This window comes from Schistocerca americana, chromosome 4 (assembly GCF_021461395.2).
Source record: "Schistocerca americana isolate TAMUIC-IGC-003095 chromosome 4, iqSchAmer2.1, whole genome shotgun sequence".
NCBI classification, from domain to species: Eukaryota; Metazoa; Arthropoda; class Insecta; order Orthoptera; family Acrididae; genus Schistocerca; species Schistocerca americana.
This window is the reverse complement of record NC_060122.1, coordinates 239,020,502-239,296,055: the sequence shown is the minus strand read 5'-3', so window position 1 is coordinate 239,296,055 and position 275,554 is coordinate 239,020,502. Positions and strand designations below refer to the sequence as shown.

The window sequence follows — 275,554 nt, the reverse complement described above, 5'->3', positions numbered from 1 at the left end:
AACCCTTTCATATGAACCACCTGAGTACAAAGGACAGCTCCGCCGATACACTTCCCTCTTACAACTTGTGTACGCGATACTACCGCCATCCGTATATGGCACATCGCTATCCCATGACTTTTGTCACCTCAGTGTGTATTATTGAGTGTGTCTCAACGTTCCACGTAAGTAGCCTGAAATTTTCTCTTAGCGTTCTGCAGTTTCATAATTACCTGCGGCGATTGCTTTGAGAATTCTTGAAAATGACCACCTGTCCAAGTTGTAATCGCAATTAATAATGTGACAGCCTAGAGCGGAATGATTTCATCCAGAAATTTTACGTCGGCTGCGGACCTAGTCGTCATCAGAATATTGGTATGTAGTACCGTGCGCCACACCCTGTTAACTGACGAGGGAAGTGTATATAAATGCAGAGGTAGAAGAATAGTAGTGCTCCCACGTGTCAGTGGGGACGGAAAGTGTTCTGGAGTAAACAGAGCTGGCCCTCTTTGCAGCTTCCGCCGGCACCTTGAGAACAATGGAGCAGTGTTATTTAGTGGGTTGTCAGGCGCACCTGATAGCGCCTCTAATCTCCATAGGTCGTGTGCGTTTTCGCAGGCTCTCTGGCCTCGCTTCCAAACAGAGGGAAACAAGCTTAGTCACGAGCAACATTATTCAGTCACGTATGGCTGCCATATACACTCAAGACCATTTATACAAATCCATCGCAGAAAAATGGCGGTGTGGGCATTGAGTTACGGGAAAGGCTTTTGAAGCAAGTTAATTGCAAAAAAGTTTGATTTCAAAGATTACAAATCTAAAGGTATTTGAGAGGTGACGTTAATCACTCTAGGGATGTGCTATATTGCCAAATCATCGATGGCGAATTAGCATTCATCATCGAAATCTAAACAACAGCGGACGACAATAATCAACATTAAGATTTCTATGTTTTCAACATCGATATTTAACAGTGCAGCTTTGATGTTGTTGGTGTTGTTATTATTTTCAGACTGAAGACAAGTTTTATGCAGATCCGTTAGTCTATTCTATACAAGCCTCTTCATCTTTGCAACCTACGTCCATTTGAACTTGCTTACTGTATTAACGACTTGGTTTCCCTCTATAATTTTTACCCTCCAAGTTTCCTTCCATCGTCAAATTAACAATTTCTTGATGCCTGAGGTTGTGTCCCATAAACTGATCCCTTAATTTATTCAAGTTGCGTTATAAACTTCTTCTTTCTCCATTTCGATTCAGTACCTCATTTTTTATTCGATCTACCCATCTAAACTTCTGCGTTGTTCTGTCGCACCACATTTCAAAAGTTCTATCTTCTTCTTGTCTGAACTACTTATTGTCCACTTTTTACGTCCATATAAATCTTCACATAAGACAGACGCCTTAACAACATATTTATTAATACTGAATTTTATATAAGATGTCACCAAATTCCTCTTTTTCAGATATGTTTTCATGCTATTGCCAGTCTGCATTTTATACCTTCCCTACTTCGGCCGTCATTTTGCTGTCAAAATAACAAAAGTGACCTACTATTTTAGTGCCTTATTTCCTAATTTAACTCTCTCAGCACCACCCGATTTACTGAGACTATACGTCACTACCTTTGCTTTACTTTTATCGACGTTCATCTTATAATCTCTTCTCAAGACATCGTCCATTCCGTCCAACTGCTCTTCGAAGTCCTTAGTCGCCTCTGACAAATTTACAAAGCCACCGGTAGAACGTAAAGCTTTTATTTTACTCCTAGAACTTTCCAAATTTCTCCTCCCTTTCCTTTACACCTAGCCAACGGCCCTGCCGCTGTGGTAACACCGGTTCCTGTCAGATCACCGAAGTTAAGCACTGTCGGGCCGGGCTAGCCTTTGCAAGAGTGACCATCCGGTCTGCTACTTGATTGGGAAGTAGCGGCTCCGGTCTCGGAAACTGAGATACGGCCGGGAGAGCGGTATGCTGACCACATGCCCCTCCGTAACGCCTATGGTCTGAGGATGACACGGCGGCCGTTCGGCACCGTTGAGCCTTTAGGGCCTGTTCGGGAGGAGTTTGGTTTTAGTTTTTTTTTCCTTTACAGCTGGCTACCTGTTGAGTTTGAATAACACTGGGGAGAGACTACAACCATGTGTTACTCTTCTCTCAGCTTTGGCTTACCTCACATGTCCTTTGACTCTTATAATTGTAGTCTAACTTCTGTACAAATTGCAGATAACTTTCAGATCCTTGTGGTTTATCCCTGCTACCTTCAAAATTTCAAAGAGTATACTCCAATCTACATTGTCAGAACCTTTCTGTAAATCTACAAATGCTATAGAAGGAAATAAGCAACGTACAGACATATCCAGTATAAATTTATTATAGAGCAATAATTATAACATATCTCGAGACTTTTCGTCTAAAGACTGTGAAACAACATTTCTGTGATACATTTTTCCTACATGGTATTATGTTGTTGACAGTGTGTCTTGCTTCTGACAATTCTTTTAGAAAGTGACGATATGCTATACAGCTCAAGTATGTACGTGCAGTCTTTTTTCTAGCTTTGTATAGGTAGTGCCGGTGATGCGGTTCTGTAGTTCTAACGGATCTTGCTTAATATGTAGAAGGCGACTTTCACATAACTGAACTGTGGTGGTAGGTCCGTCTTTATTCCAGTTCGCAAATTCTCTTTTTCATATGTTGTTTTGTAATGTTCACTCCATAAATTCAGTTAGGTTTCTGTTTTGATTCGTGAAGGTTTCCCGGCCTACTGAATGTTCGACGAGGTTTCCGGATTGCAGCCAGATCATGATTCAGTTAGGTTTCTGTTTTGATTCGTGAAGTTTTCCCGGCGTACTGAATGTTTGATGAGGATCATGATCCGGCTGCAATCCTGAATCCTCATCGAACAGGTTTCTGTTTTCCTGTAACGCATACACTGATCAGCCAGAACATTATGACTACCTACCTAATAGCCGGTCTGTCCCCTTTGGTTCGGATAATAGCGGTGAGGCGTCGTGGCGTGGAAGCAGTGAGGCATTGGCAGGTCGCTGGAGGATGTTGACACTACGTATGCACACACAAGTCATCTAATTCCCCTAAATTCCGGGAAGGCTGGCGGTGAGATCTGATGCCACGTTCGATCGCATCCCCGATGTGTTCGATCCGATCGTGTACAGATCTGGCGGGTGGGGGTGGTGGGAGGGGAGGGTGAACATCAATTGTAACTCGCCCCTGTGTTCATCGAACCACTCCTGGCCTTGTGACATGGCGCATTACTGTGCTGAGATATGAAACTGCCGTCGGGAAACATGATCGTCGTGAAGGGGTGTACGTGGTCTGCAACCAGTGTACGATGATCTTTGGTGCCTTACATGAACTCCGCCGGACCCAGGGGTGCCCACCTGAATGTTCCCCAGAGTATAATGGAGCCGCCGCCTCCCACAGTACAGGTGTCAAGGAGCTGTTCCCCTGGAAGACGACGAATTCGTGCTCTCACACCGGCATGATGAAGAATGTATTGGATTCATCAGGCCATGCAACGCTCTGCTGCTGCGCCAACGTCCAGTGTCGATGATCATGTGCCCCTTTCAATCGTAGTTGCCAATGTCATGGTTTTAACACTGGTACATACAGGGCTATTACAAATGATTGAAGCGATTTCATAAATTCCGTGTAGCTCCATTCATTGACATATGGTCACGACACACTACAGATACGTAGAAAAACTCATAAAGTTTTGTTCGGCTGAAGCCGCACTTCAGGTTTCTGCCGCCAGAGCGCTCGAGAGCGCAGTGAGACAAAATGGCGACAGGAGCCGAGAAAGCGTATGTCGTGCTTGAAATGCACTCAGATCAGTCAGTCATAACAGTGCAACGACACTTCAGGACGAAGTTCAACAAAGATCCAACAACTGCTAACTCCATTCGGCGATGGTATGCGCAGTTTAAAGCTTCTGGATGCCTCTGTAAGGGGAAATCAACGGGTCGGCCTGCAGTGAGCGAAGAAACGGTCGAACGCGTGCGGGCAAGTTTCACGCGTAGCCGCGGAAGTCGACGAACAAAGCAAGCAGGGAGCTAAACGTACCACAGCCGACGGTTTGGAAAGTCTTACGGAAAAGGCTAAAGCAGAAGCATTTCTTAAACAGCAGATTGGAAAACCGATGGATCGGTCGTGGTGGAGATCATGATCAACAATTCATGTCATGGCCTCCACGCTCTCCCGACTTAACCCCATGCGATTTCTTTCTGTGGGGTTATGTGAAAGATTCAGTGTTTAAACCTCCTCTACCAAGAAACGTGCCAGAACTGCGAGCTCGCATCAACGATGCTTTCGAACTCATTGATGGGGACATGCTGTGCCGAGTGTGGGAGGAACTTGATTATCGGCTTGATGTCTGCCGAATCAGTAAAGGGGCACATATCGAACATTTGTGAATGCCTAAAAAAACTTTTTGAGTTTTTGTATGTGTGTGCAAAGCATTGTGAAAATATCTCTAATAATAAAGTTATTGTAGAGCTGTGAAATCGCTTCAATCATTTGTAATAACCCTGTACATGGATCGCCGGCTACGTAGGCCCATCGTTAGGAGTGTTCCGTGTACTGTGTGTTCAGACACAATTGTACTCTGCGCAGCATTAAAGTCTGATGTTAGTTGCGCCACAGTTCGCCGCTTTTCCTGTTTTAACAGTCAGTCCACCCGACGACGTCCGACATCTGTAATGAGGGGTGACCGGCCAACCCCACAACGTATGGAAGTGGTTTCACCTCGGTTTCGCCACATATTGAAGACACTCGCCATAGCACTCCTTGAACACACTGACAAATCGTGCAGTTTCCGAAATGTTCGTGTCGAACCTATGGACTATCACAATCTGCCAATGGTCAAACTCAGATAAATCGCGCACTTTCCCCTTTCTACACACGGACAGCATGATTACCGATACTATATGCACCATGCGTGTGACTGACAGACAGTAATTCCTCAGTAGGTGACACTGCTATCGTCTGGATGGGTTTATATTGACAGCTAGTGGGTCGATGGTCATAATGTTCTGGCTGTATTGTGCGGGTCATCTTCCCTGGTTCTCGTTTCAACAGCTCCAAACAATTTCATGGTGGTTTTAAAAGCTTTCGAATATGCTAATTTATCTTGAAAGTAAATGGTTTTGAATCTAGGACCAAGTAGTATTGATACAGTTAATCTTTAGCTATAACGTATCCAGCTGGTAGCAAGTGCTTATTAATTTCTGATCTGATGTAACTCATCAGTTTTTCTAAAGTTATCTGTCTTGGTTTCATACTAGATACTTTGATAGTCGAGACATTAGTTGTTGGGAGTACTTTACTTCTTGCAACGCACTTCTCTACTCACAAAAAGATTAGTTCAGATGATGAGAAATTTACATAGGTAATATATAGCCAGATCCTTTTGCCAGCTTTGGCATAGGGCTGAATGGAAGTTGAACGTGGACCTGAAGAAATGGACCTCGATGAGGGCAATGCGGCCGCAGTGCTGCACTCACCTATTGAGCACGCCACACCTCGTGAGTACACCGACCAATGGTGTCTCTCATGGTCGGCATAAATACCTCCGTACCTCAACCTTTCAGTGCCCCCCTGTTTTCCTCTTCCTCCCGCCCCCCCCCCCCTACCAGCCAACCCACCGCATCTTCCTCCCCTCTTTCTCCCTCCTCTCCAGCCTCCAGTCCCTTGGCAGGTCCCTACCAGTGGTTTTTATTCTTCATGAGTGCTCACTCGTTTCCAGTGATATTTTTAAGTGTCTCGCTCTGTGTGATCTTTATCCTGTGGCAGACTTTTAACTTGTGTTTGCCTCCCGTGTTTTTTTAAGTGCAGCTACGTTCTTTTAACCCTCTGAGTACTGCAGACGTGATATGCCGCGGCACTCCACCTAGCCGCAGGGTCTGCGGACGTTGTTTGCCGCTGAAGTAGGTTTTCCCGTGGGCCCTGCAGACGGCATTCGCATCGCGGTCTGGCCGGTACTTCAGTTCTAATGACGGCTTATACCACAGCCGTTTCCACTGCCTGTGGGCCTGCGGACGTCAATAGCCGCTCAGGGCTGCATGCCGGCCCGTCGCAAGTTATTTTGTCCCATGCACTCCCTGGGATGGATGTGCCCTATTTTTTGTTCTGTGCCACTGTCCCTGCTATCTGGGAAACACTCTACTACGGATTTCGCAGTTGCTGTTCGTGTGATCTTCTGTATTCTGCTTGTGTGGTGTCGTTAAGCTATCTACTGTTTCTGGGCCTACACTTGGAAAGGGCGCCTCGGCACACGTTGTTCAGTTGCACACTCTCCTGTTTCTGAAGCACAAAAGGTCATTAGGAATTAAAGGTGACATTTAAGTAGATAGTTTAGAAACTTTAGTATTTCCTTATCTAATTCTCAAACAAAAGTTATAAATCAATGTTTATTTCTACTGTACGACAAAAATTGCATCCCATGTAAAAATAATTCAGAATTGTAATTTTGATTTTGAAGTTTTTTCTGGGTTAATTTATTGAGTTAATGCTCTCAAAATATAGTGATTATTTTGAAAAGTGTGTCTCAGCATCCAGATACTTCCCTCGAAGGCTGTTTGCGGGCGAATTATTGCGCTAGTACAGAAGAATGTCAACATTTGGTCGTTACGGATTCTACAGCGTTTACATCGTAAGTTGCGTACAAAAATCTGATAATTAAGTATCAGTATGCCAAATAAAACACAGATGTATAGTGAGACCTTATGACGATTCTCAAGAACTAATTGCAAATGAAAGAAAGCCTTTGACGAGGAGTTACACGTTAGCAGCGTAAGCAGTTTCAGTGTACATTAGGTCTGTTGAGCAATTCATCTCCACATTCAAAGTTATGAAATAAGTATCCAGATATCCTACGTTTATTTGTAATGTCGGCGATCAAACTAACTGCCTGATTGTCACGACTGCCGTGGTTCCAGAAATACTCAGGCCAGCGCGAGGACGGCTGAACAGAGAGCTCAGGCACACACAGTGGTCTGCGGAAGTGGCTTCCAGCGCATGTACACAGATTAGGGGGCCCCAAGGGCAGGCTTGACACGACCAGCTGCGCTGGTGCAGCACTCAAATGGTTAATTTTACGTCGGCTTTTTAACTGTCCCACAGGGCATGTCTCCACATTAATGTATATTATAACTCCCATCGTCTCCATTTACCGTGTTTTTTACATCCCCTTTTTATACCCCCTTCTTATGTGAGAGTCCCCCCTTTCCGTATTATTGTGAAGCCAATAGGCTGAAGAGTGGTGGACTGTGCCGCTGCCAGTCCTCTCCTGCCCATATGGGGCAGCGGAATGAAATTACAATAAAAAGAAGACCACTCAGTCAGTCGTGCATTTGTTTTGATAGCATTCGCTACTGTCTCCACTCTACGGTCGCATAACCCACCCCAAGCCGGCGCCATGACAACACCAAGACACAGTACATATCCTGCAGACAGTAGCCCCCCAGGGCGACCTTGCCACGTAGAAACTCTTTCTCATGCTTCGCACATCTCACCAGAAGATGTTTTCAGGTGGACACTGGGCCCACCAACTCTTTGATCAATCCGGTGACTTACGTCCTATTGGATTCACCTGACTTGTCCCCATCATCATGCGATTTTGTGGCCTACAGAGATGGTGTGATTCCTCTTCGTGGACTTATCTATTGCGGAAATTTACAAATTCGCTCTTGGCTCTTAACTTTCTTTGTCGTCGACCATCGGGAGACTATTTTTCCAAGACTGACCTCGCTGATTCATACCTCTAGCTACCTTTAGATGAGGCATCTCAGAAAATTGTCGTCGTTAACACGCCATTTGGGTTGTATAAGTACAAGCGACTCCCCTTTGGCATTTCTGCAACCCCTGCAATATTTCGGCGATGCCAGGAACAGTTGATACAACATACGAGGTATGGCTAGAAAAAAACCGGACTAGTACTGGTGAAACAATAAAACGAATGCAATAAGGCTGAAAGTCGCGTGGCCTGTCACGTGACTCTCGCTCCGCCTACTGCTCGAGTTTCATCTGCCTCCTGCACTCAGTCTGCCCGTGGCGTCTGTTTTAAGTAGTTGACGTTTTGTCTGTGCGTCGGAAAATGTTGAGTGTACAGAAAGAACAGCGTGTTAACATCAAATTTTGTTTCAAACTAGGAAAATCTGCAAGTGAAACGTTTGTAATGTTACAACAAGTGTACGCGATGATTGTTTATCGCGAACACAAGTGTTTGAGTGGTTTAAACGATTTAAAGATGGCCGCGAAGACAACAGTGATGACACTCGCACTGGCAGACCATTGTCAGCAAAAACTGATGCAAACATTGAAAAAATCGGTAAACTTGTTCGACAAGATCGCCATTTAACAATCAGAGCAGTGTCTGAGTTAACAGGAGTTGACAAGGAAAGTGTTAGGCAGATTCTTCATGAAAGTTTCAACATGAACAAAGTGTGTTCAAAAATGGTTCCAAAGTGTCTCACAATTGAACAGAAGGAACGCCGAAGAATGATTTGTTCTGACATCCTGGAAAACATTGAAAGTGATCCCACCTTCTTACAAAATGTTATTACTTGCAATGAATCGTGGTTTTTTACTTACGATCCCGAAACTAAACGCCAATCGATGCATTGGAAAACTCCTGGTTCTCCACGACAAAAAAAGCACGAATGTCAAAATCGAAATTCAAGGCAATGATGATTGTTTTTTTTTTTTTGACATCAAAGGGATTGTGCACATTGATTGGGTACCAGAGGGACAAACAGTGAATCAGCATTACTACATTAGCGTCCTGGCTACCCTACGTGAGCGAGTACGGAGAAAACGGAACGATTTGTGGAGAAAAAAGTCATGGATCCTTCACCAAGACAATGCCCCAGCTCACAGTGCGTTGTCAGTGAAGACGTTTTTGGCAAAACACAACATTTCCATCTTAGATCATCCACCCTACTCACCTGATTTGGCCCCCTGTGACTTTTTTCTTTTCCCTAAAGTCAAGTAAGCTTTGAAAGGAACTAGATTTGAGACTGTTGAAGCAGTAAAAGAAAAATCGACGGAAGTAATGTATGGACTTACCGAAAATGATCTGCAGCATTGCTATGAACAGTGGAAAACTCGTATGGAGCGGTGTAGAGACCGAGGAGGAGAGTACATTGAAGGAGATAACATGAAATTGTAAATAATTGTAAATAAATGTTTTTTCCAGCATCAGTACGGTTTTTTTCTAGCCGCACCTCGTAGTCCAGCTTGTGTCAGTTACTTGCATGATCTTACTGTCACAGGATGTTCTACCAGGAGCATTTGGAAAACCTCTGCTCTCTGTTCACGACCCTATGGGAAATGGGCCTGTGTTGTCAGGAGAAGTGGAGATTTTTTCACCCAGGTGTGGAGTACTTGGGGCACTGGATCTCTACAGAGGGAATCAGGCCTACTAACCAGAACATTGTCATCACTTCTTTAATTCGCCTGATGAATTTACCTGGATTACAAGGATTTTTGGGAAAGTACAACTACTATGCTAAATTCCTACCCCAGTTGACCCACATTGCACAAACTCTCCATCAGTGGCTTCAAAAGGGGGTCCTTATGCCTGTACCCTTTCCGCCGTCTAGGTTTTTGTCAAATTGGAAACCATGTGGACGTCTACACCCTGCCTCACGCCCGTTTCTACCAATCGCCCACAGGTTGTGTCAGCCTGTGCATCTGCCAACAGTATGGTTCAAATGGCTGTAAGCACTATGGGAGTTAACATCTGAGGTCATCAGTCCCATAGACTTACAACTATTTAAACCTAACTAACCTAAGGATATCACACACATCCATGCCCGAGGGAGGATTCGAATCTGCGACCATAGCAGCAGTCCGGTTCTGGACTATAGCACCTAGAAGTACTCGGCCACAGCAGCTGGCCGGACTACAGTGTCAGAGCGGCCTTTACACACAGGAATGGTGATGGTTCTGAACAGCCTTTAGCATACACATCCAAGATCGTGTCCCCAGCACAATGAAACTATTCTCAAATCGAAGAGGACACTTGGACAGTACTGTTCACAGTCAAGAACTTTCACTTTTTCCTTTCGGGATGAAGTTCTCTCTAATTACGAATCAAAAGCCATTGGTGGAGTTATTTGGGCCGCATTGGAACCTCCCTGGACGAGAAACCCAACGTCTTCAGCACTGGACGTTTTTCCTTATTGCCTACAATTATACTATGTGGTGCATGCTGACAGCCCAGCATTCTAATGATAATGCGTTGTCCCATCTGTCAGCTAGCCCAGACCCTGATTTCAACCAACAGAAGGTCCTCTGCTTCCACATCGAAGCTGAACGACTACATACGTTGGATGGTTTACCTCTTATGGCCAAGTGTGCTGCTGCTGCTGCAGTGCACTGGGACCATACTCTGTGGCAGGTCCTCCACTATGTAATCCACAGCTGACTCCATTCTCTCACACGTCAGTTGACAATAGCGCTCTGTCCATGAAAACAATTTTTCTCATCAACTGTCATTTGTGGATGATGCCATCCTTTTGGATGCACATCGAGTGGTTATTCCAGTGGAATTGCATCATTGGGTATTGAGTTTACTTCACTGATGTCATTGGCTGATGAAGACGCTTGCACGATACCTTGTGTACTGGCCTAGGATCAACGGCAACAAGAAAAGATGGTCTTTAGTGGCACAGCATGTGCCCAGCGCCAGTCAATGCTCTCTCAGTTCTTTGCCCCTGGCATACTCACCTCTCTTGGGATCTCATACATCTCGATTTTGTAGGCCCATTCTTGGGTTCTGTGTGTTTGTTCACTGCGGATGCTTATACAAAGTACCCATGGCATCCACCACAGCTAAGGCCACTCTTACTGCCATAGACCATATTTTGGCTATCGAAGGGTTGCCTCACACATTAGTCTTTGACACTTGCCCACAATTCACGGTCTCTGCCTTCAAGGACTTCTGTGCGGCCAATGGCATCACACATCTGGAGCCCTCCATTTCGCTCTTCCTCCAATGGTCAAGCTGAACGTCTGGTCAAGACGTCTAAGCAGTAGATGAAGAACGCTATCGAATCCTTCATCACTACGGCGGCCCTTACTTTGCTTTTGAGCACTTATCGCACCACACCAATTAACAATCGTAGCTCCGGGGAACTCCGGCATGGTCCCCAAACTCGGACTTTGCTTCATCTACTGATACCGTCGTCTTCGGAACATCGCACGCGTCCCTCCCAGTCTTACATCCATGGCACGACGGTGTGGGCACTTTCCTACGGGAGTGCTGAGGATTGGACGTCAGCAACTATAGTGTCCACCCATGGGCGACGAGTTACGTCGGTCCAAACGCAGAAGGGCCACGAGCACTGTTACCACAACTAGCTTCAGTCTCGGACACCAGCATCCCCTCCGCTGCCACCGCCTTCTGGTGCCAATGTGACACAACGGCCAGAACGCTGGGTGGTTACCGCGAAAGTCCCGTTGTTGCCCCGGTCCTCCCAACAGGCTCCCTGCGGATCAGTGGTCCCCTCTGTTACGCCCTTCTCCAGCGCTGTTCCGATGGACACTGGCGACCACACTTCTTCCACACAGTCTACAGTCGACGAGATGCACCTTCGCCTGTAACTTCGTTCCACCTTGCACGACACCATCAGAGCTGTTTCCGCCCGTGCACCTGATTCGGGTGGGATGGGTGGGGAGGGGGGTCTAATATCAGGCTGTGCGGAAGTTAAATGCCCTTTGGAGCAATTGCACATCGATGGACGATAAAAGGCAGTGTCGCCGGAGCGCTGCTCTCGCCTAGTGAGTGCGACACAGTCTCACCATGTGAATGCACCAGCCTAAAGTGTTTCTCGCGCCAGTATAAATACCATTGCACCTCGACCACTCAGTGAGTGGCGACTTCGCTTTAGTATCGGTTTCCTCTTTGGTGCGACCGCTACAGGCGCAGGTTCGAACCCTACCTCGGGCATGGATGTGTGTGATGTCCTTAGGTTAGTTAGGTTTAAGTAGTTCTAAGTTCTAGGGGACTGATGACATCAGTTGTTAAGTCCCATAGTGCTCAGAGCCATTTGAAACATTCCTCTTTGGCCTCAATTTGGATTGTGGTTCGTACTTGACCAGTTGACGGCAATGTGTAGTAAGTTCGTTGCACTTCGTTGTTGCATAAGCTGCTATTGACTTGCTCTTGTGTCGGGTACACCGTTCGGTCAGCCCTGTTTCTTGACTACGGCGTGGGTTTGAGTCCCCTCCGCAGGCTGTCTTCCTGCCTTCCGTCGATATCGTTTCTCTCCTGTTTTTCTGGCGTTTGCACCGGTTTCTCGGCTACTCACGGATATAGTGCCAACATCGAAGGTTGGTAGCTTTCTTTAACACCTATGTTATTTCATAGTCTTTAGTATAGATATTGACACGTTGACTTTGATACGCCCAAATTCGATATTCCGTAAATATCGATAACTATCGAACATCCCAAAATCAGTCCAACCTAATTTCAACGCTAAGCAGATGCTACTGAAAGTGTAAGTTTGATTGTGGAACTCTAGCTACGCGCACGCTTACAGAAACTCATTTTTTTACATTGCTGCTGATACGCCTTCTGCGAAGTCATTTAGGGGCTTAGTGATAGCTCTGATATCTTAACAATACATCAGTTCTGATAATATTTTTTTTAATACTTCCGTCTTGGGACAATGGTATAAATTAAATTTTTGTGGAAAGAAAAATGTATCAGCTTTGAACTTGCGCTACGTGGCCAGCAGTCTTCGTATACATATGGCTGTTAGTCCCTAAGAATCGGTGTTACTAACAGTTTAATTTCTCTGATTCTCACGTTATCTGAAAGTGGATTTTGCTTTCAATCTTCCTTATTTCCAAAAATGTTAAATGGGGCTACATCACGGCCTTGATCAGCAAATAGATGTTTTCTTCAAACTAAGATGCAAAACGGGAAGATCAGGGCTAACGTCCGGTAGACGACGAAGTCATTACAGAGAGAGCACAAACTTAGACGAGGGAAATAAATCGGTGAGGAATCATCTTGCTGAAAGCGATTCGACGAAAGGAAGGGAATTGTAAGTAATATCGCCGAATGGATACGAACCGCAGTTGTCTCGATTACGAAATCAATGTCACACCACCGCTCTAGTCTGAACGGTAAACTGCTACGAAATTATGCTTGTCTTATATACCAGAGATTTTTAATACTGTTACATAAGAATCCAAATTCCAGACAGATCTCTGAATTCTCAAAAATAGTTCAATGTCTGATTTTGCACTCAACCAAAATATATGGTGCAAGGGTCTAAATAATATTATAATAATCTATATGTCTGCATGTATATATGTATGTGTGCATGCAGCTAAGGCAGGTCGCTGCAAATATCTCCAAAATAGGTAATTGCATCAAGGGGTGGTTTTCGCTCAGTTACATCGTACAATGTAGCGAATTTTTTGACAAACGAAAGTAATTTTTGAAATTTATAGCTGCCTAATTACAATTGTTTGTTTAATGGAATTGTGGTATTGGAAAGAACCTTCAAAGAAAACTGCAGCGGCAGACCACGTGTGGGCCTTGATCAAAAAGTGACAAAATAACAGCGCCTCAAACCACAGTACCGTCGTCAGAAGAATTTCCACGTCTGATCCACTGGGCCAAATATAAATACATAAGTAATTCAACTAGGGGCGTGCGTTTACCTGTGAATATAAAACTCATCATTGTGTGCTCTGGCGATGTAGCGATCCGACAAATTGCGCACGAAGCTACTCGGACATTGGCAGCGTATGTTGTAGTCTTCAGTATGGTTTGATGCACTCTCTCTGACCTACTCTCTCCCGTACGGACGTCTTCATCTCCTAATAATTATTGCAACCAACGCCCTTTTGAATGTGCTTATTGTAGTAATCTCTTGGTCTCCCTCTATGATGTTACCTCCCCCCTCCCTCCCCACTTCCCTCCGGTGCCAAATTGGTGATCCCTTGATGTCCCAAAACGTGTCCTATCAACCTGCCCCTTCTTTTTGTAGAGTTATGCCACAAATTTCTTTCCTCCATAATCCCATTCAAACCACCTCATTAATTAAGGAATCTACCCATCTAAGCTTCAGCGTCCTTCTGTAGCACCACATTCCAAAAGCTTCTGTTCCCATCTTATCTAAACTGTTTATCGTCCATGTTTTACTTCTGTACAAGATTATATTCCGGAAAAATGCCTTCAGAAAAGACTCCCTAACGCTTAAATGTACATTCGGTGTTAACAAATTTCTCTTCTTCAGAAATCTGTTCTTGCCATTGCCTGTCTCCATTCTACGGAGGGGGTCCAGAAAATAGTAGACACTCTTTGATTGTCAATGTTAATAGTACAAAATGACATTCCGTTACAATCCTTGCGGGGGGCGGAGGAGGTTATTTTATGTGTTATAAATGACCCCAATTAGCAGACAAACAACGTTGATGCCGCTGAACTGTTAACCGAATTACGGCTGTCACTGTTGCCAGTGTTATAGCTGCACAGGACGCCTCAATGGTTTCTCACAGCTCGTTCAGTGTAGCTGACTTCTGTTGATAAACTTGATTTTTATAGACTTCCTTTAGGTAGAAGTTAAGAGGTGTACGATCTGGAAACCTTGGTGGGTTCTCAACAGCTCCTCTTCGATCTATCCATCGTCCAGGTAGATTTTCATCCAAGTTGGCGCTGACATTCCTGTGATAGCAAGAGGTGGAATGCCATCTTTTTGCAGGTAAATCTTTCATTCCGAAGCACCTCTCCAATGGCAGGTAAAATCGATGTTGCAGCTTGAAGATACAACCCCTTAGTTACGGTACCTTCAAGGAGGAATTGGCCAATGGAACCGCACGATGAAAGATCACACTATACTATACGTTAATACCCGGTAGGTTAACATGAGGATTTAGTGGAGCCCAGTATATGCAGTTGCAGCGGTTTACAGTACTGTTCAGTATGAATTGCACCTCGTCAGATCAGAACCATCCTTACCGCTCATCCTCGCAAAGCATGCCTTCAACCTGCACGCAGTACATCATCCTCCGATCTCGGCCGTCCTCGTTCATAGCGTGCAGCGATCTTGGAATGTGCACTTTGCGCTTCGCAGCCTTCAGAATTCGTCCTACGCTTGATCGGCTTGATCGTGCGCCTCTGTTCACAGCTTTTTGAGTTGGTCTTCTAAAATGTTGCAGCAGCGCTGGAAGCTGGACTTATTGATGTTTTTGGTCGGCCAGACCTTTCCTTACCCACATCATGAACAGTGCCGACTGCCTTAAATTTATTCCGAATACGACAAATTGTTGTACCTGCTGCTGAGTGAGCTCTGTACACATTACGCTATTGCCGTTGTACTTCAAGGCAATATGGCCTTGCGTTGCTCAAACGACAATCGTAATTCATTCAATGCTGCACTGTAGTCTGCGCCAAAACGCGCGTCGAGATCTGTTGAGAAAAGAATAGACTACGCTACCTCGCAAAATTTCAACGATGTAACTTTGTTCCAAAGGTTTACGAGTATCATAGTGTCTACTTTTTTCTGAACCCTCTGAATATCCCCTCTACGTCATCCATTGACAGTTATTTTGCTGCTTAAATGGGTAAACTCATCAACCACTCTTAGTGACTCGGTCCCTAATCGAATTTCCTCGTCATCTACTGACTTAATTCCACCACATTCCGTTACCGTTGTTTTGCTTCCGACGATGTTCACCTTATATCCTCCTTTCACGACACTATCCATTTAATTCAATTGCATTTCCAAGTCCTTTGCCGTCTCTGACAATTACGTCGTCGGTAGACCGCGAAGATTTATTTCTTCTCCCTGAACTTCAATTTCCTTTCCAGTTTTCTCCTTGCTTTCCTTCGCCAAACATAGACTAAATACTATCGGGGATAGTCTACAAACCTATCTCAATCCCTTCTCAACCACTGCTTCGCTTTCATGCCTTTTGACTCTTAAAACTGTCATCTGGTTTCTGCACAAATTGTAAATAAGCTTTCACTCTCCGTAAATTATCTTTGCTGCCTATAGAAATTTATGGTGTGTATTCCGGTCAACATTGTCAAAAGCTTTTTCCAAATATACAGATGCTATAATCGTAGATTTGTCTTTCTCTAACCCATATTTTAACATAAGTCTTAGGGTCAGTTTTTGCCTGGTGTGCTTGAACATTTCTCCTGATACCGAACTTATCTTCCCCGATGTCGGCTTCTACCAGTTTTCCCACTCTTCCGTAAATAAATCTTTCCAGTATTTTGGAACTGTGAATCATTAAACTGATAGTTCGCAAGTATTCGCACCTGTCAGCTCCTGCTTTCTTTGGAATTGGTATTATTTCAGTCTTCTTGAACTCTATTTTCTAACATAAATCGTAGGGTCAGTTATTGCCTAATGTGTTTCAACATTTCTCTAGAACCCGAACGTATCTTCCCCGATGTCAGCTTGTACCAGTTTTTCCATTCTTCGGTAAAAAAATTTGTGTTAGTATTTTGTAACCATGACTTAGTAAACCGATAGGTCACAAGTATTCACACCTATCAGGACCTGCTTTCTTTGGGATTGAAATTGATACATTCTTCTTGAAGTCTGAGGGTATTTCCCCTGCCTCATATATCTTGCACACCAGGTGGAATACTTTAGTCATTGTTTGCTCTCCAGAAAATCTCAGCAGTTCTGAGGGAGTGAAGTCGATTTCAGGGGTCATATATCATCTTATGTGTTTCAGTGCTCTATCAGTTTCTTCTCACAGTATCATATCTCCCATCTCATCTTTATCTGCTTTCTCTTCTGTTTCTATAGTATTTCCTGTAAATTCCTTACTCTTGTATAGTCTCTTTCTATATTCCTCCTGCTTTTCAGCTTTCCATTCCTTGCTTAGTACTGGTTTTTGCGGGGTCAGGGATTTTCTCTGCCTCGTGATGACTGGGTGTTGTGTGATGTCCTTAGGTTAGTTAGGGGACTGATGACCATAGATGTTAAGTCTCATAGTGCTCAGAGCCATTTGAACCATTTGAACTGGTTTTCCATGTGAGGTCTCTTTATTTAAACAATTCTTTCTCTATTCTCCGAAGGCCTATTTGATTTTCCTGTAAGCGTCATCTACCATTCCCCTAAGTAGATTTAAATTCAAACTTTTTTTCAGTGTCCTACTGTTACTATCGTTGTCGCTGAGAGCAGCGCTGAAACCAGCACACGGTGGACACAATCCCTGAGAAATGACCAAACCTCCATGTCAAATAATTTTAATCTTTTGTTACAAATACGCAGTTTAGGGATAACCATATATTAATATTTACAGAAAATATGATCGGTGCAAAACTGAATCGAACATAGAAGAAATTGATGGAATACTTGGGCAGAAGTACAAGGTAGATGCTTACAAAAATTACAGTTTCTGTATTAAATGCTGTTTAGCTGAAGATCATGCATTTGGTTGAGTCGTAACGTGTTCAGTTCGTGTGTCATAGAAGATACGGATAAAATGTAAAATGAACAGCGCTCCTTGAGTAGTTATAAAATTGTCTTCGAATATTAATGTATGTAGGTTATTTATTATTGCTAGGTGTATAAACGCTGGATGCATATGTTGATTTAATTCTAAAATCAATCTTTACATGGAATAGAAGTTGAGATTCCTGCGCTTGTCTGCCCTGGTTTTGTTTACATTAAAAGTTGGGGTATGTAGAATCATTCCTTTTAAAACATGCCTGTGAATTTAGTTTCTACAACAAAAAGACACAGAATTCTAAGAACTGATTGTTAAGAACAAGTAATATTTTATGATAAATTGACAAATGACTTGCTATTAGTTTCGCAGCTACTTAATAATATGGTGGTGGTGGTGGTGGTAGAAGAAGAAGAGGATACCTTTTTCAAAGATTGGGACATGTATTGGTATTACAACATTAGAACAACAAAAATAAAGTAATTCACACACACAAATATTTATAGATTTATAGATCTTGTATGACAAGGAGGGACATGTAGTCGGCCAGGCATTTTGCCTGAAGTAATTTAGGGGAACCACGGAGAACCTAGACCAGGATGGCCGAGTGAACATAGGAGCCTCCACCTTCCCGAGTACAAGGCCACTCTGTTTAAAACTGTGCTACCTTATTCGGTCTATCCCTAGTCTGAAGTATTGTTTTATAAATAATTTATTTAATATTTAAGAAGGCTAATGTTACGTTGTTCACTATTTTGTCAATCTCAGTCATTGCACACATTATACAAAAATTGTTGCATAACACTGCACACACTATTAGCTGATGTCAGATCCATATTATGCACCGCAACTTCACATTTTATAGCCTGAAAAACTATTAAATCTCCCTCTATGACGAGTGAGATTTTGAGCTCAGGAAGAGAATAAACTGTTAGTATTATACGTTGCATAGCTTCGGGAGTAAGTTTTTCCAGAGAAGGAGAAAAGAAGAAAAAATATAATGTGAAAGCATTATGTGCAATGTCGGAGGTTTCATTATTATTATTGTTATTCATTTGTGTTACAGTTTTTACTAAAGCCCTACACTGTGGTACCTAAGTATTCCTTCAATATATATAACTTATTGCTTAACAAGTACTGTTTAACTACGTTTTGAAATAAGTTTGTTTTACTAATTCGTGTAATGTCCTTTGCTAATTTATTGTACAGTTTTATTCCTCGGTAGAAAATGCTGTTTTGAATTTTATGTTTATTCTGTCTTGGTAACAGTAAGGTCAATCTTAGATTTTGTTCCATGGTCATAGAGAGAGCTATTTGTGCAGTAATTATCAATGTTATTTTTGATGTGTGTAATTGACTGGTAACTGCATTCACTGGTTGGAGTTTAAATCCCCTTTGTTTTGAACAGATATTTACAATGAGCTGGACTATTATACCTGAATGTTATTCTTATGGTCCTTTTCTGCTATGCATTTGTTCCTGAGAAAAGAACACCATAACATACGAGGTCATGAACAGTATTAGTCCTAAAATGCTACCATAAGGAACTCCTATATTAATGTATCTTGGTTGTTATGAGTGTTCACTTGAAGTTTATTCGTATTCTGTGTACCCTATCTGCTAGGTATGATTAGAACCAGTCATTAGCTACTCCTCTTATTGCCGCGCGGGATTAGCCGAGCAGTCTAGGCGCTGTAGCCATGGACTGTGCGGCCGGTCCCGGCGGAGGTTCGAGTCCTCCCTCGGTCATGGGTCTGTGTGGTTGTCCTTAGGATAATTTAGGTTAAGTAGTGTGTAAGCTTTGGGACTGATGACCATAGCAGTTAAGTCCCATAAGATTTCACACACACACACACACACACACACACACACACACACACACACACACACACACACACACTCCTCTTATTCCTAATGGCTATAGATTATTTAGTGGAATCTTATAGCCAACAATATCAGAGTCCTTAGAAATATATAAAAATGTGAGTGTGGGACACTAATCTTTATCAAGAGCGATAAGTACCACTACGGCTGATTACATACATCTACCAGTTTGAAAACCGAGCTATGATTCTCTTAAAAGGTTGTATTTATTCACGTAATTCATTACTATATCTTTTATAACTGATTCTGTTATTTTGAGAATGGTGACTGCAGGGAAATGGCCCGAAAATTTACTGTCTTCTGCATTATCCTTCTTCAGTGGCGGTACAACTCTTGCCTGTTTTAAATACTCCAGATGTTTTCATGATGTGAAGGATACATTTATAATGTTTGTCAAGGGAGCTTGTGTACTCCCTATATATTGTTGCAGTACACACATTAATACTCAATCTGAGCTTATGGACCTCTGTTTTTTAGTTTTTGTACAGTTTTAATTACTTCTTAAGAGATTGAAAGGACTTTCTAATACCTGCTTTATCCATTGGTTCTCCTGAGACATTGATACTAATGTAGGAAATTATAGAAATATTTTTCAAAGTTTAGTTTAGATAATATTAATAATTTAGAGACTTTAGACACTTCATACCAAATTTGGTTTTCTAGTTCTTATATTTTGATTTTTGACAAGTGACTTTTGTAGAAACTGTTTAGGGAATTCTTCCACACCCAGTTATTTGGCAGAATGATTTGAGAATCCAAGATGTTTTACAGCTACATCACACTTTCCCCCACTCATATTTGTGGGCAGATGGTCAGTTATTGATGCAGTCATTGTATTAATCATTTTTGCACTACTGACGAACACATAAATGCTAAAACTGTGTAGGATATTTATGAGGGTTCTGCTAATTATATTTATGATATCTGTGTTTATGTTTGTCTCCATAGAAAACTATATTGACTTATGTATTTCAGACTTTATCTAGAATTTCTCTTTACTTATTGAAAAAACTGTTCATCCTACCGCTGGGAGACAGATAGATACACGAATTGATTAATTTCTTGGTGAGGTCAAGCCCTGTTAATCCAATACTTGATAGTTCAAAATATTTGTCTTCACTTATTGTGCTAAGGTTATGTTTTGATTTACACTATGTTCATTTTCTGATATAAATGGATGATCCTCGTCCTTCAGAGTAGTACTACTGTAAGAATCTATCATTTCATACAACACTAAACTATATTTTTGTTCCTCCTTGCTCAGTGAGACAAACTACTATGCAGTTCAAATTGCTGTGTTTTATTTTTTATTGATTGCATATTCTGATTAAGGATTGTTAAGTCAATGAGATGTCCCATGTGAATTTTCCCAGAAGACTGTTTTTCTTTATGACGTCTAGTATATGCGTCTCGTGAGTGACACATCAGAATTTTTTAAGCTACGGAAGATGTTCTTTATATAAGGGAATCTGTTGGCTGAAATTATACTAAAAAAAGACCTACATCTCCTGCCCATGACAACAGGTATTTGACAGTGCACAGTCAGAGACCCACATCCAGTACTTTCATGAATAATCTATACCAATTTTCTCTTCCCAGCTCTGCTTAGTTGTAGGCCACGCATAGCAACATTAATTTCATCAGTTTCTGGTTTTATAGCTCCAGCGTAGAATAAGACGGTTATCATATATAAAAAGAAGTATTTGTGATGTTGCAAAAAGTATCATAAGATAAAAAGTCGCAAAAATTTGTAGATGCAGAATTATACAACTTGCACCACTGTAGCATTAAGGCTACTCCAGATGAAAGGAAAGATATCCACAGATGCATTCAAAAATGGAAGTGCAAGCAGTTTTAAACTAACTAGTTTCTTTTTTTGGAAAAATTAAGGTTAGTGTTAAGCCTATCTATCATTTTTTAAATAATTTCTCGTCTGATAACGTCAATTAATATAGACTTTCCAACATAGAACTTTCATTCCAGTAGTGAAGATAAGAGTGTAATTTCTCAGATATTTTGGATTTTCAAAGAAAATTAAATTCTTGAATAGACTACAGCAACCATTTTGCAATTGCCATTTTGAATTAAAATACTTTTATTTCCTTATTCTTAAATACGAGCATAATACACATTTCAACTAATTTTTTGTGTTGATTATACTATTTAGTTTTGACCATGTTTCCGAGAATTTTGTCCAACAAGAATCGTCATGATCATGTTTGTCATATGGCACTTGTTTATACTTCAACTTGCATTTGTTAGAAAACCGTTGGAGCTATGTACAATGATTTGTAAACGTTAGTTCAGTAACTTGGTTTTCAAGGGTTGTATGTGGGGGAGAAAATAGTAATGAGCAGTTGTGCGCGTTTCTTCGTTATACGAAAGTTGACACCAGATATGAGTAAAGTAATTACAACATATGCTTAAAAGTGTCAGAATTATGTCTCAGATTGCAACACATGAGGATCCGCCAATGCCTGTATCGAATCCAAATGGTCTCAACTCCCTACTGCCTCTGCGTCTCCAAAGACATCAATCATATTTGTTTCAGCTGTTCAGCTGTCCCTGAACACAGCATAAGATCATGAAATTACTCCAGGGAATTGTGTCGTCGAGAAACGAACTCACAACGAATGCGTAAACCGTGTTGGTGACAAATAATGCAACCATATACTAGTTCCCACACAACTTTTTTGTAGAATCTTGATCACAGATGCGGGCAATGTTTCATCTACAATTTATTAAAATAGTGGATGGGGCAAAAGTCACTACCCATCGTAACCCATCGAAACATTAAGGTACCGTAATCTTGTTTGTTTGTGATAGTGCACAGTTGTTAAATTTAGCTTCTGATATTGTTCATAGATGGTCTAGCGTTCTAGCCTGTTGCGAAGGTACTTTCTAACGAATAAAGAGTTTTTGCTTTAAATACGTGAAATAAGTGGTACGAAAGTAGTTGTGATTTAATAATAAATGAGTGAAATGATTATTTCAAGGCAGTTACACCTACAAGGAAGGCTGCCTACAATTAAAGGAAACATTTTGAGAAAAGTGGGTCTGAATCAGGTTGCAACAGGTCAGGTAGCCCATCAATAGACGATACTAAGCTTAGACTTTTACAGGCGGTTATCCAGAAGCTTAAAAATTCTACTCGTTGGATTTCTTTCGAAAAGGATATTTTTAGAATCTCTGTGCATACAATTTTACGTAAGGCCAAATTCAAACTTCACATAGACCTACATGGTCTCATACATGGGCTATTGCAAGACGATCCTGATTGTAGGCTTCAGTTTAGCGAGGCAATATTAAATGAGTTAAGGAAAGAAGAAAATGGTTTGTTTTTTAAGATAACTTGGAATGGTGGAGAAACTTTTAGATTAGCAGGCCAAGTCAACAGATAATTTCAGAATTCCAATCGTTTATTTTGTGCTCAGTTAGGGTACGATAGGTAGTGAGTTTTGGACCACGATGTACAACAAAATGCTCGCACTAAACTACTACTAATATATATAGGGTGTTACAAAAAGGTACGGCCAAACTTTCAGGAAACATTCCTCACACACAAGGAAAGAAAATATGTTATGTGGACATGTGTCCGGGAAAGCTTACTTTCCATGTTAGAGCTCATTATATTACTTCTCTTCCAATCACATTAATCATGTAATGGAAACACAGCAACAGAACGTACCAGCGTGACTTCAAACACTTTGTTACAGGAAATGTTCAAAATGTCCTCCGTTAGCAAGGATACATGCATCCACCCTCCGTCGCATGGAATCCCTGATGCGCTGATGCAGCCCTGGAAAATGGCGTATTGTATCACAGCCGTCCGCAATACGAGCACGAAGAGTCTCTACATTTGGTACCAGGGTTGCGTAGACAAGAGCTTTCAAATGCCTCCATAAATGAAAGTCAGGAGGGTTGAGGTCAGGAGAGCGTGGAGGCCATGGCATTGGTCCGCCTCTACAAATCCATCTGTCACCGAATCTGTTGTTGAGAAGCGTACGAACACTTAGACTGAAATGTGCAGGAGCTCCATCGTCCATGAACCACATGTTTTGTCGTACTTGTAAAGGCACATGTTCTAGCAGCACAGGTAGAATATCCCGTATGAAATCATGATAACGTGCTCCATTGAGCGTAGGTGGAAGAACGAAACTAAAATGAGTTCTAACATGGAAATTAAGCGTTTCCGGACACATGTCCACATAACATCTTTTCTTTATTTGTGTGTGAGGAATGTTTCCTGAAAGTTTGGCGGTACCTTTTTGTAGCACCCTATATATATATATACTTCTGGCCATTAAAATTGCTACACCACGAAGATGAAGTGCTACAGACGAGAAATTTAACCGACAGGTAGAAGATGCTGTGATGTGCGGTGCTGTGATGTGCAAATGATTAGCTTTTCAGAACATTCACACAAGGTTGGCACCGGTGGCGAGACGTACAACGTGCTGACATGAGTAAAGTTTCCAACCGATTTCTCATACACAAAGAGCAGTTGACCGGTGTTGCCTGATGAAACGTTGTTGTGATGCCTCGTGCAAGGAGGAGAAATGCGTACCATCACGTTTCCAACTTTGATAAAGGTCGAATTGTAGCCTATCGCAATTGCGGTTTATCGTATCGCGACACTGCTGCTCGCGTTGGTAGAGATCCAATGACTGTTAAAAGTATACGGAATCGGTGGGTTCAGGAGGGTAATACGGAACGCCGTGCAGGATTCCAACGGCCTCGTATCACTAGTAGTCGAGATGACAGGCATCTCATCCGCATGGCTGTAATGGATGGTGCAGCCACGTCTCGATCCCTGAGTCAACAGATGGGGACGTTTGCATGACAACAACCATCTGTACGAACAGTTCGACGACGTTTGCAGTAGCATGGACTCTCAGCTCGGAGACCATGGCTGCGGTTACACTTGACGCTGCATCACAGACAGGAGCACCTGCAATGGTGTACTCAACGACGAACCTGGGTGCACGAATGGCAAAACGTCATTTTTTCGGATGAATCCAGGTTCTGTTTACAGCATCATGATGGTCGCATCCGTGTTTGGCGACATCGCGGTGAACGCACATTGGAAGTGTGTATTCGTCATCGCCATACTGGCGTATGACCCGGCGTGATGGTACGGGGTGCCATTGGTTACACGTATCGGTCACCTCTTGTTCACGTTGACGGTACTTTGAACAATGGGCGTTACATTTCAGATGTGTTACGACCCGTAGCTCTACCCTTCATTCGATCCCTGCGAAACCCTACATTTCACCAGGATAATGCACGACCGCATGTTACAGGTCCTGTACGGGCCTTTCTGGATACAGAAAATGTTCGACTGCTGCTCTGACCAGCACATTCTCCAGATCTCTCACCAAATGAAAACGTCTGGTTAAAGGGGCCGAGCAACTGGCTCGTCACAATACGCCAGTGACTAATCTTGATGAACTGTGTTATCGTGTTGAAGCTGCATGGGCAGCTGTACCTGTACACGCCATCCAAGCTCTGTTTGACTCAATGCCCAGTCGTATCATGGCCGTTATTACGGCCAGAGGTGGTTGTTCTGGGTACTGATTTCTCAGGATCTATGCACCCAAAATTGAGTGAAAATGTAATCACATGTCAGTTCTAGTATAATATATTTGTCCAATGAATACATGCTTATCATCTGCATTTCTTCTTGGTGTAGCAATTTTAATGACCAGTAGTGTATTTTATATATAACTATGCCATGTTAAGTAGTTCAGTATTACAATGTTGGCATTTCAAAGATTTATCCAGTTTAACCATGAGTGAAAATTGAAACTAGGGGCAAACTTAAGCTTAAATATGACAGTATTTTATTTTTAAAAGAACCACTTGTGTGGTGGCGGGTAAAGATGTGTGTATGGTTTGTTAATTGGTTTCATAAGTTGAAATGTTTGGTAATCGTGTGTGATTTTTGGAACCTAAGCCTGTTACAACGACGTGAAAGCTATTAGTGTGAAAAGCCAGAAAGCAGTAGAGAAATTCTGTCCACGCGTTTATAATTCAACTCGCTGAAACTGAAACAAAATGTTCTCTTTCTCTAAGAATATTGCGGAGGAGTTAGGAATCATGACGGTAAATAAAAGTCTACCGTTATTTAACTGAGCCGTACGTTCTCAGGAAATTTTACACGCACGAGTATTGAATTTGAAAATCATTAAAGCTTGTTCTGTTGTAGTCAACACTTGACAAGGTTCAGGGACGATTTCTACTCTTTGCTCCTAATTGCTTTAATTGCTCGCCTTAAAAATGGAGAATAAACTCACTTGCCATGTGGTTTTCTATTATATAAAGTTTGATACGAGAAACAGATCATTGAAAAGGGCTTCCCAGTTAGCAGTCACCTCAACGAAGTAAAATTAAGGTGAAAATCGTGTAGTAGCCAATTTCTGCACAATGCTACGAGGGAGTGTCATGAACAACACATTAAAAATCCTGGACGGTTAGGTGTGAGCTTTGGGCGATGGGGTGGAGGATTAAAAAGTCATTTTTTATGTTTTTTTCTCTAATAACTCCTACGCCAAGACTTCTAGCGAAAATGTTTCTCAGTACAAAGTTAAACTACATACATTTCCTACAAAAAAGGTTCTACTCATTTTTTTTCACTAGAGCTAGTAATTTACGAGTTCAGGGAATGGAAGACATAACAGATTATAAAAAATGTTGCCCTAACAGCATAAAATTAATCCTTACCTTTAAATGAAGAGAATTAAAAACAAATATTAAATATGCGTACGACATCTAAGAGCAACAGAGTCGTATTAAGGAATAAATTATGTTCCGGGGATGCAACAGGGTGGAGGATGGAGGTGTGTTGGCTAGAATTGTGAGGCAACGCACGTCACCAGATTGCGTTCATGCCCTTCGCTCCTTTATAGGTCTGCAGACTGAAGGTCGAGCAGGTAATTTCTCACTCTGTCTACCGAAATACGTCACAAGTAGTAATTACAGGGTGTTTCGCTAAATCATACAGACCCACCATAGTGCGCGTTACGAATCACTGGCGGAGGCGCAGACATGCACAGGGAGTGTTTATTTTGCACAAATTCGTTAACACTACATGGAATGTAGATATGAGTTATTAATGACATTTACGCAGATAATTCACATGGACAGAATGTACGTATATCTCTGCACATAGTACTAGATTGGTAGACGAGAAATGTGATGCAATACTATTCTTTCTGAAAGCAGGTTGGTTTTATTCAGGATTTCAATATACCGTATTATTACCCTCCGTACGCCTCTGTAGAGTAGCGGTAGCGTTACAGCCTACAACGCAGTTCGGCCGGAATCGATTCCCGGCAGGGGACTGGGTGTTGTGTGTCTTTTATCATCATTGACTCGCAAGTCGCCGAAGTGGCGTCAACTAAAAAGGACTTGCAATACAGGGGCGAACTCCCCCGAATGGGGCCTCCCGGCCAACAATGCCATACGATCATTTCATTTTCATTACCCCCTCCTTTGGCTACAAAGGTCTATTTGTCAACAAAATCTGCGGTCAACGCGACGGCCTTGCGCCATGTTACTGGGAGGGCATATATGCTCGTATGGCACCACACTACTCGTTGACTTTGGAGCCAATGTCTTGCTGCATCGATAACCTCCCCATCACCCACTTACTGCCTCCCTTAGAGTGCATCCTTCATTGGGCCAAAGAGATGGAGGTCGGAAGGTGCGAAATCCAAGCTCTAGGTTGGATGAGGAAGAATAGTCCAATGAATTTTGTGACCCTCTCGGATGCACAGATTTGTGTGAGACCTTGCTTGTTCTGGAGAATTTGGTTGGATTTTTGTGGCAACGAACAGGCTGAAGTTGTGTCTTCAGTTTCCTGAGAGTAGCACAGTACACTTTAGAGTCATCGTTGCACCATGAGGGAGGACATCAGAGTAACCCCTTCAGAGTCCCAGAAGAACGTCGCCATGACTTTACTGGCTGATGGTTTGGCTTTCCACTTTTTCTTCAGAGGAGAGGTGGTGTGGCAACACTGTAGTTGCCGTTTTGTTTCCGGTTCGAAGTGATGAACCTATGCTTCATCATCTGTGACGATGTTCGACAAAAAATTGTCGAGAGCAGCCTCGTAACGCGGAAGCAGTTCCGCGAAAATGGTCGTTCGTTGCCCTTTATAGTCTTTTGTCAGACGGCAACAAATCCATCGGGAAGTCACCTTTGAGTACCCCAACTGGTTCACGAGTGTGTCAGCACTACCAACAGAGACGTCCAGCTGAGCAGCGAGGTGTTTGTGATCTGTCGATCGCTTAGAATGGGAGTGCCCGCACGTTCCAACATTGCACGAGAGGCAGCTGTATGTGGCCGGCCGGTATGCGGTGATTGGACAGGTTTGTGCGACGTTGCTGGGATGATGGCAGACGCCTCGCCCAATGACTCAGCGTGCCTTTGTTCACTGCCAGGAGTCCGAAAATAACTTGCAAGTTCCAATGAACACCTACAATTCTCTGGAATTCCACCAAAATAACGTCGACTGCTTGGAATGCATCTCCGTTGCAGACGTCATTTTGAAGACTATGTATAGCCCCACCATCTTTCGGAACTTCATGAAAATACAGGGGCTGAAGCGGGAATATTCCACGATGTTCTACAAGAAATATCTCATTTTTTCAACCAAATTGGCCAAGTAAATGTGTATCACTTATTGAACGCCCCTCGTAACTTCGCTGAACTTGTGTTAGTTGAGTTATTTTGCTGTGAATACACTGAAGTGACAGAATTCATGGGACAGCGATATGCACAATGTACCGATTGCGGTAGTATGGCGTACACAAGGTATAAAATGCCAGTGCATTGACGGAGGAGTCATTTGTACTCTGATGATTCATGTTAAAATGTTTTCGACATGATTATTATCTCACGACGGGTATTAACAGACTTTGAACGCGGAATGGTAGTTGGAACTAGGCGCATCGAGTGCCTTTGCTAATGGCATGACATCGCCTACAATGCCTTTCCTACGCTCGTGATAATATCGGTTGGACCCTACACGAATGGAAAACCATGGACTGGTCAGATGAATACCAATTTCAATTTTCAAGGGCTGATGGTAGATGTAGATCCCACGAAGGCTTAGACCCAAGTTGTCGACAAGGCATTGTGAAAGCCGATGGTGACTCCATAATGGTGTGGGATGTGTTTTCCTGGAATGGACTGGGTCCTTTGGACAAATTGAAATAATCACTGACTGGAAATTGCTAAGCTCGGATAGTTGTAGACCATATACAGCCATTCATGAACTACATGTTCGTAAACAACGACCTCATGTCACCGGCCAAAAGTGTTCGCTATTGGTTTGAAGAACAATCCTGATAACAGAGCGAATTATTTGGTCACCAAGATCAGACGACATAAATCCCATCGAACATCTATGGAACGTAATCGAGAGGTCAGTTCATGCACAGCACACTGCACCGGCGCCACGTCTGCAATTATGGGCGGCTATAGACGCACCAGGGCTCAATGTTTCTGCAGGGGGCCTCCAACGACTTTTTGATTCCATTCCACGTAGAATTGATGCGCTACGCCTGGCGAAAGAAAAACTCTCAATATCTGTAGAGACTCAGGGGCTTAAATGTCTGCCTCTGCCACTGAAGTAGATCACCTAGGTGTTAGAGAACTTCAGATATTTCTAAGTAAGTCAAGGAACGCATTGCAGAATGTTACTAACCGAGACTTGAACATTATCGTCCCACTGCGCTCAGACATGTTGGAAGATGCGCCTTGGATATGTAGTAAGTGGTTTCACTCGATGCAGCCCTGTGTAGAAAAGTCAGCAGTTCCTGAATGGGAAAGGTTTATGCAGTCAGTTGATTGTGGTAGAAATCCAGTAAGCTTTTGGTCATTCATTATTTCATCACCAGGCGACTAAAATGCAGTTGCGTGGGTTTACAGTACGCTGGCAACGGTAGACAGCAGCAAGGTGCCACATTTACCAATTCAGTTCGTTTCCTACTACTACTACATGGGTTACTGACACATCACACCTACAAATTGAACATGTAGGAGAGTATTTTACACAGCATCTCAATTAACAACTACAAATAAGTACTCACATAATAAACTGAAAATAACTCCGATACATAGACACGAGCTCAATGAAGTTATTTTGTATACTCCCTTAAGAGCTCTGGACAAGAAATGCTTGGAAGGTATAGTATGCCTTTAAACTGAAAAGTGATCGTCACTCACGGTGGGGAAGTTGCTTTTCCCGGAATACTGACGCTGCCATACGCCATGACAAAGAATCAGTTTTTCCTCTAGTAGCGTAGAACAGTGCACGCATATTTACGTAGATTGTGCCCATATGAATTACCTGCATTATTAGTACCTCATATCCGAATACTACTTAGTGTTAACGTATTTTGTACAAAATAAACAGTACCCCATGAACGTCTGCGCACTGAGTCACCAGTGATTCGAAGCTCCACTATGGAGGACTCTTATACTTTTGTGAAAGCCCCTATAGTTGCTTCTTGTGACACACTGAGGTAGATAGTGTGAGGAATCACCTTCTCTACCTACGAAAGAGGGAAGGATATGAACACAATCTGGAGACCTACCTTGCCCCACAGTTTTACCCCACATACCTCTCCTCTCCACCCTTTTACAACCCCATAACGCTTTTTATCCCTTAATACAGCTTTACTACACTTAGATGTGGTATACGGTACACACATTTAATTAATATTTGTTTTTGACCCACTTGATTTAAAGATAAACATTAATATCTCCTGAATACGGAAACTATTAACTCTAGAGAAAAATAATTAGGACCTTTTTGAACGAAATTTTTGTACGAAATTTTTAGTTTAATTTTATACCGGTAAATATTTTTCCTAGAAGCCGTGGTTTTCGAGTTATTCGAGAAAAACATTAAAAAGTGACCTGTGAACCCACTCCCGCCCCAATGTTCTTGCCCCACTGGTCGGGATTTTTAGTATGTTGCTCATAACACCCCTAGTGTTGAGCAGACTACATGGTTTTACCCATAATCGACATTTTTCGGTCTTTGTTAACTGGGATATAAATTATTAATTCAATTACGTTCACTTTTATACAGCTTATATGATTCACTCGGGAAACAGACGAGTCTGTCGTCAACCAAGGCCTAGGGGTCCTGGGCACAGACGGAATCACGGCCCATTCTGTAACGGAGCGTAATATACAGGGTGTTACAAAAAGGTACGGCCAAACTTTGAGGAAACGTTCCTCACACACAAAGAAAGAAAAGATGTTATGTGGACATGTGTCCGGAAACGCTTACTTTCCATGTTAGAGCTCATTTTATTACTTCTCTTCAAATCACATTAATCGTGGAATGGAAACACACAGCAACAGAACGTACCAGCGTGACTTCAAACACTTTGTTACAGGAAATGTTCAAAATGTCCTCCATTAGCAAGGATACATGCATCCACCCTCCGTCGCATGGAATCCCTGATGCGCTGATGCAGCCCTGGAGAATGGCGTATTGTATCACAGCCGTCCACAATACGAGCACGAAGAGTCTCTCTACATTTGGTACCGGGGTTGCGTAGACAAGAGCTTTCAAATGCCTCCATAAATGAAAGTCAAGAGGGTTGAGGTCAGGAGAGCGTGGAGGCCATGGAATTGGTCCGCCTCTACCAATCCATCGGTCACCGAATCTGTTGTTGAGAAGCGTACGAACACTTAGACTGAAATGTGCAGGAGCTCCATCGTGCATGAACCACATGTTGTGTATTACCTGTAAAGGCACATGTTCTAGCAGCACAGGTAGAGTATCCCGTATGAAATCATGATAACGTGCTTCATTGAGCGTACGTAAGTGGAAGAACATGGGGCCAAATCAAGACATCACCAACAATGCCTGCCCAAACGTCCACAGAAAATCTGTGTTGATGACGTAATTGCACAGTTGCGTGCGAATTCTCGTCAGTCCACACATGTTGATTGTGAAAATATACAATTAGATCACGTTGGAATGAAGCCTCATCCGTAAAGAGAACATTTGCACTGAAATGAGGATTGACACATTGTTGGATGAACCATTCGCAGAAGTGTTCCCGTGCAGGCCAATCAGCTGCTGATAGTGCCTGCACACGCTGTACATGGTACAGAAACAACTGGTTCTCCCGTAGCACTCTCCATACAGTGACGTGGTCAACGTTACCTTGACGCTGACATTAGGGTTATCGCCAACTGCACGAAGAATTGCCTCGTCCATTGCAGGTGTCCTCGTCGTTCTAGGTCTTTCCCAGTCGCGAGTCATAGGCTGGAATGTTCCGTGCTCCCTAAGATGCCGATCAATTGCTTCGAACGTCTTTCTGTCGGGACACCTTCGTTCTGGAAATCTGTCTCGATACAAACGTACCGCGCCACGGCTATTGCCTCGTGCTAATCCATACATCAAATGGGCATCTGCCAACGCCGCAATTGTAAACATTGCACTGACTGCAAAACCACGTTCGTGACGAACACTAACCTGTTGATGCTACGTACTGATGTGCTTGATGCTAGTACTGTAGAGCAATGAGTCGCATGTCAACACAAGCACCGAAGTCAACATTACCTTCCTTCAATTGGGCCAACTGGCGGTGAATCGAGGAAGTACTGTACATACTGACGAAACTAAAATGAGCTCTAACATGGAAATTAAGCGTTTCCGGACACATATCCACATAACATCTTTTCTTTATTTGTGTGTGAGGAATGTTTCCTGAAAGTTTCGCCATACCTTTTTGTAACACCCTGTATACTATATGACTGACATTGATCGAGTGCCTTTCCAAGTGCAGACACATCGGCCTTTATATACTCCTAGTGCGGGTGACGAAGAAACATTCGGTCCGAAATTGCTTCCAGCGTCGGCAGCAGCACTTATCCAGCACTCTTTTTGGCTACAAAGTTATCTATATCGTTGTTTATTGAACACCTACAACGATCACAACTTTTCTCTAGGTTCCTCTGTTTATACTGTATGGAATTCTTATCCCGATAACTTTTAAACTTTAAACTTCAGTACTTTTCTAACGGAACTGCGACCAGATAGTGACCTCTGAACTGTCTCTTTCTCATTTCCGTAACTTTATTGAATTATGGTATCATACTTACCTCAAATACAATGCTGTCGTTTTAGCTTCGTATCTTATTTACGAAGGTAAGTTAGTCTAACTCATTTTTCCAGATTTTGAAACGATACTCGGGTCATGAAAAAGTAAATGGAAAGGCAGTTTTATGAAATCTTCTACCATATGGTTTTATAATAAACAGAACGTAGTTCCAAAAGTAATATTATGCGCTTCTGAATTTTGAAAAAAGTGAGATCATTCCAAAGGTAAAACCTCGACAGAAAGTTTTTATAGCCAGTTTAACCTAATTTCAAAAGTACAGTTTCAATATTACGCCCTTTCAGATTTTCGTAAAAAACTGGAATTTTGAAGAAACTACTTCCTGGATCATGCTGTGAGTCGAAACCTTTGACACTGATTTAGTTTTACATAATTTGGCCAAGTTCTGCAACAATATTCAGAGATTTAATCTTACATAAGATTGCTACGTCATCTCTTTGTTCCCTGTGTTCACGACAGTGTGCAATTTCCTACCGGGAGGGGAGGGCGGTATGGGGTGGATATTTCTCCCTCTGTATCAAAAGATCCCACCCTCTGATTTAAATTACCCATCCCAACAGAGGAGGTTTATTTCCAGCTCACTGGTTATGTAAAACTTAAACTTAATTTAAAATTGTGGAGCCATACACAGATAGTGTTACTACTGTTTTACTGTTTTAAAATTCTCAAGTTTGCTTATTAATTTTAGAAAAAGCATTTAAACATTTCAAAATGAATCGTCATTCTTGTGCTGTCATTGTTGCGTGAATCTGAGCTTCGATATCCTTTTCTTCCGAATTTGCGGGGTAAGTACTATTTGTAGTGAGTTGAGTGGTTGCAGGCCTGTAAGACCTACGGAATTTCAGGGTGTCTTTCACCCAAGGTAGAATTTCGTCATTCCTTACGAGCAGTGCATTGCCGGAAACGTGTGCAAACATTGACAGGATGCTAACACGGATGCTAGAAGTGCTAAAAGAGCTGAAATAGGTGGTGAACCTAAAATATAAAATGGTAATGGTTGTGTTAAAAAAAAAAAAAGATAGCGAAACATCGTGGACAGAAAATTGTGAAAAGTCTCGATGAAGGAATGGGAATAACAATAGGCTTGAAATTAAAGTGGGAAATTAACACGTTTTCGAAACTGGCAGAAGACTAAGCCATGGCAGTCTGCAAATGGCAAAACTTGGTAATATGCTCAGTGTGTTGAGATGTTCGTTAACTTCAGGTGGACCGAGCGGTTCAAGCCGCTTCAGTTTGGAACCGCGTGACCGCTACAGTCGCAGGATCGAATCCTGCCTCGAGCATGGATGTGTGTGATGTCCTTAGGTTAGTTAGGTTTAAGAAGATCTAAGTTATGACCTCAGATGTTAAGACCCATAGTGCTCAGAGCCATTTCGAACTTCAGGTGGAAAACATGGAACGAGTGCATATCGATAACGCGTTTTAGCTGGTGTTCCTGCTAAGAATGCAAAAAACAAAAAAAAAAAAAAAAAAAACTAAGGCGGTGAGCATGAAAAGTGCAAATCACACATGAAATGCGTGGGAATCATACGTAGTAAACAAAAGCAAAGTAGCGAAAAATTCTTGAGTGAAAGTGAAAACGGTCGCAGGTTCGAATCCTGCCTCAGGCATGGATGTGTGTGATGTCCTTAGGTTAGTTAGGTTTAAGTAGTTCTAAGTTCTAGGGGACTGATGACAACAGCTGTTAAGTCCCATAGTGCTCAGAGCCATTTGAACCATTTTGAAAGTGAAAAGTTGTGGGGAAAGCAGCATCACGGAAAAAATAATTACAACTGGTTTGTTGTTCAGATTTTCATATGTAATAACTAAACAGAAGTTATCATTCAAACCTTATCCCGCTCTAATTGAACTACTAAAGATTAATCGTTTATCAGTCGGTTGTATTCTTCATTTTGACAATGCATGCCAAAATATCATTATGTTGATAGGAGACGAAATGAAAAAGAATCTTGATCGCGTCCTTATAGAATCGGGTACAAAGTTTAGTATCATGATGGACGAAAGTGGAACGATTTCCAATAAAACCTGTTTAATAATACATGTACGTTGCTCCTCTGAGGGGGTCGTCTGCAATTATTTTTTCGATATTGTCTAATTAATGGGACGGAAGAACATATTTTCAGTACACTATCAGAATATCGTGAAAAGTACAACATTAAATGCGATGTTCTAAAGAAGGTATCGCAACAGCTGGTGCATCAACAATTCCTGCACCTTACAAAGGCGTAGCAGCTCTTCTTCGTAATCATTTACGTAATGAATTATTGTCGCGCAGTTATGAATCATAAAATGGAACAAGCTGTCCATGAGGTTAAGGATGCTGTGACAGGTACTTACCATGTACAGTCTCTTTTAGGTTACTTCTACTCTGTGTTTCCTCAAAGTCCCAAACATCAGAGACGACTACAGGGTATTTCACAAGAATTATCCTCTCAGACATTAAAACTAGGCCGCGTTTTTCATGTACGTTGGGTTGATTTGTCTTTTAATGTTATCCGATTTCTTCTTGAAAGGCACAGTTCCCTTGCCCAGCTTTTTGAAAATCTGAGTCATGATGGTTCCCGATCAGTTCGTGATAGATCTGAATTTGAAGACTCAAAAATTGTCACTTATAATGGTTGCTTATAATAGAATTAGTTGCACATTGAAGCCCTAGATGCTCTGAAACTATAATCATTCTTTATGCAAAACAAAATTCTTCACTCCTTCATGCAAAACAAGAAACTGACATGGCTGTAGAAACTCTTAAAACACTGAAAACGACTTGCCGCGAATTAGGTTATAATATTACAATAGCTGGAGGAAAAGCGCAGATTCAATTGAGTCGTATTCAAAGAACCATCTTGCGATGAACGTAACAACTTTTAAACATTTCGGAAGAAATGTTCGTTTCACAGACTTTAGTCGTTAACATATTCTCCTTCACTATTTACAACAGTCTGCCAAAGCAGGGGTAACTTCTTGATTCCGCGACTGGTAGAATCACGTGCTTTCGAGGCGAAGAACTCGTCGAGGGAGCGTATTTTCATTCGGAAAGGAAGCTACTTGAAGATTGTTAGATATAGAACGGAAAATATGGAAATTTGAGGCGCAAGATCAGGTGAACAAAGCGAGTGCAGAATGATCCCCAACCCAACACCTGTACAAAGTTTTTGTCGTTCTAACAGAAAGCTGGTGGGCGTTACCGTGGAGTGGTATCACTTCAAACAGTTGTTCTCTCTGCAGAATGTCTCAGTCGTTGACAATAAATCTCAGCAGTGATGGTTACATCGCGGGGAAGCATTCGCATACATCACACCGTCGCAGTTCCACCAGATGCGCGCACGTCCTTATACGGGAGTTGCTGCTTTTGTTTGGGCTCAACCATTCGTTTCTTTTCCTTATGTTAGCATAAAGGGTACGGATAGGAATAGTCGACGACGACGAGCTAGCAGAGCTGCACATATGGCCACCCTCTGGCTTTTGTGATTTTGGTTAGAGCTTGCGTGAACAATACACCAGATTTTTGAACCTTCAGCCTTGCATACAAATTTCACGTGATGTGGAATGATTACAGTTCATCACATTTCTCAGTTCTCGAGTCCACTGGCGTGGATCATTGAGTGTTAATGCATTTAAACGATCTCCTTCAAACGCCAAAGGTCTTCCTGAACGTGGAAAGTCACTTAATGACAAAACGAGCCTCCATAAAAGGAGAAAATCATTTTCTTGCCGTGCTCTGGCCAGTGACATTATCTGATACACGGCACGACTCTTTCTGGCTGCCTCCGGTGCTGTCACCCCTCTAAAGAACTCAAATAAAGAAATACACTACTGGCCATTAAGACTGCTAACCCCGGAAGAAATGCAAATGATAAACGGGTATTCATTGGACAAATATATTATACTAGAACTGACACGTGATTACATTTTCACGCAATTTGGGTGCATAGATCCTGAGAAATAAGTACCCAGAACAACCACCTCTGGCCGTAATAACGGCTTTGATACGTCTGGGCATTGAGTCAAACAGAGCTTGGAAGGAGCGTACAGGTACAGATGTCCATGCGGCTTCAACACGATTCCACAGTTCATCAAGAGTAGTCACTGGCTTATTGTGACGAGCCAGTTAACCGGCCACCATTGACCAGACGTTTTCAATTGGTGAGAGATCTGGAGAATGTGCTGGCCAGGGCAGCAGTCGAACATTTTCTGTATCCAGAAAGGCCCGTACAGGACCTACAACATGCGGTCGTGCATTATCCTGCTGAAATGTAGGGTTTCGCAGGGATCGAATGAGGGGTGGAGCTACGGGTCGTATCACATCTGAAATGTAACGTCTACTGTTCAAAGGCCGTCAATGAGAACAAGAGGTGACCGAGTCGTGTAACCAATGGCACCCTATACCATCACGCCGGGTGCTACGCGAGTATGGCGATAACGAATACACGCTTCCAATTTGCGTTCACCGCGATGTCGCCAAACACGGATGCGGCCATCATGATGCTGTAAACAGAACCTGGATTCATCCGAAAAAATGACGTTTTGCCTTTCGTGCACCCAGGTTCGTCGTTGAGCACATCATCGGAGGCGCTCCTGTCTGTGATGCAGCGTCAAGGGTAACCGCAGCCATGGTCTCCAAGCTGATAGCCCATGCTGGTGCAAACGTCGTCGAACTGTTCTTGGAGATGGTTGTTGTCTTGCAAACGTCCCCATCTGTTGACTCAAGGATCGAGACGTGGCTGCACAATCCGTTACAGCCATGCGGATAAGAAGCCTGTCATCTCTACTGCTAGTGATACGAGGCCGTTGGGATCCAGCACGGCGTTCTGTATTACCCTCCTGAACCCGCCGATTCCATATTCTGCTAACAGTCATAGGATCTCGACCAAAGCGTGCAGCAATGTCACGATACGATAAACCGCAATCGCGATAGGCTACAATTCGACCTTTATCAAAGTCGGAAACGCTATGGTACGCATTTCTCCTCCTTACACGAGGCATCACAACAACGTTTCACAAGGCAACGCCGGTCAACTGCTGTTTGTGTATGAGAAATCGGTTGGAAACTTTCCTCATGTCAGGACGCTGTAGGTGTCGCCGCCGGCGCCAACCTTGTGTGAATGCTCTGAAAAGCTAATCACTTCCACATCACAGCATCTTCTTGCTGTCGGTTAAATTTCGCGTCTGTAACACTTCAACTTCGTGGTGTAGCAATTTTAATGGCCAGTAGTGTATGTCGAAAATGTTCCGATTTCTCAACTTGGCACTCCATTTTCTAGCGTTCAAAGCTTCACTCTCTATGGCTGTGTTTCATCTCAAACAGCAATACTAAACTAAAAATAAAAAAAATGACAATCGATAAACAAACCCCTAGTAACCGGAATGCCAACATGGAAAACAAAGACGCTATGACCTTACGCACCAACCTAATATTTCTCTACTTCCTTGTGAGTTAATGAGCATTTCGCTCTCATTTAAGTATATGGCCGAAAGAGTCAGCCTTCAGGAATTGTGAAACGAACCCTGTCGTCCACAACCGCGTGCCACAAAGGCCGTAGATTCACCACGAGATGGGGAAGCTCACAGGCGTCTATTGTCTATTGAGGCCTAAGCTCTGTAGTGTGCGAGTGAGACAGATGAGAACCTATGTTATAGGGAAACCCAGTAGAAGCCGTTTGTGACAAGCAGACGTAACAGTGTTAAACATGGCGGACCTAAGATCGGCCATAAAGGGAAACATTTATGAAAACTATTTAAATCTGTAATAATGCAGAGAATGAAGCCACAGTAATTTTAATCTGCGATCCTCCATAAAGTTTCATGGTGATCCCAATAAAACTTGAATACTGATCATATATACACTCCTGGAAATGGAAAAAAGGACACATTGACACCGGTGTGTCAGACCCACCATACTTGCTCCGGACACTGCGAGAGGGCTGTACAAGCAATGATCACACGCACGGCACAGCGGACACACCAGGAACCGCGGTGTTGGCCGTCGAATGGCGCTAGCTGCGCAGCATTTGTGCACCGCCGCCGTCAGTGTCAGCCAGTTTGCCGTGGCATACGGAGCTCCATCGCAGTCTTTAACACTGGTAGCATGCCGCGACAGCGTGGACGTGAACCGTATGTGTAGTTGACGGACTTTGAGCGAGGGCGTATAGTGGGCATGCGGGAGGCCGGGTGGACGTACCGCCGAATTGCTCAACACGTGGGGCGTGAGGTCTCCACAGTACATCGATGTTGTCGCCAGTGGTCGGCGGAAGGTACACGTGCCCGTCGACCTGGGACCGGACCGCAGCGACGCACGGATGCACGCCAAGACCGTAGGATCCTACGCAGTGCCGTAGGGGACCGCACCGCCACTTCCCAGCAAATTAGGGGCACTGTTGATCCTGGGGTATCGGCGAGGACCATTCGCAACCGTCTCCATGAAGCTGGGCTACGGTCCCGCACACCGTTAGGGCGTCTTCCGCTCACGCCCCAACATCGTGCAGCCCGCCTCCAGTGGTGTCGCGACAGGCGTGAATGGAGGGACGAATGGAGACGTGTCATCTTCAGCGATGAGTGTCGCTTCTGCCTTGGTGCCAATGATGGTCGTATGCGTGTTTGGCGCCGTGCAGGTGAGCGCCACAATCAGGACTGCATACGACCGAGGCACACAGGGCCAACACCCGGCATCATGGTGTGGGGAGCGATCTCCTACACTGGCCGTACACCACTGGTGATCGTCGAGGGGACACTGAATAGTGCACGGTACATCCAAACCGTCATCGAACCCATCGTTCTACCATTCCTAGACGGGCAAGGGAACTTGCTGTTCCAACAGGACAATGCACGTCCGCATGTATCCCGTGCCACCCAACGTGCTCTAGAAGGTGTAAGTCAACTACCCTGGCCAGCAAGATCTCCGGATCTGTCCCCCATTGAGCATGTTTGGGACTGGATGAAGCGTCGTCTCACGCGGTCTGCACGTCCAGCACGAACGCTGGTCCAACTGAGGCGCCAGGTGGAAATGGCATGGCAAGCCGTTCCACAGGACTACATCCAGCATCTCTACGATCGTCTCCATGGGAGAATAGCAGCCTGCATTGCTGCGAAAGGTGGATATACACTGTACTAGTGCCGACATTGTGCATGCTCTGTTGCCTGTGTCTATGTGCCTGTGGTTCTGTCAGTGTGATCATGTGACGTATCTGACCCCAGGAATGTGTCAATAAAGTTTCCCCTTCCTGGGACAATGAATTCACGGTGTTCTTATTTCAATTTCCAGGAATGTATAATAGTTTAGGATTTACTGTTAAAATGAAGTTAACAAGTTTTGTAACAAAGTCCTGAATACTAAAATCTGAAGGCTTTGGTCGATCTTAACGATCGACATTTCATATAGAAGCTCATAATTAAAATGACAAACATTGTAAATTTCAATTCTGTAACTTTATTTGTTTAAAAGATGTAATAAATTTAAATTATCAGTATTTTCAGTTAAGCATAAGATCATCATTTCCTCCACACAAAACACATTGAAAGATGACAACATGGCACCTTATTGAATCATTAAGTAAAACAACAAATATTTGTTGCACAGGAAATGCTGGTGCAGACGTGAAAGCGGACAGTTCGGCTGGAGACGCCAAAGGGGACAGTTCGGATTGTGACACGAAAGTAGACAGTCGGTCTGTAGGTAGCTAGGAAACGAAACGACTTAGAAAATTTCGCGTTGTGTGGTATCGCGGGACTTAGTCTCTGAGCGGTGAGCAGCCGCGAGCCTGGTGTGAACTCAAACTTTTCGCGTAGTCAACGAGGTGGAGGACTGGACTTGTAATTCGCGATGGGATTGTGATTGATCGAACTGTATCAAATGGATATGCACTCGAGTGTAACAGTAACTCTAGCTACGACCACTTTCGCTATTAGTTTGCTACCTGAATAACCATTATTCTAACCAAATCGCAACTGTATGGTCTACATCATTTGTGGGTCGTTAATTTAGTTCCCGATATTATTATTGCAGTTATTATATGTTACATTAAATTTGCATTTCACAAACTTGCCATCAGACAGACAATTTAACCAAAGGGTCACAAGTGTCTAATTTACGGCTTGTAATGCGACACGTGCGGTTCAAACCCTAGACGAGTTTGAGCCGAGACATTTGGGCGAAGACGGCCGCATGTGAGCTCAAACATGGGATGTAAGTTCGCATCCTCTGCTAATGCCACCTGACAAGGGTCACAGTACTTGATTACGAACGACGGTTTTTCGAGTTACCTCAGTCGTGGATACAAGAAATCTTTCGGGCATCAGCCGTTATTACCATTAGCCTATATCATCATTCCACTTTAAATCACTATGTACGCTGTCATACATTTAACATGTGTGTCTGCTTGCAACGATCGGCAGTCGTGCAACTAATGTATTTCGGCTATTTATGAGTAAAACGTGAAATTTTTTTGTTTTGACGGTCAAATGCCAAATTCTGCTCCACGCGTCGATGCTCTCACAGTTTTTCTCCAATTTACTACAACTCTCTACCGTCGCAACTTGTCCGTATACAACATCATCATCTGCGAGCAGTATTACTTCTGAGTTATCCATTTCCACACATGACTGTGAGAAATAGAAGTATATCTGAATATGATTAACGCCCTGTAAGTAAAGCTAGTTTATAACAACAAACTAATTCTCTAGATGAGGCTATGTCTAGCACTGCTGATATAGTGTCACTGAAACTGTAACATTTTGGAACGAAAGGACTCTGGTAAATTAGCGATTACAATGACAACACTTAATATGCGTCTCAGATAGCCCGCAGTACTGCTGCGAGTGACTTTTAGTTCACGGTTAAAAACAAGCGTGTTTCCATGGTTACGCCTCACTGTTCACTAGTCTTTCGATATGTGTTACGTGTACCGGCAACAGATGAATGCAAGGCTCTGACACAGCTCCGGTTTCGCGTGATCCAACTGGATGCTAAACACAAATGTTGTGTTTAATGCGATACGACAACCAAGAATGGTTTCAAATACTCAGCTCATCATTTTGCTAACAAAATGTTCCGTACGAATGTAGTGCGTTCACTAAAAGTGACCTCAAATTCAATTCTTTCGAGTGTGACAAGTGAGACAAATGCAAGGTGCATATGGTAAGTACCGAACCCACCACCGCTCTCACAAGGGTTATTCAAGTAGACTGCGTATTTTTAACTTGTGTTTGCAGATCTCTCGCTGGGGAAGATGGCAGAGCCATGTGATTTCGAGACAGCAATCGCTCAGACAGGTTAGTGCTGTGGAAAATATTATTTCTAACGTGAATAGTTATTTTTACTAAAAAAAACTGTATCGTTAGTGAATGAAGCGAATGGTAGGTAAAGTAGCTACCTGGGACCTAAATGCGTCGAGCGTGCAGCAATTCTCGTAACGAATACACTTTCTGTGGATTATTGTGCCTCTTACTGTACTTGCCAAAGGTAAGAACTGAAAGTAACAAGTAATAGTTTAAAATCATTCTACATCTACATGGATACTCTGCAAATCTCATTTAAGTGCCTGGCAGAGGGCTCATCGATCCACCCTCACAATTCTCTGTTATTCCAATCTCGTACAGCGCGAGGAGAAAACGAACACCAATATCTTTCCGCACGAGGTCCGATTTCCCTTACTTTATCATGGTGATAGTGTCTCCCTATGCAGATCGGGGTTAACAAAATATTTTCGCATTCGGAGTAGAAAGTTGGTGTTTGGAATTTCGTGAGAAGATTCCGCAGCAACGAAAAAGTATTTGTTTTGGTGATGTCCACCCCTAATCCTGTATCATTTAAGTGACACTCTCTTCCCTATTTCGCGAAAATACAAAACGTGCTGCCCTTCTTTGAACTTTTTCGATGTACTCCGTCAGTCCTATCTGATAAGGATCCCACACCGCGCAACAGTATTCTAAAAGAGGACAGACAAGCGTAGTTGGGCTGTCTCCTTAGTAGATCTGTTACATTTTCTAAGTGTCCTGCCAATAAAAGCAGTCTTTGGTTAGCCTTCTCCACAACATTTTCTGTGTGTTCCTTCCAATTTAAGTTGTTCGTAATTGTATTTCCTAGCTATTTAGTTGAATTTACGGCCTTTAGATTTGACTGATTTATCATGCAACCGAAGCTTAACGGATTCTTTTTAGCACTCATGTGGATGACCTCACACTTTTCCTTATTTAGGGTCAACTGCCAATTTTCGCACCATTCAGATATCTTTTCTAAATCGGTATGCTATTTGTTTTGCTCTTCTGATCACTTTACTAGTCGATAAACGACAGCATTATCTGAAAACTACCTAAGACGGCTGCTCAGATTGTCTCCCAGATCGTTTATATAGGCAAGGAGCATCAAAGGGCCTATAACACTACCTTGGGGATGACTTTCCGCCAATTACTACGAACTGTGACGTCTCTGACAGTAAATCGCGAATCCAGTCACATAACAGAGACGATATTCCATAAGCACGTAATTTCACTACAAGCTACTTGTGTGTTACAGTGTCAAAAGCCTTCCGCTAAACCAGAAATGCGGAACGAGTTTTTCAAGTGAAATATATCTTGGCGTAGCAATATTTTAGATTATTCTGTTCTTAGTTATACTGAAAATTGTTGGCGATCTGATTTCAGGGTTTTCGGCCTGTAAACCACAAAGTCAAAGATAAATCGCCAGGATAAACAAATTAAGTGATAAAAAGGAACATTAATCAGATTTCATCGGGGCTTCTAATATGCAGGTTCCTCTGTCTTAGGCCAGCAGTAAACGTTCGTGTCATTTCATGTTGTCAGTGTCAGGCATTTCACATATCTTTAATTTAAATATCAGACCTTTTTATCCTTTTATATAGTCGCAGCTGTCTCCTAACTTAAGTCTTTCAGTTCAAAACTTTTGAGCACTACAACTTCGTCTTCCACTGGTCCACCTTCGCAAGCTTATTAACAGCTAACTTCGTAAAAATTTTGAGGTACTATGGACTGGCTATTCATAAGCAGTAATTGAGGCTATAGTCACCTCAACCTGACTCTGTAGCCCCGCACGCAAAAACAGTGGTTACAGTGTAATGTTAGACTCAGTTTCTACAAATTAGGGTCAAGTTTTCCATTGGTATTTGCCCGAGAAAGCAAGTAGAAGCGACAGCATACAGTTAAGGATTTTCTGATTCTTCGCCGAAATCGTAGGCTGTTACTTTCTCATTCCGTTACTGATCTCACCTTTGGCTATGACATCGTTAAGTGGCAAGATTAGTTCGTTCGACGAAGATGTCAAACCTAACTGATTCGTGCTTCGAAACATGTACGATATGTCATAGACTGCCATTTCCCCGTACCTGCCTGTCCAAAAATTTCAGAGACCGATTTTATTCCTGGCGTCTAAGCGATGTCAGCGCAGTAACTACGGTGGCAGCTGGAACTAACAACTGTAAACAACAGATGCGCATTCCACCAATCAGCTGCGAGCAGGCAGTGTTACGCAGTGGATGTGGGGCAGTAGTGTCAGTGAGTCAACAGTGTAAATGTAAGTTAATAACGAATTTTGTTTTGTTTTATTTTTTTTAGGCTGGACATAAAGTAGCGTGTCAAAGTCGTCTTGTCACAAATGAATCCCTAAGTAAAGTGTTCAAGTCATTGTATTAGTGTTTTGAAGAAGAAAAAGTAAGTGAAAAGTCTGTCCCACACACCTTCACTCCCCAACAAAAACGGTTTTTGGACGCCTGATGCTGCTTAGAACGCGACTACAGAATTTCAGTTGCTCAAAACTTTGTACTCATGTCCGTTTGCAGATCAAATCTAAATAAAATACTGTCACTGAAGCAGCTACCCTCAGAGCTGGAGAGGTCTCTCTCATATACCCATAACCAGTGATCGCAATCAATTTACTCGCTCATTTTAAACGATTTCAGTTTCCAATAACAGTAAACAAGGCTCAAGGTCAGAGAGAGGGGGGAAGAAAAGACGGACAGAGAAGGGAAGAAAATGGATGTAGAGAGGGAAAGGAGATGGACAGAGATAGGGGAGAAATAGATGGCGTTCCTGTTGTATCACTGAATATTAGTCATTCTTCCTGGAACACCCTATTCACTCGGTATTTGAGAGTGAGAGCACTTAGCGACTTCCAAGACACTTTACATATGGCTTCAAACCTTTACGAAATTTTTCTCGCTAAAATGACGAAAGGAAAAATGTTTAGCGTTTCCTACATTTTCACTGTTCACGCAGTAAAACTTAAGCATCAAGCACGGCGTTTCAGTTTATTACTTGTTTACAAGTAACTCTATTCCCAAGACATTGCAGACGTTATCCACACATACATCTGAATGTACCTACAGAATTATATCATTGTATGACTCATAGTTCTGGTGATACGACGTTCATACATGGGAGTTTGATTTTTAAAAAGCTGATATAACACAAATGAGCAACACAGACCAAATCTTATACATTGTCAACACGCCTGTCTTTAAAAAATAAACAAAGTAAAAAATAAAAATTACTGTCAGCAAATATCAGCTCCCTTTCACTCCATCACGCTCCTTTTTAAGAAATTATTGGGGTATCAGTGTAGACAGCATATAGGAAGTAGGTTTTATTGCACCAGAACTATCACATTCCCTGACGAAGGGAAGTTTTTTGCTTCAAATGAGCCTTCCTGTCGTGTCACTGAATATTAACCATTCTTCCTGGAACACCCTATTCATTTGGTATTTGAGAATCTATTGTGCACATGTCCTACAAAAATAATAAAATTATTGAAGATATCATGGAATCTGAAAATAACAAAAATTCTAGAATGGAGAAGACCAATTTGCTTTTTTACAAATTGGGCATTTTTCTAATCGAAAAAATTAGGGGCACAGAACTATGTAGCTGAATTTTGGAAATAATCAATTAAAAACGTAACATACTAGAAGACTAAAATTTTGATTGTGAATAACTTTCCGACCCTCAGATCAAGAATATTTTATCAAAACATTATTTTCAGATGGATCAGTTACATTATTAACCCCAGTAAATTACATAAAAATACATGTTGAACAACCAGAGTTTATAATATTCTGTTTGAATAAGGGAACAGTCAACATGGGTAACAGTCATAGGGCCTACGCGAGTTATTCACATAAGTAGATAGAAAATAAGAAAATAAACAGTATACTACTGCTGGGAACTGCTCAAGAACAACTTTCTCTGTTACGTGCTTGATTTCTCGGGCTAGTGTTAGATCAACAGATTATGTTCTTACTTCAGTGCATTGCCTGCGCGTAGACTGCTGCAGTACATACAGACCCTCAGCTTCTGTGTAAGACACAACAAACAAAAGCTGATTTGCATTATTCTATTTTAGGTTTTGGTTGGTTCAACATTATGTTAATGGCGGCGGCTTTCCTATCGGCCATGGTGTGCGTGTTTGACACAACTGCCATGGCATACGTCATCCCGCTGTCGCAGTGCGACCTCAAGCTTTCCAGCATTGACAAGGGAGCCCTCAACGCCATCGGTTATGCTGGTAACTGCACAAGCGTGAATATTATCTTACTTCTCATTTAAGAATAACGCACTCAGCTGATCTCTACAGTAATTATCCAGCAAGTTACTAGTTCTCAGATTCACGTAGAAAAACGTATTTCCGTATGGTTGTGTGTGTGTGCGCGCGCGCGTGCGCGCGTACGCGCGCGCGCGCGCGCTCGTGTGTGTGTGTGTGTGTGTGTGTGTGTGTGTTACTGTTACTAAGAATGAACAGAAGTAAAAGATATGGTGCCAGAAAGGAAACATGGAGGAATTTTGACCTTAAAAATATTTCAATGTTTGGTAAATAGTTGATTGGCTGCATGCTCGTTTTTCGTAACACTATCACTATACACGATAAAGTACAGTACAAAATGTAGATAATAGTGGTGACTGTCCCTTCATTTGGTGTAAAAAAATAAAATAGCGCCGTTCGAGCGGTGCATTTCATCAAATAATCAAAGTGTCTGTCCGTTTCCGTCTTAAAATCTGTAAGCCACGTCTGTTTAAATATCAAATGAAAATTATTAAGGTGTCTACGAAATGCGAATACGAGATCTTCACTCTATAGGTATTCTACTTTTTGGAGGAGCATAGTCTGCTCTACATGTACTCAATATCAAGCTTAAGGTCGTCAGGTGACTCCGGTACAGCACTGGTTATGTTTTACGCAAAAACTGAACCTAAGTATTAGAAGAAGTACTCTGTTTTTACCATTTTGTTTATATGTAACTTCTATTTAGAATTACGGTTCCGCTACGGATGCAAAGAGAAAGCCGTAGAAGGAGTAAATCTTAGTTTCCATTCCAAAGTACCAAAAGGTCTTATTGTCGTTATCATACTAGTAGGATGCATTCGTCTCGTTAGTCTTCTTCTTCGAGGCATAGCCTAAAATTAGTATAGTTTCCGTATAAATACGAGAAGTCGTAGTTATTGAAAATACAGAAATTGAAGACTAGGAACTTATTTCAAATTATGTGGTAACGATGGTAAATGAACAAGAAATTCTCAGACAAAAGTAAGCGAAAAAACGACGGCAGTAGGCCTAAACAAAGTTATCTACAGTCTGTATTGCCCCCGAAGGCTTTGTTGCTCAAATATTTTGTTTCTCGCTGCCAACAACATCAATGACCTAACAGTTGTGGCAGTGTAGCTGTCCGGTATGCGTGTGTTACTGCAAATTAACTGCAACATTTCTACCACAGCACCTGATCGGTATGCGGGGTAGAAGTTGGTAGCCGTATGAGAGACATAGGAAAACATTTATCATGTGTGTATGTTTACTTCCTTTTACCTCTCTTACCTGCTAGGTACACACACGATTTTTTTTGTGTACACCTATGGCAAAATACCTTACAAATTACATAAATGTAATTTTTCTCCTTGTATGAATAATATTAAAATTCGGCACTTCAATTTTCAGTGTTCCCGTAAGGCTTTTTAATATTATGATAGTCCATCATGAATTTTAAATTTCTTAGTGTGTATCGTGACCTCAGCAACAGCTGCAGAGCTGTTTTTATGCTGGCGATTCATTTTCTTCCCTCTAAGTTCCTCTTTCTAGTCCGTGATTGAGCTATAACCCAAGAAGTCTGTTGTGTTTATGTTTCAAAAGACGGTCAAGACTGTGACTCTGTTAATCGCCATTGCTGTTCACTTCGCCTGACGGGTGTTCACTACGTTAGAGGGCAGAGCCACCAGTAGTACCCTAATTTCTGCGTAATCCACATTCAGTAGTGTTATAGTTTACTGAAAGTCAACCCAACACACTTTGAGGAGTGTTAGCGTGCATTCAGATGTATAACGACAGTCTTACCCATTTCTTTCGTTCTAAGCAGATTTAGAAACCATTATGTTTAAAATAAAGTAGTCACAATATGAAGCTCTACTACTAGCACCAACAAACCACATTCTGAATAATCATTTGAGAACCTTCGATGGATTTTTCCTTTCGATTTTCACCATTTGATTAATGGATATACGTGTGTGTTCTGTTCACTATTTTTATTGCTTTTAGATTGGCCTCCACTTAAATTGTAAAAATATTTTTCACAAAACGCTAAATTACTGTAGTAAGCTAGTACAAGCTTCAGTTCTATATGAGTCTCTGCACAGGAGACTGAAATGTGTTGTTTATTGTGTTAGTGGGTTTCATCGTACAGTTCAAAAGTTCAGGTACGTTTACTCTGTAAAGTAGTGTATACATAGTCGAGTAATGCGCCAAATTATTGCGTCAAAATTTTGACTATTATTGTGTGCTCATCTATAAGAAAGAGAGAAATGAATAAACGAAACACGAGAAAGAGTAACAGAGGCATATGGTCTAGATTTATAATTTGCTGCATTTTATGTCTCCAAACTTAATATTTTTGGAGTACTTTCAATAGCCAGCAATGATGTTTAAAAATGCATTGAACTTACATACTATGCTTACATCTTCTGGGTTTGTAGGGCTTGTAAGAGACAAAATTACATCGATGTATTTTCCTCATGTTCATAGTTCAGCAGAATCTACACAAAGCCATCTATTTTCATGAGCGCCACTATCCATCGTGTTGATACATTTAGTACAAAACATAGTACCTGCGAATAACTATTCTCTGACAAGTCTTCAATGGCTTGGAAGCTGGTTAATGCGGAAAATAAGTACCAGAAGTATTAAAAGCGTACAGTCTTTTTCTTATATACTTATGCTTCACTGTTATTCAATGTCAGACGTGCTCCGTGACATATTTTTCATTACGTTCCGTCGTTAAGCTTGACTTGACTTTACTCTTATGGAAAAGTCCATTACATTACCTGACACACGAGTAAATATACCTCTGAAATAAACTAATATTGAAATTAAATAAAAGCGAAATGAAAACGCAAGAATGGCAAGCCAACAAGGAACACAACGTGCAGTAAATGGAGCAATTCCAGCAGCTGCAATGTAATATTTATTTGCTTGTATCTAGATACTTCTGCTCAATAAGCTTGCCTGTTTGGGTTTACAATGCCATTTTCAAGTACACCTGTGGGTGTTGCCAAAAACGAATCTTATGTACATCTTACTTATGATCATGAACGTGTTTTTATGGATTACATTTCTACTTACGTCTACTTCGAGATGACGGTCATCTGGCATCCAGGGGCCAACTGGGAGCTTTCTATTGTGACATATTATTATTATAACCACTAGCCGGCAAAATACAAAATTTTTGGTGGTATCACGTGTTTGACAGCTAATTGACACTTGGGATCCTTAGATGCCAAATGCTTGCAGATTTTTTTTTTCTCTCTCTCTTGGGGGTCAGAGATGGTGCTTTTGTTGGATAGATATGCAGTTAATTTCTTTTGATTTGTTATCTGTAATTTCATATATTTATCTTTTCTCGTGGTGGAAAATTTTAATAAAATTTGCTAAGTAGGTCTTGTGGTTTAAGTCAGTTTGTTCAATGAGTAAGTCGTTCGTTAAATTCTTCATATGAGTATATATCTCCGATTCTTCCAAAATATTCATAGTACATTCTTTAGATATTTTGTGTAAAATTTGTATAGTGTTTCTAGTGTGTTCTACATTGTGTTCTTCATTTTTGAAGATGTATGTTGGACTTTGACTGACTGTTTTCACATGCTCTCGTATGTTCCTTGAATTTGGTGTGACGTCATAAGCGCGTGACTGCGTGTGAGATCGCTCTCTAAGTTTTCATCTATTTTTAGGTTTCAGATATATATTTTTAACTGTTTTTGTGACAATATTTACTATATAAGTGACTTATTAGTGGTTTCTTCATTCACCTCTGCATTTCTTGTGTTGTGGCCTGATATTTGTGAGTGTTTCGTATCGAGCAACTCAACCTCTTACCCGTATTTACATTCCGCGCTGACCAGTTGCAGCTGTAGCGGCGCATCGAAAGCTAAGTACTAATTAATTGTTTGTGTATAGTAGTTTATTTAGGAACTTTAGTAGTCTTCAACCGGTGTTCTTGGTGTTTTCCGGTGAAATAACTTCAGAAGAAATTTTTGCGAACTGCTTTCAGTTTCGTTACTGTCATTAGACGTTTGATTTTCTTTCTGTGTTAGTACACTCCTGGAAATTGAAATAAGAACACCGTGAATTCATTGTCCCAGGAAGGGGAAACTTTATTGACACATTCCTGGGGTCAGATACATCACATGATCACACTGACAGAACCACAGGCACATAGACACAAGCAACAGAGCATGCACAATGTCGGCACTAGTACAGTGTATATCCACCTTTCGCAGCAATGCAGGCTGCTATTCTCCCATGGAGACGATTGTAGAGATGCTGGATGTAGTCCTGTGGAACGGCTTGCCATGCTATTTCCACCTGGCGCCTCAGTTGGACCAGCGTTCGTGCTGGACGTGCAGACTGCGTGAGACGACGCTTCATCCAGTCCCAAACATGCTCAATGGGGGACAGATCCGGAGATCTTGCTGGCCAGGGTAGTTGACTTACACCTTCTAGAGCACGTTGGGTGGCACGGGATACATGCGGACGTGCATTGTCCTGTTGGAACAGCAAGTTCCCTTGCCGGTCTAGGAATGGTAGAACGATGGGTTCGATGACGGTTTGGATGTACCGTGCACTATTCAGTGTCCCCTCGACGATCACCAGTGGTGTACGGCCAGTGTAGGAGATCGCTCCCCACACCATGATGCCGGGTGTTGGCCCTGTGTGCCTCGGTCGTATGCAGTCCTGATTGTGGCGCTCACCTGCACGGCGCCAAACACGCATACGACCATCATTGGCACCAAGGCAGAAGCGACTCTCATCGCTGAAGACGACACGTCTCCATTCGTCCCTCCATTCACGCCTGTCGCGACACCACTGGAGGCGGGCTGCACGATGTTGGGGCGTGAGCGGAAGACGGCCTAACGGTGTGCGGGACCGTAGCCCAGCTTCAGCTTCATGGAGACGGTTGCGAATGGTCCTCGCCGATACCCCAGGAGCAACAGTGTCCCTAATTTGCTGGGAAGTGGCGGTGCGGTCCCCTACGGCACTGCGTAGGATCCTACGGTCTTGGCGTGCATCCGTGCGTCGCTGCGGTCCGTTCCCAGGTCGACGGGCACGTGCACCTTCCGCCGACCACTGGCGACAACATCGATGTACTGTGGAGACCTCACGCCCCACGTGTTGAGCAATTCGGCGGTACGTCCACCCGGCCTCCCGCATGCCCACTATACGCCCTCGCTCAAAGTCCGTCAACTGCACATACGGTTCACGTCCACGCTGTCGCGGCATGCTACCAGTGTTAAAGACTGCGATGGAGCTCCGTATGCCACGGCAAACTGGCTGACACTGACGGCGGCGGTGCACAAATGCTGCGCAGCTAGCGCGATTCGATGGCCAACACCGCGGTTCCTGGTGTGTCCGCTGTGCCGTGCGTGTGATCATTGCTTGTACAGCCCTCTCGCAGTGTCCGGAGCAAGTATGGTGGGTCTGACACACCGGTGTCAATGTGTTCTTTTTTCCATTTCCAGGAGTGTATTTTGTTATATTCTCATTTGTTGTTGATTAATACTGTCAATAATAGTAGTTACTTCCCTTGTAGAGCAAGTTTGTGATAATTGTAGTCAGTTTTTACCATCTTCTTATTGTAGTAGCGGAACTTAGATAAAGTTGTTTTCTTGTTTCAATAATTGTAAAATTTTACCATGAGTGAGAAGTGTGGGCTTTGCCGTAGGTTAGTGAGTAGTGGATTGCGGTGTGAGACTTGTTCGAAGTATTTTCACTGGGGGGAATGCAGTGCGGAAGCCAGTGGGCATTCTGGTGAGATCCTCTCCTGGAACTGCAGGTTATGTAGCAAGAGTAAGTTGATAGAGGAGCAGGAGCGTAAGATCTGTGCCCTTCAGGTGCAGTTGAAAAACGCACAGGAGGAGCTAGATAGGATGAGGAGGGAGAAGGGGGTTGGGGAATGGGAGCTGGCTGTTGGCAAGAGATCTGCTAGGAGAAGGAGATTTTCAGATAGTTTTACAATGGTGTTTGTAATAGATATGACCAACTGTCAGAGTCTAGTGGAGAGGAATCTCTAGTAGCTGTAGATGTAGGAAGTATGCAGCAGACCTCAGCAGTTACGGTGGCTAGGACAGTTGCAAAGTCTAAGAGAAAGAAGAAGGTTCTGCTGTTAGGTAGTTCTCATGGTAGAGGTGTAGGCCAGCAGTTGCAGGAAGTTTTGGGGAGTGAGTACCAGGTCACCAGCATTGTGAAGCCTAATGCAGGATTGGCTCAGGTGACTTTTAACATAGGGGGGTTATGTAGGGATTTTACTAAAGAGGATCAGGTAGTGATTGTGGGTGGGGCTGGTAATAGTATTGATAGGGATGGGGAGTATGACATAGATGGTGACCTGGAAAAGATAGCCACTCAGACTGGCAACACGAATGTGCATTTCGTGGATCTGTTTCAGCGTCACGATCGGCCTCATCTTAATACAGCCGTCAGGCGTAATAACATGAGACTTGGGGGTGCGCTGATGACAGAAGGCATGAGTCACATTTCAGTGGTGTCAGTGGAGTCTATCAGTAGGACGGGTTTCACTAGACATGGCCTGCACCTCAACAGGTATGGGAAGGGGAGGTTGGCAAAACTTATTGGTGACAGCATAGGTGGGGGTGGTGGGATCATTCATGGGAAAATTCCGGTAGTTGTGGGTGTTAGAGCTGTACCTTTTTTAGATTGAAGTCAGCTGATAGGTATTCCTGCTTAAGGGAAGTCTCTCTAACAAAGAAACCACTTTCTACAAAGCTTGGGTATCCGATTAATGAGGGAATTAGTATATTTCATCAAAATATACAAGGTATTAGAGATAAAGTTAGTGAACTGCTTATAGATGTTGACTCTGAAATTATTGGTATATCTGAACACTTCTTAAATAAGGAGATAATTCAGAGGCTTCCTTTACCAGGATACAGGTTGGCTGGCAGCTTTTCTAGGAGCTCTTTGCGGTGTGGGGGAGTAGCCATGTATGTGAAAAACGGTATCCCATTTGAGTCAATTGATGTTTCAAAGTACTGCACTGAAAAGGTGTTTGAATGTTGTGCAGGTGTGGTTAAATTTAGTGGAGCTAAACTTCTTACTGTTGTTATTTATAGATCCCCAGACTCCGATTTCACAACATTTTTGCTAAAGCTAGAGGAGGTTCTTGGTTCACTTTATAGGAAATACGAAAAGTTAGTTATATGTGGTGACTTCAATATTAATTGTATAAGTGATTGTGCAAGGAAAAGGATACTGGTAGACCTCCTTAATTCATATAATCTTATGCAAACCGTATTCTTTCCAACGAGAGTGCAAGGGAACAGTAGAACAACCATAGACAATATTTTTGTTCATTTGTCATTATTAGAAGGGCATTCTGTTAGCAAAACGGTGAATGGCCTTTCAGATCATGATGCACAAACTTTAAGTCTAAAAGATTTTTGTGCTTCAACACATGTTAAATATAGTTACCAACTTTTTAGGAAAGCTGATCCAGTTGCTGTACAGACTTTTGTAAACCTTATCAAGGAACAAGAGTGGCAAGATGTTTATAGTGCTGATACAGTAGACGATAAACATAATGCTTTCCTCAAGACTTTTCTCGTGCTCTTTGAAAGTTGCTTTCCGTTAGAACGTTCAAAACAGGGTACTAGCACAAACAGGCAGCCTGGGTGGCTGACTAAAGGGATAAGAATATCTTGTAGAACAAAGTGGCAATTATATCAAAACGTTAGAAACAGTCAAAATCTAAATGCAGCAGCCCATTACAAACAGTATTGTAAGGTGCTTAAAAAAGTTAGTAGGAAGGCAAAAAGTACGTGGTATGCAGATAGAATAGCGAAGTCTCAGGATAAAATTAAAACCATATGGTCAGTCGTAAAGGAAGTGGCTGGTCTGCAGAGACAGGTCGAGAATATAGAATCAGCGCGTAGTGGGGATGTCCATGTTACTGATAAGTCGCATATATGTACAGTAGTCAATAATCACTTTCTGAATATAGCAGGTGAACTAAATAGAAACCTAGTCCCAACAGGGAATCATATAGCACTCTTAGAAAAAAGTGTTCCGAGACTGTTATCTGAAATGCTCCTCCATGATACTGACAAGAGGGAGATTGAGTTAATAATTAAATCACTAAAGACCAAGAACTCTCATGGATATGACGGGGTATCTAGCAGAATACTGAAGTATTGTTCCACGTATGTTAGCTCAGTACTTAGCCGTATCTGTAACTTTTCCTTTAGGAGTGGTCGGTTTCCTGACCGATTAAAGTACTCGGTAGTGAAGCCACTTTATAAAAAGGGAGACAGGGATAATGTTGTCAGTTATAGACCTATTTCTATGCCATCGGTGTTTGCTAAAGTTATCAGAGGGTTGTATATACAAGGTTACTGCAGCATTTAAATTCACATAATTTGCTGTCAAATGTACAGTTTGGTTTTAGAAATGGCTTAACAACTGAAAATGCTATAGTCTCTTTTCTCTGTGAGGTTTTGGACGGATTAAATAAAAGGTTGCGAACGTTAGGTGTTTTCTTTGATTTAACGAAGGCTTTTTACTGTGTTGACCACAAAATATTACTGCAGAAGTTGCAACATTATGGAGTAAGGGGAGTAGCTTACAATTGGTTCGCCTCCTACTTTAAGAACAGAAAGCAGAAGGTAATCCTCCGCAATATTGAGAGTGGTAATGAAGTTCAGTCCCAATGGGGCACTGTTAAATGGGGCGTTCCCCAAGGGTCGGTGCTGGGGCCACTGCTGTTCCTTATTTATGTAAATGATATGCCTTCTAGTATTACAGGTGATTCAAAAATATTTCTGTTTGCTGATGACACCACCTTGGTAGTGAAGGATCTTGTATGTAATATTGAAACATTATCAAATAATGTAGTTCATGATATAAGTTCGTGGCTTGTGGAAAATAATTTGATGCTAAATCACAGTAAGACTCAGTTTTTACAGTTTCTAACACACAATTCAACAAGAACTGAAATTTTAATCAGACAGAATGGGCATGTTATAAGAGAGACGGAACAGTTCAAGTTCCTAGGCATATGGATAGATAGTAAGCTGTTGTGGAAAGCCCATGTTCAGGATCTTGTTCAGAAACTAAATGCCGCTTTATTTACCATTAGAACAGTATCTGAAATAAGTGACATTTCAACACGAAAAGTAGTATACTTCACATATTTTCATACGCTTATGTCATATGGTATTATTTTTTGGGGTAATTCTTCTGATTCAAAAAGGGTATTTTTGACTCAAAAATGGGCTGTTCGAGCTATGTATGGTGTAAGTTCGAAAACCTCTTGTCGACCCCTATTCAATAGTCTGGGAATTTTGACATTGCCCTCACAGTATGTATTTTCTTTAATGTCGTTTGTTGTTAGCAATATCAGCTTATTCCTAAGAGTTAGCAGCTTTCACTCAGTTAATACTAGGCAGAAATCAAATCTGCATGTGGAATGCACTTCCTTGACTCTTGTGCAGAAAGGAGTGCAGTATTCTGCTGCATCCATTTTCAATAAGCTGCCACAAGAACTCAAAAATCTTAGCAGTAGCCCAAATACTTTTAAGTCTAAACTGAAGAGTTTCCTCATGGCTCACTCCTTCTATTCTGTCGAGGAGCTCCTGGAAGAGATAAAAAATTAAGCAAATTCCAGTGTTACATTCTTGATTTTCTTTATTTAAACTAACGACTTGTCGCCTGAATATGTTTCTTATATTTCATTTTATCTGTTTCTACAATTGTGTTATAATTTCATGTATTGACTCGTTCCATGACCGTGGAGACTTCTCCTAAATGTGGTCCCACGGAACAATAAATAAATAAATAAATAAATAAATAAATAATGCTGGTGTTTCTTCTTGTTCGTCCGTTGTAAGATATTTTACAGTTTTCACAAGAAATTTTGTTGAACCCTGTGTTCGGAAATTTTGGAAATTTCGCGTTTCCTGATGGAATTCTTGTTTTAAGATTATTGGTCATGCGAAAGACTAATTTTATATTTGTCTTACGTAAAATTTCGTTCATTTTATTCCTTATCTGGCCTAGATAATTTGTTAGTACATATGTTACCTTCGTTTTGGTTGTAGGTTCTCTTTTCGGTGATATATCCTTATGTTTGCATTGTTTTTTAGGTTTTGTTTGTTGATTATACATTCTGAACGCTATATTTGGGTGGAAATATTTTTCTGTGCTATGTATTGTGGTATTGTGATTCTTTTTGTATTACATGTTGCTCTAGGTACAAATTAACAATTCCGTTGACTACTGATTGAAGAATTGTCATTAATGATGCTGCCTGTAGTGGTTGTTTTTCTATATAGTTCGAAAATATGAATGTTGTATATTGTACGTGGTTTACAGAGATGTTGGTCTCAGTTTCTTTGGTAAAGTTTGTTTTTGGTTATAGGTTGTTAATTTTTGGGAGTATTTCTCGGATTTCAGCATTGTCACGATTTATTAGCAAAAGGGTATCGTCTACATATTTGTAGTAAAATACAATTTTCCAGTTAATTGTCTGTTGAAACTTTGAAATGTTTCTTCTAATTTATTTAAAAATGTCTACAATTACAACTACTATGCAGTTGCCCACTGCAAACCCGACCTCTTCTGTATAGAATTTCTTGTTACATTCAAAGCAATTTGTAGAGAGTGAGAGCTGTGGCAGAGCAGATCTGTGAATTTGTGGATTTCTGTGATTGAAATGCTTCTATTTTGAAAAATCTTTTTATAATATCTATTGTTTCTGCAACTGGGGAATTGGTGTATAGATTTGTAATATCAAATTAGATTAATTTCGCAGTTTGGGAGATTTGTACGGGATAAGGTTCATGTGTTTCTCACAGTGTATATTTTATTGTATGTGTATTTCATAGTTAACGGTTTATTTAATTTTTTACTTCATAGATAGGTGGGCTGTCTATGCAGTCGACAACTGGACAGATAGGGATTTGTGGTTTATGTATCTTTGGATGGACATGTGATGTGGTGGTGTGTGGATTCATGACATCGTCTCTATTCTTTTCTTGGTCAGTGAAAATTACGTTACAGTTTTTATGGGTTTTTAGTGTAGGCGACAGACATGTTGGGGTTATGTTGTATTTGTGTAAATTTATTATATTAGAAAAGAATAATTACCTTAATTACACAGTTTGATTGATAAAACTGTACTGTTTTCTTTATCAGATAGAGCTTCTATCGCATCTTGAGTGGTAAATTTTTCATTTATGCTGTTGAGGGTGTGGCGTTCTGTCTGTCTGTTACGGGTATTTCTGTGTTGAAGTTCTATTTCTATACTTTTCGCCACTTTTGCTGTTGATTCATTTTTTTCTCTGATCAATGCCAACTTTTGTTGTTGCGATCAGTTGTTCAATCGATGTGCTGTGTAACTGTAATATCAGCTTTTATTTTAGGCCTTATTTGATTAAGTTAATTTCTTCCTTCCTGCACGAAATTCTAGAGTGGACAAACGGGAAGAAACATGAACATTATATTTAAAGAATATACGAGAACACGTGAAAGTAAAAATTCAATGTTATACCTACATCTTAAAAATGAAGAACACAAGCGCAGAACACACTGGAAGCAGTGCACAAATTTTACACAAAATATCTGAGGGACACGCTATGAGGGTTGCACAGAAAATAATGCAACACATTTTTTTTTCAGCCGAAAACAATGCTACGAACAAGAAATGTTGCTTATGCATTATTTGAAGTCTCCTGAGTGAGCGCACCAAGTTTCCGTCACTTCCAACAGATAGCATAGCTGTAGGACAGTTTCAAAATGGCGTCTATAGGCGATGTGCGCTACAAGCAACGTTCCGTCATTGAATTTCTCACTGTAGAGAAAGAAACTTTGGGAAATATTCACAAACGCTTGTGCAAAGTCTATGGTGCATCTGCTGCCGACAGAAGTACAGTAAGTCGCTGGGCAGAGAGTGTGAGGTCGGGGAGACCATCCGCAGCTGTCACATCTTACATGTTACAGCGAGCTGATCTTCTCATTCACGAGGACAGACGCATTACGACTCGGCAGTTGGCGCTGCCTCTGTCAGTCAGCAAAGGAAGTTCGACAGTGAAGCACCTCCAGGACAAACATTCGTACCGAGAGCGCATACACGCCCTTGTTTCGCGCTGGAAGAAGGTCATAGAACGGGATGGAGATTGCTTGGAAAAATAGGGTGTGTGGACAAAACACCATTCATCCGTGTGTAGTTCTCACTATTCAATAAAGAATTGTTGAAGAAAAGAAAATGCAGTGCACTACTTTCTGGGCAACCGTCCTATGAATGTTTTGGAAGAATTAGAGATATACACTGAGGTAACAATAGTCATGGAATACCTCCTAATATTGTGTCGGACCTCTTTTTCCCCGGTGCAGTGCAGTAGCTGGACCTGCATGGGCTTAACAAATCGATGGAAGTCATCTGCAGAAACATTAAGCCATACTGCCTATATAGCTGTTAATAACTGCGAAAGTGCTGCCAGTGCACGATTTAATGTACGAACTGATCTCTCGATTATGTCCGTAAATTTTAGATGGGATTCGTGATGAGCGATCTGTGTGCTCATATCATCCGCTTAAATTGTCCAAAATGTTCTTCAAATCAACCACGAGCAGTTGTGGTCCAGTAACATCGTCCATTGTTATGTACAAAAATTCAGTCGTTACTTGGGAACATGACGTCCATGAATGACTGCAGATGGTCTATAAGTGGGCAAACAGACCAGAGTACCAAGTCCATTCCATGTAAAAACAGCCTAACTCATTGTGGAACCACCACCAGTTTGCAGAGTGCCTTATTGAAAAGTTGGGCCCATGGCTTCATGTCGTCTGCGCCACACACGAACTCCAGTCAGCTCTTACAAACTGAAAGGGATTCATCCCATCAGGCCACGGTTTTCCAGTCATCTCAGGTGCAATCTGTGTGTTTGGAGAGACGCTGCAGACGATGTCGTGCTGTTAGCAAAGATACTTACGTCAGCCGTCTGCTGACATAGCCCATTAACGTGAAATTTCGCCGCAGTGTCCTAACGGATATGTTCTTCGTACGTCCTAGATTGATTTCTGTGATTATTTCACGCAATGTTGTTTGTCAGTTAGCACTGACAATTCTGTGGAAAAGCCGCTATCCTCGGTCGTTAAGTGAAGGCCGTCGGCCGCTGCGTTGTCCGTTGTGAGAGGTAAAGCCTGAAATTTCATATCTCGACACAGTCTTGACACTGCGGATCTCGGAATATCGAATTCCCTAACGATTTCCGAACTGGTATACCTCAAACGTCTAGCTCCAACTACCATTCCGGGTTCAAAACCTGTTATTCTAGACATGCGACCATAATCACGTCGGAAACCTTTTCTAATGAATCACTTGAGTGCAAATGATAGCTCCACCAATGAAATTCCTTTTATACCTTACGTAAGCGATACTGTCGCCGTCTGCATATGTGGCTGTCGCAGTCCCATGACTTTAGTCAACAAGTGCACATTCATACGAAAAATTCTCCGAATGACTTACTCAATAAACAAGCAGACCTGAAATGCAGGCCCAACTTAGAAAATGTCATTGAAATTTTCGACCACGAGAAAGGATAAATATATGAAATCGTAGATAACAAATCCAAAAAAAATTTAACCGTATAATATCTACGCAAAAAATCCACCATCCCTGACTCGCAAGATAAAAAATGTAGCATATGGCATCTAAGGATCCCAAGCGTCAACTAGCTGTCAAAAAACACGTATTATCACCAAAAAATTTATATTTTTACCCTTACGTGGTTATAATAACAATATTTCACAATAGAAAGCTCACAGTTTGTCCCTGGATGCCAGATGACGGTCGTCTCCAACTAGACGTAAGTAGAAATGTTATCTATAAAAATATGTTCATGATCTTAAGCAAGATGTACGTAAGCATTGTAAACCGAAACAGGCAAGCTTATTACGCAGAAATGTTTAGATGCAAACGAATAAAGGTTAAATTGCAGCTACTGGAACTGATTTCTTGTAAAATGTCGTATTCGGAGTAGTTCATGCTGCAGGCCCTACTGAAAAAAAACCTTTTCTTTTGAAATCGTGAATTAATTTTTTCATCTTCCTACACTCTTTGGTTTCACAGCATCAGAGATAATGAATTCTGTGGAGTTTAATTTTGATCGCTTACCAAATAAAGGATATTCTCACACGGGGCTTAGCAACGGGACGATGTTATTTCGTTCATCAATACCACATGCATGCCATCTCACAAACATTTGCATGCGATTAGAGAGACACTGAGCGTGCACCCATAATTATGTGATACCATGAGCAGGCTAAGCAAAGTTGTTACCTCTGAGCATCTGTAGGAAACTGACGGAACAAACATACACCAACTGTTTCGCTGATCACAGTCTTACACATACAGGTTTAACATGGAAATAAATGAATTTAAGTTTTCAGTTGACATTAAATCATACAAAATGTTCTCGCGATTAACTAGAAACACACAACAGATAGATACACATCTTATTACTAGCCAAACGGAAGCATGTGTAATACCACCATGTTGGGAGCGGGGGTGGACTGAATGACGTAAAGACTGGGTAAAATTATAACGTGGAGTTGCATTAATCAAACTTCAGATCCTTACCAACAGTCGCTTCATGCAAAACGTTCAGCGGTAACCACATGATTAATACCAAACAGATAACTGAACGCAAATGGCGGGAACATAAGGTCGTACGTCACTTACAAAGAAAGTATGCTAAAACTGAGAAAATTCTTAATCGAAACTGGGACAGTTTCAATAGTATTCATTGAAGCGATCTCTAACTGCAAAACTGAAGCAATTGATTTTGGCTGCACAAACCTACCATACGGCAAATGGTGGGTGCATATTGGTGGACACTATTTACAGGAAATTCGGTGAAACCACATGTGGCCAAATCCCACATACAAAGATATACCCTTGATTTTGACGAAAGTAAATCAAAATGGTACCATACGAAAAAAGTACGTGATTTTACATCTTTTCCAACACTTCGTGACCGCTCTGTAAACGTAATTACACTGACGTGACAGAAGTCATGGCATATCGATATTCACATATATAGATGACGGCAGTATAGCGCACACAAGGTATAGATGGGCAGTGCATTGGTGGAGCTGTCATTTCTGCTTAGGAGAGTTGTGCAAAAAGGTGACTGCACGACGGGTTTTAACAGTCTTTGAACGCGGAATGGTAGCTGGAGCAAGACGCATCAGACATCCCGTTACGGAAACAGTTATGGAATTCAATATTCCGAGATCCACAGTGTCAAGAATGTGCCGAAAATACCTAATTTCAGGCATTGCTTCTCACGGGACAACACAGAGGCGAACGGCTTTCACTTAACGACCGAGAGCAGCGGCGTTTGCGTAGAGTTGTCAGTGCTAACATTTAAGCAACACTGCGTGAAATAACCGCAGAAGTCAATGTGGGACGTATCCATTAGCACAGTGCGGCTAAGTCTGGCATTAATGGGCTATGGCAGGAGACGACCGACATGAGTGCCTTTGCTAACAGCACGACATCGCCTTCAGTGCCTCTCCTGGGCTTGTGACCATGGTAAGAGCTGAGGGTAGGGTTCGAGTGTGGCGAACACTATGAACCCATGGATACAAGCTGTCAACAAGGCACTGTGAAAGCTGGTGCTGATTCCATAATGGTGTAGGCTTTGTTTGTATGGAACAGACTGCGTCCTCTGGATGTTCGACTACTTGGAGGCCATTAGCTCTCATTCATGGCCGTCAGGTTCCCAAACAACGATGGAGTTTTTATCGAAGACAATGCGCCATAACACCAGGCCAAAATTGCTCGCGATTGGTTTGAAGAATATTCCGGACAATTCGACCGAATGGTTTGGCCACCCAGATCACCCGACATGAGTCCATCGAACATATATGGGACATATCAAGATGTCAAATCGTGTACAAAACCCTGCACCGACAACAGCTTCGCAATTATGAATATCGATAGAGGCAGCATGGCTCAATATTTTTGCAGAGTACTTCCAACGACTTGTGAAGAACATGACACGTCGAGATAAAGCTCTGTGCGGGGCAAAAGGAGGTATGACACGATATTAGTAGGTATACCATGACTTTTGACACATCAAAGAAGAGCGTACACTTGTGGTTCACACTCGACCTGGATGATCACGACTGAGTCCCCCTTTTACTTTTTAAACCACCGAAATAATACTAATTAATACACTTCTCTAGGTTTCTGTGACTACGTTGATGTTGAAAGTCAGATAATTAGCGTTTTCAGTAACGAACCAGCATATTCCAATGCCCTCTTTTGTACTACAACATTACGAGCCCTGATGTGATGTGCCATACATCTAAAGCCAGTCGAATAACTGCGATGTGGCAGAACCGGAGGGACAACGATTCCTTGTTCAAACTCAGTATAGGGTGCAGGTTTTTCATTGGCTGTGAGCAACCTGACATCTCTTAACCTGGTAACGCCGTTTATCTTTGGTGCTAACTTCCCGTTGTAGAATTTTTCGACAAAGGTTAAGTTGGTACAACGTCACTTCACTCCCATTATCTATAGTTAGCCCTAAGCTTACCTGTTTTCCCTTCACTCTCCTTCTTATGCATTCAAACGCACAGCAATGGAAATGGAGGTAAGGAAAAGATGTGTGACATTTAAAGTAAACACAGATGGCTCCACTTTTCTGTTCAGTAAACATTAATTCCTATATCATTCTACAATACCAAATTAGGATCGTGTGAACATAGTAAATGGAGCTGAACTATCAGTTCCGCTTCCGTATAAAGAAATTGGATGCAGACAGTATATAAATTATACGTTAGTTCATACAATGTACTTACGCAAAGTAAAATAAAAAATATTTCTTGAACGTAATAAAATTTCATAGCTATTAGCAATTACTAAAATTATAAATGATACATTACCGTGTATGGTGTTAAATATTTCCACGACTTGCAGTAGTCTGCTGCTACACATTGCTCGTAGAAGCAACTTTGGAAAATTGTGGTAAGGTCTTGTGGGACCAACAGCTAAGGTCATCGGTCCCTAAGGTTACACATTACTTTCTAACTAAAACTAACTTACGGTATGGACAACACTCACACCCATGCTGGAGGGAGGACTCGAACCCCCGACGGGGGGAGCCGCGCAGCCCGTGACAAGGCGCCTCTGACCGCGCGGCTACCCTACGCTGGTCGTAGAAGCTAGAAATAGACTTAATTTGTATAACATCACTCACCTGTTGAACACAGACAGGGGACACTCAGTCTCACAAGACTCCACTCAACACCGTGCAAGGTGATGCAGATGACGCTGCTACTATGTAGAATATCTTAGTCGTCGCAACCAAAACTAGTGAACTCCCTATTAAAGAGGACTCTCAGTCATTCTCAGTGATCAAACCTAGCCTCACCATTTATTTGTTTTATCGAAAATCGTGTTTGGTGGAGCTTGTCTGGTGTCATGTAGAGGTCAATGAACGGTTCTGGCGCCCAGTGGATGTCTCACAGGTTGCTTCATTCATAGAATACAGTTTCAACGTCGTGAGGATTGCGTAACGCTCTTGTGGCCAACACCGAGACGAAATAGTCACCTAACGTTGGTATGACAGTTTATTTCGCACTGCCGAAGACCCAAAATTTGATATTACACTGTGTGCTCTGATTTGACACATTCGTTAGTAATAGCAGGGGTGCATAACTGTTGTCGACACAAACGCAAACGGAATACGTTAAAGGAGGAAAGACCATAAGGATCTTACTGCAATACTCATACCAGTAAATCACAGGTGGAATTTATATGCCAATATGGCAACAAGTCTGAGACAACTGGTAGATAAATTCAGCAGTGTGAAAATTTACTGTCTATTGATCTGATAAACTATTCACTCGATTAGTTTTCATCTGCAGTTTGGTTTATACCCGTTGTATGCTACGGTAGTGGAAAACTATTTCCTGGCATCGATGTTGCGGCCATTGTTCTTGGGGTCCCCTTGCGATCAGTATGTCGAGTGCATAAGGTGAAAAGTGTTTAAAACGACAAACTCTGGGAGGTTGTAGGGGACATCAAAACAAATATTTTTCCCTAATATCATTTTTTCCTATGAGGATTATTTAAACCAGTGGAGGTCATATTACGCTCTTCAGTTGTTAGAGGCACTATTACGGTTGTTAGTGGGCGTATTACACTGTTCAACTGTAGGCAACTGCTGCCCGCCAGTGTAGTAGTGCATTGTCTCTGTTTTCTAATGGATATATACACCTGGAGTGAGTACACTGATATGGTTGGTGAGTACTATGTAGCACTCCACAAAGGACAAGCTGTACAGCGAGTTTATAAACAACAATATCCTAATCGCCGTATCCCGCATCATACGACCTTTACTAATGTGTACCAACGTCTGCGTGAGACCGGGTCATTTAGCAGATTACCTGGATAGGGACGCCGTCGCACAGCACCCCGAACGCTGCAGTTTGAGGAAGTTGCTGGAAGACGGCCCGCTCGCTACAAGACAACAATGCGGTTCCAACATGACGGGGCGCCGGCACATTTCAGTCGTCGTGTGTGTCGATTCCTGGACCGACGGTTCCCAGAAACGTGGATTGGCAGAGGTGGTCCTGTATCATGGCCTGTTCGATCCCCAGATATGTCCCCTCTGGACTTTTTTGTGTTGCGCAACCTTGCTTAGGCAACTCCTGCTGCATCAGAAGAGGATCTGGTTGCCCGGATAGTAGCAGCAGCAGGAACAATTCAGGATACTCCTGGGGTTTTTGCCCGTGTCAGACAGAACATGATCCGACGGTTTAATCTTTGTTTACGTGTCAGTGGAGGCATTTCTGAAAATCTACTGTAATTGAAATTGGGTTGTGTTAACGTGTTGTCTCTTGGTCATAAAAAAATGGAAAAGTGTTTGTTGGTTTCATTAATTTGCCGCCAGTTAAATCTTCCTCTACCGGTTTAAATACTCCTCATACGAAAAAATGACATTAGGGAAAAATATTTGTTTTGATGTCCCCTACAACCTCCCAGAGTTTGTCGGTTTAAATACTTTTCACCCTGTAGAGTGAGGATGAGTGGTCCAATGCATGTCCAGAGGCGTCAGCGATATCTATAATAATATTTACTAAAGTGTAACTGTCTTCAGAGCTGGAGTCGGCAGCCGAGAGGAAGTGCACAGAGCCTGAAGGAGTGCTGATGTCCTGTGAGCGAGTCGTGACGTCGCTGCCGTAGGTCAATGCCACTGTCACGGGCTGTGCCGGCGTCAGTGGCGGATCGACGAAGGAGCCGCCTGCTCAGTCGTTTTGCAATGACCCAGTGTGGTTACCACTTCAGAGCTTTCCACGAGAGCCCATCGTGCTCTCAGTGGAGGCTACCGACTATGATTTAGGATGCCAGTTGTAATAAAGACTATGCCCCGGTCACCCATCACAGACTGGCCAGGACTGCAGCAGATGCTCGGGGGGCAGCCAAGAGGGACCGCAGATTGGTCTCGCCTGGTTGGTGTGAATATGGCAGCTTCCAGATCATCTGCGATGACCCATTAGAGGACGAGGGCAGACTGCTTACCAGTCTTCTCATCTGCGAGGAACTAAGTAGGCAGCAGCACCAGCAGCTGACCACGGCTGTGGTGTTCTTCAGGTTCACTGCCTCTCGGTGTTGAAGTCAGCAAGCCTGTAGCAAGCTGGCCATCATAAGTCAGCGTGTTGTGGTTTCACTGAAACACAATAGACTGTCATTCGCCTTGGTTCTGGTCACGCAGATGGAAAGGCAGCACGAAAGAATGTGTTCTTAAACTCCGAGAGTCGTCCTATGTAACTTACCAAACCCGCACGTATGACGTAATGGATCTGAGAGTATGAGCGTGTTTGTTCTATTTATCGGACCCATCAGCTCTCCTTGCTTTGCTGTGATAGTTTCAGTCACTACTCTGGGCTGCTGAGTTCTCTTCTTTCTGTCTACGTTTGATTTTGTAGCTGTGGTCAAGTTATACAGTCGTAGTGTTACCTCACAATGGCTTGTTAAGTAGCACAGCAGTGTTTGCGTTTCTGTCTGCCCCATTCCGAGACCTGTTACCTTGGCAATATGCCTTGTCAGCATAACCATTGAGATAGCAACCCAGCTCCCCTGGTATAATTCTAAGTCTATACATTAAAATTCTTCTTCTGCGCAACTTACTGCTTTTCTGTCCTAAGAATCACCAGGCGCTTTTCTCTCGTGTTTCAGCAGGTATTTGCAATTTCGTTTTTCCAATGTGTAGCCGGAGCCATCACAGACAAATATTGCTCATCAAGTGTTTCATGCAGCGCCCAGTGTCAGTGGAAAGTGTTCGTTTGATTCCTGTCACAAACAACATTATTTTTGAAGCGGTATCTTAGTCCCCATTCGATAGAGCTGTTCCTAAATGAGTCTAGAGTGATATTCGTTTTCTCGATATTCATCAGCAGTGTAGTATAAACACAAATATCTGGTACTCCAGCTGCTATCCTTGCCCAGCTTGCCCCGTCTTTGTGCCACCCTGACCCACACTCTCTGCTACCGCCACGCAACAGGGCTGCTCAGTCGCTGCCTGGTTATTCGTCGTTTTTACTGTTCCCGTTGACATACATCGCTAAAGCGAAAATCGCACTAAACTGATTTTGGACATATCTATCCAGCTGTACAGCCGGCCGCTGTGACCGAGAGGTTCTAGGCGCTTCAGTCTGGAAACACGCCGCTGCTACGGTCGCAGGTTCGAATCCTGGCTCGGGCATGGATGTGTGTGATGTCCTTAGGTTAGTTAGGTTTAAGTAATTCCAAGTCTAGGGGACTAATGACCTTAGATGTTAAGTCCCATAGTGCTTAGAGCCATTTGAACCAGCTGCACACATAAAATGCCGCTTTCAAATTAATGTTGTTTGTAGTAGGAAATAAACTCACACGTTACGTTCACACTGGGCGTCGCAGAGAGATGTGATGAGCACTATTTGTTCGGACTGACCTTAGCAACACATTTCAAAATCTAAATTGCAAATACTTGCTCCAAAGTCAGAGAAAATACACCTGATGACTCTTGGGAGACACATCCTGTATGTGACAAACTGAGTCATTATAAAGATCTCCAAACCACTGCACTTATTTTAACGGTGTCACAGTAAGAACTTGAAGCATTAGTACATGTGACATGTATGTTGAGCATGTGCGATTAATATTTTACTTTCTCTGAAGCTAAACAGAGATTGAGCATGTCACCAGAAAGTTTAAACTGAAGAATTTCACCCCTAAATATTTAAGTTTGTGACAAGTCGCAAATTTTCTGAATGTCCTAACTCCGCTAGCCGGGGTGGCCGAGCGGTTCTAGGCGCTACAGTCTGGAGCCGGGCGGACGGTACGGTCGCAGGTTCGAATCCTGCCTCGGGCATGGATGTGTGTGTCCTTAGGTTAGTTAGGTTTAAGTAGTTCTAAGTTCTAGGGGACTGATGACCTCCGAAGTTAAGTCCCATAGTGCTCAGAGACATTTGAACCATTTTGTCCTAACTCCAAATATGGTGTTTTTCGGCACAGGTTTACTTTACTGTGCTAGGAGGCTGTTTCGCAGTGCCACGGCAACAAAATTTATTAAAACAGGAACTCGGTAGTACGATCTAATGCACTGAAAAACTTATAAAATGGTGATTTCTGTCCCTTCTTTTCCTACAGCAAAGCAATTAGCGACATCTGAGCTGTGGCACTGTTCTCAAGCAAGCGAAATGTCCTTGCATGTACCTCTTAGAAGCTTCAAGCAAAGTTCATTGAGATATCGGATGCGAATTATTATGATTTTCATGAAACGGGTGTACAAAACCCACTGTACTTTTCATTTAGATCTGTCTGTGTCCTGGCGACGGATCGCCATTCAAAACCTGCATCGCGCTTGCGGACAAACCTTACGCCGCACCACACTCACATGACCTTTCAAGTCGATATGTTCTGGTGATAAAAATTCCGTACCGCGTATCTGAATCTCCACTGTCGTTCTATGGCGTCAACGCTGGACTTTCACCACACTTCCTGCTGCTCTCCTCCTGTAATGATTCCACGGGATGGCCTAGAAGCGAAGCGAATGACTTGTGGGAAAATCACATCTTAATGAACGAGTTTCTCTTAATTTCGTTGGGCGCTTCTTGATTCAACCGCTTAAAGGCGATGGCTGTACACGATCTTAACGCTGTCTGAACTTTTAGCTTGGCTCGTCATTTGGTAACCCGTGTCCGTTCGCATACATGTAAAGAGCAGTTCAGTAAAATGACTCGCAAGAAATAAAGCTATATTATTGGATTTCTTGGGCAAGTCGATAGTATCGCACTGAATTTAAAGAATTAATTTTAATTTGTCAGCTTCCGATGTTATTACGAACATGCCAAGTGTGGTGATCTCTCATCTTTCCGTAGGACTCATCAGCAGCTCGCTACTATGGGGCTCCGTTTCAGACATGGTCGGTCGAATCAAGTTGCTCAGAGTCGCCTTGCTCATTGACGGCATTCTGGCCTTCTGCTCGGCTTTCTCAACCTCGCTCTGGATGTTGCTATCTCTCAGATTCATAGTCGGATTCATGTGAGTAGTCCAAACTATATATACAGTATACTGACAAAATCTTGTTGTTCTATAAGATCAGTAATTTTCTATTTAATTTGCCGTAGAAAAAGCTAGTTCCCAAGCACAAGAAAAAAGACATTGTACCATTTTTTTAGATGATTACATTTTTCATGAAATTTGACTCTCACTTACAAAACCCAATGTAATTTATGAAATAAATATTTTTATTAAATTAGTCTTGAGCGTCCATAATATCGTAAATTTGATCTTCTAAAAAGAAGGATAGCTAAATTTCCATTTTATACGACTTTCAATTTTATTTTTAACAGTTTTTATATGACTTTCAATTTTATTTTTAACAGTTTTTATAGAATTCTTCTGTTTTTCTTTTTACTTTTGATAATGGCAGCTTAAATGTTGAAACTGGCCAACTTTGTCATAATATTTACTGCGAGCAAGACAATTTTTATTAAATGTGTGTTTGAATACTTTTCCTGTTTCTGATACAGTTAACTCTTTCTCCTTTCCTTAAATATTAATAAAATTTGTAACTCGAAGTAAATACTTACATTAGGCATTTGGTGTTGTTCTTGTTCTTGTCCTCATTGCTGTCTTCGGTTTAGTATTTTACATTTCCACGTTTTACAAATGTTTCCGGGAATTATGTTGCATTCTGTAACATGGACACTAACACAGCTTTGCCAACGAATAAACTGTAAATTTAAAAACAAGGAAAATTTAGAAGTCAACTTGAGCTCCATTATGGACTGTCACGGTGCCCTTCATCATCACTTGTTGAAGTTTGTGTCTCTCCAGAAGTAATGTCAGCCATGGAAACATCTCCACCATAACATATAATGGGGTTTCCTGGAGCAGAGATGAAATAATTAGCGGAAAATTAAATTTCGAATTGAGGCAAAATTCGCTCATTGCACATAGTTCCGAAAAAGTAGAATCAATATTACCTAACGTTCAGCTAAAACACTTACACTATTAAATATTTCGCGTAACAAACTCGAAATTCCCACACTCGCTCGTTGTTGTGATCTTCTGTCCAGAGACTGGTTTGATGCAGCTCTCCATGCTACTCTATTCTGTGCAAGCTTCTTCATCTCCCAGTACCTACTGCATCCTACATCCTTCTGAATCTGTTTAGTGTATTCATCTCTTGATCTCCCTCTACAATTTTTACCCTCCACGCTGCCCTCCAATACTAAATTGGTGATCCTTTGATGCCTCAGAATATGTCCTAGCAACCGATTCCTTCTTCTATTGAAATTGTGCCACAAATTTCCATTCTCTCCAATTCTCTTCAATACCTCCTCATTAGTTATGTGATCTACGCATCAAATCTTCAACATTCTTCTGTAACACTACATTTCGAAAGCTTCTATTCTCTTCTTGTGTAAACTATTTATCGTCCACGTTTCACTACTTTCAGAAACGACTTCCTGACACTTAAAACTTTACTCGATGTTAACAAGTTCCTATTCTTCAGAAACGCTTTCCTTGCCATTGCCAGTCTACATTTTATGTCCTCTCTACTTCGACCACCAATTACTATTTTAAGCGTCTCATTTCCTAATCTAATTCCCGCAGCATCCCCCGATTTAATTCGTCTACATTCCATTATCCTCGTTTTGCTTTTGTTGATGTTCATCTTATATCCTCCTTTGAAGACACTGTCCAATCCGTTCAGCTGCTCTTCCAGGTCCTTTGCTGTCTCTGACAGAATTACAATGTCATCGGCGAACCTCAAAGTTTTTATTGCTTCTCCATAGTCTACAAATGCTAGAAACGTAGGTTTGCCATTCCTTAATCTATTTTCTAAGATAAGTCGTAGGGTCAGTATTGCCTCACGTGTTCCAACATTTCTACGGAATTCAAACTGATCTTCCCCGAGGACGGCTTCTACCAGTTTTTCCATTCGTCTGGAAAGAATTCTTGTTAGTATTTTGCAGCCGTGGCTTATTAAACTGATAGTTCGGTAATTTTCGCATCTATCAACACCCGCTTTCTTTGCGATTGGAATTACTATGTCCTTCTTGAAGTCTGAGGGTATTTCGCCTGTCTCATACATCTTGCTCACTAGATGGTAGAGTTTTCTTAGGCCTGGCTCTCCCAAGGCTGTCAATGCTGTCTATTCCCGGAGCCTTGTTTCGACTTAGGTCTTTCAGTGCTGTGTCATACTCTTCACGCAGTATCACATCTCCTATTTCATCGTCATCTACATTCTCTTCCATTTTTATAATATTGTCCTCAAGAACATCGCCCTTGTACAGACCCTCAATATACTCCATCCACCTTTCTGCTTTCTCTTCTTTGCTTAGAACTGGGTTTCTATCTGAGCTCTTCATATTCATGCAAGTGGTTCTCTTTTCTCCAGAGGTCTCTTTAATTTTCCTGTAGGCAGTATCAATCTTACCCCTAGTGATATGCCCTTCTACATCCTTACATTTGTCCTCTAGCCATAACTGCTTAACCATTTTGTACTTCTTGTCGATATCATTTTTAAGACTTTTGTATTAATTTTTGCTTGCTTCATTTACTGCATTTTTATATTTTCTCCTCTCATCAATTAAATTCAATATCTTTTCTGTTACCCAAGGATTTCTATTACCGCTCTCGTCTTTTTACCTACTTGATCCTCTGCTACCTTCACTATTTCATCTCTCAAAGCTACCCATTCTTCTTCTACTGTATTTCTTTCCTCCGTTCTTGTCAATCGTTCCCTAATGCTCTCCATGAAGCTCTCTACAACCTCTGGTTCTTTCAGTTCATCCAGGTCCCATATTCTCAAATTCCCACCATTTTGCAGTTTCTTCAGTTTTAATCTACAGTTCATAACCAACAGATTGTGGTCAGAGTCCACATCTGCTCCTAGAAATGTCTTACAATTTAAAACCTGGTTCCTGAATCTCTGTCTTGCCATTATATAATCTATCTGAGACCTTCCTTTATCTCCAGGCTTCTTCCATGTATACAGACTTCTTTTATGATTCTTGAACCAAGTGTTAGCTATGATTAAGTTATGCTCTGTGCAAAATTCTACCAGACGGCTTCCTCTTTCATTCCTTACTCCCATTCCATATTCACCTACTACATTTCCTTCTCTTCCATTTCCTACTACCGAGTTCTAGTCACCCATGACTATTAAATTATCGTCTCCCTTCACTATCTGAATAATTTCTTTTATCTTATCATACATTTCATCAATCTCTTCATCTGCCGAGCTAGTTGGCATATAAACTTGTATTACTGTAGTAGGCGTGAGCTTCGTATCTATCTTGGCTACAATAATGCGTTACTATGCTGTTTGTAGTAGCTTACCCGCATTCCTATTTTCCTATTCATTATTAAACCTACTCCTGCATTACCCCTATTTGATTTTGTATTTATAACCCTGTATTCACCTGACCAGAAGACTTGTTCCTCCTGCCACCGAACTTCACTAATTCCCACTATATATAACTATAACCTATCCATTTCCCTATTTAAATTTTCTATCCCACCTGCCCGATCGAGGGATCTGACATTCCACGCTCCGATCTGTAGAACGCCAGTTTTCTTTCCCCTGATAACAACATCCTCCTGAGTAGACTCCGCCCGGAGATCCGAATGGGGGACTATTTTACCTCCGGAATATTTTACCCAAGAGGACGCCATCATCATTTAACCATACAGTAAAGCTGCATGCCCTCCGAAAAAAATTACGGCTGCGGTTTCCCAACACTTTCACCCGTTTGCAGTACCAGCACAGCAAGGTCGTTTTGGTTAGTGTTAAAAGGCCAGATCAGTCAATCATCCAGACTGTTGTCCCTGCAACTACTGTAAAGGCTGCTGCCCTTCTTCAGGAACCACACGTTTGTCTGGCCTCTCAACAGATACCCCTCCATTGCGGTTGCACCTACGGTACGGCTATCTCTATGGCTGAGGCACGCAAGCCTCCCCACCAACGGCAAGGTCCATGCTTGATGGGGGAGGCACTCGCTCGATCATGTTAATTTTGGTCAGACTGCAGGACGCGGGAAAAGGAGGTCAACTTCAGCCCAATTCCACAAAAAATTTGCAATGTTTGTAACAGACCAAAATGAAATGTGCTGCTATTGTAGCATAAAAAAAAAGAAGAATATGTCCTGGGCACAATTAAGGATGGTAAAGAAAGGAACTAGCTTTTTGATTTCTCATACTGTTTCAGAGACGTTTAAGTCTAAACATTTAAACATATTTGGGCCTTTTTAGTTGCTAATGTTAGTACGCATGTCACGTAATTTAGTGCATCTTGTCAAGTAAAATAACATGATGCATGATGTCATGTCGTGTAACATGGCACATGGAATTTGTGTTGTCGTGTGATATGACACACACTGAGACATTTCCTGTTATAAATGCAATTCCACTCACGGATATTTCCTGTTGTAGATGCAGCCTACTCTCTAGAAGCACATAAATTGGTATCTATTTGTTCTTACACCCCTCGCCATACTTGTAACAAAGGGTGGGTATAAAAGAGCTCACTGCGCTGGCGAAGTAAAGTTAACTCGTAAAAAAGCGCGTATATGTCGAGATGTTTCGTTTTAAATATGTTTGAAGCTGCCAGATAAGTCTAAAAGCTTGTTCCCCTCTTTTACCTCACTGACTCTGTCCAGGTCTTTTTCGTCTTTTTTGTGCTGCGATAGGAGCATTTTTCATTGTGGTTCCCAAATTTTAACTCTAGCGTAATTTAGACGTTAGACTGGCATAGATTGTGCCACCGACGTAGATTTTTGTTGACTTGTTCGACGGCTGATCCGGTAAAGATTTTTTATTGCCTTTCAAACCATACTTCGTATATCGTGGCAATGGATAAAGGTTTTACAAAACAATAGGACGACTACTAATTGCATGTATTTGTCTACCTTCTTACTAAATTTGAACCGATTAACGCATGTTTTAAACACAGAAGTGACTAGCGCAAAGAATCTCACGAGCTAGGGTTTTGAAAGCGAATTTTCAGTTTTGTCGTAAGAATGTATTTTTTTCGTTTATTGCATTCACTTTAAATGGTTTTCGCGCACTAAGTTCACGTAAGAACGTATTTTACGTGCTACATCCAGCTCGGCTTCAAATCCTCTTATTCCGACAACGGATAGATTATTGGATACAAAATTCCTTTTTTACTTTATCCACTTAGCTAATTTCGTGAAAAGTTTAAACCGATTCGAACAAGTTTAAAGTATAGAAGTGGTGCCTATCGAAAGCCTCCCAGAACAACGTGTTTTTACAAGTAAAATCTAGACAAAGTAAATTTTTTCCAACGGTTAAAAAATATCTTAAACCAAGAGCCGGTACACAAGTGGACAAAATTTGGTCCATCTGTTCCCTCCAGCTCGGAGTAATTTGAGGGTGAATGTGTTTGCACTTGAAATCCGAAAGAGGGTGACTGTTTTTTGTAAAATCTGAACGGTGCATATACAAATGGTACCATTAGCTGAGCATTAATGTCAGCCCCATTAATATCTTCCCCAAAAGAAATTAATCGATTCAGACAATTTGCCTGGTCACCAGCTCTGGCTCGTTGTTCAAACCTTGCTTAACAAACTGTAACATACAGGGTGTTTCAAAAATGACCGGTATATTTGAAACGGCAATAAAAACTAAACGAGCAGCGATAGAAATACACCGTTTGTTGCTATATGCTTGGGACAACAGTACATTTTCAGGCGGACAAACTTTCGAAATTACAGTAGTTACAATTTTCAACAACAGATGGCGCTGCAAGTGATGTGAAAGATATAGAAGACAACGCAGTCTGTGGGTGCGCCATTCTGTACGTCGTCTTTCTGCTGTAAGCGTGTGCTGTTCACAACGTGCAAGTGTGCTGTAGACAACATGGTTTATTCCTTAGAACAGAGGATTTTTCTGGTGTTGGAATTCCACCGCCTAGAACACAGTGTTGTTGCAACAAGACGAAGTTTTCAACGGAGGTTTAATGTAACCAAAGGACCGAAAAGCGATACAATAAAGGATCTGTTTGAAAAATTTCAACGGACTGGGAACGTGACGGATGAACGTGCTGGAAAGGTAGGGCGACCGCGTACGGCAACCACAGAGGGCAACGCGCAGCTAGTGCAGCAGGTGATCCAACAGCGGCCTCGGGTTTTCGTTCGCCGTGTTGCAGCTGCGGTCCGAATGACGCCAACGTCCACGTACCGTCTCATGCGCCAGAGTTTACACCTCTATCCATACAAAATTCAAACGCGGCAACTCCTCAGCGCCGCTACCATTGCTGCACGAGAGACATTCGCTAACGATATAGTGCACAGGATTGATGACGGCGATATGCATGTGGGCAGCATTTGGTTTACTGACGAAGCTTATTTTTACCTGGACGGCTTCGTCAATAAACAGACCTGGCGCATATGGGGAACCGAAAAGCCCCATGTTGCAGTCCCATCGTCCCTGCATCCTCAAAAAGTACTGGTCTGGGTCGCCATTTCTTCCAAAGGAATCATTGGCCCATTTTTCAGATCCGAAACGATTACTGCATCACGCTATCTGGACATTCTTCGTGAATTTGTGGCGGTACAAACTGCCTTAGACGACACTGCGAACACCTCGTGGTTTATGCAAGATGGTGCCCGGCCACATCGCACGGCCGACGTCTTTAATTTCCTGAATGAATATTTCGATGATCGTGTGATTGCTTTGGGCTATCCGAAACATACAGGAGGCGGCGTGGATTGGCCTCCCTATTCGCCAGACATGAACCCCTGTGACTTTTTTCTGTGGGGACACTTGAAAGACCAGGTGTACCGCCAGAATCCAGAAACAATTGAACAGCTGAAGCAGTACATCTCATCTGCATGTGAAGCCATTCCGCCAGACACGTTGTCAAAGGTTTCGGGTAATTTCATTCAGAGACTACGGCATATTATTGCTACGCATGGTGGATATGTGGAAAATATCGTACTATAGAGTTTCCCAGACCGTAGCGCCATCTGTTATCGAAAATTGTAACTACTGTAATTTCGAAAGTTTGTCTGCCTGAAAATGTACTGTTGTCCCAAGCATATTGCAACAAACGGTGTATTTCTATCGCTGTTCGTTTAGTTTTTATTGCCGTTTCAAATATACCGGTCATTTTTGAAACACCCTGTAGCTACATTAAGACAGAAATTCGAATGGCTATACGAATGGCTGCTGGTCCGAGCTAAACTACAACTTTCTACTCAATGTTCCTATCTCAAACAGGAACGGAGCACCATGACACCCCTCACAAACCGCGATTCTTCGCGGAGTCTTACTTTTGCCATTGCTCCAGTTATTATTTGAAGGCTCAATCCACAACACACTTACGACCCAGACATATGACTCGTATTATGCTAGTCACACAAATAAAAGTTTCAGCTCATTAAAAACAGCTGAAAACATCAGTCCTTCTGAAAACGATTGGTATTCAGATAGACGTTCGAAATACTGTACATTTAGCTACTGCCACAAATTAAGAAATTTCGGACAATAAATATAATAACTAAAATAAGAGAATTTTCATCACCAGTGTGTAGTTATTTAAAGAAAAATGTGTTTTGAACTTTTCGGTCAACGTCACCTCAGCCGTCAGCATCACCCCATTTAACGCTACACAGTCTGAAAAGTGGAAGAGATATTGGCGGATGTAACTTGCATCAGTTATTACATTGTGTAAATCTGATCCCCGTTTACATTCCTTTTGTGACGGATGGAAGACAGTACTCACATCTACAGTCTCTGAAAAAGATATGATGATGCTAACACGTTGAGTGGGTCGGTGTGGCCGAGCGGTTCTAGGCGCTTCAGTCTGGAACCGCGCGACCGCTACGGTCGCAGTTTCGAATCCTGCCTCGGGCATGGATGTGTGTGATGTCCTTAGGTTAGTTAGGTTTAAGTAGTTCTAAGTTCTAGGGGACTGATGACTTCAGATGTTAAGTCCCATAGTGCTCAGAGCCATTTGCTAACACGTTGCACTATTCTTTCTGCGGCTCCACATGTTTATGCCGCAAAATCTTTGTGCTTGGGTAGAGTTCATGTTCCATTTAGCTTCTTCGTCATGGGCAAGTTTTTGTAACACTCTAAGACATTAGAGACCACATATTTAGCTTCTTTTTCCTAACGTGAATTTGATCGCGGCATATACCAAGAAGACGTGGGCTAGCAACTATGGTAGGAACAGAACGTTGCTCTTCAGTACGACTGGTGAGTACCTGTAAAGCACGGAGCAAAGAGGATCCGACCATACGGAAGTAGCGAATTGTAATGTCTCACCAGGCGGTATCTCACAGACATTGCAGTGCCATGGCTGAAACTTAAAGGGCGAATGCGCGCAATTTTGAACAGCATGGATTCATCAGGTCGACTATAGCAAGTGCTCATATACAAAAGTAGTCCATTGCTAGTTGTTTGCGTTTATCAATTTACAGTCACGCCGGATAGAATTTTCAGCTGCGGTCAAGCAACTGATATCTTTGACTTTGAACACCATAGTTGGTGATACCTCCTGGCAGAATAAAACTGTATGCCATAACGGGACACTAACCTGGAAACTTTGCCTTCCGCGGGCAAATGCCCGCTAGCTATCATGAGCTGTCTTAGTTACGCAGCACGACCAAGACACCAACCTGTATCACACACACACTGGCCCCCTGCGGGTCCGGGGGTTAGAATAGGCCCGAGGTATTCCTGCCTGTCGTAAGAGGCGACTAAAGGGAGTCCCTCCCCCTCAAGGGGGTAGTTAGCGCCTGCGTCCGGAGACGGACGGTTCCACGACCTATATTTGCGGTCATTTTGGTTTTTCACTTCTTCTGGTTTCTTCCTTCCTTTGGTTGGTTCCTTTCTTTGTTCTTCTCCATCTCACTTTCTTACTTACTCTTTCCCTTGCCTTCTTCTCCTTGCCTTCTTCTCCTTGCCTGCTTCTCCTTGCCTTCTTCTCCTTGATTTCTTCTCCTGGCCTTCTTCTCCTTGCCTTCTTCTCCTTGCCTTCTCTGGTCTCCGCCTCGGCGTTTGAGACAGTCTGTCCTTTCTCTCCCTCTCTCCCTTCTTTTTCCTCTTCTTCCTTCCTCCCTGTGCGTGCCTGAAGGCCGACCCACGCGTTCGCACACGTAGCCGGTGACGGGGTAACGCGTAATTCCCCGCCCTGAGTAGACAAGTAAGGCACGCACGTACCCCCTGGTAAAGGCCAGGCCCAGGGAGGGGTGATTGCCTGAGCTGACACCTTCCGACCATGCCGATTGGTCCCTCCGTCCGTTTCTCGGGAGGTGTGACCTGAGGTGTAAACATTCACCTAAGGCGGGAGTGCCCTCTGAGAGGGTCCCCACAAGGAAGGAGCGCGCATCGGAGACGCTGGCAATCATGGGGGATTCCTCCGCAATGGATTTCTCTTCTTCTTCTCTCTCGACTTCTGCCCAAAAACGGAAACTTGACCAGTCACCAGTGACAAAAGTACTACCGCCTGCCCCACAGTTCCTTGTAGTTTCTCGATCTGAGGACGGAAAGGATTTTTCCTCTGTCAACCCTTTCGTTATCCAGAAGGGCGTAGATGCCGTAGCCGGATCTGTCAAGTCTTGTACCAGGTTGCGTAACGGTACCTTGTTACTAGAAACTGAGAGCGCCTTTCAGGCACAAAAACTGCTTCGGGCCACACTCCTGTACACGTTCCCTGTCCGGGTGGAGGCTCACCGCACTTTGAATTCGTCTCGTGGTGTGGAATGTACTAGATCACTCGACGGATTGACTGACGAGGAGATTCAGTCTTTCCTCGCTGAACAGAGCGTGACGGCTGTCAATAGGGTCATGAAAAAGGTCAACAATGACCTTGTACCGACCCGTACACTTTTCTTGACCTTTGATAGTGTTCAGCTGCCGTCGCGCATCAAAGCGGGCTACGAGGTTATTTCTGTTCGCCCCTATGTCCCGACACCTACGCTCTGTTACCAGTGTCAGCGTTTTAATCACACTCGCCACTCTTGTTCCAATGCGGCTAAATGTGCCACTTGTGGCAGGGATGCCCATGAGAGTGACTGTCCACCTCCGTCTCCTCGTTGTGTGAACTGTCAGGGTGACCATGCAGCATCCTCCCGCGACTGTCCCATCTACAAGGAAGAACGCTGTATACAGGAAATTCGGGTCAAAGAGAAAGTGTCCACCTCGGCTGCTCGCAAGCTATTTGCTAGTAGGAAGCCCACGCTGCTCCCAGCGGGGAAATACAGTACTGTCCTCGCCTCTCCACGGACTACCAGGGAGGTGGCGACGCAGACATGCGATCTGACCTTCAGCACTACGGTCGTCCGTTCGGCCAGTGCTAAGATCGCCCGGTCGACGTCTCCTCTTCCTCCCGTCACCCCTCAGACACAAGTACCTTCATCAGCTTCTGCGAAGACGAAGACCCAGAAGTCAGATGCACGGGCCTTCAAGAAGGAACCGTCCCGTGCAGACTTCCTACGCACCTCGAACTCCCAGCCATCGACCAGTACTTCCACTAAACGACCTTCCAAGAAGGCTCATAGGAAGCACAGTTCTCCTTCTCCGCCACGGCGCATTTCTTCTCCTGCGCCACCCAGCGGTTGCCGCCCCCGGCCGTCATCCGTTTCGCCTGGCCGCACCGCTGGTAGCCGAACATCTGGCCGTTCACCGGCGGAGGAAGTTCCCCCTCCCGGCCATCTTAACAAGATGGCCGATGAACCTATAGAACCAATGGACGATGACTGTCCGCTTACTGATAGCGGCGGCAGTACTCGCTCGAAGCCAGGCCCTCAGCGGCCTTCGAGGTGACCCCTTCTTGCATCTCCTTTTTCTTTTTCTTCTCACGATGGCACTTATTCACTGGAATATTCGCAGCATTCGCTCCAACCGAGAGGACTTGAAGTTGCTGCTCCGCTTGCACCGTCCGCTCGTCGTAGCCCTCCAGGAAACGAAGCTACGCCCATGCGATCAAATTGCCTTGGCACACTACACCTCTTTGCGTTTTGACCTACCGCCTGTGGCAGATATTCCGGCTCATGGAGGGGTTATGTTGCTGGTCCGGGATGATATTTACTACTATCCCATCACATTGCACACCGGCCTGCAGGCAGTTGCCGTCCGAATTACTCTCCCCACTTTTACATTTTCCATTTGTACCGTTTACACTCCATCGTCGTCTGCCGTTACCAGGGCAGACATGATGCAAATTATTGCTCAGCTACCTGCACCATTTTTGTTAACTGGAGACTTCAATGCCCACCATCCCCTTTGGGGCTCTCCAGCATCTGCCCGAGGGGCTCCCTGTTAGCAGACCTTTTCAACCAGCTCAGTCTTGTCTGCCTCAATACTGGCGCCCCTACTTTTCTTTCGGACACATCTCACACCTATTCCCATTTAGACCTCTCTATATGTACTACCCAACTTGCACGCCGGTTTGAGTGGTATGCACTTTCTGAACATATTCGAGCGACCACTTCCAGTGTGTTATCCATCTCCTGCATCATACCCCCTCTCTGTGCTCAACTAGTTGGAACATCTCCAAAGCAGACTGGGGGCTCTTCTCTTCCAGGGCGACCTTTCGGGGTCAAACCTTCACAAGCTGCGATAGTCAGGTCGCACACCTCACGGAACTCATTCTCACTGCTGCTGAATATTCCATCCCTCACACTACTTCTTCTCCACGTCGCGTACCGGTCCCCTGGTGGACCGCAGCATGTAGAGACGCTTTACGTGCTCGTCGACGTGCTTTACGCACCTTTAGACGCCACCCTACAGTGGCGAATTGTATCAATTATAAACGATTACGTGCTCAGTGTCGTCTTATTATTAAAGAAAGCAAGAAAGCCACCTGGGCTGCTTTCACAAGCACATTCAACAGTTTTACTACTCCTTCTTCTGTTGTCTGGGGTAGCCTGCGCCGGCTATCTGGCACTAAGGTCCACTCACCAGTTTCTGGCTTGACGGTCGCGAATGACGTCCTTGTGGCCACTGAGGATGTCTCCAATGCCTTCGGCCGCTTTTTCGCAGAGGTTTCGAGCTCCGCTCATTACCACCCTGCCTTCCTCCCCCGAAAACAGGCAGAGGAGGCTAGGCCACCTAACTTCCGCTCCTCGAATCGTGAAAGTTATAATGCCCCATTCACCTTGCGGGAACTCGAAAATGCACTTGCCCGGTCACGGTCCTCCGCTCCAGGGCCTGATTCTATTCGTATTCAGATGCTGAAGAACCTTTCTCCTGTGGGCAAAGGTTTCCTTCTTCGTACTTATAATCGCATCTGGATTGAGGGACATGTTTCCGCATGCTGGCGCGAGTCTATTGTTGTACCGATTCCTAAGCCGGGGAAGGACAAGCACTTGCCTTCCAGTTATCGTCCCATCTCGCTTACCAGCTGTGTCTGTAAGGTGATGGAGCGAATGGTTAACTCTGGGTTTGGTTTGGCTGCTCGAATCTCGACGCCTACTTACCAATGTACAATGTGGATTTCGTAGGCGCCGCTCTGCTGTTGACCATCTGGTTACCTTGTCGACCTTCATTATGAATAACTTCTTGCGGAAGCGCCCGACCGCGGCTGTGTTCTTTGATTTAGAGAAGGCTTACGACACCTGTTGGAGGGCGGGCATTCTCCGCACCATGTATGCATGGGGCCTTCGCGGTCTCCTCCCTCTTTTTATTAGTTCCTTTTTAATGGATCGACAGTTCAGGGTACGTATGGGTTCTGTCCTGTCAGACACCTTTCGCCAGGAGAATGGGGTGCCACAGGGCTCAGTTTTGAGCGTCGCTCTCTTCGCCATAGCGATCAATCCAATAATGGATTGCATCCCAGCTGATGTATCAGGCTCCCTTTTCGTGGACGATTTTACTATCTATTGCAGCGCGCAGCGTACATGTTTCCTGGAGCACTGTCTTCAGCGTTCTCTTGACCGTCTTTACTCCTGGAGTGTCGCCAATGGCTTCCGTTTTTCTGCCGAGAAGACGGTCTGTATTAACTTCTGGGGCTACAAAGAGTTTCTCCCACCGGTCCCGTTGCTCTCCCATTCGTGGAGACAACAAAATTTTTAAGTCTTACATTTGACAGGAAACTTAGCTGGTCTCCACATATGTCATATTTGGCTGGCCGTTGTACCCGTTCTCTAAATGTCCTCCGTGTTCTCAGTGGTATGTCGTGGGGAGCGGATCGAACCGTCCTACTTCGCCTATATCGGTCGATCGTCCGCTCCAAGCTGGATTATGGGAGCTTTGTATACTCCTCTGCACGACCGTCCATCTTACGCCGCTTCAACTCCATACAACATCGGGGTTTACGTCTTGCGATCGGAGCGTTTTATACTAGTCCCGTCGAGAGTCTTCATGCTGAAGCCGGTGAATTGCCACTCACCTACCGGCGCGATATACTGCTTTGTCGGTATGCCTGTCGGCTACTGTCAATGCCCGACCACCCGTCTTATCATTCCACTTTTGACGACTCTCTCGACCGTCAATACGGGTTGTATGTCTCTGCCCTGCTACCCCCTGGAGTTCGCTTTCGCCGCCTCCTTCAACACCTTGATTTTTCACTCCCTGCAACCTTTAGAGTGGGCGAGAGCCACACGCTACCTTGGCTCCAGGCTCAGGTTCGCGTTTACCTTGACCTCAGCTCGCTCCCAAAGGAGGTTACCCCCGGTTCGGTATACCACTCCCGTTTTGCCGAACTTCGTTCGAAGTTCATTAATATGACCTTCATTTATACAGATGGCTCTAAGACCAATGACGGGGTCGGGTGTTCTTTTATTGTCGGGGCACAAAGTTTCAAATATCGGCTCCATGACCATTGTTCGGTCTTCACAGCTGAGCTCTTTGCCCTCTACCAGGCTGTTCTTTACATCTGCCGCCACCGACATTCTGCTTATGTCATCTGCTCCGATTCCCTGAGCGCCATCCAGAGCCTCAGTGATCGGTATCCGGTTCACCCTTTCGTGCACCGGACCCAACGCTCTCTTCAGCAGCTGGTGGACGACGGTTCTCCGGTTAGCTTTATGTGGATTCCTGGCCATATCGTTATCCCTGGAAACGAAGCTGCAGATGCCGCGGCCAAGGCTGCGGTCCTCCAGCCTCGGACAGCTTCTTGTTGTGTCCCTTCATGAGATTGTAGCAGGGTCATTTATCGGCGCATTTTATCGCTGTGGCATGCCGATTGGACTGCACTTACAGACAACAAGCTTCGGGCCTTGAAACCTCTTCCCGCGGCTTGGACGTCCTCCTCACGCCCTTCTCGGCGGGAGGAGGTCGTTTTGGCCCTATTACGAATTGGACACTGCCGGTTCAGCCATCGCCATCTGCTGACGGCTGCACCGGCGCCGTTCTGCCCATGTGGGCAATTGCTGACGGTCCGCCACATTTTAACGTCCTGTCCGGATTTTATTACACTGCGTCTTGATCTTGGCCTGCCAAGTACTTTGGATGCCATTTTAGCGGATGACCCAGGAGCAGCTGCTCGCGTTCTTCGTTTTATCAACTTGACAAACCTGTCTAAGGACATTTGATTATGCTGTTTTTTTAATCCTATGCCTATGAATCTGTCTTTTATCGTGTTTTCCCTTTTAGTTGCTGTTTTAAACTTGTGCCTCGCCGTGCATTCCTAACGTAGTCTGGGCGCTAATGACCATTGTAGTTGTGCGCCCTAAAACCACAAGAAAAACACACACACACTGCGTTACTTCCACCAACATCTCTCTCCCCGTTTTCAAACTTAATAGAAGCTACCATGCACTCTTTGCTGCGTTACTTCTGGCAGAAGGAATAATGCAGAGATGGCATAGCCCTTTGTTAGTAGTGCTAATCTTTAGTCTCGCTAGGTATGCGGGAGACATTTTGTGAATCTCTCGTTTAAGAGCACTGCTTTCCTGTGAAGTGTATCCCTTTTTTCAGTGCATAGTCTGACCAATTCTAGGGCTTAATTATTTCTGGTATTATTCGTGTAAACATTACGGATTTCATCATACCCTAGTACGTTCAGAAACGGAACTAAGGGATACTGCAACCTCTACATTTTTGCGGTGTACACATTTATTGCATACGGGGGATAATGGGGCTGCGACTTATCTGTACGAAAGTTGGACTTTGCGAACCATACAATATGACTCTAAGGAAGGTGATGGCCCCTGAAAAGGCACTTTTAATTAGTTTATGTCAGTGGTTTGTATGACTGGTACAGTGATGAAAGATCAGTAATAGGTGAAAATGTACTTCTTCGGGAGGAAGGGAATATTCTCGGTCCTATTACGGCAATCCCTGGCACTGACACGCAAGTTCTCGCACGGTGTTGTTCACATAGTATATGATGCCGTAGGTGACACCATACAATAACGACGTCTCAGGATTTATCAAAATTAATTTTATAATATTCGTAACAAGTTTCTCGCTGGAAAAAATAATTGGCTAAAAATCATAGGTCAAGATTGGTGAAACTCCTTTACTTGATAGCTAGTTTCAGCTCAACGATGAGCCATCTTCAGGCCAATAAAAATTTTATTGATTCCGTGTATACCAGCCACTTGGCATTACACTTCGTCGTAATATGTTCCTTCCCACGCCCGGGTGCCCGGGTTCGATTCCCGGCGGGGTCAGGGATTTTCTGTGCCTCGTGATGACTGGGTGTTGTGTGCTGTCCTTAGGTTAGTTAGGTTTAAGTAGTTCTAAGTTCTAGGGGACTGATGACCATATATGTTAAGTCCCATAGTGCTCAGAGCCATTTGAACCGTTCGTAATATGTTCTGCTGAACCACTATTGTTGTTATGTACAAACTACTGTAAAGTAGGTCGCCAACCTTGCGTGTCACTCGCAATGCTGCAAGAATGAGATATTAGCTGCGTGACAGTTGTCAGAGAAGTAGCTCGCTGGAAATATCTGCGATACCCAACAGACTCATCAGACGCAGGCGAAACTATTTCGTACCTCTTACCGTATTTTTTTTAAATCTAGAAATATCGTATCGCATGCATCTGTCATCTTTGAGAATGTTCATATGTTTTTAGATCAAACATGTTACTGTTTCTGGTATTTCCACAGGCTGAATTTAAAAACAGTACTTTTCTTGAAAATTTCTTTTGAAGTTAATTACTTCCTTTTTCCTTCACGACTATCAACAATTTTCATTTTGAAAGTGTCTCGACATGTTATATACTAAAAGTGGAGATATATGAGTTTTCTTCGGAATATTTGCTAACATTTAAAAGCATCACTTACTGTCAATGATGCCTTACTTAGTTCTTTAGCCCCATTTTGAAGCGTGGGTCACCCGCAAGAACTCACCACCCCTCTCAAACTTGGGCCATTTCCCTCATTTCCGACCATGTCTTTGCAACTCTCCTTCCTTCCCCTTCCGCTGTCCCCCTCCATGTACCTTTGGGCTTCACTCTCTTCCTTGTTTCCTGGGGACTCCATTCCAGTGCCTTCTTCTCGATTTCTCCACCTGTCTGTCTCAATGTATGCCCCAACCACTCCACTTTCTCTCACGTATCTGGTCTCCTGTTAGTATCTGATTTGGTTTCACCCAAAGCTCATCAACTCTTCTTTTTCTTGTCTGTCAAGAACTCCTCAGCACTTATTTTTTCTCGCCGCTGAACATTTATAACGGGTCTGAGATATGTATTTATCAAGCTCTGTAATTAGACACACCTCTGCACATATACTCTGCAAACCCCTATGAGGTGCATGGAGGGGGCGCGTCCCGTTATACCAGTTATTAGGGGTTCTTCCCGTTCCATTCACGTATACAGGGTGCGAAGAACAACCGCTGAAATACCTCTGTGCGTGTTGTAATTAACCTAATCTTATCCTCACGATTTTGCCGGTTTTTGAAACTTTGTAAGTAGATCTTCTCGGAACAGTTTGCGTCTGTCTTCAAGAGTCTGCCAGTTCAGATCTTTCTACATCTCTGTGACACTCTCCCACGCGTCAGCCAGACCTGTGATCATTTGTCCTGCCTTTCTCTGTATCCTTTCAATATCCCCTGTTAGTCCCATTTGGTACGAGTTCCACATACCACAATGGGTTGCACGCGTGATCTGTGAGCTATCTACTTTGTAGACTGACAGTATTTTCCCAGTATTTTACCAATAGACCGAAGTGTACTGCGTACTTTAACTGTGACTGAGCTTGTTTCATGTTTCCACTTCGTATTACTACAAAGTGTTACATCCAGGTAATTGAGTTGGTCAATTCCAGCTGTGAGTCACTGATATTATAGTCAGAGGATACTATGTTTTTTCGTTTTGTTAACCGCATATTTACATTTCTGAACATTTGAAGCTAGTTTCCAATCTTCGCACCACTTTGAAATCTAATCGAGATCTGATTGAACATTTACGCAGCTTCTTTCAGACAGTGCTTCTTGACGGACAACTGCATCATCTGCAATACTGTCTGCAAGGTCATTAATAAACAACATGAACAGCAACGATGACTCTCCATCCGAGAGATCATGCTGCGTCCTCCCTACCAAAAAATCCTAATCCAGTCACAAATTTCACTGCAAACACCTTATAGTCATACTTTTGACAATGAGCATAAAAATGGTACTGAGTCAAAAGCTCTTAAAAACTTCATCTGTCTAACTGCCTTCCTTCCAATCTTTCAATTTTGTCACGTGAGAAAAGTGTAAGTTGGGTTTCGCATAATCGATGTTTTCTGAATCCATGCCGGTTCGGATAGCTCTTTATGTTTGAGCTCAGAATAAGTTCTAAGATTCTGCAACAAATAGATGTCAAGGATATTGGACGTTAGTTTTGTGGATCACTACTTCTAAACATGTGTGACCCGTGCTTCCTTCCAACCATCCGGCACGGATTTTCGTTGGAGGTATCATGGTAAATTGCAGTTAGAAGAGAGGCTAATTTAGCCGCAAATTCGTTATAGAATCTGAAAGAGATTCTATCGGGCACTGGAGAATCGTTCAATTTTAACGATTTCAGTTGTTTCTCAAGACCACTGCACTAGCGCCTATTTCACATATCAGTTCAGCGATACGAAGATTACATTGGGGGCGATTCTCTTGGGCTTTTCTCAGTAAACCAACATTTGAAAACGGAGTTGAGCATTTCGGCTTTTGATTTGCTACGCTTACTATTAGTTCCTGTCTCATTCGCGAGTGACTGTACACTAACTTTGGTGCCACTAATAGCCTTTACATATGACCAGAATTTCTTTGGGTTTTGTGGAACATCATTTGACAGTATTCTTCTACGGTAATCACTGAAGGCTTCACACAATGCTCTCTTGACAGCCAAACGCATTTCATTCAGCATTTTTTGTCTACGGTCCTATGCTTTGTTTCACACCTATCACGCAATAGTCTGTTTCTTTCGAAGTTTCTTTACAGTCACTGTACACAGCGGAGGGTCCTTCCCATTGTGAACTATTCTACCCACTACGCATTGAGAGCATACTCAACTACTCTTTTGCACTTTAGCCATAGTACGTCTACAAGCTCCTGCCCTGTGTTGAAAATTTCAAGTTCCTTATTCAGATATGACACTGCCACTCCTTTATCTAGTTTGCTGACGATATATACCATTCTATTTGTTGTACTTTTCGTTTCCACTTTGGTCATCATTGTTGCCACAACCGCGTCATGATCACTAATATCCATTTCTGTGTGGACATCGTCAAAGAAGACAGGTGTATTTGCTCACATTAGATCTAACAAATTTCAATCAGAAGTGGGGTTCTGAACTATCTGTTCTAGATAGTTTTGAGCGACGGTATTTAGTAATGTCTCACAGGATCTCTAGCCATGTCCACCGCTAACAAAACTGATTTTCCCAGTTGATCGATAGATGATTAAAGTCTGCACCAATTATTCCAGTATGACTGGGCAACTTGCTTACAAGTGAACTAAGATTTTCTCTAACGATTAGATGAAGAAATGGGTGGGCGATAGAAGAGTCCAGTTACCATTTTATCCCGATCTCTGACACTGAGTTTTCACTAAAGAATCTCACATACAGCTATAGTTTCTATCTCGGTGGATTTGTGTTTTTATCTACAGTGACAAATACACCACCCCAATTTCACATCACCTATCCCTACGATACGGAGTTAAATTTTCTCCAAAAATCTCACTGCTATCAGTTTCAGGTTTCAGTCAGCTTTCTCTACCTAGTATTTTGCTAGCCTCAGTGCTTTCCAGGAGTACATCACACACTAGCACTTTCCTGCGAATGCTTCGTCTCACTTGTGGAGAGCATTCTTTTGGATGGAGCGTTACTTAGTCTGGTGTGTCCGCTGTGCCGTGCGTGTGATCATTGCTTGTACAGCCCTCTCGCAGTGTCCGGAGCAAGTATGGTGGGTCTGACACACCGGTGTCAATGTGTTCTTTTTTCCATTTCCAGGAGTGTAGAAATTTAATGGCTCTCTCAGCATTCGAAACTCTCTAGCCAAAAAAAAAAAAAAAGGTTCAAATGGCTCTGAGCACTATGGGACTTAACATATATGGTCATCAGTCCCCTACAACTTAGAACTACTTAAACCTAACTAACCTAAGGACATCACACAACACCAAGTCATCACGAGACAGAGAAAATCCCTGACCCCGTCGGGAATCGAACCCGGGAACCCGGGCGTGGGAAGCGAGAACGCTACCGGACGACCACGAGCTGCGGACAAACTTTCTAGCCAGTTACCGTAATGGCGTGTATACGCGGACAAGGAAGAAAAGTTCTCGGATTTTTCCCGGATTTCCCGGTTAAAAATACACTTTCTCCCGGGTGAAAACACTCTTTTACCGTGTTAAGTGACAGTATATATTCCATTATCAATTCTTTGAATGGTTATGGTTTTATACACGGGTGTAGCATTTCCCGGCACTTTACAAAACAAAACTCAGAGAAAAAGACACGTTTTGGAAATATCTTTTATGTGCAGCAACATGTACGTTGCGTGTTTTCGTAATACGAAAGTATAGATTGGTATTCCACCAAACACCGCATTTACTCTCCGAATCATTGAAATCGAGATTGCTATGCTTTTCTGTAAGCCAGTGATGTCTGCAGCCCATGGCAGCGGATATTCAGAGCGTAGGACACGGGATGTAGTCAGCCAACAGCAACATCACTGTTACGTAGCACGAACACACAAACAGGGAAAGTTAATAAAAAATGGTTCAAATGGCTCTGAGCACTATGGGACTTAACATATATGGTCATCAGTCCCCTACAACTTAGAACTACTTAAACCTAACTAACCTAAGGACATCACACAACACCGAGTCATCACGAGGCAGAGAAAATCCCTAACCCCGCCGGGAATCGAACCCGGGAGCCCGGTCGTGGGAAGCGAGAACGCTACCGCACGACCACGAGCTGCGGACGGAAAGTTAATAGTTTAAATTAATATACATAGTGTTGCTACAAGAAAAGCAAAGCTTTCACATTTAATATTGGTCTCTAAGGTTAATAAGATGCAAGAGAAGGTAAGATTTCGCATATAATGTTGATCTTTTTGCACATGTTACACAAATGTGCCAGGAAAATTTTTAATAATGACATAATTATCTGATCTTCAGGGTTCGAAATTCTTCTACATGGCTCGTCATCAAAGAGCTGATTTTTAAATGAGTGTCGAACGCTCTGTGATTTAAGAAATTAATGGTATATTCTCGCACATTGTTCAAATTACGTAAAAGAATATTTACTTTGAAAGTAACGCTTATCGAACCACCATACGCAATATTTTCCCGCGACCTGTTAGAATTAGGTTCGTTTCAGCAGTTGCCAGAGAGCGCAGATAACAGGCGACACCGTGCTTGTGCAGCTGCCATGACGCAGGAAGCCCGTATGTACGTACGTGTAAAACATTAAAAGTTCAGACATTATTTCGCAAAAGAAACAAGACATCAGATGATACTCCAAAAGCATCGGAATTTCGTGAATCATACTAAAATGTGCACATTCGTATGTCCAGATTCTCAGTGAAGTAGACCTCTACCTGATATTAAGCTTTTCAGTGTGGTTTTCGGGATGTAAATTTTCTTGGAGCACCAGTACTGTATTATATGATATTTGGTTGTTTATAATGGCATAATGCCATACATGCTATATGATGAAAACGTGCACTTGAAATGCAACGAACATTTGAAATTAGACAGTACTGTGGAATTAAACATTTCGTTTAAATACATTGACTGCCTCTGCGGAAAAGGTTAAAATAAGTCAAATGTCTTTAGCAAACAGACAAAAATAACTTCATTGTTCTGCAAGGCGATTAATGCTTGACAGTCAGAAAGGTGGAAATAAAATCTGAAACTAATGACATATTTTAGCCTTCCGTAATTATGTCAATGTATTTTAATTCACTTGACACCTCCCGGCCACAGATATCCGTTTTGTTTTCATTTTACGTGAGAGTAAACGTGGGGGAAACAGCAAAATCGCTAAATGTAAACACAGGTCACGTGGAGACTACTCACTATAACTCAGAGTGCTCTGCGCATCAGCCCCGGATCTACGACATTTGCGAACTGGGTCAATACTAAAAAAAATCAAATTTTCAAAAATATGTTAATCTTGTAGCGCACATCTTTCCGAAAAGTCTGAAACATAAAACATATGTGTTCGAGGAAATGTAAGATACGTTATTTGGTGTTAAGTGTGCCAAAGTGCAATGCCACGCCTCTTCATAAAGCATTCTTCTATCGCACGTCACTGTATTTCGCTCTGTGGAATTGAAACGTATATTTTGTAATGGATGCCATCAAACTATATTCAGGAGAGTGGAAATTGAAATGTCCTGTGGTGCCTCCCCTGCTCCCAGTCGGCCGGTTTGACATCCTGCCCCTCTTTTTTTAAAAGAGAAAAAAAATCTCGCAATTAGTAACGGATGGGATTATTTGTAATCGGGAGAACATGAACGCTTCAGAAAATTTGCACTCTTTATTGCCTCTTAGCTAATAACTTGCTGTTTTGTGTGACATAAATGTAATATAGGATACATAAAACCAATAAAGAAAAGAGACAAGCAAGAAAGTACACATTTCTTCAATCCTTAGCTCCTAACATTTTTTTCTCTTTCATCTTGCTACAGCTTTACATGGTGTGCTTTCCTTTCTGCGAAAGAATCTATTACCTCATCAAAGTTCGTCAAACGTCTCGCCACATGAAAAATCGAAATGTCGTCATCTAATACTGACAAAGCTATTAACACAAATAATACACAAGACTGGTGTGTTTCCTCGATCTGATTACGTTTATTTTTTCACTGTCTGCTAGATAAAACAAAATAGGCCTTTCTAATATTGGAGCACTTTTGTAAGACACAAAATAAACGAGACTGTTTTGGCACAAATGGTCATTTTTATAACGCGTCAGAATATAATTCACGAAGTGCTAATATCAAATGCCTATTACGCCCACTACAAGCAAAAAGCTTAATGTTAGGAAATAGTTTCACATTTCATTCACACGCACCAGCTTCTCATGCATGAGATCGAAAAGTAGTATTAAGAAATTTTTATATAAATTTGGAATCGTTTTATTCTTCCATGTGTGATGTCCCCGTTTCTTCTCCTTCCTCGTTCTAACAAACAATCTTGTCATCACCAATTCTGCAGCTATTCCTGCCACTGTCAAAATTCGCCGGTTACTTTCACTAACCCTGCTAGAACCACAGGTTTGGTTATCCCGTGATTGTTTTCCGGTTAGGCGTTATTACATGTTCGTACTACACGTTTTCCGCGTTACTTCCAGAATAGAACTTAAGCGGCTGCTAGCCGGGGACTGTACAACTGGTCCTTACTAGTGTGGCCATCTGGCCAAAAATTTTTTGTCAAAACTTCATTTTCTTCGGTACACCGAGAAGATAGTACGTAATCTTTCTCACCTGTTATTCCCGTCAGTCGTTTATTCCCATTCTGGTAGTCTAAATCCATGGATTTCGCTAGTAATTATAACAACTATGATCATTCGCAAACCCAATTACCCACATAATGAGACAGCGATTGGCATTCATCCGTTCAGCTTTACTCCGCTCAGCTCGTGTAGCCCCGTCCCCTTTTGTCTGCGGATATTTTATTTCTAGATGCGACGAGGATTCTCCTGACAGAGACATCACGTACACTATGCACACTTTCAAAAATCAACTTATGATTCATTCAGAAATCAACTTAAATTGTGTTCAAAATAACCGATGGACAAACGTGCGCTGGATGCTAGGCGCTTTTTTCCCTTTTCTCGGTACCATCTAGCTGCTTGCTGCGACTGCTTGCACAGCCAATAGCCACATTCCTTCAGCCAGAAGCGGGAGAATCTACTGCTCAAATGCGCGTTAACTGCGCATGTTCATGAGCCCGCTCGTAACTGCTAGAGCGAATCTGATGTAAGCAGTTGTGACTTCACGCTCATCGGAGGCAATTTGTTGTTATGAAGCTTTGCATAGTCTTCCTAAAGCCTTTGACACATTTTGCTGTTGGCAGACGCTTGCATGAACACTGTGTGTCGTTGTTGCATATGGCGCATTTCCTTTGCAATTTAAGTTATTTTGGTTTTTTTCTCTCGTTTATGTTTTCTTGTTATCCGTTCTTACCAGTCAAAATTACTAAAATTTAACTGAAAACTAAAACAATGAAAAATTCCCGGAATTCTAAAAAATTCCCGGGTTTTTTTCCGGTTTTCTCCCGGATGAAAAAATTCCCGGGTTTTTCCCGGATCTCCCGGTTGTCCCGGGTCGTATACACCCTGCGTAAAATGGTTCAAATGGCTCTGAGCACTATAGGACTCAACTGCTGAGGTCATTAGTCCCCTAGAACTTAGAACTAGTTAAACCTAACTAACCTAAGGACATCACACACATCCATGCCCGAGGCAGGATTCGAACCTGCCACCGTAGCGGTCTCGCGGTTCCGGACTGCAGCGCCAGAACCGCGCGGCCACTTCGGCCGGCCCCTGCGTAAAGACTGTAAGCTCCAACAAACCAGTGGTTTAGAAATGTGTTACCAAAATCGCCCCTGTCACGTATTTGTTACCTGATTAACTTATGATGTTAACTGTCTCTAAATTGGGGACACAAGTCTGGAGTTCTTTCCTGCCAAGAGCGTTACTTTCCGTCCTGTAAAATGAGAAGGAAGACACATCTCACATGCGAGCACTTCCTCCGGCTGCCAACCATTCGCGTGAGCCAATTCAGGTTCATATTACAAGTTTGGTTAAGAACATATGGCTTCTTTCTTTCTCGCTAAGGCAACGTTCTTCGCATTCACAGCTTGTCGTGTTTTCTCACTCCGTAGATCCATATGTGTCTAAAATGCATTCCTGTGCTTCCGGGCGACCCTGAAGTTTTACAGTTTCTTAATTTCGCCGGGATGCCCCCAATTGATAAGGCCTATGGACGGTTTCAGCGTCTTTCAGCCCCCAGCCTCAGCTACCGCTTTTGTGCTTAGGGCTTCCAGAAAAAAACCACATATGTGGTCCAGTATCGCGCCTTGCGTGGGAATGTCCGCAGCAGCCCACCTGACTTGCTGGCAGAGGGAAAGGACTCCAGAGTGTAAAAAGACAGAACAGAAACTAAACAGACCACTGTAATGACTCGTACTTGCATAACACTGAAGTTCACTACTCATAGTACGACTTTATGGGGTCTCCTGCTTTAAATAAATGATTGATAATTAGGTTAAGTGTGAGATTGGCAAAAACTGCCGCGTAGGGGTAGCAGAAATGACGCTGAGCCACGTAGCTGCGTGATGACCATGCAGGTGCCCCGGCGTCTTGTTGCAGGAGCTGCACCGCCCTGCCTCTCACGATGACGTTCGTCGCGGAGTTCCACGGCATGAAGTACCGCAGCCGCTGCATCATGGCGGTCGGCTTCTATCTCGGGGCTTCACAGGCCCTCCTGCCTGGTACGCACTTCTACTTCTACATCTGTACCCCGCGGTCCACTTGATGGAGTGTGTGGGAGAGTACTTTGTGAACCACTGTCACTAACCCCCTTTCGTATTCCAGTCGCGGATGGTAAGCGCGAATAACTGTTGGTAGGCCTGTGTGTGAGTTCGAATTTCTCTAATTTACCCCTGAGATCTTTTTGCGAGATCTGCGTCGAAGGAAGGAATTACTGGCTCACGGTTCTAGGAACAAAAGCTCATTGAATTTTAACAGTAAACCACGCTGTTATGCGCACTGTCTGTGTTGCAAGGTCTGCCACTGTAATTGAAAAGACATCTCCGTACGCTTGAACACTAACTAAAAGAACCTCTGACGAAATTCACTGCTCTTTTTGGGTATTCTCTGTTTTCCCTGTCAGTCTCATCTCATAAAGGTACTAGACTGACGAGTAGTATTGAGGTAGCTTGTAGGTTTTACGAGGGGTTTGTAAGCTTTCTCAGTCGTGTGCGGACTACACTTTCTGCGGACTCTTCCGATGACTTTTTCCGGTATCTGCTTCTCCTACTGTTAGTTTTATGTGTTACTAGCGACTAGGGATTTCGGTTGCCGCTTATACAACCGATATTTGGTTATAACGATCTTTTCCATCTTCAGTTTATTCTGACTGTTAAAATTTCTCAATGTAAATTGATTCTGAAAAAAAAGAGATTTGCCATTTTTATTGCTATTTTTTCTAATAATAGTCCTAAACATCGAACAAACATTGAAAAATTCTAAGATTCCCTCAGCGTTTTGTATTATGCATTGTAAGACATGCAGAAAAGAAGTATGAAATAAAATAGGTAAGTAAAAGAAAACTTATGTGATCGGAGGCTTTCCCGGCGTATTTGTTGTTTCCAGGGCTCTCGGGTGTCCAGCCGGATGCAATCGTTGAAGTCCCTCGATATTTTGGCGAATAACCTTTCCACCATCATCAGGTGGTTTTGATTGAATGGTCTGTCTGCTCATTGTCAGTGTTATTTATGTTCGTCAGAAAGAAAACTTAGTCCATCCACCGATTGCTGCTTTTCTCGAAAAGAATATCGCCAGTACTCTCCTATTGTATCGCTGTCGAAATATCATGTTGTGAAAAATGGTTCAAATGGCTCTGAGCACTATGGGACTCAACTGCTGTGGTCATCAGTTCCCTAGAACTTAGAACTACTTAAACCTAACTAACCTAAGGACATCACACACACCCATGCCCGAGGCAGGATTCGAACCTGCGACCGTCGCAGCAGCGCGGCTCCGGACTGGAGCGCCTAGAACCGCACGACCACCGCGGCCGGCTATCATGTTGTATCATAAGATCATAAAAGTATTTGTGCATTAAGAGTTGTCAGTACCAAAGGGTGAAAACTGAGAGGATGGAGAATTCTGTTTTCTGTATTAAGTTGCCCTATTACAAGGGCTTCAGGCATATAAAGGTATATTGCGTAGACTCAGGCAACAAATCACTGCTTTCTATTTTTATTATAAACTATAAGGGAAATGTTAACCTCCTAATTTATTACTATTGCCATAATTTCCTTGTTATTTTATTATTTTACAGAAATGGAAAACATATAATAAGCTTTTGTTTAAAAATTGTAGTGCTTTTTTCTTTAATTACAATATTTCGACAGAAAACCCCGTTTTGGAGCCACATACATTTATCATATATATACAGAGCAGGTGGGGGCAATTCTTGCACACCGCATGTACACGCATACCTTCTAGTATCCCAAGCCACATGACAACAGATACATTGTTGTCACAGCAGTGCTGTACCAATCCTTACGTCATGTGTTTGTTGTTCGTTTCTAACACGCGCATATTTGTATGATGTTACTACACGTCAGTTAGAAAAAAAGTTTCCATGCAACTATTCACGAAATTATATATGACGTTAGTATCTGTTCCCGAAAGAACAGTTACCGTTGACGACCATGCAGCTTTCCTAGAAATGAAATGATAATTAAATGGACACCCTAGCTACAAACAGGCGTTGATGTACTTCATTGGGTCATGTTGAAAATGTGTGCCCCGAAACGGGACTCGAACCCGGGATCTCCTGGTGGGCAAACATCTATTAGGCGCACTACGAATGTAGTGGTGTGGACATGTTGGGAATGTGGGTCTCACGGGGAGCGTGCAAGGGATAAGTCCCTGCAGGTGCACTACCCTCTGAACTCTCGGTGGCTCAGATGGAAAGAGCGTCTGCCATGTAAGCATGAGATCCCGGGTTCGAGTTCCGGTCGGGGCACTCTTTTTCAACATGTCCCCAATGAAGTACATCAACACCTATTTGCAGTTAGGGTGTCCATTTCATTATCGTTCAGGAAATTGGAATGTAATTACGTGCACCCGTCACAACGATAGAGTCATTTAAATATTTATTCAATGATTGTTTAAGAAGTAAAGATTCAATTCTCATAATGACAAAAACTGAATCTCAGAAAGACAGTGCAGGGTGATTGGGGCTGAAGCCCCGCAATATTCAGCCTTTCTAATGAGGGGTATATTCTCCCGCGATTTCAGATTGAGTCATAGGTTAGGTGGTTACCTATAATTCGTCCTAATTGTAGATATGTCTGATTATTAATTACAGAGGAATTTATAATTTAGCCAATTCAAAATTTGCCGCATTTGAGATAAACATGGATAAAAATGGATGAGTATGTAGTAAACACTTGAAATAACCCTTTGTAGTATTGCTGTATGTGTCCAAGTTACCGAACACAGTACTCAACTGAAATGTCTCGTAAATCTGGACATAATGCTTAAAAATGCTTGTACAATAACAATTATTTCTTCCTCAAGAAAGGAGGGTTAGTAGGATACCTAAAAGGATTCAATTACAGACACTATGCTATCTAGGTACTTAGTAAGTAGTATACTTCCTTAGGTCCTCTAATTCTTCCTTGAAGTCCCAGGTTCCTATACTTCTTGTTCTTCGGATATTTCTTCGCCAAATAGCATGTCCATGTCAATAATTGAGCTATTTCCACGATGTGAGAAGACTGAACCTAACTCTGAAGCCTAACAACTGGCTGTATGGTCCGTTTCCTTCCTTCGTTTGACAATGTTGTAATGGAATGCGCTTTACGTCGTTTAGTTTTTGTAGCACATTCTTCTTTTTTGCTTTGGCACGTCTTTCTTTCTAAGTTACAATCTTTCCTTTTCCAATGCGTTCTCCTTTTCTTCGTTCTTTGCTGTATGTCGACGTTGGAAGGTCAGATTTCAATTCTTTCCCAGAAAGTTTCCCCTAAATCTTTATTTTAGACAGCGAAATTATACCTCCAGCTGAGATATTCTCACGCAGTGTGAGCTGAATGTCATCTTTTGTGGGGGCTATCATTGAAGAATTGTCACGTTCCTGGAACTACCTCAGTTTACCACAGAACATTCCCGATTTATGACAAATACGACATTGCTGAATTTGGGAGCCAACTGAAACAACTATTTCCACGTGAAAGTGAAGCTTAATCGTAATAGTGTCAACAAGTAATTCCTGGAATGCTCTCGTCAAGCCCTGTATGGTACAATGATCAAGTAAAACACCAGAAAAGTTACATGCAAGTTGTAAAAAGCAGACTGAGCGCATTTTCTCACCTCTCGAGTGACCTGCCAGGACGAACTTTTATAGAACAGTAAGTTGCATTAAGACGAACATTCCACCTGGTTGTTCGTCATCTCCTGAATCGATGACAGTCAATTCAAAAACTTGACTTTATTGTGCGAAGATTGTCTTATATACTAATCAGGATCATTGCTGATATATTCTTTGCAAATTGAATATTAATAATTCTTACATCTTAACCTGCAGCAGGTCTTGCTCATAGTTTTTATTTTCACGTTATTTCTTCCGGGGGACACACCACACATGTCCCAGAAGACGATCTAGCTATGATCTAGCTTTCTTCTTTCTTGGCTCTTCCACTCCAGTGATGGGCCTCGCAACTTTTTTGATAAGTGAGGGCATTTTTTAGTGGTGCAGATTTTTGCCGCGGAATGCTGTCCTCTCCTTTAAAGCCTGCTTGAGATATCGCTGCCACGGCATCCGAATCCTCGCTATCTACTTCTTATTCAGTATCTGCATTATGATACTTTCTGAAATATTGTGATTTTCATTCTCAGACTCATTGTTTCAATTTCATTTGCACAATATTCTACACAGGGTACCATGTCTTTATCATGTTCCAACCTGCAGTACATGCTCGAATTACAGTGGCAATATCACATACATGGGGTTTTCTTTACCCAGGCTCCAGAAGACACACCTTTACTCACATAGACGATTTGTGGAACTGGGGAACTTACACATCGTTACAAGGAGGGACAGTTGGAAGAGAGATATGTGGAATGTCAAAGTTGTAGAATTTAACTAACAATGCTGCCAATATATTATAGATACATTAGGGTATGTTATACCCCACTCGTGAGATCACGGGTTAAAATAGCACTGATCGCTTCCGCAGTTTCTATAATATACCAGTATTTCAAAGCAATGGAAAATTTACGAACAAACATTAATTTTTTTGTCAAGTTTTACTCAAAATCCAATAATTTTAGTACTGCTGCTATGGTGGTATACTGTTTCATTATTCGTTTGTTAGTAAATAATAAAAATAACAGCTCTAAAAGAGACCAAACCAATACCGAAAGATACCGGTTATTGAGAACTAAAATACACTAATCGACTCAGTGGGTTTTTCCCATTCATATTAGCGAACCACACCGGCTTCGCATGGGTAACACTGAAATATGGACTGTCGGACGGCTTGTATGCCGTAGCGATGATTTTGTTTTACGGGCCAGTGCGTGGAATTAATTAAACATCAGAGAACAACTTTAGGTAACTGATTTCATATAACTTACCGCAACCTGCATAACAATACGAGATGGGCATCAAAGGCGCCGCCCATTTTTGGCGGGTCGGTCGTCATTAGGTGGAAACCAGCACTGGGTTTATCCCCGCTCGCCGACCCCATCGCCAAGAGACGTCATTACAAATGACAATTCAATATCGAACAGATAACATACTTGCCTCCTGAGAACCTTCCGAGTCCAGCGCCAGTCAGGTGCGAGTATCTAAATCACTGTAGTTCCTGGGATTAGCCTTTACATAAAGGCAGAAAAAGGCAGCGTGAGACATCAGTATATAATACCTATGGAAGAAGAACATATCTGTAGATGTATGGATTCTGCTGACAATAATTTCGTGTGCCTCAATGGCGTTGAGAAAGTCTTCCATTAGGATGACACTTCAGCAACTTGGGCGTCTCTAAGCAGTTATCCAAGCTGAGAAAAGGCACATACAGCTTATCGTGGAATTCGAAAAACGTTTCGCTTTTGGCACATCTCCGCAACATTGAAAAGTGAATGGTAGGCTGAAAGGCAGAAGGAAAACTAACAAGGGACCACAAGGCAATTGGATTTTTGTATTTTTTTGTGTTTACGGGTACGTTGCAAAGCGACATGAAGTGGAACGAGCATATGAGGACTGTCATAGGGAAGGCGAATGGTAGACTTCCATTTATTATAGGAAAGTTTTGATCATCTGTAAAGGGAACCGCATACGTGACCCTAGTGGGACCTATTCTTTGGTATTGCTTGAGTGTTTTGCAGGTCGGATTAAAGGAAGACATCGAAGTAATTCAGAGGCAGGCTGCCAGATTTGTTACCGTTAGGTTAGAACAACACGTAAGTGTTATGGAGAAGTTTCGGGAACTCAAATGGGAATTCCTGAAGGGAAGGCGGTGTCTTTTTAGAGAAGCGCTACTGAGAATGTTTAGAGAACCGGGATTTGAAGCTGACTGCTGAACGATTCTGCCGCACACATAGTACGTAAAGACCGCAAATACAAGATCTGAGAAATTAGGGCTCATACGGAGCCATGTAAATAGTCATTTTCCCTCGCTCTGTTTGCGAAACGATTAGTAATGGTACACAGTACCCTCCGCAACGGCCATACAGTGGCTTGCGGAGTATCTTTGTAGAGAGAGGTAACAAGTGAAGTTATCGTGCGTAGACGAACTTGTTTTACCGGCATCGAGAAGTTTATACGAATTTCGACTAAAATTTTCCTTGTTGCTGCCAGTTTACAGAAAAGTCACAGCTGTTTCCTGTTTTAAGAGAAAAAATAAGGCTTTCACGAGCTATTTCGAGGAAGTCAAAGGCAGTTTCAGGGTAGCACAGCGGACGCCTCTCTTGACTAAGGAGAAAATGACAGATGACGCTTCAGTTTGCTTCAGTTATGGCGGACCTATAGCCACTATGAAATTTTAGTTCCCTGGGCTTAAATCCTATATAAGCATGGTAGTCTGGCAGTGCAGCGCATGCATGCGGACTGAGAGGCAACGGGATAGAATCTCGGACGGACCCTTTACAGTGTGACCTCACAACCATCGGATTTTTGTATTATTGTTATGGCACGTGAAGCTGAGAACTGATATATCAGTCGGCAAAAGCATTTCGGCACCACTCTCAAAATTTCTCGAGAAAATCGACTTTGAAGTTTCCCTACCGTCTTTAATGTGCTAAAGCAAGGTCGATTATTTTTTTTCCCTACAGCCCGTATGTCTCTGCGGTAGAATGCTCGCTTACATTGAGTGTTGTGCGGATGCAAGGAAGGAAGATTTGGTTTAACGTGCCGGCAATAGTGAGGTCATTAGAGACGGAGCACGAGCTCGGATTGTGTCAAAGATGGGGAAGGAAATCGGTCGTGCCCATTCATAGGAACCATCCCTTCACTTGCCTGCTTTCAAATATCAACCATGGAAAAATTTTAAACAACAAAGGTGCATATTCCATGAACATTTCCTTGAAACACAAAATACTCAAGAGTGAAATTAATTTAATTTCTAATGTTTTTTTTAATTCAAAATATCTTTTATAAAAGTTCAGTAACTAAGAATTACACTCCTGGAAATGGAAAAAAGAACACATTGACACCGGTGTGTCAGACCCACCATACTTGCTCCGGACACTGCGAGAGGGCTGTACAAGCAATGATCACACGCACGGCACAGCGGACACACCAGGAACCGCGGTGTTGGCCGTCGAATGGCGCTGGCTGCGCAGCATTTGTGCACCGCCGCCGTCAGTGTCAGCCAGTTTGCCGTGGCATACGGAGCTCCATCGCAGTCTTTAACACTGGTAGCATGCCGCGACAGCGTGGACGTGAACCGTATGTGCAGTTGACGGACTTTGAGCGAGGGCGTATAGTGGGCATGCGGGAGGCCGGGTGGACGTACCGCCGAATTGCTCAACACGTGGGGCGTGAGGTCTCCACAGTACATCGATGTTGTCGCCAGTGGTCGGCGGAAGGTGCACGTGCCCGTCGACCTGGGACCGGACCGCAGCGACGCACGGATGCACGCCAAGACCGTAGGATCCTACGCAGTGCCGTAGGGGACCGCATCGCCACTTCCCAGCAAATTAGGGACACTGTTGCTCCTGGGGTATCGGCGAGGACCATTCGCAACCGTCTCCATGAAGCTGGGCTACGGTCCCGCACACCGTTAGGCCGTCTTCCGCTCACGCCCCAACATCGTGCAGCCCGCCTCCAGTGGCGTCGTGACAGGCGTGAATGGAGGGACATATGGAGATGTGTCGTCTTCAGCGATGAGAGTCGCTTCTGCCTTGGTGCCAATGATGGTCGTATGCGTGTTTGGCGCCGTGCAGGTGAGCGCCACAATCAGGACTGCATACGACCGAGGCACACAGGGCCAACACCCGGCATCATGGTGTGGGGAGCGATCTCCTACACTGGCCGTACACCACTGGTGATCGTCGAGGGGACACTGAATAGTGCACGGTACATCCAAACCATCATGGAACCCATCGTTCTACCATTCCTAGACCGGCAAGGGAACTTGCTGTTCCAACAGGACAATGCACGTCCGCATGTATCCCGTGCCACCCAACGTGCTCTAGAAGGTGTAAGTCAACTACCCTGGCCAGCGAGATCTCCGGATCTGTCCCCCATTGAGCATGTTTGGGACTGGATGAAGCGTCGTCTCACGCGGTCTGCACGTCCAGCACGAACGCTGGTCCAACTGAGGCGCCAGGTGGAAATGGCATAGAAAGCCGTTCCACAGGACTACATCCAGCATCTCTACGATCGTCTCCATGGGAGAATAGCAGCCTGCATTGCTGCGAAAGGTGGATATACACTGTACTAGTGCCGACATTGTGCATGCTCTGTTGCCTGTGTCTATGTGCCTGTGGTTCTGTCAGTGTGATCATGTGATGTATCTGACCCCAGGAATGTGTCAATAAAGTTTCCCCTTCCTGGGACAATGAATTCACGGTGTTCTTATTTCAATTTCCAGGAGTGTATATTTGCAACGAAAAGTGGATTTTTGTGTGCGATTTTTATTTATAAATAAGAAGGGCTGCATTTTTGATAAAAATAGCCGTTATATATCTGTTAATTAGCATATATTTTATTAATTTTATATTTAAATGACACCGGTATTAGAAAGGAACGAGAAAAATTATGAAAGAAACGACACCCGAACCAGCGATTACCACGATCGAAGGCTACTGATCTTTTTCCCATCTATTGGTGCAGGGTGGTTATTTACCCTAGTTGACTGGGCCCCCAGGAAAACCGAGTGATCGTAGGTTGAAAATGGCTCTGAGTACTATGGGACTTAGAACTACTTAAACCTAACTAACCTAAGGACATCACTCACATCCATACGCGAGGCAGGATTCGAACCTGCGACCGTAGTGGTCGCGCGGTTCCAGACGAGTGATCGTAGGTAAATTAAATTTTGCGAATCCTTTGTAAAGACACGGGGAAGAAAAACAGCAAACAAACCACTGAAAGAAAGACATTTTAATTTCCACAGGAGAGGCTAACATTTGTTAATTGCGTACCATGCCGCGCGGGATTAGCCGAGCGGTCTTAGGCGCTGCAGTCATGGATTGTGCGGCTGGTCCCGGCGGACGTGCGAGTCCTCCCTCGGGCATGGGTGTGTGTATTTGTCCTTAGGATAATTTAGGTTAAGTAGAGTGTAAGCTTAGGGACTGATGACCTTAACAGTTAAGTCCCATAAGATTTCACACACATTTGAACTTTTTTTCTTTGGGGGGGGGGGGGGGTACCATATTTACGTTCCAGGTTACAGACGTCGCTAAATGTGACAACGATCTGACCCAGGACAGCACTAGAGATATCATTTCACAATTTTTCTAATGTTTCTCAGCTATCAGAATGGTTCAAATGGCTCTGAGCACTATGGGACTTAACATCGGAGGTCATCAGTCCCCTAGAACTTAGAACTACGTAAACCTAACGAACCTAAGGACATCACACACATCCATGCCCGAGGCAGGATGCGAACCTGCGATCGTAGCGGTCGCGCGGTTCCAGACTGAAGCGCCTAGAACCGCTCGGCCACTCCGGCCGGCTGTCAGCTATCGCGACATAGCTCGTGCACTGCTTGAAGATCGCATATTTTGTGCAGCATTTTCAACCATGTCAGCAGTAGCATATTCAACAAGTCGTGGCGCAATTGGTCTTCGGCCTCTCCCGGGAGCAGTTCCCCAAATCGCCACTCAATTCGAAATTCCGAATCATGTTGTTCAACCCCGATGCGAAAAGACGGCCTCTCCGTATTCCTTTTAGACGTCAATACTCGCGAAGAGCAGCGGCACTGTTGCTGTTGTTCCGATAAAACAGCTTCACGAGCAAGGAGCCCTGCTCGTCTTATGCATACCCATTCACTGTGTGCAAATGTTATCAACACTGATCCATGTTTTTCAGTTTTACGTCGCTGTGTCAGTGCCGACGCCTAACGACAAATCGTTACACTAACACTCAAATCTTGCAACTTACAGTCTGAGCCGGCCAGAGTGGCCGAGCAGTTCTAGACGCTACAGTCTTGGAGCCGCGCGACCGCTACGGTCGCAGGTTCGAATCCTGCCTTGGGCATGGATGTGTGTGATGTCCTTAGGTTAGTTAGGTTTAAGTAGTTCTAAGTTCTAGGGGACTTATGACCTCAGAAGTTAAAGTCCCATAGTGCTCAGAGCCCAACAGTCTGAACGTAACTCGTGTAAGGTTGGGTTCCTATACGGTAAACAGTGTTCCGCCTGCACTGGCCCATGGAGGGGAAGTTTAATTATAACCAACCAGTAATTTAAAGTACATGGAACAGCCAGGTGAGCTGCCTCTGTTAAAAATTTTCGTCAGCCAGGAATCGAACATGAAACCCCCATGTGGCAGGCGAAAATTCTACCACACAGCCACGCTGCCTGTCTTGAAGAGCACCTTACTTCGGCTTATTAACGAGCGTCGAAAAATTTCAAAGTCGATTCCATCGAGAATTTTTGATAATTGCTTCGAACTATTTTTCGAGGTTAATATTCGAGTTTTGAACTTCACGTACCCTAAACACAAATAATTCCAAAAAATCAATTGTCTTGTAGCATCCTTGTTACAGTCACCTCTGCCTTTCAACGTACCATTCACTTCTCTGTGATGTGCAGATGTGCCAAAAGCAAAACGTGTTTCGGATTGCACGCTAAGCCTTAGGTCCCCTTCGCCTACTTGGATAACTGGTTAGATACACGGAAGTCGCTGAAGTGTCGTCCAACCGAAACATTTTCTCAAGGCCATTAAGGTACACGAAGTTATTATCAACAGAATCCACATGTCAATAGATACATTCTCCTCCCATAGATAATATAAAGCGAAGTCCCTCTGCTATGTATTTAATCAGAAATGAATGACGTAAATATCTGTTTGTCTATGCCTCTTATCAGTTGAAACAAGCAGAAAAGAACTGCTCTATAATCGTTATGTTTCGAATATGGATAACACACTTTTAGTGCTAATTATATGGTACGTAATTTAAATTGATAACTGATCATGCAGCTTTGAAGTAGCTGTTAGGTTTAAAAGATCTCTTAGGCATGTCATCGTGTTGGGCACTAAAATGCAGTGAAGTAATTCATCAATCAGGCAGGACAGTCGAAATTGCGGATGGGCTGAGCCGAAAGGTTTCTTCATTAAGAGTAGGTGCCACCACCACAGAATGGCAGAAGGCATAAGTAGCTGTCGAAGATTGTAAGCTATTTGCAATACAACCACAGTACATTGTGTGTGATGAGGTGGTACGTAAACAAAGCTAGGTCGTCATATTGTGGTAAAAACTATATTGTGAGAAAGTATTTAAGGAAGTGCACAATCATGTGTCAGCAGGGCACGGGGGTTGTAGAACAAAAAGAGGACGTGTATCGTCACAATATTCGCGATGAAGGGGGTAAGTATTGTGGCATCAGCAACAGGACGAAGAGCGTGAAGGTCTGCCACCGACGAAATTCTGCATCTGTTAGAGAGTAACTACAGAAGGAAGAAAGAATGGGCACAACTCTATTCTTCTATTATAGTGAAACAAACCAGCAGTGGAATATATGGTGGTCGCAATTACAATTCGTGAAAGAATTGTAGCTTGCGGGATTCGTACTATTTGTATGGTACCATAAGTCTTAGAACACATCTCTGAACTGATGTAGAGAGGTGAGCAGTGTGCTAGCAGGAAATACAGCAGCGCAAACGGCATGCGAGATGCACCAAGTGGCGAGAAGCAATAACTGGAGCGATTGGTGAGGCAATTCCTACCGCCCCCAGTAGTGGAGTGGTCAGCACGACAGAATGTCAATGCTAAGGGCCCGGGTTCGATTCCCGTCTGGGTCGGAGATTTTCTCCGCTCAGTGACTGGGTGTTGTGTTGTCCAAATCATCATCACTTCATCTCCATCGACGCGCAAGTCGCCGAAGTGACGTCAAATCGAAAGCCTTGCACCCGGCGAACGGTTTACCCGACGGGAGGCCCTAGTCACACGACATTTACATTTATTTTTAGTAAAACAAAGGATCAGAAATAACTATAGGTGAAAGGAAACGTGTGCATAGCTGTACACTTCCATTACAGAGGAATAGCTAGTTCATAAACATGAACAAAATCATAAAATCTTTGTGAAGTAAATATAACTATCGACTTAATATTAGTTATATGAAATAAGTACAAGAAGTTTGAGTACCTGATACTGAATGACTTTAACTGCTTATTAACCGTAAACACTACTTGTCTATAAATCAGAGCATCTGTAACAATGTCTATAGGCCATTGGTAGTAATTAGTTGCCGGCCGGGGTGGCCGAGAGGTTCTAGGCGCTACAGTCTGGAACCGCGCGATCGCTACGGTCGCAGGTTCGAATCCTGCTTCGGGCATGGATGTGTGTGATGTCCTTAGGTTAGTTAGGTTTAAGTAGTTTTAAATTCTAGGGGACTGATGACCTCAGAATTTAAGTCCCATAGTGCTCAGAGCCATTTGAACCATTAATTATTTAACCACCTGTACCAAAAATGAATCACCAACTGCAGCTTGTAGTTGGCTTAGTATCTGCATTAAGGAATGTTTAACTAGCTGGTAATGCAAGTGGCTAACCGCTTAAAACTGAAACTGCTTCACTTCTTATAACCGTAGATGCCTTGCAACTCTTAACTATAGATGATCAAGCTGTGTAAAAAACGATAGTAAAAAACTAATTGTTAACAAATTTAACAAACAGTAAAAGGTTGACTAATTGCATCTGTAAATGGCTGCTTAATTGTGACTGTATAAACCAACAGCAACTAAACCCAACACAATATGGCCGAGCTATTGTGATTAAGATACTATTAACGATTTACTATCAGCAAATAGCAAATTAGTGAACATCCGACTATAGCCATTTACTACAAATTATTGAAACTAGCATACTGATTGCAACCTACTGACTGCAACTCACTGTACATAACTGTAAACACTGAAATAGCGACTGTAACCTAAGAAACAACGATGTTCCACCAATGGGAGTTAACAGGTTAATATAATTAACTGACTGCACCCAGCGAATCCAATTACAAATCAGACATTGATTGTAAAGCACTGAAGTGGTAATAGACCGATAATAAGAAAGACAATGGCCGGGGGGGGGGGGGGGGGAGGGCAGGGCAAGTTGAGAGAAGTAGGGAGTGGTTGGTTTTAAGTACATAGAAAGGGGCAAGAAACGAAGAAGGTAAATTGTATATGAAAAATTGTGTGTCCAAAGCGTAACATATGGGGATGGGAAGGGGAGGGGAGGGAGGAGGGCGATTGGAGACTGGGAGTTTTGGGAGGGGGAGGAGGAGTGGGAAGTGTGATAAAGCATTAAACCGGGTGGGAAGGGTTTGTTGAGGTGGTATAGTGGGGATGGGAGGAAGAGATGGGGTAGAGATTAGAAATAGGATAAAACTAGCTTATAATGGCTACATTATAATGAATAATGAGGTGTAGTAATCGTAGTAATTATTTGTTGCGTGACAATAGCGACTTTCTGCAAACTATTGAAAATAACATACTAATTATAACATACTAGGTATATTCTACTGACTACAACTGCAATTGATGTAGTGGCACTAATTGTGGTTTACTAGGTAATTACATTCCACCTACGAAGGTTGATAACTTCCTATAACTCACTATCTGGAACGGAGGAATTAATTGTATATCAGGAACTGATAATGTAGCACTGCTGTCATAGCAGACCAATTATGAGAAAAAAGTGAGACCCGTAATCGTAGTGGACTGATTGTGAGACACTGTGGGAGGAGGGGTAGTTGTGAGGAGAAAATGGGGAAACGCGTTAGATAAACAGAAGGGGGGGGCGGAGGGAAGAAGAAAGGGGGCAGCTTACTACACTACTGGCCATTAAAATTGCTACACCAAGAAGATGACATGCTACAGACGCAAAATTTAACCGACAGGAAGAAGATTGTGTGATATGCAAATGATTAGCTTTTCAGAGCATTCACACAAGGTTGGCGCCGGTGGCGACACCTACACCGTGCTGACATGAGGAAAGTTACCAACCGATTTCTCATACACAAACAGCAGTTGTCGGCGTTGCCTGGTGAAACGTTGTTGTGATGCCTCGTGTAAGGAGGAGAAATGCGTACCATCACGTTTCCGACTTTGATAAAGGTCGGATTGTAGCCTATCGCGATTGCGGTTTATTGTATCGCGACATTGCTGCTCGCGTTGGTCGAGATCCAATGATTGTCATCAGAATACGGAATCGGTGGGTTCAGGAGCGTAATACGGAATGCCGTGCTGGATCCCACCGGCCTCGAATCAATAGCAGTCGAGATGACAGGCATCTTATCCGCTTGGCTGTAACGGATCGTGCAGCTACGTCTCGATCCCTGAGTCACCAGATGGGGACGTTTGCAAGACAAGAACCATCTGCACGAACAGTTCGACGACGTTTGCAGCAGCATGGACTATCAGCTCAGAACCGTGGCTGCGGTTCCCCTTGACGTTGCATCACAGACAGGAGCGCCTGTGATGGTGTACTCAACGACGAACCTGGATGCACGAATGGCAAAACGGCATTATTTCGGATGAATCCAGGTTCTGTTTATAGCATCATGATGGTCGCATCCGTGTGTGGCGACATCGCGGTGAACGCACATTGGAAGCGTGTATTCGTCATCGCCATACTGGGGTATCACCCGGGATGATGGTATGGGGTGCCATTGGTTATGTGTCTTGTCACCTCTTGTTCGCATTGACGGCAATGTGGACGTTACACTTCGGATGTGTTACGACCCGTGGCTCTACCCTTCATTCGATCCCTGCGAAACCCTACATTTCAGCAGGATAATGCACGACCGCATGTTGCAGGTCCTGTGCAGGCCTTTCTGGATACAGAAAATGTACGACTGCAGCCGTGGCCAGCACATTCTCCAGATCCCTCACCAACTGAAAACGTGTGGTTAGTGGTGGCCGAGCAACTGGCTCGTCACAATACGCCAGCCACTACTCTTAATGAACTGTGGTATCGTGTTCAAGCTGCATGGTCAGCTGTACCTGTACACGCCATCCAAGCTCTGTTTGACTCAATGCCCAGGCGTATCAAGGCCGTTATTACGGCCAGAGGTGGTTGTTTTGGGTACTGATTTCTCAGATTCAATACACCCAAATTGCGTGAAAATGTAATCACATGTCAGTTCTAGTATAATATATTTGTCTAATGAATACCCGTTTATCATCTGCATTTCTTCTTGGTGTAGCAATTTTAATGGCCAGTAGTGTATATAAGAAAAAGTTCATGAGGAGACCATACCATGTGGAATCGGGGGCGTGTGGGGGAAAGTGGTGGGAAGTAGGAGATACGGTTATAGAGTGTGGGAATGTCAATGGGGCGGGAGTGAAATTACGTAAAGATTATGGGGAATAGTAATATTAAACAAGTTATTTCCGCACTTAACGTTTTGCGAAAAAAACAGTTACAGATAAGAAAAATTAGGTTGCAGTTTCAAACATTGTTACTGTTTAGTAAATATTACAAACTTGAAATAATAAATTGCGAGTCTCCTAGGAGTGTAGCTGCAGAACTTTGAAAAAATTATTTCTTAAAAATGTTTGTTCATTTAATAAATGATGTTCTTGTCGTTTGGATTGTTTGCATATTTCTATTTCTTGTAGGAGTTTCATTTTTGTTCCTTTATTATCAAAGTGTGAAATGTATAAGGCATCAATAGTCGGAGATCTATTTTTTTCACCTATGAGGTGCAGAGCAAAAGTTGATTTCTGTGGACTTTCTTCTTTTTTATTGGTCAGTATTCTCGGAATCTACTTTAACTGCTCTTCCAGTTTCCAGTGTTGGTGTATTACTTATTACGTTGCTTATGCGCACTTGCATTTCCGTTGAAGCCGTATGAAAACTAAACAATATGCTGCTAACTTCTACACTGCCGACCATCCAAAATAAAACACCAAGGACCAGAGATACCACAGCCAAATTGATTTGGCAGATAACATGTTGTATAAAGATCACATGGTTGAAAATACAGCCCCACGTGAAGTGAGTATTGCTGCCGTTGCCGACTATAACCGCTGCTACACGCTTAGGCACTGGATCAAAGAGGCTCTGGATATATTGTTCGGGTATAGCACTCCACGCTGCTTCCACAGGTTGCCAAAGTTGATCTTCTTAGCAGCATGTTCAGTAACGTGCGCTGTGCCTACACCAGCACTGACCTCAGTCATCACATCTTAGCAGCGGATGGTGTATCCCAAGGCAGTCGTTCCGCCATCATCGACCAGACGTTTTCAATAGGTGAGAGACCGGCAGAACACGGAGGCCAAGGCGGCAATGTAATCCGACTGGCGACGAAGAAGTCTTGAACATTGCGTGACACGCGCACTATCATGCTGCAGTGTGGCCATGGGCAAGCTCCGAAAGTATGGGTGACAACAGACTCCAGCACTTCAGAGATGCAATGTTGGCTGGTTTGTGTACCGGCAATGCATACTAGGAGGGTGGAAGGGGGTTTGGATATGGAATCCGGTATCACCCAAAACCATAATACCGGGTGCAGGACCATTATGGCAATGCATAGAGCGACAATAAAAAAATTGCTCTGAACACTATGGGGCTTAACATCTGAGGTCATCAGCCCCTAGAACTTAGAACTACGTAAACCTAACTAACCTAAGGACATCACACACATCCATGCCCGAGGCAGGATTCGAACCTGCGACCTTCGCAGTCGCGCGGTTCCGGAATGAAACGCCTAGAACCTCTCGGCCACGGTGGTCGGCCCATAAAGCAACAGTTCAACAGTCTCTCACCACGGTGTCCCCAGATGCCCGCAAAATCGGGATTCGTCTGTAAAAACAATGTCTTTCCATTCGGTTGTTCATGTCCGTCATTCATCTCATCAAACCGAGCGAGGTGGCGCAGTGGTTAGCACACTGGACTCTCATTCGGGAGGACGATGGTTCAATCCCGCGTCCGGCCATCCTGATTTATGTTTTAGGTGATTTCCCTAAATCGCTCCAGGCAAATGCCGGGATGGTTCCTTTGAAAGGGCATGGCCGACTTCCTTCCCCGTCCTTCCCTAATACGATGAGACCCATGACCTCGCTGTCTGGTCTCCTCCCCCACAGCAACCCAACCCATCTCACCAATGTCGGGAAAACGCCCTTGGCGCTGACTCAGTGGTAAACATGGGATTGGACGTCTTGCGGATAGTCCACTCTGCCGCAAACGACGTCGAATGGTCCACGCGGACACTGCTGGTAGCGCAACAAACCTAATTTCGTGATGTGGCATAACGACCAGAAATGGTTCAAATGGCTCTGAGCACTATGGGACTTAACATCTGAGGTAATCAGTCACCTAGAACTTAGAACTACTTAAACCTAACTAACCTAAGGACATCACACACATCCATGCCCGAGGCAGGATTCGAACCTGCGACCGCAGCGGTCGGGCGGTTCCAGACTGAAGCGCCTAGAACCGCTCGGTCACACAGGCCGGCGCATAACGATTAATTGCTGCCATGCGCACATTATGACTGTCATCACGAGCAGTGGTGCATGAGGGGTGTGCCGTGGATTCTGTGGGTCCTGTATCCAGCGACTACAGATCTGCATCACAGTTACTTGGTTCCGTCCGACAAGATTACCGATTTCTATGAAGGATGTTCTGGAATCCCTTTAGGCAGCTACTCTTCCTCGGTCTAAAGCAGAAATGTGCTCGAAAGACGCTCGCTGATTTCTACGAGGCATACTGAAGCTGCTTACGCAAAACAACCGCACTAGAGAACAATTCCAGTACGTCCACACGGCCGCTTGTTTCCCCTTTACATAGCGCTTGCAGGTGGAGCTACGAGCGTCCTTGATCTGCGCATGCGCTTAAGTGCTGATCATGTGCATCTCCCGTCGCCGCAAACTCATGCTGCAAATTACACCTGATTTGGATACTACCTTTAGAGTGTTGCATTTGGGTTGCCTACTGCATTGTTATTTTGAGTACCGTATATTTTTCTGTACAGCCTTCTGAAGAAGAGAATTAGGTGACTGAAACCGTTAAAGAAATAAAATTTCGTCTGTGTATCTGGTTGCTGATTATTTCAACAAATAAAAACGCAGTTATTGACGATGTTGGATAAAATACTAAGTAATCTTGTAAGGTGGCATGCAAATCCAACACCTTCCATGAAAACCCTGACATGATAGCAAATCCGGCAGCATGTCACATAGCTCTGAATAAATCCTGACATTAAATTAACCAAAGTAATACGATTAATGAGTGAGCAAATGGAATACCACAGCCTAACACAAGAACGCCTAAATGCATGTCATACCTTCCCACTGTGAAACAGACGCAGTTCCGAAGGGAGAATCGAGAACAGAAGCTGAGAGCAGAACTGTGTTAAGCTAGAAGGCCCTTCGATAAGGGACGGACACCCACATCGCCCACCAACCGCCAAGACCAACCCCCAGTCAATGTTAAAATATGGAGCCTTCCAGAAGAACAGTATAGATCTTACAACAACACTAAAAGGGCCACACCAGCTGCAAGTTTTAGCGTGAGACTATACGTGTCTCTGTTACGTTGCAAACATTAAAAACATTGTCCCACCACGAAAAGTATAACGTTTCTCATTGGATGGACAGAAGTTTTGTAGGCAGAGCTTAAGGTTAACATTGAGACCCTGATTGGTCAGTTGAAAACGCAGCCAGATACCTTTTTCTTAAACCAGCTTTGGTAAATTGTAGTAAGGAGAGGTTAGAGGAGAGTTGCTTCCGAGACGGCGAGGTGTGTGGAGCTGCGCCGCCCGCCGCCCCCTGACGCTGCCTAATCAACGACAAGGTAATGAACGCACGCAATGCCGCCATAAGGCTTCAATCAGAACTGCAGAAGTCTCATCTGTTACATCCCATTTTTACGTAATACTAGTGTCGATCGTCAATTAAAACTTCATGGTACTCACATTTGCTATTAGAAGTTAAAAATCTGAAACGCGATTATTTTTCTGTTATATAATTATTGAGAAGCCAAATCAGCCACTGTAATTTACGACAAGTTAAATAAGTAATTAAAGATAATTGAGGGTCACTGTAGACCATTTTTGATAGTTTTCTCTTTTATGAAACTTAATTTAAACCTAGATTGTAGATGTGATATGGCATAGGTCATCCTTCAAACCATTGTAGAACTTGGAAACCCATTCAGGGAATATTCATTCACATTTTTGTTCAACGCAGTTGGTTTTTATCATCCTGTATTAAAATATTTCCTTTTATCAATAGTGCAATTTATAAACAATGTTTTGTGAGTAGAATAAAATTTCCAATGGTAAACTTAACTGGTTTTTCGACGTTATTTTACCAGCTAACAAAAAATAGGAAAGCCTTGAACCCCTTCCACTAAATTTAGTTAGTATTAAGATTCTTTTACAGGGAGTGCAGTGGAGCTGACGCTGAAATCATTAAGTATTTGATTATATCATTGCTATTCTCACTGAACTCTTCTGAACTGTACATGTTATGTGTGGTCTGGCGTCTCCTTACCAGCAACAGGTCCCAGGTTCAAATTAGTCCATTCCCTAAGAAACACGCTCAGAGCGTCGTTGCGCGAAAGTGGTAGGGAGACACGCCTTAGAACAAACAGACACCACGCAGAATGTTAGAATCTTTACTGTAACGCGGTAAACAATAATTTTATTAGTTGTGTAACTGCTGCGAAAATAGTGACTGAACGAAGAGTAAAGTTTACTACTCGTATTGCTACATGTATTATCACTGTTCCTGTGCAGGAATTGGCCTGCTCATGCTGACGAAGATCTGGGAGTATGACACGGGCACGATGAAGCTACATCCCTGGCACGTGTTCGTCATGGTGAGCTCGGTTCCCGCTCTCCTCGGGGCTGTTGTCTTCTCGCTCTTACCAGAGACTCCCAAGTTCCTCATGGCGCAAGGACGGAATGAAGAAGCGCTGGCCGTAATGCGGAAGATGTATGCCACCAACACACGCACCCATCCGGACACTTACCCGGTAAGCTTAACCATGTAACCATGCTGATGAGCCGAAGCATTACGACCACTGCCCACTGCGGGATGGAATGCCGCCTTATGGCGTTCAAGGCACGTGATGCGTTAAGGAAAGTATACACGGCGTTTCACAGTTCATATTACACACTTTTAGAAGTTGTAGAGGGGACTCAAGTTTTATATAGCAACCCATGTATGAAATTTGTTCGTTTCCCATATTACAAGAAAAACAAGTGCTACTCAATCGCGTGCTTGGTGTTTCTTATGCCGTCCGCCTGTTATGGTAGACTACCCAAATTCATGAATGGTACGATGACGCGTTTTCACATGATGTCCCCTGTTTCCATTGGTCTTGTTTTCACGCTTCACGATCATGCGTCAGTTGACATTACGGTAACAAGTACTGCTGTAACAGAATGCCTGAGATCACGTTCGGGGAGCAGGCCCACGTGTAGTTAATTTATGGTGAAGCTCGCCGTAATAGAAGAGAAGCTCCACATCTGTACCACGGGTACTTTCCAAATAGTGTGGTGGCTCCATCACATTCCATGTTTGCCAAAGTAGATGGTTCAAAAAATGGCTCTGAGCACTATGGGACTCAACCGCTGAGGTCATTAGTCCCCTAGAACTTAGAACTAGTTAAACCTAACTAACCTAAGGACATCACACACATCCATGCCCGAGGCAGGATTCGAACCTGCGACCGTAGCGGTCTCGCGGTTCCAGACTGCAGCGCCTAGAACCGCACGGCCAGCCCAAGTAGAACAATGGCTGCGGGAGAGTGGGAAATTCACAAGCGATAGAGCAAACTATGATGCTCCAAGATGGCGACGCACTATCATATTCTTCCTCTCGCTATTAAACTTTTTTCCATGTGGCAGAGGGGTGTAAGTTGTTGTTTGAAGGCTTCTATTTGGGCATTCATGGCCTTTGGATATCACCTGGCTGTAATTCGATAGGCGGATGGCTGCCGCTGACGTGGTTGCTGTTGGCTTTAACAGATAGCGCATAAGACGTTTGCGTACGCGAGCTGATCACAGGGTTTTAGTTTATGATGGATAATGTTGGTTATATTTAATTCGGTGGTATTCTTTTAGAGATTTGGGAGGTCGAAAGGTTTGTTCATGAAGGAACTCCCCTCCCCCCCCCCCCCCCCTATTATTTATTTTATATTGACATATGGTTTGAGTTGTGCTTAATGCCACTACTGGCTATAGGTATAGTATGGCAATGTCAAAAATTTTGGAGTTTTTTAAAAAAATATTTTTTGAAAAATCCTTTAGTGTTAACGTGTAGGGAAGTACCATTCCGGTTGCTAGTCATAATTACATCCTGTTAGATGTTATATGCTGAGTATATTACTATTAAATTATATGTGAACACATGGAGCACATGACCATGCAGCACCCCCCACAGAGGGTCCTTCGCTGCTAGTTGACTTGCTTAGCGTGAGTATACGCCATGCTTCAAGATTGCTTGTGTCGCAGTTAATAGTCATATGTTGTTGGACACTTTCTCTGAGTAGTCAAGGATGTACGCCTGGTTGGTTAGGAAGGAGCTGAAGTTTGTGGTATGTAACTTATATGACACGATCTCATTTTCTGTAACGCTGAGACGTGTTGAGTGTGCTGTTCCCTTATGTTTTGTATTTTTTTGTAACATATGTCTGAAGATGGGTGTAATCCCTAAATGCGCAACATGTTCTAATAAAAGAGTCAATTGAACATCTCATGACTTTATTGCGATTGTACAGCATTGCTTGCCAATGATTAAAATAAAAATGATCGCATGCCTCAGGCGGAATTTTTTGTCCTATATATCATATTAGAAGGAAACGCTTCATCATGTTAAAGAGAACCCACCGACGAGTACTCGTGCCTTTGCACGTGACTCGTCTGGCTGGCGTGTTCTGCATGAACAGCAACTCCACCCGTATCTCCCTCAGAATGTACAAACGATGCTTTAGGCGCATTTTGTGCCACCTGTCAATTTCTGTACGTGGATTTTACATCGTTGTGTGGGTTTTCCTCGGTTTCCAAGGCGAATTTTGTCCACTGACGAAGTGCGTTTCAGCAGGGAAGGCGTTCTGAACGCTCGAAATAGCCAAATTTGGGGTCAAGAAAACCCCAAGTTACGTGCACACGAAACCCCAAAGCCTTATAGACACGAAGATTTCAGCACACCTTCGGTATCACTGTCTGGGCGGCTATCCGCCACACACCGTCAGGTGGCTTGTGGCGTATGGATGTAGATGTAGATTGTCATGTGATTGGGCCGTACGTCTTTCCTCCCCACATAACGGGTGCCAGGTACTTGATATTCCTGCGACAAGTGGTGGAGCAATTTTGGAAGATGTACCGTTGGACATTCGGCATAAATTGTGGTTCCAGGACGATGGCGCAGCAGTACATTTTGCAGTTCGCGTCCGAAACAATCCGAATGTATTCTAACGATGCAGGTGGATCAGTCGAGGTGGATCACATGTTTTTCCACCAAGATCCCCAGATTTAACCCCTTGGGCCTTTTTATTGTGGGGTCACACGAAGAGTCCACTTTTCGAGACCCCTGTCCAGTTGCAGAGAGATCCGATTGCACGGATCATGGCTGCCGCTGAAGTGATTGACCATACACCATGCATTTTGGACGGAGTTTATGCGACCTTAACTGCGCAGAAACACTGTGTGCACAAATCTTGGTGGTCATCATATCGAACAGCTGTTGTAATATCAAAGTAAACAGGAGTGAAATCTCTACATCTTGTTTTCCTTGTAACATGCTAACGAACTATTTCCCTACATGGGTTCCGTTGTAAAACCTCTAAAAGGAAGTAATATGAACTGTGAAACGCCCTGTACAAGCGGAGCAAAGACGAATAGCGAATCATTCTACAACAATATGGGCCAATAATGGGGAAATCCACTGAGATAAGCAGCTTAGACTTAGGGCAGATTACGGCTCAGGTGTGGGAACGAGCATCTAGGAAACGGCGAAGCAGGTCGGCTGTTGGCATATTGCTATAGTAAGTATTTTTTAAAATTCTTTATTTACCAAACAAGTAAGTAAGAATTTACATTAAGTGCTCGACGGATGGCGAAACCACGTGTATGTGACAAGGTGGAGGTTGGAGGCTGGCCCGTTCTGTAAAATATTAGAGGCGGCGATCCTTGGAAGATGTGATGACAGAGTTCATTGCTGGTGTAGGCACAGCGCACATCATTGAACATGCTGCTCCGCAGAAGACGACCCAAAGGAACCGGCAATTAAGATTGCAGTGGGCACGCTGTCACCGTGATTGGATCGTGGAACAAAGGAAAAGATCGTCTGATGGGGTGAATCACGTTTCTTGTTACACGAGATCCATGGTTATGTCCGATGAGCCATCATCCAGGCGAACAGATGCTCTAAACATGCGTTGCACCACAGACACTGGACAATGCAAGCATATATGATGGACGTTCACATGGGGTTCCACGGAACTTGTGGTAGTAACTGAAGACATCATAACTGCTGTGGTCTACGTTAGCAGTACTGCGAACCATCTTCATAGCCAGTAGGATAAATCTCCGCGTCACAAGGCAACAGTGGTTTAAGAAGCATCATAATGAGTTCTGTTGATGTCTGATCTCCAGATTTGCTGATCTGATACCGATGAAACATATCTGGGACGCTATCATGCGCCAGCTGTACGCCCACAAACTATTGGCCCATAATTTGCGGGAATTGCGTGACTTGTGCGTGCACATCTCGTTTCACATACCTCCAGAAACGTACCAACGACTTTCCTATCCCATGCCACAAGGAGTCACCTCTGTATTGCGTTCCACAGGTGGACTAACACACAGGCGGTCATAATGTTTCGCCTCATCGATGTAGATGGTCCTCTTCCGAAAATTCTAGTCTATGGCTTAGTGCTGTTGGAATCGAAATATGAAATTAAAAATAATATTCAGAAGTAAGAAGGAAAAGCATTAGGGATTAAGTTTCTCGATCTGCTGTTGAAATTGAATGGTGGGGTGAGAGAGGAGGAGGAACTGAGTGACCACGAAGCTATGCTTACTGATAGAAACTTGCCACTTACACGTTTTGTATCTACATGTTATAAGGTATCACACCAAATATTTTTAAATGAAAAAGAGATAATACACTCCTGGAAATGGAAAAAAGAATACATTGACACCGGTGTGTCAGACCCACCATACTTGCTCCGGACACTGCGAGAGGGCTGTACAAGCAATGATCACACGCACGGCACAGCGGACACACCAGGAACCGCGGTGTTGGCCGTCGAATGGCGCTAGCTGCGCAGCATTTGTGCACCGCCGCCGTCAGTGTCAGCCAGTTTGCCGTGGCATACGGAGCTCCATCGCAGTCTTTAACACTGGTAGCATGCCGCGACAGCGTGGACGTGAACCGTATGTGCAGTTGACGGACTTTGAGCGAGGGCGTATAGTGGGCATGCGGGAGGCCGGGTGGACGTACCGCCGAATTGCTCAACACGTGGGGCGTGAGGTCTCCACAGTACATCGATGTTGTCGCCAGTGGTCGGCGGAAGGTGCACGTGCCCGTCGACCTGGGACCGGACCGCAGCGACGCACGGATGCACGCCAAGACCGTAGGATCCTACGCAGTGCCGTAGGGGACCGCACCGCCACTTCCCAGCAAATTAGGGACACTGTTGCTCGTGGGGTATCGGCGAGGACCATTCGCAACCGTCTCCATGAAGCTGGGCTACGGTCCCGCACACCGTTAGGCCGTCTTCCGCTCACGCCCCAACATCGTGCAGCCCGCCTCCAGTGGTGTCGCGACAGGCGTGAATGGAGGGACGAATGGAGACGTGTCGTCTTCAGCGATGAGAGTCGCTTCTGCCTTGGTGCCAATGATGGTCGTATGCGTGTTTGGCGCCGTGCAGGTGAGCGCCACAATCAGGACTGCATACGACCGAGGCACACAGGGCCAACACCCGGCATCATGGTGTGGGGAGCGATCTCCTACACTGGCCGTACACCACTGGTGATCGTCGAGGGGACACTGAATAGTGCACGGTACATCCAAACCGTCATCGAACCCATCGCTCTACCATTCCTAGACCGGCAAGGGAACTTGCTGTTCCAACAAGACAATGCACGTCCGCATGTATCCCGTGCCACCCAACGTGCTCTAGAAGGTGTAAGTCAACTACCCTGGCCAGCAAGATCTCCGGATCTGTCCCCCATTGAGCATGTTTGGGACTGGATGAAGCGTCGTCTCACGCGGTCTGCACGTCCAGCACGAACGCTGGTCCAACTGAGGCGCCAGGTGGAAATGGCATGGCAAGCCGTTCCACAGGACTACATCCAGCATCTCTACGATCGTCTCCATGGGAGAATAGCAGCTTGCATTGCTACGAAAGGTGGATATACACTGTACTAGTGCCGACATTGTGCATGCTCTGTTGCCTGTGTCTATGTGCCTGTGGTTCTGTCAGTGTGATCATGTGATGTATCTGACCCCAGGAATGTGTCAATAAAGTTTCCCCTTCCTGGGACAATTAATTCACGGTGTTCTTATTTCAATTTCCAGGAGTGTATATAGTAACTACATGCATTTTTCTGAACGCTTACGTAGTGGCCAATTTTCCGTACCTAAATCGGTAATGTAACCAGTGCCACCGCAGCAGGTTTCTTGATTGGTTATTCTGATTTACAGGCATATTTTCTTGGCGTCTTCGCGCCCTAGTATCTGAAAGAATACCAAGCGGCTTAGTATTAGGCCAAATATTGCAGAACAGAGACAGCCTTAAATAATAAAACTTTTTAAATCCAGAAGTGTAACAGAGGAATAGCTTAGTATAGAAAAGTGTTTAAATAGAAGTTAGTTTCATCTGTTGTATTATGAGAGTTTATTGGGAATAACTAACTCTTACTGGGTTAAACATCCTGGGCACTTTTACGAGTAGTATGGCCACTTCTCCCGGCCAGATTGCATTTTGTCATTAGTGATCCACAGAAGAAACTATCAGACTAAAAGTAATAAGAATTTGTAGGCCGGAAGACTGAAGATAGATATATAAGTAAGGTAAGAAGAATAATATAAATGATCTCTCTTACATCAGATGACTAAAAAAAAAATTCTAAAAAATAACAGACAATATTCCTCTGTTAGTCTCACTGACAACACTGACTATGAGTAGATGAGTATTGCTGATGCTGCCCCAGACCTGCACCAGGCCTGAGGTCTGAGGTTACAGGCAACATCCAACATCCGTCTATTACTGCCGATTTCCCCCGCCCTCACCTCTTCTGGCAATTCCAAGCTACTTTATTCAGTAAATTTAACCAACTATAATAATTAAAAATTCAAAAGAACTATGTATTTTATCCGATATTTAAAAAATTAAAATATCTCAAGGATGAAAAAATTGGATTTGAGAATATAGGTTTATTTTTTAAAAAAATTCCAATAAAATGTGAGGTTTTTAAAAATCTAATACAATTGTTTCCTTATGTGTGGGTCAAATTTAGATTTGACATTTTTGTTGAAAGAAATGATAAACCAAGAGAGAACAAGGTTAAATGTGACATTTGCAAAGTTTATTTTAAACCATCTATAATTATAGAACATTTGAGAAACATAGATATTATTCTTGGTATTACTGTATTAAAAGGAATTTATGGAGATGAAGAATACAAAACGAGATGTGATAGCTATGATAAACTGATTCAGAAATATGGAAAAAATAGGAATGTCAAATCCTCTCTTTCTCATGACTGTAAAAAAGTACTAATTATCAAGTTGAAGACTATAATTTACCAATAAATAATTTACCAAAAATATTAAAAATACATTAAAACTTCTATGCTATACGTTGTAAATATGGCTCACTGAATAGCCAAAAAATCTAAATGTAGAGAGTTAAAAAAACAGAGAATACAATAAAAGTCTGGTAAATTCATTCCATAGTTATATTGAATTTCAAATAAATAAGAAAATCACTTCACTTTACTTTCAGCTGCCCTGTCTCAGCTGCTTTTGAAAGCAATTTATTCTATGTATTTAAGTAATAGTTTTGCATCTCTAATTCTACCTACTTTTACACAAATCTAATAAAAAATTTTCTCTATATATGCAAACTTAAAATAAAATTTGTTCTATAAATAAAATATGTACTACAAATAAAAAATATAGAATAGCAGAAAACTTAGCAATAACACAAAACCAACTAGTGAGAGAATTGACTTATGGCTAATGGCAGAAAAATTAAATAATAATTCTCTTATTACAAATATAGGAGACATCATCTACACAAAATCAGGAAAAAAATTGGAAGAATTTAAGCCAGCTACAGAACCATTCTGCAATAGTATTATGCTAGTTAAAATTACACATTTAATGCATTGTAACAAAGATGCAGGCAGAAGACAATTTTTAGTTAAGGAAGAAATATGTGGGTCATTTAATTTATGAGGAGTACTTTCTAAATTTTGTTCAGTGAAATATGCTGTTGAAGGTAAGTTACCTCAATTAACATACTGTTTTGGGTGGGGTCCGCCTTTAGCAAAACACAATTTGGTTTTTTGTCCCATACATATTTCACTGCAGTTGCAGCATCATCAGTGGTCTTTTTTTATTATTATAGCTGTTAAACATAAGTAATTTACTTTACTGTTTAAATATATATAAATATTAGTGTAGTGTTGGCAGAAGAGCCAACACTGTGTTGCTAAAGGAGGCCGAAATGCACACTGTTAAGCTCACGCAGTCTGGCGTGAGGTCTGGAACAGGTCAGAGAAATAAGACTAGCAAAACAGGAGGTACTGGTAGAATCCCTAACTTTAATCCACAATCGGTGTACATCTCTCTTGACTGTACATAATTCCCATTTCAATATACACTGGTAATGGCGCCTTGCTAAGTCGTAGCAAATGACGTAGTTGAAGGCTATGCTAACTATCGTCTCGGCAAATGAGATCGTATTTGTCAGTGAACCATTGCTATGAACGTCGGTTGTACAACTGGGGCGAGTGCTAGGAAGTCTCTCTAGACATGCCGTGTGGTGGCGTTCGGTCTGCAATCACTGACAGTGGCGACACGCGGGTCCGACGTATACTAACGGACCGCGGCCGATTTAAAGGCTACCACCTAGCAAGTGTGGTGTCTGGCGGTGACACCACATTCCTCCCCCGCAAATCGACAGACGGTTATGGCTTCCGCCCGCCGTGGGGAGGACCCCATGTTGACGTATGCGACGAGGTGGGGAGCCTAACAACAGGCGAGGCTGTGCCACCCGCACCCTGCCATTCGGTCCGAGGGGAGCTAGGAAACGCCTGAAAACCTAGTCCAGGGTGCACGCCAACATGCGGTGTATGCGCCCATAGAGAGACAGGAGGGGCCGAAGGGTCGACCTCCATTGCGTCGGGGTACCCGACGGGCGTAGACGACATCTGGTCCGGAGCGGGCAAGAGTTCCATGTCGGAGGACAGCTGGTCACGGGAAGCGATCGGCGGCGCGTGACCCAGGGAGGCGCTTGGCGGCTGCAGCGAAGCGTCCACCGCGGGCGTCGCCGGCGGGAGAACAGGCGGCGGCGGCGGCGGCGCGTCGCCATGGGGCAAAATGGAAGGCAGTGTCGGTAGCACCTGGGGATGAGGCGAGCCAGTAGATGGGTCCCCAGGGCGCTGACCGGACGGCACCGTCGCTGAAAGCAGACGGGGAGCGGCAGAACCCGTGCGACGACAGAGGCGCAGCTGATTGAGATGCCGACGCACCTCACCAGAGGCCCCCAAAACCAAATATATAGCGCGGCCGAGGCAGCGAAGAATGTGCCCTGCAAGCCAACGCCGTGAACCACGATAGGTGCGATAGTATACAACGTCGCCTGGAGCAAAAGCAGGTGTCTGACGCTGCACAGGAACCTGATGCGGCGGATGTAGCAAAGACATCAAGGTTCGATGAGGACGATCGTGGAGCAACTCAGCCGGCGAGCGACCATCTCGGGGCTGAGAGCGATACGAGGACAAAAAGAGCAACAACGCGTCCTCCCGAGAATGCGACTCTTTCAACTTCAACATCTGTGACTTGAAAGTCCGGACCAATCGTTCAGCGGCACCGTTTGACTGAGGCGAAAACGGCGCGGATGTCAGATGTTGAATACCATTGGCCATGCAGAATGACTGAAATTCTGCGGACATGAATTGTGGGCCATTGTCGGAAACAATAGTCTGTGGAAGACCTTCAATGCAAAAGATAGCGGATAACGCTTGGATGGTGGCAGTCGACGTCGTGGAAGACATCCGGACAACATAAGGAAAATTACTGAAAGAATCTACCACAACCAACCATCGAGCATTCCAGAATGGACCAGCAAAATCGATGTGTAAGCGTTGCCAAGGGGAAGTGGCTTTTGGCCATGCAAAGAATTTCCGCAGCGGTGCGGATTGTTGTTCGGCACACGCCATGCAAGAAGAGCACATTTTCGTAATCGCAGCATCGATTCCGAACCAAGTACAGTGCTGACGAGCAAGTTGTTTCGTTCGCACTATACCCCAATGCCCTTGGTGGAGAAGCCGTAAGACTGAGGACTGTAACGAACGTGGGACTACGACCCTGGACTGATCATTATCAGAACGCAATAACAAAACACCACGTCGAACAAAAAGTCTCTCCTTGGGAGCAAAAAATCGGCGAACCAACGGATCCTCGATCCGTGACTTTGACAAGGGCCATTGAGTAGCAACAAAACGCAAAACGGTAGCAAGGACAGGGTCAGCAGCAGTGGCTGTAGATACACGACGAAAATCAATCGGAAACGATTCAACCACTTCATCGGTTTCCGCATCAATGAACATGCAAGCAAGTCCGAAAGAATCGAATGCTCTATCCTCAGCAACAGGCAAACGGGACAACGCATCGGCGTTTCCGTGCTTAGCAGTGGACCGATACAAGATATCGTAGCGGTACTGCGAGAGGAAAATATACCAGCGAATGAATTTCTGCGCTGTACGTGGAGGTACAGGCTCGTTCGGATGAAAAAGCGACGTCAGGGGTTTGTGGTCTGTGATGATGGTAAAGTGACGACCATACAAGAAATCATGAAACTTAGTAACACCAAATACGAGAGCCACAGCTTCTATCTCTATCTGTGAATAATTTCTTTGCGCAGACGAGAGCAATTTGGACGCAAAGGCAATAGGGCGATCGTGCGAACCATCTTTGTGCGCAAGCACAGCACCGATCCCGAAATCCGATGCATCTACCATGAACAAAAGAGGATTCTGGGGATCGAATGGCGTAGGGCAAGTATTTGACAGCAACGCCGATTTCAACTGGCGAAAGGCGCGTTCGCATTCCGTCTTCCAGACAGATATTTGAAGAGCACATAAAATTGCGTATTCATGCCTTCTTACCACATGGTGTCGTTTTCCTGCTGTATTACGTTTTTACAGTGTCTGTTTTTCTTTACAGTTTGTCACCTGCAACAATATACGGCTCAATGTAGGCAAAATATTTATGCAAAAATTACGATTTCTAAACTGTTATGGCTATACCTGAGATTAATAATTTATGTGGTGTGTGTCTATTTACATTATGTTTCACTTATAGTTTCTTTTTTTGTCATCTTCTTCATTGTCAAGTTCTCTGCATTAAGTTGCCACTGTCACTCTCACTGTCGCTGTTTACCAGTTGTAATAACAAGGTGGCGGGTAGTGGAACAGTTGAAGGTGTGAAAACAAGATGGTGGACAGTGTAACATTAGAAGATGTCATTGGCGGTTGTTTTGAATTTCCCAGAGGTGTGTGTGTGTGTGTGTATGTGTGTGTGTGTGTGTGTGTGTGTGTGTGTGGAAAGAGAGAGAAGAGAAAGAGAGAGAGAGAGAGGGAGAGAGAGAGAGAGAGAGAGAGAGAGAGAGAGAGAGAGAGAGGGGGGGGGGGAGTAGATTTGAGCATTTATCATTATTTTTATAATTATATATATTTATGTATTTATTTTTAGTTTTATATGTATTTGTGTATGTGTGTGTTATGTGTGCACGTAGGGAGGGGGGAGTTCTATAGGTTGGTATTATCTAATAATCACAAAAATAATCTAATAATTTAATATAAAACCTAATCTAAAATCTAATAACCTAAAAATAGAAAGCAGTGAAACATGTCTGGGACAAAAAACAAATTGTGTGTTGCTAAAGGTGGACTACACCCAAAAACGTATGTTAATGTTATAGAAAAAACAGACAAAAGAACTTCAACCTCAAGATTAATATCTAAGTTACCTCTTCCTTTAGATACGAATACATCAACAAGTAGGTACTCATGTAATGTTGTTGTTGTGGTCTTCAGTCCTGAGACTGGTTTGATGCAGCTCTCCATGCTACTCTATCCTAAGCAAGTTTCTTCATCTCCCAGTACCTACTGCAACCTACATCCTTCTGAATCTGCTTAGTGTATTCATCTATTGGTCTCCCTCTACGATTTTTACCCTCCACGCTGCCCTCCAATACTAAACTGGTGATCCATTAATGCCTCAGAACATGTCCGACCAACCGATCCCTTCTTCTAGTCAAGTTGTGCCACAAACTTCTCTTCTCCCAAATCCTATTCAATACTTCCTCATTAGTTATGTGATCTACATATCTAATCTTCAGCATTCTTCTGTAGCACCACATTTCGAAAGCTTCTATTCTCTTCTTGTCCAAACTATTTATCGTCAACGTTTCACTTCCATACATGGCTACACTCCGTACAAATACTTTCAGAAACGACTTCCTGACACTTAAACCTACACTCGATGTTAACAAATTTCTCTTCTTCAGAAATGCTTTCCTTGCCATTGTCAGTCTACATTTTATATCCTCTCTACTTCGACCATCATCAGTTATTTTGCTCCACAAATAGCAAAACTCGTTTACTACTTTAAGTGTCTCATTTCCTAATCTAATTCCCTCAGCATCACCCGACTTAATTCGACTACATTCCATTATCCTCGTTTTGCTTTTGTTGATGTTCATCTTATATCCTCCTTTCAAGACACTATCCATTCCGTTCAACTGCTCTTCCAAGTCCTTTGCTGTCTCTGACAGAATTACAATGTCATCAGCGAACCTCAAAGTTTTTATTTCTTCTCCATGGATTTTGATACCTACTTCAAACTTTTCTTTCATTTCTTTCACTGCTTGCTCAATATACAGATTGAATAACATCGGGGAGATGCTACAATCCTGTCTCACTCCCTTCCCAACCACTGCTTCCCTTTCATGCCCCTCGACTCTTATAACTGCCATCTGGTTTCTGTACAAATTGTAAATAGCCTTTCGCTCCCTGGATTTTATCCCTGTCACCTTTAGAATTTGAAAGAGAGTATTCCAGTCAACATTGTCAAAAGCTTTCTCTAAGTCTACAAATGCTAGAAAAGTAGGTTTGCCTTTCCTTAATCTAGCTTCTAAGATAAGTCGTAGTGTCAGTATTGCCTCACGTGTTCCGATATTTCTACGGAATCCAAACTGATCTTCCCCGAGGTCGGCTTCTACTAGTTTTTCCATTAGTCTGTAAAGAATTCGCGTTAGTATTTTGCAGCTGTGACTTATTATACTGATAGTTCGGTAATTTTCACATCTGTCAACACCTGCTTTCTTTGGGGTTGGAATTATTATATTCTTCTTGAAGTCTGAGGGTATTTCGCCTGTCTCATACATCTTGCTCACCAGATGGTAGAGTTTTGTCAGGACTGCCTCTCCCAAGGCTGTCAGTAGTCTACTTTGTATCGACTCAGGTCTTTCAGTGCTCTGTCAAACTCTTCTTTGCTTAGAACTGTGTTTCCATCTGAGCTCTTAATATTCATACAAGTGGTTCTCTTTTCTCCAAAGGTCTCTGTAATTTTCCTGTAGGCAGTATCTATCTTACCTCTAGTGAGATGAGCCTCTACATCCTTACATTTGTCCTCTAGCCATCCCTGCTTAGCCATTTTGCACTTCCTGTCGATCTCATTTTTGACACGTTTGTATTCCTTTTTGCCTGCTTCATTTACTGTATTTTCATATTTTCTCCTTTCATCAATTAAATTCAATATTTCTTCTGTTAACCAAGGATTTCTACTAGCTCTCGTCTTTTTACCTACTTGATCCTCTGCTGCCTTCACTACTTCAACCCTCAAAGCTACCCATTCTTCTTCTACTGTATTTCTTTCCCCCATTCTTGTCAATTGTTCCCTTATGCTCTCCCTGAAACTCTGTACAACCTCTGTTTTAGTCAGTTTATCCAGGTCCCATCTCCTTAAATTCCCACCTTTTTCCGGTTTCTTCAGTTTTAATCTACAGTTCATAACCAATAGATTGTGGTCAGAGTCCACATCTGCCCCTGGAAATGTCTTACAATTTAAAACCTGGTTCCTAAATCTCTGTCTTACCATTATATAGTCTATCTGATACCTTTTAGTATCTCCAGGCTTTTTCCATGTATACAGCCTTCTTTTATGATTCTTGAACCAAGTGTTAGCTATGTTTAAGTTGTGCTCTGTGCAAAATCCTTCCAGGCGGCTTCCTCTTTCGTTTCTTACCCCCAATCCATATTCACCTACTATGTTTCCTTCTCTCCCTTTTCCTACTGACGAATTCCAGTCACCCATGACTATTAAATTTTCGTCTCCCTTCACTATCTGAATAATTTCTTTTATTTCATCATTCATTTCTTCAATTTCTTCGTCATCTGCAGAGGTAGTTGGCATATAAACTTGTACTACTGTCGTAGGCGTGGGCTTCGTATCTATCTTGGCCACAATAATGCGTTCACTATGCTGTTTGTAATAGATTACCTGCATTCCTATTTTCCTATTCATTATTAAACCTACTCCTGCATTACCCCTATTTGATTTTGTGTTTATAGCCCTGTATTCACCTGACCAGAAGTCTTGTTCCTCCTGCCACCGAACTTCACTAATTCCCACTATATCTAACTTTAACCTATCCATTTCCCTTTTTAAATTTTCTAACCTACCTGCTCGATTAAGGGATCTGGCATTCCACGCTCCCATGTAATAAAAAGTAATATACTACTACAATTATTATTCCTTACAAGGTAGAATTCATAGATGCTAAGATCGATACACTTTTAAGAGAGTTACCAGAAATATTTCAACAACTTCATGAAGAGCATTATTACTTACTAGATTTAGACAAAAGACAAGATTTTACAGGAATTTTTAACAAAGAAGGAATGTATGAATAGTTAACAGAAAATTTTAATTTCTGTATGCAAGGAGAATGTAATGCAATTGTTAACAACAATAGTTCTGTAGAAAACGACTGTTTAACATGAATAAATTTCAATTCGAGAGTAAAACTCTACAATAAATATATCTGTGTATTACGAAGTCCAGGAGTTAATAAACAACTTGTCAACTGTATTACAGATTTTTTTAAATTGTCCCAACAGAAGATTAAAAGAAACATTTGCTTTTACATTAGCTACAGAAAATAGAGTTGAAGCAACAATTTATAATTATATTAATCCAGAATTGCAAAAAAAGAGGAATTTGAACCATTAACAGATTGTTTAGAATTAACAACAAATAACTGCAAAAATTTTGGCTAAACTCCTTTTTAATCTGTTCCAGTAGCTAAAATGTGGCAAAAATCAACAGAATCATTACAGAATAGTTGCTATCTTACATACAAATATTTATTGCAGACTTTTTATTGAGGTAACAAAAATATTAAAAATTCAACTGGAATATAATTAAAAATTGGAATGGGTGATGAAGATGAAATAGAAAAAAATAATTAAATATGTTTTATCTGTATTTAGTTTTAATCACTTACCTATTTATTACGTATAAATCTTTGAAGAGATAGAGTCTGTAATTTCTGTAAAACAAACAAGCTATATAAAATCTGGAGACACATATTTTCCTAAATACAATAGTTTGTTTGCTATAATACCTAAACAAATAAACATAAAAGAACTGCAATTAATAAAAACAACTAATTATACTACATTTCTGCCTAGAAAAAGGAATAAACATTACCAACAAATGCTTTCCATATCCCACTACAGAAATTACACCAGTTAATATGGCATAATTAGTACCTGCTAAAAACAAGTATGATAATCAGAGAACTTAAGCATATAAGAAAGAAAACCATAATGTTTTGATAACACACAGTGTTTAAAGGGAGAACTCAAAAATATTTGGGAGAAGGAACAAAAAATAAGAGAAATGGAAGAAGAAATAAAAATATATTTTAAGAGGCAGTGTATAGATTTTACAGCAAGTGGAGTATATAAAATTTATGCTTTTGCAGTAAATGATAAAAACAAGTATACATATGTGTTTTGGGGCAACAAAATGGGGAAAAAATCTGTATATATTGTTAAAGGTCTCAATAAAATTAAATTTGTATATACAAAGAAAAACAGAAATGTTCTTAAACGAAGGATTTATTTGTAATCCAGACAGTAGTCTTCGACAAGAATTCCGCTTAGAATGGAAATTCTTTCCCTAGAATAGCTTACTTAAAAGCAGTAACTATTTTCGTAAACAAAGAGAGTTTATTGTATAAAGAATAACATGGAGAAAGGATGTAAAATATAAAAATAGAACAGATACTAGGAAACATAAAAAACTGTAAATTACTGGAAGATCTGCAAGAAATGTTAGATCTAATTATTTCCCATATTGCCACTGAAAATTATCGCAGAAAACACAAATATATTTTTAAATTCGAAAATATACAGGATTGTTTCTGTTCGAATTATTGGCTTCAGGAAGAGATTTGAATAAAACAATTGATTAAATTACAACATTAAGATCAAACTAGATGGAACTAAAACAATACCAAATAAGCCCAAAGAAAGGCTTGTGTTTGTTGTTTAATTGTTATTTGCATATGCCTGAAATTGTATCTATTTTAATTGTTTTGATTTTTTCTGAGATAACTATATTGCTATCTTTAGAGAAATGTAATATTATTTTGGGACATTTTTCATGAAGTTCAGCTGAACTTGCTATATTTTTGTGGGTATAATAATCTCCAAAAACATAACAAGGACAGATTAAATTTTCATATTCTGCACAATAAATATGATAACATTATACCCTAAATAAAAACAGAGCCCAGTTCCTTTCTATGGTTTCCATAGTTATATAAGTACATACAGCTGTCTCACAAGGTGCAATATCTTCAGGAATAATTAGTTTTTCCACTGAGTCTAATTAAAATTATTTATACTAAAATTTTTAGTTATGGAAGAAGATAAAAATATACAAATTTTAGATCTATTTTAGAAGATTAAAATGCATTTCGAATAAACAGGAGAAAAATTAAATAGTTTACTAGTCGAACAATACCAAGTAGAGTTCTTACATGAAATTTTACTCACCAATGGTTGTGCAAAAACTACTGTTTATGGTAAAGCAAAACATGCATTCATAGAATTAAAAGATTTAAATAAATTTAATAGAGAGAAATATCGAAAGAAGTTTCTTAAGGCAATAAACAAATGTTACTTAGAAGAAAATGATTGAAATTCTAGTGGGGAAAGCGAAATAGACAATGATGAATATTTTGAAGACGAACTTGATGGAGAGGAAGCTGTTCAAGACTGTAACAGTGGTAGAATTTACAAAAGAAGGATTTAATTTTTATGTGTTACTTAGTGATAATTGTATACTTATCATTTCCCATCACATCTTCATAATTTTTCCTATATTTTCTGTAACTGTGCTAATCAGATAGCAACAATGGACAGCAAAAATAGGCACAAAAAATGGACAGCATTTTACAACATGGACAGCATTGTATAACATTTGTGTGCACTAGAATTTGGGGCATGAAAATGAAGAGCAAAACGAAAAAAAAGAAAATGGACACAAAAAATTGGCATATCGGAGACAAACGATGGGTGAACATTTTTTAAAATTTTAACTTTAAAGAACCATCTTTTTTAACGTTCACACTTCATTTTCCCTTCCTTTGCCCATCGCTTGTCATCGTTTGCCCCAGAAGTCCGTTTTTCCTGTCTTTCTTTTCTGTTTATTTTTTATGTTCCACATTCGAGTGCAGTCAAATTTTCTATCTATTTTTGCTATTTATTTTTTGTATCTATTTTTGCTGTCCATTTTTGCCATCCGACTCGTTTTGCCAACGCGTGAAATCTTCAGCAATTGTAGCAACGTTTCTTTCCCACGTGAGATTCACATGAAGAAGTGTCTCTGTGGGAAATCTGACTTTGTGCAAACCACGAGGTGTCCGGAGTTACTATGTTTCGAGTGAATCTTTCTATCATCGGCATCATGTAAGAACTGCACCAAATGTTGCTAAAGAATAAACATGAGAAGAAAGTATAAGAACTAAGAATTTGTAAAAGATTGAAATACAACAATACAAAAATTTAAAAAGATTGTAACACTCAAATACCATACTGACATATACTATATAATAAAGATATGACACTTATTGTGAAGTCCAACTGTAATTTCACGATTAACATAACGCCCTTGTATCCCTTAACTTGATGAGAAGTATAACAACAAAATAAAAACAATAGCAGGGTTTCAATGACGGGACTAAAACAGTGAGAAAATATGATGGTGCCCACTACGCTGCTAGTTCAGCTGAGTTCGTAGACAACTAAAAGGCATCTAGCTTACATCAAAAATGTTGACGGTCATTTTCTCAGAAACGGTCGAGTATCTATAGATAAGCCGAGACGTGTGTTCACTTATCTTCGCTCCTGTTCCACTGTGGAAAGTTTCTGGGAAACGGGTTATGGCACTTGCTTCGTCCTCTTCGTAAATCCACAACATCGCACTCGCCACGAAGAACAGCGACGCCTTGGACAGTGACTAAGTCCAGAACTTCCACACACGTCTTAACAGAACCATGGCACCAGCGTGAATTTATCAGGCCATCAGCGGCATGACGGCCCCGCCTTTCTGCTGTGTGGGTGCCTTACACCCAAACATCCAGGTGCCAGACATTCAGATCGGTACCAAACGTTTTATGTCGATAAATTATCGACCAAAACTTCAATTTAGTTCGTACTGTGTGCTGTCGTCCAGTAGAACATGCGTAAACGGTAACTGAAAGCAACGCCAGAAGGACGGAGGACAGAAAAAGCGAATATGTGAATAATTGCTTTGTAGATCTCGCGTGGGTGAGTTGGTGGAGGGTGAGGTGCTGCGTTCAAACCCCACTGATGACAATTTTTGTAACTGTTTACCCGTGAACCTCTTATGTGGGAGAGCATTTTCCTGAAATGTAAAATGACTCTTCGGAGTTTGTAGCAATGTTCTTTTGGCAGTCTGCTTTCGCTCCGTTAACTGGAAGCGGCAAACGTATAGAGAACATTCGGTTCAAATTGCTCTGAGCACTAGGGGACTTAACATCTGAGGTCATCAATCCCCTAGAACCTAGAACTACTTAAACCTAAGTAACCTAAGGACATCACACACATCCATGCCCGAGGCTGGATTCGAACCTGCGACAGTAACAGTCGCGCGGTTCTTCTTTTTCGTCGAGCGAATGGTAATATATAATTGTTAAGTATGGAGCTATTGCGTGAACATTCTCTCAAATGAACCTAACTGGTATACAATCTGGATCGGAAGACTTGCTCTTCTTAAGTGATTCAAGTTTCTCCACTACATCGGAGATATCTACTGCTAAATTACTCATGTTGGCAGACGTCCTGGATTCGAATTCTGAAATATTTACATCGTTTTTGGTGAAGAAATATCGGGAGTCTGTGTTTGGTGACTATACTTAAGCAGCAGTGTCATTGATAGTATTTCCACCGCTATTGCGCAGAGAAGGCATTGATTTTGTCTTGTCGATAGCATATTTTACATACGACCAGAATGTGTTTGGATTTTCTGTCAGATTTCGAGACAAAGTTTCGTTGTGGAAACTATTATAAGCATCTCGCATTGAAATCCGCGACATATTTCGAGCTTCTGTAAAAGTCGCCAGTCTTTGGGATTTTCGTTCGTTTGAATTTGGCATTCTCTCTTCGTTGTTACTGCAATGTTCTAACGTGTTTTGTGTACCAAGGAGGATCACCTCCGTCGTTTGTTAATTTATTTGGTATGAATCTCTCAACTGCTGTCTGTACTATCTCTCTAAATTGAATCCACATCTGACCTACAGTTACAGTATTAATTTGGAAGCAGTATTGATTGTCTCTCAGAAAGGCGTCAAGCAATTTTGTATTCTCATTGTTGAATAGATATATTTTTCGTTTATTTTTTGAAGAGTTTGATGTTAAGGGATTGAATGTCGCTACGATTATTAGCTCAGGATTATTTGTGCTAAGGGGTCAAACGTAGTCTCACAACCGCTCACTATTCGAGAGGGCTCATTATCTAACTACTCGACATAATTTTCAGAGAATGCCCTTAACCCATTTTCGGATGATGTTTTATGAGTACTTCCGGATTTAAACTTGTATTTTCGTCAACATATCGAGGATAAATTGAAGTCGCCACCAACTACAGTTGTATGAGTCGGGGCATGTTTGAAATTAGACTCAAATTTTCTTTGAACCTTTCAGCAATCGTATAATCTGAACCTGGTGGTCTGTAAAAGGATTCAATTATTATTTCATCCCGGTTTCCAAGAATGACTTATACCCATACTTACTCACAGGAACTACCTACTTCAATTTCCCTACAAGATAAACTACTTCCAACAGCAACAAACATGCCACCACCAACTGTGTTTTGCCTATGCCTTCAGAACACCGTCAGGTCCTTCGCAAAAATTTTGCCTGGAATTACCTCCGCCTTCAGCCAGCCTTCAATACCTATAACACTATCAATGCTGAAACTTCCTGGCAGATTAAAACTGTGTGCCGGACCGAGACTCGAACTCGGGACCTTTGCCTTCCGCGTTCAAGTACTCTACCGACTGAGGTACCCAAGCACGACTCACGCCCCGTCCTCGCAGCTTTAATTCCTCCAGTACCTCGTCTCCTACCTTCCAAAGCTGTGAGGGCGGAGCGTGAGTCGTGCTTGGGTAGCTCAGACGGTAGAGCACTTGCCCGCGAAAGGCAAAGGTCCCGAGTTCGAGTCTCGGTTCGGCACGCAGTTTCAATCTGCCAGGAAGTTTCATATCAGCGCACACTCCACTGTAGAGTGAAGATTTCATACTATCAATGCTTTCTATTGGGCTTGGAGGGCTGGTACTTTCCCAAAGAGCTACGACAATTTACAACTGTTATACCGATGTTTCCTAGTTCTACGTTCTTTCTGTGTTAGAACCGCACCCTTTTTGTGTTTCCCCGAGACCCTCTAACCTACAAATCGCCCAGTTCACGCCACACAGTCCCGCTTCCGTACGGCATATCTCGAAACTCCAAACACTTCGGCTACCTTTCTCACGGAAGCATTCACCATATGAGCGCCAACAATTTTGGCCACATTAGAATTTAATTAGCTCACGATGCGACCCGATTACTGCAGTGAAAACTTAATGGACGTCAGATTCCACGGTATGGAGGTCACAACAGGCTGCTAATAAAGCGGCAGACGTGGGCACCAATTTTCACAAATAATCCAAAACCAAACGAGGACCTGCGTCAGAGGTAGCTGTTGGATATGTCTCCGTTGGGTTTACTGCCTAGGGGTTGGTTGTTTCCACCGTTAAAAAATAGTACCTGCAGCCAACCTTAAAGGGGAGACTGCACTGACCACTCCAACAGTTTAATGTGTGTTGGGGCGGGAGCGAATTCCAGCCTCTTAGGTTGGCCTTTCCGAAGTGGCGCTACTCGAGCACGTCGAGGGAAAAGGTCTTCTTCGAGACCAGCCTTGCCAGGAAGTTAATTTAAACTAAATGGCTCTTTTTTTCTTCAGCCATCCACCCCATCTTGGAATGTTTTTTAAACAATATACTTGGTGGTTATCATTTTTTTGACCTTTCTATCCGATGGTCCTGTACTAACGCGACACATTGGCGATACAGAATACCGAACAAAAGTGATGTTACAGGGGAAATTTGGACATTAAGTTTCTCAACTATTTAAATATGCATCCAATCGAGCTGTAATCGCGGTTGTTGGATTCGTTAGTTCCCATTCTGCATGAATTTTTGATTGGATTTCGTATTAACTGATAATTCGTATTCTTTTCTTTAAGTTCTGGGCGAAACGGTCGCTAAGAGCATTCCATATTTTTGGAGAATCTTCCAGGAAAATCTAAGTTCATAAACAGCGCGCATGAGCAGAGTGAGTGAGGTAGAATAGTGTCGAAGGCTTTCTAGCTCTATCTGTCCCCTTTCCAATTACAACAACCGGAAGAGACAAAGAGAAACATCTTCCTCTGTGACCGCTTGGACTACGCACAAAATTTTTACGTAAACGCGCTTTTGCCAACGGCCGCCGCCTTACTGAGGTTTTTGATAAGTGATTTGTGGTAATCACATATCACATCTGATACGCCCACTCTTTCCAAATACAATGATAGTTTCTGAACTCGACGCGTAATTGAACCGCTGGGAGACACTTGCATATTACGCTTGTGTATGAGCTTGGTATAGGCGTAATCGATCTGTGTGTACACTCAACTGCTGCGTAATTTGATCAGCTGTCAGAATCGCTGATCTGAACTTGTGTGACTTTATAAAAGGCTGTTTCTTTGTGTGGGCTGAACATAATGGCTGTCTTGTCCTTCACAATATAGGCGTGAAGCACTCTGGAAAATTCTGATGTAAAATTCTACTGTATCAAATGGTTCAAATGGCTCTGAGCACTATGGGACTTAACATCTGAGGTCATCAATCCCCTAGAACTTAGAACTGCTTAAACCTAACTAACCTAAGGACATCACATACATCCATGCCCTACTGAAGCGCCTAGAACCGCTCGGCCACATCGGCCAGTTCTACTGTATCATTTCAAATTTTGTCTGACCCAGGTATTATTGTGTTGGTATACAAGTTCGTCCGTTATTGTTTTTCCGGTTGCTATGAGTTTATTTACCGATTGTCGTTTCTTATTTTCGGTTCACTGTTGGTATTTGAGTTTGAGTGCTGTCATTTTGTCATTTGGAGACAGTAAGGGGAACTGTGGACGCTGGAAGATGGAGTAACAAGTGGAGAAGTCGAAACGTTTTCGACACATTCTTTTGTCTGAATGGAATGGAGGGATGACAGCAGTGAAGGCAACCAGAAACACCTGTGCCGTATATGGGGACAATGCTACTGGACAAGAAAATGATTTTCTCCTGTTATGGAGGATCGTTTTGACATTAGTTACTCTACACGTTCAGGAAGACCTTTGGTGTTTGATGAAGATCGTTTAAACGCATTAACGCACAATGATTTACGTCAGTGTACTCGAGAGATGACAAATGTGGTGAACTATTATTATTCCACCATCACGCGACATTTGCATGCAATGGGGCGGTTCAAAAATCGGGTGTGTGGGTACCGAATGCTCTAAGTGAAAAGCACAAAAAAATCAGTGGGCGGTCATATGTGCATCTCTGCTCGCTCGTCATCAATTGTCTCTCGAACAAAACCGACCTTTCCTATCCTGTATCGTTACCGGCAACGAGTTATGGTGTCTTTATGCTAACGTTCGGAGAAGAAAGGAGTGGTTGACCCCAAAGAAAGCAAGAACTCCTCGTACAAAGACGTGTGTACGTCCACAAAAGATAATGTTATGCATCTAGTGGAACAAAAAAAAATGGCTCTGAGCACTATGGGACTTAACAGCAATGGTCATCAGTCCCCTAGAACTTAGAACTACTTAAACCTAACTAACCTAAGGACAGCACACAACACCCAGTCATCACGAGGCAGAGAAAATCCCCGACCCCGCCGGGAATTGAACCCGGGAACCCGGGCGCGGGAAGCGAGAACGCTACCGCACGACCACGAGCTGCGGACATCTAGTGGAACATCGACGGTGTGGTGCACTGCGAATTGCTTCCCCGAGGTGTAACCACCACTGTGCAAATTTATTGTCAACAACTGAGATGTCTTGCAGCCGCAATCCAAGAACAACGATCTGGAAGGCTACATGAAGTGTTGCTACTCCACGATAACGCGCCCCCGCATTCTGCTAGCCTGACAAAAAATACTATACAGGAGTTGGGTTGGGAAGTCATTCCACATCCATCTTACTCACTTGATCTTATGCCATCAGATTTTTCGCCTTATCCGCTCTCTGTGGAACAACCTTCAAGGAATTCCATTTCCGGATGAAAATGCGCTCCGAAAATGACTCGACGAGTTCTTCGCTTTAAGACCAAGTGATTTCTACAGTCGCAGAATCGAAAATTTACCCCAGCGTTGCAGACTGTTGTAACAGAGAGTTTAGTCATCAATAATGATGACTAAACTCTCTGTTATGTGTATCTGTTGCGTATATTAAACTTATGGAAAAACGCTACGAACTTATACGTCCAATAATAGCCATTGTTTTCGCAATGTTTCTTTTTCTTTTGGCATGCTCCGCAACATAACATTTAATGTATCAACTATGGAACAAGGAACTAAGTATGTGATGCAATAGAAATCTATATACGAGTGTACAGGGTGGAGCAGAGGAAACACACGTTTCTAACCACTGAACAGCTTATGCAGTTATATTTGTAGAAAAAAAACTTTTACATTAAACAATAACATTTTCATTGCCTTTTTGAAATATGCATACATTAATTAGGTTGTGAAAACGTCATTATGGCGTCGTCCCTCTTGCAGGGAGCAAGTCCAGAGCCTCTCCTCAAGGCTCTGGACGGCTTTCTTCAACATTTTATACGACATAGCTTCTTATAGTTTCTTGACAAAGTGGAAGTTCTCACGCCATCGATTATATGGGGTTTGATTTTAGGTGCCACCACAAAAAGTAGTCACAAATCGATAGATAGGAAGATTGTGCGGGCCATCATCGCCGAATCGTGAAATGAGGTGTCGAGGAAACGTTTGTCGAATCACTTCCAACAAGGATGTTCAAATGGTTCAAATGGCTCTGAGCACTATGGGACTTAACTGCTAAGGTAATCAGTCCCCTAGAACTTAGAACCACTGGAACCTAACTAACCTAAGGACATCACACAGATCCATGCCCGAGGCAGGATTCGAACCTGCGACCGTAGCGGTCGCGCGGCAACAAGGAGGTTCCGTCGTGTCAGCTCTTAGAACCACATTTGTCGCATGCTAAACCAATGCCTTTCCATATGTGGAAAGAAGTCCAATAATCCCTACCTTGGAGAAATCACACGTAGCACCACAATGTTGCTTTTGAGATATGATGTTTTTGATGTCTGCGAGCCGTGTTAAAGTGATTGCGAATCTTGTAACTGACATGGGGCTTGGATACGAGCCCAGTATTTACCTAGTCAGATGCAAGAAACCACCTAAAAGTCCCATCCAGTCTGGCCGGCACACTGACCCTCGTTTTCAATCCACCAGACGGATTGAACCTGGGGCTGGTGCACCTCTCCGTACCGGAAGGGGCGCTCTAACATACACGTCTGTCCGGGCGGGTCATGCTGCAGCCTGTACTAGATTACTTAATTCTTGAAGTATGTGTAATTCGTAAAATGAAATAACCGAACCCAATGCAGACGTCTCTTGAACGAATTGGATGAAGCTGGCTTCAGATATGTCAGAAGCACTCCTTAAATAGAAACTGATATTAACACTGTGTCGTCCGGCGACACCACAGTGGTGTCGTGCGTGAAATAGCGGTCAACGGCCGGCGTCACCACAGTGGTGTCGTGTGCATAGCATGGCTCAGTGCCCAGTGAAATCACAGTGGTGTCGTGTGCATAGTATCGTGCAGTGGCCGGCGACAGCACTTCAATACCTTTTTCATTATGTTGGTGTTTTGTTTAGGTAACAATAAGTTACGTTAACAAGTTTTTTGTTTTTATAAGTACGTGCGCACTTTCATCATGGTAGACGATACGATTATTTACGATGAATGCGCAGAAGTCTCGTCTGATGTTCCGGACGACTTGGCCGGTTGGGAAGAAGACACTGGATACAAAAAAAATGAAAGTGAAGCAGAATCGTCGGAAGATAGTGAAATACGTCCAGGAAGAATTCGACGAACGCTACGGTTGCCAACTGATTCGGGTGAATCGGACGGAGAAGACAGACTATGATTTACTGAGGACCAATAATAAATTTGAACGATCTCGGGGTCCACACATATTTCCCAAAGATACACAGAGCGTCGTGGATATCGTAGAACTATATATTGGGAACGATCTATTTGAATATATTAGCAACAAAACCATCAAGTATTACAGTCAAAATAGCAATAGACGGAAACTGGATTTAAAAAATGCCAAATTTGTCGACGTTACGGGACCCGAACTTAGAAAATAGTTTGGGCGTCCTATCCTTATGGGAACTGTAAAAAAAGTAAGGATCGATGATTACTTGTCATTGAATCCGTTGATAGACACACTGATATTTCGCAAAACGATGTCCCGCAACCGATTCAGACAAATACAGGGTGATCAAAAAGTCAGTATAAATTTGAAAACTTAATAACCACGGAATAATGTAGATAGAGAGGCAAAAATTGACACACATGCTTGGAATGACATGGGGTTTTATTAGAACAAAAAAGAACCAAAGTTCACAAAATGTCCGACAGATGGCGCGTGAAAGATCTCTTGCGCGCGTCGTTTGGTGATGATCGTGTGCTCAGCCGCCACTTTCGTCATGCTTGGCCTTCCAGGTCCCCAGACCTCAGTCCGTGAGATTATTGGCTTTGGGGTTACCTGAAGTCGGAAGTGTATCGTGATCGACCGACACCTCTAGGGATGCTGAAAGACAACATCCGACGCCAATGGCTGACCATAACTCCGGACATGCTTTACAGTGCTGTTCACAGCATTATTCCTCGACTACAGCTGTTGTTGAGGAATGAAGGTGGACATATTGAGCATTTCCTGTAAAGAACATAATCTTTGCTTTGTCTTACTTTGTTATGCTAATTATTGCTATTCTGATCAGATGAAGCGCCATCTGTCGGACATTTTTTGAACTTTTGTATTTTTTTGGTTCTAATAAAACCCCATGTCATTCCAAGCTTGTGTGTCAATTTGTACCTCTCTATCTACATTATTCCGTGATTTATTCAGTTTTCAAATTTATACTGACTTTTTGATCGCCTGGTATTATCATCTTTACATTTTTCCGACAGCAACAATAAACCGGATAACGCCGACCGGCTTTTCAAAGTGCAAATCGTAATTGATTAATTTTCCAAAAAGCTTAAAGAAACGTTTAATCTAACTTTAAACATGTCAACTGATGAAGGAATGATACCGTGACGTCTACAGTTAAATTTTAAAGTTTACAATCCGTCGAAAATTACGTAATATGGCATACTCATTCGGATGCTGTGTGAATCGAGTACGGGATACATTTCCTCATTCAAGATATATTCCGGCGCTGGACAACTTTTAGCAAAAGCAGTGATGGAACTATTGACGCCGGCCGGTGTGGCCGTGTGGTTAAAGGCGCTTCAGTCTGGAACCGCGCGACCGCTACGGTCGCAGGTTCGAATCCTGCCTCGGGCATGGATGTGTGTGATGTCCTTAGGTTAGTTAGGTTTAATTAGTTCTAAGTTCTAGGCGACTGATGACGTCAGAAGTTAAGTCGCATAGTGCTCAGAGCCATTTGAACCATTTTTTTGAACTATTGACACCTTCTTATGGAAAGTGGCATCACCTCTAGATGGGTAATTATTATAACAGTGTAGAACTTGCAAAGAAGTTGCTTGAAAAGAAAATTCGAGTATGTGGAACGATACGGCAAAATAGAGGATTTCCGGAAAAATTAAAGCTCGCAAAAGTCAATGTGTTTGAAACTTGTCATCAGCGAAAAGGTGACAAGCGGCCGGCGACAAGCCGAGTAATCCGAATTAGCGCTGCCGGCGTCAAGCGAATAAATTTGTACGAGACGTGCGGACGGCAAAGTGTTAATATATGCATTGGCGCCTGGAGAAGAATGACGCGAACCGTTTCAGAACTACTGCAGAGCGGGTTCATTGTTTGTGGTTCAAATGGCTCTGAGCACTATGGGACTCAACTGCTGAGGTCATTAGTCCCCTAGAACTTAGAACTAGTTAAACCTAACTAACCTAAGGACATCACAAACATCCATGCCCGAGGCAGGATTCGAACCTGCGACCGTAGCGGTCTCGCGGTTTCAGACTGCAGCGCCTTTAACCGCACGGCCACTTCGGCCGGCTTCATTGTTTGTGTACCACTCGTCGCCTCACTGTCAAATATTCGAGACCCTGCCATCGTCGTAACTGAGGAAGTAAACCTCGCCGACTAGCGAGCGGCAGAGAGCCAACAGCTGGGTGCCCGCAGGTGGAGAGCCTGGTGGTGGAGACGCCGGGCGGCTTCCAGTCGCAGGAGGATGGCACCGCGTCCGTCAAAGTGCTGCTGACCAGGGTGCTGACTGGCTGCCAGCAGGTGCTGCTGCTCTTCACCACGGAGCTCGTACGCTACACGGTCCTTGTCCTCTTCATAGAAGGCTGCGCCCTCCTCAGGTAAATGAAACACTGCTACTCTCATACTCCTGTGATGTGGACAGACGTACTGTAGTAATTCATCTGCAAAACGGTTGCGAAAGACTCAAGTACTCTCAGCTCTTTAAATAGACGTAACGTAAATATAAAAATCAGTCGTCGTCGTCGTCGGCTGATACTCGTATCCGAGTTTTCATTTCTCCTGAGATTTCCTTTGTCACGGTTCAGGCGTGGAAGTGTCGTTGATGGCTCAGCAATCCAATCCTAGCGTGGAACAGGCGGCCACAGACATTACAGCTGATGGAAAGTGGAGGACGTGGCTGAGCCTGGAGGAGTTTACGTCTCCGGCGTTTGTCATTCTCCATTCTTCGACGTTCCAGCTCAAAGTTTTGAAGAGCATTTGAGGTAACTGAGCGCCAGCGACTTCGATCTTCTGCTATTGTGGACCAGTTACTCGGATCGATGTTCAAGTTTTTCAGATTTTTCTTGTACTGATCCTTATAGCATTTGAGAGGGGCACCTCGTGGCCTTTTACCTGTGCTCATTTCGCTGTACAGCATTTGGCGTGGAAGTCTGTCGTTTTTCATCCGCTGAACATGTCCGTCTCATCTGAGTTGATGCCCAATGATAAGAGCTTCCATGCTATACATTTTTGCTTTCTCAAGAACAGCCGTGTTGGATATGAAGACATCCCATTTCAGGTTCATGATATATCTTAGCTTCTTTTGGTTGAAGCGTTCTAGTTTCTTCAGATCACCGCAATATAACGTCCAGGTTTCGCAACCATATAGCAGGGTGGAAATGACTACAGCTTTGTACACCATCAGTTTGGTGTACAGTGTTACGTCTTTATTCAGGAAGACACGCTTTGTAAGTCGTCCAAATGCTACATGGGCAGCACCTAATCTATTCTCCACATCTTTTCCAGATGAGCAGTTAGATGACAGTATGCTTCCTAGGTAGAGGAAATGGTCCACTTGTTTCAAGGGCGTATCATAAATGGATATGCTGAAATCAGGAACGGAGGAGCCAGGAGTTGGCTGCGCCATCACCTTTGTCTTTGGAATATTGATGGAGAGACCAAATCGTTCGTACGCCCTGCTGAAGGAACCAACTGACAGCTGCAACTCTGCAGGTGAATGAGTTGGAGAAGCATTGTCATCAGCATACTGCAGCTCTGTCACACGAGTGGTACTGGTGAACCTTTTTGAATGGAGTCTGGACTGGTTGAATAATCCTCTATCGAACCTGTACTTTAGTTCTATTCCTGCATTGTTTACTGATGTCTCGTAAAGCATTTCCTTTGTCACGATTCAGGCGTGGAAGTATCGTTGATTCATAGCATTCACAAAGCAAATTAGTACGATACCAGTAACATCCGTTCTCTTTAGAGAATAGAGCTCCCACGTATAAAACAGCTTCAAGCGTCTTAATACAAATGAGCAAATATTTTAAATACCCTGACGGAAAAAATCGCAACACCAGGAAGGAGCTTTGTGACATAAAGAAAAGTTGGTAGGCGTGCTTCTACATCTGAAAGATGATGCCTTCTCGGAATTCGCACATAAGAATGGCGCTAGTAGCGCCACTATGAGAATACAAATCAAATTTGCTTGAAATACACGCTGTAACGGTCGTGAGCATTAGTTACGTTTGACAATGGATTTTTTGAGTTGATGTTGATCAACAATGCGTTTAAGACAAAAAAGTCGGAATCATCAACATGTCGTTGAGTTTGAACGTCGTGCAAAGGGGCTACAAGAAGCTGGATGTTCCTTCTGCGATATTGAAAAAAGATTTGGCAGCAATCTAGACAGTATGATTGCTGGCAGCGGTGGTCACGAGGACATACGGTAGCAAGAACAATGGGCTCCGGACGGCCACGTAACACTACCGTAAGGGACGGCCGTCGTGTTCGGCGTGGGGCTCTGGCGCATCGTTTTGCACCTGCAGCGGCAATATGACAGTAGTTGGCTCCACAGCGACAAAATAAACTGTTACTAATCGATTACTTCCAGGACAGCTCCGAGCCAGACATCCTGTAACGTGCATTGCACTGCCCCTAAAGCACCGTCATTTGCGGCTTCAATAGTGTCAAGTGAGAGCTCACTGGAGGGCAGAGCGGAGGTCTGTTGCGTTTTCTGAAGAAACCTGGCTCTGCCTCGGTGTCATTGATGGCCGTGTGTCAGTTAGGAACAGGTCACTTGAGGGCCTGCAACCAATCTGTCTGTGTGCTAGACACACTGGACCTACATCTGGATTTATGTTTTGGGCTGCAATTTCTCTCGTGGCTATCTCACTCACCCTGTCTGCAAAATTTTACGCCAGTCTGCTGATTCGGCCTGTTGTACTGCCATTCAAGAACTATATTTCAGGGGGTGTTTTTCAACAGGATAACGGTCGCCCAAATACCGCTGTTGTATCCCAACATACTCTACAGAGTGTCGACTTGTTACCTCGGCCTACTTGATCACCAGATCTGTCTCCAATCGATCAGATATGGGACATCATTGGACGACAACTCCTGCGTCATTCACAAACAGCATTAATCGTCCCTGTACTGACCGACCAAGTGCAATAGGCAGGGAGCTCCATCCCAAGGTACCCGAACCTGTACAGTACGATACGTGCACGTTTGCACGCTTGCATTCAACACTCTGGTTATTGATGTGACACCATTTCACGTTTGGAATGGATTATCTCGTGCTTACATTAACCTGTGACCTTGCAATATCAACCACTTAAATATATTACCAAAACAAATATAATCCCAAAATTTCATTAGTCCACATTAATCATTTTTTGGTGCTGCGATTTTTTCTGACAGTATATTTGCTTTAACCATGTAAGAGAGACTGAGTTTAGCAATGGTTTGAAATTATGCTAACGTGTGTTAGAAGTCGATCAGTGCTCATATTATGAAACACTGGATGAATGTAAATTGTGTCACCTGCGCCGCATTTTCAGCAAATGCTAGTTAATCAAGCATCTCAATGTTTGTGACATTTTATCTCCTGAACTATGTGTCACTCAGTGATACAATTTCGTATGGACATTCAGTGGTAAATGCGGACACTGTCTGCAGACTACGTTGTCAGTAGAGTTAGTAGTGAAGAGGTAATTAATTAATTAATATATCATGCCTGATGCTGCCGTTTTACTGCCTGAACAGGGGAAATAAAGTGAGCGATAAAGTTCTTGCTTATCATCTTTTTATTAGGGGGTGTCAGCGAGAAATAGTTTCGAAAAGGTTTGAAATTATGTGTAAAGTTTGTTGGAAGTCGCTAAGTGCTGTCATTCGCAAATACTGAACTTCTGCGCGCCGTCTGTTACATTTCCTCGACACACACACACACACACACACACACACACACACACACACACACACACACACAAATTGTTCAAATTGCTCTAAGCACTATGGGACTTAACATCTGAGGTCATCAGTCCCCTACACTTAGAACTACTTAAACCTTACTACCCTATGGACATCACACACATCCATGCCCGAGGCAGGATTCGAACCTGCTACCGTAGCAGCAGCGTGGTTGCGGACTGAGGCGCCTACAAACGCTCGGCCACAGTGGCCAGCCACACACACACACACACACACACACACGCACACACACACACACACAAACACACACAGTTTATAACTGTAGTATGTGTCTTACTGTGTTAAACATTTAACGTAATATTATAGTTCTTAAATTCTGTCAATAATCAACGAAATATTGTCAATGTAATTTTTGTTGCCCCTGAAAGCTATTAGATAACCACCCTGCAAATGTATAATGATACCGTGTCCCGGGTTCCGGGATAGTCGTTTAGAAACACAGATATCCAACTGGAGTTATTAATGGGTGGCGTATAAGAAGTGAAACAATTAATAAAACTGAAAAGCTACGATGCCACAGACAGATTTAAGGACGTTAGACTTGTAACAGCTCTCTGTTTGCGTCGGGGGTTAAAAATCTTCATTGTTGATCAAGCATAAAAGATAAACATATGTTCTCCCGGGCTTTTATTTAGTTCTTTTTGCGCTCTGCAAACTTGTACTACGTAATTTGATGTAGTTTCACGTATTACGTAGCGTATATGGAGAAAGCGCTGGTGGAAAATATTTTTACTTAATTTAGCTGATGAAACTTAAACGGCTGAACAGACTGCCATAGAACATAGCTAAGAACGTAGCTATCAGAAAACTGTATTAAAACCGAACCTTTCGTTTGGGAGCTACGATGCCATGGGCAGATACACACGTTAAACTTATAAGACCTCTCTGTTTGCGTCACAGCTTAAAAAGGTGCAACGCTGGAGTACCAAACATTAACTGGCCACTTAAACACAATAATTATAAATTGCCGGAACAACTAGACACCTCACTTTTACTTTTGTCCCATTAAGTGGATGGCACATTGATGTAAGCCAATAGCAGTGTTGGAAAGATGTGCAGGAAAGCTGCTGCCAAAGTTTTGCTGCGACAAAATGGGCGCTAATTATGATCGTTATTCATAGGAACTGCGGATTTACCAACAACCTGGAGCCAATGGTACGGCTCTTTAGGCGCGTCCTTTGCTTTCGATACTGCGGCTGTGGACGTGTCTGATCAATTGTAGGAGGCGCTTGCCTTTAAGTTGAGCAAGACGACATTCGGTGGTGCCTGAACTGGTGTTCTAGAGGCAGGTGCTGGGAGAGCAGCTCAGAGGACAAATTTAAAAGGCTGGTTATAAAGCCGCAGCATTCTTAAAAGAGCAGCGATACAGTGTTTCTCAGGACGTCTTGATCGTTGACGAGGCGGAGCAGTTTTTACATGAGGTCTCCTCACTGCTTTCAGCGCTGCATACGACGTTCTCAAAACTCTCGTTAGGGTATTGTTAAATAATTTCTGGACTGACCTGGGATAGAAGACTAACTTGTTTTTTCTGGGTTTCTTGTTGAGTGTGGAACTGCTCCAATGTACTGTTACATTTTGTATCAACGCACACTTTGCCCACATCTTGATGCTTACTTCAATATAATGATCAGGGTTCTGGCAAGCTAACTGCAACCACTTTATCGCTGCTAAAGGTATCAGCTCTTTTTATTTGTTTTTCTCATAAATACCTCTTTTTATTGAGTGAAGACGGCCCGTTACGAAAGACAGGAAATCCTCTATCATCAAAATTACAGTACACGATCCACCCCTGAAAGTAGGCAAAAAGAAGTTCGAATTGTTTGTGCAAAGGATAAACTACCGTAATTTCTCATAACGATAGCCCTATTCCAGAAATTTTTTTTATTTTTCTGCAAACCAGATATATACGACGTTAAAATTACTATCCTTTTTTCATGTATTAGATGAAGTGAAATTAACATAACTATTGCACCAGGTTTTGAATTCAAGTATTGTCAAAGCAGATATTATTTATTAAAAGTGGGCCATAGCTAGGTACTAAAGTCCCCAACAATGGTCCACCTCCCATATATTATGGTGGCTTACAGTTATGGTTTTTATGTCCATTTATTTGAGTAGGAAGTGAAAGAGAAGTATTTAGCATTTATTTTGCAAGTTATAACATTTAAACACCAAAACATAAGAAAATTACGAAGTTGTTGATTTGTCAGATACTCCATAGAGTTCTTTTACAGAATGTAAGTCTCTTTTGTTGGCCACCTTAACTAGAGGTTGAAACTGGCAAATGATGTCAGATTCGTTGTACTTAAGAACAGCCCCTTCCTTCGGCTAAATCCACAATTTTCCACTTCTTCCCATCCGCTACAGTTTTCCAAATTTCGGTGTAGCTATCTGCCCAGACTTCTCCCTCATATTTGATTAGCTTATTTTTTTTATTTTTTTTCCAAGGATTTCCCTCAAACATATATCCTGTTGTATTTCATAGACTGCCGCGCCTGTCGCCCTTCCAAGTGCAACACAAAAGAAGTGCACACCACAGTTGTGCACCTCTACACAACAATAAAATTCCACACAGGTAGCTTGGACCACAGGTAGGTGTCCAGACAATAGACATGGTGAATTAGGGTGTATAATCACTCTCACTAGGTTTGATTTAACTTCACACGCACAGCAACACCACATAAAGACTATTTCTCCCTCCAAACCCCCCACCCCCTTCTCACCCACACCCACCAGCCACCACCATCTGCTCACCTCCTCACCCTCGTAATACTGCAATATCACCCAGAAAAAAATAAATGAGGCTAGTTACATTTTTGTCTGTTTGCGGTTCATGACTACTGTTCTGGAATACACAGAAATCCACCCTCATCCTGGTACCGAAGCATGCCGCTACAGGAGCCGAGTGGCGGTGTTCTCTGATACAGAATCGTATGGCAATTAGTTGTCATCAGCAGAGGAAGTGTTGCATCTCTGTCGTGCCAGTCCAGATGACTAGATTGGACTGTCACAGCTACAACATTTTGCTGCTTCCGAGAACGAATTACCTGCATTTTATCAATGGTAGTGACGGGAAGGCCATCTGGTCACCCTCTGCCAGTAAAACAGCCAAATAAAGATTAACATGCCGACCCCGGAATATGGCCAGGAAAAAGAAGAGGAGACTCAGTTTTATTAATGGACTGCGACATTTTGCTTCTGTTGTCTAGTGGTGTTCTACGGCGCTGCTGCCAACGGAAGTCAGTGTGTACCAGTATTGCAGACATGCACATGCAGACAAACAAAAAATAATCACGTAATTTTATTTATCGAGGTGACAGGTCAAACTTCGGCTACCCCTCGTACAAACATTTTGCGAATTTGGCTGTTCTGACGCACATCCAAGCTAATTACCCATATATACACTCCTGGAAATGGAAAATAGAACACATTGACACCGGTGTGTCAGACCCACCATACTTGCTCAGGACACTGCGAGAGGGCTGTACAAGCAATGATCACACGCACGGCACAGCGGACACACCAGGAACCACGGTGTTGGCCGTCGAATGGCGCTAGCTGCGCAGCATTTGTGCACCGCCGCCGTCAGTGTCAGCCAGTTTGCCATGGCATACGGAGCTCCATCGCAGTCTTTAACACTGGTAGCATGCCGCGACAGCGTGGACGTGAACCGTATGTGCAGTTGACGGACTTTGAGCGAGGGCGTATAGTGGGCATGCGGGAGGCCGGGTGGACGTACCGCCGAATTGCTCAACACGTGGGGCGTGAGGTCTCCACAGTACATCGATGTTGTCGCCAGTGGTCGGCGGAAGGTGCACGTGCCCGTCGGCCTGGGACCGGACCGCAGCGACGCACGGATGCACGCCAAGATCGTAGGATCCTACGCAGTGCCGTAGGGGACCGCACCGCCACTTCCCAGCAAATTAGGGACACTGTTGCTCCTGGGGTATCGGCGAGGACCATTCGCAACCGTCTCCATGAAGCTGGGCTACGGTCCCGCACAACGTTAGGCCGTCTTCCGCTCACGCCCCAACATCGTGCAGCCCGCCTCCAGTGGTGTCGCGACAGGCGTGAATGGAGGGACGAATGGAGACGTGTCGTCTTCAGCGATGAGAGTCGCTTCTGTCTTGGTGCCAATGATGGTCGTATGCGTGTTTGGCGCCATGCAGGTGAGCGCCACAATCAGGACTGCATACGACCGAGGCACACAGGGCCAACACCCGGCATCATGGTGTGGGGAGCGATCTCCTACACTGGCCGTACACCACTGGTGATCGTCGAGGGGACACTGAATAGTGCACGGTACATCCAAACCGTCATCGAACCCATCGTTCTACCATTCCTAGACCGGCAAGGGAACTTGCTGTTCCAACAGGACAATGCACGTCCGCATGTATCCCGTGCCACCCAACGTGCTCTAGAAGGTGTAAGTCAACTACCCTGGCCAGCAAGATCTCCGGATCTGTCCCCCATTGAGCATGTTTGGGACTGGATGAAGCGTCTTCTCACGCGGTCTGCACGTCCAGCACGAACGCTGGTCCAACTGAGGCGCCAGGTGGAAATGGCATGGCAAGCCGTTCCACAGGACTACATCCAGCATCTCTACGATCGTCTCCATGGGAGAATAACAGCCTGCATTGCTGCGAAAGGTGGATATACACTGTACTAGTGCCGACATTGTGCATGCTCTGTTGCCTGTGTCTATGTGCCTGTGGTTCTGTCAGTGTGATCATGTGATGTATCTGACCCCAGGAATGTGTCAATAAAGTGTCCCCTTCCTGGGACAATGAATTCACGGTGTTCTTATTTCTATTTCCAGGAGTGTATTTAATCATAGGCCTTATCTCTCTACACGTGATCACAACTCTTACCTGAGAACATGCGTGGCGAGCGCAGTGTCTCAGGCTATTGTAGCACGTATTTCCTTTCCTGTGCTGCGGTCTCCCATATATGACTATCCTTCCTTTCGTTACTACTTTTCTCATAGAGGCATCTTTTGATGTCAACCTTTCTACTACCTATGTTCTTCCTTCCTTTCTTGGAATATTTTTCATTTCACCTCCTTTTGGCTGAAGAAATTTAGAGTCTCCTCTAGGGCTTGGCATTCATTTTACAAATTTTTCTGTCGCATAGTCCTTAAATAGCGCGTACTGCATGCAATGTTGAAGATCATCTGCACACAATAACTGTGCAGGCTCTTATTTGCGCTTCAAAGCTAGTGTGGCAGCTAATCAGATATGCTGGGTCGTTATGTACCTGTTTCATTGATTCCTTTAAACGCTTGGATTACACTGCTGATGCCTGAGCAGCTAATTTCCCACGCATGCCAAGGAGTAGGTGTCCCTCTTCCTGGGGCATCAGAATTCCAAGCAATGACTGTCTTCCCAGATGGCCTTGCTGCAGCTTGGTGATGCTCATGGGGAGAGCCCTTAATCAGAGTGGGCAATATCAGGGCAGACGTTTCGCACGTGAAAATGACATAAAAACGGCGTTTCTGATCTGACCATCTGATGAGATAGACAATGAAATTTCAATGTGAATAGTTATAACCCGACTGCTTTCCTTATCCTGGCTACCCCATGGGAAGAGGGACAAGTCAGATGTCTAAGAGCAAATCAATTTATCTAGTACTTTGTATGTACTCGAACTGATTGTGACAAACCCATTACTTTTTGTGAAACTTATTGAGCATGAATTTGGAGAAGTTAAGGCATTGGGAAAATGAGCAATGAATTGTTACCGATTGAAGCCTCTTCTTCTGCACAATCTACAGCTCTTCAGGCATGTGGAATCTGGGTGATATACTAGTGAACATTGTCCCACGCAGAACGTTGAACATAATCTTCCATCGAGTCCTTATGCTCCAAACAGACGAGGAGCTACAGGATAATCTTCAGGAATGAGGTGCAACTTTATGTGACACGTCCAAAAAGGTCCCATGAATAATAAAATAAATACAGGTACCTCTATCTTAGCCTTTGAAGAGAATGTCCTCTTGTAAAACGTTAGTTATGGTGTAGAGTTGAGATGTGAACCTTACATCCCCCACCATCCACTAGGTGCTTATGATGCTTGGATTTTGGCCATGTCATCCCAAAGCACAATGGATCCAAACTGTGGAAACTGCAGACGAGCACTCAAAGAAAGTAGTCCTTGTGAGGAGCCACCTTTCTGTTTCAATTGTGCAGAACACCATCCTCCACATTCATCATTTTCCCAGTCCTCAAGGAAGGAAAGAAAATGCAGGAATATAAATCTATTGACCACCTGTCGTATACTGAGGAATGTAAGGAATATAGACTCCTACATCCTGTTGATATGATATCCAATTATGCAAAAGTCACATCTACTACCTTCTTTGTGAACCAGTTCCCGCACCTGGCTAGAGTAGCAGCGTTCCCCTCCAGCGTGTACTGGTTATAGGGCTCCCTCTTGGGAACCTGCAGCCCAGAAAACCACAGATCAGAGGTCCACCGCTGGCCAGTGGCTAAGGGAATGGTGATCTTTGGTTACCAGGGCTGCCCACTCCATACCCAAGCTCATTGCGGATGGAGGAAGAGGAAGAGGAGAAGGACGAGGAGTAGGAGAACTGGGACAAGTCTACTCCGGTGAACCAAGGGGCGCCACATCTCCCCACATCATAAGATTCTGAACTAATGGTCATTGATATGGTCAACCCCCATTGGTGACAGCCAGCGATCCTAAGATGTTACCAGTCGTCCTGGTCCTTTCATGCCTAACCTGGACTCCGATAACGAGATCATTGATAAGAATTGCCGGTGCTTTACGTTCAGCTTCAGGAACTAAAACACCTTATTTTCTCCTCTTCTGCAATTTCTGTTGCTCTGCAAGAAACACACTTCACGGATGACCATTCCCCAAATCTCAATGGTTATTGTGCATTCTGACAGAACTGGTTCTGAGAGGACATCTGGAGGTGTCTGTACATTTTTTCCAAGGGGCGGTTTCCAGTTCGAAACACATTGGAAGCAATTGTGGTGCAATTATCTCAGCAATCACCACTTGAAACCTTTATATACCCCCAGACAGTCCACTTTAAACTTACCTAGAGTTCACCACCTTAACCCAACATCTTGCCCCCTTTTCTCCTACTTGGGAAATTCAGTGAACACCAACCTCTGTGAGGACAACCAATTATTCTGGTAGGGGCCTTCTACTTGACCAGTTTCTTAACCTCAATGATTGTGTCTCCTCAGTGGTGGTACTTCTAACAACTTCAGTGTGACTCATGGCATCCTTTCAGATATTGATCTAACAATTTCTGTCTCCAGTCTCATGGCTTCACGTCATCAGTCACTCCATGACGATCATTGTGAGAGTGACTACTTTATGGTGATCCTATCGCCTCCCAACCAATGTAGGACTGACTGACTAACACACTGGGTGCTTTGAAGAGCTATTGGCCATTGTATGCCTCTGCTTTTACCTCTGCCACATCGCATCACTGAGGCTGTGCAAGACATCTCCTACATGATCACCACTGGAATTACTATTCCCCTTTTGAGAGATCCCCTCCACTGCTGGCCAGTGTCATTCTGGACCAAAGACACTGCAATAGCTGTTCACGATCGCCAAAGATCCCTGTAAAAATTCACGCAACATTATTCACAGGCCAGCCTTACAACTTTTAAGAGAGTTCATGTTAAGGGTAGGCGTCTAATTAAATGCAAAATGGCTCTGAGCACTATGGGACTTAACATCTATGGTCATCAGTCCCCTAGAACTTAGAACTACTTAAACCTAACTAACCTAAGGACATCACACAACACCCAGCCATCACGAGGCAGAGAAAATCCCTGACCCCGCCGGGAATCGAACCCGGGAACCCGGGCGTGGGAAGCGAGAACGCTACCGCACGACCACGAGATGCGGGCAATTAAATGCAGTAAGAAAGAATATTGGGAGCGATTCGTCTGCTCCCTGGGAAAGTATGCCTCTTAGCCCCCAATGAGAGCCAAGCTCTGTAGTCTTCTGGGCTGCCAACGATCAACAACTGTTCCGGATGTTGTCCTTCATGGTGGACTTAATATCAACAAATCGGCTGTTGATGAAGACATTGCAACCAACTTTCCAACAGCATTGGAGTCGTCTTCTTATCTGGCTACCTTTCTACTGCAGAAAAGACAAGTCAAAGATGTCCCCCTTTTTTTCACCATCTGCCAGTCTAAGTCATATAATGAATCTTCCACTGACCGAAAATAACTTTAGTTTCCTGCCTCATCTCAGAATATGGCCCCAGGCCCTGATTCAATTCATAATCAGATGATACAACACCTGAATGTTACTCAAAGGCTACATCTGCTCAAGTTCTTCAAGCATATTTAACTCAAGTATCTCGTCCCAGTCCTTGAGCCTGTCAAAAACCCACCATCTCTCGTCAACTACCAACAGATTAGCCTCACAAACGTGTTCTGTAAACTTCTTGAAAGGATGATCATCCAAAGATTATGCTGAGTTCTAGAGTCTTCGGAGCTTTTGTCCTCCTATCAATGTTGTTTCCAGAATAGACGATCCACAACTGAATATCTGGTACAGTTGGAAGCAGCAATGTGGCAGGCTTTTTATATACGCGAACATGTCATTGCAGATCTTTTTTACCTAAATAAGGCTTACAGTATCGCTTGGTGTCATCGCATTTTACTTACTCTCGCTACCAATTTTCTGTGTCAGTTTCTATCCCACCAGTTATACCGTTTTCGGGTTGATACTTCACTCAGCTCCCCATGGGTCCAAGATAAAGGCATCCGACAGGTCTCTGTACTGTCACACTCTTCTTCATCACCATAAATGGGCTAGCGACTTCTGTTGGACCGCTGGTTGTCTCAGCACAATATCACGACGACTTTTGCATTTGGTGCAGTTCCCATTCAGTAGCCTCAGCTGAAAGCCAGCTCCAGTGCTCCTACCGATGGCCCACTGCATGGACCCTTTCCTATAGTTTCAATTATATTTGTGTATCCACAAATTTGGAAGTTGTTGCATAGCCCCGCTTCTTGGGCCTCCTTTTTGATGCAAACCTGGATTAGCTGCTTCATATTCGTCAGCTAAAGGCTAGCTGAATGTGGAAGCTTAATGATCTCTGCTTCCTTGCCCACGCAGTCTTTACTGGGTCCTGGTCTCATCCCAACTAGACTATGGCTGCTTGGTTTATGACTCAGCGGCACCTTCAGCTTTGAAACTGTTAGACCTAGTCTGTCATTGTGGAGTTCGTCTGGCTACTGGCGCCATCTGAACTAGTAGCGTAGACAGTCCCCTTGTTGAAGTGGTGATCTTACCTTTTCAGTTGCAATGGTACTAACTCTTGGTCTTCTATGGAATCGCCATTCAACAGTTCCCTTTTCATCCAACATATCCCTTTCCTTTTGTATATACAGGTCGTCGACCTCCCGACATCTACCTTCATGTGGGATTACCAGCTGGATTGTGCCTCACAGCCCTCTGCCAGGATCGCTACCTGTCCTCCCTAGAATGTATACCTGTGTTTTCTCATGCACCCTTGCCCACTCCTCTCCCCCTTCCCCCACACCCACTGGTTGATGCCCAAGCCATGAATTATGATCGATTTATTTCGAGATCCCACAGTAGCAGTTGCCCCATGATTTTTTGTCGTTTGTTACGTTCAGTTCTTCAGGAGATTCAGAGTGCTGCCAACTTTTACACTGATGGGTCTAAAACCATGGATAAGATGGAATATGCTTTTACATTCCCTGAAGTTCAAGAACACCACAAGTTGTCAGGAACATGTAATGTTTCTTACAACAGAGCTGATGCTGATAGCCATTAACGAAGCCCTCCACTTTATTAAATGGGCCTCCCTTGACTGCGTTTTAATATGCAGTGACTCAATGAGTAGTCTTCGTGCCGTTGACAAGCGTTACCCTTCTCGCCCTGTACTCTCTGCTATTCAAGGCCTTCTCGCTGAACTTAGTAATATTGACTGCTCAGTGGTCTTTCTCTGGGTCCCAAGTCCTGTCGTGTCCCATGGAATGAACTGGCTGACAGTTTCTTTAGAGGAACGATTACTCGCGCCCATTCACTTTGCTGATACAGATCTGTGGGTGCAGATGACACGTCTCCTCACTTGGAACGATATCTGGTTGGGTACAGGTCCTCTAATAATCTTAGCACTATCTAGGAGATTACTGTTGCAAGGCGCTCTTCTTTCCGTTCTTTCTGGAAGGAATCCATCATCCTATGTCGCCCCCACACTGATCATATAAGGTTAATACACAGTTTTATTTTATGTAACGAGCAACCCACACATTGTAGTTGTGGAGCCATACAGACTGTAGCTCATATGCTGGTGGAATGCCTCTTTCTATTCCTCTATACTAAGCATGACCCTCCAATATACATCTACATCTACATTTATACTCCGCAAGCCACCCAACGGTGTGTGGCGGAGGGCACTTTACGTGCCACTGTCATTACCTCCCTTTCCTGTTCCAGTCGCGTATGGTTCGCGGGAAGAACGACTGTCTGAAAGCCTCCGTGCGCGCTCTAATCTCTCTAATTTTACATTCGTGATCTCCTCGGGAGGTATAAGTAGGGGGAAGCAATATATTCGATACCTCATCCAGAAACGCACCCTCTCGAAACCTGCCGAGCAAGCTACACCGCGATGCAGAGCGCCTCTCTTGCAGAGTCCGCCAATTGAGTTTGTTAAACATCTCCGTAACGCTATCACGGTTACCAAATAACCCTGTGACGAAACGCGCCGCTCTTCTTTGGATCTTCTCTATCTCCTCCGTCAACCCGATCTGGTACGGATCCCACACTGATGAGCAATACTCAAGTATAGGTCGAACGAGTGTTTTGTAAGCCACCTCCTTTGTTGATGGACTACATTTTCTAAGGACTCTCCCAATGAATCTCAACCTGGTACCCGCCTTACCAACAATTAATTTTATATGATCATTCCACTTCAAATCGTTCCGCACGCATACTCCCAGATATTTTACAGAAGTAACTGCTACCAGTGTTTGTTCCGCTATCATATAATCATACAATAAAGGATCCTTCTTTCTATGTATTCGCAACACATTACATTTGTCTATGTTAAGGGTCAGTTGCCACTCCCTGCACCAAGTGCCTATCCGCTGCAGATCTTCCTGCATTTCGCTACAATTTTCTAATGCTGCAACTTCTCTGTATACTACAGCATCATCCGCGAAAAGCCGCATGGGACTTCCGACACTATCTACTAGGTCATTTATATATATTGTGAAAGGCAATGGTCCCATAACACTCCCCTGTGGCACGCCAGAGGTTACTTTAACGTCTGTATATGCCCAACATACTTAAGAGATATTCTGAAATTGTTCACAGAAATGTTTTGAATGCTGTCTCCTGTAGAGTGATTTTCCCAGTCCCCCACAAAGGAACCGACGTCTGCCACCTGCTTTACCTACGACTGAGGCTATGTGATCATTCAGTTTCATATCCCTAGAAATTATGTGTACATTAAACCAAATCGCTGCTTTGTGTAGCAGTTGTTATTAAGACTTTATTTTCTTTGGCTATAGGCCTACTTCGGCTCAAAGGCCATTTTCAAGCACTTTCCATATTACGACGTTGACGATTTTTCTGTCAGATGTCTTACTTGGTGCGTTTTTAAGCAAAGCACATGCTAAATTATAAATTACTCGCTAAGTAATGTCTGAGCAGTGGAATTTTTCTTTGTTGGCCAGTATCGTTAAGATCTTGTTAACATTTTGTGAGTTTGATAGCTTTGAGTTATGTCAGCGATGTTACGCGCCAAGTAAGATATCTGACAGAAAAATCGTCAACGACGTAACATGGAAAGTGCTTGAAAATGGCCTGTGACACAAATGGGTGACTTTGATACGGATGTTTTAAGCACCTCCGTGTTTGAAACGTATATAGATGATGAATATACGATGACACAAAAACTTGTTACAATTAGGCAAGAAAAAATTGGCTTCAAATCAACGAAATTTAAAAGGCACTAGTTTCAAATATCTCAGAAGTAATTAAAAAAAAAAGGTCGTGTGACTAGGCCCTTTCGTCGGGTAGACGGTTCGCCGGTGCAAGTCTTTCGATCTGACGCCACTTTGGCTACTTGCGCGTCGATGGGGATGAAATGATGATGATTAGGACAACACAACACCCAGTCCCTGAGTGGAGAAATTCTCCCACCCAGCCGGGAATCGAACGGCTGACCACTTTTTTTTTTCATTTTGTTCGGTATTGGTCGTTGCGTTTGGTCTGGGCGGACATCACAAGACATCCGTTCAAGTTGATCGTTGATTCCTTTACTCAGTTTTTTATTACAGAGGGCAAGCAGCCCTCTGACCGATTACGCTAAGCTACCGTGCCGGTTAACCACTCAGCTACTGGGGGCGGACTCTCAGAAGTAATGATACAAGAGTTTTTAACGAAAAAATGTGACATAGCTGCAGCACGAGGCACATTTCTGAGAAAGATGCAAGGTGTAAGGTAAGAAGGTAGTTCAACAACAGTTCAATAACACCTTGATAAAACATGGCTGAATCAGAAGCGTTCCAGGAAACCTTGTTGGAAAATGAGTGAGGCTACTGGCCGTTTTGAAGTTCTCACAGGAAAAAGTTGTCAGATAGTTATTTTGCATTCTGGCGTTTCTTGTTCTGTTCCTGAGACAAAATTTGCATTCAGATGTAAGAAAAAGAGCGATGACTGCCAACTGGAAATGAACGCTATCAGTTTCAAGAAATTATTCACTGAATAGTTCTTGCCATACCTTGCTCCGAAGTCGGTCATTGTAATGGCCAATGCCAGATAGAATTCAGCTTTTACACAGACATCGCCAAATACAAACGCAGAAAAGCGGATATTGTACTCTTACTTACAAATAAAACTGTTCCGCACACCGCAGGGGCAAGACTTAATAACTAACAGGATTGACAAGCATTTAGCAACTGAAACTAGACCCTTCCTAACATCTGTTACGGAAGGTAACAATAATGAAATGTCGTGTAACTAGGGCCTCCCGTCGTGTAGACCGTTTGCCGGGTGCAAGTGTTTCGATTTGACGCCGCTTCGGCGACTTGCGCGTCGATGGGGATGAAACACAATACCCAGTTCCTGAGCGGAGAAAATCTCCGACCCAGCCGGGAATCGAACCCGGGCCCTTAGGATTGACATTCTGTCGCGCTGACCATTCAGCTACCGGGGACGGACCGTAACAACAATGAGACCAGGAAATGGTCTGAGGAATGAAAGCTAACCAGTTCAGCAGAAAAATGAAGGTGTACTGGGCGAATAGAAAAGTTCAAGGTACCAACAAGAGAAAGGTACTAAATTTCACCCAGGACATCAGAAGTGGCAGAAGACCACAGTAAAGATAAAATACAACCACCGTAGTCCACATGTAGCACAAATAAGTTTAAAAAATGAATTTAAATAATAAATTAATAATTCAAATAGGTTAATGATACGACGGCGTGCTGAAAAGTAATGCATCTGAACTTTTATGTGAAAATTCTTGAAGCTTTTTAAATAAAACAAACTTCATTAACACGACACATCTTTATTCTTCGTGTCTAGATATTTGCTTCGCAACATAGTCACCATGGCGGCGAACACATTTCTCCCAGAGAGAGACTAGTTTGTTGTTACAGTCACTGTAGAACGTTTGACTCTGTTGACAGGGCCACAACCTCATCTCTACTACCACCACTTCATCGCTGTCAGAGTGAAGTCCTCGAAGGTGTCCCTTAAGTTCTGGAAGCAGATTAAAATCAGATGGGGCCAACTTGGGACTGTATGGAGGACGATCCATGACAATGGACCCAAGGTATCGGATTTTTGCAGATGTAGCGCTTTTATGTGGTCTGGAATTGTCATACTGAAGGAGAAGTGGTATCCCATGTATGGACAAACTGTTCGAATTCGTGCTTTCAGTTTTCTGAGCTGCTTCTCACACGACGACATAATTACTGCAAACGCCACCATTACATGCTACAATTCGTAGCCCTCTGGCGGCAGAGGCTGCAACCCGCGTCAGCCAAGCAAGAAAGTCGACTGAGTAACAAATCATGACATGTGGTGTCTCAACCAATACTGAAAACAGAATTAAAAAATTGGAGGCATTACTTTTCAGCACGCCCTCGTAATAATAATAATAATAATAATAATGGCTACATTACATCTCAGTAGATATCAGTGGTCTTACTTTGTTACTGTTTTATGAGCAAAACCATCGAGATTATGTTTTATGTTACTCTTACGCCATCTTTAAAACCAGGACTGACGCCAGTGGCAGGTGTCCCGTATATTAGTTTCAATTGTGAAGGTGGCCTAATTCCTGTAAAACTGGATAACTAAAAAACAACAAATCCTCAAAACTTCGACAACGTCTTATTTCAACACGACATAAAATCCAAGCGTGCAATCACCATTATCAGTATTTCTCTTAGCACTACGAATGCACGCACATGCCCTCAGACTATGGTTACGTCAGCGAATACACTGGTGTAGTCCTGCTGCTTTCACATACACCTACCTTTTGCGAAGATAGTTTTTTTGTTATTTTTCAATTTCTTTACCCCTGGCCCTACTCGACATCCTGTGGTTCGCTGGTTCTGCCCGTGACCTGTGGACTCGCCAGCTACGTCGGATTTGTCGTTGGCAGCAGGTGTGATCAGCCGTCGTCAGCCATCATTACCTGTCTGGCATGTTTTCCATTGGGAGAGAAACGTTTTGAAGACAGCGCTGGGATCGAACCGTACACGCTACAGGGGGGCAGCCAAAATGTTTATTCCGTGAAGGGACAAAAACCTTCCTATCAGATGGAGAAGACATATTTCTGTTAACATGAACAACGTACACTGCTTGACAATTGCTAAGAAACAACTGACACTTGTTACGGAAGAACTGCCAATTGCTACGCAACAGCCGACGATTGCTGCGATCACCCGACCAGTGACAGTAAAAGGAAACCTAGAGGGCGGGAAATGCTAAATGCAGTGAAGCGTGTGTACGAACGCTCTTTATGCATTCTATAGTTTATGCAGTACAGTGTTTGACGGAGGTTGTTGGGGAAACGATTAGTGCGACACCCATGTGGTACGGCATCTTTTGAAAGGTTCCGATAGTGCACGAGCAGCACAGTATCACTACTGTGGCCACAGTAATGGTGTGTCCAGAAGTGTCATCTCGCTACTAAAAAAGAGCGCTGAATGTGGAAACGTGATGCGAAAGAGTGCCGATGATCCGTAGACGGTCCACCACATGCAAGATGATCGATACGTAGCCCTAGTGCCTAAAAGGAACAGACATTTCACTCCTAGACAGATTACTGCAGACCTCACAGCCGCTACCGGTACACGTGTTTCTGCCAGAACCATTTCGCGGCAATTAAATTAGGCTAGTTTGTATGCTCGGTAGCAACTTAAATGCATCACAGTTCAATCTCGCATTCATCAAGACAGAGTTCGTCGGTGTAGGCAGGATGTTGGTCGGGGTCAGCAACAGTGATCCAGAGTGGTTATCTCCGACGGATCCAGCTTTTCTGTGACAAGTGTTTCTGGCAAGCAATTAGTGTCGAGAGAGAGCACAACACGTTACACTACAGAATATTTACGAACGTCATAGGTATGACCTAGGCATTATGGTGAAGGCAGGCACATTATTCACAATGTCCGAATACCGCTGCATAGCTTTGCATACCGTTACAGCACACGATATTGCAGGGAGAATATTCCGGATCATGTCCGCCTGCTTAGGGACGCGGCAGGTCACGACTTTCTGTTTATAGACGACATTGTCCGTCTACATAGGGCAGCTGAGGTGTCAGACAGACTGAGAAAGGAAGGTATCAAACGTATGGAATGGCCTGCATACTCCGTGGTCCAAAACCCTATGGAGCATGCCTGGAATGCTCTGGGCAGGCCAGTTTCTCATCGAAAATCCACTCCCAGAACTGTACAAGAACTGGAAAATGTCCTTGAGAGAGGAGTGGGACAATATCCCTATCCCTCCCTCCCCCCCCCCCCCCTCCCAAGGATTCCTAAACAGGTTGGTAACCAGCATGAACAACAGGTGTAAAATGTGCTTCAGTGGTCTAAGAGGGTATACATCCTCACTGAGAGTCCGTTATCGACATTTATGTCGGAAATATGACCTATGTGAAACACACACGATATTTTTGTCTGTTAGCCTGCTTTTCCATTGGTGAAATCTATACCATTTTTCGTTATAAATATACCACTTTTGATATTCGCTATTTTTGGCTTCATTAAAACAGCAAATAGTTAACACTTTCACCCAGAAGACAAATACTTGTTTATAAAGAATGATTAATGTATAATAAGATGTCGCATAGCGACGGTGGAATATACCAAATAATGTAATTCGTTGTCTTTGGACGGCAATATGAACAGAAGAATACGGATCGATATGCGATCCTTCACTATTTTGTTCGCTGGAGAACAAATGAAGCCCTGAGCGCTTGACACTTGTACTGTTTTCCTTAAGTAAGACGGACGCAGATTTGTGGCGGTCTGATCTAATTTTTTACTAAATGTATAAAAACGTGTTCCGTCTAAGTTTGAGTGAAGTGTAAAAAGAAGAACTGTCATAACTTATTGTGACGACACACGGGCGACTCAAGAGGACAATGGCTATATAAAAGAGCACTCAATGGACATGAAACGGACATAAAAAATTACCGTCATTGTAGTACTAAGCATAAGGTACGATATATGTTTTAGTTATAATAAATATTTGTTCTGGAAATACTGAATCATTTAGCAGTGCTCATTCCTATCATATCCTCAGTATTATTTTCATTTTAATTATGCATTTTGCTAAGATTACAGAAACCAAGATCAGCAGTCCAATGTGCGTGTTACATTGACAAAAAGACAACCGTTTTATCGTCTCCTTGCATCAACTTTAATACTGAATTTCCCTTTTGTGTGATGTTACAGTTGTTTTTGCGCCCCTGAGAACTTTCTGGTCCCTTAGGAAATTGTTTTGTCATAACAATAACTTCACGACCGGGTATGATCGTATCTACGATAATGAAGTAATTAGAAAGACGAAAATGCAATTTCTTAATCATTAGCACGCTAGCTGTGACTGATTCAATGGCTCTGAGCACTATGGGACTTAACATCTATGGTCATCAGTCCCCTAGAACTTAGAACTACTTAAACCTAACTAACCTAAGGACAGCACACAACACCCAGCCATCACGAGGCAGAGAAAATCCCTGACCCCGCCGGGAATCGAACCCGGGAACCCGGGCGTGGGAAGCGAGAACGCTACCGCACGACCACGAGATGCGGGCTGACTGATTCAAGCCACGCGACACTGCAAATAAAGACTATTCACATTTCATAATGCAATATTCTATGACAATGGTCAATCCATGATTCTTACGCCGATTGTGATTGATAAAACAGTAAGCGAAATCTGAAATTCCAACTTTTCCATTGAATAACAACATCACTTTTATTTTGTTACATCACACACTCTACCTGTATTACGTGTGTGCTGTTTTTCACGTCGTCCACATATCCTCTGATTATTCCTGTCCAACAATATCTCTTTTCCTTGGCAATTGTCCAGCAGTGAAGGAAAAAAAGGCTCCCTACTTGTACTGGTATATCTCATCAATAAAGACGTGTTAAGACATCCCGATTTATGCTTGAATGACTCTAGTACTACAAGAATCCAAAGTGAAATCATACTGTTCTGCGAGTTTTCCAGCATTTCGCTGACAACTTTATTCTGTAGCCACTTAGCGACGGCCGTGTTGCAGCCTGAACACGGTGCGGCTGTGGCTACCGCAGCTGTTCACGACGCTGGAAGAGTTCTACGAGGCGCAGCGGCTGAGTGGCAACTCGACGCCAGTCTACATGTGCGATACTCTCACTGCCCATCGGCTAGAAAAAAAATGCCTCACCACAACTGTCGTCCCCTTAAAGACGGAAGGTCACAACGGCAGTGCTGCCGCAGGGGGCCGCTGCAAACCGGTAAGCTCTAAAGTAGCGCTGGTCACAATGTGCTCCGCGGAGACCTGCGGCTCCGCAAGGCATCGGCAGCGCTTCTCTCAGTGCTTACAGGGGAACCTCCCCACCGCACCCCCCTCAGATTTAGTTATAAGTTGGCACAGTGGATAGGCCTTGAAAAACTGAACACAGATCAATCGAGAAAACAGGAAGAAGTTGTGTGGAACCACGAAAAAAATAAGCAAAATATACAAACTGAGCAGTTCATGTGGAAGATAGGCAACATCAAGGTCAGTGTGAACCTAAGAGCGCCGTGGTCCCGTGGTTAGCGTGTGCAGCTGCGGAACGAGAGGTCCTTGGCTTAAGTCTTCCCTCGAGTAAAAAGTTTAATTTATTATTTTCAGACAATTATCAAAGTTCAGGCACTCACACATAATCAACTTCGGTCTCCAAAATTCCAGGACATGTTCAGATTTGCTTGGACATATGCAGGATCTGACGGTCTACACACGGAAAAATTTGAAAAAGTTAAAAACTTATGTTTTGACAGAGCACAGGGAAAACTGTGCGACTGTGAAACTGTTGCATTCGTTTGTTGCAGATTATGTGACAAACTCTTATGTTTTCATCACTTTTTGGGAGTGATTATCACATCCACTAGAAAACCTAAATCGGGCAAGGTAGAAGAATCTTTTTACCCATTCGCCAAGTGTACAAGTTAGGTGGGTCGACAACATATTCCTGTCATGTGAAGCATATGCCGTCACCAGTGTCGTATAGAATATATCAGATATGTTTTCCTGTGGAGGAATCGGTTGACCTATGACATTCCGATCAAATGTTTTCGGTTCCCATTGGAGAGGCGCGTCCTTTCGGCTACTAATCGCGCGGTTTTGCTTATTAGAGTGAACAGAGACGTCAATGATCGAACTGACAGATCATAACTTTGCAAAAATAAAGAAATTAAACTTTTCACTCGAGGGAAGACTTGAACCAAGGACCTCTCGTTCCGCAGTTGCTCACGCTAACCACGGGACCACGGCGCTCCTAAGCACGGTGGCTCCTAGATGTTGCCTATCTTGGGCATGGACTACCCAGTTTGTATATTTTGCTTATTTTTTTTTCATAGTTCCACACAACTTCTTCTTGTTTTCTCGATTGATCTGTGTTCAGTTTTTCAAGGCCTATCAACTGTGCCAACTTATAACCAAATCTAAGGGGGGTGCGATGGGGAGGTTCCCTTGTTAGTAGCCAAAAATAGCAAAAAATGAGGCGACATACAGAATAATAAATCTACAATAATGCCACTAAATGCTTTGAAGGAAAGAGCGTAGCTTGCTCGAGTACGTATGTAGCGACTAGATACTTGTCACTATACATACGTACATACGTACAGCGGCTGTGCTAACGCTCTCTCTCTCTCTCTCTCTCTCTTTCTCTTCCTCTCTCTCTCTCTCTCTCTCTCTCTCTCTCTCTCTCTTTCTCTTCCTCTCTCTCTCTCTCTCTCTCTCTCTCTCTCTCTGCAAGCCGTGTCATCTACAAAGGTCTCGAACATTCCACTATACTCTCTCCAGTCTCCGGCTGACTCATCCACAACCACCTTGAACGGCCTCGAAGGACATCGTCGCTTGGCTCTCTATGCATCACCCGTGCCGCGCAACACAGAGCGCAGTTCCCATTACAGTTTACGATTGCAACATGCAGTCCAATTCAGCACAGGAAGCCCGCACACCACTTTGGGACCGTAATATGTTGAATGCGTGTTCGTTATTCACTACAGTTATAAAATACAGTGTGGTGTGGCGATGTTATTTCATGTCTGTAAAACAATAAAATATAAATATCGGTTTAAAAGATAGAATCGAGCATTGGCTTAAAGGTGTTGCAAGGAAAACTTGCATCCAAAGTTCAAAGGTGGTTTGCCCGGAAGATGTGGCATCAGTTTCAAAGAATTCCAGTCAGAGTACGAGATTCAAGAAGGTGATGCAACGATTTCAAGCTCCATACTTTCAAACAATAGGATATCTTACGACTCGCTAAAGATAAAAAAAAGATAGAATGAGAATCTTACATTGGTCTCTGATTTGTCGATTTCAACGTCTCACCTCTCTGCCTGTTATTTAGCAAGCTACTTCCGAGTAGTGCCATGTTACCTGTTAAAATGCGAATGTTAGGACTTGAATGAGAAAGCCACGGAGGCTTCGTGTTTGGTCAGCTATCGCACTCCACAAGCAGGCGAAGCGTACACTGTCACTGAGAATGTAATGAAATCATGTGTAGCAGGTATAGCAGAATGTACGCTCGATGAAAAATCTGAAAAGAACTTTCGGGCGCAGCCCCGAATACTCCCGCGGTCAGAAAAATGGTACCGGATCCTCCCAAGCCCACAAGCACAGCGCCAGCGACTAAATCCCGCTCAAAGTGACGCGCAAAGCGTGCATAAGTGAATCAATACTTTTTGTTTAAAACATGGGAGGGGTAGGGAAAGGAGATAAGGGACATGGCAGAGATAATTATATTATTGTCTGTAGTACAACATACAATGTGTGAGTTTGGGAGGACTCGGTCCTGTTACCTGCTTACCTACCTGGTTTCGGGAGGATTCGGGGCTGCGACCAAACTTCCTACAGTGCCGCCTTCGAACGACACTTTTCCCTATCGAAATAACGGTCTCTCAGGCTATATCAGACTAGAAATAATCAGTCGCCTTCAACACAACAAATTCGTCTTACAAATTGATGAGTTGATTAATGTTGCTGGTCTGGCTGTCTTGCTGATAACTGTACGATAACCATTTAAACATTCACTCTAAGAAGACTTGCTAATGTGTACATTGTTGCTAACTACTACTAGACTACCAGTAAATAAATTTTAAACATGATTAACAATTTTTTTCGAATGTACCATCTCGACGAACGACTCTTTCGGTATCTGTACTGATGGGTGCCAAGACAAGGACTGGTAAACCAGCAGGAGTGATACCACTAGTAAAAAGTGAAGCGCCAAACTGTAGTTCCAGCAATTGTATACTGCAGAGACAAACATTCGTGATAAAGAAGATGCCAGTAAATCTAAAACTGGTTCTGGTCAAAGCAGTAAAAATAAACCACGCAGTTTTTGGGCCAAATGTTTTTAGTATTGTATGGAGGTTATGGGATCAGACATAAAGCACTATTGATCCGTGTTGTGATTATACGGTTACCTCAGTGTAAGACCTCAACAAGCTTATTCGTACTAGGAGCTGAATTACAAAATTTTGTGATTGATATTTTTTTACATTAAAAGATAGTTTGAGCGATGCGATGTGGCATGATTGTTCAGACTAGTTTTTTGGTAGATAGATTCAGAAAATAATTGTGAATTAAATCTGTCTTAAATCTGTGACGTGAAAATAAAATAACTAATTTCCCTTCATTACGATTTATAGTGCAAATTATTCATGGAACATGAAACTAACTAATTCTTTACAAGGAAAACAGACAGCAGTTTCAGTACTAATAACAAAATAATCGCCTAAAAAACTAGATTTTTTGATTGTTTGCGTTAGCAAGAGGGAATTAGGAAGTTTAACACCGAATGTGTTAGTTGGCGAGACAGATTACGTAATCAAACATTTGAAGAATTGGTCCGGTGTCTCCATGATATGCGCGCGTCATGAAATGAATTCATGGGCTCAGAATCATTTTCTACCAAATTTTCGGAAGCCAGAAAACACGTCAAACGCAACCGACAAATCTCTATTTTTTTAGAAATGATATCAGATTCAAGCATGGAACCACTGTTCGAAACAACATCACTTCATGATTTTTGCACAGGATTCATGATCAATATTCACAACTTGCCACACATGCTGACTGTTCTACCGTTCCCAAAAAACTTGTGTAAAAGGGGATTCTGGCTTCAACTCTCTTCCGTCAGTACCGGTGTTAAACAGCTGGTCAAAAATGAACAAAAAAACTTCATACCTCTCATTCAGTGGAAACAATTTTTCAATTTACACAGAAGTCTATACAGTGCTATTTTTTGTATTGCACTAATGTGTATCGTTTTGTGTATTGTTGCAGAAGTCAGTAGTGTACAGTGTACCTAATTTTGCATGATTTTCATTCAATAATTATAATTAAAAACTGGACATAAAACAAAGTTTTTCTTTTCGTAGGGTTTCGCAAAATATTTAGTGTTTCGAAAGGGCTCCAATGCCAAAAGAATTTGAGAATGGCTGCTCCAGAGCAAGCAATAGTACAAAGCCAGTTTTCCATCACATTTCTACCAACAATACGAATAACCACTTTGAACACAAACGTAAATATCGTAAAAAATACAGGTAGTAGCTTGCATAAATACAAATGCAGTAAGCCACCAGGGTGCGGATTATCCTCATATAATTCGGCGATTTTTGGAAAAATAAGAGAAAGCCTGTTCTAATAAGAACGAATGTTCTCCATCAGAATACGCTACTCCGCTTGTTACTCCTGATATACAGCCCAAGTACTTTGCGGGATCTAGTCACACTGTCAGACATCCCTGAAGTACTTTTCCATTCTTTCCCAATCCCTCTTCAAATATTGTATACAACATACTGACCACAGATTAGCAACAAGGTTCAGCTATTGTCATTTTCTGGAAATCCGTGAATGTGCTCGATGCAAACCATGATATTTGTAAGGCTTTGAACAACGTGAAGAAGTTAACAATATTCTTGGAGGTGTGATTCGTCTAATGCAACCAAATAAAAGGCTATTTGTATTGTGGCATATGCGTTTTACTTTTTAATTATTTGTGAAGCATCTTTAGTGACCTGTAAAACATGTTTGCTTAATGTATGTAGGCCTAATTACTGTGTTACGTAACAATTGCTGCAGATATGTTACTAAATTACATTTTTGTTTCTCTGTTATTCAATGAGAAGTTTAGTACCGATATTCGTTTCTACTTAGGATTTGTGATCTTATTAGTCCATATATCATATTGAAGTTGTACTTTGTTGGGTGGTATACATCAGGATGTCCGAATTTCGGCATTTCCAAACACATTTTAGTGAACATTTCACTTTCGCTATTCTCTGCGTTTTGTTTTAGATTGTTTAATGTATGTAGTGTTCCATATTGTCACTATGTGTACTTTTTGTGTTATGGTATCTCATTGTATTGTGTGTGTGTGTGTGTGTGTGTGTGTGTTTGTGTGTGTGTGTGTGCGTGGCGCGCACGCAGAATTTTTGTGGCCGTCGAGATCGTCATCTGGCCTGATAACGTTCTACATCTGTGTGCGATCGTTTTAATGGCTAACATGATCAGTCCATGTTCCTTATGGTTCCTTATATTGATATGGCTATTTATTATTTTCAAATTAAATAATAATTTAATCTTCAAAACTAACATTCAGTGAAAAGTAAAAGTGCGGTGTTCAATTTAAAGGTGTCCGATAAACGCCGAAAACCGAACATACTCGTGTAGACAGATCAAGTAAGTACAATTCCAGAAAGGCAGACATATGGTAGATAAAGGTAACAAATCGTACGTAGAAACAAATAGTAATTTAAACTTACGAAACCTGTGCTACCAAAAGTTCGCCCTCAACTAAAACAAGTGAATACCAAAAACCGTAATACAGCAACATGTCTGCAATAATTATTATAAAACGCAATTACTAGGTCTAGTATGTAAAACAAACGTGTATTACAGGCCACTGGAAATTAGCCACAATAAGAAGAAGTGGAACACGTATGGAACAATACAAGCTGCCTTCCTCTGAGCTGCTTTAAATGAACCACTTCTCCAAGAATATAGAAGCAACTACGGAACAATAAAAAATAGACAAAATGAAGATAATGGTAGATTTCTCACAGAATAAAATTATTTTGTTCTCCACTGGAAGTGGCCTTGAAGATCACAGTAGCGGGGAATGTGACGCTACCGATCTTGTGAGGCAAATTTCTAGTTATGACCGCGTCTTGTGAGGCTAATTTCTAGTTATGACCGCGCAGGTGTCGAAAACACCCGAGAATGATTAAACAGCGACGCCTATGAAGTGTGATTTGAACACACACATGTGCGGTTCTATGCGCTACAGTCTGGAGCCACGTGACCGCTACGGTCGCAAGTTCGAATCCTACTTCGGGCATGGACGTGTGATGTCCTTAGGTCAGATAGGTTTAAGTAGTTCTAAGTTCTAGGGGACTGATGACCACAGCAGTTAAGTCCCATAGTGCTCAGAGCCATTTTTTTGAACACACACACACACACACACACACACACACACACACACACACACACACACAAGCACTGAAATACGTCGATCTGTTATTATATCATGCAGAGCAGAAATTCGTTTGACAGTACCTTTTTGTTTAACTCTATGTAAAACGAGAATCGTAGTCATCAAAAAAAATGAGTGGGAAAAAAAGGAAAACAAATTGGATGATCATTTCCCGAAAGTGAAATGAACGAGTGTTGAAAAAGGGTAATTTGGTACATAATTTTTCAGTTTGCAATGAATGACATGTAAGTAATAGTGGGTTTACAAATACTGCATTTTGTGTGGTCTCTAAATAAAGTATGAGGGGCAGTCAATTGAAACCTGAACACCCGCACAATAGAACCATGGAATGGTTCCATTCAAAAGTAATCATCGCACGCATTATAACATTTATGCCCCAGGCTGTGCGGAGGTTGTTACAGTATTTCCCAACCAAATCGCTGAAGCATAGCCTTCGTCAGATTGGCAGTGTGGGGGTGGGTGTTACCGCGTCTGACAGCATTCCGACAGCAGAAGAGCAAACTGCAGAGTAAACAATGGAAACGTTCCACATCTTTCCCCTCCCAGGAAATCCAAAACTGTTCACAGAAGTTTCGCTAAGGTAATGATGACCTTCCTCCAATGCAGGGGCACTCTGCTCATCGAGTTCCTCTTTCGTGGCGTCATAATCAATGCACAGCATTATGAAGACAATTTGCAGAAACTGCGATGTACCGTAAGTCATAATGCCCAGGAATACCGTCGGTCGGAGTCATTCTGATGTACAATAACGCCCACCCCCACATTGCCAGTTGGATGAAGGTTACGCTTCAACGATTTGATTGGGAAACAGTGCAACATTCTCAGTACAGCCGAGATGTTTCACAACATGATTTTCACATCTTTGGCGACCTGCAGAAAGAGATGCATGGACGTCGGTTTCAGTCGGACGAGGAAATGCGAGAGAGGGTACGGTTGTGGATCTGTCAGATGCCCACCGCGTTCCACGAAACAGGAATTGATCGTGTCGTCTCCCAGTGGGATAAATGTCTTAATGCGTGTAGTGATTGCTTTTGAACTGAACAATTCTATGGTCCCGTTGTGCCAGGTGTTCGGTTTTCGTCTGACTGCCCATATGAATAACAGTGTCTTCTAAAACATGCATATTTTTGGATTATTCGTATATTTCGGCTATCATACAGCCTTGGGTTCATATTAGCCCGAACAAATGGCTCTGATCACTATGGGACTTAACATTTTAAGTGATCAGTCCCCTAGACTTAGAATTACTTAAACCTAACCATTCTAAGGACATCACACACATCCGCGCCCGAGGCAGCATTCGAACCTCCGGCCGTAGCAGCAGAATGGTTCCGGACTGAAGCGCCTAGAACCGCTCGGCCACAACTGCCGGCTTAGCCCGAATAACTTAGACTTTATTGTACATATAAGGTACATTGAATAAGAAAGGAGCTGGAGGTTTTAAAATGAAAACAGATGAAAGGATCATAATGTCATTGTCTGCAGAGGAAGGTGTGGTCTCTCTACGATCGCTGAGGCCCCAACTCGCCGCAAGAAGTGATGAGAGAGTGAGCATGCGAACGCGTCGACCATCCAATATCTAGCACGGCGCGCCGCGGGATTTTTTTCATAAGGGCCTGAGAGAAGGGCCGGGGGCAAAGAGGGCAGGGGTTGTCTTCTGAGGCCTGGCCCAAATGTCCCGTTCCCTCCCTCACCGCTGCAAGGAAAGAAGAGGGGTTCGTTAGGATCTAGAGAGCGCGCCAGACGGCACGGACGTCGGAGGCTACTAGAGGTCTCTGCACCGTCGCACCGTAAGCCGTGGCGGCGGCGGCCTCCTGGCCCACGTAAATGTGAGGGCGCCACGGTGGAACACGTAGAGCTATTTTTTTCAAGAATACTGAAGAATGTTGCTGTGTCACTATAGCCTTAGTTTGTCCTGTTTGTTTTGGCGCACAGTCTGCGGAGCTGTCATTTCATTGGAGTATATTTCATAGAACGTTTCCATTGTCTCAAAAGCAGTTTCCTTATCACTCTCAAATTACAGTTACTTGTTCAAAATTGCTCCATATATGTAGCTCACTGTGGTCATATTCCCTTCGTATCAATTGTTCATTTCTGTTCTTGAAGCCACTGTACTGCACTTCTTCATTTTCGGATACATTTCCAGTCGCCGTTTTAAATTCCCAACACTAGTATCTTAATGTCAGCCATACCCAATTTTAAAAAGCACTCTTTTCGAATAACGGTCTTCTTTTAGTTTACAACCACAGACTGCTACCATGTAAGGAATGTAAAGTAAATCCCTCCTTACACGGTGAACACAGACACGCATGAAACATACTATTACGACAGAAACGTGTATCTTCATTGTTGAGAGCCCTCCCGACACTGTCGTTACTATCAACAGAACTATACCTTATTCCAAACTACTCAAACACAATATCCTGGTACCTTTCCTTTCACCACAGTTTCAATGGATTTGTACATCTCATCGGGTATTACCTCTGCAGTGTTATAATTTTTATTGCTACCAATCTTTGTCTCTGATTAATCTCTCTAACTATACAATCATTTCAGTAAATCTTCGAATGCTTGTGCAGTTTTCTCTCTTTCGTTGTGCCATCCATCATATTAATTGTCGAAATGTAGTGTGTAGCCAACATATATTCATTTCCTATTCTTCATACTCGTTTTCAGTCTTTACTTTAATAATGTTTACGCTGAATCTTCTCAGAGGTCCTAGAAAATATTTTCGAGTAGATTTTTAGTACAGAATGTCATATGATGTTGCTAACATTGTTGGATACTTTCATCTTCTAATCAATAGGCGACTTTACCCATTTGAGATTTCTTGTTGTTTTGCTCACTTCATACCTGTTTGCACCGTTAAATTTTGACCCCCTTCATCTATAAAGTGTTTCAAAAACAGAGGTTCTAAATTCAGGTATGTACCCCACATATGTACAAAAAAAAGTTCATTATATCGTCTGCCTGGAAATGATTGGTTTCCGAGTTATGGCTTTCCAAACAGAGATAGTCATTGAAACAGTTTTATTCCACACATACCGAGGTGCTTTCAAAGAAAATGTTCAAAATTTCCAGTGCTGTTCTCCACCGATGTCTCATGGGCCTGCAACAATGATCCTAAATTCCTGAAGTATTGTGCAGTTCCTCACAACCAGCTGTGGTTCGATTCTGAAGGGATTACAGGCACCAGTGACAAATAAACATAAAAGTGGCCCCACAAATAGAAATGAATAGGTTTCAGATTAGATGAGCATGGAGGCCAAGCAGCGGGGCCATCTCCGACTGTCTATTGGCCAGGAAACTTTTGATCAAAGTACCGTGAGCCGTATGACTGAAGCGTGCAGTGTAATCTGCTGTGGCAGTCCTATACACGTTACAAATGATAAGTATATAACTGTTGCTTTTGCAATTGTCTCCAGATAGTCGTATGAGGAACATTCACTTGCGAAGCTAACCTGTGTGTGCTGATAAGAGGTGTGTAGAAGAAACCTGGAATGTCCTCCTCTGCATTTGGAGTTGTAGAACTTGTTCGTCCCCTCTCCAAACCAGAAGGTGTAAATTTCCCAAGAGTGCACAGACGCCGATGGAGACGTTAAAATGTCTTATGATCTGGAATTCTTAGTTGTGTGTAACTTTCCGGTTATAGTCCGCACAGAATGTCGTGGCCGGTAGATGCACAGACTGCAGGATACGCGTGGGGAGAGTGGTAGGGGTGGGGGTTATGGGCAGGTGACCTGGAGAGGAAGTGCCGTTCTAAACTAACACCTATGCTCATATTTTCTGTAAATATTAAGTGGAGCACCTCCACGTCCAAACATTCATAGTGATCATTCAAAAAGACCCATTGTCACCTCTGATATGGTTAGTATTTAACAAGAATTTCGCTGAAAATGCAGCAATTTATTTTGGCCTGGCTTGTTAATCATTTATAATTTCGAGAGAAGTATCATGAAGAGCAAATTTTTAGTAAATCCTACACGTTTCTCTGGTTGCCAAGTTAAAATCTGTTTCTTTTGCCAAAACACAGTGGAGTTTACACAGTCTCGCCTCACTAACGTGTTTTGCAAACACTGTTGTGAGGGAATTCTGAAACTGTGTTTTATTAAGTGAGGAACTGAGAAAAAGTAAGGTCAGTAGCCTGTGAAAAAGCACATCCTCAGTGCAAAAAAAAAGTGTGAGGTCTTTACTTGTGTTGTTGCAAAGCCCATACCATTTTTCGTTTCACCAGATACATCGATGGCCCTTAAAAGTTACATTCTTCGAAAAAGTCTGTAGTAAGTGCTATAACACGATATACAACGAAGTTTTGCATAATAACGATATGGAAAAATACTCTCCTCTTTGTAGTCTATGATTTGCAAAAATTTCATTTCAGTATTTGAAACCGTTAGCGAAATACGAGTTATGTTGGAAATATTTCACTCTGGCTTCATCGCTGGCACGCGCGATCGCAAATCTGTGTGCTACTTCAAATAAACTTTCTTGAGATTGCTGACAAATACCTCTTTCCAAGTCTAAAGAAAAATTCAGTATGTCAGCTAAATTTCATATGCAACAACATATTATGTAATATTCACCAAACGCAAAATCAATGCGACCTCTATGTTTCATTGAAAACTTCTACGAATTTTGCGCAGTGTCTCACTTCCACAAAAATATCACAATAACTATGATCATTAACGAAATGATGGGCACATCATCATGAATCTTACACATAAAGCTACAAGTTACGCAAAAATGAAATGTTTTTACCTAACAGTTTCTGGAAAATCGTTTGAGAAAGATTTCAGAGCGTGCGCCTCGATTCTGTCACCGCTCACTGGCCGAAATATGGAACGCACTTGTCGGCCTCACCTTCCGAATAAATGAATGAACTCGTTCAGCGCTTTGGACACTGCACATCGGCCACCGTATCCCGCGCGGGCAACCGGGCCAACGCATCATCGTCGTCCGCCATACAGTGCAAGAAGCTCATTACTAACAGCCAAACACAGTGCTCAGTGTACCATTTGCCTTGATTTTTACTGTCCAAGCAATATTTTCTGTCACGGCAAATATCTGCGAGGAGAAAAATGTTCTGGTGAATATCACTGCTTTGAAGACCACAACTCTGAAACCCAGCATTTCCGGAGACATTTTATAATGAACATTTTTGTGTCTTATGTACGGTTAATATGTTCCTTAAATTATGTGCACTACCATACAACTATGCAAAATTGTTTATTTTAATTTGGTACGCCTCCATATTCCTAAATAGATCAACATGAACTACTTTTGACTTCTTCTCTCATGTATGTGTACCTTTCTTTTATCTACTATTTTTTTACTTTTTCCTATAAGACGGGCCACTTGAAATTCTGAAGTTATTCTGACGACATTTCGCGTAACATTTCTTTGTTTAATAAAATGTTTGCCATTTAATTTTCAGCACTGTCTGTTCTTCGCCATGTCTATTTTCTATAAGGACACGTCACTCTTGGTAAATTCTGCTAACAAAGAACTGTCATATTTGGTGTTACGTCCAGTGTTAAATCCACATTACAATTCTGAAGTGAGTTACGGTGTCCATTATCAGATTCTGTACCTATTCATAAAGGTGTTTCACCACCTCATAAAGTGAACACGTAGATGTAATGACTTGAATGTCGCCGGCTGTTGTGACCGAGCGGTTCTAGGTGCTTCAGTTCGGAACCGCGATGCTGCTACTGTCGCAGGTTCAAATCCTGCGTCGGGCATGGATGTGTGTGATGTCCTTAGGTTAGTTAGGTTTAAGTAAAGTCTAGGGGACTGATGACCTCAGATGTTAAGTCCCATAGTGCTTAGAGCCATTTGAACCATTTTGAACTTGAATGTGTTTCATAGAACATCATTCGTTTGTTTTTAAAATGGGCCTCCTGTTATGTGACAGATAAATGTTGGTCTACAACGACTGTCAAATGGAAGTGGCAAACATTCCATTGTTTTTCTTCTTTGCTCAATTTGCTACGACCCTTTCTCGCCACAAAGGTTATGCAGCTATGTGAGTAACACGAGATGACGGTAAACTAAATTCGTGTTTTTGATCGATTTACCATGCTGTGCAAACCTGGGAAGACGAATTATTATTGCTAACTCACGCCGAAGTGTCAATGGCATCCAGATATATTACAGCTGTTACTTTCTCGATGGCTGTTTGGATAAAACTGAACAACAAACATAGAGTGAGTTCGCACGGGATTTAGGTGTAGTGAAGTCTCGATAGTATGTGTACATCCCTCGCTATCTTGGTAACTGTGTGGCTCGCTGTGCAGTACAGATTGTACTATAAGTGCTGTATTTCATCTTAGTGTAGGCGTTACAGTCAGATTCTCAGAACATTAACTAGTTTAAATTTATTGTTGGTATTTGAAAAATACGAACACTGAGTCGCCAAACTTATACGCAAACCTCTTTCTCTTGCAGTATCTGACAAACGAGAGGGTCTACATCAACTCAATGATCGTATGCAGCATTCCGGCGGTGGTAGTCGGTTTGAGTAGCATCCTGGTGCGATTATTGGACTACAAGCGGGTTGTCAGTGAGTATAAAAGATGGTGCCATGTATTTACTCCTTACTTTTATGTTGTGGCAAGCGTATTGGTTTGAGAGACGTAATACTTAATATAGTAAATTACTTTAAATGCAAACAAACACAGTAATTTTAGCAAACAATGGAATTTGAAACTATGACACCTTGTAAAGGAGTGACATTAAATTTGTGTTTGTTATATTCTGTATTGCGGGAGTTCAAATGGCTCAAATGGCTCTGAGCACTATGGGACTTAACATCTGAGGTCATCAGTCCCCTAGAACTTAGAACTACTTAAACCTAACTAACCTAAGGACATCACACACATCCATGCCCCACGCAGGATTCGAACCTGCGACATTAGCGGTCGCGCGGTTCCAGACTGAAGCGCCTAGAGCCGCTCGGCCAAACCGGCCGGCTGTATTGAGGGAGTGAATATATATATATATATATATATATATATATATATATATATATATATATATATATATATATATATATTAAATATGTACTGACAAATAAATAGAGATGAAAAAAAGGCCGTTGTCGATGGATATCGTTCAGAACTATCAAATAAGGCCAATGTCGCTTTGTTTCCAATTTATTATTATTATAGGCATACAAAGGTATGCTAACAGGCAGAACACGGGGCTGCGGTCGGCAACGCCTCTATAAAACAACACGCGTCTGGCGCAGTTGTAAAATCGGTTACTGCTTCTACAATGGCAGGCTAGAAAGATTTAAATGAGATTGAACGTGGTGTTATAGTCGGCAGCAATGAAGTGGGGATTTTCCCTTACGACCATTTCACGAGTGTACCGTGAATATTCCGAATCCGGTAAAACATCAAATCTCCGACATCGCAGCGGCCGGAAAAGATTCTTCAAGAACGGGATCAACAACGACTGAAGAGAATCGTTCAACGTGACAGACGTGCAACCCTTAAGCAAATTTCTGCAGATTTCAGTGCTGGGCCATCAACAAGTGTCAGCGTGCGAACCATTCAACAAAACATCATCGATATGGGCTTTCGGAGCCGAAGGCCCACTCGTGTACCCTTGATGACTTCACGACATAAAGCTTTACGCCTCGCCTGGGTCAGTCAACACAAACATTGGACTGTTGATGACTGGAAACATGTTGCCTGATCGGACGAGTCTCGTTCAAATTGTATCGAGCGGATGAACGTGTACAGGTATGGAGACAACCCCATGAATCCATGGACGTGCGTATCAGCAGAGGACTGTTCAAACTGGTGGAGGCTCTATAATAGTGTGGGGAGTGTGCAGTTGGAGTGATATGGGACGCCTGATACATATAGATATGACTCTGACAGGTCACACGTACGTAAGCATCCTGTCTGATCACCTGCATCCATTTACGTCCAGTATGCATTCCGACGGACTTTGGCAATTCCAGCAGGACAATACGACACCCCACTCTTCTGAGTTTAAACACTTGCGCTGGCCACCAAACTCGCCAGCCATTCATTGAGCTTATCTAGGATGCCTTGCGACGTGCTGTTCAGAAGAGATCTCCACCCCTTCGTACACTTACGAATTTATGGAGAGCCCTGCAGGATTGATGGTGTCAGTTCCCTCCAGCACTACTTCAGACGTTATCCGAGTCCATGCCACGTCGTGTTGCGGCACTTCGGCGTGCTCACGGGCGCCCTACACGATATTAGGCAGGTGTTCGAGTTTCTTTGGCTCTTCAGTGTGTTATTGTTATCCATTGGATTTCTCAATATGTCCTAAACTGGAGTATATTCGTCGAATATCTTTCCAAGTGAGGTAAGTAACAAAAAAATGGTTCAAATGGCTCTGAGCACTATGGGACTCAACTGCTGAGGTAGCCCGCATCTCGTGGTCGTGCGGTAGTGTTCTCGCTTCCCACGCCCGGGTTCCCGGGTTCGATTCCCGGCGGGGTCAGGGATTTTTCTCTGCCTCGTGATGGCTGGGTGTTGTGTGCTGTCCTTAGGTTAGTTAGGTTTAAGTAGTTCTAAGTTCTAGGGGACTGATGACCATAGATGTTAAGTCCCATAGTGCTCAGAGCCATCTGAACCATTTTTGAACTGCTGAGGTCATTAGTCCCCTAGAACTTAGAACTAGTTAAACCTAACTAACCTAAGGACATCACAAACATCCATGCCCGAGGCAGGATTCGAACCTGCGACCGTAACGATCTTGCGGTTCCAGACTGCAGCGCCTTTAACCGCACGGCCACTTCAGCCGGCGGTAAGTAACACATCGAATTCCAGAAACACAAGAAGGAAATGGAGTGATAACTGATAATTTTATAGCACGTTACGAAATGCAGGTCTTAAGTCTGACCGAGCGAGGTGGCGCAGTGGTTAGCACACTGGACTCACATTCGGGAGGACGACGGTTCAATCCCGCGTCCGGCCATCCTGATTTAGGTTTTCCGTGATTTCCCTAAATCGCTCCAGGCAAATGCCGGGATGGTTCCTTTGAAAGGGCACGGCCGACTTCCTTCCCAGTCCTTCCCTAATCCGATGAGACCGATGACCTCGTAGTTTGGTCTCTTCCCTCAAACAACCGAACCCCTCTTAACTCTGGCCCATTAATCATGCTGATGCTAGTACGGTAATGTGTTACCAATACTTGTGAAACTGTACACAGGCTAAATTTTTCCAGTTACAGTTGTCCCCTTTTTGCTAATATCTTTGTCAAAATGTACGGGCCTTATTTCCATTTCATCTTTAGTATTCCTTAAAATTTCATCTATCATATATAAAAAAATGCTTCAAATGGTTATGAGCACTATGGGACTTAAATGCTGACGTCATCAGTCCCCTAGAACTTAGAACTACTTAAACCTAACTAACCTAAGAACATCACACACATCCATGCCCAAGGCAGGATTCGAACCTGTGATGGTAGTGGTCGCGCGGTTCCAGACTGTAGCGCCTAGAACCGCTCTGCCACTCCGGCCGGCTGTCATATCAAAAAGAGCAAACATTGTGTAGAAATTTGAGTCGCATGGCTCGTAGAGGATACCAATAGATTTACTTTTTTCATTTTTTTTCTGCTCTCGCTTGGCCTAGCAAACGAATGAATAACCGTTTCCAAATATACTTTAAAAGGAAGTTGCAACCAGGCATAGCGCAGCTGCAGCATTTCAACGGTTCGCAGTGTTCGATATTCGTATATGTTTTCGAAATTCATTGATTTCTCAACTGGAGGTTCATTCTCTGTGGTCCCAGTTGTCTATATAGCAGTCAGTTTCTTGAACTTGATTAGTCTGATATTGCTCAGTTTTCATCACAAGTAAAGGAAAACTTTATTTCCAACCAAATAATGGGTTTGGCTATCATCGTGACGACTTTACGAGATCGTCTGTTCAGAAAGAGATTCTCTTCGTTGCTTCAAATCATTTACAGCAAACTCAATAATTTCAGTCACTGTGTAAGTTGTCTTTAGGACAAATCTGAGTTTGTGCGAGGAAAAGGAATGCAGCTTAATTACCCACACCTTGTTTGGGAATGGGGACAAATAATTTGGCCACAAACCAACAGAAATGAACTGTTCTGCGTACCCCGATATCTTCGTGTGGTGGCATCCGTTGCAGAAAGTGAAAAGCTGTAGCCCTATATGACAAAATGTTCTTTGAGCTTCGCTCCACAGCTTTGAGAACACACATCGACATCTATCACCGAAAAGTTGCTATAAAACACAATTAATTTTGATTATTTCCTTGTCATCAAGCACACTTGAAAATTTCAAAATGATCTATGCCGCAGGTACAGTATTGTAAAAAATCTGTGTGTGTAGTTAATACTGTGGAAGCAAGTGTGCCGGCTCTGCTGTACGCCATCACCAAGGCCCCAAAACACAGCTGTAAATAAAAATTTCACCATGTGACGCCATCGAGTACCTCTCAATATGTAAATAGCATAAAGCACTGACGCTGTTGCTGCGGAGGCTATTTTGTCTTGCGGAACAGTTGCAGTTGGATGTGTTTGTCCACATTTATTGCCTTCCTATGTCTCTCTGAAATTAAAGCAGCTTTCAGTGTTTCCCATCCACCATTACCACCAGTCTTACATGATTTACTTGGACAGTTCGCTATACAATAACAGGCCACCTCCGTTGACAAACGGTTATCGTTGGTGGCTGTATGGATGCAGAAATCCGGATTACCGGTGATCACTTAAGGTTTTTCTGTAGTTCAAAGATTTTCTACTGGTCTCTGGCGATGAGAAGTGATTCCCTGTCTCGAAAATGACTTATTTATGTGCCTCTGGTGCAATTTGTTACCAAAACCCGGCATCTATTGATATCGCTCACAATAAGAGACTTGGCCTGGTGCGGTCACATTCCCCTGCTGGCTACACATCTACCACTGTGCGGTGCAGTTTACTCCTGCGCTCGGCTTTCCTGGCTTCGCAGTCCACTTGTGTTTTTGTTATTGTGACCCACGTGTTACCACATTGGCAGATACCGGCTCACGGCTGTCAATGCAGTGCTCCAAGACCACTTCCGCACTACTTGTCGTTACTTTTTCTGTAGACGTATAGTTTTTACTAAAAGCTTCGGTAACTTCAGTATTGTGCAAAAATTTTCGTGTAAATCAATCAAGAACTTTTCGAGATGTTTGTTAACAAAGTTTCACATGGAACGACTAAATCCCTAGAAAAATACACATTGCACGAATAAATGCTCGTGATGAAAGTAGTATATTTACTCAGGGACCACCAATCTATGCTAAAATTGGCCACACCCTAGCCCTTGCCCCCCTTCTCCCTCCCGCATGGAGGGGAAAGGCCGACACTTTATTTTCAAATGGGAATCCTCCATTTTTGTTGCAGATTCGCATTATACCCAAAAAAGGATTTACATGAAACATTTTTTTCCTGTTCCAGGTAAATGGTGCAGTAATCGAAAAAGTTTGATTTTTCTTGTGTTTGCAGCGAGGATCCGGTTCATTGGATTCTTCAATACATTTGAGATAAAAATGTAAACTTTTTTGTTCTAATTTGTTCTCCCTTTTTGTTATAAATTTCAGTTTTGCAAATTTTGTTGTGCAGCAGTTATACTGCAAATTCAGTGTTGCTATTCATCGTAACTGTTACTTTACTAGTTCTTTTTCTATGTTTCGCACTTCCTGTGGTAGTAAATTTTTTTACAAAACGATAAACAGCATTACAAGATCGTGGCCTATCAGCGAAACGTTCGGTATAAAGAGCAACGGCAGCTTCTAAATTTCTTGCACCCTCACCATAAATTAGAATTATTTCGATTTTCTCCTCTACAAGTAAAAATCAGTTACTACAAATATACCAGAAAAAGGCTCTGGAATGTAGTGGTACCGAGTCATTTGGTGTTCTGAGGCGCTGTGGTGGGTCGGTGGGTCGTACGACGTGGTGCGGTGCTGATCAGTAGGGTGTGCGTGTGAGAGTCCACTCCATATACTGTGTGCGCGTCCATGGGAGGTTTCACTATTATTATCAACATTTTTCCTTACAGCGGTTGTAGACTGCATTCTGCCAGTAGCTGCGTAGTGGCTGGTGCGAGAGTTACGACGGTTGGACGGAAGAACACAGCCAAATAAGTAATTATGATCGCGAGAAATGAGTTAACTCATCGTAATCAAACATCCCGATGGCGTGGCGACGTACCTTAATTAACCCCGAAGGGAACAAGAACAACGTTACGTTGAAAGTAGCTGATTTGATAGACTTCCAAATTCCGAATCATAAAAGTGTTACTGTACAATCAAATTTGCAAAACTGAAATTAATTTCTTTACGAAAATGTCAACTGCTTAGAACAAAAATGTTTACATAGTAAATGAAGTGTAGAATCAAGTGAGACCGTCTTATTTGCAAAAAGCGAAAAACTGAATTTTTTCGATTGCTGTGCCTGCCATCCATTCATTACAACATTTACAATGCCAATGCGGTTTCTCTTTTGATAACTTTTGTAGAAGCCTATATTTTTTTCTACCCTGATCAACAGACCTCACTACCCGTGAGGCCATTTTCTAGGAAGGCCTTCGGCTGTGTGTCTGAAGCATGACTTATGAGGTTAATTTATTGAGGTTCTAATAATTGTACCACAACGGCCTATAACGGCCTTGCCTAAAATCAAAATACCTGTTTGCACACCATATACCATTTGGCATAAATACATATTCTCTATAAGCGTCCCTAAACTGACGCACCAAATCGTCCAGATTAAGCTTATAATACCAAAGTTCTTCCAACGCTAAAACAGCTGCTGAATAATTAATCTTGTTGCAATCAAAGGTAATAGCAAGTTCATCAATCGTCTGTTGATTATTAGGAACAAGGAAGGTGAGCCGTAGGTCGTCCGGATAATTACGTATATGGTCCCAGTTGGCATAAAAAAACTCCAACGCAGACATTAGCTGTAAACACATACTTTTATTCAGAACGTTACATTACCTTTCCTCTTACAAAATCTCATATACACTCTATTTCTTACAATAAACGTCACATATTTAACTTCACTCTGTACATTATCATCTTTTTTTTTCAGGTTCATCGCCAGCAATCTGCAGACCGGTATAAAATGGAATTGTCCCTTGAAACAACCTATTTTTAACTTTACACTCTTTTTCAAGATCTGTCCAAGACTTAACTTTCGTTATATCTGCACTTTGTTCTGGCTTAGGATACGTTACAAACTTAAACCTATTCCTTCTAGTATATTTACGCCAAGGTACACCAGATGCTTTCTGGGGATTCAAATCAAAAGCACCCATTTTATTACTACACGCTATTCGCACTTTCTCCAATGCACCCTGATCTCCAAATATCTTCTTGTTAGCTTTACCATCAAGAGTTAATCTTTCAATCCTTACATTAACCCTATACACATATGTTACAATTTTATTAATTATTACAGAACCATATTTGTTACCAAAAACTTAAATTCATCAGTAATAACGTAATCTTGCAATGTTCCAAAATTCTTTGCTTTCTCATCATGCTTCTCAATAGCGGCCATTTCACCATACTCAAAGCGTACACCATCCGTTTGAGTGAACTCAGTACGCCACCAGCACATTCAACCAAAAATGGTCCTAGACAGATTCGTCCGACGGCGTATCCAACGCCGCGGGCGTGCAGCACGAAACCTGCATTCATCCTTCATGGAACGACAATGAACAATACGACAGTCAGCGTGTATAACTTCCAATCTGGAAATCAATGCTTCGTCACCTTTACTAAATTCATGGGACACAAATATGACCAGGCCACGGTGTGTAATAACCATACCAGGTTTATTCTTCACATTGACGGTAACCGGACGACCTTCAACAATACGTTTCAAAATTGACGCATATTGTCGCCATCTTGACCATTCAAATTGTTCAAAAACAATAACTTTATGAACACGGCTGTCCTAGCCACCAAATCCGAATTCAGAACAAAATGGCAAATATAGGTGTTGTTTCTTAGATAATACCTTCTCTATGAGCTTGGGAAAATCCCGGATATTGTTAGTGTAGAATCCGAGTCGGCTAAGGTAATGGGGCGTACACACTCGAAAAGAAAAAGTTGATCTCACCCCCGTATGGAGGGAGGGCTCATGAGTGGCCAGTTTTAGCTCAGACTGATGTTCTCTTTCAAAATATTACCTTTCATGCGGAGCATTTTCAGAATGGTCGGCACAGGTTCTGAACTCTAGTCTCGCTCCGCCATACGCTTTTAATCTGGTAAGAAGGGTCATATCAGCACGCACTCCACTTTACTGTGAAAGAAACGTTCTGGAAACATCCCCCAGACTGTGGCTTAGCCCTTTCTCTGACATCTCGTTTCTTCCAGGAGTGCTAATCCTTCAGGTTTCGCAGGTGAACTTGCATGAAGTTAAAAAAGTAGGAGATGAGATACTGGTGGAAGTTCAGCTATGAGGACGGGTCGTGGGTTGTGCTTGGGTAGCTTATCCAAAGGAGCACTTGCCCATGAAAGGAAAAGATCCCGAATTTGAGTCTTGCTCCGGCATAACAAACTACATTCATAATTTCAAACCTTTTCTAACCTTTTCCTTACTGGCACTTCGGACAAAATGATGGAAGGAAAAAAGTTTGTCACGTACTAAATTTTCACTGACCATGCAGTAAAACGGCAGCATTGGGCAGGATGTTGTAATTTATTGCCTCTTTACTACGAATTCTATTCGCAACACAGTTTAACACCAGGATCGGGTTGCGCAACACAGTTTACTGACAGTACCTGAAAAATTATATCATTGTACGACACACAGTTCAGGAGATCAGAGGGCGTACATTTGGATGCCTGAAAAACTACCGTCTTTTTTTCAGATGGGGAGCAAATTACCCAGACTAATCACCCAGACTAGATTCATGCAATGTTTGATAATGAGAGCACTTAGGAATGTTGTGGCCTTCTCCACCAGACATCACGGCGCCTAGAGTATCAGCAACCAATGTGACATCCTGCAGCCACGGTTGCTCGCCTCGCAGGCACACAACCGACAGGCAATATTGATGAACGGCCACAACAACGACCACAACAACAACACCACAGCAAAGACACCAGCGACCACCAGGGGTCACTACCGACCCACATAAACATAAGGAAGAGGTCACTGCAGATCCCGGAACCATTTTCACACGTCAAACCACGTGATGGAAAATAGTTCCGAGGTACTCATCCGCCGAAGAGCTATAAAGGCCGGCGCTCGGCCACATATCGGCAGTTCATCGACCGCCAGCAGACATGGAGAGCTCCCGCCCCCGCAGCCCGGATTTATCTTCTCGCTGATCTCTGGATTAGGCTTGGTATATCGGAGAAGTCTCTGGCGGAGACTAATAGGAAATTATTTCAGTTGTTTCCTATATTATTGTTGTATGTAGTTGTGATTGGAAGACGGATCACTGTTTTGTGTTGGTGTTATACTTGGAGAATTTGTTTTGGTTAACTGAACAGTCCAATAAAGTGTTTTCGGACTTCATCGTTAGTTTCTTCTGCTTAGGCAGACATATCAAGGAACTTCCAACAAACTTGAAGCTTAATTTCAAACCGTCCCTAAACTTCGTGTCTCTTACATATTTAAATTCGTAAAGTAGTCAGAAGTATGAAGCTGTTTTACACATGAGAATTCGATACTATTGGGTTGACTGGTATATGTTAGACTCTGTTTGGCAAAAAAGGTAAAAAACTTAGTATTCACGCATTGTCATTGAAATAAAAAAGGCATTGTAAAATGTCATATACAGCTAATGTTCCTGAGCCATACTGAATCTCACCTTTACCTACGATAGTGATGTAGGCCGAATCAATTATTGGATAACCACAGCAATACTGATCTACACTGAAGCGCCAAAGAAACTGGTGTAGGCATGCTTATTCAAATATAAAGACATGTAAACAGGCAAAACGCGGCGCTGCCGTCGGTAACGCCTACATTAGACAAGTGTCTGGAGCAGTTGTTATATCGGTTACTGTTGCTACAATGGCAGGTTATCAAGATTTAAGTGGGTTTGAAAGTGGTGTTACAGTCGGCGCTCGAGCGATGGGACACAGAATCTCCGAAATAGCGATGAAGTGGGGATTTTCCCGTATGACCATTTAACGAGTGTACCACGAATATCAGGAATCCGGTAAAACATCAAATCTAAGACATCGCTGAGGCCGGAAAAATATTGTGCTTGAACAGGATCAACGACGACTGAAGAGAATCGTTCAACGTGACAGAAGTGCAATCCTTCCGCGAATTGCTGCACATTTCAATGCTAGGCCATCAACAAGTTTCAGCGTGCGGACCATTTAACGAAACATCATCGATATGGAATTTCGGAGCCGAAAGCCCACTCGTGTACCCTTGATGACCGCACGATACAAAGCTTTACGCCTCGCCTGGGACCGTCAACGCCAACATTGGACAGTTGATGACTAGAAACATGTTGCCTGATCGGACGTGTCTCGTTTCAAATTGTATCGAGCGGATGGACGTGTACAGGTATGGATCCCGTATGTCAGCAGGGACTGTTTAAGCTGGTGGAGGCTCTGTAATGGTGTGGGGCGTGTGCTGTTGGAGCGATATGGCACTTCTGATACGTATAGATACAACTCTGACAGGTGACACGTGCGTAAGCATCCTGTCTGATTACCTGCATCCATTATGTCCATTGTGCATTTCGAAGGACTTGGGAAATTCCAGCAGGACAATGCGACACCCCACAAGTCAAGAACTGCTACAGAGTGGCTCCAGGAACACTCTTCAGAATTTGCCAACAAACTCGCCAGATATGAACATTTATTGAGCATATGTGGGATGCCTTGCAATGTGCTGTTGAGGAAAAATCTCTACCCCCTCGTACTCTTACAGATGTATGGATAGCCCTGCAGGGTTCATGGTGTCAGTTGCCTCCAGCTTTACTTCAGACATTAGCCGAGTCCAAACCAGATCGTGCTGTGGCACTTCTGCGTGCTCACGGTGGCCCTACATGATATTAGGCAGATGTACCAGATTCTTTGACTCTCCAGTATAAGTTCAGAAAGGGATTAGCAATGGGCTGAAGCGTGAGTTGGAATATCTGTATTTGGCAGGGAGACGTAGCAGCGTAGTCCGTGCAGCTTAGATAGCTGCAGTGCCTGTGAGGGGTAGTGGCTAGCCCATCTGCTTAAAGCGGGAGGTCTCAGTTTCAATCCCGATGATGGCGCCAATTTTAATTCCTTGCTTCGTCCTACATCATTATGATGCTATAAAATTATACACACACACACACACACACACACACACACACACACACACACAATTTGTCACCAACCAGTATACACTACTGGCCATTAAAATTGCTACACCACGAACATGACGTGCTACAGACGCGAAATTTAACCGACAGGAAGAAGATGCTGTGATATGCAAATGATTTGCTTTTCAGAGCATTCACACAAGGTGGCGACACCTACAACGTGCTGACATAAGGAAAGTTTCCAACCGATTTCTCGTACACAAACAGCAGTTGACCGGCGTTGCCTAGTGAAATGTTGTTGTGATGCCTTGTGTAAGGAGGAGAAATGCGTACCATCACGTTTCCGACTTTGATAAAGGTCGAATTGTAGCCGATCGCGATTGCGGTTTACATTGCTGCTCGCGTCGGTCGAGATCCAATGCCTGTCAGCAGAATATGAATGCTGTGCTGGATCCCAACGGCCTCGTATCACTAGCAGTCGTCATGACAGGCATCTTATCCCCATGGCTGTAACGTATCGTGCAGCCACGTCTCGATCCCTGAGTCAACAGATGGGGAAGTTTGCAAGACAACCATCTGCACGAACAGTTCGACGACGTTTGCAGCAGCATGGACTATCCGCTCGGAGACCATGGCTGCGGTTACCCTTGACGCTGCATCAGACAGGAGCGCCTGCGATGGTGTACTCAACGATGAACCTGAGAGCACGAATGGCGAAACGTCATTTTTTCGGATGAATCCAAGTTCTGTTTACAGCATCATGATGGTCGCATCTGTGTTTGACGACATCGCGGTGAATTCACATTGGGAGCGTGTATTCGTCATCGCCATACTGGCGTATCACCCAGCGTGATGGTATGGGGTGCCATTGGTTACACGTCTCGGTCACCTCTTGTTCGCACTGACGGCACTTTGAACAGTGGACGTTACATTTCAGATGTGTTACGACCCTTGACTCTACCCTTCATTCGATTCCTGCGAAACCCTACATTTCAGCAGGATAATGCACTACCGCATGTTGCATGTCCTGTACGGGCCTTTCTGGATACAGAAAATGTTGGACTGCTGCCCTGGCCAGCACATTTTCCAGATCTCTCACCAACTGAAAACGTCTGGTCAATGGTGAGCGAGCAACTGGCTCGTCACAATATGCCAGTCACTGCTCTTGATGAACTGTAGTGTCGTGTTGAAGCTGCGTGGGCAGCTGTACCTGTAAACACCATCCAAGCTCTGTTTGACTCAATGCCCAGGCATATCAAGGCCGTTATTACGGCCAGAGTTGGTTGTTATGGGTACTGATTTCTCAGGATTTATGCACCCAAATTGCGTGAAAATGTAATCACATGTCAGTTCTAGTATAATATATTTGTCCAATGAATACCGTTTGTCATCTGTATTTCTTCTTGGTGTAGCAATTTTAATGGCCATTAGTGTATATGTAACAATAACAGTTTTTCGGTAATGTGATGTATCGATGAATAATTTTCCATGTTTTATAACAAAGAAGCCTACCGAAGATATCGGTATTTAGTCGAAACTAGTTTGGGAAACTAAATAACCAATAAGCAGTTTGAATCAAGACGGACCAACAATCCCATATCCTTTTCAAAATTATAAGCTCATCGGTCAGAATAGTAGTGAACCCCCTTAAATGATCACACTGTTAACTTTGGAGCGCTATGGATGGGGTGGAACTGGAACCTGGAGGCCACACAGTCACCCTCCACCGCTGACTTAATTCAGGACAATGACGTGGTGCGTATTAACAAGCCAGTTGTACGGAAGTAGCACAGAAAGAAGAGTTTGAAAATCGATAAGATAGTGGCTGAAGTCATTCGCACGTTTCTTGTGCCATTCATATCGAAACCAGCCCCTGTTATCAATGTCCAACATTTTGGTCTTAGCCCCTGGGACTCTTCCAGGTATTTCCGCCAGCTTGAGAGGTATGCGGTCGCGGGCTTATCCAGTGATGGCAAGGCAGGGCGATTAACGTTCTCCTTCCGCGCTGTCCCCTGACAAAATTGTGTTCTTCGCAAAGCAAATTCACCACATGCTACCACATGCTGATCCATAAGAGAGTCCAGTTGGACCCTGTCCCCTTCCCCTAGTCATCAGCATAGTAAAGCTCTGTACGAGGATGTAAAACAAAACTAAATCTGGTCCATGTACACTTTGATGCCACAAACTTCGTTCAGACCAAACCAAATATAATACACAGTTGACTGAACACCTTGATGTTGAGAGAGGCATAAACTTCCAGGTGGCACTTCATCCAGTCCACTGTAAGAACAAAAACTCAGTTTTGAACGCATTTCTCCTCCGAAATTTCTTGCAACTTATTGTAGTTTTAATGAACTATCTAATTTTCAGTACTAAATTTCATTGATAGTTCATGTCAGCAGATATAGGATTGGTTCTCTTTGGTATTTTATCTGAGTAAATTGCTCGAACAGAAAATAAATATGAGTTTTTTTATTGTAATTCGCAATTTAAAATATAGTACTAGCCCTTTAAGTTGGCATGACAGAAATACCCGTCCACGTCTTGCATCTACTGGGAATGACACGTTTCAGGCTTTCAGATGTTACAGTGCTATTAGTTAATGCTATGACGAAAATCACCTTCGACCTAATCCAGAAAAAAACTGTTGTAAGCGCATTCCAGCTCCGTAATAGAGAAGCCTCAACACAGTTGGGAACGGAATGGAAAGGGTTTAGACTACAACATTGCTCGAAACCAAAATACTTCGGAGTTAGCCCAAACCGTACACCATCATTTAAGAAACACTTCTCGGATCTAAAAGGAAAAATGTGTGCAAGAAACAATATTATAAGTAAAGTGCTTAGTTCAACATGGGGAGCGCAATCTGAAGTCTTTCGATCATGAGCAATGGGACTCTGTTTTGCAGCCGAAAATATGAGGCATCAGTATGTGATGCCGACATCTGTCGAAAAGATTTACCCACTTGTGGCCACAGCACGACCAAATATCAGACGCAAGTAACCAGTGAAATAGAGAGGAAAAAGCAGCAAACCAACCCACGACACTTAGTGTATGGCCACCAAGCAATCTAACTCGTCTTAGGTCAGGGAGGACCTTTATACAACGGACAGTACCACCAGAAGGCTGACCTGAAACCCGCTACCTATACTTATGGTTGCACTCTCTCCAAAATCCAAACCTGCACCTCAAAGAAGAAATCACACAAGGGCGGAAACTACAACATCGTACGTGGAGGATAGTGAAAAGGTTAAGAATAGGATGAACGGGGACTGTTCTATTTGCCATATCGATTTTCAAGAATTTTTGGCCACAATTGTGAATGAAGTTGCGAATCTGACAAATGTACTCAACATCAGTAGTATCGATGTAATCATATTCTTGCTAGGTCTATTCCTGAGACTACAGATCTTGGCCACAGATGTTAGTTTTAGTTTGTCAGAGTAGCAGTCAGTGTCGTGGTAGACAATCTGGTGGTGCACTTGGTTTGAAAAAGATGGAAGTTGATCTGCCGTGTAATGGATACAGCATTATTTAGAATGAATTTTGCAATAATGTGTTTTTATGATAAATACTAAGTGGGATTGTATTAATGGAGGAATTATGTAAGCCAACATGCAAGGTATTCCAGTTTTTTATATTTGTAATAGTGTAGTTTCTTATTGTCAGAACATGCATATGACTGAAGTTTCGTGTAGAAATTTTATAATGCAATTATGGTTTCGTTTTATATTTGAAACAAGTGTCAAGGACTATTATTAAGAAATATTTTACTAACTTGCCTAGTTGTCAAAACTTCATAGAGGCGTGCATTGTTGTTACGGCCTCGTAAAGCATGGTTTAACTTGGAATCCTACATCTTATTTATCAATCGTTAAGTTGAATTCCCTGTTTTCATTCTTTACCTTTATGAATGTGTTTTTACACTTGCATTGCACATAGCGAGTTGTGTGCTGTAGGAGCATTTTTGTGAAAATTGGTAAGACACCACTGTGCAGGAACGTGTAGAAATCGGAGAGTTACCTAAGTGAGCCTCGCCTCTGCAGACGGCCACGGACTCATGGCGCTTGCCTTGTTGCAGTCTTGTGCTGCCTGCTGAGCAGCGTCTTCTGCATGTCGGTGTTGTGGTCCACGGGCTGGGTGACCACGGTGGCGCTGTTCACCACCTACTTGTCCAACGTCAACATCGTCTGCACCTGTGTGCTCGGCGCCGTCGCCACCATCTTCCCCACCAAGCTCAGGTTCGCATCACCCAGTAGTAGCTGTTTTGACTGTTAAGCAACTTCATGGCAAATTAAACACATTTGCTGCACCGAGACTCGAACCTGGAACTTTGGCCTTTTGCTGGCAAGTGCTCTAAAGGCCAAGGTTCTAGTTAGAATCTCGGTCTGGCACTATGTTTTAATATTCCATGCAGTTTCAAAGAGATTGCAGGATGAAAATACATTCTGGGAATGATGTTATGCTTCACACAATTTTTCGTGCTCAGCGAAAAACGTAAAAATTCTGGTGTACTTAATTTTCTTCATATATCTTGGACAGGATTTACGGTTGCTCGAATACAGATTGTTAAATACGGAATTAACCAGAACTTATTTTTAAGTGAAATGCATGACTATTGTATAATTTAGTCATTTACTTATCCTGATGATTTAGATTAGTCTATACTTTGATTCAACTATGTTGCGTAATCTTTCTCGGCTTTGTTCCTGCTTGCTAGTTTCTTAACTTCCATTTAGAAAGCAGGAATTAGTATTCACAGACAACCTGTTCTACTCTTCGCTGTAGATCCAGGAGCGGGGGAGGCTATTTTGCACTGAAAATATTTCTGAAAGCAACATTTTTTAAGTTATGCTTGATAAAATATTTTTCGGTTGTAATGTTTTCGATTATAGCACAGTGAAACTGTTAAAAAGACTGCTACTAGTTCAGAACACTTTGTCATCTGGCAGACTGTAAGTTTAAAATGCTACAGCAAGGAGAAGAAAAAATGACGGACTTGGCGGTCGGCATGCGATTCCTCATCCAGATTCAAGATAAAAGTGTGTCTACCAAACGTGGTCCTGTTAATAGGTTTAACAGAAATGCAATTTAAAAAAGCGAGGCTCTAGCTGTATTGTACAAGGTCTACAACTTTGGTTCCGCCGTTTTTACTCGAAGCTCAAGACTTTAATGTGAAAAACTTACAAAAAGTTTACGATTCAAAGTATTGGTCATCGTTGGCCACTGCTTTCTTCTAGCTTTAGGGCAGCATACGAATCCCGCAGTGTATAAACTGGGAATCTTTTGAAGGGAACCATGAATTGATGCACTTCTACTCCTGTTCATGTGACCGCAAGTGCTAGTCAGCTATTTTGTGCGTCATAGATCGAGAAAAGTGACAGTCAGAGGGAGGAATATCTGGAGAATACAGAGGGTGGGGTAGAACGTCCCATTTCAACGTTTCCAAGCATGTTTTGACGGGTTTTTCGACATGGGGTCGTGCACTGTCTCGCTGCAAAATCGTTTTTTCATGTCTATCGCTGTGGTGTGGCTGTTTGTCTTTCAGTGATCGGCTCAAACACATCAACCTCTTTCGACAACGATCTCCTGAGATTGTTTCCGTCGGTTGCAGTAGCATCGAAAGCTGCCTCTCTTTCACAACCATGCCGGTCTTCAACGTCAAAATTACCATTCTTGAAGCATGGAAACCATTTTGTGCAAAGTTCTGTCACTAACAGGCGTGTCATAATAGGCCTTACCCAGCTTTTTATGACCCTCAGGCGCAGATTTCTTCATATCAAAGCAGAAAATTGAAACCTCCTGCAGATGACGAGAACTGGGCTCATAAGTAGCCGTATTCAGTCGAGAATGACTTTATGCTGCAATCAAAAATCGACTGATATTTTGTTGGCATTATGTTCTCAAATGCCTAAGCTTACTGTATGACACTTACGACGAACGACTTACACCACTACTTTCCACCATTGCCGACTATTGAAAAACGGCGGAAACAAAGTTGTAGACCTTATAACTGCGTACAACGTGGACGAGAACGGGTAGCATGATCAGAACACTCTGCTGGAGCTGTCCCATTAGCTCAGCGGGACGAGGCAGCAGAAAAGCGTATGCAGACTCGCCCGTGCTCAAATCATGTACCCACCAAACATTTTTTTCTGTTAAAGCATCGAATTGTATCAAATTTACACCCCCGCAGTGTGGTATATTTTGTATTTATTTCTGTTGCTGTTACCTTTATGTAAACATTAAGACGTAATATGAACTTGTAACAGATGTAAATAACCTCTTTGTTTCGTCCATGACTCAAATAAAGTCAACAATAAATAATAGTGGATACAAAAATCCCGATAGATAGGCTACACTAGACTGCACTTTATGCAATACACAGTAATTCCATTCGGTACGTTTCACATCCAGGCTTATCTTCACAGAGCTGGTACGTGTAAGTACGAGCAACATTCGGTTTAGAGAAGATGTCCAAAGCGACCACCTTGCATCTACAAACGCTTTGCCACTCGCTGGGTATTACTCTACTGGACCCTACACATCCAGGCTTATCTTCACAGAGCTGGTACGTGTAAGTACGAGCAACATTCGGTTTAGAGAAGATGTCCGAAGCGACCACCTTGCATCTACAAACGCTTTGCCACTCGCTGGGTATTACTCTACTGGACCCTACGCAACACTCGTGCAACCACTGTCGTGGAAGCGGCATCCACGCGAGCTGTTTGGTCGAGTACATCCATGGGTAGAGTAGTAGTATAAACCTGTTCCTCACGAACAAAAATCTAATCGATTAAGGTCTAGGAAACATAGCGGCCAGAACTTTGACCCTCAGGACCAATCCATTTCGCTGGAAACGCTTCTCTTAAGTAGTTACGCACATGCACTCCATAGTGCGGCAGAGCACCATCATACTGAAATCAAAGCTGTAGCCGAACATCAAGTGAAATGTTTTCTAATGCGTCAAGCAAATTATTGCAAAGAAATGTACAATTCAGGAACCCATTCAACTTGTACTGGAATAGGTAAGGTCCCAGCAGCACTTCTCCCGTGATGCCAGCCAACATGTTTATATCGAAGGGGGCCTGAACACCACATTCAAGCGTGATACGTGGGTTCTATTCCGACCAATAATGGCTGTTGTGGAGGTAGAAAATACCTTCACGAGTGAAGCTAGATTCACCAGTTAGTACCACGTTATTTGTAAAATGTTCGTTAACTTCCAGTTCGTGCAAAGCCATTCGCAAAAGTGTGATCCTCGAATGGGGGTGGTGTTAGGTTAACGTACACTGAGACGACATGACTCGTGGGACAGCGATATGCACATGTACGGGATAGCTGTAGTATTGCGTACACAAGATATAAAAGGACAGTGCACTAACAAAGCTGTCATTTGTACTTAGGTGATCCATGTGAAAAGGTTCCCGACGTGATTCTTGTCGCACGATGGAACTTAACAGACTTTGAATGCGGAGTGGTGGTTGGAGTCAGACGCATGGGACATTCCGTTTCCAAAATGCTTAGGAAATTCAGTATTTTGCGATCCACAGAGTCAAGAATACCAAATTTCAGGCATTTACTCTCGCCACTGACAACGTAGTGGTCGAGGTCCGTCACTTAACGACGAAGAGCTGCGTGCAGTTGTCAATGCTAACAGACAAGCAACAATGCGTGAAATAACCGAAGGAATCAGTGTGGGGTACGACGAACGTATTAGTTAGGACAGCGTGACGAAATTTTGCGTTAAAGAGCTATGGCTGCAGACGACCGATGCCAGTGCTTTTGCTAACAGCATGACATTGCCTGCACCGCCTCCCGTGGGTTCGCGACCATATCGGTTGGATCCTAGACGACTGGAAAACGATGGCCTGGTCAGAGGAGTCCCAATCTCAGTTGGTAAAATCCGATGGTGGGGGTCAAGTGTGGCGCAGACCCCACCAAGCAATGAACCCACGTTATCAAGAAGGCACTGTGCAAGCTGGTAGTCGCTCAAAACCGGTGTGGGATGTGTTTTCATATAATGTTCAAATGGTTCAAATGGCTCTGAGCACTATGGGACTTAACTTCTGAGGTCGTCAGTTCCCTAGAACTTAGAACTACTTAAACCTAACTAACCTAAGGACATCACACACATCCATGCCCGAGGCAGTATTCGAACCTGCGACCGTAGCCCTCACGCGGTTCCAGATTGAAGTGCCTAGAACCCTTCGGCCACACCGGCCGGCTTTCATATAATATACTGGGTCCTCTGTTTGTTCAACTACTTGGAGATCATTGGCAAGCATTCATGGGCGTCATTTTCCCAAACATCTATGGAATTTTTACGGATGCTGTGGCGCCTGTCATAGGGTCACAATTGCTCATGACTGGTTTGAGGAACATTTTGGACAATTCGTGCGAATTTTTTGGTCATCCAGTTCGCCTGACGTCAAGACCACAGAACGTTTCTGGGGCATAATCGAGAGGTCTGTTTGTGCACAAAATCCTCCAGTGGCAACACTTTCGCAATTACTGACGGCTATAAAGGCATCAAGGTTCAACATTTCTGCAGGGGACTTCTACCGACACTTTGAGATCATAGCACTTCGAGTTGCTGCACTGCGCCGGGAAAAAGTAGGTCCAACACGGTATTAGGAAATATTCTATGATTTTTGTCACCTCGTTATGTAACGATGTAGAAGCAGTTCTTCATCGTGCAACATATCAGCAACAAGTCTTTGTAATATCTGGAACTGCCTTACAATATCACTTGTAGTTGGCCACGGTGATTGGTTTCAGGAATCACGTCATCTGTACACTACGTCAAGTCTTTGGAAGACTGCTGTCCATTACCTGTGGGCGAAGACATTGATCTAGGCGACCGAAAACATTTTTATTGGGACGACACCTTTGAGGGTACCTAGTAGCATAGCACGAGCAGCAGCAGCTGCTGCAGCAGCTTAGTTATTGGATGCACCCAGAACCAAAAGCAGTTCGACATATTCACCGTTCCTGTACTCCATCAAAAAACCGCCCTACATGAACCTGATAGGAGCAGTTACAGTTGTGCGCTGCGCAGTTAGTAGACACATGCAGGCAGAACGACGAGAAGTAGGGAACGGACTCCAAAAATAGAACAAAAGCCCGACGATGAGTCGAACCACACCTCTATGGTGGATGCGGGTCTGATGTCCCAGGAGTCTAGTAAACGAACTACGACGGCTCGTACGGTAGTGCAGGATGACACACGTTCCTCTGTACATTTCGATACTGTGACAGTGTTGCCATCTCCTCGTTTTCATACATATGTTTTCAAAATGCGGCCGATCAGATTTTGCTACATAAACTTTTGTCTTGAATCTGGATGTGGAATCCCATGACGACCTCCAAGTGCGGCATTTTTTCTTCATCTTGTACACTACGTTTCCATTATTGCAAAATGTAACGAACATACGTAGTTCATGCTGTGGAATAGAGAGAACCTGGTGTACAACACGACATTATCAATGCAGCAGACCCACTTCCTTCCGCAGCGTAATGAAGCATGTATCGAAACGTTTTGAAATTATAAACACATAGCTTATGCCATTTTAATCTTTAAAAGCTGGCGGATTATTTATATATATATATATATATATATATATATATATATATATATATAAATATATATATATATATATATATATAATTCTATTATTGTAATCTTACATTCTTTGGTGACAGTTTCTTGTACACAAGTGCAATTGTTGTCTTTACCCACTCTTTGCTTCGGACTTTGCCTTCTATACCTTCGATTATGCAGGAAAAGTCTTTGGGATGTACAAAGTGCCAACGTGAGAACTGATGTCAACAGTATATTGATAAACAGTGGGCTGCATATACAGTAAGTAGATTGAATGGGGCGGGGATGGAGGTGGGAGTGCTGTGTAATCGTATAAATTCAGTATGATATTCCAGTCCCAGCCATTTGTATACAGGTTGATCAGAAACAGTCTGAAAAGATTATAAGGGTGTTGCAGGGTAGGTTGTGATGAGAAATAATTTTTATGAAGAAAATTTGATATATTGCCCCGTTTCCGAGTTAATTAGCACTGAAGTTATCCAGGCAGACCACTGCGCGCACAAACTGGGACAGCCCAACAGAGACGGTGTCGCAGAATGTATGCGTTTCGCTTTTCAAAATCGAACAAGAGAGCGATAAAAAACTGGACATAAGACGGTGATAAGAATCGAACCCGAGGTAAAGGCTGAGCAGTCTCGTGGGCTATGATCAACACTACGGGCAACAAAGCACTGGCCGCGCGCCACGACGTTTGGCGGGTACGCGGCTGCCAGTTTCTGTAGTGCAATATGAAAGCCAACGCACTGGTTGCGGCTTAAGGGCTGGGCGAGCGGCCGACTCTGTCGCGCACGGAAAACTCGACAAACCCTCAATCACGCGGTGGCGCAGTTGTCAACTTTGGCGAAATTGCTCAGGAGACAACACACGCTGCTGTGTTTTACTCCTGAATTTTGCCACGATCATGCTGTGATGGATCTCGATACGGAGAAACTTATTTTCAAACTGGAAAATCCTGCAGCCATCTGGAATATGAAGACGAACGAAGACAGTGACAGAATTTTAAAGTATAAATTGTGGGAAGAGATGGTAAACATACAGGGTGACAATTATTGAACTATATGAAGAAAAACGTAAATTAGTTACAAACTACGGCGTGCACACACTTTATTCTTCATGTAAACGTCACTACAGACATTCGGATTTAGGTTATGACATGTTCGATATACCTGCCATCATTGGCCATCATTGGCAGACGAATAGCGAAATTCTGACTGACCTCTCAAGCATCGGAACACCAGTGCTGTCTATGCCCTCCTGAACGGCTGTTTTCAGCTCAGCAATGGTTGTGGGGTTATTGCTGCACACCTTGTCTTTAATATTGCCTCACAAAAAAGAGTCGCATGTGTTCAGATCTGGAGCGTATGGCGGCCAATCGAGGTCCATACCAATGGCCTCTGGGTATCCCAGACACACAGTGCGGTCCCCACATTACTCCTCCAGGACATCAGACACTCTCCTGCATCGATGGGTTCGAGCTCCGTCTTGCATGAAACACATCTTTTCGAAATCAGAGTCGCTTTAGATAATGAGGACGAAATCATTTTCCAAAACCTTCACGTACCATTCGGTAGTTGCTGTGCCCATCGAGGAAAATCGCACCGATTATTCCGCGACTGGACATTGCACACCACACAATCACCCATTGAGGGTGAAAAGACTTCTCGATCGCGAAATGCGGATTCTCAGTCTCTCAAATGTGCCAATTTTGCTTACTGACGCACCCGTCCAAATGAAAGTGGGTTTCGTCGCTAAAGCAAAACGTACAGCGCATAGTAATTCCCATCATGTCTCGCGGCCAACCGTGCAGTTTGAACATCCTAATGCAAACCGTTCAGAAGTTATGACGATTTTATTTCGTATAGTTCAATATTTGTCACCCTGTGTATGGAAGAAAAGAATTGTCACGATATGAAAAGAGAAAGCTCGGTAAGTTGATCGACCTTTATTTTTATAATATCATTACAATTTTTACGTGAGTTTTAAACATCTCTGTTGTGAATAACTCATCGGTATCCTCTCTGAGCTGTTCCTTTTTCAGTATCGTCCAAACCTTCTTTTCACACGTGTAAAGTCTGCTCGAAATTAACACCTTGTCTTTCACGTGTAAAGTAGCGAAGTATAAACAAGCCTTAGCAATGTTTTTTGTCACATTTATCTTAACATTAAGAGGTCGAAGTAATATCTACATTCGTTAGCTAAAATGTCAAAAGTTAAATAATTTAAATATTCTTTTGTTTTTAGTTAAATTATTTCCTGCTTAAGAAAATAAACCACGATCTGAAAGACTGAATGCCTCGTCACCAACAATGAGATAAGGGATTTTTCCTTGAATACCTTCTATTTCCTCATCGTTAGGTATTCCTAAATTTCAATCCATCAGTTGTTTGTACTGGAACGAATCTTTGAAAACTGACACATCACTATATTTTTCATATGTCCCAAAATTGACATATATGAATCTATAATTCCTGTCACAAAGTGCTACTAAAACTAATGAGAAAAGACCGATCGAGGTGCCACAGTGGCTAGTACACTGGACTCGCTTTCGGGAGAACGACGGTTCAAAACCCGCGTCCGGCCATCCTGATTTAAGTTTTCTGTGATTCCCCTAAATCGATCGAGACAAATGCTGGGATGGCAGCTTTGACAAAGGGACGGGCGATTTCCTTCTCCATCCTTCCCTAACCCGAGCTTGTGCTCCGTCGCTGATGACCTCGTTGTCGACGGGACGTTAAACACTAATCTCTTCCTCCTCCCTCCTCCTGAAAGAAAATGTTTCTAACTGTAATAAAGTTATCCTGTGTTGCCTGGTTTTATTACATCGATAGCTCCTATAACATGACGAAAATTTGCTCTGGATTCAAATTTTTCACCTATGCCCAACCAAAATTCTGTGGTCGGTTGGGGTAGGCAGTCTGCTTTCGTCTTGATCCACATCGCTTGACAAACTTGTTGCACTATTTCACTGCGATAGGCGTAGTGAATGTCAGCAAAAGAGCACCCAGAAGCCAAGTATCTAAAGCACAAAGTTTTTTTTTTTTTTTTTTTTTTTTTAGATCCTTAGCTTCAAAACAAATGAAATAAGCTCAGAGGTGGTTTTGTGAAAGAATATCGGAAAGTCAGTAGTTTGTAAAGTGAGTCAGATGCTTCACGGAAATCCACGTACATCTACTTCAACTAGTTTGTTTCGTGCACACGTTGTTGCAAGAAATAATAACGGATGACAGTCTGAGTTCAACTGAAGTAGGACAGAAGGAGACAGAGGTTGAGCCTGTTGAAGGACCACATGACGCTGCAGAGTGTAGGTCAACAAGACCGAGAACGAGAGAGGCTAATGACACGGAAACTGAAAACATAGACGTACAACTTGCGTTACTGGAGAGAAGTATAGCAAGAAACGACGACGACTCTGACAGACACTTTCTGTTGTCAAAGACGAATGATTTTAAACGAGTACCTCAGCATTTGAAGGTAATAACCAAAATCAATATTATTAATGTCGTTATGGATGCTTCTTGTCTGCAGAACCCGCCATCCCAGAACTATCCACGGAATAACAATTCCATAAATAATTGCCAGCTATCAACTAGCTACACATGTATATATGAAAACGTAACAGACATGACGCCTTTTTTTTTTTTTTTTTTTTTTTTTTACATGCCTTTATTAGACATGTCGTATCATTCACAAGCAAGTGATCCTGCCGAACAGTTTCTGTGAAATAGAATAAGACCTCCCAGCTGCTGTGGTAAGTTCAAGCACTGAAAGTTTCCTTAAAACATTTTTCATTAGTATCCAAACTTTGTCACTAGGAGATTTCTTTAATGATGTTCTTGGGACAGCAGGGTGGTAAAAATTCACAAAAACATCATTGTTTTCCAAGCTTATACTTTCAGCCTCTGCAAGCCACCACTGTCCATCATACACACATACCACAATGTCTCTCAACTTTAAAGACAGAGATGTAGTTTTACTGACACAATGATCCTCTTAAATTTCAGTTTCTGACGTTACATAGCATCGAACTAAGTATTCTGCAATGCCAAGGAATTTGTGAAAATTCCTTGTTCCTTTTATTGCTATATAGTTTTCAAATCTGGTTTGAACTGTTGTTTTTATATGCAGAACAACTTCTTTCTTGATCAGATTATAGGTAATGCCTTTAATAATATCCTTGGAAAGAAACATACATGTCCTGTACTGTGAGGATTTGGTCTGTGGTTGGCCTTTGTAGGCTGGTTTTACTTACTTTCCGTTTTGTTGTACCTCCTACTCCATCACATGTATTTTTACCATGGCAAGATGCAAAAAAGTGCCATTCAGCCTCCAACCAAAAGTCTACTTTGTGGTTCCACAGATTTGAAAAATTGTTTTTGTTCTTATACTGACTACCACTTCCATCTGAAAAGTATATCAGCTTCTCAACCTTGGGAAAATTTTCTTTTACGTAATTTATTACGTAATTTATTATTTAATTTTGAAACACATGTACAGCTAAAGCGTTGTGCTCCAAGCAGTCGCTTGGAATGCAAATTGAAGAACTGCCAACTCCATCTTTCTCATTCTTAAAGTAGAGAATAAATGGATGCACTGTTGCCTAGTCATTGACCCAGTGGTAACCTTGTACTGTCTATGAATCACAAATGTAAAATTTTCTGGAAAATCAGCCAGCACTATGCGTTCAGTTTCATGAAGTTTTCCTTTTTTTATCCTTCAAAAACTTACTTTGGGTTGTAGAAAGGTAGTGTTGACTTCTGGGTTTTTGTAAGTTATCAATTAAAGATTCCAAGTATTCTTCATGAGATTTAACCACTGTTATCATTTCTGCACTGTCAGTTGTAACCCATTGTTTGAAGGTAATACAATTCAATAACAGCATTTCGATCGAAACGACTGAGGGAGCAAGAACTGCAACGGGGCCCGCAGAGCAAACGAACAGACCCACTCCACGGGCCGCGGCTTCCGGCATGTCAGTGCGCTGTAGCTCGCGGATATCCCAGAACCGCGGTTGGCGGGACAGTGTATTGTCGCCCTAATTATATCTAATGGGCCGCTTGAACTTGCGCGCCAACGGCCTCGTTGGCTAACTTCAATGCTGATTAACTGGAAAATGCCGGAAATGAATGGAATTTCTTTCCTAACAATTGTTTCGCAGCACAACCCACCCTGCAATACCTTTGCAAGTTTTCAGACTGTTTGCGACCACCCTGTATAACTCTTCGGCGTAAAAATGGTGTAATACCTTCACCCGCTCCCAATTTCGCTGCACACTTGATTTCATCGCGAGCGTGGATGGCACTCGTGTTTGCCAAGCCGCATTCGTCTGCAGCTGCGAACCGGAAACATTTTCACCTTGTCTCCGAAAAACATGTAAGACCATCCGAAGGACTCTTTTCCTCCACATTACCATTTCACAGCAGGTAGCCCGTATAACAGAGGATGGTTCCTAAAAGTTAATGTGATCCCCCTTAAAAGCATTTCAATCTGAGACAGATTGTAATCAATGCTGGAATAATAAAAGGAATAACAAAAGACGGAGTGACTGCTGTTTTATTTATAGTATATTGTCTGAGCATGATGATACGATTTTTGAAATTTAAAATTAAATTCTTTCTGTGAGGAAATAAATATTTTTAATGAAATTTTTCATTGCCATTTCATTTTCAGAGCTTCAGCTGTGTCGATCACGATGATGAGTGGTTACATCTCAGCGCTCATAGGAAATCTCATGTTTCCTCTTGTGATGGAGCTGGGTTGCGAGGTGCCCTTCTACTTGATCGCTAGTTGCTTGTTCGGTTAGTACTTCACTTTTACTTTTAAAGTAACAGAGATTTTTAGATGTATGTAGAACAATGTTCAGAACGCACACACACACACACACACACACACACACACACACACACACACACACACGACGCGAGCATAGCATCAAAAATGTTGGGAGATAATTTGCGTTCTCACTATAATTTTGAACAGCTGTAGGTGATGATGCTGTTACGAACTAACGCCAAGCACTTTGTTCATACATTGGTGTCTTCCATGACCGGTATTTGCATCGTTCGTGAATTTTGTCTTATGAGCTGCAGACTAGCGCCTTATCCCCACAAAAATTCACCAAGGGTCCGAAGCGCACAGTTAACTGTGACAATGAAATGACCTATGCATAGATTCTATATGTCTCCTAAAAAGGTACTTACCATTATTTTATATAAAATACATAGCAGCGAAAATACACCGTTTCCAACGACTACGGATCTACTATAGAACACTACGGATATTTGCTCAGGGGCACTGACAGTACAGAAAAAGCAGATATTCGACTCATTGTGGTGTGCACAGCGTAAAAGGCATGTACTTATCATGAAAACTCTGAGCTAATAACAGCAAAATTTGATTTTTTGGAAGCAGGGCCTCCGTTTCAAGCGTCATACTGCCATAGTAAACATTGTAAATATACCGACGGAAAAAATCGTAACTTCAAGCAGAAGTTGTGTGACATAATCGAAAATTATCAGACGTGTTTATACATCTACACTACCGGCCATTGAAATTGCTACACCAAGAAGAAATACAGATGATAAACGAGTATTGGACAAATACATTATACTATAACTGACATGTGATTATATTTTCACGCAATTACGGAGCATAGATCCTGAGAAATCAGTATCCACAACAACCACCTCTGCCCATTCTAAAGGCCTTGATACGCGTGGGCATTGAGTCAAACAGAGCTTGGATGGAGTGTACAGGTACAGCTGCCCATGCAGCTTCAACACGACACTACGGTTCATCAAGAGCAGTGACTGGCATATTGTGACGAGCCAGTTGCTCGCTCACCATTGACCAGACGTTTTCAGTTGGTGAGAGATCTGGAAAATGTGCTGGCCAGGGCAGCAGTCGATCATTTTGTGTATCCAGAAAGGCCCGTACAGGACCTGCAAGATGCGGTCGTGCATTATCCTGCTGAAATGTAGGGTTTCGCAAGGATCGATGAAGGGTAGAGCCACGGGTCGTAACAGTCCTGAAAAGTAACGTCCACTGTTCAAAGTGCCGTCAGTGCGAACAAGCGGTGACCGAGACGTGTAACCAATGGCACCCCATACCATCACGCCGGGTGATACGCCAGTATGGTGATGACGAATACACGCTTCCAGTGTGCGTTCACCGTGATGTCGCCAAACACGGATGCGACCATCATGATGCTGTAAACAGAACCTGGATTCATCCGAAAAAATTAAGTTTTGCCATTGGTGCACCCAGGTTCGTCGTTGAGTACACCATCGCAGGCCCCCATGTGTGTGATGCAGCGTCAAGGGTAACCGCAGCCATGGTCTCCGAGCTGATAGTCCATACTGCTGCAAACGTTGTCGAACTGTTCGTGCAGATGGTTGTTGTCTTGCAAACGTCCCCATCTGTTGACTCAAAGATCAAGACGTGGCTGCACGATCCGTTACAGCCATGCGGATAAGATGCCTGTCATTTCGACTGCTAGTGATACGTGGCCGTTGGGATCCAGCACGGCGTTCCGTATTACCCTCCTGAACCCACCGATTCCATATTCTGCTAACAGGCATTGGATCTCGACCAACGCGAGCAGCAATGTCGCTATACGATAAACCGCAATAGCGATAGGCTACATTTCGACCTTTATCAAAGTCGGGAACGTGATGGTACGCATTTCTCCTCCTTACAAGAGGCATCACAACAACGTGTCACCAGGCAACGCCGGTCAGCTGCTGTTTGTGTATGAGAAATCTGTTGGAAACTTTCCTCATGTCAGCGCGTTGTAGGTGTCGTCACCGGCGCCAACCTTGTGTGAATGCTCTGAAAAGCTAATCATTTGCGTATCACAGCAACTTGTTCCTATCGGTTAAATTTCGCTTCCGTAGCATATCTTCGTGCTGTAGCAGTTTTAATGGACAGTAGTGTAAAAGACGACGACTGTTCAATTCTCGCTCTAGTTGCCAAAAGTGGCGCTAGTAGCGCCACTGTGAGGATGCAAATCAGGTTTGCTTTAAATACACGCTGTAATGGCCGTGAACGTTGGACATGGTGAGGTTATATTAGTCAAAAAAGCCTTGAAGGCGATAAAGACGCCATTACCGACTCCTTGAATAGAGATGTGGAAATGGAAATGGATTAATAATTGCTTAAATAATTGTAAAAATTGATTGGAAAGAATAATTGAGAAAATTTTGAAGGTAATTTATGAATCTGTGCACAATATTAGGTGAACTTTAACTGATGCCAGTATCAACAGACCTGGAATATCATTACATTCAAGGTCAATAAACATACACTCCTGGAAATTGAAATAAGAACACCGTGAAGTCATTGTCCCAGGAAGGGGAAACTTTATTGACACATTCCTGGGGTCAGATACATCACATGATCACACTGACAGAACCACAGGCACATAGACACAGGCAACAGAGCATGCACAATGTCGGCACTAGTACAGTGTATATCCACCTTTCGCAGCAATGCAGGCTGTTATTCTCCCATGGAGACGTTCGTAGAGATGCTGGATGTAGTCCTGTGGAACGGCTTGCCATGCCATTTCCACCTGGCGCCTCAGTTGGACCAGCGTTCGTGCTGGACGTGCAGACCGCGTGAGACGACGCTTCATCCAGTCCCAAATATGCTCAATGGGGGACAGATCCGGAGATCTTGCTGGCTAGGGTAGTTGACTTACACCTTCTAGAGCACGTTGGGTGGCACGGGATACATGCGGACGTGCATTGTCCTGTTGGAACAGCAAGTTCCCTTGCCGGTCTAGGAATGGTAGAACGATGGGTTCGATGACGGTTTGGATGTACCGTGCACTATTCAGTGTCCCCTCGACGATCACCAGTGGTGTACGGCCAGTGTAGGAGATCGCTCCCCACACCATGATGCCGGGTGTTGGCCCTGTGTGCCTCGGTCGTATGCAGTCCTGGTTGTGGCGCTCACCTGCACGGCGCCAAACACGCATACGACCATCATTGGCACCAAGGCAGAAGCGACTCTCATCGCTGAAGACGACACGTCTCCATTCGTCCCTCCATTCACGCCTGTCGCGACACCACTGGAGGCGGGCTGCACGATGTTGGGGCGTGAGCGGAAGACGGCCTAACGGTGTGCGGGACCGTAGCCCAGTTTCATGGAGACGGTTGCGAATGGTCCTCGCCGATACCCCAGGAGCAACAGTGTCCCTAATTTGCTGGGAAGTGGCGGTGCGGTCCCCTACGGCACTGCGTAGGATCGTACGGTCTTGGCGTGCATCCGTGCGTCGCTGCGGTCCGGTCCCTGGTCGACGGGGACTTGCACCTTCCGCCGACCACTGGCGACAACATCGATGTACTGTGGAGACCTCACCCCCCACGTGTTGAGCAATTCGGCGGTACGTCCACCCGGCCTCCCGCATGCCCACTATACGCCCCCGCTCAAAGTCCGTCAACTGCACATACGGTTCACGTCCACGCTGTCGCGGCATGCTACCAGTGTTAAAGACTGCGATGGAGCTCCGTATGCCACGGCAAACTGGCTGACACTGACGGCGGCGGTGCACAAATGCTGCGCAGCTAGCGCCATTCAACGGCCAACACCGCGCTTCCTGGTGTGTCCGCTGTGCCGTGCGTGTGATCATTGCTTGTACAGCCCTCTCGCAGTGTCAGAAGCAAGTATGGTGGGTCTGACACACCGGTGTCAATGTGTTCTTTTTTCCATTTCCAGGAGTGTAATTTGCATTACGTACTCTTTTTTGCAGTAGTGTTCGGTACCAAATAATCACCGCAACCATTGAAACTGTCGATCTGTCTGTAAGTTCTTAAACACACGAAGCACATATTTTTAGTATAACTAAACAAAGTACTACAGGTGCCTATCAAGTCTGAGTCATTACCTTCACATTAATTCCTTTGTATTTAGTCTGGATTGTGACAAGTCGATGCAGGAACGTTCCTCCAGATATGGCGTTAATTATTCTTGTCTGCACCGAACCTCTTGATGCAGGATCTCGGCGGCGAGTGAAATGATGAACAGATAAGAAGAGTTGAACTGATAACTGTGTGAATAAATAATCCTTTTCTAATAACTTTTTATAATAGTTTTAATGAACGGTTAAAATACACATAACAATGCTGGTAGACGGATCCAAGCATACGTCTGTACGCTACGCTTCCCGAAACAAAAGGGGTGAAGTTACATGAATTAATAATCTGAAGAGCGTATTTCTTACTTTGTTTCATACAGATATTTAACGATGTATCAAAATATTATCCTTGCCACAAAACAACTCGTTAATTTACTTTTGGCGATGTCTTTGGGTTTATAGCTCATTCAGTATACATAAAAGCTTATATAAAAGAAAAGAAAAGGAAGGAAAATAATATGATTCAATACAGCCTCACTGCGTTTCAATGGGATCGTGTAATAGGGCTACGAGAAACTCAATGTTCCTTCTGCGACATTGCAGAAAGACTTGGCTGGAATGTAGTCACTGTACACGATTACTGGCATCAGCGATCACGAGAATATACGCCCTCAAGAAGAGCAGGCTCCGCACGGCTACTGTCACGGAAGACTATAGTGTGCAATTCACTATAATTTTGGTTCATTTAGATATCTTCATGCGAAGTTCAGGTGTTAGGAAGCACTAGAAAAAAAATGGCTCTGAGCACTATGGGACTTAACATCTAAGGTCATCAGTCCCCTAGAACTTAGAACTACTTAAACCTAACTAACCTAAGGACATCACACACATCCATGCCCGAGGCAGGATTCGAACTTGCAACCGTAGCGGTCGCGCGGTTCCAAACTTTAGCGCCTAGAACCGCTCGGCCATCCCGGCCGGCGGAAGCACTAGAGATGGCCTCTGCTGTAAGCAAAAACTGACGCAGCACAGATGAGAGAACTTACGTCTGAACGTTGTCTGAAATCGTCAAATGAAAGGAAACTGGTCTCACACATTAAGTAACTAAAACTTTTTTATTGTAATTTTATCTACATCCAAATCTACATAGACCCTACACAAGCCGCCACACTGTGCGTGGAAGAGGGTATCCTGTACCACTATTTGTCATTTCCTTTCCTGTTCCACTCTCAAATAGAGCGAGGGGAAAACGACTGTCTTTGAGCTTCCGTATGAGCCGTAATTTCTCGTGTTTTATGTTCGTGGTTCTAACGTACAACGTAGGTTGGCGGCAACAGAATCGTTCGACAGTCAGCTTCAGATGCCGGTTCTCTAGATTTCCTTAATAGTGATTCTCGAAAAGAACGTCACCTTCCCGCCATGGATTCCCATTTGAGTACTAGAAGCATCTCAATAACACTTACTTGTTGTTCGAACCTATAATGGCAGGTTATCAAGATTTAAGTGAGTTTGAACGTGGTGTTACAGTCGACGCGCGAACGCTGGGACATAGCATCTCCGAGGTGGCTATGAAGTGGGGATTTTCTAGTACGAATATTTCACGAGTATCTCGCTCACATCACGAATCCGTTTAAATCCACTGCGGCCGGAAAAAGATCCTGCAGGAAAGGGGCCAAAGACGAGAGAAAAGAATCGTTCAACGTAACAGAAGTTCAACCCTTCCGCAAATTGGAGCAGATTTCAGTGCTGCGCCATCAACAAGTGTCAGCGTGCGAACCATTCGATCTGTACTTTCGGAGCCAAAGGCTCACTCGTGTACCCTTGAGGACTGCACGACACAAAGCTTTACGCCTTACCTGGACCCTTCTGCATCGACATTGGATTGTTGATGACCGGAAACATGTTGCCTGGTCGGACGAGTCTCGTTTCAAATTGTATCGAGCGGCTTGACGTGTACGGGTATGGAGGGAGCCTCATAAATCCAATAAATCCATGGACCCTGCATGTCAGCAGGGGACTGTTCAAGCTGGTGGAGGCTCTGTAACAGCGTGGAACGTGTGCAGTTGCAGTGCTGTGGGACCCCTGATATGTCTAGATACGTCTCTGACAGGTGACTTGTACATAAGCATCCTATCTGATCACCTGCATCCACGCATGTCCATTGTGTATTCCGACGGACTTCGGCAATTCCAGCAGGAGAATGCGGCACCCCACACATCCAGAATTGCTACAGAGTGACTCCAGGAACACTCTTCTAAGTTTAAACACTTCCGCTGGCCACCAAACTCCCCAGACATGAAGATTATGAAGGTTATTGAGCGTATCTGCGATAGTTTGCAACGTGCTGTTCAGAAGAGATCTCCACCCGTCGTACTCTTACTGATTTATGGACAGCCCTGCCGGATTTATGGTGTCGATTCCCTCCAGCACTACTTCAGGCATTAATCGAGTCCATGACACGTCATGTTGCGGCACTTCTGCGTGCTCGCGTGGGCCCTACACAATATTATGCAGGTGTACTAGTGTCTTCAGCTCTTCAGTATTTATTTCCTTAAGCCTTTCTCTATGAATCTGAGGGCGGGTTTTCCTAATATTTGTTTTATGTAATCAAACCAACTCTAGGTCGCTCTACACCAGTGCTACCGAACCTGCGGGAATTACCCACTTGCGAGAGCGAAGGGAGGGGTAAAAACGAAAAGGCCCGATTGTGTTTCGGCAACGAAATTAAATTATTTTGAGACTGTAATACTTACTACATAAGTTACCAATAATTACATTTTTTAGAAGTGTTGGTGAGATTACAGTTTGTGAAAAGATTGTTTTGGCACCATTTTTCTTCTTCAAGTAATTTACGGTAACACAGCCAGGTGACGTCGTCTACAACTGCCAACATTTCGACCTTTTCATTTTCAAGGCAAAACTTTAGTAAGATAGCTCTGTTCCTTGTGATTTTAAAATCTCGGTTTGTAGTGACGTTGCGGAAAGATAAAACGCACTACAAACACTAGCAACACCACAGAACCAACGCTGACCGACGCTAGAAATTACCGAGAGTGAAATTTAACAACCAACAGATCGGCACGCACTAACTCCGTTCCTCTGTTTTTACAAGAGAGAGAGTTAATGCACTCCCACCTGTTGGTTATTTTGTGTGTGTGTGTGTGTGTGTGTGTGTGTGTGTGTGTGTTACTTTTCCGCAATTGGACGGCAAACCAAGGTTTTAAATTCACTTGCACAGTGCTTTCTTGCTAAAGCGTTACATTGGAAATGACAAGGTGTGCACCTGTAGAAATATCGTTGGCTGCTGACGACGTCACCTGCCTGCGTTCTGTAACTTATTTGAACAGTTTATATGATGGGAGAAATACAGGACTACCATCTGCCTTATTCTTCGCATAGTCCACCTTTTACATGAGTACTTCGTACATTGTAATTGTATGATAGTAAAATTGAGACATACATTATGTGAGCAAAAGTATCCGGACACCCCCAAAACATACGTTTTTCATTTTAGGTGCATTGTGCTGCCACCTATTGCCAGGTACTCCATATCAGCGATCTGAGTAGTCATTACACATCGTGAGAGAGCAGAATGGGGCGCCCCGCGGAACTCACGGACTTCGAACGTGGACAGGAGATTGGGTGTCACTTGTGTTATACGTCTATACGCGAGATTTTCACACTCCTAAACATCCCTAGCTGCATTGTTTCCGACGTGATAGTGAAGTGGAAACGTGAAGGGACACATACAGCACAAAAGCCTACAGGCCGACCTTGTCTGTTGACTGACAGAGACCGCCGACAGTTGAAGAGGGTCGTAATGTGTAATAGGCAGACATCTCCATCACACAGGTATTCCACACTGCATCAGGATCCACTGCAAATACTATGACAGTTAGGCGGGAGGTGAGAAAACTTAGCTTTCATGGTCAAGCGTCTGCTCATAAGCCACACACCACGCCGGTAAATGCCAAACGACACCTCGCTTGGTGTAAGGGGCGTAAACACTGGACGATCGAACAGTGTGAAAACGTCGTGTGGAGTGACGAATCACGGTACACAGTGTGACGATCCGATGGCAGGGTGTGGGTATGGCGAATGCCCGCTGAACGTCATCTGTCAGCGGTGGTGTTATGGTGTGTTTTTCATGGAGAGGGCTTGCATCCGTTGTTGTTTTCCGTGGCTCTATCACAGCACAAGCCTACATTGATGTTTCAAGCACCTTCTTGCTTCTCACTGTTAAAGAGCAATTCGCGGATGGCGACTGCATCTTTCAACACGATCGAGCACCTGTTCATAGTGCACGGCCTGCTTCTGAGTGGTTCCACTACAATAACATCCCTGTAATGGACTGGCCTGCACGACGTCCTGACCTGATTCCTATAGAACACCTTTGGGATGTTTTGGAACGCCAGCTTCGTGCCAGGCCTCACCAACCGACATCGATATCTCTCTCCAGTGCAGCGCTCCGTGAAGACTGGGCTGCCATTCCCCAGGAATCCTTCCAGCATCTGATAGAACGTATGCCTGCGAGAGTGGAAGCTATCATCAAGACTAAGGGTGGGCCAACACCATATTGAATCCCAGCATTACCGATTAAGGGCGCCACGAACTTGTAAGTCATTTTCATCCAGGTGTCCAGATACTTTTGATCACATAGTGTAAATGCTTTTCCGACTTGTAGTGGTTCCTGCAATGGACCAGTAATCGCTTTATTATTCCCGGCGCTACTGATAAACAAACAAACTGACATCGCAGCAGAACAATAACTATGTAACGGCTACTCGCCTGCTGAAGGGCCTACATAATATTACTCGTATTAGATCTGCGAAAAGTTGGGAGCCCTTTCTCTAGATGGTTACTCCAAGGTTTTTTTTACGGTAATTATAGTTTCCATTGATTTGTCAGCAATGGTGCAATTGAACAGCTGTCGATCGCTTAGTCCATTACGTTCAGAGTCAACTGGCAGTTCCTGCACTACTCGTTATCCATTAGAGCATTAACATAAATTGTAAACTGTAGTGGCCCTATTACAGTGTCTTACAGTCATGTCGACATTAAATTTACTCGTACATATGTGGATTTTTTTCTGTTAAGAAAGACTTGAGTTCAGCTTGCAAGGACGACCTGAACCAGACGCGAAATTTGATCAGCCATTAAGCTCGTATTTTGTTCACTAAACCACAATGTGGAACGGTATCGAGGGCATTCTGGAAGTCGAGGAACACAGTGTGGAAACGACGACACACAATTAAATACGAGCAGTGTTAGCACTATGAACTTTATTACTTTACGAACGACACGCATAGAACATACAAAAGTATGCACATTACGTAAGCTGATTACACGAAGACAATGCGGGAAATGGAAATTCTCTAATGGAACTCTATAACTTAAACCAAAAACATTTCATTGTCTTAATATTCAACAATCTGCACCGTCACAGCAGCATAAAACTGTCCATCTTCTCCTACACGCTCTGAATCCCATGGACGAACAGAGTGTGGAGTGTGTCACAATTTGCGGAACCTGAATGAGTAGGCCAAAGTCAAAGTACGAAAAACAGACCGAAAACTATGCAGAGCCACCTGTTGCCAGAACTGTACTCTTCACATGCTGTGGGCATTTGACCATCAGTTCACTTGACGTCTTCCCCTATTATAGAGGCATAAACGCGACACCATATTGCACACCTCCATTTAGCTACTTTGAAGTTCGGTATTCTTTGGCCGGATGAAGACGTTACGCCGTGAGCAATAGACTTTTGCTGTACACCAGACTCCAAATGTGCTTCGCATGCAGCTCCCTTCAGTGCACTCTGTAAACCGTTTGAACTGGACCGGTGTTCAATGACATGCCAAAATTCCTGTCGAGTTTGAAACAGCTTGCAGCTCATCTTCGGCCCTGTTAGTGTCATGTTAGTGCCATTGAGCTATACACCATTACTTGTAGAACACATTGGACAACCCATGTCGATACACAAAGGAATGGGCGACTTCATTCACAGTATGGTCATTGGCACCTACAAATACAACAGTTAAACTTTGCCATTCTCTCATGGCTGCATGTCGACCCATCTTAATGCATTTATTCCATAGGGTGGACTAGCATATACGCACCCACTTCACCTTCGTTGCTTAAGTCACCGATGGAGTCTCACATAATGACATGGTAGCAGTTCTACGCACGCTTCATTACTGCAAATTAACCAGTGTGTTATTTGAAGGGGTGGCTAATAATTTGTCTGCTGATCTTAGATTTCTTACTACAAGAATATACTATTTAGCTACATTAGTAGTGATACATTTGAGACAAAATGTGAGACACTGAAAGAAAGACAACATTCGCGCGTTTAAAAGAAGTGAAACCTCTAAACAATAAATTTATTGTTACTGTTATTAGTATTAAGGTTTTTCTTGTCATGATACCCATAAGAGTAGTTAATATACACAGTTCCCACAAAATTTAGATACGAATAGGGGAAATAGTGACGAAAATTAATACTTTCGATTACAAGGGATAAACTTTAACAGTTACGAAATGATTATTCTCCAAACGACCAAACTATCAGAACCGGACAGAAATAGAATTAAATCGTTGGTTTTTGTTCGTTTAAAATGCAGTAACTGCAAATTAATTCAAAATATTTTACAATTCTATGTGAAAACTTTATGATATTCCTTATTTTTATTACTCAAACAGGAATTTAGCTGGTACTATTATGTACAGGGAAAGTAGTGACACACAATGTAATTAAACTTTGAGAAGATATGAAAGTGTTCCAGAGTGTGATGATGATGTGCTTCTTCCTGCTACCAGCGGCAGGAATGGCGAGCTTCGCTTTGCCGTACACAAAGGGTCGCGCACTCACCTGAATCTGAGTCCACTGCAGCTCCTGGCCACTTCTGCTGCCTGCGACGCCATCGTCACAAGTCATAGCTCTTTAAATCCCATGTTTTATCAAGTGATCATCATTTTGAAATTTGTGATTAATAATAATAATGATGACAAAACGTATTGGTTTTTAAATCTTGTGGAATTAGTGTCAGTATGTCTAATACACATACCTGTGTGTTTTCTTATATTCCTCTTTATTAAGATTAAAACCTAAGCAGCTTTCGCGGCTACAGTTCAACTACTGGCCATTAAAATTACTACACCAAGAAGAAATGCAGATGATAAACGGGTATTCATTGGACAAATATATTATACTCGAACTGTCGTCTGATTACATTTTCACGCAATTTGGGTTCATAGATCCTGAGAAATCAGTACCCAGAACAACCACCTCTGGCCGTAATATCGGCCTTGATATGCCTGTGCAATGAGTCAAACAGAGCTTGGATGGCGTGTACAGGTACAGCTGCCTATGCAGCTTCAACACGATACCACAGTTCATCAAGAGTAGTGACTGGCGTAATGTGACGAGCAAGTTGTTCGGCCACCATTGGCCAGACGTTTTCAGTTGGTGAGAGATCTGGAGAATGTGCTGGCCAGGGCAACAGTCAAACATTTTCTGTATCCAGAAAGGCCCATATTGGACCTGCTACATACGGTCGTGCATTATCCTGCTGAAATGTAGGGTTTCGCAAGGATCTAATGAAGTGTAGAGCCACAGGTCGGAACACATCTGAAATGTAACGTCCACTGTTCAAAGTGCCGTCAATGCGAACAAGAGGTGACCGAGACGTATAACCAATGGCACCCCATACCATCACGCCGGGTGATACTCCAGTATGGCGATGACGAATACACGCGTCCAATGAGCATTCACCGCGATGTCGCCAAACACGGATGCGACCATCATGATGCTGTAAACAGAACCTGGATTCATCCGAAAAAATGACGTTTTGCCATTCGTGCACCCAGGTTCGTCGTTGAGTACACAATCGCCGGCGCTCCTTTCTATGATGCAGCGTCAAGGGTAACCGCAGCTATGGTCTCCGAGCTGATAGTCCATGCTGCTGCAAACGTCGTGCAACTGTTCGTGCAGATAGTCGCTGTCTTGCAAACGTGCCCATCTGTTGACTCAGGGATCGAGACGAGGCTGCACGATCCGTTACAGCCATGCGGATAAGATGCATGTCATCTCGACCGCCAGTGATACGAGGCCGTTGGGATCCAGCACGACGTTACGTAATACCCTCCTGAACCTATCGATTCCATATTCTGCTAACAGTCATTGGATCTCGACCAACGCGAGCAGCAATGTGGCGATACGATAAACCGCAATCGCGATAGGCTACAATCCGACCTTTATCAATGTCGGAAACGTGATGATACGCATTTCTCCTTCTTACACGAGGCCTCAAAACAACGTTTCACCAGGCAACGCCGGTCAACTGCTGTTTGTGTATGAGAAATCGGTTGGAAACTTCCCTCATGTCAGCACGTTGTAGGTGTCGCCACCGGCGCCAACCTTGTGTGAATGCTCTGAAAAGCTAGTCATTTGCATATCACAGCATCTTCTTTCTGTCGGTTAAATTTCGCGTCTGTTGCATGTCATCTTCGTGGTGTAGAAATTTTAATGACCAGTAGTGCATTTCACTTGTTAGTACTGTCGATCTTGACTGAGGTGCGCAACTCATATTTGTTGCGATTCCTGCAAGCGAAATATCATATAAATCCAATTTCCGTGTGTCAGGCGATTTATGTCGAGTTAATCAAATAAATAAGGTAGCTGAAACAGCAAAATACCTTTAAAACATTTTTAGTGCATCACAATACAAACAAAACTCACACTGGTTTGCTGCCTAAAACGTGGTGTGGGACTGGAAGACTGGTGTGCTATGCCTACTGCCATTGCTCCTTGTATAAGGTGATTCAGTTGCCCCTACCTACAGGTTTTATGCAACACACATCTCCTTCAAAAACCACATTGGATATTGTCATATTCTCTCGTTCGTTACATGCCAAATATTAGTCAAACCACATTGGACATTGTCATATTCTCTCGTTCGTTACATGCCAAATATTAGTCATACAGAAACAATAAATAGAATTTTTTGTATGAAATTTAATGTAGCAAAATTTTGTACTGGGAGGTTTTCGCTGGAGGCCACTGTTTTCGAATTATTCAAGAAAAAAGCATTTGAAGGTCACTTTTGTAGGTTTCTCCTAAGTGTTTCAAAAACTATGGCCTCTGACGAAAACAAATACAATACAAAATTTAACTGCATTAAATTTCCTACAAAATTTCCTGCTCATTTTTCATTTTCAAACTTATAGTTTGCATGTAGCAAGCAAGTGAATTTGAAAATCCTTCTAATGGTTTTTCAATGCATTGCAGGTTGCATAAAACACATAGGCATGGTCAGCCCGAATCACCCTATGTAGCTTCCAAAAACTGCGAAGGTACATTACACATTGTTTTAATGAAATTTTTTTTATTTACATTTGAGATTTCAATACTTTTACAAAACTAGTTATGGAATTTGACTTTACATTTCATCATAATGTTTCTGAAGCATAATGTCGAAATATTACAATTCTCATATCAAAGTAATTTGAAATGTGTATCCAGAAAAGTACCTTAATTATTTTCTTTAATTGGTTTACAAATACAGTTCGGTTTTAGTTCCATATACAAATCTTTGTCTTTACATTGGCTATGTTGTAATTACTATCACTTTTCGACATATAAATTTCACGAACGCTAAATTGGACTTTTGTTTACATTATGTTTTTCACGTGTTTTGTTTGTATTTCAGTACCTTTATAAATTAGTTGCATTTCATCTTAATTGTTCACAGTTCACTTTAAGTTGATTTATTCTCATCGATACTGTAATACAGTAACATAACAACACACAATAAGGTTCCTGCGTTTATGTAACTTAGCAAGGTAGTACCGCATTATTAATTATAGTTGGAATCGTATCTTTCGTTAAATATTGACCTATTCTGCTACATTACATACTCCTCCCTTTCTGTTCCCTCTCCGGAAAATATCACACATAAGAATTAGGGGCTGGGCTCTCTCATGGCACGCATGCACCAGTACAGGAGATGTGTTATACAAATGATCGTGATATCTGTATGTGTTTGTAAAATAAAGTACTGACAACATGTATGTACAACGCACTAAATGTAAACTAAGAAGTGGAAACATAAATATGTATATATTCCTCGACTCTAAAGATGCCTTGCAAAGAATAAATTCCAAACGCATATGGCACAAAATTTGTATTTTATTCATTTGTAATTAGAAGGTCCCAAAGTAATAATTGTCAGCATACTGTAATATTATAAGCAACTGAGAACGACAATACTACGAAGGTTGGAGATGGGTGAAAGGATTTAGGATTAGGTCTGAAACAGGTGGTTTCCCACTTTTCTGTCAGAATGTATTCACCAGGAACATATTCGCTTTTTTTGTGCTCCCTCAGGAGAATTTTTCAGCTGGTCTTTGACATGCACGTCTTCTTTTTTGTTATAAATTGTCTGTCAAATCTAAAAAAAAAAAAAAAAAAAAAAAAATCATCCCGTCTACTTCACTTACCGTTTTGAGTTTGACAGTCATTAATGCATTGTGAAGGTATATTACCTCATAATTTATGGTAATATTTACCGCTTGTAATTCTTTTTCCCGTTCCTCTCATAAATGGACCCAGTGAGATACAGCTAACTACATCCTACCGTAATAGTCATACTTTCTGTTCTGTCTATACAAACGTGCGTTGGCACCAACAGATTCATTCTGCAGTCAGCCACAAGAATTTAAAGTGCGTTTTCGTGGTGTGTTGCTCATAAATTCTAGCAGGTTACGAGGAAGTAAGCACACTCATATTAGTTGGTGAGTAATACCGTACGACTGGAGTCATAAGCTTAGAAAGATACGTGTGTTATGGAATTCTATGTTACACCTCTGCAATGTGTACTGAGATAATTCTCAATCTACTTATAGTTTTAAACAAATACCTATTCACTTGGAGGAGATAGCTAACACTGACGACATAGGTGTTACATATAGATGCTATATTTTAGCAGGAGAAACTTTTTTCCCTCAAATCAGAAGCTTGTTAAAGTCTTGTAACAGTGTTTGAAAATCTGTGTCGAGACCGAAAATATCAATTTGTATTTTAATAGCGACAGATTCAAAGGCACTACGCCCTTCTGTGGTCCATTGCAAAACGTGACTGGCGGTCGAAATATGAAAGATGTGGTTGGGGGAGTCGTCATTAAGCGTACATTTCAGCAGTAGCAGCATTAATAATGGTGCTGTTCGTCATCACATTAGAGCCGTAAACCCGTACAGTCAACAATAACAGGAGTAAATGGCAATTGGCTGTCAACGTTTGTCACCATAATACTTACAGAGCCCCAAGATGTCGTAGAAGTCTGAGGTGGCGCTAACTGCACTCACCTAAGCACAGACCTGTGCGGCAGGCCGGGATCTCTGGGATTGTCTGGACTTGGATAATTCGTCGGAGGCAGGATGGTCACATCATTGACTTTATTTTGCGGTGGGTCGCGCCTGGTGGAGTTTTGGGCTCCTGGGCTTTGGAGATGGGCAACTATAAAGTTGTTTTGCGCATTCTCGACAGTCATAGCGACCTCATTAAAAAGGATTCACACCTCACAGAGATCTATGGACGCAGAGAGTTCAAAGAAAAGCGTTATAGTCCCAATTGCCCACAGAATTATTCCCACGTCAGTATCAGGCACAATCATCAGGGATTAAACTTGCTGGCAGATTAAAACTGTGTGTCGGACCGAGACTCGAACTCGGGACCTTTGCTTTTCGCGGGCAAGTGCTCTACCAACTGAGCTGCCCAAGCGCGACTCACGCCCCGTCCTCACAGCTGTAATTCCGCCAGTACCTCATCTCCTACCTTCCAAACTTCACAGAAGATCTCCTGCGAACCTTGCAGAACTAGCACTCCTGGAAGAAAGGATATTGTGAAGACATGGCTTAGCCACAGCCTGGGAGTTGTTTCTAGAATGAAATTTTCACTCTACAGCGGAGTGTGCGCTGATATGAAACTTCCTGGCAGATTAAAACTGTGTGCCGGACCGAGACTCGAACACGGGACCTTTCCCTATCGCTTGCAAGTGCTCTACCAACTGAGCTACCCAAGCACGACTCACGCCCCGTCCTCACAGCTTTACTTCTGAGAGTACTTCGTCTCCTGCCTTCCAAACTTTACAGAAGCTTTCCTGCAAACCTTGCAAAACTAGCACTCCTGCAAGAAAGGATATTGCGGAGACATGGCTTAGCCACTGCCTGGGGGATGTTTCCAGATTGAGGACTGGCAGAAGTAAAGCTGTGAGGAGGGGGCGTGAGTCGTGCCTGGGTAGCTCAGTTGGTAGAGCACTTGCCCGCGAAAGGCAAAGGTCCCGAGTTCGAGTCTCGGTCGGGCACACAGTTTTAATCTGCCAGGAAGTTTCATATCAGCGCACACTCTGCTGTAGAGTGAAAATTTCATTCTAGAATCATCAGGGATATTGAACACTAATTTCGAGAAACCCTTCAGTAGCTAAGGATTCCTAAGTAATACCCTTACACATATGAAGAATTTATAAGAGGAAGTGGTTAAGTATGTAATGATAGCCCGCACACAAGGCCACTTTATGCCTTTATTGGCCACGTGAACATGACGTCGATTCCGGTTGTGACTCCTAAATTGTAGAACACAACTACCTCTACATATGTACTCTACAAGCTGCCGTGTAGTGCATGGTGGAGGGTGGCTTGTACAGCTACTAGTCGTTGCCTTCCCTGTTCCACTCGCAAACAGACTGAGGGAAAAATGACTGCCTGTATGTTTCCATATAAGCCCTAATTGCTCTTACATTATCTTCGCAAAATGCGCTTTGGCAGCAGTAAAATCATACTGCAGACAACAGCAAAACCCAATTCTCTTAATTTTGCCAATAATGCCTCATGAAAAGAACGTCGTCTTCCGCCCAGGAATGCCCATTTCGATTCACGAAACATTTCCGTAATAGTCTTATGCTGATAAAACCTAGCGGTAAGAGGTGCTGCTTACACCTGTGTATCGAATCCTTTCTGTTCCAACGACACAAAACATATAACAGTTCACTCATCAGCCAGAACATTTGACCAGAGGCCTACTATCGCTATAGACTCGCCCAGGCGATAGCGGCGCCACCTGACTAATCAGACACATGGACAGTGCATGTAGCATCAGTAAGCGTGCTGTTCCTGTGTAGAATGGGGAAGCCGCGCGATCTATCTGAGGCTGACCGAGGGCAAATTGTGATGGCCGGAGGCTCGGCATGAGCATTTCGGAAACTGCACGACTTGTCGAGTGTTCGAGGAGTGCTGTGGTAAGTGTCTTTAACACTTGGCGAAACCAAGGTGAAACCATATTCAGACGTCGTGGGGTTGAGCGGCCACTCCTCATTACAGATGTCGGACGTCGTAGACAGGGCAGACTACTAAAACAGGACAGGCGGCGTACTGTGGCTGTGGTGGAACCAAAATCAAACTTTAATGCTGGGCAGAGTACAAGTGTGTCACGACATCGGCAACTGCTATTGAAATGGGCACGTGACCATCGACGCTGAACGTCGGCGCAGTGGCAGAGCGATGCATGCATGGTGTTATGAATCCCGATACTCCCTTCATCACGCCGATGCGAGGACGCGAATCCGTAGTCTTCCAGGGAATAGCTCCTTGACACCTGTACTGAGGGAAGGAGGCAAGTTGGCGGTGGTTCCATTATGCTCTGCGGAACATTGACGCACCATCTATGGGTCCAGTGGAACTCGTGGAGGACTCCATGACGGCTGAGGAGTATCGAACAATGGTTGCTCTACAGGCATTACTGTTAAGATTACTGTTAAGCAGTATGAGATAACATAAAATTTTCAGAGATAGTCATAGCACATCACCCGTACCAGTAATCTCGTCTAAACACAATGCTGTTGGGTACATCGGCAATGCCTACACTGTTGCTATAAAGTGGAACTTTGGATTTGGCTTTTCGAGTATACACTGAAGTGACAAAAGCCATGGTGTGCCTTCTAATATCACGTCGGACCTACTTTTGCCCACCGTAGTGTAGCAGCTCGACGTGGCGTGCACTCAGAAGTCCTTGGAAATCCTCTGCAGAAACACTGAGCCATACTGACTCTATAGCCTTCCACAATTGCGAAAGTGTTGCTGATGCAGGATTTTGTGCACGGACTGACCTCTCGATTATGTCCCATAAATGTTCGATGGGATTCACGTCGGGCGACCGGGGTGGGAAAATCATTCGCTGGAATTGTCAGGAATGTTCTTCAAACCAGTCGTGAACAACTGTTTTCCTGGTGACATGACACATTGTCACCCATAAAAATTCCATAATAGACTGGGAACAAGAAGTCCATGAATGGCTGCAAACTGTCCCTGACCAGCCGAACATAACCATTTCCAATCAATGATTGGTACAGTTTGACCAGAGGACACAGTACATTCCATGTAATTAGAGCCCAAACCATTACTGGGGCACCACCAGCTTGCACAGTGTCTTCAGCCTTGTTGAAAACTTGGATTAATTGTTTCGCGGGGCCTGCGTCATACTCGAACCTTACCATCAGCTCATACCGACTTAAAAAGGGATTTATCTGATCAGGCCACAGTTTTCCAGCCGTCTAGGCTCCAAGCGCTATGATCACCGTCCCAGAAGCAGCGCTCGAAGCGATGTCGTGCTGTTAGAAAAGGCACTCACGTCGGTCGTCTGCTGGTATTGCTTGTTAACGTCAAATTTCACCGCACTATCCTAACGGATACGTTCGTTGTACGTCCCGCATTGATTTCTTCGGTTATTTCACGCAGTGTTGCTTATCTGTTAGCATTGAAACTCTACGCTAACGCCACTGCTCTCGGTCATAAAGTGGAGGCCGTCGGGCGCTCCTTTGTCCGTGATGAGAGTGTCACCTTCCCTTTCCTTCTTTCTCCCTCTTGCTCCGCCGTCGTCGTTTTCTTCTTTTCTCCTCGGCTGTCGAAACCCTCTTCCTTCTTCCTTCGTCGTACCGTAGCTATATCTCAGGGTTGCCGACAAAAGGGAGGGAGAAGGGGGCACATATGTTGTTGAACACTACGGCGTAGTGCCATGTGCGATTGTCACCCTTGTCTCCGTTTTGGGAAGATTGATGACTAAAGCTGAAACATTTCTCTAAAAAGGTAAATGCTCTTTTTTTCAAAAGATGAAAATTGTAGTGTAGACTATAATGTTTATCGATCTACTAAATTGAAGGACCACTACACAATTTATAAAGTTCCAACTTCGGATGAAGTTTATTGATCCCAAGAAGCTGAAACAAAACTCATCCGTTCCAAATGTCATTCACAATGAGAGTAATTAGTTTTCTGGTGTGTGTGTGTGTGTGTGTGTGTGTGTGTGTGTGTGTGTGTGTGTGTGTGTGTCGTGGTCACCGATCATTGAAATGATCGTTCCGGTATTTCCATTACAATCTGTTTATTGGTTGCTATTTACTGTAAGCACCAAGAGCGAATGCTATAACCTCCAATAATTCTTTAATAATTATTACTAAGTTAATGTCAAGAAATTATGTGGAGTACCAATTAATTATTCACGCGACTATAACGAGCGATAGCCTACCGCGTATCTCAAACGTCACGCCGTTATTTCAATGTCCGCGCGCAATCTGTTTATAACAAAGTTTGGCCGTGGCTCTCCAGAATGTTTTCCAAATTAACTCCGGATTATGGATTATCAGTTATAGGTCAATTCTTTAAAATTAAAGAGGACCCGCTCTCGACTACAACTTTTCCGTGCATTTGAGCAACTCGGAAGTTATTATCTTTTTCAAAGAAAAAAAATCACGCATAACGCGGCATTGTGATCTGCTATGTCAAAAAAAAAAAAAAAAAAAAAAAAAAAAAAAAAAAAAAAAAAAAAAAAAAAACACTCATTACCTATTGATCCTTATACAGTGTCAATCGCTCAGCAAAGATTTCACAACAAAAAAAAAATCTTGACTTGAGATGACGTCACGTGTTACTACCTGTTCTGACTCTCCTACTCTCACGTGACACGAAGTATATCTGACTTTAATGGACATCCCGACAAGATTATTGCTTAAAGACTTCGTGGGCTACTCGGACGATTACCCATGTAATGCTACAAGTGGTAATGCGTGAAGATTGGTCTTCTCAGCACACTCTTGACACTGTGGATCACGCAGTATTGCAGTCACTAAGGATTTCCGCCTTCAAAATCTGTTAATTCACGTCGTGCGCCCACAATCACGTCGAAACTTTTTCACGACTCACCTGAGTTCAAATAACAGCTCCGACAATGCACACGTATTTTATCCCTTGTGTGTGCGGTACTACAGCCATCTGTATATATGCAAATCGCAACTCCTTGACTTTTGTCACATCAGCGCAATAATTACATGGTGTTCCCGTCACGGTCTGGTGGCATTGCTCTTTATTCAGTGACAAAGTGGTCGCTCCTGCGACGGATAATGTGTCTGTCACACGCTATCATTATATACCACACTAGTAATCCGGGGAGAACGTAGCAAGTACGTATCTGGTGCATTGTGGTAATTGTTAACTCAGTTTTGTTGACACGTCGCACTGCGCTTCCTGTTTATTTAAGTTTCGAGAAATGATTTCGATTTTGAAGTACTTTACTGTGCGGAAGGGCTTTGCTGGCAGTGGTAGTATGCTAATAACGTTTCATTTTATGAAGGATACATCGGATTTTAGTGACTGAAGAAGATACCATCGGGAAAAGTCTATTACTTTACCAGTATGAAATAGCCTCTCAACACCATATGTCAGTCCCCAGAGAACTGCACCACACTACACCATGCCAAAATGTCTTATCTCAGTAACGATAATAATATCTACCGTTCTTTTAAAAGTAGAATAACTCTGCTGCTGATATTCCATCCTCACTACAATGTGTAGAACTCGAATGGGGAGGCTCTAGTAACAAAAAAAGAATGCGATTTTGCAGTGATTGTATTGCTAAGAAGTACGATGGAACGTTCCTTTAGACATCATGCATTTCTGAAGTAACACTGCATCGTACTTCTTAACACCATAAGGATTACAACACCCTATCTATCCGCCGATACTAGGCGGCGACTTTCAATTAAAACGTCTCCCCTCCTATATGGAAATTACATAATATGTATGTATGAATATATGTTGTGATGCATGAACGACGACATGTGGATGACTGTATCTGCCTGTGAGTTGAGCAGGGGTACTCAAAGGTGTTAAGGCGAACACTCACGTAAAGCGGGAAATACGGGATCGCGTCCCAAACCAGTACAAATTTTCATTGTCGTCATTCCATTGTACAGTTAATGGTTGTCTGTATTCGCAAGTGCGAAAACATTTCATTTATAAAAAGAGGTCGCACGGGGGGAGGGGGAAGTTTGAGAAAATTATTGTCCATAATAAACCTGATATTACATACACTCCTGGAAATTGAAATAAGAACACCGTGAATTCATTGTCCCAGGGAGGGGAAACTTTATTGACACATTCCTGGGGTCAGATACATCACATGATCACACTGACAGAACCACAGGCACATAGACACAGGCAACAGAGCATGCACAATGTCGGCACTAGTACAGTGTATATCCACCTTTCGCAGCAATGCAGGCTGCTATTCTCCCATGGAGACGATCGTAGAGATGCTGGATGTAGTCCTGTGGAACGGCTTGCCATGCCATTTCCACCTGGCGCCTCAGTTGGACCAGCGTTCGTGCTGGACGTGCAGACCGCGTGAGACGCCGCTACACCCAGTCCCTAACATGCTCAATGGGGGACAGATCCGGAGATCTTGCTGGCCAGGGTAGTTGACTTACACCTTCTAGAGCACGTTGGGTGGCACGGGATACATGCGGACGTGCAATGTCCTGTTGGAACAGCAAGTTCCCTTGCCGGTCTAGGAATGGTAGAACGATGGGTTCGATGACGGTTTGGATGTACCGTGCACTATTCAGTGTCCCCTCGACGATCACCAGTGGTGTACGGCCAGTGTAGGAGATCGCTCCCCACACCATGATGCCGGGTGTTGGCCCTGTGTGCCTCGGTCGTATGCAGTCCTGATTGTGGCGCTCACCTGCACGGCGCCAAACACGCATACGACCATCATTGGCACCAAGGCAGAAGCGACTCTCATCGCTGAAGACGACACGTCTCCATTCGTCCCTCCATTCACGCCTGTCGCGACACCACTGGAGGCGGGCTGCACGATGTTGGGGCGTGAGCAGAAGACGGCCTAACGGTGTGCGGGACCGTAGCCCAGCTTCATGGAGACGGTTGCGAATGGTCCTCGCCGATACCCCAGGAGCAACAGTGTCCCTAATTTGCTGGGAACTGGCGGTGCGGTCCCCTACGGCACTGCGTAGGATCCTACGGTCTTGGCGTGCATCCGTGCGTCTCTGCGGTCCGGTCCCAGGTCGACGGGCACGTGCACCTTCCGCCGACCACTGGCGACAACATCGATGTACTGTGGAGACCTCACGCCCCACGTGTTGAGCAATTCGGCGGTACGTCCACCCGGCCTCCCGCATGCCCACTATACGCCCTCGCTCAAAGTCCGTCGACTGCACATACGGTTCACGTCCACGCTGTCGCGGCATGCTACCAGTGTTAAAGACTGCGATGGAGCTCCGTATGCCACGGCAAACTGGCTGACACTGACGGCGGCGGTGCACAAATGCTGCGCAGCTAGCGCCATTCGACGGCCAACACCGCGGTTCCTGGTGTGTCCGCTGTGCCGTGCGTGTGATCATTGCTTGTACAGCCCTCTCGCAGTGTCCGGAGCAAGTATGGTGGGTCTGACACACCGGTGTCAATGTGTTCTTTTTTCCATTTCCAGGAGTGTAGTTATTATTATTTATGATGGTTCAAATGGCTCTAAGCACTATGGGACTTAACATCTGAGGTCATCAGTCCCCTAGACTTAGAACTACTTAAACCTAACGAACCTAAGGACATCACACACATCGATGCCCGAGGCAGGATTCGAACCTTCGACCGCAGCAGCAGCGCGTTTCCGGACTGAGGCGCCTAGAAGCGCTCGGCCACAACGGCCGGCTATTATTTATGACAAATACCTCCCGAAGCAGTTATGCTCCTTTCGTCACTGTGCACAGAGCACAGATGACAATTGCATTTATTTCAAGACAGGGAAATGGAGGGAAACTTGACTTCTACTTTGAAAAATATTGCATCGTAAAAAAATCCTCTTAAAAACCAGAATTTTGTTGTATACTTGTTACTATTTACAAACAGTAACACGCTGAGCAGTTCTCTACGGAGTACAGAACTGAAATGGAAGACAAAACTCCCACAACTGATATAATAAGAAGAGTGCAGAGGGAACTTGATCCCTATTGGACCAGAAGGTCTAGTGCTCTCGGTATGCAAGAATAGCCCATTTTTATCCAGAACTCCCACTGTCGTTCGGTAACACTGTCTCGTGCGAGGGTGAGGGGTAGGTAGTATGGGGCTTAACTTATGTGTGACCTGGTATACTAGCACAAAGGGCTCCTTGTTCCAATACTGCTATAGATACGCTATTAACTGTTCTTGTTGTATACAAATGGGTTAGTATACAGTATTAGAAGTGTGCTTCTTGACACGGTCACGTCGATTAAATATCTGGGCATAAAGTTGTAAAGCTGTTTGAAATGGAACACTCACGAACTGCAGTAGTGAAGGCGAATGGTCGAATTCGGTTGGGAGACTTTTAAGAAAGTATGGCTCATCTGTGTAGGAGACCACGTATAGAACATTTTGTGACACGTTCTTGAGTTCTGTTCGACTATTCAGGATCGCCACCAGTTCGGATTAAAGGAAGACACCGAAGCAGCTCAGAAGCCTGCAGCTAGATTCATTACCGGTAGATTCGATCATCACGCGGAGTGTTGCAGAAATGCTTCGTGAACTCAAATAGAAATCACTGAAGGGAAAACAACGTTCTTTTCGCGGAACATCACTGAGAAAATTTAGAGAACCAGTAGTTGAATCTGACTGCAGAACTATTCTACTGCAGCCAAAGTACATTTCGCTTATGGACCACGAAAGTAAGAGAAATTAGGGTTAGTACGGAGGCATATAGTTAGTCGTTTTTCCCTCGCTCTGTTTCCGAGTGGATCAGAAAGGGAAATGACTAATAGGGTACGCGCTACCCTCCGCCAAGCACCGGAAGGTGGCTTGCGGCGCATGTATAAAGATGTACTTATGAAGAGGTGGTTCAGAGTGCCCACACAACCCTGGTTTCTTTATTTTTACAGTTAAGACAAAAATGAGTTGCATATTAAATGTATTCGCAATTGCGAATAACAACCACCATCAGCTCTAGAATGGAATAGTCGACTGATGACCTCAGATGTTAAGTCGCATAGTGCTCAAAGCCATTTGTAGAATGGAATGACGACAGTGAAAATTTGTGCCAGATCGGAGCTCGAACCCTGACTTCCCGCTTATCGCCAGTGATCGCCTTACCTTTTTTTTGCCTTTTCATTTTTTCATTGTATTTGGTCGTAGCGGACGTCACATGACATCCGTTGAAGTTCATTACTGATCCCTTCACCGTTTTTATTTATTTATTTATTTATTTTTTTATTACAGAGACCAGCCAGCTCTCTGACCGAACACGCTGAGCTACCGTGCCGACGCAACGCTAGACCCAAACTTCCATATGCCGTCAACCATGGGTCTACAACCTGGACTCGAACATTCATTATGTATATTCCCGTATAGGTCAGACGTAGCTGAAATTCGCTCTTCCGGTATAGGCAGGGAAATAAGACATTGCAGTGCCCGTTTATTCTAATTACGATGCGTACGGGAATATACATATTGGATGAACGAGTCCAGGTCGTAGACGCGTGGTTGACGATATGTGGAAGGTAGGCGTCTGGTACTGCGTCGTGCACCCATAGCCAAATAGTAAGGCGACCGCTCGCCAGTAGCGAGAAACCTGGGTTCGAGTCTCAGTCCGGCACTAATTTTCATTGTCTTCATTCCCTTCTACTGCTGATGGCTGTCATTATTCGCAATTGCGAATACATTTAATGTATTTCATAACGGCTGTAGTCGCCGCAATGCCTATTCTTTTGGACATGCATAACACATACACTGTAATATCGTAAAAATGTGTTCGTTTCCAGGATGAAAGGAACTCACACACAGTTGAGAAATATGTTACGATCAAAATATTATTGGGTGGAGTGGTGTAGCTAGACTTGCAAGGAACGGAGTTATGCCAATCCAGTTGCATTGGTTCGGTTTGTCTGTAGTTATTGAGAAATAGTTCATTTGAGCATGCGACGCTTTACTGGCTTCACTGAATAAACTACCTTCCTATAGTAAATTTGTGAATTTACGGTTTACTGTTACTACGGTTTCCTTGTATCTAAGCCCAGATCACTTACGTGATCTGGGATCTAAGAGCGCATCGCCACACACTGTATTGATCCAACAAGCATTTCTACATTTCGTTGTTGGTTCTTCCCGTAGCCTCTGTTCGCCGGTGCAGGTATTGTATTGTATTGTATGTTAACCGGGGGCCTAGAAACGAAGGGGAGGCTCCGTCCCCGCCGCAGGCGCAGTGGTCCATAACCCCACGATGACTACCTCAGTGCACTTCACCCCTCTGCCGTCCCACACCGAACCACTCTTTCAGGGTTACTGTGCGGTTCGGGCCCCGGTGGATTCCCCCCCCCCCCCCCCCCCCCCAGAGAACGTCTCACACCAGACGAGTGTAGCCCCTATGTTTGCGTGGTAGAGTAATGGTGGTGTACGCGTACGTGGAGAACTTGTTTGTGCAGCATTCGCTGACGTAGTGTAGCTGAGGCGAAATAAGGGGAACCAGCCTGCATTCGCCGAGGCAGATGGAAAGCCGCCGAAAAACCATCCACAGACTGGTCCGTTCACCGGACCTCGACACAAGTCCGCCGGGCGGATTCGAGCCTGGGACCAGGCGCTCCTACCCACTCCGGAAAGCCGTGCGTTAGACCGAACGGCTAACCGAGCGGGCATGCCACACAGTACATGTGCTCACAGAAAAGCGGATTCTATCTTTCAGAGTAACAAACCGCTGCACGACCGACCAACTCTGGGGATTCACTTTCACCCCAGGGCTATATGACCTGTAGCCGCTGACCGACTATATAACCAAGACACTCACGTTTCCTTTGCCTTCCCTGTACCCATCCTAAACACAGCTTGACAAGAACTCTGTCCCGAACATAGAAACTTACTATTATAAGTAGCTGCTCGGTCAGCTAACGGTAGATGCAATATAGCTTCCCACTCTGCCACTCTGTCTACAGGGTGTAGCGCCAGTAACAGTGTATTAGTTCTCAGAACGACACAAACGAATAAAAGTAAATTAACGTTGCAGAAAAAGTCAGACCAACACAACATATATACATTATAGAAAACACATTTAATATTAATGACTCTATTAAAAGTGTCCACTCCAAAAAATTCAGAGTACACTTTAAGACAAAAAAAGGCGCACCACGAAGGAATCGTCCAAATGGGACGAAAACTGACAGACGTGATGTACATGTGCAAATAAACAAATGATTACGTTTTCAGAAAAAATGGATGATTTATTAAAGAGAAAGAGTTTCACAAATTGAGCAAGTCAGCATCACCTCTGCCCAATATGCAAGCAGTTATTCAGCTTGGCATTCATTGATCGAGTTGCTGGATATCCCCCTGAGGGATATAGTGCCAAATTCTGTCCATTTGACGAGTTAGATCGTCAAAATTACGAGATGGTTGGAGGGCCCTGGCCATAATGCTCCAAACGTTCTCAATTGGGGAGAGATCCGGAGACCTTGGTCGCCACGGTACGGTTTGGCAAGCGAGAAGAAAAACGATATAAACTGTGGTCGTGTGCGGGCGGGCATTGTACTGCTTAAATATAAGACCAGGATGGCTTGCCATGAAGGGTAACAAAACGGGGCGCAGAATATCGCCGACGTGCTGTGCTGTGCTGTAAGGGTGTGGCGAATAAGAACCAAAGGGTCTTGTTATGGAATCCTGGTTATTCACCCCTTGTTTGTCGGACCGCATTGCGGACGAAAGTCAGGTTGGTACCCCACCATTGTCTGGGACGTTTCCAGACATGTCATCCTGGTCATCGGGTTAACCACTGAAGACAGTCCTGCTCCAGTCAATGAGATTCCAGCCCGAAGACGTGTCTAGAGACGCCCTGAACAGCGATGGGTTACCAACCTGAATGGCGCTAGCCTTACAGTCCGATAACCAGGAGTGGTGGTCTGTAATGCCATTGCAGAACCTCTTTGGTTGTCATCTGCAGCACGCTTCCAGCACAGCGGTACGTCGGCGATATTCTACGCCCCGTTTCCTTTCAGGCGAGTCATCCTGGGTTTACATTTGAGCACGATAATGACCGCTCCCACCCCATGAACCGTGGACCTTGCCGTAGGTGGGGAGGCTTGCGTGCCTCAGCGATACAGACACTCGTACCGAAGGTGCAACCACAACGGAGGGGCATCTGTTGAGAGGCCAGACAAACGTGTGGTTGCTGAAGAGGGGCAGCAGCCTTTTCAGTAGTTGCAGGGGCAACAGTATGGATGATTGACTGATCTGGCCTTGTAACACTAACCAAAACAGCCTTGCGGTGCTGGTACTGCGAACGACTGAAACCAAGGGGAAACTACAGCCGTAATTTTTCCCGAAGGCATGCAGCTTTAATGTATGGTTAAATGATGATGGCGTCCTCTTGGGCAAAATATTCCGGAGGTAAAATAAGTCCCCCATTCGGATCTCCGGGCGGGGGCTACTCAGGAGGACGTCGTTATCAGGTGAAAGAAAACTGACGTTCTACGGATCGGAACGTGGAATGTCAGATCCCTTAATCGGGCACGTAGGTTAGAAAATTTAGAAAGGGAAATGGGTAGGTTAAAGTGAGATATAGTGCTAATTAGTGAAGTTCGGTGACACGAGGAACAAGACATCTGCTCAGGTGAATACAGGGTTATAAATACAAAATCAAATAGGGGTAATGCAGGAGCAGGTTTAATAATGAATAGAAAAATACGAATGCGGGTAAGCTACTACAAACAGCATAGTAAACGCATTATTGTGGCCAAGATAGACACGAAACCCACACCTACTACAGTAGTACAACTTTATATGCCAACTAGCTCTGCAGATGACGAGGGATTGATGAAATGTATGATGAGATAAAAGAAATTATTCAGATAGCGAAGGGAGACGAAAATTTAATAGTCATGAGTGACTGGAATTCGATAGTAGGAAAAGGGAGAGAAGGAAACGTAATAGGTGAATATGGATTGGGGGTAAGAAATGAAAGAGGATGCCGCCTGATAGAATTTTGGACAGAGCATAATTTAATCGTAGCTAGCACTTGGTTCAAGAATCATGAAAGAAGGTTGTATACATGAAAGAATACCTGGAGATACTAAAAGGTATCATATATATGATATAATTGTAAGACAGAGATTTAGGAACCAGGTTTTAAATTGTAAGACATTTCCAGGCGCAGACGTGGACTCTGACCACAATCTATTAAAACTGAAGAAACTGCAAAAAGGTGGGAATTTAAGGAGATGGGACCTGGATAAACTGACTAAACCAGAGGTTGTACAGAGTTTCAGGGAGAGCACAAGGGAACAATTGACAGGAATGGGGGAAATAAATAGAGTAGAAGAAGAATGGGTAGCTTTGAGGAATGAAGTAGTGAAGGCAGCAGAGGATCAAGTAGATAAAAAGACGAGGGCTAGTAGAAATCCTTGGGTAACAGAAGAAATATTCAATTTAATTGATAATATAGATTCTGCCTACAGTAAAATTAAAGAGACCTTTGGAGAAAAGAGAACCACATGTATGAATGTCAAGAGCTCAGATGGAAACCCAGTTCTAAGCAAAGAAGGGAAAGTAGAAAGGTGGAAGGAGTATATAGAGGGTCTATACAAAGGCGATGTACTTGAGGGCAATATGCTACTCTACCTTGTGCAAGCCTCTTCATCTCTGAGTAACTACTGTGCCTACATCCCTTTGAATTTGTTTACTTTATTCAACTCTTGGTCTCCCTCAACGATTTTTAACTCCTACACTTCCCTCCAGTACTAAACTGGTGATCCCTTGATGCCTCAGAACGTGTCCTACCAACCTATCCCTTCTTTTAGTCAGGTCGTACAACAAATTTCTCTTCTCCTCAATTCTCTTCAGTACCTCCTCATTACTTGCGTTATCTACCCATTTAATCTTCAGCATTCTTCTGTAGCACCACAATTAAAAGGCCGCTAGTGTTTTCTTCTCTAAACTGTTAATCGTTCATGTTACACTTCCCGACACGGCTACACTGCATACAAATACTTTCAGAAACGATTCCTGACACATAAATCTATACTCGATGTTAACAAATTTCTCTTCTTCAGAAATGCTTTCCTGGCCATTGCCAGACTGCAGTAGAGCTGCTTGCCCTCGGGAAAAGTTATGGCTATAATTTCCCCTTGCTTTCAGCCGTTCGCGGTACCAGCACAGTAAGGCCGTTTTAGTTGATGTTACAAGGCCAGGCCAGTATACCGTCTAGACTATTGTCCCTGCAACTACTGAAAAGGCTGTGGCCCCTCTTCAGGAATCACACGTTTGTCTGACCTCTCTACAGATACTCCTCCGTTGTGGTTGCACCTTTGGTACGGCTATCTGTATAGCTGAGGCACGCATGCCTCCCCACCAACGGCTAGATCCGTGGTTCAGAAGGGAGGGGGTGTAATGAAGTATTGCCTCAAAAATCTGCTCAAATATTCAGTTAGATCTCGGTAAAATTTTAAGGTTTTGCAAAGGTTGGCAATTGCTCTAAATGTTTACAAATGTAAAATTGTGTACTTCACAAATCGAAAAAAATGTGCTATCCTTTGACTCCAACATCAACCTTTCACAACTAGAATTAGTGAACTCATACAAATATCTGGTGTAATAATCTTTTGTCAAGTGAAATGGGATTATCATATAGGCTCATATGTGGGTAAAACGCAAGGTAGACTTCGATGCATTGGTAGAACACTAGGAATATGCAATCAGTCTACAAAGGAGGTTGCTTACAAAACACTTGTGTAACTCATCCTAGAACATTGCTGTAGTGTATGGGACCTGTACCAAATAGGGCTAGCAGGGGTATTGGACGGATTCAAAGAAGGGCAGTACGAATGGGCACAGGTTTGATTATCCCATGGGAAAGTGTTACGGAGATGCTGAAAAAATTGAACTCTCGAAGTTTGAAGCTAGGCGCATTGTCTCCCAGGAAAGCACACCTTACAAATTTCCAAGAAGAAGCTCTATGTAAGCAACTCAGGAATATATTGGAATGGTGCGTAAGTTCGTAACTTTTTTCCTTAAGTTTAATAAACACAACAGATACACTTTACAGTTAATTTTATCATCTATAGTATATTTTCTCCTGCACTATTTACGACAGTCTGCCAACACTGGGGTAACTTTTCGATACCGCGATTGCAGAAATCGCGTGGTTTTGAGACGAAGAACTCATCGAGCCATTTTGGGAGCCCATTTTCATCCGGAAAGGAAGTTCCTTCAAGGTTGTTCGATAGAGAGCGGAAAAGCTGAAAATCTGAGGGCGCAAGATCAGGTAAATAAGATGACGCGGAAAGAATTTCCAACTCAATTCCTGTGTAGTGTTTTTTGTCAGTCTAACAGAATGTGGGCGGGCGGTGTCGTGGAGTAGCATCACTTCACGCAGTCTTCCTGGTAGTTGCTCTTGGACTGCGTCTGCAGGACGTTTCAGTTGTTGACAATAAATGTCAACAGTAATGGTTACACCTCGGGGGAGAAATTCACTGTTTCATCAGATGCGTAACATTATCTTCTGGGAATGCGAGCAGCTCTTTGCACGGGGAGGAGCTATTTTGTTTGGTCTCAACCATTCCTTTCTTTTCCTTATCCTAGCTTAAAGACACCATTTCTCGTCACCAATAACGATACAGGATAGAAATGATGGGTATTGTCCACAAGCAAACAGAGATGCACATATAGACAACCGTTGATTTCTGTGGTTTTGGCTTGGAGTATGCAGTACCCATACAAACCGATACTTTAACCTTCCCCATTGCATGCAAATGTCGCACGATAGTGCAATGATCACAATTCACAAAATTTGTCAGTTGTCGAGTATACTGGCGTGGATCATTGTAGACTAGTATGTTTAAACGATCTTCATCAAATCCCGAAGGTGTTCCTGAGCGTGGATATTCACTAACGTCAAAGCGATCCTAACTAAATGAGAAAATCATTTTTTTTCCTTTCTCTGTCCAGTGACATTATCCTCATGCATGGCACAAATGTTTCTGGCCGCCTCCGCTGCTGTCACCCCTCTAAAGAACTCAAACAGAAGAACATGTCGGGAATATTCCGATTTCTTCGTTTGGGACTCCATTTTCTAGCATCCATAGCTCCACTGACTGTCCTCATAAGACAAAATGACATCATATAAACTCAAATAGCAACATCGGCTACAATTAAACAATGAGAATCGATAAATAAACCCATAACAAACGGAATACCAACATGCAAAAGAAAAAGGCTACAAAGTTATTTATGCACCAATCTAATACTACAACTCTCGACGTATCGCTCCCGCAGAGATCGCGAAGACACGATTAGATTGACTATAGCAGGAGCTCAGACGTTTAAACAGTTATTCTTCCGGCCGCGCGGGATTACCCGAGCGGTCTGGGGCGCTGCAGTCAAGGACTGTGTGGCTGGTCCCGGCGGAGGTTCGAGTCCTCCCTCGGGCATGGGTGTGTGTGTTTGTTCTTAGGATAATTTAGGTTAAGTAGTGTGTAAGCTTAGGGACTGATGACCTTAGCAGTTAAGTCCCATAAGATTTGACACACATTTGAACAGTTATTTTTCCTGTGTTGCATAAGCAAATGGAACTAGAAGAAACCCTACTAATTCGTACTGTGGGATGTGCCCCACGCCATACATTTCACACTGGTTTGCAGAGTACAGAAATAAATGTAGAGATGTGTATACAAACAAATGTCGTATCATTGAGATGCGGAGTGAAACTGGGTTACTGTGCATTGTTCATGTGGCAACAGAAGCAACATTCAGAAAAAATTGCATGATGGTAAATGAGATAAAATATTGAATGAATTAACTTTATATATATAAGAACGAAATTAAGAACAAACACAATGACGTAACTATGGGGCTTTAGCACTGAACAAACATATGATAAAGTAATTAAGAACATGGTCTGAGCACTATTCAGTGTGGGAGAAATACTATTATTTCTTAAGAATGAACACTGCTATGTGCATGTTACGCAAATATGCGTGGGCTCTTGCTGTACGACATGCTCTTCTAGAGACATACAACTTTTTTAGAACTCAGAAACCAGCAATAAGGGTAATAAAAATGATTTATCAATAGGGAATCGCGTGGGAAAGTTTTTAAACGTATGAAATTGAGTCTTCCAAGATAAAAAGCGAAGTTCGCGACCATGAATCTAAACTAGGAATGAGTTTGATAGTTTAGTCTACTATCTGATGAAAAGTATATCCGGACACCACTACTGAATGCGGAATTTATCAGCAGATGTCACGAGAGGCGGATCTGCCACTGTAAAAGTAGGCGAGGAGTATTGTGTTATCAGTGCAGAAACAGTAACAGCAGAAGAGGTCGTCGGTCAGGAGAGCTCATGACTTTTAACGTCGACTAGTCACTGGATGTTCCCTGAGTTACAAGTCCGCCAGACACAATTCAAACACTCTAAAGCTGCCCAAGTCGACTGTTAGTGATGTGACTGTCAAGTGGAAATGCGAAGCAACAACCAAAGCTAAACCTGGGCCAGACCGACTTCACGTACTCACAAAAGAGACCCTCGAGCATTGCGGAAGGTGGTTGTAAAAAATCACATGAAATCAGCGGTCCCATAGTGCTACCAGCAATCCAGCTACCGCAATGACTGTGCGATAGAGAGTTAAAAATAATGTACAATGGTCTAGCAACGCCTCACAAGTACGTATGTGTGTAATAGCTGCTAAGCGGCGCTTGAGGTGGTGTAAAGAGCGACACAACTGGGTACTAGATGACTGGAATCAAATGATTTGAAGTGAAGAATCACGCAATATTCTGTAGCAATCCGATGTAAAGCTTTGGGTTTAGCGAATGCCTCGAGAACGTTACCTGCCACTACGTGTAGGCCAACCGTGAATTACGGAGGAGGTGATATTACGGAATGGGAGTGTTTTTCGTAGTTAGAATGTGGGCTCCTTATTGAGCTTAAGAAAATGCTTAATGTGAAAGGATGTGGACACATTTTATAGCATTGTGTACTGCGTATATTAGTGGGACAGTTCGCAGACGATAACTGTATCAGGATGACGATGCACGCTATCATAAAGCAGCATGTGCGAAGCATTGGTTTATAGACAATAACATTCCCCCAAATGGACTGACCTTCCCAGAGTCCCGACCTGAGTCCAATGGATCACCTCTGGGATAAGTTACAATGTGGACTCCGCTCTAGATCCAAACTTCCTACATCACTGCCTTCTTTGATTTCGGATCATTACGAGGAATGGGCTGCCATTCGTCTACAGACATTCAGAAATCCCACTGGAAGTGTCCCCAGCGGAATTCAAGCCGTCATAACGGACACGCCCCATTCATCAGGTTTCCGGATGCTTTTGATCAGATACTATGCGTACAGACGTCTTCTATCAGGAAATTACGATGTGTCAACATAAAACAACATTCAGTCCATTGTCGGAAGAAATGAAGAACATAAAAACAGCAGGGCCACTTCAGAAAAATCCTAACGTCTAGCAGTAGTTCTTGTAGCACTAAGGAACATAAAAATTGTTCACACTCACACTGGTCTGCCATTTTGTCCAGGAATATGTGTGATGCATTTATAATAGATTTCGCTTAGAGAATACTTCTGCTGTTTCTGTGTGTCGACTGCTCCAGTACAGTCACGTACTCAGCAATCTGTGATCAAAGCTACTATTCAAAATAAACAAGTTTTTCCGCATTTTGGAAACTTTTTTCGCACGATTTCTCGAAAATAGGTGTTCTACAGTCACGATTTTTCACAAATTAAGACCACACAGCGGGAAGAAGGAAGGGAGGGAAGGAGGAATGCAGACGACATATTTTCCTGTTGTTAAGCAACTCGCTCATTTGTGCAGGTTATCGATTTGCATGGTTTTCTGATGGAGTTTTCAGTAACTATCGAATTCAAACGTCTGTTAAGGCGTGGAGAAGGTCAAAAGCATATTTTGTTGTGTGCAGATACTAGCTATCTATTATTATTCGATCGAGTTATTTGGTTACTTTCAGTTTAATACGAAGATACATGTCACTATATGACATACAAACGTACATATTCAGAGGTCACTGGCCCTGCAGACCATGCGCTGCCTCCACAAACTGCCTCCATTCCTTTCTGTTTTGTTCACGGTTCCTCCAGGTGCCTTCAGTCCCCACCGCTGCCAGGCCCTTCAGCAAGTCCTCCATCTAGGGTTGGCTTGGCCGTCCTATGGAGCATCTGGTGTTTGGTTTCCCCTCAGGTGCTTCCTTCACCTGTATTTCTTCTGGCTCATGGTCTACATGGCCAGCCCACTGGATTCTTTTCTCTTATAATTTACAAACGCTTTACGTTCAGGAAGTAACTTCAGGTGATGCTGAGGGAAGAGTGCACTGTTACTCTCAGTCTAATACGTCAGTCAGATGCAGTGAAGACTTCTGAGTGCCTTTATGTCGGCAACAAATCCTTCTGAGCTGGGCTTAAATCTTCTGAGGTGCTCTCAAGCCACACATATATACTGTTCCAGTAAAATGGATATGGATATCGCACGCTACTGCAGTGACAGCTAAATATGAATTGTTCGGTGTTCCGCTCAGTAGCACAGTCACATAGTAGTCTTTCTGTCCACTAGAGACGATAGGGGTGCTGCATGAATGCTCCTTGATTCGATAATGATGATGATGTTTTGGTTTGTGGGGCGCTCAACTGTGCGGTCATCAGCGCCCGTACAAGTACCCAATTTTTAGACAGTCCAATTTTTTTTTCACAGTCCAGTCAGTCACGAAAGATGATGACGAAATGATCCTTGATTAGAGCGGGGGCGAAAAATTGTGATGCATTTTCTCTGATGTATCCTAAAGTTGTGCCACTGTTGTGTATGTATATTCTGCACTATTTCTTCATAGTGCCTTTTATAAGATGGTATAATAGGCACCACATGTTAATCCATGAGGCTGATTTACCGTCACACCTCCCGAAGAAGTTCAGTCCACGGAGCATGGTCAAACGTTTTTGTCGCTCGGGGAATAGTCCTCTTAGGGGCAACATCGCTTTCATTTTCTCTGATAGCACAGTGCATCAGCACCAATAACGTGGTAGCTCTCTGCGATATTCAGTGCCTATGTTATTTCGAAGTACGGTGCAAAGTTCCTTTGGACATGCATGCAAGTTGGAAAGGACTTTGCATCGTTTTAGGGTTAACACAGGCACTGCAATATTACATTTATCCGCAAACACCGAGCAGGTGACTTTCAAGTAAAGTCTCGCTTGTACGGATATGTACAAAATGGATGTACGAGTACAGGTTATAGACACATGCTTGACGACATATGGAAGTTTGCGTCTGGCAGCGAGTCCTGCACAGATATCAACATGGCAAGGCGACCGCTCGGCGATAAGCGGGAAATTCGAGCTCTAACCCCGGTCCGGCACAAATTTCCATTGTCGTCAATCCATTATACCCCTGATGTTTGTACATATTCGCAAGTGCGGATACATTTCATATAGACTACGGTAACATTCTTGTCGTGGCGATGTAGATCTGCAATCTGTTCTACTAGCTGGATGTTACTGTCTGCACGAGTCTGTGTGAGCAGGTCGCTGGCCACGAGTGAGACAAGGAGCTCCACTCTATGTACGAGGGTTATTCCAAAAGTAAGGTCCGATCGGTCGCGAAATGGAAACGACTATGAAAATCCGATAAAGCTTTGCACAGATGTGTTGGGTAGTGTCTCTAGTATAACCCCAGTTAGCATCACGTCGCTCTTCTCATTTCTGAGCTCGCATTGAGTGCGTAAAGATGTCTAGAAAATAGTGTCTGCCGCCAAGTACGAGGGCCTGGTGAGAAATTTCGCCTGAAGCTATGCAGCCAACATTACATAACTGTCGTGCTGTTTCGTCTTCACGACAATTCTCAGCCGCATTCTGCAGGGGCAATGAAGATGCTCCTGCATCGTTTTCAAATGGAAATGTGAGATTACCCACAATACAGTCCGCAATTGTCTCCCCCTGAGTTTCATCTCTGGTCACATGAACCACTGTCTTTGAAGACAACATTTTGACACAGACAACGAGGTGTAGGCCAGCGTGGAGAATTGGCGGAAAGCACTGGCGGCTGCCTTCTATGATGAGGCTATTGAAAAGTTGGTACAACGCTATGACAAAAGTCAGAACGGCGACTACGTAGAGAAGTAGCTGAAAGGTGTAGCTAATTGTTACAAGTAAAACATTTCTGATGTTCACTGTGGTTTCAATTTGGCAATCAATCGGACCTTACTTTTGGAATAACCCTCGTAAAAAGGAAAAAAAAAAGACTTCGTGAAGTTGGAACTGCTCATTGTGGTGTGTCTTTTCGTCCTCGCTTGCGCTCAAAGCCGAATTACTTAAGCCACAACTGTAGAGGCGGCACGCCTGTTCCCATTCGCATAAAAAGTTCGATAGTTCGGTATTCATGTTAAGTTCCGTGTATAATCCGTGAGCGATCGTTCACTGCGATGAAGCAGAGCTTTGCATTACCTCGGTGTCTCGTTGGACAATAGGTTGATGCGGCGCCAGCACGTTCAGGAGCTGCAGGGAATGACACAGGCTTTATACGTGAGGCGCTTGTTCATTGCCAACACATGCTTCTGACCAAGATGTAGCTCTGTAAACACACTAAGGGTAACTTTCAGGGTGATACGTTGCCAGATGTTGATTATTGACAAGGATGTAATCGATGTATATAAAAAATGCATTCTCCTGTACGGGCTGTAAGTTTTTATGAACTTGAGGGTATTATTTGCGCTTCTCTGGCAAAAATTATGAGCCTTAAACCAGTGTCTTCCTTATGTCTACCACTATAGCAGTTAGAAAAAAATCAAAGTGTCTACCACTATAGCAGTTAGTAAAAAATCAAAGTGTCTACCACTATAGCAGTTAGAAAAAAATCAAAGTGTTATTTTATTTTTCTTTATTTTATTACAGGTACATTAATACTCTAATTACACCTTCTAGGTTCATCATGTACAGTTCGGTCAGACTGTCCCTCCGCCGTCCCCACATGTCTTGAGTGTTGTAACGGCGTAAGTTGTCAGACACCACGGTGTACCTTCCAGTGTTTTGCAAACAGCTTCCACACCACCACTCCCTCAGCTTCTGCGCTTCCGGTGACTTGCACATGTGCGGCGGCGTCTCATACTCAGACAACTGTAAGGCAACGAAACATAACAAGGGTACTTCAGTGTGTCCTGCGAGTCGCTGGGAATTTGTAGGTGCTCAGACATCGCGGATTACCTCAACATGGTTCGCAAACACCGACGCCACCACCCCCTCAGCTATTGTACTCGCAGAGCCTTTTCGTGGCGGCGGCGGCGTCCAAATGCGTTCGTCTTCTGCAGTATTGCGTTTACTTGCAGCGATCTGTCTCAGGAACTCTGCCCAAACGTCCCAGCGTCTTTCCTTATATAGAAATACAACAATGCTAAGCCTGGTTTCCGTAGAAATGTTTTCCGACGTCATGTCTTCAGCCATTGTCGAATACAATATCGCATTGTGTATCTGTACTACACAGCCGTTCGTGAAAGATTTTCTTAAATTCTTTTTTTATTTCATACGTCTAGTTCCGTAGGACCAAATTGAGGGCCAAATCTTCAAGGTCATGGAATGTATTAGTACATGAAATTACAACACAAAAGCAATAACAGATAAAATAACACGTTAATGAACGCGAAAAAGGCAATCCGTAAGTTTACGTAGACGCAATCAACACTATAACATAGGAATCAGCTTAATTTTCCGAGGAACTCGTCGACAGATACTCTTTAGTTTCGAATTGAAAGCGCGTGGATTACTGCTAATATTTTTGAATTCTTGTGGTAGCTTACTGAAAATTGATGCGGCAATATACCGCGCACCTCTCTGCACAAGTCAAGGAAGTGTGCTCCAAATGCAGATTCAATTTCTGACTAGTATTAACTGAGTGAAAGCTGCTGATTCTTGGGAATAAGCTGATATTCTAAACAAGAAACAACAGTAAAGAATATAGACATTGAGAGGCCAATGTCAGAATACCAGGACTTAGGAACAGGGGTCGACAAGAGGTTCCCGAACTTACACCACTTACTGCCCGAAACGCCCGTTTCTGAGACAAAAATGTCAGTTGAGAAAGAGAAGAGGTACCCCAAAATATAATACCCTACGTCATAAGCGAATGAAAATAAGCAAAGTAGATTATTTTTTGCGTCGAACTGTCACTTACTTCAGATACCGTTCGAATAGTAAAAATGTCAGCATTAAGTCTTAGGATAAAATCCTGTACGTGGGCGTTCCAAGACAGTTCACTATCTACCTGAACATCTAGAAATTTGAAGTGTTCAGTTTAACCAATCATATACCCACTCTGTGAAATTAAAACGTCAGGTTTTGTTAAATTGTGTGTTAGAAACTGCAAACACTGAGTCTTACTATTTTTCTACAAGCCATGAACCTATGTCATGAACTGCATTATTTGAAACCGAGCCAACGTTTCGCACAACGTCCTTTACTACCAAGCTAGTGTCATCAGCAAACAGAAATACTTTAGAATCATCTGTAATACTAGAGGGCATATCATTTAAATAAATAAAGAACAGGATAGATTCCAGCACTGATCAATGATCTTTTGCTGTCTGTTGTTGAAGTTAGGGGTGAAACAGTTGTGAGCTACTTCCCGTATTCCATAATGGTCCAACTTCTGGAGCAAATGAAGTACCTCGCAGATAAAAGAGAATATAGTGTTTTCGGTTTTTAAACCACTTATAAAACCGAACAGCACATTTGACAGCAAATTCTGTGAAATAAAATGATCAATTATCCTTATATTCATGGCATTTTTAATAACTTTAGCAAACTCTTATGGCATGGAAATAGGTATAAAATTGTCTACACTATCCCTTTCTCCCATTTCATAAAGGGTCTTTAATACTGACTACTTTATTAGTTCAGGAAATTGACCATTCTTAAAGGAAAAATTTCAAATATGGTTTAAGTACAGGGCTAACATGTCCAGCACAGTACTTCAATATTCCGCTAGGTACCCCATCATACCCAAGAGAGTCCTCAGTTTTCAGTGATCTAATTACTGACTCAGTCTCCCCCTTTTCAATATCACAGAGGAGTATTTCACACATCAGTCTCAGAAAAGCATTTTCCAAGAGAGTTACGTGATTCCCTGTAGAAACTAAGTTTTTATTTAATTCACCAGCATTGCTCAGAAAGTGATTGTTACATACTGCGTATCTATCTGACTTATCAGCAACAGAAATATTTTTACTACGAACTGACTTTATATCGTCGACCTTGTGCTGCTGACCATACACTTCCTTCGTGACTGACCATATACTTTTAATTTTATCCTGTGAATTAGCTATTTTATTTGCGTACTACATACTCTTTGCCTTTCTAATATCATTCTTAAGCACCTTACAATACTATTTATAATGGGCTACTGCAGCTTGATTGTGACTACTTCTGACATTTTGATACAATTCCCGCTTTGCTCTACATGATATCCCCATCCCACAAATCAGTCACCCGGCATGCCTGTTACTACTAGTACACTGTTTAGAACGTTCTAATGGAAAGTAACTTTCAAAGAACATGATAAATGTGTAAAGGAAAGCGCTATATTTGCCACCCATGTTATCGGCATTATAAACATCCTGCTCTTTGACTCTTGTTACTTAACGAGGTTTAAAATACTCTCTGTTGCCGCTGAATTAGATTTTCTACATAGTTTGTAATTATATATAACATTTGTTTGAGTATAAAATCCTTTTACTGTTAAAATTGGTGCATCATAGTCTGAAAGGCCGTTCAACCTTTTACTAACAGAATGCCCATCTAGTAATGAAGAATCAATAAAAATATTGTTTATTTCTGTGCTACTGTTCCCCTGCACCCTGGTTGGAACAAAACACAGTCTGCACTAGATCATATGAATTTAGGAGATCTTCCAACATCCTCTTTCTTGCACAATCACATACGAAATTAATATTGAAGTCACCACATATAGCTAACTTTTGGTACTTACTATAAAGTGAACCAACAGCGCTCTCTAGCATGAGCAGAAACGTTCTGAAGTCAAAGTTTGGGACCTACAGATAACAACAATTACAAGCTTAGTTTCACTAAATTCAACTGCTCCTTTACAACATTCAAATACCTGTTCAGTGCAATGCAATGCCTAAATGCAATACTGTTCTTTACGTACATGCCCACTCCCCAGCTCCGCAAAGAACTGCCAGCTAATCTGTATCCTGGTAAAGGAAGCCTCTGAATTGTCAAATTATTTAAGTGGTGCTCCGACATACTAATATCAGGGTCAACATCAGTAAGCAGTTCACTAGCATTGACTCTAATCCCTCTTATATTTTGATGAAATATGCTAATTCCTTCACCACTTGGACACCTGACTTCCTATGAAGGTGATTCCTTTGCTAGAGGGACTTCCTTTAAGCATGGATACCTATCAGCTGACTTCAATCTATAAAAAGGTGCAGCTCTAACACCAAGTACTACAGGAAATTTCCCATAAGAGATCACACCACCGCCCACTACACTGTCACCTATAAGCTTTGCCGCCTCCCTTTCCATACCAATTGAGGTACAAGCCACGCCTAGTGAAACCCGATCTATTGATAGACTCAGCTGGAACCACTGCAATGTGATCCATGCCCTCCGCCATCAGCGTCTTCTCCAGTCCCATGTTAATATGCCTCGCTGAAACAGTTACACGAAATGCACATTAGTGCCACCACTTTCAGTAACTATCTTTCTCAGGTCACCACCTACATCATACTCCCCGACCCTATCAAGACTATTCCCAGCTTCACCCACAATCACTAGCCGATCCTCTTTCGTAAAATTTCTACATAACTCCTCTATGCTGTCAGTCACCTGAGCTTCACAATGCTGGTGACCTCGTGCTCACTCTCCAACACATCCTGCAACTGTTGGCCCACACCTCTGCGATGCGAACTACCTAGCACCAGAGTCTTATTCTTTCTGTTAGAATTTGCTTCTGACTTAGTCTCCCTAACTGCTGAGGACTGGTACATGTTTCCTACACCTACACCTACCAGAGGCTCGTCTCCACTCAACTCCGACAGTTGATCAAATCTATTGGTTATACGCTAAGTGCAACTGTCTGAATATCTCCTCCTGCTAGCTGCCTTCTTAGCAACTTCCAGTTCCCATTCCCCAACGCCCTTCACCGTTCTCAACCTATCTAGCTCCTCCTTTGCCTTTTGTAACTGCACCTGAAGGGCACAGATCTTACGCTCCTGCTTCTCTATCAACTTATTTCTGCTGCAAATTCTGCATTTCCAGAAGAGGATCCCGCTAGCACTAGGATGCCCACTGTCTTTCCTACTGCACAACACGAAATACACTGCTTGACACAAAAGTAAAGTACCTGGAAGACATTGCCGAAAGTTAAGGTAATTTCGTACACCTACTCACCTTCGACGAGTATGTAAATGATTATATTTGCAATTCTCTGTGACAGTTAGGACATCAACCAGACTGCATTAGTGTTATTCGTGAAACTTCCTGGCAGATTAAAACTGTGTGCCCGACCGAGACTCGAACTCGGGACCCGAGTTCGAGTCTCGGTCGGGCACACAGTTTTAATCTGCTAGGAAGTTTCATATCAGCGCACACTCCGCTGCAGAGTGAAAATCTCATTCTGGAAACATCCCCCAGGCTGTGGCTAAGCCATGTCTCCGCTATATCCTTTCTTTCAGGAGTGCTAGTTCTGCAAGGTTCGCAGAAGAGCTTCTGTAAAGTTTGGAAGGTAGGAGACGAGATACTGGCAGAAGTAAAGCTGTGAGTACCGGGCGTGAGTCGTGCTTCGGTAGCTCAGTTGGTAGAGCACTTGCCCGCGTAAGGCAAAGGTCACGATTTCGAGTCTCGGTCGGGCACACAGTTTTAATCTGCCAGGAAGTTTCATATCAGCGCACACTCCGCTGCAGAGTGAAAATCTCATTCTGGAAACATCCCCCAGGCTGTGGCTAAGCCATGTCTCCGCTATATCCTTTCTTTCAGGAGTGCTAGTTCTGCAAGGTTCGCAGAAGAGCTTCTGTAAAGTTTGGAAGGTAGGAGACGAGATACTGGCAGAAGTAAAGCTGTGAGTACCGGGCGTGAGTCGTGCTTCGGTAGCTCAGTTGGTAGAGCACTTGCCCGCGAAAGGCAAAGGTCCCGAGTTCGAGTCTCGGTCGGGCACACAGTTTTAATCTGCCAGGAAGTTTCATATCAGCGCACACTCCGCTGCAGAGTGAAAATCTCATTCTGGAGTGTTATTCGTGTTTAGTGTTTTTATCAGGCCTGATAGGATATTTAAGTGGCGTGAAAATCGTCAGATGTTGAGTGATTACTATGAGGGACACGTAGGTGCTGTGTACTCTTGTGGAATAGTGTTACCAGCAAGAGAGTGAAAGGAACCTCATTGTGGGTTTCCATTTGGCTGCCTGATCGAAACATACGACATTTTGATTTGTAGGGCACTCAGATGTAACAGTGTTCCGATGTTGGACTGCATGGGAAAGTGAGAGCAGGCATACTCTTCGTCAAGAGATGGAGCTGGAGAGATGCTGTGACCGTGAAACATGAAACTTTGATGAATGGCATCGCATTGTGTTCAACGTTGAATTATTCTTGTGCACTGCGTCTGCTAATCATTGCTGACAAGTATAGCGGCGATCAAGAGAGAGATTTCATTCTTCCAATGTTTTGGAGAAGTGCAGCAGTGTTACTCCGTGTATCATGGGTGGGGAGCCATCGGGTATAACGTTGGGCCATGCCTGGTACTGACTGTGGGAACTCTGACGGTATGCCAAAGACATCCTGGGTCCTCGAGTATTACTTCTGATGCGATAGTAGCATGGTGCCATGTTTCACCAGGACAATATTCGTCCAAACATGGCAGATGTCTCTCTGAACTGTCTGCGTAATGTTGTATTGTTGCGGCCACCGAGATCTACAGATCTGTTCTCAATAGAACATGTGTGTGACCGGCCTGAATGTAACTTTACCCTCAACGCTAGTATCAAGTGTACGAAGGATCAGTTACAACAGCTGTGGTGAGTCAGCTTGCCTCAGGAAAAGATATTACTGCTTTACGACACCCTTCCCAACCTAATCAGTGCTTGCATCCAGACCAGAGGGGATGCAACATCATTCTGATGAGTGGGCTCATGATGCCAAGTTTTTTGTAAATTTGACTTTATTTTGTAATCACTGAAATGAGATCACATACTCTCTCAATTTGTGGAGTTGCATTTCTCTTTCTCCTCCCGTTCTGGGTGGTTTACTTTTTGATCAAAAACTTACAATGCTGAATGTTCGGATAATTCTTTTTCGCAGTAAATAAGCGTTATGTAATAATTCATCCTTAATGTGTGTAGCCTATCCTTTTTACTGGGGAAACCAGTACTCTCTAAACAGAACGGTTTCCATTCGTGCATTATGCAGCATCCAGGTGTTAATTTAAGGTAAAGTCCGTTCTGTTAAACTGCCAACAGAAGTGAAAGTACAAAATAATGTTACTTTCTTTTAAAAAGTTACTGTTGTTCCTCACGCATAAATTGTTACACAGGGTCCGATTGTACGCTGAACAGGTAACACAGACGGCAGACTACTAAATCTCGCGATACTGTACCGTAGTGAAGGTACCGGCGAGACCAGTGGAACGGTCAGTGAAGGAAATACGAGCTTTAACGTTGACGTAAGTTCTCGTATAATCAGCTTCCAAGTTCTTGTACAAGTCACTTGTGAAGGATCAGTCAGTATATTTGTGCGCCAGCCTTACGACCGATCGGAAACATAACTTTCACTATTGTACAATGCTTCTGTCGTTCTGAGCGGTTCTAGTCGCTTCTGTCCGAAACCGGGCTGCTGCTACGGTCGCAGGTTCGAATCCTGCCTAGGCCATGGATGTGTGTGATGTCTTTAGGTTACTTAGGTTTAAGTAGTTCTAAGTCTAGGGGACTAATGGTTCAAATGGCTCTGAGCACTATGGGACTCAACACTCAGGTCATCAGTCCCCTAGAACTTAGAACTACTTAAACCTAACTAACCTAAGGACATCACACACATCCATGCCCGAGGCAGGATTCGAACCTGCGACCGTAGCGGTCGCGCGGTTCCAGACTGAAGCGCCTAGAACCGCTCGGCCACCAATGGGCCGGCGGGGACTAATGACCTCAGATGTTAAGTTCCATAGTGCTTAGAGCCATATGAAGTATTTTTTACTTATATCGTTGTGACAATTCTTATATGCGTTCAAGGATTCCTTCTTCATGTAATACCTATCCTATCAAACTCTGCGTCCTAGCACGCCACGTTTGTAATTTCGTTCGCTGTTTTGGTACTATGAGTTCTCCAGTTGTCTTACGGAAACCCTTTCTTGATTTCAGTCGTGGATTTGCTTGCTGATATGTAAAAACAAAAAACAAAAAAATGAACGGCTAATGCTGTTGCTTTGGTCATATCTTTCCTGCCTGTTACTTCTCATCGACCGTCAAAAGGCTCGACTCGATCGAGACCGAGACAACATATCTTCTCCAGAGGAGTAGGCGGTAGACAGCATGTAATGATACGATATGTCTCGTTCACAGCCACTGGTCTGGTAGGGGGATCCGTAACGTATGAGGTACTCATATTCGGCAGCAGATTAGTTCAAAACCAGTGCAGAAGTCATCACAGTTTCTGGTTCTGCTCCCCACGTTATTCCTGTTGTTTTGCGCTCAGCATTATTTCTATGTTACAAGCCTGGTGTTTAGACAGTGTTACTTAAAGGACAAAGTGTGGCCCAGTGTAGCCCCTACGTGTTTTGAAGCTGCATATTGTCTCAGGAGAGGCTTAGAGTCATTTTCGTCTCCCCTCGTTTCTCAATGGGCTCAGTTTTGAGTTGTTTCCTTTCGTGGTACATACAGAGCGTGTCTAGCCCTACCAACAGGCTATCCTCTGCTGTTTCAAGTTTCTTAGTTCGTGCAGTGAGGACACGATCGTCAGCTTAGATCGACACTTTGGGTCCCTGTAGGAAGAGGTTGATAATTTGCGTCGATGTTAAACAAAAATAAAATTGGCTAATAGCGTGTGGGACTCGCACACTGAGGGTTCTGTGCAAACTTAATCATGTATACACTGATGAGCCAAAACATTATGACCACTTGCCTAATAGCTTGTTTGTACGCTTTTGAAACAAAATGCGTCACTGATTCTGATTGTCACAGATCGGACAGTTTGTTGGTATGTTTGTGGAGGTATGTGGCATTAGCTGTCTATGCACAGCGTAAATAACGGGCCGCTGATTTGCGTATGACGCCCGATAACGACCCAAATGGGTTCCACAGGATTTACATCAGGCGAATTTTGGCGCCGAGGCATCAACGTGAGTTCACTATAATACTCGTCAAACCACTGTAGCACGGTTCTGGCTCTGAGACACGGACAATTTTACTGTTGAAGGATGACATCGCTGCACGGGAAGATATCAAGTATGATGGGATGTAGGTGGTTCGCAGCTGTCAGCGTGTGTTTGATTACTAGCACGTGTTCCATGCAAGCGAAGGAGACTGTCTTCTTTAGCTTAACACTGTTCCGACCAGCCTGCGTCGATGGCGCGCTGCATGTCTCGAGCCGCCATTCACCTCGGTGACGACGTTTGTGGAACCGACCATCGACCTAGTGATTCATCCGAAGAGCCGACACGTTTCCATCGATCGACCGTCGAATCCCGATGGTCCTGTGCTTACTGTAATCGTAAATCGTAATTGACGATGTAGTTGGGTCCATTTGAACAAGTAGTGGTGGTCTGTTGTGGAGCTTCCTGTTCGACAATATACGATGAACGATGTGCTCCAAAACACTTGTGCGTGCTCCAGCATTGTGCTCTTTCAGTAGAGATGCCAAAGATCACCATCTATCCTACTTTCCAGAGCAGACAAGCCTTCTAACCACGTTCTGTGAAGAGTCGATGAGTCCAACCATTTAGCGCCTACTGGTAGTTTCACTGTTTTCCTACCTCTTTCCGTAGGTGTCCTTGACAGTAGCACGTGAACATCTATGCCCTTCTCGAGCTATTCGTTCACAGTCTGTGCACAATAATAATCTGCCCTTCCTCAAAATCGCTTATCTCAATGTATTCCCCCATTTGCAGCCCATATCTTCCCGCAACACCACCAGGTTGGACCCAACGTTGCAGAGGGCAGTGGTCATAATAATTTCACTTATTACTGTATATATGTAGTTCATCCATCGTGGGAATCGAGAATAGCAACAATTTAGGCTGTTATAGATACAGGTACTGGCAAGATTTGGTTCCAGGAACTCTAAGACCGTGTGAAAATCTCTTCATTAGTTCCTCAGACCAGGCCAGACATACGAAATGAAACGAGCAGGAGACTTTAGTTTAGATATGTATATACAGAAGATATGTAGATACAGAAGATTTAATCAAATATTTTTTATTTAGTTACTAAAACGTGAATACAACTTACATTTTATGTTTCCATGCAGTAATGTTCGTCTATTATGCTTCTGCAGCATGATGAATGCAATGTACACTGAAAAACCAAAGAAACTGCTACACCTGCCTAATATCGTGTAGGGCCCCCGTGAGCACGCGGAACTGCTGCAATACGAGTTGGCATGGACTAATGTTTGAAGCAGTGCTGGAGCGAAGTAAAACCATGAATCCTGCAGGGCTGTCCATAAATTCGTAAGAGTACGAGGGGGTGGAGCACAGCACGTTGCAAGGCATCCCAGATATACTCAATAATGTTCATGTCAGGGGAGTTTGGTAGCAATTCAGGACGTGTGGGGTGTCCTGCAGCAGGACTGCACTCTGCCTAGGAGTCACCCTCGACAGACACCTTACATGGAAGGACCACGTAATCAACATTAAAAACAAGGCAATGGGCAGACTCAGGATGCTCTACCCAATTCTCAACACCGACTCCGCACTCCCGCAGGAGTTAGGCATCAAGTAATACCTCGCACTGGTGCGGCCACTCCTAGAGTATGCCGCAGTAGTGTGGGGTAATGCAGCAGGACAACACATAGGTAGCCTGCAGTGAGTCCAGAACAGGGCGCTGAAAAGGGGTCCCCCGCCTCCGCGAGAGATAGCGACAAGCAGCACTGAACTTTTACGAGAAGACAGTAGTAGCAGAAAAACCCCTAATCGCCGCCCTTGGTCACCGTGAACACCTCAACGAGAACACGAGATTGCCAGACCTACTGTGGAGATAGTCGAAGAAAGAAGACAACACCCCTTCCCGAATCCAACTAACCCAAAACACAAATGTAAATATTGTAAATAATATTCCCTCATTCAAATGTACACAAACACAACCCCAGAAGAATGACACCACTAACAGTGGTGGGCCTGTGTATGAATGGACGAGTGAATGCGTACCGAGATCACCTTTAATGGTGAGAGTGAATGGACGAGTGAATGTGTGTATATATTTACCTACGTAAAAAAAAAAAAAAAAAAAAAAAAAAAAAAAAAAAAAACGCTAATCAGCAGTGAAGAGTCAACCATGGCACCAATAAATGTTTGTCAAAGAAGCCACTCTTAAATGTGTGTACACCCTAAACTCATTTCTGAAGCTTTGTCCACAGGAATAGCTTCACAGCTCACACTGTACGACACCGAGGAAGACAGAAGAGCCCTCCTCATAAGAAGAAAGCTGCGTGCTGCTCGGCTCCAGTTCACCACCGGCAATGGACGGTGAAGCTTTGACAATGCCAGCCACTAGTGCTGGCGAAGCGACAGTAAAATCATTATACGAACCTCGGCCGAAGAACCCGAGACAGAAGCCAATAGGCAGTTTATACTCCATATATTTGGCATCTTACAGATTTGGACGCAGTTGTTCAGCAACTACAGTAACTAGTTTTTTGTGATAGGGTCAAGACTAATCTTCAGACTGGAATCGTTTTCTGTGAATATGAGGCTAAGCAGATCTCTGACCAAATTTTGCAGTGATGCCCATGCCTTGGAAAAAGTAAAAGCTATAATCTATCTACCTGTGGTTCCCCAGTTCTCATATGCAGTCGTCTAGTATTTGTAACGTCTATTTTTCGTTAGTTCAAAGGCCTTTCCACAGTGGTAACACCGGTTCCCGTCAGATAGCTGAAGTTAAGCGGTGTCGGCCTTGGCTGTCGGCAAAGGGGGTGCACTCAGCCATTGTGAGGACAACTGAGGAGCTATCAGATTGAGAAGTAGCGGCTCTGGTCACGAAAACTGCTAATGGATGGGAGAGCAGTGTGCTGACCACAAGCCCCTCCATATCCGCATCCAGTGACGTCTGTCGTCTGAGGATGACACGGCGGTCGGTCAGTACCACTGGGCCTTCCGAGGCCTGTTCAGACTGAGAGAGAGAGAGATATTTGGTGAAGTCGTGAATTAAAACGTCATATTGTTGTTTGACTCTCACACGATAAATAAATAAAACATGCTGCTGTGAGAATGATTTTCACTCTGCAGCGCTGACTAAATCGTATGCCAGACTGGTACTCGATCTCGGAACCTTTGCTTTTCGTGGACAATTGCTCCATCGACTGAGATATTCCAGCACGACACAAGACCCACCCACACAGGTTTACTTCAGCTAGTCCTCATCTCGTACTTTCCAAACTTACAGATGTTCTCCTCCTTACTCGCGATACTATAGTTCAATTCTTTTATCTTGGCGGCTCGCGCATGCCCGCCCAGACGCGGGAGATTGCTGCGTTGCCAGTTGCAAACGACGCACGCGCCAAGAGAAGCAACGCCATAGTATAGTATAGTTCGCAAACTTACGTTTAGGGGGGAGCGTACAGTTTATGAATTAAAGCCACCACGGCCGCATTAAGCCTTTCGCTGCAACAGAGACGTGCTCCCCGCATTCCGCGCTGTGCGCAAGTTTGTCATCACTGGACTGCTCGCCTGTGCAGACACATGGTGTTCCGACTGCTTTGACACACGTAGCATTCGATTTCACAAAAACTATTTGGCCCCAAAATTAGAAAAACCGAAAACTTATTAAGATTATAATGAAGAGACGAATCACTAGAAATTTCAAAAAATTACTTTCAAGTGAATAAAATTCATGAAGTAAGACATTTCAATATTGTTTTTAAATAAAGAAAATGTTGACTGCCGAACAAGGTTTGAACTTTTTTTCTTTTTTTTTTTTTTTTTTTTTTTTTTTTTTTTTTTTTTTGTTGTTGATCGTTGTGTTTGGTCGTTGCGGACGTCGCAAGACATCCTGTTCAAGTTCGGTGGTTGATCCTTCCACTCAGTTTTTTTATTGCAGAGGCCAATCGGCTCTCTGACCGAACACGCTGAGCTACCGTGCTGGCGAACTCGGAACCTTTCGCTTAGCAGCCCAACACCCTAACCATTACACTAACGCAGCCCAATATTCAAGAGGATTCCTGGAGGACTCTAATAAATACCGACAAAAACTGTTGGTATGACTATGAATTAATCACGTTTCATCGAAGTGCAACAAGAAATAAACAATTACCACTGTTCTTTATTGCGAAAAAGCGCTTTGTGAGAATGATACAAACACCTTTCCTTGCTATCACCTGAATTAGTAGGCTTATTGCTTGTTTGGTTTACTTAATTATGAAGCAGTTGGTATAAAGAATGCTTTTTCCAGACATTCTATAAAAGAAAGTCTGCTATCAAGACATTGCTCTTGTTCAATTACTTTATTTATGACAGAATGTTTGTAAAACGGAAGACACTCGTCCATCCTCTGCACTGCTGTCGAGCTCTGGCAACGTCATTTTCTGTTCATTGGCTGACTGTGTTTTGTGACGTCAGATGCGCAGAACGAACCTAAACTCGGCCTCCGTCGTAAATGATGCGCACTATAGCATGCCTAGAAGAAGGAGTATTCCCCAGAGAAAGATATTGCCACAACCTAGGCGACTGTTTCCGGAATTTCCTGCGAACGGTGGAGGTTCGGGGTTCGAGCCCCATCGAATACAAAGTTTTAATCTGCCAGAAAGTATCATATCTACGCTGCTGTGACCAATAAAAGTTTCATTTTAAATCATTTCTGGTTATATCAGCATATCTTCTTTACTACTATGTGCGTCTGTCTCTCTTTAGCACCTCTTTTTGCATTTGGGGGAGATACTTTCTCCTGCCCAATAGTTCGACATACCTTCGGATTAGCTGCTCTAATGCACTGTTTTATTCAGTGGCGTTTTCTGTACCACGCAGATGTTTTCGCAATTAGTCACCTACGTTTATAGTTATGCTCTAATTTAATTAGTAACAATATCAGTACAGAAATAACTCAAGCAGGAAGGATCCAAAGAGTGAACAAGGATAAATTTTAGGGGCTCAAATTAGAATAGTTCCAACAATGAAACATACCAGTGCATACAAGTTGTATCACAGCTAATGACTGTATTAATTTCAAAGTACTTCTAACTCGTGCAATCATAATACAAGTAATACGCTAGCCGTTTATGTGTTTATGAGCAGGAAGCACACCAGTCTGTGCTCTGCTGCCGTAGCGATCAGACAACATGCTTGTGAAGCTACTAATACTTTCAAAATGGAATCAACAGTAAGAAATGTGATTCTTTATTTTGTCCCGAAGTATTAGTTGATCAAAGAGCCGACGGGTGTGCTGCAGGTTCATACTGTCCAATCGGCACAATATTTCAGCGATCAGCCGAGTCACCATCGTCAGGTATGCAGATGAACTGACCTAGGGGAGCGCACAGCTGACTTACACGCACGTTAAAAATGTCATTGGATAGCGATACGCTCATATACAGATGGCGGTAGAACTGAGTACGCATGATACAAAAGGACTCTGCATTGGCGAAGATGTCACTTGTGCTCAAGTGATTCATGTGAAGAGCTTACCGAAGTGATTAGAGCTTCACGATGGGAGTGAACAGCCTTTCAACATGGAACTGTAGTTGGAGATACACACATGGGACATTCCATTTCGGTATCCCTTGGGTTATTCAGTATTCCGAGGTCCAAACCGTCAAGAGTGTGGCGGGAAAAGCAAATTTCAGGCATTACCTCTCACCATAGACAAAGCAATTGCGAAAGGCCTTCACATAACGACGAGATCAATGGCGTTTGCGTAGAGCTGTCGGTGCTAACAGACAAGCACCATTGCGTGAAACAAGCGCAGAAATCAATTTGGGAAGTACGACGAACGTATCCGTTAGGACAGTGCGGCGAAATATGGCGTTGATGGGCTATGGCAGCAGGCGACATACGCGAGTACCTTTGCTAACAACACGACATCGCTTGCAGCACCTATCCTCGGCTCGTGACCGTATTGCTTGGAACCTAGACGATCGTAAAACAGTGGCCTGGTCAGATGAGTCCTGATATCAGTTGGTGAGAACTGATTTTTTTGGTTCTGTTTTGCTTTAGGGCGCAAAAACCAACTGAGGTCATACGCGCCCAAATCAAAACTATAGAACACAAAGACAGAGTGGAGTTAAAAAACAGCTAAACGTCAGTCTCAATTGACGTAACAGAAGACAGCTAAAAGCAGGCACGTGGAGAAAGGACTATAAAAGACACCATACAGAAACGGAGGTCCAAAACTAAAAACTAAATGCCTTCGCCATATTGCTTTGGCGTACCAAAAGCAAAACGCGGTCGACAGCCCGCGCGTCATTTGCTAAAACGGCCGATAACTCAGACTGCAAACCCAAACGGGAACGTAAAAGGCGGACATTTCATCAGGAATCTTTTGTCTTTTGTGACAAAAGATTCCTGTTGAAACGTCCGCTTTCTAACCTTTTGTGGTGGACAGTTAAAACTTGCGCGCAATGTGTGCAAAGTGGTGGGATAGCGCCACTTAGCAAATGACGATGGCTGAAAAGGTAGTGCCCAATACGCAGCCGAGTTAAAATGACCTCCTCCCGGCGGGAAGGCCGAGAGGAGGTCGTCCAAGCAGCTGCGAGAGGCTTCATAAGGCGAGCTTATTTCCGTGAAGGAAGGACCATTGGCGTTGGGACACCACCTCCTGACAGACGGCAATTCAGAGGTCATCAGAGGGAATATAGGTACTCGCGGGCTGAGGTTATAGGACTGCAGCTTTGGCAGCAGCGTCAGCAACCTCGTTTCCTGGCAGACCGACATGACCAGGAACCCACAGAAACATCACACTGTCTCCACCAAGAGTGAGCAGTTGACAGTTTTCCTGGACCCGCTACACTAATGGATGGGCGGTGTAAAGCGCATGTAGACTTTGAATGGCACTGAGTGAGTGTGAGCAGAGGACACAATTGAAAAGGCTGTGTCGCTGGATGTACTCCATGGCCTGATACAAGGCGAAGAGCTCGGCTGTAAATACTGAGGAGTGTGCCGGAAGTCGATATCGTAAGACATGGGTGCCAATGACGAGGGCACACCCGACCCCACAGTCAGTCTGAGAGCCATCAGTGTATACAAAGGTACTATCACGAAGTTCCATGCGAAGGTTGTGAAACTGAAAGCGATAGACCAAGGCTGGGGTAGTGTCCTTGGGACGCGAATGAAGGCCAAGGTTAACATTGGCCGCTTGACGAAACCAAGGTGGTGAAGGGTTCACACCCACTAGGAAATGTGCAGGTAGCGTGAAGTTAAGCCGCTGTAGCTAGTGCCGAAAGCAGACTCCAGGAGGTAACAAAGAAGAAGGACGAGTCCCATACTGACGATCAAAGGAATCGTCAAAGAAGGAGGCATAGGATGGGTGTCCATGCATGGCAGACAAACGGCATGATACGTGCTGAGGAGAAAGTCACTGCTTTAGGACAGTGGTAGTTCAGCAGCTTCAGCATACAGACTCTCAACCGGGCTGGAGTGAAAGGCGCCTGTGGCAAACGGATGCCACGATGGTGAACAGTGTTGAGGCAGCATAATTGGGACGGGCGTGCAGACGCTTAAACAAGGCAACCACAGTCGAGTTTCGAACGGACAAGGGACTGGCACAAACGGAGGAGGGTGGTTCGATCGGCACCCCGGAGAGTACTATTGAGGACATGTAGGAGATTAAGGAACTGCGTACAGTGGGCTGCCAAGTAAGAGACATAGGAGAACCATGAGAGTTTCCTATCAAGCATGAGCCCCAGGAATTTCGAAGTTTCAACGAACGGAAGTGTAACAGGCCCAAGATGTAAATATGGTGGGAGGAACCACCAGAAATTAATACAAATGGTTTTGTCAGTGGAAAAGCGAAAGACATTGTCGATGCTCCAGGAGTAAAGACGATCAAGACATCACTGAAGACGCCGCTCAGTGAGAGAGGTCCGTGGAGAACTGCAATACATGGCAAAATCACCAATAAAAAGGGATCCGGAGATGCCCGGTGGGAGACAGGTAGCAAAGAGGACGACACTCAGGTCGGAACCCTGAGGCACATCGTTTTCCTGGATAGAGGTGTCTGACAAGGCAGAGCCCAAACGCACCCTGAAAACTCGATTTTTTTAAATGCCTGAAGGAGACAGGGCAGGCGGCCACAGAAGCCCCACGTGTAAATAGTATGGAGGATACCAGTTCTCCAGCAGGTGTCGTAGGCCTTCTCCAAATCGAAAAACACGGCCACAGTCTGGGATTTCCGCAGAAAACCATTCATGACATGAGTGGACAAAGTAACGATGATGGCCAACACCAGAACGCCGAGATTGAAATCCACCCTGCGCATTCGTCAGTACATTACGAGACTCGAGCCACCATACCAGCCAGGCATGAATCATACGTTCCATCACCTTGCAAAAGCAGCTGGTAAGAGAGATGGGGTGGTAGCTAGATGGAAGGTTTTTGTCTGGCAGAAATTGCTTGCCCGCAAGAGAAAGGTGCCCCAACATCTGAATGTGGATGGTGTCTGGCCCTGGGGCGGAGGATCTGGATGAACTAAGAGCATGATCGAGTTCCTTCATAGTAAAGGCGGCATTGTAGCACTCACTCCGCTCGTTTCCGATGGAGGAAGGCAGGGTGATAGTAGGAAGAGCTCGAAACTTCCGCAAAATGGTATCCCAAGGTGTTTGAGATAGCAATAGGGTCCACAATAACATCGTCTGCCACTGTGGGGCCGGAAATGGGGGAATGGATCTTGGTCCCACAGAGCCGTCGGAGGTTGGCCCACACGACAGAGGAAGAGGTGAAACTGTTAAAATAACTAGTGAATTAAATCCAGCTAGCTCGTTTGCTATCCCGAAGAAAGTGATGACACTTTGCACCCATCTGTTTATAATGAACGCAGTTTGCCACCGGAGGATGACGGTTAAAAATGGGGAGAACACGTCTCCGTGCGCGAATTACATTGCGCCATGCCTCAGTCCACCAAGCGACAGGGACACGACGTGGTAAAGAGCAAGTGAGAGGAATGGAATGTTCTGCAGCCGTATGAATAACGTTGTTGAGATAGTCCACCTGGTCATTACAACTGGGGAAATCTTGTTCTACGAAGGTCGCCAAGGAGGAGCAAAGCTGCCAGTCAGCCTTAGTAAGCTGCCATTTGGGCGTGCATGCAGATGGGGTACGAATCAGTAAACGGAGAGCATACAGAAAATGGTCACTTGAGTAGGTCTCAGAAAGAACGGCCCACTCAAGACGATGGGCAAGCTGGGCAGTGCAAAAGGATAGCTCCAAATGGGAATAGGTGTGCGAGGAGTTGTAAAGGAAGGTGGGTGCTCCAGAGTTAAGACAGAAGAGGTTAAATTGGTTGAGAAAGTCAACCAAGAGGGCACCTCTCTGACAGGTCCTGAGAAAACCCCAATGGTGATGATGCGCATTAAAGTCACTGAGTAGCAAAACTGCAGGAGGTAGCTGCCCAATAAGCTGAAGGAAGTCTGGCCTGGCGACATCGAATGACAGAGAGACACGAATAGTACAGAGCGAAAAAGTCATGCGGGGAAGTAAGGAGACGGGTTGACTATGGACGTCGTCCCGTATTAGCAGTATGCTGCCCGCATGAGATGGAATGCTGAACTCAGGGGGAAGGTCAAAACGAATCGGTAAGTAATGTGAAAGCTCAAAGCGGTCATAAGGGGGCAATTTCACTTCCTGAAGGCTGAGTACTAGGGGATTCTGCGATGCAAATGCAGCCATAAATCCTCTTTGTGGGACTGGGGGCCGCGAACGTTCCATTAGAGGACAGTCATGAGGAGGAAGAGATGTACGGTTGTCAACTCGGGGGCTGCTGAGTGAGAGGTGGTGTAGAGTCGCTACTACAGGGTACAGAAGCAGGAGGATCCTTCTCCATGGGGTCCAGAGAACACTCGGGGTGCTTTTGCCACCAGCCTGTGGAGCCCAATGCTGATTAAAGGATGGTGGTGTGCACCGGCGATACAAAGGCCAGCTGGGCTAGGGTACAACGTGATGGAAGTGTCAAAGAGGATCTTCACGTTGGCGAAGGAGAAGACAGTTGGTTTTCAGTGGACTTCTTTGAGCCCTTTTGGTTAGACTGTAATATTGCTGTCAACAGCGAAGAGAATTGTTTCACCATGAATAACACCACTGGGAAAGTCATTGATGTATATCAGGAACAGTATTGGTCCTAATACGCTACCTTGCGAAACTCCTATATTAATGTATTTTGGTTCTGATAAGTGTTTACTAAATGTTTGGATCTATTTGAAGTATGTGTTAACTCTACTCTTTGTACCCTAACTGTTACGTATGATCAAAACCAGCTATTAGCTACCCTCTTATTTCTAATGCTTCTAATTTATTTAATAGAATCTTGTGGTCGACTGTATCAAACACCTTAGAAAGATCCAAAAGTGTGCCTGTGACACACTCATCTATATCAAGAGTGTCAAGTACAATTCTGTGAATTCTACTATGGCTGACTCTGTATTTTTGCCACTTCAGAAACCAAACTGTGATTCACTTAAAAGATTGTATTTATTCAGGTAATTCATTAATCTGTCTTTCATGATTATAATATATATCACATCACAAAAGATGAAAGAAGCTGAAGATTAATTATATATCCACCCAACATTCGTTTGTACTCCTAAAGATCAAATAAATGTAGTTTAATTTCTTAAGGAGTCAGCTTCCAGTGCCTTTACCATGTATGCACCTATGTATTGTCAATTTCAGTGTATGGTGACACACAATCACCTTAAATAGTATCGTTTAGTAAAAGAGGCTTGTGTTAGTAATAAATAACAACTTCTTTTTTATCCTCTCTCTCTCTCTCTCTACAGGCATCCAGCTAATGTTCCATCTTTTATTAAAGAGTTTTACAGTTCCTTTTATACAGCGCCTGATAAAGGGATGCAGGATGCATTCACATTGAAGTCTGTGACAGCTATCGTTCCTAGGAAGGTGAATACAGGACACATGCTGAAATCAAGGGCTTTACATATGAATATACCATTCGAAACCAAGCTGGTAACTACACATCTGTCTGATGAGATACTTTCCTAAAAGTCCTAAAATTACCAAGTATAGAATAATAGGTGTGTTCCCAAGATTATAAGTGGTCATGCTCAAGGGTCTGTTGAAATTCATGGAGCACATGACAAGGAGAAAAAGTATGAAGGAAATTGAGAACTTGTAAAATCATTTATCAGGAGTGTGAAAGGCTCCAAATGTCATTATAGCAGGGAAAAGAGTGGTAGGATATACCTTTCATCTAACTAAGTATTAGAAAACTTTTTAAAGTCTACCAGGAAGAGAAAGGTGCAGAAGGGCAACCAGACTTACAGCATAAGAAGTCTTTCTTTTGCAGAACTTTTAGCAGTAAATTCAACATAGAATTTTTCACACCACTGTAGATGAATGTAGCAATTGCTTGCAACTTTATGTCAAGATAGAGGAGGCTAAGACAGACAGTAATAGAGAGAAACAACTGGAGACTGAGATAATAATTCGTATTAAACAATTTAACAGCTTTTTTCAACATGTGAAAGTCAAAAGTGGCGATTGTTTCTTAATTTCTTATGACTGTCAAAAGAACCTTGTGCTTCTGAAACTTAGTGAGCAGTCTGTGTACTAGAAGTAGGCATTTTCATTGCTACTATTCATCTGTCATGAAAGGTGTGTCAAGTTGATGCCCTGAACCTTAATGATGTTACAATATACACTTTGACTAAAGATCAGTGCAAGAAATCATCTAATGAACTAGTACCAGCTGTTTTTAAAGAAATGAATTGCCTCTATCTGATACATTGTAAGAGTGTATGAATTGTTGCTGATGGGTGCACTGGCCAAAACAAGAACATTAGCATTCTTACTATATGCAGCAAGTGGTTGAGTGGTCATGCAACCACTAGTGTCACACATACAGATCTAGTTTTCCCATTACAGTCATTCCTTCTTGCCTGCTTACTGTGTTTTCAGAATAATTGAGAAATGGTTGAAAAAGATGATAACAATTTTAAATGTTGGAGAATATTACACTGTTTATGCTAAACATGGGAAAGTGAAGGTGGTAGGGCAGGACTGGAAACCATTAAACTGGAAACTTGCAGCTCAATAGTCAGCCAAGTCAGCTGCACAATTATACTTCAAGATCTCTCAGTGCAACAAAATTATTCTCGGTAAAACTAGAAAAGTGCGCATTATTTTCCTAGGTTAATTCACATAATTTGGCAGGACACAGAAAATTTGAAGTGGTGTATAGAAGTACTTAACAGGAACAAGAAAACCCCTTGTAGTGATGAAAATTGTGATGAGTGTTGAGTGCCTCAGTGATCCAGGTTTTGCTGACCAAGTGGAGACTGTGGCCATGGCAGTTAATTTTTAATTAATTATTAAAAATTAAACCTATGTTCTTCAGGACGGATTTCATAGAGACACAGAGACACCTTATAAATATTTTTATTCTGCAGTTGAAACTAACTTTCATTTTATGAATTATTATTTATGCCTATTAACTATATTAACTAATCTAGCTATACTTCATTTGTATTCTTAAGATTGTGCATTCCATTTGAAGCATAATCTTTTCAGTAATGATCAAATTGTATGATAATGGTCATTTTTGAATAAAGCACTCTATACGTGTTTGTTCAAAAAATGGACTTCAGTTACTATTTTCCAATCAAAAACAGACGAACAACAAATTCCTAAACAAACATGGACATGTTGATTTTTAACAATAAAACTCAAACATTTAGTGTGAAGGTTTTTAAAAATGATAGTGCATGGGTAAAGCTAATTTAGGTTCTGAAAAATATTTACAGCATATATTTGAAATAATAAATTGGCTCTCCTGAAAAATTGTGTTCAAAGCAGATATCCATCTTCCTGTTTGTTTTGTTCTGTGGCATTTGGGATGTCAAGTATAAGCCATGTAGGAGATGGATTGCTATTCATTCTGTACAAAGACCAACCTGTAAAGAAAACCAATGAGATATAGGGGAAAATCAGAGAGAGAAATAAAAATAAACATTTAAGGCATAACATTATCAAAGTTTTGAGAATCCATGCTGGTTGTCATGGCCAGATGTCACTGATGCAAGATGATACTTTAGTTGGGCCTTTCTGCTATTGTAGGCCTACTCTTGCTGTAGATGAATGTGGCTTGTGCATTATTGTAATAGCTGGGCACAATTTCTTTATTGGTGGAGCTATGGGATATTATGATTAAGAGAGGGACTTACTCTGCTGCAGTTCTGTACAGGTTCTGACAGGCACTCCACAGGATAACAGGGCTACATTCCTTTTCAGTTTTTTCAGCTGTTTTTCAGTGCTACTAACACTAATATCTGTCACTCATATTTGCAGTGGTGTGACTATTAACGTGGGGTAGTAGTTCTTGATCTTCCTTTGTAAAGGAAAATTTGACAAAGGAATTCATTATTTACGATATTGCTTTGAAACCTTACTTTTAGTTCCTGTTTGAGCCATGACTGCCTAGACACTAACTATGGTGCCACTAACAGCCTCAACATATAACCAAAATTTCTTTGGGTTTTGTGAGACATCTTTAAATAAAATTCTGCCTCAGCAGTCATTGAACACTTGATGCATGGCTCTTTTGGCAGCTGAATGTGTTTCATTTAGTATTTGTCTACCCATACACCTATATTTAGTTTTATATGTATAGTGCGCTAATCACCGTCTCTTCAAAAGTTTCTACTTGTACACCATGATGGTCCTCTCAGTTAAGATCTACTCTCCTAGGTATATATTTTCCAAAGGTTGGTTAATTGTTCTTCTAAAGCCGTGACAAATTTGCTCTACATGCTCCTGTGCACAGCTTAATGTTTTGAATTCCTCCTTGACATGTGACACTACTGTGTCTTTATCTAGTATAAGTCATTTATGAAATGTATTAACACAAATCACTTACTAGAGAATGTAATAACTCATAAAATTAATGCTGGGACAGGAATATTGATTATATGACATACCTCAGACAATAGTTTGATAAAAACACAGACCCAAATTTGTGGTTTTTGTAGGTTTAGAAAATGCTTTTGGCTCTGTTGAATGGAATACAATCTTTGAAAATTTTCAGCTGTATGGAGTGAAATACAGAGTGAATGGTTATGTATACTAGGGCAAAAACTAGACAATAGTTACAAGAATTAAATGAAACGTGGGAGACCATTGTAGAGGAAGGAGTAAGAGATCATTGTAGTTTTCTTCATGTTATTTAGTCCTTATATAGATGAACCAGGAAAGAAAACCAAAAGAAATATGAAAAAAATTCAGAGATGAAAATAAAAATAAACAATTAAGACATACTGATGGTTCTGTAATTCTATCAGAGACAGAAAACCATTTGGATGAACATCTGAATGTAAAGAATAGTGTTACAAAAGAAATTATTGTATATGTCAAACATCAGTAGAGTTAATGGAGTTTAGCCATATTAAGTTAGGTGACACTGAGGGAACCAATTAAACTTGAAGGCAAAGTCTGCTGTTCAGGTATTTGTCCCAGGTTAGAGTTTTGGTTCAACACCCAGTTTTAATTTACCATAAAGTTTCATATCAGTGCACACTATGATGAAGATTCAAAAATCATTATGGAAACAATTACCTAGCTTGTGGTAAAGCCACATCTTTGCTATACTCTTTCTTCCAGGAGTCTAGTCCCACAAGGTATGCAAGAGTACTTCTGTGAAGTTTGGAAGGTAGGAGGTAAGGTAACGGCAGAAGGAAGAGGATGTGCTACGAGATACGGTTGGATAGTTCAGCTCACACTATCCTTCAACTTTTCTCCCTCCCCCTTCTTCTTCCTCACTGACCTGCAGTTGCTGTCTGCAGTTCCACAAGACCCCCTAGCCTTTCTCATCATTCCAGTTCCATTATGCACCACAAGCATCACCTTTATCAGTATATCATAAAAAGTCTGTGGAACTCCTGCCTGGAAATGGCAAGTCCCAGTCTGGCACATAGTTATGATCTACCAGGATGTCTCAATAAGCCACACTGTCTGGCATAAGCCACACTATGGTATGGCTTAGGGTAGACTACTTGCTTAGTCCTACAATAGATTGTCACCTTTTGCATTTGGTGACTGCTTGAAATACTGTGAGATAATATGCAAGCATATATATGGACATGCAGAAAGATAATGCCTCAAAATTTTTAATTTGCAAGTTGTTAAAGCTTCTTAAATAAAACAAATGTTATTAACATTCTAGATCTTTATTCAACATGTCTACATATTTATTTCTCAACTTAGTGGCAGTGAATTCATTTCTCCCAATAAGCGACAGGTTTGTTGATACTGTCACTGTAGAATGTTTGACTTTGTTGAATGAGCCACAACTGCCTGAGTCTCTTTGTCACTATAAAAGTCAGGTCCTCAATGGTGTTGTTTAAGTTTTGCACAAATTTTTTATTGGGAACAAATTAGGACTTTGTGGAGGATGATCGATGACAAGTGATCCCAAGGTGTCAGGTTGTTGCAGATGTCACAGTACTCATGTGTAATTTGGCATTATCATGCTGAAGGACAGGGTGCTCCATGTGCATGCAGTCTCTTCAAATTTGAAACTCAGTTACAGCATGATGTTTCTCACACATCAATATAATTGTGTTTCACATCTCCATGTTTCACGCTACAATTCAGAGCCCTCTAGTGGCAGAGAGCTGCAAATATGCAGACATGAAGAATAAAGAATTAGAATGTTATTAACCTTTGTTTTACTTACAAAGCTTTAAGAGTTTTCACATAAATAATTCAAAGGCACTACTTTTCATCATGGCCCTGTATGTGGCTGATGCTGTAACTAAAAAGCAGTTATCTGTTTGACACAGGGGAACCTTCTTTAAACTTAATGCAGTGTTAATCTGTGACCTGAAGATGCTTACTTGACCAAAATCTGCTATCTGGAAATTACAACAACCTTCTTGTGGTTACACAAAATTCTTCTTTAAAGACATTCAAGATGTGCAGCTCTGTCGGCAAGGAAATATTTCTTTGCATAGAGTATACCAAACTTTTTGTTTAACTTAAAATGTACCTTATGCATGCACTTTGGAGCTACTGTGGTGTAATATGAACTCACACTCATAGCCAAGGCCAGTATCACTCCTAGTGATGTGTTGCACACAAGACAAATTACATGGTGTGCAGTTCTGAAAATTAATTTGAAAAATTTATTGGTAAACTCAGATTAATTCTTTACATTGCTTCACATGTAAATAAGGGTCACCAACTTGTTTTTGACCCGTGAGACAGTGCCATACTTCATAGTACTCAGAAGTCAATTATTAAAAGCCCCACAGCTGTTTAATTATTCAGAAAGAAACCAAGATCTGACCACTTGACTTGACACTGACTTGACACTGACTTGACACTGCTGACAGTATTTATACTGCCTCCAGCTGGTTCCTAGCAGCTTCTGCCAATAAACTCCATAACAACAAAACAGCAATACAGTTTAAACTGAATACAGAAAGAGTCACCAAAAGAAATCATTCAAAAATTGCCACAGAAAAGAATGTAGTTTATAGGTTTCAATAAAAACCTTAGCAAGTCAGTCTCATTTACTAAACACCACCATCTGACTAGCTACTTGGCTCAACAACCTAATTTGAAGTCTCTGCCTACTGGGCGTCTACACACTTCCCAGATGGCACACTCACCTAAAAAACCAAATTACCTTTACCTAAAATTCACACTTCTCAAATTCACTTTCAGATCTCACAAGTTTACACACCGCAAGAAGCAAGTCAATTGATCGTGAAAGGGTCAGCTCACCCCAAGTTCTGAAACATACAACAAAATGCCAACCTCTGCCCCAGGAAGCACATGGATTCAACATCCCATGAGGGCTTCTGCCAGACTCCTCCATTTCGTAAGCTCTGAATTGCTCCACAAAGTTATTCAACATTTAGCCCTTTCCATGAATAAGAACCGAGAGCAGAATGTAGGTATTTCTGTTGGCCATTTATTGCTCTCATTTACAGCACTTCAGTAAACTAATGCTGCCTTCAAGTGCACAGGTGTTATTAGGGAGGAGTAAAGATGACTCCCATTTACAGAAGGCTGGCTGGCATATATCTGTTTCCAGATCAATGTGACAAAACTCTGTGCACCATTGAAGATCGATGCTGAGAATGCCAATGGCAAACTCAACTATTGAATCCCAACAAGTGATTAGTTACAGAGTACTCCTTGTCCAACAGTCATACATGAAGTACAAATGCACCAGGATTTTAGCACAAACACTGAAATTCGGGGAAAGCAACATTAGCAGGGCCATCAAAATGTACACCAAGGACAATATCAACTGGGAGTGTGTCTATAGATTCAGTAAGGTTTCAGAACTAGTACTGCATCTAATTGACAAGACACTCAGAAAACACAATGAGCTGGCAACCTGTGGTGAATGGAGTGCCTACAGCCAATTTACCGAATCAGGGACACCCCACCAGGCATCATCAGCTACAGATGCAATATTGCCTCTTCAGACACCAGCACTCCCTAGGGTGTGAACAGTGACTGGAGCAATTCAGTAGGGCAGGGGATGTACATTAAGGTGACAAATCATGGTAGACCTCCTAATATCATGTCAGGCTTCCTTTTGCCCAGCATAGTGCAGCAAGTCGATGTGGCATGGGCTCAACAAGTCATTGGAAGTTCCCTGCCTGTATAGCAGCCCATAACTAAGACATTGTTGCTGTGTGCATGAATTGACCTCTCGATTATCCCCCATAAATGCTCAGTTGGACTCATGTTGAGTGATCTGGGTGGTCAAATAATTCACTCTCATTGTCCAGAATGTTCTTTAGACCAATTGCAAACAATTTTTGACCTGGTGACCTGGACCATTGTTGTTCATAAATATTCCATCGTTGTTTAGCCACATGAACTCCATGAATGGCTGTAAGTGGTCTCCAAGTAGCAGAGCATAGCCATTTCCTGTCAATGATCAGTTCAGTTGGCCCAGGGGACCAAGCCTGTTCCATGTAAACACAGACCACACCGTTATGGAGCCATTACCAGCTTGCACAGCGCCTTGTTGACAACTTGAGTCCATGGCTTCGTGGGGTCTGCATCACACTCTAACCCTACCATCAGCTCTCAGACCCCCCAGGGGGCTCGCCACTCTTTGGCGGGTTTGTGCTTGGCTACAACAGGGCTGCAGCCTTAGCAGCATTTTTTCCCATCAGTGCTGCATGTCTACTCTCTTGCTATTGTTTTACCCCTCTCGTGGGGAACATGTCTTGGGTATTATTGGGAATGTTCAGCACTCTGTCACTGATGTACAAACAGTCTCACCTTTGCTTTTCACTCCCTATTCCTTTCTTTGTTTCTCTTCTCGTTTCGTTCCTCCGCTTCGGCGTTTGAGGGTTCTCTTTTTCCTTCTTCCTCCCTGTGCACTTCTGAAGGCTGGTCCATGCATCTGATGCATAACAGGTGACTGGGTAACGTGTAATTCCCAGTCCCAGGTTGACAGGTAGGGTCCGCATGTACCCCCTGGTACAGGCCAGGCAAAGGGAGGGGTGATTGCCTGAGCTGTAACCTTCCCAAACTGCTGATTGGTCCCTCTGTCCGATGATCAGGAGGTGTGACCTCACCTACGGTGGGTGCACCCCCTTGAGAAGGGGGCCCCCAGTTGGAAGGAGCATGCCATTGGAGAAGCTGGCAATTATGGGGTATTTCCTCGTGATGACTCAATCATCTTCCCACTCAACATCTAGAAAACCTAAACTTAATGAGACTAATCATTAAAAGACCCTTCCCGCTGCACCATAGTTTCTCATGGTCTCACATACTGAAGATGGTCAGTCCTTCATCACAGTAAATCCGTTTATTAATCAGAAAGGTGTTGATGCAATTGCTGGCCTTGTGAAATCCTGCTCTCATTTACAGAATGGCACTTTGCTTTTGGAGACCACTTCTGATGATCAAGCACAACAATTGCTTGCTGCATTGGTTCTCCACAGTTACTCCGTTTGTGTTGAGACCCATAGAACATTGAATTCTTACCATGATGTAATTTACACCAGGCTGCTCGATGGTCTAACCAAGACCTAAGCCCAATCTTACCTCTCTGATCAGGGTGTCATTCCTATCCATCATGTAATGAAAATGTTGGCCTAATTAATGCCCACCTGCACTCTCTTTCTCACCTTCAGTAGAGTGGTGCTTCCGTCCAGGCTCAAAGCAGGCTATGAAATTATCAGAGTCTAGCCGTACATTCCAAACTAGATGCGCTGCTACCATTGTCACCATTTCAACCACACTAGAGAATCTTGTCAACACCCAGCCAAATGTGTCACCTTTGGGAGGGATGTGCACAAGGGCAATTGTCCACCTCCTTCTCCCTGCGCTGAATAGAGTGCAATGGCGGCCATGCCGCTTCTTCTCTGGATTGTTCTGTGTGTCTTGATGAGAGGGCTGCTCAAGAGATCTGGATAAAGGAAAGGGTGCCTTACCCAGTCGCTCACATGTTACTGGCTAGTCGCAAACCCTGCATTCTCCAATCTAGTACCTATAGTTCTGTTCTTGTTACGCCCCGCTCAATGAAGGACATGGCCACGCAGACATGTGACCTCCAATTCAGCTCTGAGGTTGTGTAATCGCTCACGTAGCATCAACATCCCCCGCGTCCAGCTGTGCAACAAGCTGTCAAACTCTCGCCTCAAGGGGCGAAGCCACCAACTACACAACTGGTAGGCCAGAAAGGACAGAAGGAATACTCCTGTGACGACTTCCTCCATCCCTCCAGCCAAACAACCATCCACACATATACAGACACAAGCAGACATATATGTCTGCTTGTGTCTGTTATGTGCAGATGGATATATGTGTGTGTGTGTGTGTGTGTGTGCAAGTGTATACCTGTTCCTTTTTGCCCCCAAGGTAAGTCTTTCCGTTCCCGGGATTGGAATGACTCCTTACCCTCTCCCTTAAATCCCACATCCTTTCGTCTTTCCCTCTCCTTCCCTCTTTCCTGATGAAGCAACCGTGGGTTTCAAGGGCTTGAATTTTGTGTGTGTGTTTGTGTTTGTTTGAGTGTCTATCAACGTACCAGCACATTCATTTGGTAAGTTACATTGGAATTTGCTGCTATAGTGTAAACATCAAGATTTGTGTCTGTGTTAATAGAGTTAAATGCCATTTAATAATCATACACTTTAGCTTGGCTCCTATGATGAGGATTCTGACAGTGAATGTTTGCAATTGGTTCATAGCACACAGGCTGTTGGAACAAGCCCTGTCTGCTACTCCCAGCACTGCCAGATAATGACTTATAAAACGATCAGACTTGTAATGTGTAAGGCACACAATACTGTTATATAGCTAAGGTTAGCAGTGAACGTACACATAATGGTATGGCATGAGGTCAACTGACTTTCAAAGGTCAGAAGGGGCCAAGTTAATGTGTGTGATTCTAAATTATGACATTGCTAAATATAGGCAGGCTCTGAATAATTACATTTGGTGTGGCACTTTGTTAGCTCTAGGTAAATACTCTGCTCTAATTTGGAACTTGCTTTCTTTTGTTTTTGTTTTGTTTTATTTTGTGTATGGTTCTGACTTAATACAAATATGGAAAGGCTAATCTTGTGTTGTGAATGAACAGATGATGTTGTCCTAGCCTACATAAATGATGAAACACAAAAGAATTTTGAGGTTTTACTAGCTTGGGCAGAGTTGTAAAAAACTATGTCCTTGTTTGGAATTGGCTTCCTGTTATGAATTATGGATATGACTCCCACTGAAATATCTACACACTTATCATGTCAATTTCTTATCTATATCCTACTGTACTTCACTAAAATGTTAAGATCTGTGGGGGTGATGTTAATGCACATGTCAGTAAGCAATGAGTATGGAGAGACTATGATCTAGTGGGTTCAGTTTTAAGAATATTCTTGCATTCGTGGGTGTGCAGTGAAATATAAGACACTGATAAATTAGTATAGTGTTACTGCAAGTTGAAATGGACAATAAAAATATGTATGCTGGCAGAAAGTGTATGAAGTATTTTGCACTTACTTGAGTTAAGATCAGTGAACTGCTATCCACATGTGCTGCTGTGTCAATGGTTATAGTTTTCTTTAAGTGTCATGAAACAGTGTTATATACACTTGCACTCACTAAATGATTGTGATGGAACTGCAACAAACACTGGGCTTGCGAATTACAAGGCTGACAGTCCCACTGCCTCTGGCAAATCTTGACTGTCATCGTGTAGCACTGTGCACGCTGTCATCGCTGATTTAAACTATACAAGAAACATAAATGAAAACTTGCCTGACACTTTCACAGTGCATATCATGGTCATTAACTAAGAAGCTGGTATTGGCCTCATCTGCTAATTCAAAACAAGAGTTGACAATTTGAATCACACCGTTCAAGACACAGAAATGTTTTATAAATGAAATACGAAAGATCCCATCAAGCTAAACACTGTCCATTTCCTGTATTTGAGCTATTTCTTGTCAATTTTACTTTTGTGAAATATTATTTATATATTAACAATGTTATTTTCTGCATAACTTATAAAACTGATTTCTTTGTGCAGCTGTTGTATGTAACCTTTTTATGAGTGGCTAGCTGATGCAGCCTTGACATGCAATCAAAATTACACTGCAACGTCCCACCTACTGTTCTGATTATCAATTTCATCCTCTGGATCCTGGCCATCACAATAGATTCTGCATCCTGTGCTTGGGTCCATCTAACCTCATCATTACCAGCTGAACCATCCACACATCCCAACATCTAGCACCTACTGTTATGAGACATTAATTAAAATCAGTTTTATTGTATCAGTACCATACTGCCTGTAAGAGGAAACAAACCTAAAACAAAGACTACATATAAAGACATATCCATATATACTGTCTAGTCACATTAATGTGACCACCTGTTAAAAGCCAACATGACCACCTGTTGCAGTGTAGACAACTACAAGGCATGCAAAGAGAGAGCCAGTGAGGTTCTGGTAGAAACTGACAGAGATTTGGAACCATGCCAACTCAATGATATGGCCAGTGGCAGTACATTTTTTAGTTGAGAATCTACTGTGCAAACAGCCTGATTGAGGTGGTTCCACAGATTCTTAATTGGATTTAAATCCAAGGAATTTGGTGCCAGGGGAGTATGGTAAACTCATCCTGGTGCTTTTCAGACCATGCACTTGCACTGCAAGCTGCATGCAAGTTGTGCTGGTAGATGTCACTGTGCAGGGAAAACATAATCTACATGTAGAGGTGGACATGGCATAAATAGATGCATAATGATGAGATCACCCAGGGAATTCCCTCCATCCTGGACCCTTCTGAGATTGGTGCATGATGTTTGCTTTCAGATGTTTCATACAATACACCAATGGCCATCATGGATCATGAAATATGATTCATCTGGAAAAGCCACCTGTCAGCTCAGTGAATGTCCATTTGTGGTACTGGCATGCAAATTCAAGCATTCATCACTGATGAATAGCAGTCAGAATGGATTCAAAAACCAGGTGCCTGTTGTAGAGACTCATACAAAGCAATGTTTCCTGAATGATCATTGAGAAGACACTGTTGGCAGCCCCTTGCTTCATCTGGGTGGTTCATTCCTCAATGCTTGCACATTTTTTTTCCCCACATACACATCTCCTTAGCTGTCATTCAACTTCATCATCTACAGCCCAATGTGCACCACAGTTGCCTTGGTGACAGTTATGGATATTGCCATTTTGTGATGAACACAACCATGGTGACATGCAAAAAGCTTACAAACTTGGCAATTTCAAAATGCTTCCACCCTTGGCCCAAAAGGCATTGAGCCTGCCCTTTTGGATGTTAAATAAATCACTCTGTTTTTACTTCACGACAACGATTGAACTACTTTCCATGTGTGGTTATTGAATGTTGACATCAAACATAGATGGTGGTCACATCAGTGTGACTGGGCTGTGTAGCATCACCAGTTAAGTTAAACCAAAATTTTAGTGGTTGGGAGTGAAAGGTTGGGTATTTATTAAGTGGTGTGGTTCAGCTCAGTATCATTTATTTGATCAATTATCTGTAACAGATTGAATCAGTTTACAGGCTACTGTGGAGAACCTATCATGGCTGCAGGATAACCAGTCTGGAATGTGATGGCAAGCACCATTGGTCCCACAGTAATGGCCCCAGACATGTAACCGAGATTGATGCAAAAACTATGGCACAATCACCAACTTTTTTTATACAGCAGGCAACACAGTATGTGAGATGAATAGAGAATGGTAGGACCATTTTTTATCAAGAACATTCAGAAAAAATATTATGTTTGAAGTTTCATAAATGCAATAATAATAAATTTGTATAGCTGTAAAAACTTCCTAAACTCCACAGATTTTCATTTAAACTATTTTTCAAAACTGCCTTAAAATGCACTTATACTTGAAAGTTTATACTAAATCATGCAATATTAACAAAATTTTATAATCTTGAAGAAATAAAATAGGATTCCCTACAATCCATAGATTAAAAAAATTGAAAAGAGACTCCACATTATCATTATTCAAAAGTTTGAGCTTTAATGAAGTGAGAGCACACACGAAGTTTTTCATAGTGTCACTCTTTCACTACACCGTCCGTAACACACAGAACACATAGAACAACTAATGATTCATGTGCCTCAGTCACCACCAGACACAAAACACAGAACTACTAGTGCCCAATGCACCCAAATTGTACGGCATAAATGCTACACACTCTATATTCCAAGACATTGGCAGCCCCAACAAACCATTACTTACACAGCATCATTTAAATAGATTAGCATGCTTTAAAGTAGATTCATTCTACAGTAGGTTGGTTTAGTAGCTCTCATGTTTTCATGGGTATCCCTATGCTAGATAAATAATAAGTATACTAGGCTGAGGGACTGTGGTGAACCACAACTACTTATTGTTATGGGCCAGTCCTACTGAGACACAAAGAAAATTCTTATAACAGTGCTTATAATTAAATTAAATACAACACTGACTACCAGTGTAAAATATCTATGGACACTGTGCTTTATAACTACTTACACAATCAGTTTTCTGCTCACACTTTATGTGACAAAATGTAAACACCCTACCTGGCATTTTTAACCAGAGTGCATAAGGCATATAACACTTTCACAGGTACAAGTGCTAATGGGCGAACCCATTGCTTTAATTGTGCCTGTGGCACCACAAAAAATGTCTCATCAAGAATTCAAAATACAATAAAACCTTGTCCAATCACTGCACATGCATTAATTCTGGAATCATTTTCCCACACAAGGGTGTAAATCATGACTATAGAACACTCTTATAGCAATCAATATGGAGAGATAGAATGAACAACCCGCAACTAATTACATACTTGTGGTGATTACACAGCTCTACAAAATAATTTTTTTTTTTTTCGTTGCCAGGGAAGTTTGTACGAAAATGGGATATTGTTATGATACTCATTCCGAGTATATTTGTACTTTTTCCAAATTGGCTCTGGTTTTTGAGATAGAGGTTATTTGTGGAAATGAGAGTTTCATGTGGATAATATCGACTGCAGGGTTCATATATGGTGTAATGTATTTGCTACCTGTTTTTTAATTAGTGATATTGTACTATCTTTATTAAACAATTGTGCTCAGGGAGTGCATCTGTGTGGTTGAGGATTACATCATGCAAACATCACACTGTCAGCATGTGTTCAGTCCTGTTGTGCGGTGCGTGTGTTGAAGATATTGAGGGTTGTGCAGATTTGAATTCGGCGGTACTCGGCATTCATTTGTTGGCCGAGGTAATCCCCGCAACAGCCGATAGGTAGCATTCAGTGTAAACAAGAAAAATGGCGATGGTCGAAAGTCACACACATGTGCAGTGCAGCTTCAAGGAGATAGAACCTTTTCATCGTGACGTAGCAAATAAGAGGTGAGTATTCATTTCACACAAAACAATTAATGATGTTTGTTGGATGTGATTGACATGCAAATACAAGAAAGTTCTGCATAATATGTAGTATTTGTGCAATTTTGTTTTAGGAAAACATGAGTTCTTCACGCCGTCTTTGCGTGAACCATCCAGATGAGTTCTGCTACATTTGTGGTGAATACGTTCTTCAAAAGAACAGGAAGAATATCACTCCTTTTGTGAAGGAAGCGTATCTGGCATATTTCGGAATTAAACTTGGAGGTCAAGACAAGGCGTGGGCACCCCATAAAGTTTGTAAATGCTGTGTGGAGTGCTTACGGCAGTGGACAAAACGAAAAAGGAAAAGCTTAAACTTTGGAGTGCCTATGGTATGGCGAGAGCAGAAGAACCATACAGATGATTGCTATTTTTGCATTGTTAATGTGAAAGGTTTTAATAGGTTCAAAAAACGAAAGTGGGAATATCCCGATTTGGAGTCAGCAAGAAGACCGGTGGTGCACAGCAACGATGTTCCTGTACCAACCTTCACAACATTACCCACGCTAACATCATCAGATGACGATGTGCACGGTGAGGAATGTACAAGTAGTGGTTCGGAATACGAAGGACGTGAGACACAACCCCAGCAGTTCGACCAGAAGGAGCTCAGTGACTTGATACGAGAACTCAATCTTTCAAAGCAAGCATCAGAACTCTTAGCATCCAGGCTTAAGGAAAAGAACTGTCTTCATCCAAGTGTTAAAATAACAGCTTACTGGACGAGAGAAGAAAACCTTCTTCCATACTTCAACCAAGAAGAGGTTATAGTGTATTGCAGCAATATACCTGGACTTTTACTTGAATTGGGGCTGCCGGAATATAGACCAGAGGACTGGCGTCTCTTCATAGACAGTTCCACTAGAAGTTTAAAATGTGTTCTCCTACACAATGGCAATCGTTACGCATCTATTCCAATTGCCCACTCAACAAAACTTTGTGAAGCATATGCTAACATCAAGATGGTTCTGCAGAAAATTCAGTATATGCAGCACCAGTGGTTGATTTGTGTTGATTTGAAAATGGTGATCTTCTTGCTTGGACAACAAAGTGGATACACAAAGCACCCATGTTTTATCTGCATGTGGGATAGTAGGGCAAAGCACGAATATTGGAAGCAGAAAACATGGCCTCCAAGGGAACATACGGCTGTTGGTGAAGCAAACATCATTAATGAACCTCTGGTTAGTAGGGACAAGATTGTTCTTCCACCATTACATATTAAGTTAGAACTAATGAAGCAATTCACCAAAGCTTTAGACAGAAATGGTAATTGCTTCACATACATCTGCAATATGTTCCCTGGACTCAGTAGTGAAAAACTTAAGGTAGGAATATTTGATGGTCCTCAAATTCGCAGGCTCATCAACGATACCAATTTTACAAGTGTCATGACTGTCACTGAAGCATCGGCCGGGAACAGTTTTGTCGCTGTTGTAAAATGTTTTTTGGGCAATCATAAAGCTCCCAATTACGAGGAACTGGTCAAAAACATGCTCACTAACTTTCAAAACTTAGGAGCTAACATGAGCATAAAATTGCACTTCCTTCACAGCCACTTGGATCGATTTCCTCGTAATCTAGGTGATTTCAGTGAGGAACAAGAGGAGCGGTTCCATCAAGATATGAAAGGAATAGAGGAAAGATATAAAGGAAGATGGGACAGGCATATGATGGCAGATTATTGCTGGAATCTGCAACGTGACTGTTCTGAAGAGACCTATAAAAGGAAAGCGTGCAGGAAGTGGTACGTCATGGACGGAAAATGATATACTTATAGAGAAACTTTTCAATTATGTTTTATACGTGGACAAATGCCTATCAGGTTTTCATAGAAGCTATTTATAAAGATTATTTTCTTTTTTCATTGTAGTTTGTAGCGCTCGAGTTCAGTATTAGCAATTTTTTCTAATTTTTTGAATAAATCATGCATTATCTCAAAAACTAGAGCCAAACTGCATAAATGGTTGCTATATTCGTCCTCAGCACCACTAACCCATCCTAAAGCCACTCAAATATCCTTGGCAAGAAAATGAGTGTTGACCAGTGTTATGAACCAATTTGAATACCAACATCTTTGTTTTTCAATCTCTTTGTGAGCAGTCTGCGGACACATGTGAAATGGTAAACAAGTGTACCGAGAATCACTAGATGTGTGTATCTGCATATTTGTGCTTTGGACCAATAAAATAGTGCTTTTACATGTGGTATAGCATACATCATTGGACCTGGCAATCCTACAACACTAAACCAATATTGGTAATCCCGAATTTATTCATGAGTGCTACAATGAACTCTCCTTCCATTGCACAGAACACAATGGATCACTTGCTGCCCACTGCTCCACACACAAGCCAACTAGGTTTTCCAGTGGATGCTCTGTCATTGTTTTCCAATTATCCACCTTGTGGTCACAATAGTTTGACACAGTTTCTGAAAACACTGACTAGCTGTACTCAACAGGACAGTGCTTCTACATTCCCACAGCCATGTGTGCCAGCATCAGGTATGAACAATAACTTTCCATTATCGTACATGAATCAGCCATTTTTTGTGCACAAAACTTCAAATGTGAACGTTTTATGTTGAATGACAACTTTCCACATTTTCCAAGTGCTCAACAAAGGCCTGTATAAGGCGCACAAACACCTGTGACTATGTTTACAAGTTTCCTAAGTGCCCGTGTGAACTTTCCATCCAGGTCAGTGGCATTACAAATTGAGCCAGAGGCCCAGGCAGGAAATTTCATCTTTATCCTGGAGCTCAAAATATTGCACCAGCCCCCCATATGCCCCCCCCCCCACACCCTCCCACCCACACACACACCCACTATCAGTGTCAGCTTTATGAGTGTTTCTTATGGCACGTGCCGTTCATGCCGTGTCTGCCGCGTGTGTTACATAAATGTTAGGCGATTTCAGCAACTTAAATGCACCTGGTGGAGAGGGGTCCAGTAATTGTACTCATTTTGCGCACATAGGTCGACTATAGTCGACTCTTCGATGCTGGTCCACTCTACAACTATTGGCATTACTCTGTTGAATGCCCGACTCATTGATTTCTTGACCACGTCAAGCCAGCTGCTCCTACCGTGCCATGTGCCACTGACAGTGTCACGAACTGGTACATCACTACTGCACCTGAGCCAGTTATGCTGCAGAGCTATGTACAGGGAGTGATGGTTTTTGACAAACCATTACGCCAAGACTCCCCCATTTGTTAGCCTAAGCTATCAACCCTTCACAAGGACCACCAATGCATATGGTTTGCTTTGGTAGACCTCATCCTGCAGCTACACGGTGTCACTGACAACAACTCGAAATTCATTTGCTTACTGTGTCACCTCCACCTGATATGCGATATTGTGGCTTCGCTTCCAGCTATGGGCAAATATGCATTCACCTGATGCAAAATCCTCAAATGTCTATCCAGCTGCTGGATTCCAGATCCCCATTACAGTTCTGGCGTCACTTCAATGCTATGGTTGACACACATCATATGCCGGATGCTGCACTTTGGACCATCTGATTGCACAGACTTCCTCCAGAAGTTCAAATTCATCTTCTCCATCCAACTTTGTCCCTACTGGAAGCTAAACTGAAGATCGCAGACCAAGTTTACAACATCCTTCCACCCCCACATATTCCCTCCCCCCCTCAACCCCCCCCCCCACCCCCTGGGGGGGGCCTCTGGCCTCAGGGGTTGGCTCATCTGTCATAACTCCTCTCCTACCAGCTCTACTGCGGTGCCACAGTCAGAGAAATCTTCAAACACGACCCCTTCCACTGCCGTTTTGGCCTCAGCCAGGTCGACA

At 43.1% G+C, this 275,554-nt stretch overlaps 1 protein-coding gene and 1 non-coding gene across 2 annotated transcripts; both read left to right on the top strand.

Annotated features, from left to right (window-relative positions):
• The first annotated feature begins 41,579 nt into the window (after positions 1 to 41,579).
• Positions 41,580 to 189,919, top strand: LOC124613372. The gene is made up of 8 exons (XM_047142073.1): positions 41,580 to 41,595; positions 41,670 to 41,729; positions 45,811 to 45,972; positions 113,030 to 113,268; positions 140,568 to 140,749; positions 161,914 to 162,127; positions 174,827 to 174,941; positions 189,723 to 189,919. Exons 1-8 carry the CDS (start codon positions 41,580 to 41,582, stop codon positions 189,917 to 189,919), a joined length of 1,185 nt encoding a protein of 394 aa, XP_046998029.1.
• A 27,471-nt stretch (positions 189,920 to 217,390) lies between these two features.
• Positions 217,391 to 217,463, top strand: Trnas-cga. The gene has a single exon. It is a non-coding gene; the product is annotated as a tRNA-Ser (tRNA).
• Positions 217,464 to 275,554: the final 58,091 nt, after the last annotated feature.

Coding starts and splice junctions, on each gene's coding strand:
- LOC124613372 (XM_047142073.1), top strand. Junction 113,269..140,567: donor CCCATCCGGACACTTACCCG/GTAAGCTTAACC, acceptor GGGTGCCCGCAG/GTGGAGAGCCTGGTGGTGGA. Junction 140,750..161,913: donor GAAGGCTGCGCCCTCCTCAG/GTAAATGAAACA, acceptor GCCGTGTTGCAG/CCTGAACACGGTGCGGCTGT.